General features: G+C 42.4%; 4 protein-coding genes across 21 annotated transcripts; 1 reads left to right on the forward strand and 3 right to left on the reverse strand.

Annotated features, from left to right (window-relative positions):
- The first annotated feature begins 3518 nt into the window (after window positions 1-3518).
- tardbpa (TAR DNA binding protein a) lies at window positions 3519-8018 on the forward strand. 3 transcript variants are annotated; one of them, XR_008755491.1, is made up of 7 exons: window positions 3520-4282; window positions 4596-4759; window positions 4853-4993; window positions 5110-5280; window positions 5398-5482; window positions 6291-6437; window positions 7156-8018. XR_008755491.1 is itself a non-coding variant. In XM_055892371.1 (6 exons), exons 1-6 carry the CDS (start codon window positions 4042-4044, stop codon window positions 6383-6385), a joined length of 897 nt encoding a protein of 298 aa, XP_055748346.1. In that variant the 5' UTR covers window positions 3520-4041; the 3' UTR covers window positions 6386-8018. The 3 variants fall into 3 exon arrangements, 2 of the variants coding, with proteins under 2 accessions (XP_055748345.1, XP_055748346.1); XM_055892371.1 differs by having other exon boundaries at window positions 6291-8018; XM_055892370.1 differs by lacking the exon at window positions 7156-8018 and having other exon boundaries at window positions 3519-4282; window positions 5398-6384.
- Window positions 8019-16995: 8977 nt separating this feature from the next.
- On the reverse strand, window positions 16996-28880 carry pgd (phosphogluconate dehydrogenase). The gene is made up of 13 exons (XM_055892372.1): window positions 28738-28880; window positions 27977-28052; window positions 27548-27727; window positions 27101-27166; window positions 26890-27008; window positions 26567-26636; window positions 26342-26476; window positions 25871-26060; window positions 23368-23498; window positions 19799-19932; window positions 18798-18897; window positions 18049-18171; window positions 16996-17571 (listed from the first exon to the last, which is right to left on the reverse strand). The coding sequence occupies exons 1-13, from the start codon at window positions 28743-28745 to the stop codon at window positions 17452-17454; spliced, it is 1452 nt and encodes a 483-aa protein (XP_055748347.1). The 5' UTR covers window positions 28746-28880; the 3' UTR covers window positions 16996-17451.
- A 6917-nt stretch (window positions 28881-35797) lies between these two features.
- On the reverse strand, window positions 35798-156774 carry kif1b (kinesin family member 1B). 14 transcript variants are annotated; one of them, XM_055892380.1, is made up of 51 exons: window positions 156444-156765; window positions 155062-155225; window positions 118720-118796; window positions 118218-118397; window positions 115393-115458; window positions 114615-114793; window positions 112153-112264; window positions 111655-111732; window positions 111326-111391; window positions 111150-111167; window positions 109712-109787; window positions 109204-109282; window positions 108655-108797; window positions 107517-107558; window positions 104604-104737; window positions 102382-102461; window positions 96233-96308; window positions 93427-93506; window positions 92767-92873; window positions 92257-92340; window positions 91833-92025; window positions 91442-91514; window positions 76826-76928; window positions 76508-76540; window positions 76115-76263; window positions 71975-72153; window positions 69323-69460; window positions 68035-68289; window positions 64262-64380; window positions 63175-63260; window positions 62746-62875; window positions 61110-61269; window positions 54956-55046; window positions 54695-54813; window positions 54177-54232; window positions 51924-52032; window positions 51727-51793; window positions 51432-51516; window positions 50988-51093; window positions 49981-50007; window positions 47751-47865; window positions 45620-45753; window positions 45088-45149; window positions 44582-44727; window positions 44066-44332; window positions 41747-41818; window positions 41473-41594; window positions 40878-41030; window positions 40352-40544; window positions 40003-40121; window positions 35798-39558 (listed from the first exon to the last, which is right to left on the reverse strand). In XM_055892380.1, exons 2-51 carry the CDS (start codon window positions 155165-155167, stop codon window positions 39516-39518), a joined length of 5487 nt encoding a protein of 1828 aa, XP_055748355.1. In that variant the 5' UTR covers window positions 155168-155225; window positions 156444-156765; the 3' UTR covers window positions 35798-39515. The 14 variants fall into 14 exon arrangements, with proteins under 14 accessions (XP_055748355.1, XP_055748348.1, XP_055748350.1 ...); XM_055892373.1 differs by having other exon boundaries at window positions 104604-104815; XM_055892375.1 differs by lacking the exon at window positions 111150-111167 and having other exon boundaries at window positions 104604-104815; window positions 156444-156766.
- Window positions 156775-157829: 1055 nt separating this feature from the next.
- On the reverse strand, window positions 157830-204983 carry ube4b (ubiquitination factor E4B, UFD2 homolog (S. cerevisiae)). 3 transcript variants are annotated; one of them, XM_055892390.1, is made up of 30 exons: window positions 204681-204983; window positions 201665-201884; window positions 199525-199660; window positions 197839-197926; window positions 193851-193998; window positions 192834-193059; window positions 190732-191172; window positions 188764-188783; window positions 188490-188718; window positions 186875-187016; window positions 185080-185180; window positions 182806-182920; window positions 182473-182556; window positions 181742-181798; window positions 180837-180953; window positions 176173-176271; window positions 175962-176075; window positions 175495-175693; window positions 173905-174043; window positions 172421-172520; window positions 171954-172081; window positions 171370-171468; window positions 167915-168150; window positions 167522-167648; window positions 167181-167325; window positions 166942-167076; window positions 166091-166282; window positions 163990-164164; window positions 160349-160495; window positions 157830-159435 (listed from the first exon to the last, which is right to left on the reverse strand). In XM_055892390.1, the coding sequence occupies exons 1-30, from the start codon at window positions 204702-204704 to the stop codon at window positions 159368-159370; spliced, it is 4251 nt and encodes a 1416-aa protein (XP_055748365.1). In that variant the 5' UTR covers window positions 204705-204983; the 3' UTR covers window positions 157830-159367. The 3 variants fall into 3 exon arrangements, with proteins under 3 accessions (XP_055748365.1, XP_055748366.1, XP_055748363.1); XM_055892391.1 differs by lacking the exon at window positions 188764-188783 and having other exon boundaries at window positions 188490-188600; window positions 190726-191172; XM_055892388.1 differs by lacking the exons at window positions 188490-188718; window positions 188764-188783; window positions 190732-191172.
- Between the last annotated feature and the right edge of the window lie 3859 nt (window positions 204984-208842).

Below are 208842 nucleotides of genomic sequence, written 5' to 3' on the forward strand. Positions count from 1 at the left end.
ATTCTACAGACCAATATTGTGAATATACCAGTCTGTACATTTTAGTTTTCAAGTGGTCTTAATTTTTATTTTTTTTGTATTTTAAACATATATGTTTATTACCTGGGTGGTTCAATCCCTGAATGCTGATTGGTTGACAACCGTGGTATTTTTTATTTTACCTTTATTTAACTAGGCAAGTCAGTTAAGAACAAATTCTTATTTTCAATGATGGCCTAGGAACAGTGGGTTAACTGCCTTGTTCAGGGGCAAACAGACAAAACACACATCCAGGCTGTGTAAGGGCTATTTGACCAAGAAGTAGAGTGATGGAGAGCTGCATCAGATGACCTGGCCACAATCACCCAACCTCAACCCAATTGAGATGGTTTGGGATGAGTTGGACCGCAGAGTGAAGGAAAAGCAGCCAACAAGTGCTCAGCATATGTGGGAACTCCTTCAATACTGTTGGAAAAGCCTTCCTCATGAAGCTGGTTGAGAGAATGCCAAGAGTGTTCAAAGCTGTCATCAAGGCAAAGTGCGGCTACTTTGAAGAATCTCAAATATAAAATATAGTTAGATTTGTTTAACAGTTTTTTGTTACTACATGATTCCATATGTGTTATTACATAGTTTTGATGTCTTCACTATTATTCTACAGTGTAGAAAATAGTAAAATTAAATAAAAACCCTTGAATGAGTAGGTGTGCCCAAACTTTTGACTGGTACTGTATGTATTTTTTTTAAATCACAAATTCCTTCATGCATTTGCTTATAAGCACCATAAAAATGGCCATTGATTACAATCAGATACGAATTGTGGGGGAGCCAGAGGGAGCAGCATTTTCCCATTCAAGTCTATTGCCATTGTAATGCATTAAGATTTATGCAAATATAGTTGTAGTATGAAAAGTATTTGTAGTAGTAGTTGTAGTACAAAAATGCTCTAAGTACACTGACCAGTGCCAGCCTGCTCCTGGTTTTAGTGTTGGTAGCTTTTACAGTTTTGGAACTAGAGGTTCCAGCGGAATAAGAAGTATGAACAGTTTCTAAAGTTTGGCTTTGCTTTCAGAAAGCACACCTAACAATGACATTGTTGATTAGATGCTTAGGCTATTTTCTCTTGAACCATATGATCTAGCCACTCGAAACTCTTGGACACAGATATAAACTAGATGGTAATTTTCCATCACAAATATTTTTGCGACTTCACAAAGTATTTTTGTGGTAGTGTAAGAAGTTTCTAGAAGAAAAAGAAATGCACACCTATTTAGGCGAGGTGCTGGCTAGCGGAGTAGAAAATTTGAAAATAAAGGAGAGCCGCACACTCTAGGAGCTCAGATGCAAAAATGTAATTACCAACATTCTGACAGCCAAGCTGTCTTCATCAGGGTATGAACACAAACACTGCGGGATGACTCGTTTATATAGTGTCAAAAGACACACAGGTGTCTGTAATCATGGCCAAGAGTGGCCTAATATCATTGATTAATTTTCAAATATAAAAATGGCATACAAAGTTTAAAATGTTTTGCTTAAGTAAGCAGTGAAATATTGTCAAAGTTAAATATGTTAAAATAGCTGGTCTGATTACTTTGATAGACTACTATATCAACCTTATTACTTTGGAGTGTGGGGCAGTTGGATCACAAATAAGACTACTGCACTTGTATACACTCTCCTACTAGACAACTACAGTATATACAAACTGTAAAAACTACTCATAAGGAATTAGAACAATTGTGGGCTATTATTTAGGGACAGAAATATGATGGCGCCTCTAGTGGAAGATGTTTAGACGTTTGTTTTAGCTATAGTAACCTCCCTTTAACCATACATGTATTTCTTAATTAAATTATAAAGTTGTTAAAATAAAGTTATGGCTGGATGGATAGATCAATAAATAGGATATATAAATAAATGGATAGATACATAAGTTAAGGACACAGGATGAAATACCTAATGGATGGAAGGATGCAAAGATGCAAAGTTATGGAATATGGATGAATGGACATTTTGGGTCGACTAAGATTTGTGAATGTGTTGTGTAAGTCCTGATATCTTTCTTTACTCCACACAGTGTTTGAAATCAAAACAAAGTATTCTTCAACCCTACTTCAGTGTTCTAATCAAAATTTTTTTTTAAATGGCTTGGTACTAGTGGGGTGGCGAGCAAAGAATTGCACATCAGCGCCGCCAGCTGGATGCGGGTTTACTACTGTGCAAGGCAGATTACAGACCAGTACTAAAGGTAAAAGATAACTAACTATATGTAAACAAACAGTACTGTGTAGCATAATAAGTTTTATGTGACCCCCCATTGTTATAATTTGTAAGTTCTGAAAAGTTCCATGGCAGTTAATTCATGGCAGTGGTAAATTAGGTGATGTGGTTACTAAAACAGCTGTATCTCTTGATTTGTAGTAGATGGTTCTGTTCTGATTCCAGATTTAAATAGCAGAGAAGTAGACCAAGATGTCATACCATTTAAGTTTTTGTCTAAAGTGCTGGGTAAGTGGTCAACATTATCGTTGTTTTGTAAAAGTGTAGACGAAAAGTAGTTGATGCAGAACTAAAACAGCTGTTGTTTTTGATTGGTAGAAGATAAATCTGTTCTGATTCCAGATTTGAATAGAAGAGAATATGTCATTCTCTCTTGGTTTTTGGCTAAAGTGCTGGGTAAGTAAAATTTCAGTTGTTTGTAAAACTTGAGATGAAAAGTAGTTGATGGGTTTATTAAAACAGTTGTCATTTTTTGTTGGTAGAAGATCATTCTGTTCTGTTTCAGAATTGAATAGCAGAGAAGTAGAGGCAGATTTCATATGCTCTAACTTTTTGTCTAAATTGTTGGGAAAATATTCAAAGTAGCTGATTTTTGATTTTGTGTCAAAGGTTTTTTTTTTTTTTTTTACAGTGAATAGAATATAATGTGGGTGTTATGATGTCACAATGGGACCTTTAGAATGCTGAGGAAATCCCATGAGACAAAAAATGTAATAGTTTAAAGTATACACAGTTTTATGCAAGCATACTATTCCAGACCAGTCTACACTTTTTAAAGTTTGAACGGCGTTTCTAGTTTAAACGGTGTAAGAGGAATAATAATTATAAATAATAATAACTATAAATCAGAAATAATTCTTACAACATCTAAAGTGTGGCTGCTGTCACAAGCCATACAAAAACTGTATAGTATATTAATACGCTTTTTAAAAAGTTATTCAAGTATAAATTACCTAAATTACCAAAGATTCTGGTAATTTTGGTAAATTACAGGTAGCCTGCAACACTAGAACCAACATACTGAAATTAAATGTATTTTCAGAGGGAGATGTGGAATGCTTCTCAGAGTACATGGAGGTGTGAGTCCACAGAATGAGAATAGAGGGTTTGAGACTCTGGCTCTCCTTCCGGGCCCTAAGAATTGAGGGTGACTATCCCAGTTTAACTAACTAATTACCTAATAATCTACCCAGTAGGCAAAACTGGTTGAAATGTGGGCTTTTATTTTGAAGGTTCCTTTGTTACCGTACGAAACTGACGTCATAATTTGTGTACTAGCAAAGCGGACATTTTAGAAGTTTGAAGGTAAAGGAGTTTAGCTGACGACTTTCATATAATATTTTCGTCTCAGAAATTTGAGGTGTAGTTATGATGGTTTTATAATTTAATTCAAGAACCGGGTCGACCTCGTTTTTGAACTAGTAAAGAAGTTGAGTCCAATATTTTTGTATCGTATGCGGGCGAGATCCTGCTGCTAGCCCGTCATTTTGCAAGTGTGCGTTGTTTTTTAGGCCGTTTAAAGAGGGCCCTTTCAGCTCTGACGCAAAATCTCGTTTTTTTTTACTTCAAAATAGACGTATGGCCCGTGAACGTATAAATTATAACTTGTGTCTTTGTGATTTTATTAAGATAGCTAGATTAGAAGCCCTTTGGAATATTGCTAGGCCAACTGGCTTGCTAGCTAACAATTGACAACCCCGCGTGCGCCATCAGCTTTGTGAACGTGAATTAGCCATTAGCTAGCTAGTTTACGTTACTTGCTAATCTAATTTAGAGACCATGGCAGAGTTGTACATTCGCGTGGGAGAGGATGAAAACGAAGAGCCAATGGAGATTCCATCTGAGGATGATGGCACTGTTTTGCTGTCAACAGTAGCAGCCCAGTTTCCCGGAGCGTGCGGCCTACGTTACAGGAGCCCTGCGTCTCAGTGCATGCGAGGCGTCCGTCTAGTTGAGGGCATCTTGCATGCACCTGAGAATGACTGGGGTAGTCTGGTGTACGTCGTCAACTACCCAAAAGGTAAGGTGTACTAGCTAGCGATCAGTACTAGCTAGCTACGTTTGACTGACTGTACAGTGCACAGTCATGCGTAACTAGCTAGTACTTTTAACAGTAGCTATGCAGACTCATTTAGTGAGTTACCAATTAACTAAAGTTAGTGCACGAAAAGTTTATTGGCCTTAGTTAACAACACTATCAGAACTACTTAACATGTATATTGCCAAGTTAGCTATTTTGCTCGTGTTTAGGCTAATGACGAATTATTTTTCTTGACTGCCTTTTGATTTTGTCTTATCGCTGTATCTTACAACATTTTGTATTCCTGTGTCAGATAACAAAAGGAAGATGGATGAAATGGATGCTGCCTCTGCTGTAAAAATGAAGAGAGGTATTGATAGAACATCAGACCTCATTATCCTTGGGTTGCCATGGAAAACATCTGAGCAAGATTTGAAAGACTACTTCGCCACTTTTGGAGAAGTCATCATGGTGCAGGTAACACAACCTTATCAAGATTTGGTTTAATGGTTGATGTATGTCATGGAGGTAACCATGCATGTCAATAATCATACTTTTCATTCTCTGCAGGTCAAAAGAGATGTCAAGACTGGGAACTCAAAAGGGTTTGGCTTTGTTCGGTTCACTGAGTATGAGACTCAATCCAAAGTGATTTCTCAGCGACACATGATCGATGGAAGATGGTGTGACTGCAAACTACCAAACTCTAAGGTATTTAATCAATATGTAAGGAGTACTCTCATTTGAATACTTTCCTTAAGTCTCCATTTTGTTCTATTCCCAGTGCATGTAAAATACTCAAGTGCTTTCTCTTATTTTCATGATAGGCAGGGGCTGATGAGCCCATGCGCAACTGTAAAATCTTTGTTGGCCGCTGCACAGAGGACATTACCACTGATGAGCTCCGACAGTTCTTCATGCAGTATGGCGAGGTCACCGACGTCTTTATTCCCAAACCCTTCCGGGCGTTTGCATTTGTCACTTTCTCAGACGACCAGGTATGTTTTCCTATGGCCATCCCTCAACCTGTTGGGTCAAGACTTGACGTGGTACGCAGATTACACTGGTTGGTTTGCGTGTTGAATCATCTCATCCACCCGTCCCCGTCTCTCTAGGTTGCCTCAGCATTGTGCGGAGAGGACCTGATCATCAAGGGTGTCAGCGTGCACATCTCCAACGCCGAGCCTAAGCACAATAATAGTAGGCAAATGATGGATCGTGGGGCTGGTGGGTTCGGGGGTCAGGGCTATGGCGGTGGTCGTGGAGGGCTACCGAGCAGTGGCAGTAGCGGGGTGAATTTTGGGGGTTTTAGCCTTAACCCAGCCATGATGGCTGCCGCTCTGCAAAGTATGCTGGCTAACCAGCAGGGTCAGACCAATGTGGCAGGCACCGCCGTCGCCGGGCAGACAAGTGCCACCGGAGATCAGAGCCAAGCCTATAGTTCTAGCAGCACCAGTTACAGCAGCCCCAGCTCAGCTAGTCTTGGGTGGGCTGCAGGCACTAACTCTGCCGCCGGCAGTGGGTTCAGCTCTGGCTTTGGCACCTCAATGGAGTCAAAGTCATCAGGTTGGGGAATGTAGAGCGCTTTGATTGAAAGTCTTATTTCTAGATTCATCTGGTAAGTATTTTGAGGGGCAAGAAAGAGTTAGTCATATCATATGTCCCTGCTATTTAAAACTTGCCTTTTTTGTCGTTTTGTTAAAGAATACATTAATTGTGTGTGTGTGACTAATTCTGTAGGAAATGAGTGCGAGTGGTTGAAGTGTATAGTTAATGGTAAACTACTACATGTAGTTTTTTTTGTTTTTTTTGAGAAAAAGTTATTTTGTATAAGACATCCGATGACTGCATGCTAAGTAGATATTTGAGTATCACGACAGCCCCCCCCCCCCCCCCAACCACGTGTATATGGTATTGAATTGGGTTTGATGTATAATCTCTGTATGCAGTTGATTGTATCTTTGTTTACCGTTTTATGGAAACGCCTTCATGAAAATCTCTTCTACAGTTAACCAACTGTTTTCGAATTTCCCGGGAAGAAGCCCCTCGTTGGCAGCAATGTTCGACCGAACTCAGTATCGGTACCCCTCTTCCCATGTGTAAATGCTTTGCCATCAAAAGACACAGCTTCACTCTGCATATACTGTGTTAGACGGTGGGTGTTGCCTTTTTTTCTCCCCTCTTCATGGATATACAAATCTTGTCTGCTTTTTGTATCGCTTTTGAGAACAATGCGATTGGTGGTGGCCAAAGAGTGAGACTGAGTGAGCGAACGGGAAAGAAAGCAAGTGTGAAGAGGACTGGTTGTGCGATGCTAAAGGGCCAGATGTCTGCGAGAGTTAAGAATAACCTGTGGCTTTGTGCGAGTGTGAAAGGAAGAAGCAAGTACGAGTGTGTTCCATATGACCATCAAAAGGACATTTATCGCATATTGAGATCCCCAAAGTCTCCTTTCTCTAATATTTCTATCAAACTTAATCTTAAATACAGTGGAATGTTTAGCGCTATGGATATTTGTATCCTTTCTTGCTGTCTGATTTGATGTGAATGCTGTGTGCTTTATTTTCTTCTTGTTCCTACCTACCCCTTTGTGTGAAAATGTGACCTGTCGGTGATTCTGTGTTGAGAGCACTGGGGGAGCTTGGAGGAGTGATGTGCAAGTGAACTCGTGTGTCTTAAGAGGGTGCAGTGGCGAGCGTTTGTCAAGTCCCTATTGAAAGTTTGTTGGCGTGTTTTTGAATGCATTTTATGTTTTGTGAATCAAAGGGAATTCTCAAATAAAATTTGACTAGGTATTTTGCCTACCTTACAGTGACTTTTTATTTTTTACTTAACATTAATTGTACTGCCAACACTTTAATTCGCATGTATAGGGGGGACCTTGGACACGGCTGGCCCAGGTTTACATCTGAACCCCAGAGTGAAGTCAATTTTCGGGAAGCTGAAGACTGGAGTTTGCACTGTTGGTTGGGGCCTGCAGAATGCCTTATGCCTGGAAAGGGACTTCTTCACCTCACTAACAAGACCCCTTGGATCACCCCACTGAAATTTATAACAGACCATTCTCAAATTGGGCAGAGGTATTTAGTTGTATACCTTCAAACAAGTACATTTTAAAAGCAACGCCAACATTTAATTTATGTAACGAATTACCTGCTATTTAGTGACCATGTTTTTGTTGAGTCCTTTTTATATATATATTTTTTTTTTTAGAAATGACCCGACTAAATCTTACATTTGAAAGATTCCTTTTGTGTCATTCATTTATGCTTTGTCCCAATACAGCCATCGGTTATTGTAAATGGAAAGATTTAAGTTAAAGGCTTTTATTAAAAGTATTCCGTTGATCTCTTTTTCATGTGGTTCGAAATGTACGAGTTTTGTTGGATTTACGGGACCTTAAATTATTTTGTGGCTGTAAAGGGGAGTGACTCGAGTCAGTTTTACAGGGTTTTAGATATTTGGAAAATTCTTGAACTCGCCAGTGGCAGGTTCAATGAGTTAGCCAGCTAACTTGCCTATATATTTTGAAAACTTTTGGGCATGGTCTAATTGACTCGAACAACCAACAACACATATGTAAGTTTAGCTTCTGGTTCTTTATCAAAGTTAGCTGGCTAACTAATTGAACCTACTTTGTAGTATACCCCTCACAAATTGTGTTAATTATGTACAGACATGGAACTCTTATTTTTAGTTCACTGAAGTGTAAAATAAAGTTTTAAATTTGTAATAATTTGTTGTATTTCTCTGTTTAGACAAGGCTATGTCTTTCAGCAGCCAGCACCATATTTGGTGCAGAGTACACAATCTCTTAAATTTGAGTCAGTGTGGCAGCCCTGAGGCAACATTGGAGCAATATTTTTATAGATCAACTCTGTAATTTGTTGAATTTAGACAATTGGAGCGTGACAGCCAGGCAATCTCATTGAGAATAGGTGCAATTTGCTTATTAACTGGCTCATACCCAATTGACTGTCTTTGATATGGCAAATAACATTTCAACCTCCAGGTGGTAGCAAATCGTAACAGTCTGGCCCACAACTTTTCATGTGGCATGTAAGTCTTATTCATTTAATAGATTTAAGAACTTTTGAATTTGCATAAATCATTCAAATATGTAAAAACGAATTGACAGCCAAATGTCAGCTAAAGGCAGTGTTGATTTAAAGGGGCAATCTGCACTTGCTACATACATTTTTTGACTATTAAATTCATGATCTATACCCATTGATTTGTGAAGTATACAATTTATAAATGCCTCATGATCTTAGTTCAATTGTCCAACCCTGTTCCTGGAGAGCTACTGTACTGTAGGTCAGGGTTTCCCAAACTTGGTCCTGGGGCCCTCCCTGGGTGCAAGTTTTGGTTGTTGCCCTAGCACTACACAGCTGTTCCAAATAATTAAAGCTTGATGATTGGTGGGTTTTCACTCTAACCCTAATCTAGCGCACCTGATTCTAATAATTAGCTGATTTATAAACTGAATCAAATTATTTACACCTGGGTTCGGGGCAAAAACCTACAGGTGGGTAGCATTCCAGGAACAGGGTTGGAGAGCCCTGGTCTAAACCCATCAGGCTCCAAAATAAGATTGCTTACAATTACATTGTTTATCAACAAAGGAGTAAAACAAACACGATAGTCTCAAAACAGGGCATCAGGTAGCCTAGCGGTTAGAGAGTTGGGCCAGTAACCTAAAGTTTGAATCCCTGAGCTGACTAGGTGAAACATTTGTTGATCTGCTCGAGCAAGGCACTTACCCCTAATTGCTCCAGGGTCGCCATCAATAATGGCTGATCCCTGGCCGTGACCCCACTCTGAGGTCGTCTCGGGGGAGTGGGATATGCAAAAAACACATTTCCATTTCACACCACACACTTCTACATGTGTGAAACAGTACAAAAATAAGTACCCCCTATTTGACCTTTGACATGGGGCTGGATTCAATCCATATTGCAGAAGATCCGTGCCAAAATGTAAAGGTAATTTCCAATCAAGCTGTGAATGCGGTCTCCACAACTGCGGAAACAATACCTTTAATTGTCAGTAGTGCCATAAATCGGATCTTTAGTGTCAAGGATTGAGTAGAGCCCATGGTTAAGACTGTAATTTTGATCTCATGGATGGTCGATCTTGCAGTTGTATAACTTTTTGAGTATCTGAGGACCCATGACAAATCTTTTCAGTCTCCTGAGGGGGAATAGGTTTTGTCGTGCCAACTATACGACTGTCTTGGTGTGCTTGAACCATGTCCGTTTGTTGATGATGTGGACGCCAAGGAACTTGAGGTTCTCAACCTGCTCCACTGCAGGGGCGTGCTCGGTCCTCTTTTTCCTGTAGTCCACAATCATCTCCTTTGTCTTGACTGGTGCACTTCACAAAATAGATGAGGATGGACAATTATGTGGATATATTGAAGCAACATCTCAAGACATCAGTCAGGAAGTTAAAGCTTGGTTATAAATGGGTCTTCCAAATGGACAATGACCCCAAGCATACTTCCAAAGTTGTGGCAAAATGGATTAAGGACAACGAAGTCAAGGCATTGGAGTGGCCATCACAAAGCCCTGGCCTCAAAGAAAATGTGTGGGCAGAACTGAAAAAGTGCGTGCGAGCAAGGAGGCCTACAAACCTGACTCAGTTACACCAGCTCTGTTAGGAGGAATGGGCCAAAATTCACCCAACTTATCTAAAACGTTTGACCCAAGTTCAACAATTTAAAGGCAATGCTACCAAATACGAATTGAGTGTATGTTAACTTCTGACCCACTGGGAATGTGATGAAAGAAATAAAAGTTGAAATAAATCTTCTCTCTACTATTATTTATTTCTCTACTATTATTTCACATTCTTAAAATAAAGTGGTGAGGCTAACTGGACAAAATTATTGATTAAATGTCAGGAATTGTGAAAAACTGAGTTTAAATGTATTTGGCTAAGGTGTATGTAAACATCCGACTTCAACTGTATTTATCAATAATTTAAAAAAAAATGGTTTAGCGAACCTTGTTGTTTGATTTATCCTGAAAGTTGCCATATTAAATTGTTCAATTCATACAATATTGGAAGGTGAGAAAAGTGTACAATAGGGGTTGAACAATAGTCCTATGAATCTACTCTAATAAACCTCACTAATCATGGAACTGTGATGACAACGATCCAGTCATCATGAACCTTGCGCCAGGTGGCTAAAGTGTATGTGTGTATAATTGACGGTGACAACCAATAGTAGCTAATATTTAACACGATAGAGTGAAAAGTCCGGGCATACAATAAAAGATTCTAGAAATCATAAATCAACTTCGTAGGTTTGGTGCTGCACTGTCATTTGCTCATGGCTACAGAAGCCTATATCTTAAGTTATAAGGCACACATTTCATAAACTTCACTGTGGAAAAGGTGACATCGTATATGCTTCATTTTAGGGCCTCCCGGGTGGCGCAGTGGTCTAGGGCACTGTATCGCAGTGCTAGCTGCGCCACCAGAGTCTCTGCGTTCGCGCCCAGGCTCTGTCACAGCCGGCCGTGACCGGGAGGTCCGTGGGGCGACGCACAATTGGCATAGTGTCATCCGGTTTAGGGTTTGGCCGGTAGGGATATCCTTGTCTCATCATGCTCCAGCGACTCCTGTGGCGGGCCGGGCGCAGTGCGCGCTAACCAAGGGGGCCAGGTACACGGCGTTTCCTCCGACACATTGGTGCGGCTGGCTTCCGAGTTGGAGGCGCGCTGTGTTAAGAAGCAGTGCGGCTTAGTTGGGTGGTGCTTCGGAGGACGCATGGCTTTCGACCTTCGTCTCTCCCGAGCCCGTACGGGAGTTGTAGCGATGAGACAAGATAGTAATTACTAGCGATTGGATACCACGAAAATTGGGGAGAAAATGGGATTAAAAAAAATTTGCTTCAATTTGCTGGCTTAAGACTGGTTTCACGTCTCCAGCGATCGTACGGTAAAATCTAAAACAATTGTCATTTATATTTAGAATCCCCTTATCCAAACGGCTTACTCATTATCAATAGCTCTGATACATTTGTAAATTACAGTCCATGGAGAATGGTGTTATTTATATATATATAAAGACGTTCCTTATCCATATATATACACTGCTCAAAAAAAATAAAGGGAACACTTAAACAACACAATGTAACTCCAAGTCAATCACACTTCTGTGAAATCAAACTGTCCACTGATTGACAATACATTTCACATGCTGTTGTGCAAATGGAATAGACAAAAGGTGGAAATTATAGGCAATTGGCAAGACACCCCCAATAAAGGAGTGGTTCTGCAGGTGGTGACCACAGACCACTTCTCAGTTCCTTGCTTCCTGGCTGATGTTTTGGTCACTTTTGAATGCTGGCGGTGCTTTCACTCTAGTCGTAGCATGAGACGGAGTCTACAACCCACACAAGTGGCTCAGGTAGTGCAGCTCATCCAGGATGGCACATCAATGCGAGCTGTGGCAAGAAGGTTTGCTGTGTCTGTCTGCGTAGTGTCCAGAGCATGGAGGCGCTACCAGGAGACAGGCCAGTACATCAGGAGACGTGGAGGAAGCCGTAGGAGGGCAACAACCCAGCAGCAGGACCGCTACCTCCGCCTTTGTGAAAGGAGGGGCACTGCCAGAGCCCTGCAAAATGACCTCCAGCAGGCCACAAATGTGCATTGACACTTGAGATCTGGAGGTCATTTTGCAGGGCTCTGGCAGTGTTCCTCCTTGCAGAAAGGCGGAGGTAGCGGTCCTGCTGCTGGGTTGTTGCCCTCCTCAAGCCTCATTTTTATGTGTCCTCACTCTCTGTGCTCACTAAAGATTCCATGGCACTTATAGTCATTCTTTATTTAACTAGGCAAGTCAGTTAAGAAAAAGTAAGAGTAAGAGTAGGAAGAGTAGGAGTGTTAACCCCGGTGCCCTGGCTAAATTCCCAATCTGGCACTCATGCCATCACATTCACCTAATCATCCCGTTTACAATTGGCTCACTCACCCTCCTCTTCCATGTAACTATTCCCCAGGTCGTTGCTGTAAATGAGAATGTGTTCAGTCAACTTACCTGGTAAAATAAGGGTTAAATAAAATAAAAGTATGTGGAAACAGTGCCAAGGAGACTAAACCAAAGCATGGATTTCTGGCATAGCTTGTCTATAGACAGAGGGTAAAAAAAACAATGTTTCATTTTGTAAAGGTCATTTCCAATTGAACCGACATATACAGTGTTTACGGTTAATGTGGTCTCCGCTAATGCAGGAACGGGAACATTCGCTTTAGAAAATGTAATCACGCGGTAACGTTAAACTTCCGCAATGTGGAACAGCTGGTCAACGATATGACAGCTCCAGTTGCACCTCCGACATCACCGTAACGAAAAACAATGATATGCTATAGAACCTATCACGGACATTGCCATTGGATGCACCAGTAAAATCCCATGCAGCCGCGTTACAAGTTCGAACACTGGCATGTCGATTAGGCTGATATGAATCCCTATTTGTTTTGTTTAATGGTTTTAAATTAGTGTCATTATTTATATATAGCCTACTCTTTTTAATTCTGAACTTCTAACGTGGGTGGGATAGGACGGTTGTGGTTTCGTGACAATGACCACAAAAGCAGCTGCTCACCAATTTGACCAACCTGGACTCAAATTAATATGATATGTTATGTTTGAATGTATTAATCTGTAGATGTCCATCATCCATTTCGTATGATATGTTACGAATTACAAATTGTTGTTGCTAACATTAGCTAGGTGGCTACCGCTAGCTAGGTTAGGGGTTAAGATTAGGAGTTTGGTTAAAGGGTTAAGGTTAGGGGGAGGGTTAGCTAGCATTCTACGTAGTTGCAAAGTAGCTAAAAAGTAGTTTCAAAGTTGCTAATTAGCTAAAATGTCCAAGTTGACTGTAATGAGATTTGAACACGCAACCTTTGGGTTGTTAGATGTACGAATTATACACCCACCCCGTACAACCACCCTACTTTAGTTTTTGCCTTAAGGAACCTTCTTTCTAATATAACCATACCAAATGTAACATGAATGTCATGGATTTACGTTGACTATGTTACGTCTAGTCTGAGACCAGCCTGATTTGACAGCTCTAAACGCACCTCTGACACCACCTCAACAAAAGCAATGAAAAGCTATGTATGTGGCTAACAAGGGTTAACGCTGATCTGAATTAATCCTGGCCTAAGCTCTATATAGCTTTCACCCATTCCTCTTCCTCAGATTGGAAGGAATTGCAGGCCTATACATTCCAACAATATGTGTAATATAAAAACCACAAGAAGGTAGTATGCTGCAGGACCCAATTCGATTCACGTTTTTGGGAATATGGGTTCTTCTCGTGTCATCCTCAACACAACTGTATAATGCATTATTGAACAGGTTACATCCCAAATGGCACCCTATTCCTTACAGTGCACTACTTTGATCTGGGCCCTGGTCAAACGTAATGTACTCAATAGGGTGCCACCTGGGGCTCACTGTCTGAAGGATGACTCATCACCATCACCCACCTGCGCTGCCATCAAAGAGCTATAATAGCCTCATACGTTTTAATACAACCTGCGCAGTTCATTAAGTCATTTAGAACACTATTCTCTCCTCAGTAAGCCCCTAATTGTCGAGATGTTCCTTTTTCCGATGGATTAATTAGGCCGTGGGCATAAACAAAGGATCAACCCAGACAAATATCTATCTAAAAAAGTAGAAGAGTATCATTAACAAAGTCTGAATGCTGAATCCAAATAGCAAAGCTATGCTAAATGGGTTGAGTGGTGATGACGATCCTAACTTTGATAATGGAAGAGCCAGGATGTTGTCTTTTTATGATAACTGTCATCTGTAGGTCTACATAGCAAAAACACTGTCGCTTTGTTTGTCATGTAAGAAGTTAGAGATTCAAGTCAACTAAACAGGAACACCAAAATGTATTTACAGCAAGCCTACAGAGATAAAGACTCCTTTAACCATCAAAAGGATTGTCAATGGCAGTACATCTTCCATACTGAATGTCAAAACTCGACAGTGGACTCCTTTCTTATAGCCTCGTTCGACCATCCTGATCTTACATTTTGGTGGACCAGGCTACATTTCTTATGCACTTTTCCAACCCCTCTATCTTGATCTGAAAGGATTAGATAGCTGAAAGAAACAGGGCAGATATGACCAGTGCCAGTGTTAAGCAGGAACCAATTGCTAAAATAGGTTCTTCCAAGAATACCTTCATTGGCACCTAACTGCCCAAAATAAGTGACGGTGGATGGCTAGAGAGAAGCTGAATGAGGGGTACTTAAAGCCTAAAACAAAGGCCTCAAAGACCAAAGCTACAGGTGCATCTGGTGCACTGGCAAATGAGCTTTGAATTGTCATACGGATTTCAACAGATGAGTGCTACAGCTGACATTAAAGGAAGAACAAACTGTGTGCCTGCTTGAGATGTAGCGTTTCTCACTTATAAGCCAAAGACAGTGAGCAGAGTGAATTGAGATCTGAACAACAGGAACTACACTGCTCAAAAAAAAAAGGGAACACTTAAACAACACAATGTAACTCCAAGTCAATCACACTTCTGTGAAATCAAACTGTCCACTTAGGAAGCAACACTGATTGACAATACATTTCACATGCTGTTGTGCAAATGGAATAGACAAAAGGTGGAAATTATAGGCAATTAGCAAGACACCCCCAATAAAGGAGTGATTCTGCAGGTGGTGACCACAGACCACTTCTCAGTTCCTATGCTTCCTGGCTGATGTTTTGGTCACTTTTGAATGCTGGCGGTGCTCTCACTCTAGTGGTAGCATGAGACGGAGTCTACAACCCACACAAGTGGCTCAGGTAGTGCAGCTCATCCAGGATGGCACATCAATGCGAGCTGTGGCAAGAAGGTTTGCTGTGTCTGTCAGCGTAGTGTCCAGAGCATGGAGGCGCTACCAGGAGACAGGCCAGTACATCAGGAGACGTGGAGGAAGCCGTAGGAGGGCAACAACCCAGCAGCAGGACCGCTACCTCCGCCTTTGTGCAAGGAGGGGCACTGCCAGAGCCCTGCAAAATGACCTCCAGCAGGCCACAAATGTGCATGTGTCTGCTCAAACGGTCAGAAACAGACTCCATGAGGGTGGTATGAGGGCCCGACTTACAGCACAACCCCCACCTGTGGACGTCGGGCCCTCATACCACCCTCATGGAGTCTGCTTACAGCACAACACCATGCAGGACGTTTGGCATTTGCCAGAGAACACCAAGATTGGCAAATTCGCCACTGGCGCCCTGTGCTCTTCACAGATGAAAGCAGGTTCACACTGAGCACATGAGCACATGTGACAGACGTGACAGAGTCTGGATAAGCCGTGGAGAACGTTCTGCTGCCTGCAACATCCTCCAGCATGACCGGTTTGGCGGTGGGTCAGTCATGGTGTGGGGTGGCATTTCTTTGTGGGGCCGCACAGCCCTCCATGTGCTCGCCAGAGGTAGCCTGACTGCCATTAGGTACCGAGATGAGATCCTCAGAGCCCTTGTGAGACCATATGCTGACACATGCACATTTGTGGCCTGCTGGAGGTCATTTTGCAGGGCTCTGGCAGTGCTCCTCCTGCTCAAAGGCGGAGGTAGCGTTCCTGCTGCTGGGTTGTTGCCCTCCTACAGCCTCCTCCACGTCTCCTGATGTACTGGCAGGTCTCCTGGTAGCGCCTCCATGCTCTGGACACTACGCTGACAGACATAGCAAACCTTCTTGCCACAGCTCGCATTGATGTGCCATCCTGGATGAGCTGCACTACCTGAGCCACTTGTGTGGGTTGTAGACTCCGTCTCATGCTACCACTAGAGTGAGAGCACCGCCAGCATTAAAAAGTGACCAAAACATCAGCCAGGAAGCATAGGAACTGAGAAGTGGTCTGTGGTCACCACCTGCAGAATCACTCCTTTATTGGGGGTGTCTTGCTAATTGCCTATAATTTCCACCTTTTGTCTATTCCATTTGCACAACAGCATGTGAAATGTATTGTCAATCAGTGTTGCTTCCTAAGTGGACAGTTTGATTTCACAGAAGTGTGATTGACTTGGAGTTACATTGTGTTGTTTAAGTGTTCCCTTTATTTTTTTGAGCAGTGTATATTGCCTTCGCCAATAGGTGAGACACCAACTCCGCTCTCTCCACAAATGTGATTTAGCTTTTTCCGCTCAAGTGTTCCATACTGTAAAGTTGTACACAAATTAGATGATGCATTATCAATAATTTGAAAAAGTTCAGTAACCTTAGAATCCAACACCTTCTCAAAGTAAGAACAAACCTGCACTGACAAGATGGACTTAAAACCACTAAATAATTTCCAAGCCACATTTCAGACTATATGAGTCTATGGTCAATCGGTGTTTTCATGATTGATATCCAGGAGCCACAGGGACAAGTGTCTTATGGCCACCTACTGGAAATTGCTTGAAATTACACAGCCTACAACTAAACAAAAGATCACTAAATGTTCAATTGGTTTGAATTGTGATAATTTGGTAAGCAATGGCTTCAATGGATTTCATGAAAGAGAGATGCTCTCACTGACTTAACAGGGTCATTTTATCAAAGTTTATTACTGTACTATGGGCCATCGCCGCAGTTGACATCTCGTTCTGCCCAATGTAACCCTGGGCAGTTATAAACAGAGCAAAACCTGAATCCTGCTTCCCGCTCGAGGCTGGAGTGTAAGGACCACAAAAGCTAATTAAAAAGTGATTTAAATCTTTATTTAGCCTAATACAGTACAGTGCAATGGTTAACCTTAATCCAGTGTCAACTGTGTGAACATGATTGGAGAAACTAGCCGTAAGCTTTGGGGGCGAAACCCTTGTGACTTCCCTCTTTGTTGTGTCTGTCTGTGGCAATGGGCCCTACAGTACTAAGCATTGCACTACCAACCTCTTAGGGGAAGTGTTTACATACACATTCAATGATTACTTTTCCCACTTCATCATAAATAAAACTGTAATAGTACATCAGAACCCCTTTTGAGAATCTTAAGATACAATATGTCTGATTGAAGGAAGGGGTCTTTAAATATTGATGCTTGGTTTTAGAGAAGTAACATCTAACATAAATCTTCTTGAGCTAAAAAATGCTCCTCATCTCTTCTGGCCTTACGTCTCTGCCTGCCTGCGTCTGTCTGAGACGGCGTTGTTCCTTAAGCGTTGTAAGAGGAAGAGGAAACGTTGCCACCGTGGCCTGTCCAGTTGGTGTGGATGTACTTGCCAGGGTTTGACAGAAGTTCATACGTGTGTGCTCCAAAGTAGTCCCTCTGGGCCTAAAGTGACAAACACACAGAGTTAAGAGTTGCCTCAGTAAAATGTTGTTTTATTCCGTCTATATCTTTGCCAATAAAGCGACGCAAGATGCTCTCACAGAAGAGCGGGCGCCAGAACAGCCCGGCTGGCACATAACGTTTTTGTAATGTTCTGCAACGTTTTCACAACTTTGTAAAACATTTCCTTGCTAGCTGGGCATATGGGTGGGCCTAAATGCTGCAGTATACATTTAAATATGGTAGTTACATCATCGTCTTACGGTCTTAAAGTCCACCCGCCTCCCCCTGCATCCAAACACACACTACCCTTAGCTAACATCCACACGTGACAAGACCGTTTTAATCTCCTTCACTTTGACATATGTTCTTGTAGGGGGAGCTTTGTGCCCTGAAGAGAGTGGTGTGTTGCGTCACTGAGTTGCTCCTTAACCATGGTAAGAGGAGACGCTTCCACCGTGGCATCCAATGTGTTGTTACCTGGAGGAGGTTAGCCGGGAGCATGTCGTGTCTGTAGCCGTCGTAGAAGGACAAGGCGGTGGTGAAACAAGGCATAGGGATCCCCTGCTGCACTCCAATGCTGACCGCCCGGCGCCACGAGTCCTACAGCCATGACAAAAACAAGCACACGCATGAACAAAAGCACACAGAATAATCTCTAACCCTCTGGGATTTGGGAACATCAGGGTGAATACAGTTATTTCAAGTTTATTAGACAAGATCATTGCAAAGCAATTTGACATGAACACTTATAATCACATAATTAGATAGCGACAAGGGGTTTATTTATTTAAACGCAGAGACCAAATACAGTAGAACTTTGTAAATGTTGCCCTGTCTTGGGCCATACCATGTACAACACTGCGATTAGACAGCAGTATAAGTAAGAAGCCCATGACATGCGTGTCATCTATATTACAAAAACACATTTCCATCAATAACTAACAGCCCCATCATATTCTCCTTTTGTGGGCTGGGAAATGGAATGTATCAATATAGTGGTGGATTGGTAACTTCATTTTCAAAGAGGAAACAGCTGTGAGTGTGTGTTGCTAACGTGGCCACAAAGGGGTGGGCTCCCTTTCATCACTTCCTACTCCCCTAGGTACAGATTGAGGATCAGCTTCCCCTCCCCCAATCCTAAACTTAACCATTATGGGGGGAAAATGCTAAAAATGACCCAAGATCAGCATTTTAGGGCAGATTAACCCTACTCTCCTTTACTGTACCTGGCAGTCCTGTACGGCATTACTGAAGAAGGTATCCAACAGCAGATTCTGCAGCTCAGCATCCCTGTCAAAGGCCTCTTTGATCTTCCCCAGGAAAACACTGGAGAAAAGACACGGTGAGAGAGATACTGGCATCATTACTCACCAAACAAAACAAACAGACTGAAACAGGGAGGGACTACAAGACCGTTTATTTTCATTTTCTGGTGCCAAACATTTTGCTACAATGTGCCCTAATGAATATGATCCAGGGTCACTGTTTTATTATCCCTGAAAAAGGATAAAACCATTTCAGACAGGAGTGTTACTGGCTCTGTAGAACACTTAGGTAAGGACCGATCTACTTTAGATGGCTCTGTCCTATTGACCAAGACCATATTCTTAGTTAAAACACATTGTACTTTGAAAAGTAATGTCGGGTATAGTTTGGCACAGGGCTGAGAGAAGTTATGATGAATGGTTTCTGTTTGCTCAAGGTTTATGCAACATCTTTCCCACATTGCGCATTAAGACCAACATTTCCTCATTCTTGTATGGCTGATTCTCCAGGAAGCCTTCTCTTCTTCCTTGTGGTTGACTCACCAGCTGGCTGCATTACAATACTCTGTGGCAGCAAGAATATAACAAATATGACTTGACACCAGAGTTAGGGTGATATCAAATTGAGTCAATTCAGGATGTAAACTGACATTCCAATTCAATAATTTACAAAAGGGCATCCATTATTAAATGACCTCTCAATACGCTGAAATTGAGAAGCTATTTATTTTAAACGTTTATTTTTTTACTGACTGCAACCCTGATTAGGAGAGACATTTCCTCATTCTTGTCCCACTCCGATTTTCCAGGAAATCTTATCTCACATTCCTTGTGGCTTCGTCAACCCTGCCTTACAACACTCTGTGGCAGCAAGAATAAAACAAATGGCTTCACACTGTGGCCACACGTTCGTAAATGGAGCTCTGACAGCCTTTTAATGAGGATGGTATGTTAGGTCTTACCTTCGGATGATGCAGCCTCCTCTCCACATCAGGGCAATGGCGCCATAGTTTAGGGACCAGCCAAACTCTTTGGCCGCCTGTCTGAGCAGCATGAAGCCCTGGGCATACGAGATGATCTTGGAGGCATAGAGGGCCTGAACAGGACACAAGACAAAACCATTTGCTTGAAGTAACTGATAATTAGCAGAGATAAATTCTGTTCCCATATCCATGATTCATTTACAGAAGACTAAAAAAATATATATATATTTTTTTTAACTTGAGTGGTGGTACTCAGATCATATTTTTGCGTATATATATATATATATAAACAAAAAACGTGTGTGTGTATGTATGTGTATATATATATATATATATACACACACATACATACACACACGTTTTTTGTTGTTGCACAATAGCACTTAACAAAGTGGCAATATTTAGAGAATAAAGTCACTTATATTCCAAGATTAAAGTAGAGGAATCGCATGTCTCCCTGGCGCTGTTGAAATGCCTGCAGTTAGATGACCTGGTGAAACTAGACTTTTGAATTGGCTTTAGTAACAAGGAAATCTTCTCTCTTAACATATAATAACCATAGGCCTATTAGGACCTGGAAGAGGTTAATTCATTTCAGAATGAGGAACCACACAGACTCGGATGTGTGTGTGTGTATGTGGGGGGGGGGGGGGTCTAGTACAATCATTCAAACAGGCATCTCACTCACGGTATCCCCAAAGCAATACCATTCTAATGGCCATGGTGTGTTGTCAGACTGCGAAGAGACATGGAGTTGTGTGCATCAGTCCCTGTAATGGTGCCCTTCAAATTCACCACAATGTTATCATCAATCCCCTGTGTATGCCAACACCTTGTATAGTATCTTAGAGAGAGCAATAGCTAGGCCAGTAGCCTAGTGCCTTCAGGAAGGATTCAGACCCCTTGACTTTTTCCACATTTTGTTACAGCCTATTCGAAAATGTATTAAATACTTTTCCCCCCTCAGCAAACGACACACAATACCCCATAATGACAAAGTGAAAACAGGTTCAGATTTTTTTAGCAAATTTATGAAAAATTAAAACAGAAAAAACGTATTTACATTAGTATTCAGACCTTTTGCTATGAGACTCAAAATTGAGCTCAGGTGCATCCTGTTTCCATTGATCATCCTTGAGATGCTTCCACAACTTGATTGGAGTCCACCTGTGGTAAATTCAACTGATTTGACATGATTTGGAAAGGCACACCTGTCTATATAAAGATCCCACAGTTGACAGTGCATGTCAGAGCAAAAACCAAGCCATGAGGTAGAAGTAATTGTCTGTAGAGCTCCGAGACAGGATTGTGTCGAGGCACAGATCTGGGGAAGGCTACCAAAAAATGCCTGTAGCACTGAAGGTTCCCAAGAACACAGTGTATGGAAGAAGTTTGGAGCCACCAAGACTGTTCCTAGACCGGCCAAACGGGGGAGAAGGGCCTTGGTCAGGGAGGTGTCCAAGAATCCAATGGTCACTGACAGAGCTCCAGAGTACCTCTGTGGAGAAGGGAGAACCTTCAAGAAGGACAACCATCTCTGCAGCACTCCACCAATCAGGCCTTTATGGTAGAGTGGCCAGATGGAAGCCACTCCTCAGTAAAAGGCACATGACAGCCCCTTGGAGTTTGGCAAAAGGCCCCTAAAGGACTCTCAAACCATGAAACTGGTCTGATGAAACCAAGATTGAACTCTTTGGCCTGAATGCCAAGCGTCACGTCTGGAGGAAACCTGGCACCATCCCTACGGTGAAGCATGTTGGTAGCAATAAGGCACCTTGGGGGTTTGTGGTATATGGCCCATATACCACGACTAAGGGCTGTATCCAGGCACTCCGCGTTGCGTCGTTCAAAAGAACAGCCCTTAGCCATGGTATATTGGCTATATACCACACCCCCCTCTGGCCATATTGCTTAAAATAGCCTACCATTTATCTAATAGGCCTATATTTAGATCAATGATTAATTCACGAAAGGGATAATCTAGCCATGAATATATTCAAACAGCGCCTTAGATTAGGTGTTTTGCGCATGCAGGAGTGGTCCTTGAGTTGCCTCTCCTCCCACAAACACTTGGTTTCTTGTTCATTCGACCCCCTCATTCGACCCCCCCCCCCCTCCCCTCTAGTGGGCAGTTATGGGTTAATAATGGGCTGCAAAATAGCAGCGTTGTAGCAAATCTGGAGAGAAGCTTAACATGGGACACATACACACGCATAGCCCCTGGTCTCCAGGATCCCAAAGTAATTAGTTTCATTGGGTGTACTCAAGTAGCCTACGAGCCTATAATCCTTAGATTGATAGTTGCCATAAGGGGGAAATACTACTATAAGTAAAGCTCCATCGATAAGGTCATTAATAGTTGCCATTATGCACAGATTTACTGCAAGTTGTTGGCCTAGGCTACGCAGCAGAATGTTGTAGAGAATTTGGATAGCAGACAGACAGGGACTCAACCCCAGATCTCTTCTCATTCAGTAACAATAGTTGTTTTGTGTGTGCTCATAACGCATCATGGACATTAGAAGAATGTATGTCTATAGTCTGAAATGGTCTGGGGAAAAATGTGTGTGTGCGAGTTATTAGATCATTAAATTGATAAGCGTGAGTGTTCAGTGACGTCTGTTTGAACGAGTGTATTAGATCATTAGATTGATGGCCATTTGTTTGTTTTGCCGCTACTTTTTAACCGCCCACACACAACATGCCTGTCTCTACCTGTTTGTAACCATGGTTCCTCCTTCTGAAAATCATCTTTGGCAAAACCTTTTCCAGGTTCTAATACGGTTGTGTGCTAAGAGAGCAAGGATTTCCTTCTAATTTAAGCCAATTCTAAAGTATAGTTTCACCAGGTCATCTAATTCAGGCATTTCAACAGTGGAGTGGACAGCAACAGGAAGCCAGGGAGACATGCACTTAACCAAATCCCTACGTTAATCTTGAAATATAACTGCAACTTCATTCTCAAAATAAAAAAAAGATTCTCAAAATATTGCCACTTTATGGGATTTGTTTCCCTCCACTATTTTTTATTGCTGCTTGATGAAAAAGATAGCCACTTTTTGAAAAAAATATTGCCGCTTTTTTGAAGTACTATCATTCAACCGCCACCCGTCACGGTTGTTCTTTTTTCAAGAGATTTGACTGAAGTTTTCAGAAAACAATATGAAATAAATGATTTGGGAACAGTCTATAACTGAGGAAACCAGAGTCCACCAATTATCTATAGCATTTTTTGTTTTGCCTACCCCGGCCAAACCCGGACGATGCTGGGCCAATTGTGCGCCGCCCAATCACGGCCGGATGGAAAAAAGCCTGGATTCAAACCAGGGACTGCAGTGATGCCTCTTGCACTGAGCTCTTAGACCACTGCACCACTCGGGAGCACGAGTCAACATGTTCAAAATACTCTGTTTGGCTGATTACAAATAAAATGTGATTTCCTCAGCTATTGGTGAGAAAACATGACAAGCGCTTTAATAGTGATATGTGAATGAACACTTGTTTTTACAGCATTGCCCCAGAAACCCAGACATCTGTAGCCTGGCTACCTTTCTGATGTCCTCAAGGAACGAGGCCTTGTCCCCGTTGAACTTGGCTCCCTGGGGCCCGGCCAGGCTCCTGCTGGCCTCCACTCTCTCGTCCTTCAGGGCCGACAGACATCTGGCAAAGACAGCCTCGCCTGTGAGAGGGAGGAGGATGAGAGAGAGAGAAAGAGGCATGAGAGAAAGAGCGAGCGAGAGGCAGAGAGAGCGAGCGAGAGGCAGAGAGAGCGAGCGAGAGGCAGAGAGAGCGAGCGAGAGGCAGAGAGAGCGAGCGAGAGGCAGAGAGAGCGAGCGAGAGGCAGAGAGAGTCAGCTTCTTTACAGAGCAACACATTTGGTCACAAACCGGGTCGCGGTCATTGGGCACAAAATGGGGAAAATGCTTTCAATTGGAAATTGGACAAGATCAAGTAGAAGGTCAAGGTCTACATCAAAACATGTTCTCCCTTTTCATTTCTATTAAATGCAATCACCCTACGAGTCCTCGTATGGTGATTCCTCACAAAACTAGAACAAAGAAAATAACAAGATTTGGGGGATTTTCATGAAATGTAAAGGACCCTACTATGGATTACATTTCATGAAAATCTCCCAAATCGTGGTATTTTCTTTGTTCTAGTTTCGTGAGGAATAACCCAGTAAACGGCTGTGATCTGTCAAAGATAATTGATAGCCTAGCTGAAATTGGCATGCTCAGCTCAAATGTTTGTAGTGACAAAAGGTCTTCGGGTAGCGGGTTCAAAATATACTTGAAGGAAAAGGTGTGTGCGGGTTTCTCCTTCATGAATTAGACATTAAGGGATTGTATTGTACACTCTATAAGCTAGACACTGACAGACAACTCCAATATTTCCCCCCAAAATTCTGCCCTTCTATATCTTTGATCGAATAGGCATCCCGTTTATACCTTAATCATCATCAAGTTTAATACCAAACACAATGACAAGCCTACAGCTGGCACAGTTCCTAGCCGACAAAGTTAACACAATGCCGCCCACAACACAAAGGTACCCTATGACTCAGCGTTAGTAACCATCATTCTATTGTAAAAGCAGGGCTTGCCACATTAAAAAAAAGGAACAACTTCCCACCACACGATGAAAAAATATGTTGGGTAAGCATGACTTGCTAAATATTGCCACAGTGATGCAATGCAATGGCAAGCGGGGGAAGAGAAGAGAAAAAAGATGTCACAATGAGTAAGGCTAAACGAAGCGCCCGACTCCGCATTGAACGCAACCCTATTGAGAGCTGAAATCCACCCCCCAAGCCTGCCTGTACGGCGTGTCCACTCTCTCCCTGGCCCATGGCCACCCACACCAGTTCTCCGCTTTCACAATGAGCCCTTTTGTTCTCTCCGCTATCATTCACACAGGACCTCGCAGTACTGACGATACAGGGACAACATTAAATACCAATAACCCACCGCAAAAAAATATATAAAGTCTTCCTTTTCTGTTGCAGAAAAAAGTAGCCCTTTCTATAGCAATCTTGTGGTTCCATTAACACATCGTGAGTAAGACTGAATAACAGGCCTATGACATGGTTGTCAACTCAAGTGTAAACCAGTTTGATAATAGCACTTAGGAGATGTATCTCTCCACTACTTTAGTATTTAGCTGGAGGCAGCTTTGTCCTGGAATAACCACACCACCTGATGCTACCTTTAGGAGACGCTGCCCATCGCAGCAGCAGCAGACTCAGAGAGTATAGAAAATCCCCCTTATGTCACTTGAAATGAGATGAGGTGGTGTGACTAGAAAAGCCTCCAATCTTCTTAGGGAGGCTGCAGACACTTCATTGATCAGGTTCAGCTGAATAAAGACTCGGCCACTACTGTGGGGGTCAGTTAATGTGGCTAAACATTAGCAGCTCTTAAACAAACCACTACAAGATTACTAAATAGTTTGTGGGCTGGGTATCACTGCAAGGAGCGTCACTACAGTCTGTGGTTAGAATCCAGGCAGTATCACATCCGGCTGTGATTGGGAGTCCCATAGGGCGGAGAACAATTGGGCCAGCGTCGTCCAGGTTTGGCCGGGGTAGACCGTCATTGTAAATAAGAATTTGTTCTTAACTGACTTGCCTAGTTAAATAAAGGTTCAATAAATACAAATTCTTCAGTATGCACAAAATGGAAGCCAATGTCCTGAAACGGGGAGGTACTATCTGAACTTATTGAATAAGAGATGCTTGTTTCGTTTTCCGTTGCCCTAATACCCTGTATCATGACTACGCCAACATGGCTGGGATACAAGTCTCTTGGCCAGGCTGTTAATAAAGAGTGGTACAACTGAAAATAAACCATGTCCAAAAAAGAAAATAACCACTTTGCTGACAAGGTGTAGACTTCACAAAAGGAGAGCATACACACAAAACAAGTTTGATTAGACTCAAAATGTCAGTCAAAATTGGTGGCAATCTAAACTTTTAGCCTCAGAGAGAAACGTCACTGCGGACGATTAATTTCCAAATGGAGACGTCATGACTATTGTCCGTTCCTCTCTTACCGATCAGGGTGACTGGTGTGCCGTACTCGAGAGCCGAAATAGCCGTCCACTTCCCTGTGCCTTTCTGCCCGGCGGCGTCCCGGATCTTTGGCAGCAGGTGAGTGCCGTCGGTGTCTCTGAACTTGAGGATGCCAGCTGTGATCTCAATAAGGAAGGAGTCCAACTCCGTCTTGTTCCAGTCTTCGAAAACCTAAGGGAGACCCAAGAGCAGAAGTGAACCTGACAAATAGAATAATCAACTAAGATACGTCATGACATCATACAGTATCAACAGCTGTTATAGTTAGCTACTATAGAGACTATTTCATGGCGAGGTTTATGCTATTAAAGTTACGGTCCTAAGACATTCAGTCTCTTTTCTAAACGACATATCTATTACATGACTGGCGGTGGAGTCAAAAGCGGAAAGTCATCAGGGGTGTCTGGAATGGTTCATAATTTAAATAAACTGATTCATTTTGAATGGCTCACCTGTGCCATCTCGTCGTGGTCCATACCCAGGACATCCTTCATGAGGTGGTACGCCTCACAGATCAGTTGCATGTCCCCATACTCAATACCATTATGGACCATCTTCACAAAGTGGCCTGCACCCTCGTCACCAACCTGTCAAAACAGCACAATTAAAACGTCACGTAGAGCCAGGGAAGAGGGAAAGTTGTGCAATTTTGTGCCAAATAAATAAATTCCGCTCACCCAGTCACAGCACGGCTCTCCTGTTCCCACCTTGGCAGCGATGCTTTGGAAAATCTCTTTAATGTGGGGCCTGTAGGAGGTTAAAAAAAAACAATCAACATTTTAACAGTTCATAATGATAATTAAATCATTGATTGTGGACACACGGAACAATATGGGAAAGCTTAAAAATACAGTATGATTAAGACAATTTTCTCACAGACGATCTCTACTCCTCCTCATTAGAGTCTGTGTACTCCGGTGCCATTTGGGACACAGTCATAATCAACCATCAATCCCAACCCCTCCATAGCAGAGGGAAGGGTAGAGTCCCAAAAACTCACCAGGCCTCTTTGTGTCCCCCTGGCATCAGTGAGGGTCCGTAGCGAGCCCCCTCTTCTCCTCCGCTGACTCCACTGCCGACAAACAACAGGTTCTTCTCCTTCAGACTCTTACAGCGCCGCTAGACACACACACAGTCGACAGTACCATGAGACCACACTCTTGACACTGACATTACCATAGCTTTGAAATAGATGTTTCTGATAAACTTACTGTTGTGTCTCTGTATTCTGAATTGCCACCATCAATGATAATGTCCCCAGCCTCAAGAAGAGGGACCTGTGAAGGAAAATGGACTGTTAGAAGGGGGCAATCTACTATAATGCAAGTGTCATGCACAACCAAATGAGCCACATTAGGGACTGTATGGTTGCAAGTTTGTACATTTCCAAAATTTTCCAAAAATCTTGTTTGAAGGATTACGGATTTCCTGCTTTTTCCCCTCCTAATTTTGGGAAAGTTTTGGGAAAGCTACCGGAGATTATAAACCGTGGGACTAAATTTCACTAGTTCTAAATGTTTTCTTTGTGGCATTTCAATACCCCAAATGCATCCAAGCCAGCCATTACCTGATTTGGTGAACTGAAAAAGCCTTGATACATTTGACAGCAACAGCATGACTCATCATTTCTATCATGTTTTTCTGTTTGTGCCACTGACCAGCTTGTCGATGAAGTCGTCCACCGCCTGGCCGGCTTTGACCAACATCACAATCCTCCTGGGCTTCTTCAGCTTGGCCACCATGTCCTCCAAGGACTCAGCTCCTATTATCTTGGTGCCTTTAGCCTCATTGGCCAGAAAATCGTGCACTTTGGAGACAGTGCGATTGTATGCACAGACCTATGGAAAGAATAGGTTAGATTAGGGTTGCAAAATTCTGGTAACTTTAATAAAATTCCCAGGTTTTTCAGAAATCCTGGGGAAATCTGGGAAGTTTGGGAAAGTTACAAGAATTTTGCAACCCTACGATAGATGTAAGACAGTTTAGGCAAGGGAAAGACAGTGTACTGTAAAAAGTTTAGGCCTACCACTTATGTTTCAGACTATTTAGGGGGTATGTAACTGTATAAACTGCAATATGAGACTTACCACAAAGCCATGATCATTCATATTCAGGATGATGTTTTGGCCCATGACAGCCAAACCAATCAACGCAATATCTGCTCTGTGGAAAGAAAATCATATTAGTCAAGAGTCCTGGTATCTGTTAGTTAGGGCATCTGGATTGAGACTGAACAAACATGAGGGTGCCTCTCAAGCAAGAAAAACGAGCCTGTCCAATATTGTAACGTTAGTGCCTACTAGGGAATCAATTCTACAACGTTAGGTAGCATATTTTAAAGCCATGTCTATATAAATTGACTACACAATTTCAAAGTTGATTGAAATGATCATGTAGGAAAAAGTTAACTAAATAGCCAGGATTCACTTAACTATACAAGATTACCATGTAATTTACTATTCAAGGTTGAGGATACATTTTAATGTTATTTTACTAGACCTTTGTCGATGTGTCGCGTGCATTGTCAAATCACTTAGCTAACAACGCTTTCTAACGTTAAATCCAAGAGTAAAACAGAGGGGTTTCTGTGGCTAGGTGGCTAACTAGGCTAGTTAGTAGACTAAATCAGACTGCCCTTTTAATGCCAGGCATGCAACGTTAGCTAGCCATATTACACTGCTGGGTGGTATTGGATAGATAACGTAAGCTAACTAGCTTGCTAGCTAAATTGAATGAAATAACAAGTGGAGTGAGCTAGCAAAAATATATGGTTTATCCATCACCAGCTGTTTGAAATAATATGAATTCAGTTCTCAGAAACGATAATGCATTGATGTGGAATACTCACTCTGCCATGTTTCTGGAAAGGAAAATAATCCGTCTTCAAGTAATACACACACACACACAGCCAATGGACTTTCTTGAGACTTCCACAGTACTTCCTCGTTCTCAATTTGAAGAGGAAACCTCAAATTCACCCAAACCAAAGGATCGCCTATGTGAGATGACGTCAAAGAGCTCAAACCATATTGTTCTCGAGTTCTCATTCGTGGAGAAAAACTGAGCTGAGATATCAGATATTTCATTGGTTTAAACCCCCTGCCACTCTTATAACTTTGTTACACTCCCACAAATTTCAACACGACTAGATTGAAATCTAATCATTTGGCCCCACAGTGTTTGATCCCCAATAAAAATATAAAAACATTCTAACAACCTTTTTCCAAACGCACTTTGAGTTTAATTCCAAATAATGTTATACATTACTATTAAAGTTATATTTGTTGCCTGACCCAATCTTCACTTCTCTCCTTTGAGGATGATATTTTCAGCATGACATGTCAAAATGATACTATCAGACCTGTACACAACTATTATTGTAGTTTATCATGCAGGACTACCACCACATGATGCAGCCTATGTTGTGTCAGAAATTGAATATGAAACTCATTCTTCCTAACAAAGAGCAGGAGAGCTGGGAAACTTGAGGAATATGAGGAAACGTTAACAGGAAATAGGTGACAAAAAAGTCTTTATTTTGATCCTGAGAGACAATGACCTACAATATGGCTTAGAGTTCTTTATTGACCCCCATAGCCAGAATTAGAATAACAGCAAAACAATGGGAGTTGGTAGGGGCTGGTGCATTCCATGTAAATATACTGAACAAAAATATAAACGCAACATGGAACAATTTAAAATATTTGACTGAGTTACAGTTCATAAGAGGAAATCAGTCATTATAAATACATTCATTAGGCCCTAATCTATGGATTTCACATGACTGAGAATGCAGATACAGTTGAAGTCGGAAGTTTACATGCACTTAGGTTGGAGTCATAAAAACTTGTTTTTCAACCACTCCACAAATGTCTTGTTAACAAACTATAGTTTTGGCAAGTCGGTAAGGACATCTACTGTGTGTATGACACAAGTAAGTTTCCAAAAATTGTTTACAGACAGATTATTTCACTTATAATTGACTGTATCACAATTCCAGTGGGTCAGAAGTTTACATACACTAAGTTAACAGTGACTAAGTTGTCTTTAAATAGCTTGTAAAATTACAGAAAATGTCATGGCTTTAGGAGCTTCTGATAGGCTAATTGACATCATTTGAGTCAATTGGAGGTGTACCTGTGGATGTATTTCAAGGCCTACCTTCGAACTCAGTGCCTCTTTGCTTGACATCATGGGAAAGTCAAAAGAAATCAGCCAAGACCTCAGAAAGAAAATTGTAGACCTCCAAAAGTCTGGTTCATCCTTAGGAACAATTTCCAAACGCCTGAAGGTACCACGTTCATCTGTACAAACAATAGTACTCAAGTATGAACACCATTGGACCACGCAGCCGTCATACCGCTCAGGAAGGAGACGTGTTCTGTCTCCTAGAAATGAACGTACTTTGGTGCAAAAAGTACAAATCAATCCCAGAACAACAGCAAAGGACTTTGTGAAGATGCTGGAGGAAACAGGTACAAAAGTATCTATATCCACAGTAAAACGAGTCTAATATCGACATAATCTGAAAGGCCGCTCAGCAAGGAAGAAGCCACTGCTCCAAAACCGCCATAAAAAAGCCAGACTATGGTTTGCAACTGCACATGGGGACAAAGATCATACTTTTTGGAGAAATGTCCTCTGGTCTGATGAAACAAAAATAGAACTGTTTGGCCATAATGACCATCGTTATGTTTGGGGGAAAAAGGGGTAAGCTTGCAAGCCGAAGAACACCATCCCAACCGTGAAGCAACTAACATCAAGGCGGTGACCCGTTCCTGTAGGTTCATGCTCTACAACATTCGCAGAGTACGACCCTGCCTCACGCAGGAAGCGGCGCAGGTCCTAATCCAGGCACTTGTCATCTCCCGTCTGGATTACTGCAACTCGCTGTTGGCTGGGCTCCCTGCCTGTGCCATTAAACCCCTACAACTCATCCAGAACGCCGCAGCCCGTCTGGTGTTCAACTTTCCCAAGTTCTCTCACGTCACCCCGCTCCTCCGCTCTCTCCACTGGCTTCCAGTTGAAGCTCGCATCCGCTACAAGACCATGGTGCTTGCCTACGGAGCTGTGAGGAGAACGGCACCTCCGTACCTTCAGGCTCTGATCAGGCCCTACACCCAAACAAGGGCACTGCGTTCATCCACCTCTGGCCTGCTCGCCTCCCTACCTCTGAGGAAGTACAGTTCCCGCTCAGCCCAGTCAAAACTGTTCGCTGCTCTGGCACCCCAATGGTGGAACAAACTCCCTCACGACGCCAGGTCAGCGGAGTCAATCACCACCTTCCGGAGACACCTGAAACCCCACCTCTTTAAGGAATACCTAGGATAGGATAAAGTAATCCTTCTAACCCCCCCCCCCCCCCCTTAAAAGAGTTAGATGCACTATTGTAAAGTGGTTGTTCCACTGGATATCATAAGGTGAATGCACCAATTTGTAAGTCGCTCTGGATAAGAGCGTCTGCTAAATGACTTAAATGTAAATGTAAAAATGTAAGCACAGGGGTGGCAGCATCATGTTGTGTGGGTGCTTTGCTGCAGGAGGGCCTGGTGCACTTCACAAAATAGAGGGCATCATGAGGTAGGACAATTATGTGGATATATTGAAGCAACATCTCAAGACATCACTCAGGAAGTTAAAGTTTGATCGCAAATGGGTCTTCCAAATGAACAATGAATCCAAGCATACTTCCAAAGTTGTGGCAAAATGGCTTAAGGACAACAAAGTCAAGGTATTGGAGTGGCCATCAAAGTCCTGACCTCAATCCTATAGAAAATTTGTGGGCAAAACTGAAAAAGCGTGTGTGAGCAGGGAGGCCTACAAACCTGACTCAGTTACACCAGCTCTGTCAGGAGGAATGGGCCAAAATTCACCCAATTTAATGTGGGAAGCTTGTGGAAGGTTACCCAAAATGTTTGACCCAAGTTAAGCAATTTAAAGGCACTGCTACCAAATACTAATTGAGTGTATGTAAACTTCTAACCCACTGGGAATGTGATGAAAGAAATAAAAGCTGAAATAAATCATTCTCTCTACTATTATTCTGACATTTCACATTCTTAAAATAAAACAGGGCATTTTTACTAGGATTAAACCGAGTTTAAATGTAAACTCAGCAAAAAAATAAACTTCCCTTTTTCAGGACCCGGTCTTTCAAAGATAATTCGTAAAAATCCAAATAACTCGACAGATCTTCATTGTAAAGGGTTTAACAACTGTTTCCCATGCTTGTTCAATGAACCATAAACAATTAATGAACATGCACCTGTGGAACGATCGTTAAGACACTAACAGTTTACAGACGGGAGGCAATTAAGTTCACAGTTATGAAACCTTAGGACACTAAAGAGGCCTTTCTACTGACTCTGAAAAACACCAAAAGAAAGATGCCCAGGGTCCCTGCTCATCTGCGTGAACGTGCCTTAGGCATGCTGCAAGGAGGCATGAGGACTGCAGATGTGGCCAGGGCAATAAATTGCAATGTCCGTACTGTGAGACACCTAAGACAGCGCTACAGGCAGTCAGGACGTACAGCTGATCATCCTCGCAGTGGCAGACCACGTGTAACAACACCTGCACAGGATCGGTACATCCGAACATCACACATGCGGGACAGGTACAGGATGGCAACAACAACTGCCCGAGTAACACCAGGAACGCACAATCCCTCCATCAGTGCTCAGACTGTCCGCAATAGGCTGGACTGAGGGCTTGTAGGCCTGTTGTAAGGCAGGTCCTCACCGGACATCACCGGCAACAACGTCGCCTATGGGCACAAACCCACCGTCGCTGGACCAGACAGGACTGGCAAAAGTGCTCTTCACTGACAAATCACGTTTTTTTCTCACTAGGGGTGATGGTCGGATTCATGTCTATCGTCGAAGGAATGAGGGTTACACCAAGGCCTATACTCTGGAGCGGGATCGATTTGGAGGTGGAGGGTCCATCACGGTCTGGGGCGGTGTGTCACAGGATCATCGAACTGAGCTTGTTGTCATTGCAGGCAATCTCAACGCTGTGCGTTACAGGGAAGACATCCTCCTTCCTCATGTGGTACCCTTCCTGCAGGCTCATCCTGACATGATCATCCAGCATGACAATGCCACCAGCCATACTGCTCATTCTGTGCGTGATTTCCTGCAAGACAGGAATGTCAGTGTTCTGCCATGGCCAGCGAAGAGCCCGGATCTCAATCTCATTGAGCACATCTGGGAACTGTTGGATCGGAGGGTGAGGGCTAGGGCCATTCCCCCCAGAAATGTCCGGGAACTTGCAGGTGCCTTGGTGGAAGAGTGGGGTAACATCTCACAGCAAGAACTGGCAAATCTGGTGCAGTCCATGAGGAGGAGATGCACTGGAGTGCATAATGCAGCTGGTGACCACACCAGATACTGACTTGCTTTTGACCCCTCCCTTTGTTCAGGGACACATTATTAAATTTCTGTTAGTCACGTCTGTGGAACTTGTTCAGTTTATGTCTCAGTTGTTGAATCTTGTTTTGGTCATACAAATATTTACACGTAAAGTTTGCTAAAAATAAACGCAGTTGACAGTGAGAGGACGTTTATTTTTTTGCTGAGTTTATTTGGCTAAGGTGTATGTAAAGTTCTGACTTCAACTGTATGCATCTGTTGGTCACAGATACCTTAAAAAAATGGGCCTCACAATGGGCCTCAGACTCTTGTTACGGTATTTCTGTACATTCAAATTGCCATCAATAAAATGGAATTGTGTTTGTTGTCTGTAGCTTATGCCTGCCCATACCAGAACCCCACAGCCACCATGGGGCACTCTGTTCACAACACAACATCAGCAAACCGCTCGCCCACACAACACCATACACATGGTCTGCGGTTGTGAGGCCGGTTCTCTAAAACAATGTTGGAGCCGTGTGGTAGAGCAATTAACATTAAATTCTCTGGCAACAGCTCTGGTGGACATTCCTGCAGTCAAAAAGCCAATTCCATGCTCCCTCAAAACTTGAGACATTTGTGGCATTATGTTGTGTGACAAAACTGCACATTTTAAAGTGGCCTTTTATTCTCCCCAGCACAAGGTACACCTGTATAATGATCATGATGGATTATCTTGGCAAAGGAGAAATGCTCACTAACAGGGATGTAAAGAAATTTGTGCAATGTTTAAAAAATAAATAAGCTTTTTGTCTCTGGGATCTTTTATTTCAGATCATGAAACATGGGACCAACACGTTACACATTGCGTTTATTTTTGTGTTTATTATAGTTCTTTTTAATATTTTAAGTAGAAATTGTGTACCAATACTGACTTTTAAAAGCCTGTTATATTAAATGAATTGCCCTTTAATATAGACCACATGGACAATTCAATAAGTATACATTTTTTTGTGAATAAAGGCCTGCTAAAGTGCCAATATTCAGTATTTTGACATGTACCTCCAACCCTGTGTCACTTCTTGGAAGAATTCAAACCATTTAATTCAACAATTTCTCCAAGTTTCACCATAATTATTTTGTTGCTCTGACGAAGTAATTTCTTTAGATTTGTAGTCATTTCATGTGATTAGTGATTCATTTAAGTCTGTCCCTCATTTTAAGGTCAACCCTGTTAAGTGCACTGAACTATTGTTTAAATATAGCGAATCGATTCCTTTAAAATATATATATTTCATAAGAAACACTGAACATCTAAGTCAAATCATAGTGTAAAAGCAGGTGAGGTGGTTCTACTCTTCTTGGCCTTTTTCTGGTGGGAAACTGAGTGGGTCAAGCATAACACTTCAACCCTGTTACCCATAGACAGACAGGCTAGAACTGTTTGAGCAATGTCATTTTCTTTTGTGAAGCTCCATTCAACTGCTACTTCCTGTTGCACACAAGAGGCTTCCATTCCCATGTTAAGAGGGGATTTATGGCTGATTTAAGATGAAAACTTCAACCCTGTTATGGTCAACCGTGTTACTTTTTTTGGCACTTAATAGGCACTTATAGTTATAATTTTTTTTAAATAGAGAAAAATGTTTATGAAATTGAACATGTGCTCTTCATGACTGAAGGTGACAAACTGTTTTTGATTTACACAGGCAGCTCAAGTCTGATCTTTTTTTTCAGTAATTGGTCTTTTAACCAATCAGATCAGCTCTGAAAAAGCTCATCTGATGTGAAAAGTTGAGATGTTAGTGGGAAAAATATCAGAATTGGGCTGACTGTGTAAATACAACCTGTGTATCAGGTTTATGTATTGCAGTTGTACCAAGTTATCATACCACAGAGATGTTTTGATAGCAAGTGCTGGGACTGGAACCGTAACCATAATTATTCCATAATAATTTCAGTCCAAATAACTAACTATTAATCTGAGGTAATTTAGATTTTGTTCAGTCATACCTGGTATAGGACAGTTATAATCATTGGCTGGTACTGTAAATAAGGGGCTGTATCTCTGCAGATGATCCGTGTATCTGGTCAAAAATCGCTGATAGGCCTATAGATACGTGCTTCTTCACCTGCATTCTAGCTGTTTGGGGTTTTAGGCTGGGTCTCTGTATAGCACTTCGAGATATTAGCTGATGTACGAAGGGCTATATAAAATAAACTTGATTGATTGATAGATCCCCTTCCCCCTCTGATGGTATGGATAACTTGGTATTAGGTCACCAGAGAAACCCAGATTCAAATAAAAGGTCATATTTATAAAATTAATATAGACAGGATACTGCTTTGGCTGAGGTTAAAATTACCCCAAAGGATTTGTATTTGATTAAGTCCATATTGATACAGAAACACTAAATAATGAGTGAGATTATTCAAGTTGATTGACAAAAGTCATGAAAAACATTGAATAAACAACCTTTTGAATATGATTAAAAATAGACCTCTGGGGTCAAAATTACCCCAGTCAGTAGCATGATAAAGGATGAGACAAACAGGTTTAATTTATTCTGCTTATGCACGGGTTGTACTTTTATTGTTACCTCATTCACTAAACAGCTCAATGGTGCAAGATTACCATACACAGAATTAGGACATCTGCATGACACATCTAGGCTATACAGCGAATGGATTATGATTATTACAAATACAGGAAACATATTTACATTTTAATTCAAGCCCCATACAACACAGATATTTACAAAATAAGTATGAAAATGAAGCCAATCTGACAAATAATGTACAGTGATAATGTCGTGGTTTGTCATTTTTGTGAACAAATCAGAAGGAATGTCAGTTAAAAACAAATAAGTCTTCTGACTGGGGTCAGTGGGGAAGATGCAAAATATCATGGCTAGTTTTGTTTTAAAGGCAGCATGGGAAAGCATTGAGGTGAAGACATCTTGAGAAACAATGGTAAAGTGGTATACTGTAATTTTGGATGCCTAACAACAATAGCTACTTCTTAATATACTCCCTGATATTAGAAAAACAAACAAGAAATAACAAAAAGCGCAACTGCAACATTCTAGATGGCTAGCTATCACTAATATGGTTTAAGTTCAAAAGCAAACTTATTTCAGACTACTTTCTAAAAGGAAGCACTAAAGTGACCCATCTCCCTACAATTGGGCTTAAATGGGTTACATTTTAGTTCCTTTTTGATAAATGGAAATAATACACAGCAACATCCTGATAGTACATTCAACTTATTCTTCAAACTGCCTCAGCTTGCAAATGCTGCACGCCATCATTTGGTTCATTTGTAGTGAAACAACTGAAATTGAGCAGACTTTATTTGATCAGTTAGTTATACCTTTTATTATTCTGTGCAAAGAGCTGCAAACTAATATATACATTGCAAAACGATAAATACAGATGAAACAATCCATAATAATATCTATCATATAGATTAGTTGCCAAGTGGAAATCTTTGCTTTGACAGGTAATCATATCAATATGTTAATATTAGCTCATACATGTCATTATTCAATACAGTGAAGTTAATGGGAGGTAAACTTTGCTGTTGATCAGTGCATAGAGGCTGCTCTGTAATCTTGGAGGTTGAGGAAAGCTTGTCCTCCTACAACTGATCATTTTTCAGTACGGATACCCTGACATGGAGAACCATTTCTGCAGCTCTTAAAGTAACAATCCAACAACGAGCCAAAGGTTTTTCTATCTGCCCTGCTATAGGTTGGTTGGCCTGAGGGTAGAATGTCTTTCAGCGATTTTCATTTGTTCTGAGAAAATGTTGTCGATGAATTTCCAAACTGAAAAATGATGTCTTAATTTTAGCGAATAACTTCATGAAGCCCCAAACACAGAGGGTTGTCCACAATTGTCACTGTCTCTACACACTCAAACTTCAACTCATCTTAGCAGTGTGCCGAGGGCAAAAGGAACTACTGGTTGGTTGGCCAGAGCCATCTCATAGCCCTCTGAATATTCCATTCTTTACATACGTGCAGTACAAAGCAACCAAATGTAGAGACAGAGCCCCCATTTTAATGTCACTTCATAATTTGACGGACCTAAAACGTGTGGCTGCTGTTGACCTATAGTGACGAGCAGAGCAAATATTTTCATAAATAATAACATCAGAAAAAGCATCAGAGCATATTCTATCCCTTTGATCCCAGACAGTGGTCTATAGTTAGTAAACATTAGCAGTCTCAGAGATACTCATCAACACATCCTCATGCACACTGCCCAGCTAACACATTCTGGTTCCCAGAATATTACGGGAACTTTTTTTTAGGTTGTGAAACATTTTGTGTTAGCTGGGTGGTAACCCATCAACCTTGTCACTTTCTTATCAATACTTACGTTAGAAGACCCCGTATTTACTGCCGGCGCTAAGATTCAATCAATCTTGGCTTGAATATGTCTGGTCTGCTCTATAGTCTTGCTATAGTTATATGTAAATGTGCAAAATAATGTTAAAACATAGCTGGATAAAACTTCCCTCCTTTCGCATTTTTTCCATTATTTCATATCAAACTCCATTATGGAATGACCGCATAGTATAAAATAATCAACAGTGCTAATAAAAAAAATAACTTATGAATAGTTAGCTGAGTTAATGAGGTTTAGATTCAAGGAAAAATAAAAGCAAAATGTATGGGATTCTGTGGGAAATCCGCTCACCCTGTTCATTCACCATTTCACCCGAAGAAACACAGTACCTGATGGTTTTCATGAGAGTGAATGGACCAGATACAGGCTATCATCTGGTCTATTTCTGCAAGGCAACACACTACAACCTTCACCAAATAACTCTACCAAGGGGTCAAGGCTATTCAACCCTACTTAGTTCCTTTTGTTTGCACTGTGTTATGTCTTTAGTTGTTACACAAGGATGCGATGATAAAACACTGAATAAATGCTGAGGTCCAGTGTGGCTATGTGAGCCGACTAGCCATGAACCTAAATAGAGCAGTGTAGGAAAAGCACTAAGAGTAATACTAACAAATTCTAAGAGGAATGTCTTTTAAATCCTTAATGAGAGGCGACTAGCACAAGGATCCTGGAACATTATGTACAAATTACATTCTCCTCACAGTACTGTCCCCCCTCCTCCTCCCTCTATCGGTGACTTGGTATATTCCTGCTCTAATTATCTATCTATTCAGTGACTGAGATATCAAGGACAGCTGAACTGGCAAAAGAGTAGAGGGGTGTTCAGTAATGTATTTTCATGGGAATAGTCCAATTTAATATTTTCATTACTGAATCGTGTTTATTTCGCTAGTTGTATTTCTAATGTCATACTCCTATACGCCAAATCGCTTTGAAAGTCCTTGCAGGTAGACAGACAGCAATGCTTAAATTTGGGGTGGATTTGTGTATACAGAGGTCAAAACAGTGGGACATGGATACCTTGTGGATAACAATAGTGTTTCTCCAATGCTGCAGTAATGTCTAACTGAAAATGGCAATCTTTACCAACAGTTGTTGTTTTCCCGTTCGGTATTTCTCACAAAAATTCAGTGGAGTGGGGGGTGGTGTATGAGGGCTAGATTATACTTTAAGAGGGGCAGAGGCCCAATGCAAAGTCTCGTAGACCGGAAAACCTGTTTTCACTAGCAGCAATAGTTCTTGAACCAGCGGTGCTTTCTGTTGGAGAGCGTAAACTGATATTTCTCATGTAGTTCCTCATCTTTTTTGTTTCCCAGTAGTTTTTTAAACTGTCATATTTGTGATTTTTTTGGTGTGTAAAATAAGCAAACCTGGTCTTCTCCTGAGGAATGCTGCTGTTGTCATGCGGGCGCGTAAAATAAAATAAAATATTCTTGATACACAGCTAACACTGATAAAGACAATCTTTACAGACGATTAGTAAACTTAAAAAGAGTGGTCAGAACCTGTTTCTGAAGAACCGTGCACATACAAGTAGACTATTACGACATGCTACTAGTTAGAGGGGTCAGGGAGGGGTAATGACGACAAAGCGAAACAAAACACGAAAACGAATCCCAAACGAAAACACGAGAGGCTGGGAGAGGGAAATAGAGAGGGGGGAGGTTTGGATAGGGGGGTAAGCAGATTTTCAGGAACTGAAACTTTTAGTTGCTTGAGGAGACTTAAGCCACAAGTCTACGTACAAGAGAAAACCGTCAAGAATCACAATGGTTAATAAGTGTTAACACTTGGTATGTGTTCCAAGGCTAGTCTGAAGAATAGGAGCCATGTTTTCCTGCACACAGACGAACTATCAGTTCTTCAGCAGACCAGAGCGCCTTCTCGCCAACTTGGACCTGTGAGTTGAAGGAAAAACAACAACCGTAAGCAAAAAACAGCATACGTATATATCCCAAGTTGGGTGCTGGGCTAAAAAAATTGTAGATTAGAGCACTGGAAATATGTTGTAAACGTACACTAATGCAAGAAGCTTTACTTTATTTTACAGGCAAAGGTATATCAAAATAAACAATTATAGAAGATTAAATAATTTCTCTATGGGTAGCGTCAGCCTTATCAACATCAGTACTCTCAGTAGTCTTCTATTCAATGGTAATGCTTAAATCACTAAGGGCTGGTTTCTTGGACCCAAATCAAGCCTGGACTTAAATGCACTTTCTATGGACATTCTCCATTGAGAATGTTTTTTACTCCAGGACTAAGCATGAACTGGGTACAAGGAAACTGGTCCTAAATAGCTGACAATGTTGTATTTCTAGTTAGGGGAATGTGTACAGTACCTTATTGTTCCCGCTAGAAGCGGGTTGAAGGCGTATAGCCAGTCGTTCATGTCTTTGTCATTGTTGGCCTGGAGCAGTATCCCTCTGTGCTTTGTGCACACAGCGAATGTGTTGGGTGTCTAGAGAGGATTCAAACACACGAGGAAGCTAGTTACCCTTGTGGCAAGCCATTTACACATGTAAGGGCATTATGTACCATTGTCGTTCAACCTGAAGAGCTCGTATCAATCCTGTTCTACTCTTAAAACTCCACATCGTGCGTGTGTAGTGTTGACCCATTAAAATGCCTGTACATGCCAAACAGGTGAAAGTCGCTTGTGTTTGTGTGCGCACATGCATGTGGGCCCACCTTGAGCATGGCCTGCTGGTCCTCGCTGTACTCCACCTGGGCAGTGGACAAGTTGAGCACTCCCCTCTCCACCGGGTCCTTGTCGTTGTTGTAGATAAACACGTAGGGTCGGCGCACCACCACAAAGTGCTTCACCCACGAGTTGGACCGCGGCTCCATGAAGCTCAGGAACCCCTTCTTGGACACCACAGACCTGTAGTGGGAGGGAACAGGGGCTCAGTTCGGTTCATTGGGTTTTAGCTATGAAACTATGACAACCACTCGAACATGCAGTGTTAACAATAGGAGTTAGTCTAGCCACTCACCAAGCCTATACTCTATGTAAATGTATTGCATTGTGCTATATGGTTGTCTGCGTGAATACTGTATGTCAGTATGTCTAATGCATTATGTATGGCACGTTTGTGACGTGCTTTCTATCTATGTGTATATGCATACTGGCATGCCGTATGATTAAAAAACAATGAAGTCATCGTCCTCATCATGCCCACTGCTAACACGAGGGGGACGAGGAGATAGCAGTTACCCTGGTCTCATCTCCTCGATGTCGGGCACCAGGTTGAGGAACTCATTTTTGCCGGCTCGAGCCAGATAAGACGTCTCCAGGGTGGGCACCATGGGGAAGTTCTCATAGTCTGAGCAGGAGGGGCTGGAGGCGCGAGAATTGGCCTCTGGGGTCCTGGGAAACAATGAAGAGTGTCAGTCTGATGCTACTAAGAATTAAATATTCAAAACTATCACATATTCAGAAGCACTTCATAAACATTTTAACTGTAGGATGTGTCCCAGAATATAGTATACAAACCTGTGGCTCAGACATGAATATTTAGCCTATTTCTTATGACTGTTTTAAATGGTTGCAACAGTATATATGAGGCTGAAAGTGCCACTCCCTCAATTATGCACAAAAGTGTATACCAGGTTGATGAAGCTCAAGTGTTATTGGTTTATATGTAGTGGTCAATACTGGATGTCATTTAGAATGGGAGATGTGTGTTCATTTCAAATGGAGTCCACTATATGTATTCTACTATAGTCTACTGTATTGTACTATAATGGAGCCCACTATATGTATTCTACTGGATTCTACTATAATGGAGTCTACTATAATAGATTCTTACTTCTGATCCACGGAGCTACAGCGGGAGTCAGCCAGAGAGGGGCAGGTGGAGGAGGGGGTGAGGGTGGCACTGCTGAAGCTGGTCACCGACGGGTCACGGCCCATGGGGGAGATGTCTGACAGCTTGAGAAAGAGAGTGAGAGAGAGTGAGAGAGTGAGAGAGAGGAAACAAGGAAGGGAGATTAAGACAGTAGTAACCACACTGATTTGGTGAAATTGAGTTGGCATGTTGTTCTGTTAAGGCATTGCATCTATCCACCTCCACTGTATCTCACCTTGCAGTCACTGATGCTGTTGCACACCTGGTTGTATTCACTGTTGAAAGTGTGGGTCAGAAGGCGGAGGCACTACAGGACAACAGATAATATGTTGAATGTTATGTTGTGTACATTGTGTCCTATTCGTTGTGAAATGTTTGTTGTTGACTTTATGGATATGATTCTGCTGCAAAACCAATTTTCCCTTGAGGGACAATACCGTTTTATACAATGAGTTATTCCAGCGCTGGGCTGAAATTCACAACAAACCAGTGGGCTGCTCAAGAAAGCAGGCTATAACTCTGGTTTATTATTGGTTGTTAAGACAATTATATTGTGGCAATTTAAAGCTTATATTTCCAAATATTGTGCATTCGGAAAGTATTCAGACCCCTTGACTTTTTCCACATTTTCTTACGTTACAGCCTTATTCTAAAATTGATCAAATATATATTTTTCTAATCAATCTACACACAATACCCCTTTAATGACAAAGCGAAAACAGGTTAAGAAAGTTTTGCAAATAAAAACCCCAGAAAAACCTTATTTACATATGTATTTAGACCCTTTGCTATGACACTCGAAATTGAGCTCAGGTGCATCCGGTTTCCATTGATCATCCTTGAGATGTTTCGACAACTTGATTGGAGTCCACCTGTGGTAAATTCAATTGTTTGGAAATGATTTGTAAAGACACACACCTGTCTATATAAGGTCCCACAGTTGACAGTGCATGTCAGAGCGAAAACCAAGCCATGAGGTCGAAGGAATTGTTTATAGAGCTCCGATACAGGATTGTGTCAAGGCACAGATCTGGTGAAGGGTACCAAAGAATGTCTGCAGCACTGAAGATCCAAGAACACAGTGGCCTCCAGCATTTTTAAATGGAATAAGTTTGGAAGCACCGAGACGCTTCCTAGAGCTGGCCGCCCGGCCAAAATGAGCAATCGGGCGAGAAGGGCCTTGGTCAGGGAGGTGACGAAGAACCCCGTGGTCACTGACAGAGCTCCAGAGTTCCTCTGTGAAGATGGGAGAACCTTCCAGAAGGACAACCATCACTGCAGCACTCCACCAATCAGCAGGCCTTCATGGTAGAGTGGCCAGATGGAAGCCACTCCTCAGTAAAAGGCACATTACAGCCTGCTTGGAGTTTGCCAAAAGGCACCTAAAGATAAACAAGATTATCTGGTCTGATGAAACCAAGATTCAACTCTATGGCCTGAATGCCAAGCATCAGATCTGGAGGAAACCTGGCACCATCCCTACGGTGAAACATGGTGGTGGCAGCATCATGTTGTGGGGATGTTTTTCAGAGGCATGGATTGGGAGACTAGTCAGGATTAACGGAAAGATGAACGGACCAAAGTACAGAGATAACCTTGATGAAAACCTGCTCCAGAGCGCTCAGGACCTCAGACTGGGGTGAAAGTTCACTTTCCAACAGGACAACGACCCTAAGCACACAGCCAAGACAATGCAGGATTGGCTTCGGGACAAGTCTCTGAATGTCCTTGAGTGGCCCAGCCAGAGGCCAGACTTGAACCCGATCGAGCATCTCTGGAAAGACCTGAACATAACTGTGCAGTGACGCTCCCCATCCAACCTGACAGAGCTTGAGGAGATCTGCAGAGAAGAATGGGAGAAACTCCCCAAATACAGGTGTGCCAAGCTTGTAGCATCATACCCAAGAAGAGCCGAGGCTGTAATCGCTGCCAAAGATGCCTCAAAGTACTGAGTAAAGGGTCTGAATACTTATGTAAATGTAATATTTCCGTTTTTTATTTTTAATACATTTTCAAAAAATCTGTTTTTGCTGTGGCATTGTGGGGTATTCTGTACAGATTGATAAGGGAAAAAAACAAATTAATAAATTTTAGAATAAGGCTGCAACGTAACAAAATGTTGAAAAAGTCAAGGTTTCTGAATAGTTTCCGAATGCACTGTATTTAGGTCAGTTAGTTGGCCAACTCATTGACACTGCTTTCTGGAACACCCCATCCCATTTCTTTGTTGGGGACCATGCGCAGTACAACTTTAGCATGTACAGATTGTAAACCATTAAAACAGGGTCATATTCATTAGGCATAAAACAAAAGAAAATGGACTGAAACAGAGAGACTACTTGGACTTAAGAAACTGTAATTTCCGTTTTCCTTTTAAACATTTTCCGTTGCATGCCCTAATGAATATAACCCTGGGGTGTATTTATTAGTGCAAAACGTAGCTACTGAAAACAAGTGTTTCTTATTGGACAAGTTCAGGTTAATCCTTCCCAGTTTCAGCCCATTTATAAAATTATCTTTGTTTCCCCATCTCCTGTCCTCCCTCCCTCCTCACCTTGGTGGCCAGCTCCTTCTCGCGGTCCACCAGGCTCTCGATGTCGGCCGAGTCGTAGCCACTGCTCTCGCTGGGTGTGATTGCACTCTCGAAGGTGGTGCTGGAGATCTGGGAGGAGATGGAGGTGGAGGTGCTCAGGGTTCCGCTGCTCATGCTAGGGGACAGTGACTCGCTCAGGGACTTGCTGGTGGGCCCCCCAGGGCCTGTAGCTGGAGCAGTCTCCACCAGCTTCTCTCTCAGCAGCAGCAGGTGACGCGTCTTCTCCACCTGGAGGGGGAAGGAAAAGGAACGAAGCGTGAGAGAGTTTGAAATTAATTTTATCCAAATTGTGCACTATACAGGGAAGAGGGCTTTGGTCAAAAGTAATGCATTATACAGGACATAGGGCTCTAGCAAAAATAAGCCATTATATAGGGAATATGGCTCTGGTCTAAAGTAGTGCACTACATAGGATTTTTTAGTTGTTGCCATTTCAGGCTTCCCTTTGCCCTCAACGCTCTCATAGTGCCCAGTCACCTCATGCAGCTGCTCCATTTTCTCCAGCTCCCATTGGTGCTCCAAGATGAGGCTGTCTCCTCTGGGCCTCCAGCCAGCCAGGTTCTCCTCTCCCCGGACGTAGGCCACAGAAGTGTCCAGAATCTTCCTCCTCCTCCGCTGCATACCTGAGTAGCAAACAAACACTCACTTGTCAGTATAGAGTGGAAGGGGGGAGAGAGACAGAGAGCTAGAGAGAGAGAGCATGCAGACAGCTTGGATCCCGCCATGAATTTAAATCAGCTCTGATTTAGACATACGAAGGTTGAAACGTCACTACCTCTGAGGGTGGCTGTTATATCAATACACAACTGTTTGTCTGGACTTATACCAAGCACACACAAGCGCTATAGAAAACAGGGGAGTGGAGAGGAGTATGTTAGGGGGGTATATTTTAGCTATCTTCTGTGCTATTAAGTTGGGTTCATAGATAAGGCTAACTGTGTTGTTATCCCAATACCAACAGTGTTGAGAGAGATTGCACTAACCTGGGCTTCCTGTGTCAGACATCTTGCACAAGCTCAGCTCATAGATGCCAGTCACTCTGTTGCTGTAATACGGAACACAAGAGGTTATATTAGGGTGTTGTTCATCAAGGTCGTATCTTAAGGCTGAATACAAAATGGCTGATAGCTGATTATTTGTCAACATAGATAACCGACAGCTGTATATTAGTCATATACAGGAGGTTGGTGGCACCTTAATTGGGGAGGACAGGCTCGTGGTAATGGCTGGAGCAGAATTGTTGGAATGGTATTTGATGCCATTCCATTTGCTCCGTTCCAGCCATTATTATGAGCTGTCCTCCCCTCAGCAGCCTCTACTGGAGTCATAAAGGGGGGACATGAAATGGCTGACAGCTGCTTATTTTTCAACAGAGATATCTGACAGCTGTCTACGAGTCATATAAAAGGATGGACACAAAATGGCTGACAGCTGCTTATTTGTCAACAGAGATATCTGACAGCTGTCTACGAGTCATATAGAAGGTGGACACAAAATGACTGTCAGATGCCTTACCAGTCAGGGGTCTTGGAGTAGCCGCTTCCAAAGAGGTTCCTCAGGGAGCGGGGAGGGGAGATCTTGGCGTCTCGGGAGTAGAAGACCATGCAGATGTCTTTGGTAATAATGGCAGGCTGAATGCAGTGGTCGAGCTGTGGAGTGGAGAAACGGTTAGCATGGTAGCGCTCAAGCTCCTCAGTGCAGAGCACTGTAAATGAGTGGATACTGTAACACTACTGTATATAGTGCTTATGGGGCTGTTATACATCCTTATTCACAATACATCCTTATTTACATGTATGGTCGAATAAGAATATCTGTATTGTAGAGGTACATGTTTATAAGTTTGATTTACCTACAAGTGTCCTTGACATTTATCAATTATATATACACTGCTCAAAAAAATAAAGGGAACACTTAAACAACACAATGTAACTCCAAGTCAATCACACTTCTGTGAAATCAAACTGTCCACTTAGGAAGCAACACTGATTGACAATACATTTCACATGCTGTTGTGCAAATGGATTAGACAAAAGGTGGAAATTATAGGCAATTAGCAAGACACCCCCCAAAACAGGAGTGATTCTGCAGATGGTGACCACAGACCACTTCTCAGTTCCTATGCTTCCTGGCTGATGTTTTGGTCACTTTTGAATGCTGGCAGTGCTCTCACTCTAGTGGTAGCATGAGACGGAGTCTACAACCCACACAAGTGGCTCAGGTAGTGCAGTTCATTCAGGATGGCACATCAATGCGAACTGTGGCAAAAAGGTTTGCTGTGTCTGTCAGCGTAGTGTCCAGAGCATGCAGGCGCTACCAGGAGACAGGCCAGTACTTCAGGAGACGTGGAGGAGGCTGTAGGATGGCAACAACCCAGCAGCAGGACCGCTACCTCCGCCTTTGTGCAAGGAGGTGCACTGCCAGAGCCCTGCAAAATGACCTCCAGCAGGCCACAAATGTGCATGTGTCTGCTCAAACGGTCAGAAACAGACTCCATGAGGGTGGTATGAGGGCCCGACGTCCACAGGTGGGGGTTGTGCTTACAGCCCAACACCGTGCAGGACGTTTCGCATTTGCCAGAGAACACCAAGATTGGCAAATTCGCCACTGGCGCCCTGTGCTCTTCACAGATGAAAGCAGGTTCACACTGAGCACATGAGCACATGTGACAGACGTGACAGAGTCTGGAGACGTCGTGGAGAACGTTCTGCTGCCTGCAACATCCTCCAGCATGACCGGTTTGGCGATGGGTCAGTCATGGTGTGGGGTGGCATTTCTTTGTGGGGCCGCACAGCCCTCCATGTGCTCGCCAGAGGTAGCCTGACTGCCATTAGGTACCGAGATGAGATCCTCAGACCCCTTGTGAGACCATATGCTGACACATGCACATTTGTGGCCTGCTGGAGGTCATTTTGCAGGGCTCTGGCAGTGCACCTCCTTGCACTAAGGCGGAGGTACCGGTCCTGCTGCTGGGTTGTTGCCCTCCTACAGCCTCCTCCACGTCTCCTGATGTACTGGCCTGTCTCCTGGTAGCGCCTGCATGCTCTGGACACTACGCTGACAGACACAGCAAACCTTTTTGCCACAGTTCGCATTGATGTGCCACCCTGAATGAACTGCACTACCTGAGCCACTTGTGTGGGTTGTAGACTCCGTCTCATGCTACCACTAGAGTGAGAGCACCGCCAGCATTCAAAAGTGACCAAAACATCAGCCAGGAAGCATAGGAACTGAGAAGTGGTCTGTGGTCACCACCTGCAGAATCACTCCTGTTTTGGGGGGTGTCTTGCTAATTGCCTATAATTTCCACCTTTTGTCTATTCCATTTGCACAACAGCATGTGAAATGTATTGTCAATCAGTGTTGCTTCCTAAGTGGACAGTTTGATTTCACAGAAGTGTGATTGACTTGGAGTTACATTGTGTTATTTAAGTGTTCCCTTTATTTTTTTGAGCAGTGTATATCATTTAACGTGTTTCATTGATAATTGTCATCTGCAAATAAAATCACTAAATCCTAAGCAGTAGGCCTAGAGACGGTAGATTATGTTTTATTAATACACAATTACACAATATCAATTCATTATTGAGACAGGATTCCCTAGGTTGGTGGCTACAGTAAAATCGAGATGGCAGACAGGGCTGACCTCCAGGTATGCAGACAGGGTCATGAAGATCTTCTCTCCGTAGGGAGTGACTCGGTTGAGCAGAAGGGAGTTGTGCAGAGAGCTGTCCCACACAGCCTCGAATCTGTAGAAGGTCCTGAGAGGAAAAGATGAGGTCAGTATCTCCACGTTTACAGACTGAGGCTATGTCTGAAATGACAACCTATTTCCTGTAAAGCACACTACTTTTGTGCACTAGAAGTAGTGTATTATAGGCAATAGGGTGTCTGTGGCTCTGGCTAAAAGTAGTGCACTGAATAGGTAATAGCTGCCATTTTGGACGCACCCTGGTGGATAATTTCAACTGTGTGGGACATTTCTAAAATGGCTGTTCAGTGTCACAATGAGGCTGGTTGTGGTTCCTCCAAGGTTCTCTCCTTTATATCACAATAGAGGTGTGAGAGTAAGCAACCAACAGTTCATAATATAGCCTGATGTAGCCACGTAATCTACTCACTGAAGGTTAGAGAAAAATCACTGGGGTTGGGGTCAATTTAGGTAACCATATTGCACATCAACTATTGCTATGATATTGCTAGTAGTATTTTGAAAGACTTTGCAAACGCTACCAGAACATAATTTCGTAATAGACAAAGGTCTGTATGGCATGTCTACACAACCAGACACATATTATAGGAAGTAGCCTAGCTGTAACCAAGTTAATAAGTAGCCATGGGGAGTAACTGAAGTAAATGTCAGGGTTATCTACTGCTCTCTCTCTCCCCAACTGTTACAAAAACATATACTAGAGTAGAAAATAGAGCACAGAGATACAGTACAAATGTTAATATTTGTAACCTAACTTGCTTTTTCTAACTGTTTGAGGGGAAAATAAAGCTGTACTCAAATGGGCGAATTGAAGAGGGGATAATACTGGATTCTAAGCATTATATGACACACCAATTAATCCCTGAACTATGGTTGTGGAAGGGAAAGCACTGCTACACACGTGGTCCTGGTGACGACTAGGTGTGAGGAAACACACAGAGGTGAGACCTGAACAGCACGCCGGCTTTGAGCAGGTGTCACACTACAACACAAGTGTGAAAAGCTTGTCAAGAGCTTTGAGTGCTTAAGCTTTTTATAGATAAGGTCCATTTGAATTCTTATAAGTGGAAATTAAGTATGGTCAAAAGTAGTGCACTAAACAGGGAGCCATTTGCGTTGCATACACCCTTGGGAGTGAGGACACCTCATATACGGAAGGGTTCATTCCATTGTGTTCTACTCTTGAAATGTCACAATCTTCACAGTCCGATTGTGCAGTTGATAAAAAAACGAATGGCTCTGATTGCAAGACGCCCTGAATAAGATAACTGCTAAATTACTAAAATGTCAATGTAAATCTGTGCTGCGCCTACTCGTTTGTGACGACTGTGTTATGTTATTTACTTGTTTTCCCCATGGGGAAAATACATTTTGATCCATTGACTATGTTGGGGTCCATCAATGAGCAACAGACCAATGGTTTCCAATGAAAGTAGCGGAAGGTGTATTTTTCACTACTCTTGTACAAATTGTCTCAACTAACCACCAGGGGGCACTACCTAACCTTTAGCTCGCCTGACCCTGCCCTCATCCCTCTAGGACTCACGATGGCTGACAGACGCTACGCAGGTGTAATAGATTAGTAGAGCACGCTACAAGGACGTTTAATAGCTAGTAGCTAAACTTGCATATGGCGTGATACCGAAAAGTCACCACTAAGCCATAGAATAGCATGTTTTAGAGTAATTCGTCTTTAGATTCCTAATGCTTTTGTGCAAGACAAAAGGGAATTAGCAGTGTGACCTTTTCCAAAGTCAGAAAAGCCTCAGTTAACAGAAGCGTGAACAATAGGCTATGATAGCCGTGATAATAGGATGATAAAAGTATGAAACCGTCCTCGTTTCACAATGTGATGAAATGACAAATGACCGCAATCAAAGAGCTCTAGAAAAGAACAATTCCAAGCTAATAGGTTTGTACTGGCTAGAAGGATATTAACCAATGGGAGTGATATCAAAAGGTGTAAGACAAGAGAACACAAATTAAGAGTTATTACTACAGGCTAAGGGGCAAATCCTAACTTCCCATTGAAATCAATGCATGACGAAGTGACAATTATGATTTAAATGCAAGGGTAGGATATGCCCCAATGTCTATAAAAAGCCAGAGAGAGCCATAAAGCTTATTTCAGAGAAGACGCTTTATGTTCCTTGGTTGCTGGTACCTAGCAATATCCTTATCAAGACAAAGCCTGAGCAAAATCAAGAGTCCAGCCGCAGCAGGAGAAAAAAAAACAAAAGAAGAGAGAAAGCAGAGAGAGTCAAGCAACAGAAACAATGGAGTAAATCAAAAAAGAGAGCAAAATGTTAGCACTGGAAATGAATGTGATTGCCCACATGCAATGATGTCTGTGTACATACATCCAATGTCAGCGCGCATACACGCACAACACTGAAATGGGCCATTTTTGCTGTCTCTTCTAGCCAGGAAAGGCAACCTTGAAAGACAGTGACGATTCCATTCAATTTGGACACAGTTATTCTGTTATGAATAACAAAACTGGAATTTTGTTTCTACTTTTCACAGACAACATGCATGCCAATTCAATATCATTACCATATTTCACTATACAGTACAACAAAGATAATCATATAGAATTAGAATTCTTAGACTACTAAATAAAATACATTATAGTCCGGTTCCCCGTACACAGAGTCTAGTTTTGGATTACAAAGGCACTTTTACTTGAGAATCTCTATTGAACATACTTCTTAGTCCAGGAGTAGGCTTCATCTCTATCTGGGAAACCAACCCTTTAATAAAATTCATAAAATCCATCCAAAGACATAATATTCTTATACTGTATGATTATCTTCTATGCCTGTATGCCTGCACCCTCCTGCATACCATGAGCTAAAACCTAGACATTCGATTGGGGAGCTAACGCAATTTAATGGTGTTACACTGCCCTACCAAGCAAAAAGGCTTGGTAGGGCAGTGTAGCACCATAGCGTGGAACTGAGAAAAATGGCTTTTATTTACCTTGGTTTCACAGTAACTTTATGCAGTTACTGCTAACATGACCCCCATTTTCTCCAAAACACAATACAGGCAGCATACTTGTCCACATGATTAAGCATGTATTTAATGTAGCAATTATTACATTAACAAATTTTAGACCAAATGAGCAGTTACTGCCTTTTTTCTTGGTAGGGCAGTACTGGCTAGTACCTGTTAGCGTTGTGGGATGATTTGATATTTTTGGCCGAGATGATGTTGAGGGACAGGACGGCATCTGCTGCTGAGTCATCCACCTCTGGCTTGTTCCTGATCCGACCTGAGGAAGCAAGCAACACAGGATGTTCTCATGATGATGAAGCCCTGTCTCTCCGGTAACGTCGTCAGACACTGGGGTTTGAGTCAAATTGAATTAAAATCAGTCAGTTCATGAAGTGACTTTAATTGTTTTTTATTAATAGCTTTTCTTTGTTTATTTAGACATCATTTAAAATAGTTGCCGCTTTTCGATTATCTTGTCTGGGACCAATGACCTTGGGTAAGCCAGTTGTGTATTTTTGTGCTAACATTGCTGAGGCAAATCCATATGTATTTTACATTTCTCAAATAAAATTAATTCAGTTGGATAGTGTATTGCCTTTATTTTGAAGCACTCACCAACAACCAGCTCACGCAGGTCCTTCCAGTGGAGCTCGCTGCCCTTCTCGTGGATGAGGGTGACGGTGATCCGACGCTGAATCCCCTGCAGCACAAGCAAACAGTATCAGTCAGTATCCCAGTAGCCCAGACACAATGACTGTGAACGTGTCAATATCAACAGCGATACCATCATAAACAGTCAAATCATGTAATATTATGAATAATGATCAAAAAGGCTAAACTGATTCCAGATCAGCACTTCTACTCTGAGACGCTTTATGAATATGGGCCCTGAGGGGTCACTGTACTGTACCTGATGCAGTAGGTAGGTTCCATGGCAGGGCAGTCCTCCACTGTGATCCACCACAGCTGGTATGTACCTACGGAAAAAAGCCAGGGACAAACATAAGTCTGGAACAGCCAAACCCCTGTGTTTGTATGTGCATGCGTCCGCATGTGTGTATGCTCGTGTGCATGCGACCGTGAGTGCGCGCAGACTTGGACACTCACTCTCCGGTGGGCTCCAGCTCGCTGATCTCGAACCACACCAGCAGGTCGTACTTGCTCACACACTGGCCCAGGTTGGACTTGCTGATGGTGTTGAGCTTGGTGGCTGGTACTGGAGGGAAACACACACAGAGACCAAGACAGCGACAGAGAGAGAGACAGACAGAGAGCGAGTGAGACACGCGCACACAAACCCATTAGACAATCTCAATAGCATGTGATAACAGAGGGAGCTGCTGAAATAAACTTGAGAGAAACATGAATTCTGCATTTCTTGGAAAAATGAACATGAACAGGGGATGATAATCATGCATGTACAGTACGTGTCCTACTATTACACACTCAGATTTTTCTTGGAGCTCTGGCGTACGTAAACAACGGTTAAACGGATAGTGATGATGACATGCGGTAACTCCTGTAACACCCTAATGTGTTATTATAAGCCTGTAAACATTCACTAATCAATACTCCTTACTGTACTCGAAGGGCTTATTTCACAAGGTACAAAACAACTGTCCAATTCTAAATCCACTACAATTGAATTAAGCCGGGAACACTGCAATCTCCATTTAAATACTATCAAGGAGTGACACTACAACACAGCCTGTCCAAAGGCAAATCACAAATACTCTCAATTCTATAGCGCTACACTAGGGGACGTGGGGAGGCTATATCACAGATTACACATTAGAAGCTTTATATCCTGCTGAGTTATCAAACTGCCACATCATGATTACAACTCCACCTACATGTAAATATTACCTCAACTAACCGGTGACTTTTATTTCTTATCCGTATTTTTAAAAACTGCATTGTTGGTTATGGGCTCGTAAGTAAGCATTTCACTGTAAGGTCTACACCTGCTGTATTTCGGCACATGTGACTAATAACATTTGATTTACCTCCTCCCCTTTTAACATAATTTTTCTACAGCAGATAGAGATTTGCTATTCAACTATTCACTAAACAATGCCAGAGATTGTTAAAAGGAAACATCAATTTTTCTGTTTGTGTGTGTTTAGGTAATGGGACTGGAGCCCAATTAGCTTTAGACCTGTATTCTCATGCCGTCTCATCTCTCTGCAGCAGACACATAGTGAGCAATATATTGAGAGAGAATGCTAAGAGTGTGTAAAGCTGTAATCAAGGAAAAAAGTGTGGCTATATTGGAAAATCTCAAATATAGTATGATTGGTTGATCACTTTTTTGGTTACTACAGGATTCTGTGTTATTTCATAGTGTTGATGTCTTCACTATTATGCTACTATGTAGAAAATACTACAAATAAATAAAAACCCTGGAATGAGGTGTGTCCAAACTTTGGTTCTTTAAGTATGGTGATGATATCATATTGTGAGGTCCATGGTAATCCCCAGCCCTAAAAGGTATGTGGCTAGTTGGTATGTGAGAGACAATGCAGGGGACTAGGACTAGAATTGGGCCAGACAAAACTAGGATGCACCACACCGGCCTATGCCAACTACAGCCAGAAGACAAAGCAAAACAAAAGCACAGCACGGGGCTACAGTAGAGTAGCCTGATTCCACATCTGTTTGTGTGTATATAGTCAACTCGCCCATGGTTGTTGTCGATGCAGCACAAACAGATCTGGGACCAGGCTAATAGTACAGCGCATACTGCTGCTACTCCCAGCTACTACTCTCGCGGTTCTAATGTCCGCTGTACCAACCATGGTGCCTGGGTACTGTCAGCACGGGGCTGGTGGGCATGGGAAGGAAGGGGAAGTGAGAGAGTTGGTCAGCCCCGTCCTCCAGGCTGGCCACTGCCGTGGATGCTAGGGCATTGGCATGCTCGGACAGCGTGTCCAGCACCTGGCCGGGCACGGAGCCAGTCATCAGGTAACGAATCAACTCTATCTTACGGGCGTGGTCTGAGACGGGGAGGGGGTTTGGTCATATGGCGTAGGGGTGGGAGTGAATGGAAGAGAGAGGTAGTAAGAAAAATGTGGGTGAGTGGAAGAGAGATTTGAGAAAGAGAATGAGAGAGATGGATATGGATTTAGTAGAACGGGAAGGACATATTGAGGGTGTGGGTGAGTAGTGACAAGGAAATGGGTCAGAAAACAAAATGCCAAAAAAAGGAAAGAAAGAAACAGAGGAAGATATGAGACATGCAGTTGTGACTGGATATACAGTGTGGTGGCGATTTAAAAAAAAATATTGGATAAAGGGATGGCAAGATTTTCTGCACTGCTTTTCACGATACTGTCGATGTGGTATCTGTAGAATCCTTACCTGGCTTAGACAGGGGCATTGGAATAGGGTAGTACTTCCTGGCAGCCTGAGGAGGACTACAAACAAACAAAAAGACTACACATTTAGTATTTTAAATTGAATTGCTTTTTGTATGTTTTTATTTGATGTCATTACTTGAGCTTTTAATGTGATGTTTTGAATGTGTTGGATGTGAGCCTTAAGACATTCTGGCTAATGTTAATTAGACAGACAACAAATCATGGCGTGCTGATCTGGGAAAAAATTATGTAGTACTACAGTAGCAAAAGACCTTGTTAACAAATTGACAGTTGAGAGTGTAGGCTTTACTTTAGTACTAGACAACCCATCATTACCAATTAATCATTAAAAAAGGTATGTGGGGGTGTGGCATGATGTAGCTCCTAGATCCTGATCTTGGATCAGTTTAGCATTTTCTCCTATAGGATTGGGGAAGGGGAAGCTGATCTTGGATCTGTATCTAGGGAAAACTTCACCCTGGAGCATACAGTATGTGTGCAGGTGACCATTCAACCTACCTTATGAGGTCCTGACCGTGCAGGTGCAGAGGGTGCTGCTGGTAGTGACCAAACACCTCAAACACGATGGGCTTGGTCTTGATGTACTCAATGAACGACTCAGTCACCTCCACTGAAATCTACACAACAGGAGTGAATGGGAAAATGAATCAGCTTTGGGTCATATTTCTATACCTTTGTGTATGTGAGACGTTTGTGTGGTGTGTGTGTGTGAGACGTTTGTGTGGTGTGAGCGTGCGTTGTGTATGCGTGTGCACTCACATTCTGGACGTGATAGAAGCCCAGAGGAGTTCCTTTCCCAGTGTTCTTCAGAGGCTCTGTGGAGAAGGCTTCGTCGTGACGATGGAGAAAACTGAGGAGCCAACAGATGATGCTTGAATGTTACAAATAATAATACTGTACATTTAAGTAAAGTGTTACTAAAAGGTCTATAAAAATGAAAGCCGACAGGTATGATGCATGATGCTGTTGTTATGACTTGTGTTTAACACCCTACCTTTATAAGGTCTTATTATCATCCTCTCATAACGATCCTGACTAAATAACAGCCATTTGGAATTTGTTACATATCCCATATAAGCCTTATAACATATTATAATAAGACATCATAAAGGCTCATACATACTTATAACAAGTATTAAACCATTATACCTGTCATCAGTACTTCTGTTCCCACACACACACACACACTTCAAACGTTTTGAGTCACTTAGAAATGTCCTTGTTTTTGAAAGAAAAGCTAATTTTTTGTCCATTAAAATAACATAAAATTGATCAGGAATACAGTGGAGACATTGTTAATGTTGTAAATTACTATTGTAGGTGAAATCAGCTGATTTTATAGAATATCTACAGTTGAAGTCGGAAGTTTACATACACCTTAGCCAAATACATTCAAACTCAGTTTCACAATTCCTGACATTTAATCCTAGTAAAAATTCCATGTCTTAGGTCAGTTAGGATCACCACTTTATTTTAAGAATGTGAAATGTCGGAATAATAGTAGAAAGCATGATTTATTTCAGCTTTTATTTCTTTCATCAGATTCCCAGTGGGTCAGAAGTCAGGTTTGTAGGCCTCCTTGTTCGCACGTGCTTTTTCAGTTCTGCCCACAAATTTTCTATAGGATTGAGGTCAGGGCTTTGTGATGGCCAATCCAATACCTTGACTTTGTTGTCCTTAAGCCATTTTGCCACAACTTTGGAAGTATGCTTGGGGTCATTATCCATTTGGAAGACCCATTTGCGATCAAGCTTTAACTTCCTGAGTGAAGTCTTGAGATGTTGCTTCAATATATCCACATAATTTTCCTCTCATGATGCCATCTATTTTGTGAAGTGCACCATTCCCTCCTGCAGGAAAGCACCCCGCAACATGATGTTGCCGCCCCCGTGCTTCACGGTTGGGATGGTGTTCTTCGGCTTGCAAGTCTCCCCCTTTTTCTTCCAAACATAACGATGATCATTATTGCCAAACAGTTCTATTTTTGTTTCATCAGACCAGAGGACATATCTCCAAAAGGTATGATCTTTGTCCCCATGTGCAGTTAAAAACTGTAGTCTGGCTTTTTTTTACTGGCGGTTTTGGAGCAGTGGCTTCTTCCTTGCTGAGCAGCCTTTCAGGTTATGTCGATATAGGACTCGTTTTACTGTGGATATAGATACTTTTGTACCGGTTTCCTCCAGCATCTTCACAAGGTCCTTTGTGTTGTTCTGGGATTCATTTGCACTTTTCACACCAAAGTACGTTCATCTCTAGGACACAGAACGCGTCTCCTTCCTGAGCGGTATGACGGCTTCGTGGTCCCATGGTGTTTGTACTTGCATACCATTGTTTGTACAGATGAATGTGGTACCTTCAGGCGTTTGGAAATTGCTCCCAAGGATGAACCAGACTTGTGGAGGTCTACAATTTGACGTCTTGGCTGATTACTTTTGATTTTCCCATGATGTCAAGCAAAGAAGCACTGAGTTTGTAGGTAGGCCTTGAAATACATCCACAGGTACACTTCCAATTGACCCAGACTTGACAGTTTACTGTTGTCCTGAGAAATGAAGGCTATTCCATTCGAGAAATTGCCAAGAAACTTAAGATCTCGTACAATGCTGTGTACTACTCCCTTCACAGAACAGCGCTCTTCAACAGTGAAGAGGCAACTCTTTGGATGCTGACCTTCTAGGCAAGAGTTCCTCTGTCCAGTGTCGGTGTTCTTTTGCCCATCTTAATCTTTTCTTTTTATTGGCAAGTCTGAGATGTTTTTTTCATTGCAACTCTTGCCTAGAAGGCCAGCATCCCGGAGTTGCCTCTTCACTGTTGACGTTGAGACTGGTGTTTTGTGGGTACTATTTAATGAAGCTGCCAGTTGAGGACTTGTGAGGCGTCTGTTTCTCAAACTAGACACTAATGTACTTGTCCTCTTGCTCAGTTGTGCACCGGGGTCTCTCACTCCTCTTTTTATTCTGGTTAGAGCCAGTTTGCGCTGTTCTGTGGAGGGAATCTCAGAACAAGAATAGACTGACGAGTTTCAGAAGAAAGTTATTTATATGTTTCTGGACATTTTGAGCCTGTAATCAAACCCACAATTGCTGATGCTTCTTTAATCAGAACAGTTTTCAGCTGTGCTAACATAATTGCAAAAGGGTTTACTAATGATCAATTAGCCTTTTAAAATAATAAACTTGGATTAGCTAACACAACGTGCCATTGTAACACAGGAGTGATGGTTGCTGATAAATGGGCCTCTGTAGATATTCCATAAAAAAAATCAGCCGTTTCTGCTACAATAGTCATTTACAACATTAACAATGTCTATACTGTATTCCTGATCAATTTGATGTTATTTTAAATGGACAAAAAAAGGACATTTCTAAGTGGCCCCAAACTTTTGAACGGTAATATATATATATATATATACATACACACACATATATATATATATATATATATATACACAGTGGGGAGAACAAGTATTTGATACACTGCCGATTTTGCAGGTTTTCCTACTTACAAAGCATGTAGAGGTTTGTAATTTTTAACATAGGTACACTTCAACTGTGAGAGACGGAATCTAAATCTCAAAAATCCAGAAAATCACATTGTATGATTTTTAAGTAATTAATTTGCAATTTATTGCATGACATAAGTATTTGATACATCAGAAAAGCAGAACTTAATATTTGGTACAGAAACCTTTGTTTGCAATTACAGAGATCATACGTTTCCTGTAGTTCTTGACCAGGTTTGCACACACTGCAGCAGGGATTTTGGCACTCCTCCATACAGACCTTCTCCAGATCCTTCAGGTTTCGGGGCTGTTGCTGGGCAATACGGACTTTCAGCTCCCTCCAAAGATTTTCTCTTTGGTTCAGGTCTGGAGACTGGCTAGGCCACTCCAGGACCTTGAGATGCTTCTTACGGAGCCACTCCTTAGTTGCCCTGGCTGTGTGTTTCGGGTCGTTGTCATGCTGGAAGACCCAGCCACGACCCATCTTCAATGCTCTTACTGAGGGAAGGAGGTTGTTGGCCAAGATCTCGCGATACATGGCCCCATCCATCCTCCCCTCAATACGGTGCAGTCGTCCTGTTCCCTTTGCAGAAAAGCATCCCCAAAGAATGATGTTTCTACCTCCATGCTTCACGGTTGGGATGGTGTTCTTGGGGTTGTACTCATCCTTCTTCTTCCTCCAAACACGGCGAGTGGAGTTTAGACCAAAAAGCTCTATTTTTGTCTCATCAGAACACATGACCTTCTCCCATTCCTCCTCTGGATCATCCAGATGGTCATTGGCAAACATCAGACGGGCCTGGACATGCACTGGCTTGAGCAGGGGGACCTTGCGTGCGCTGCAGGATTTTAATCCATGACGGCGTAGTGTGTTACTAATGGTTTTCTTTGAGACAGTGGTCCCAGCTCTCTTCAGGTCATTGACCAGGTCCTGCCGTGTAGTTCTGGGCTGATCCCTCACCTTCCTCATGATCATTGATGCCCCACGAGGTGAGATCTTGCATGGAGCCCCAGACCGAGGGTGATTGACCGTCATCTTGAACTTCTTCCATTTTCTAATAATTGCGCCAACAGTTGTTGCCTTCTCACCAAGCTGCTTGCCTATTGTCCTGCAGCCCATCCCAGCCTTGTGCAGGTCTACAATTTTATCCCTGATGTCCTTACACAGCTCTCTGGTCTTGGCCATTGTGGAGAGGTCGGAGTCTGTTTGATTGAGTGTGTGGACAGGTGTCTTTTATACAGGTAACGAGTTCAAACAGGTGCAGTTAATACAGGTAATGAGTGGAGAACAGGAGGGCTTCTTAAAGAAAAACTAACAGGTCTGTGAGAGCCAGAATTCTTACTGGTTGGTAGGTGACCAAATACTTATGTCATGCAATAAAATGCAAATTAATTACTTAAAAATCATACAATGTGATTTTCTGGATTTTTGTTTTAGATTCCTTCTCTCACAGTTGAAGTGTACCTATGATAAAAAATGACAGACCGCTACATGCTTTGTAAGTAGGAAAACCTGAAAAATCGGCAGTGTATCAAATACTTGTTCTCCCCACTGTATATACACATATACACACACAGTGGGGCAAACAAGTATTTAGTCAGCCACCAATAGTGCAAGTTCTCCCACTTAAAAAGATGAGGCCTGTAATTTTCATCATAGGTACACTTCAACTATGACAAACAAAATGAGAAGAAAAAAAATCCAGAAAATCACATTGTAGGATTTTTAATGAATTTATTTGCCAATTAAGGTGGAAAATAAGTATTTGGTCACCTAGAAACAAGCAAGATTTCTGGCTCTCACAGACCTGTAACTTCTTCTTTAAGAGGCTCCTCTGTCCTCCACTCGTTACCTGTATTAATGGCACCTGTTTGAACTTGTTATCAGTATAAAAGACACCTGTCCACAACCTCAAACAGTCACACTCCAAACTCCACTATGGCCAAGACCAAAGAGCTGTCAAAGGACACCAGAAACACAATTGTAGACCTGCACCAGGCTGGGAAGACTGAATCTGCAATAGGTAAGCAGCTTGGTTTGAAGAAATCAACTGTGGGAGCAATTATTAGGAAATGGAAGACATACAAGACCACTGATAACCTCCCTCGATCTGGGGCTCCACGCAAGATCTCACCCCGTGGGGTCAAAATGATCACAAGAACGGTGAGCAAAAATCCCAGAACCACACGGGGGGACCTAAGGAATGACCTGCAGAGAGCTGGGACCAAAGTAACAAAGCCTACCATCAGTAACACACTACGCCGCCAGGGACTCAAATCCTGCAGTGCCAGACGTGTCCCCCTGTTTAAGCCAGTACATGTCCAGGCCCGTCTGAAGTTTGCTAGAGAGCATTTGGATGATCCAGAAGAAGATTGGGAGAATGTCATATGGTCAGATGAAACCAAAATAGAACTCTTTGGTAAAAACTCAACTCGTCGTGTTTGAAGGACAAAGAATGCTGAGTTGCATCCAAAGAACACCATACCTACTGTGAAGCATGGGGGTGGAAACATCATGCTTTGGGGCTGTTTTTCTGCAAAGGGACCAGGACGACTGATCCGTGTAAAGGAAAGAATGAATGGGGCCATGTATTGTGAGATTTTGAGTAAACCTCCTTCCATCAGCAAGGGCATTGAAGATGAAACGTGGCTGGGTCTTTCAGCATGACAATGATCCCAAACACACAGCCCGGGCAACGAAGGAGTGGCTTCGTAAGAAGCATTTCAAGGTCCTGGAGTGGCCTAGCCAGTCTCCAGATCTCAACCCCATAGAAAATCTTTGGAGGGAGTTGAAAGTCCGTGTTGCCCAGCAACAGCCCCAAAACATCACTGCTCTAGAGGAGATCTGCATGGAGGAATGGGCCAAAATACCAGCAACAGTGTGTGAAAACCTTGTGAAGACTTATAGAAAACGTTTGACCTCTGTCATTGTCAACAAAGGGTATATAACAAAGTATTGAGAAACTTTTGTTATTGACCAAATACTTATTTTCCACCATAATTTGCAAATAAATTCATAAAAAATCCTACAATGTGATTTTCTGGATTTTTTTTTCTCATTTTGTCTGTCATAGTTGAAGTGTACCTATGATGAAAATTACAGGCCTCATCTTTTTAAGTGGGAGAACTTGCACAATTGGTGGCTGACTAAATACTTTCTTGCCCCACTGTGTGTGTGTGTGTGTGTGTGTGTGTGTGTGTGTGTGTGTGTGTGTGTGTGTGTGTGTGTGTGTGTGTGTATATATATATATATATATATATATATATATATATATCTCATACATACATATACATATACACACATACATACATATACACACACACACACTTTGACAACAGCCCTGATCCTAGATCATTATGGCAGCGGTGTGCGTGTGCTAGGACAGATCCGATGACAGCCGACCAACTCACTTGAACTGGCAGAAGATGTCGGCATACTCTGGTAGAATGCCGCTGGCTTGGAGCACGGTCACACGGAAGGTAAAGATACTGCCCACCTCCAGTTGGCCAGTCAGACCTTCTTCACAACTAAGCTTAGGGTCAACCAAGTTCCCCTGAACCAGCTTCAGGTCTGTCACAAAACACCCACAGCAAAGGGTTAGAACATGCAGCGGATAGATACATACCAGGATGAACACAATGTAAAATGTTGTGTGTTATCCTCAATTTTCTTACATTGACTTTTCCCCCAATTTCATGATATCCAATTGGTAGTTAGTCTTGTTCAATCGCTGCAAATCCCCTATGGACTCAGGAGAGGTGAAGCTCGAGAGCCATGCTTCTTGACACACTGCTCGCTTAACCTGTAAGCCATCCGCACCAATGTGTCAGAGGAAACGCCGTCCAACTGGCGACCGAGGTCAGCTTGCATGCGTCCGCCTTGCCACAAGGAGTCGCTAGAACGCGATGGGACAAGGACATCCTGGCCGGCCAAACACTCCCCTCACCCGTACGACGCTGGGCCAATTGTGTGCCGCCTCATGGGGTCTCCCAATCACGGCCTACTGTGACACAGCCTGGGATCGAACCAGGGGCTGTAGTGACGCCTCAAGCACTGCGATGCAGTGCCTTAAACCGCTGCACCACTCGGGAGGCCAGGATTTAAGTGTGTTATTGATAGAGACAGGTATAAGGGGAAGGGGGATGTGAGTAGATGCAGAGGTGAGAAGGCTGGTAGGGCCGGGATTCTATTCAACGCAGGCAGGGGGACCATACATGTGCCAGAGACAGCGGCTTTAACTGCTAGACCAACTCTCTCTACTTCCCTCCATATTTTTCGCTCTCCCTCTACTCCTTCCCTCTTTATTTACAGTTCAACAGCTCAATAAAGTGCACAATGAAAGGAAGGTTTATGGTCAAAGTTTATGTTTTTCTATCAAATGGCTTATGTGGACTATTGTAAATTCCTTCACAGGGAAACTAAATATGACTGCACCAACCAGATGTCACGTTACACTCAGAGTTTCACATTAGCCCCCAAAAAATGTATTTTTTTTTATTTAACTAGGCAAGTCAGTTAAGAACACATTTTTATTTACAATGACATCCTAGGAACAGTGGGTTAACTGCCATGTTCAGGGGCAGAACGACAGATATTTAGCTTGTCAGCTCGGGGATTCGATCTAGCAACCTTTCGGTTACTGGCCCAATGCTCCACTAGGCTACCTGCTGCCCCGTGACCTTTAGTAATTTAAATCTATTTGATTTTTATGACTGAAGGCCATCTCCAACTCTTGTATCAACCTATTTCAATTCATCCTCCACCTTCAATAAGAATATCTGCCACCAGCGTTTCCCCCATCATTGTAGAGGTGGGACGCCATCCACCCTCCCCCGCCTACAAACATTTGGTTGAAAATGTTGGTTTAAGAGGCCCTGGATGTTACTTTGGGTGCCTTTGCATAGCCCTACCTGGAAAATGATTTAGGGACAACACTGTCTGCCACTATTAATTCACACTCAATTCAAGCCATTGGCCGGTGAGATGTAGGCCTAATAATAATGAGAGGAGAGGGTCTTGGAGCTGCCCCGGTCTCTCCTTCCTTACCCATGTCATTGATTCTGTTCTGCTCCTCGGAGGGGGTGATGATCTCTGAACTCTGACCCTGGCCCTCCACAAAGCGCAGCTCCTCCAGAGAAAGGCCAGAGCAGGTCATGACTGTGGAAGGAAAGTCATTCTGATGGAAGGGAGGGAGGGAGAGAAAGACAGAGGGAGTGAGATATTAGCATATAGCTGCTTTGATAGTGAACATTTGAAGAAAAAAAAAACACTGGGAACATGTTGCTGATTAAAAGACACGTTTATTGGGAGGTGTATGGAATGTGGACATGATTAAGCCTAGTCCAAGACTAAAAAGCACTTTCAATGGAGAATCACCATTGAACATGCTTTTGAGTCCAGGACTAGGCTCCATCTGTGTTCGGGGAAATCGGCCATAATGTTTTTTTTAAATGAGTTTGTCTGATGTGGCCTTACCTTTTTGAAGTACTCGTCGTCAAAGGATATCTTGGCAGTTCCCGACTGTCTCACTCCTGACCCGTAATCTGGGGCCTCCTCGTCAGCTACAAAGACACATTTTACAAGTCATTGTCATCGCGTTCGTCAGCCCCAGTTATTAACGTGGTGTGTTGACAAGAGCAGACTCGTCTCTTCAAAGAGCACAAAGCAGTCGACTCTGGGAATTCTCCCTCAGGTCGCTAGAAAAGCGAGGGCTTTTCAACATTTCTTCCAGTCATTCTGATTCATTGTGGAGTTAGATCTGGTATTTTCTTGTATAAAATTGTTTCTTTGTGGTTTTAGTGAATGTGGTCTGTGATTAGGGTGCCTTGTCGCATTCTGTACACACATTGTTACATTCTTTTTTTTTTACCCCTTTTTCCCCAATTTTTGTGGTATCCAATCGCTAGTAATTACTATCTTGTCTCATCGCTACAACTCCCGTACGGGCTCGGGAGAGACGAAGGTCGAAAGCCATGCGTCCTCCGAAGCACAACCCAACCAAGCCGCACTGCTTCTTAACACAGCGCGCCTCCAACCCGGAAGCCAGCCGCACCAATGTGTCGGAGGAAACACCGTGCACCCGCCCCCCTCGGTTAGCGCGCACTGCGCCCGGCCCGCCACAGGAGTCGCTGCAGCGCGATGAGACAAGGATATCCCTACCGGCCAAATCCTCCCTAACCCGGACGACGCTAAGCCAATTGTGCGTCGCCCCACGGACCTCCCGGTCGCGGCCGGCTGCGACAGAGCCTGGGCGCGAACCCAGAGACTCTGGTGGCGCAGCTAGCACTGCGATGCAGACATTGTTACATTCTACCTGGATACATATTCAAAGAGCAGGATTGGACAATTATGTGAGAGTATATAACATACTAATTGAATTCACAATGAGTCTCAGAGTAGGAGTGCTGATCTAGGATAAGTTTGCCATTTAGATAATGGACAGGGGGACCTAATCCTAGATCAGCACTCCTCCTCTGAGACGCTTTGTGAATACAGGCCCAGGTCTGAGTCTTGTCAAAGAGGGTGTGTGTAGAGAGAAAGAGAGAGATCGAGCAGTATGTACCAGCGATGGCTTGGACACCAACACGCAGGAAACCACGCACATCGCCCTTCTCCGTCACTATGGCAACACGATGGACCAGGGGCACAGGGTAGAGCAGGTTGCTCAGGTACACAAAGGCTCTATGGGGGAAGGAGGGGGGAGAGAGGTGAGGATCTGACCCTACAAGCCCCTATTGGGGTCTACTTTTGCCTCACAAGGTTTGGTCAAATTAATTTATATTTAAGTCAATAAAAAAGGCCAAGCGGATATTTTATTACTTTCTTAATTTGAATGCGGTACATTTAGTTAAAGGGTTCATAACACGTTCATAGCACATAACATACTGCATCAGTAAACCGTATCCTGCTTATGAGTGCTGTATCTATGGGTTATAAATATACATTGTTATGGAGACCTTATGTAGGCAGCTCGTCAAGTGTCTTTTAGAGGTATTCCTAACATCCACTAAAGTCAAGAAACGAAACAAAGTGAAAATTTTACTGAAGCGGAAGTTAGGATTTACCCTTAGTGAATTAATAGGTATTTAAATGAATTTGACCATGACTCAATGAAAGTTCAACAGGCCCTAAAGAAGTTAAGCTTGAGCCATCTGCGTCGTGACAATACATCCTAGTCACATGGAAAGGGTGTAATATGAGATCTAATGACCCAATAACCAATCACTATGACTCACAGCATTGACTCAATTGACATTCGTGCAAGGGCGAGAGGCACACTTTTAGTTACAATCATCAGATGATCACTGAAGTGATTGAGTCCATGTTCCAAATGGCACCCTATTTCCTACATAGGGCTCTGGTCATAAGTAGTGCACTATGGTACCTTGTCAAAAGTAGGGCATTATATAGGGAATAGGGGTGCCATTTGGGATGCGACCTTATGGTAAACTGAGAAATACATTCTATCACAAATTAAGAGATATTTCAGAATAGACAAATACAAAAATAGACAAACTGCTAAAATGATATTGACAACTGATATTGCAGCAAAAATAAAATCAATCTCTTTCAGCCATGTTGTTGAATGGTAAAACAGCAATACTAGCTAAATTGAAATGCAGCAGCCAGAGCCGACTCGCTTGTTATGTCGACGGGCTTTAGTCACACATTGACGTGTTGTTGCTTTGTGGGGGTTGATTTGCAGCGCCCCCGTTGCCCTAACTCTCCCCCTCCCTGTGCAGGAGAACTCAAAGCTAAGGCGAAGGAGAAGGAGAGAGGAGAAATACAGCTCAAATATCTTTAGTCATGATGACGCAGGTAGGGCTGTTAACAGAACAGACTGGCTGGGCCTGCATCGATCTGCCGTCTGACTCCGAGTCTGGATCCCAAATGGCACCCTGTTGCCTACATAGTGCACTAATTTTGATCCCTATGGGCCCTGGTCAAAAGTAGTGCACTACATAGAGAACAGGGTGCCATTTGGGATGCAGACAGACTAGATGCAGTGGCTATGACATCTGAAATACAAACTGAGTTTATTCAGATGTACTATAAATACATGTTGTAAAAAAAAATACTACACTAAGGTTATTTACTTGATATCATTAATGTGAATTTCAAATCAGTATCACCTCCACTCCTACAATTATTAACGTCATCATTGTTATTATATGGGTAATTGATATCATTGCCATTGTATCACACATACAGTGTAGTCAAAAGTTTGGACACACCGACTAATTGAAGGGTTTTCCTTCATTTTTACTATTTTCTACATTGTAGAATAATAGTGAAGACATCAAAACAACATCTTCACTAATATTCTACAATGTAGAAAATAGTAAAAAATAAAGAAAAACCCTTCAATAAGTCGGTGTGTCCAAACTTTTGACTTGTACTGTATACTGTTAACAAATATGACTACGGACATTGAAAAGAAAGCAAAGCAAAATACAATACAAATAAAAATAAAATATAATAAAATAAGGTAATGAAAATGAAGAATAATAACCACCAAAACAAATAGACAATGAATTAGCCACTACAGATACCACAAAAACAGATGAGTTGTAGGGTGAAGTTGCCCCTACTGTATACTGGGTCAGTTATGCATTTTCTCCACTAATGGGGATTGGGGGAGGGGAAGCTAATCCTAGATCTGTACATAGTGGAAACTTCACCCGGGAGCAGAAAATGGTGGCATCTGGAGCAGAGCGGTATTAAGCCATAGAAATAGAATGTCATAGAATGACATTCTATATCTACAGATGAAACAACACGCCTGGAGGATGATGGTGCTGGCTCTATTCTAATTCTAGAATATTCTACTCTGCCTGCCTTGATTCTAAATGAGGCCTTACAAATAAGACACTGCTCCATAGCAGTGTGACACATTATGCTTCTTTTCAGTCTACCATCTTGCAGAATGCAATACATAGAAAAGGGTTAGGTCCCAAATGGCACCCTATTCCCTACTAAAATCAGCAATAATGACAGTAGTGCACTTTATAGGGAATAGGATGCCATTTGGGATGCAACCAAGGAGACATGTCTCAGATATCCTTGCATCATTGACACTGAGGGGATGTTTGAGACTCACAGTATGCATAAGTGTTTCTATGTTTTATAGGTTGTGTCAGACTAAAACCTCCATGGCCTGAAAAAAAATTCAACCTCACAAACACTCAGTTCAGAGCACTCAATTCAATGAATGAGACACTTACATTTACATTTTGAAAAAACCCAACAGTTTGAGGTGTAAGTGGACTACTCAGCACACAAGATAATTTTGATGGGTGGGAATACGTTTCAATTATATCATCAGCCCTAGAATCGTATATGGTAGCCAAATAAAAAAAGATGCCTTTTGTACCTCCAAAGCTACGCTTTACAGCAGTAACTATCACACACCCCCCTTATGGGGAATCAATGCATGACTAAGTGAAAACTCTACTTATAGCGCGCTCCAAAAGTATTGGGACAGTGATACATTTGTTGTTGTTTTGGCTCTGTACTCGGATTGGAAATGATACAATGACGTTAAAGTGCAGACTGTCAGATTTAATTTGAGGGTGAGCCGTTTAGAAAGTACAGCACTTTTTGTACATAGTTACCCCATTTTAGGGGACCAAAATTATTGGGACTTATTCACTTATATTTGTATTAAAGTAGTAAAAAGTTAAGTATTTGGTCCCATATTCATAGCACGCAATGACTACATCAAGCTTGTGTTCCAGACTCCAAATGTGTTGGATGCATTTGCTTTTTGTTTTGGTTGTGTTCCAGATTATTTACCATTAATTTCTATTGGGCACAAAATAATGTACTGTGCCATTTTGGAGTCACTTTTATGGTAAATAAGAATAGAATATGTGCCATGAACCCTTCAACATTAATGTGGATGTTACCATGACTACAGATAATACTGAATGAATAGTGAATAATGATGAGTGACAAATGTACAGATGCACAAATATTATACCCCCAAGACATGCTAACCTCTCAATAACGGGAGGTTAGAATATTGGGGGGAATATGATATTTGTGCGTCTAAGTCATTGTATCATTTCAAATCCAACGTGCTGGAGTACAGAGCCAAAACAAACTAAATATGCACTGTTCCAATACTTGGAGCTTACTGTATGTGGAGTAAGTGAACATTGAATTTAAATTTAAGTTAGTATTTGCCCCTGAGTGAAATGAGCCAGCACTCTTCTCCCCCACCCCCTCTTCCAGAGCCTGTGTAATGTCACATGTGACACGGTCACAAAATGAGTGATATGGTGGTTCAGATCATCATCATCATCATCATCATCATCATGGGTGGTCACCAACCTTCCCACCAGTATGAACCAGGGGGAGCGGTCGTAGAAGGGATCCTGGCCGTCGCTGAAGATATCCGAGCCCTCCTCGGTGCCAGCGTCTGAGCTGGTGTCGTCCACGAACGCCTCGTCGTCCAAGTAGTCCGACATCTCGCTCTGTCGCTCGTCCGCCAGCTCTGTGATGTCTGAGTCGGCCGTGGAGAAGGTGGGTGAGGGCGTGCGGTCGGCCAGCCGCTGCTCGTTGACACAGCCATGGAAGATGGGGGAGCTAAGGGGGAGGGAAGGGTACAAGGGGAGGGCCGGGAGGAGGGTGATGGGATGCAGGGAGGCAAGCAGCCAAGTGAAGTTAACAATAGAGAGAGTTATAGTTTGGCTTGAGTAGATTGTACTGTAATGTGAAAGACTGACTTGAAGGTTAAAGTCTGTCATGGTGCACAGTTGGAGAGGGATACACTGGTCTCATTTGGTAGAGCACGTCGCTAGCAACGCCAGGGTTGTGGGTTTGAGACCAGTACGAAAAAGTTACATGTATTCAGTCACTACTGTAAGTTGCTCTGGATCAGAGCGTCTGCTAAATTGCTAATATGTATATTGTTGACACTGTCCATATTGATAAAGTTATGTTAACACGAGAAACAGTATTTGAATTATAAGAACAAAAGCTTACTTACATTTGTTAGTAGTCTAGTGTTAACTTTACGACTAGTACTAGTCTTATTTAACTGAAACACTACATCACAAGAAACAAACATAATTGTTACAACATTTGTTTTTGTACAAAAACATAACGCGTAGACATAGTGGTTAGTAACAAAACAAGAACATACTGTATACATGAAATGACATTGATAAAAATAAAAATAAATTAAATAATCACCAAATGAAAATAACAAATGAAAAAGTGAAATGTTTTAAGGGCCCAAAAAATAAAAACCATCATAAGGGCACAGAATGTACGCTATCAACATAAATGAAACGTGCTTATTGAAAGATGTGAAATAATTAAAACATGAGGCTATAAGGACAGAAAATGAATCAATCCAACAGCACAGACATAAAAATGAATAATGGAATCGCAGAAGTGTAAATGGATTCCATTTCATGAATGATTCATGAAAGCTCCTCAAAACAGCTGAGGGTATCCGTCCACATAACAAAACCAACCGCTTTGCTTTCAACTCCATAAAGCAACTCCCTTAAATCTAAAATACCCAACCAAAGACAGCAGAAGTGACAAATAGAAGTCTGACAAGAAAAATTTAACAAAGGAATCGTTTTAGCCAGTGTTATGTCGTACGTACCTCCCCACCAATTTGAACCAATGAAAGCGGTCATAGAAGGGGTCATTTCCAGTCAGAGCCCCCTCGTTGTCATCCTGATTGGAGGAAGCCATTTCCCCGGCGCGGTCGTACATCTCTCTCATCTGGTCCAGCCTCTGCCTGCAAATCACATCAGAGTTCCTCTTAGACCACAGTTTCGCTTCATTCCACTGATACTGTTTTCCCATCACCCTATAGTGCCGACCTGAACAGTACTGAACTGCCGTGGATATTTTCTCTCCACCTTTTCCTTTCCAGCACTGTCCACACAAGCAACTATGGTAGACGAATGTGTAACCAGGCCAACGAGGTAAAGCTTGGCTCAGTTCAGCTTAGCCAAGTAGTGTGAAAAGTTTATTGTTATTATTATAACTTTTTAACCGTTATTTCGTCAGCGAGTCATGTTAAGACCATGGTCTCTTTTACCCAATACATCTAATAAATATTGACTTAGGTTACATCAGAGGGCCAGACAACTTTCTGGTAGAGAATGCAGTCGTGTACTAAACTAGTCGCCCGTAATAAAACGAAGAGCGCCATAGTAAAATGCATCTAATGGCTTTAATGAAGTGGCAGCTGCATTCATATATAGAAAATGTCGCCCTAGTCTCGGACCGGTAGGAGCGTCAACTGAATGATCAGTTTTCTTCTATAGAAGGCCATTTTAAATTCTCAGCTTCTTTATTTGAGATTTTACCCCCTTTCCTCCCCAATTTCTTGATATCCAATTAGTAGTTAGTCTTGTCCCATCGCTGCAACTCCCATACGGACTCGGAAGAGGCAAAGGTCGAGAGCCATGCATCCTCCGAAACACGACCCTGCCAAGCGACACAGCTTCTTGACACTGCTCGCTTAACCCAGAAGCCAGCTGCACCAATGTGTCGGAGGAAAAAACCATACAACTGGCGACCGTGTCAGAGTGCATGCGCCCGGCACGCCACAGGAGTTGCTAGAGCGTGAAGGGACAAGGACATCCCGGCCTGTCAAACCCTCCCCGAACGACACTGGGCGCCGCCTCATGGGTCTCCCGGTTGTGGCCGGCTGCGACACAGCCCGGGATCAAACCCAGGTCTGTTGTGACGCCTCAAGCACTGCGATACAGTGCCTTAGACCACTGTACCACTCGGGAGGCAATTCTCAGCTTCTTAACTAACTCATCAATATGCTTTTTAAAAGACAGTTTTTCATCTATCCAGATGATCAGATATTTGTAGGTCGGGACACGATCAATGTGGGCACCATCCAAAGTACATATGCTTAAAGTAATTTTTATGCCCTATATTGTGTGCTGTTTATCAGACAGATTTTTTACAAATGGACTACCTTTGAATTAGTAGTGATCCACAGTATCGAAGGCCTTTGGCAGGTTAATGAAAAGGGCAGCACAATGTTGCCTTACAATTTACTACATCATTTATAACAAGTGAAGCAGCAGAGACGCTGTGACCTGGTCTAAAATTCCACTGATACATTTCAAAGATAAGACCTTAGCTGAGAATTAATCAAGGATTCTAACATTTTAGCTAGGCAAGAACGTTTTGTAATAGGGCGATAGTTATTTAGGTCACAAAGGGTCACCACCTTTGTGAAGGGGTAGTACATGGGCCACCAGCTAAACCTTGGGGATAGTACCAGATATAATCGTAAGGTAAAAATATGGGTTAATGATTCTGCAATCAAAAATGGAGGACAAACGTTTTAGAACCAACTCAGGGCCTGGAATACAGGAAACCCTAAATAAGTGCGTAACAAGTTGTGTACAAACCTCTGAGGAGAAAACTTTAAAAAATGTATATTCTTATTTAAACAGGGATTCATTTTTTGCAGTTTGGTATCTCTAATACATACTATGGGACAATGATCGCTGACAAATGCAAAGACTCATTTCACATGCAAAAACATTTTTATGGGGTTATTAGTAAGAATTAAATCAATCAATGAGGAGTATGCAATGTTTTTCACATTTATAAATCGTGGGTTTTGAGATCAATCGAGTCAGGTTAAAATCAATGCACATACACTTTATTTTATCAGATACAGCACCAATATAACTGGAGTGCTGATCTAGGATCAGTTTTGCGTTTTAGATACCAATGAATAGTATATGGACAGGTGTGACTTGATCCTAGATCAGCGAGCGTTGTGCATATAGGCCCGGTACCCTTTATCATACACCTCCCTTAAGGATGCAAAGAGGGATGGCATCACGGATATCATAAGTGGGCATGAAAATCAAGGTAAGCTGTGGCAATATCATATGAATCCAAATCAACTCAATTCAGGAAGTGAATTGAAACCTGTGTAATTGATCATCGTAACATCCAAAGTAATGCGCCAGCCTCCCGGGTGGAGCAGTGGTCTAGGGCACTGCATCGCAGTGCTAGCTGCGCCACCAGAGTCTCTGGGTTCGTGCCCAGGCTGGGCTGGGTTTGCGCCCAGGCTCTGTCGCGGGCTCTGTCCCAGGCTCTGTCCCGGCCGCAACCGGGAGGTCCGTGGGGCGACGCACAATTGGCATAGCGTCGTCCGGGTTAGGGAGGGTTTGGCCGGTAGGGATATCCTTGTCTCAGTATGTAAAATGTATTGCAAAACGATTTTGCTACAGTGTGCCCTAATGAACATGACCCAGGGTCTTACTTGAGCTTCTCCAGGGACCAGTAGTGCGTGGCGCCATTTTTCAGGTCCTGTATCTCAACAGCCACCACGGTGCGGGGGAACGGGCGTGAGCCACGCTCCTTCTCCAGCTCGGGGGGCGACAGCTCCGGGGGAAGCGGTGAGTACAAGGTGTCCGTCAGCAATACGAACTGGAACTGCACCTGAAAGATGGGGGAGGTGGAGAAGGAGAGGTTAAAAAGGAAGGCGGGGGTGGAGTCCAGCCTGAGGTAATATGTTCAAGAAAAGAACACCAAAGGGCATAAATAATAGGAGAGTAGAAGCTTGTGATAAATAAAGAGCAGTAGGAAACCTGAAAGTCCTTTCCCCTCCACCATCCATCAGCCTGCTCCTACAACCTGACATGTGATTTCTATTCTGAGTATAGACAAGCTCCTCTAGATCAGGCAAACCACCCCCCCCCCCCCCAAATGGTACCCAATTCCCTATATAGTTCTCTACTAGGGGTCAAAAGTAGTGCACTATATAGGGAGCCATTTGGGACACGTCCATACAGACCGTCAACAGTACGGTGACCGCAGGCTTCTCCAATTTATCTCACATTCCATATCTGCGTCCCAAATGGCACCCAGGGAGCTCTGGTCAACAGTAGTGCACTATAAAAGGAATAGGGTCCATTTGGGACGCATACCATGTGTTCATCTTCATCTCAAAGATCAACATCCATAATTTGAAGGGTTGTGTTCAGCTTTTTCTCCCACGATCCTCTTCATGGAATGTATTGTTGCGATTGATACTCATAAAACGTGAGTGTCCATCGCTGCTGATTTGAAACATTGTGGTGTCCTTCCCTGTGACATCTCATGTACAGTACCAGTCAAAAGTTTTAGAACACCTACTCATTCAAGGGTTTTTCAATCTTTATAAAATGTTGTACATTGTAGAATAATAGTGAAGACATCAACACTATGAAATAACACATATGGAATGAAAAGTGTTAAAGTGTTAAATCAAAATCTATTTTATATTTGAGATTCTTCAAAGTAGCCACCTTTTGCCTTGACAGCTTTGCACACGCTTGGCATTCTCTCAGCCAGCTTCATCAGGTAGTCACCTGGAATGCATTTCAATTAACAGGTGTGCCTAGTTAAAAGTTCATTTGTGGAATTTCTTTCCTTCTTAATGTGTTTGAGCCAAATCGGTTGTGTTGTGACAAGGTAGGGGTGGTATACAGAAGATAGCCCTATTTGGTAAAAGACCAAGTCCATATTATGGCAAGAACAGCTCAAATAAGCAAAGAGAAACGACAGTCCATCATTACCTTAAGACATGAAGGTCAATCAATGAGGAAAATTTCAAGAACGTTAAAAGTATATTCAAATGCAATTGCAAAAACTATCAAGTGCTATGATGAAACTGGCTCTCATGAGGACGGCCACAGGAAAGGAAGACCCAGAGTTACCTCTGCTGCAGAGAATAAGTTCATTAGAGTTAACTGCACCTCAGATTGTAGCCCAAATAAATGCATCAGAGTTAAAACAACAGACACAACATCAACTGTTCAGAGGAGACTGCGTTAATCATGCCTTCATGGTCGAATTGCTGCAAAGTAACCACTACTAAAGGACACCAATAAGACGACGAGACTTGCTTGGACCAAGAAACACGAGCAATGGACATTAGACCAGTGGAAATCTGGCTTTGGGTCTGATGAGTCCAAATGTGAGATTTTTGGTTCCAACCGCCGTGTCTTTGTGAGACGGAGGGTAGGTGAACGGATGATCTCCGCATGTGTGGTTCCCACCGTGAAGCATGGAGGAGGTGGTTTGATGGTGTGCTTTGATGGTGACACTGTCTGTGCTTTATTTAGAATTCAAGGCACACTTAACCAGCATGGCTACCACAGCATTCTGCAGCGATACACCATCCATCTGGTTTGCGCTTAGTGGGACTATCATTTGTTTTTCCAACAGGACAATGACCCAACACACACATCCAGGCTGTGTAAGGGCTATTTGACCAAGAAGTGCTGCATCGGATGACCTGGCCTCCACAATCGTCCGACCTAAACCTAATTGAGACGGTTTGAGATGTGTTGGACGCAGAGTGAAGGAAAATCAGCCAACAAGTGCTCAGCATAAGTGGGAACTCCTTCAAGACTGTTGGAAAAGCATTTCAGGTGAAGCTGGTTGAGAGAATGCCAAGAGTGTGCAAAGCTGTAAGCTGTCAAAGAAAAGGGTGGCTACTTCGAAGAATCTAAAATGTATTTTGATTTGTTTAAAACTTTTTGGGTTTTGTCTTCACTATTATTCTACAATGAAAAACCCTTGAATGAGTAGGTGTGTCCAAACTTGACTGGTACTGTAAATATAATGACATTGACTTGAATTGGGATTCCCATTCTAGTAATTATATTTCTATGGTGTACATTGACATTGTGCTCAGCGGATCAGCACGCATCTACCACTTTCACCTATCCTGCGTTTTCACATAAATGCAGAGGAGATAGAGAGGAGACAGGGAGAGGAAGCTACTTAAAACTATTGCTATGCAGCCAATGCCTCAGCTATTTTGACACTAGGTGTGTATGCGAACCCCTCCCAACACCAATGGACATGCGTTTCAGGAACCGGACCAAATTTGATAGAATTTTGTTCAGAATATAATAATATTTCTCAATATTCAATATTATTATTAAGAGTTTTATAGGGATAGGGGGCAGAATTTTCACTTTGGATGAATAGCGTGCCCAGAGTGAACTGCCTCCTACTCTGTACCAGATGCATATTATTATTACTATTGGATAGAAAACACTCTTACGTTTCTAAAACTGTTTGAATGATGTCTGTGAGTATAACAGAACTCATATGGCAGGTGAAAACCTGAGAAAAATCCAACCAGGAAGTGGGATATCTGAGGTTGGTTGATTTTCAACTCATCGCCTATTGAATTCCCAGTGGGATATGGATCTGTTTGCACTTCCTACGTCTTCCACTAGATGTCAACAGTCTGTAGAACCTTGAATGAAGCCTCTACTGTGATGTGGAGCTGAATAAGAGGGGAATGAGTCAGTGGTCTGGCAGAGAGCCAGGTCCTGGTCACGCACATTCCACATGATATCGACTTGCGTTCCATTACTTCTATAGACACAAAGGATTTCTCCGGTTGGAACGTTATTGAATATTTATGATAACAACATCCTAAAGATTGATTCTATACTTAGTTTGACAAGTTTATTCGACCTGTAATATAACTTCTTGAAGTTTTTGTCCGACGTTCGCCTGGACATGTGTACTAAACGTGCTAACAAAAGTAGCTACTTGGACATAAATAATGGACATTATCGAACAAAACAACAATTTATTGTGGAACTAGGATTCCTGGGAGTGCATTCTGATGAAGATCAAAGGTAAGGGAATATTTATAATGTAATTTCGTATTTCTGTTGACTCCAACATGGCGGAGAAATGTTGTTTCTATCTGAGCGCCGTCTCAGATTATTGCATGGTTTGCGTTTTCCGTAAAGTTTTTTTTAAATCTGACACAGCGGTTGCATTAAGAACAAGTGTATCTTTAATTATATGTAAAACATGTATCTTTCATCAAGGTTTATGATGAGTATTTCTGTTATTTGATGTGGCTCTGCAATTTCTCCGGATATTTTGGAGGCATTTCTGAACATGGCGCCAATGTAAACTGAGATTTTTGGATATAAATATGCACATTATCAAACAAAACATACATGTATTGTGTAACCTGATGTCCTATGAGTGTCATCTGATGAAGATCATCAAAGGTTAGTGATTCATTTTATCTCTATTTCTGCTTTTTGTGACTCCTATCTTTGGCTGGGAAAATGGCTGTGTTTTTTGGACTTGGCGGTGATCTAACATAATCATATGTTGTGTTTTCGCTGTAAAGCATTTTTTAATATATTTTTTTAATCGGACACGATGGGTAGATTAACAAGAGGTTTATCTTTCATTTGTTGTATTGGACTTGTTAATGTGTGAAAGTGACATATTTCCCAAAAATATTTTTGAATTCCCCGCGCTGCCTTTTCAGCAGAATGTTGTCGAGGGGTTCCGCTAGTGGAACGTGTGTACTAGACAGGTTAAATTGGGTTTTAAACTGAATTGGAGTGTATACTGTGATAATAGTTACCTTCTTCTTTAATTCGACACTGATGGCGTTGGCCTCCTTCAGGTAGACCGCATTGCCCCACAGCTGGTCGCGGAGCGAGGTGAACTGATGGTACCGCCATTTTCTGAAGGCCCACTGCGCTAGCTCAAACTCATGCTGTGTCCAGGGCACTGCAGGGGATAGGGGACATTGTTAAAGAGTGGCAAATATATTCAAATCCACACAAGACGCACACGCAGAGCCACGCACACACACACGCAACTTTACATAAACACGTTAAGTATTGTTCATGGGTTCAATGTTGGGATGTTGGCGGGTTGTTTTGGACACTAGTAAATGTATGTGGTTGTGCTGGTTAGAAAGACTGGAATGTTTCATCATTAGTCATAAGACTTTTACTTGGAGTTCAGTTACCTTGATCAATCTTTTCTGATGAGTGGGTGATTTCTATGGGCAGTCAACATGACAACACACATTTTGCTCATGAAAAGAACACACACAGGTGCAGTACAGGACCACATTAAAAAAGTTCAATTTAACTAATTGAAATGGCTTTTTGGGCCTGTATTCATAAAGCATATCAGAGTTCTAATGAACAAGATCACATGGACAGGAGAGACCTCTTCATAGATTAGCACTCCTACTCTGAGATGCTTTATGAATATGGTCCCTGATTCATGAACAGCAGTGAAATTCTATTCCTTGTTGCTCATGATTGAAAGAAGAACGCACCCTCCTCTTCCTCATCTTCATCTTCCTCTTCGTCGGGCGTCTCCACAGCCAGTGAACAGGTCTCCACCTGTTTCTGAAGTTCCTGCAACTTGCTCTCATAGACCTGCACAGCACGGCAGAGGGCAGAGAGGAGAGAACGGACACCGCCCGTCAGCCAATGGACAGACAGGACGGGAGGACAGGAGGGCCAAACCACCACCACCATCATTAACAACACCACCACAATCATGACAGAGCTAGCATGTCCTGCGGGGATCAAGATAGATGGTTGCCTGATTCACACTACAGGACCAAACAAACTATGCTGGCTCAGATGTTTCCTTTTCACATTATATCTTCCAGCAACTATGGTTGATATGTAACCAGGCCAGCTCGGTCCTACTCTGCTTGGTTTAGCCCTTCATGTGAACCAGACTAATGGGGAAAAGGGATGAGAGGGGTAAGCTTGGGAGTCACACACCACCGTCGTTTTTCATGAGATACATTTCAGCGTCATAACCATTTCACTGTCTAACCTAGCAACTGTAATACTAACACAAAGTGACAATGAAAAGAACATTAATTTTGCACTTATCAAACTGATTCATTAAATTATCTAAAAGGTTGGTAGATTGGAGAGGTTGGTTGAAGCGGAGTCTAATGTCATCCAATGAGGGGTGTCGTTCATGCAGGAGACAGAGTTGTCCCGATGACATCATGCTTTTTGTTCAGTGTCTTCTGGGGAACAATGTCGCCTTTCATATCACACACACAACCTCTGCACTACCCACCAATAGGCAGACACAGACTCAATGTTGGATGTTATACTGTAATGAAAGTAATGAAAACATGAAGAACAAACTCTTTGGTCCTTTAAAAACCTGCTCTACGTACAATATTGTGTGCTACGGCTTGGAAAATAAATGCAAATGTAAAGAAAATGTAAATGTAAATGTTTTCAACATTAAGGCAGAGTTAAATGTTTTGTTTCCTTGATACTAGGAAGATATATATATATATATATATATATATATATATATATATATATATATATATATATACATATATATATGTAACATGGTTGGTTATGTTTCCACTTGCCTCTAAAGAAATGTGTATTTGATGTTCAAGCATTCTTATTGGTTAGTTCAACTCTGATGACAATAAGGGGTGTTGTGATTGGCCCCGCTTGCAGATAGGGGGAGATCGCGAACATCAGGTCTTCCCAGTATGAAAATGTGATGCAAGGGGTAGGTCACGTTCTGAATACTGTTTTCTATTTTCTGTTTTACAATGTGTACAAGTTTGCTGTACGTTACTGATTCTATACATGTGTGGGTATATGGTACCGGTTAGGGATTGAGGGGCTTTCTGGGATGTGCTTTGGCATATGATTGCTGTAAATAATTGTGTTAGCTAGCATACACCGATGTCATGGTCACATAAGTCACGGCTAACACAGTTGTCTTCATGCTACAGATTTTGCCATCGACAGCCATCAACACTGTTAAGCCCTGCACAACTAACGTGCTGTTTCCCATTTAACAACAGCAACAGAAATAAATGATGCTCAACTGGGACTACTGGCCGAAGTTAATTATTTTGAGAAAACACAACGCATGGAGAGTACATTATACATCTGTTACATATATACACTGCTCAAAAAAATAAAGGGAACACTTAAACACCACAATGTAACTCCAAGTCAATCACACTTCTGTGAAATCAAACTGTCCACTTGCCTGTCTCCTGGTAGCACCTCCATGCTCTGGACACTACGCTGACAGACACAGCAAACCTTCTTGCCACAGCTCGCATTGATGTGCCATCCTGCATGAGCTGCACTACCTGAGCCACTTGTGTGGGTTGTAGAATCCGTCTCATGCTACCACTAGAGTGAGAGCACCGCCAGCATTCAAAAGTGACCAAAACATCAGCCAGGAAGCATAGGAACTGAGAAGTGGTCTGTGGTCACCACCTGCAGAATCACTCCTTTATTGGGGGTGTCTTGCTAATTGCCTATAATTTCCACCTTTTGTCTATACCATTTGCACAACAGCATGTGAAATTTATTGTCAATCAGTGTTGCTTCCTAAGTGGACAGTTTGATTTCACAGAAGCGTGATTGACTTGGAGTTACATTGTGTTGTTTAAGTGTTCCCTTTATTTTTTTGAGCAGTGTATATATAACCATTCAAAAGTTTGGGGTCACTTAGAAGTTTTTGAAAGAAAGCACATTTTTTGTCCATCGAAAAAACATGAAATTGATCAGAAATACAGTATAGACATTGTTCATGTTGTAAATGACTGGAAACGGCTGATTTTTAATGGATTATCTACATAGGCGTACAGAGGCCCATTATCAGCAACCATCACTCCTGTGTTCCAATGGCACATTGCGTTAGCTAATCCAAGTTTATCATTTTAAAAGGCTAATTGATCATTAACTTGTTTGGGATAGGGGGCAGCATTTTCACTTTCGGATGAATAGCGTGCCGAGAGTGAACTGCCTCCTACTCAGTCCCAAATGCTAATATATGCATATTAGTAGTAGTATTGGATAGAAACCACTCTTACGTTTCTAAAACTGTTTGAATGATGTCTGTGAGTATAACAGAACTCAAATGGCAGGCAAAAACCTGAGAAAAAATCCAAACAGGAAGTGGGAAATCTGAGGTTTGTAGTTTTTGAACTCACCCCTATCAAATACACAGTGGGATATGAGTTATTTTTCACTTCCTAAGGCTTCCACTAGATGTCAACCGTCTCTAGAACGTGGTTTCATGCTTCTCATGTGAAGGGGGGCCGGATGGGAGCTGTTTTACTAAGGGGTCTGCCAACAACCTCGTTCTCAGTCATGCGCTTTCACTTGAGGTTGCTCTCGTTCCAGTGCATTTCTACAGACAATGGAATTCTCCGGTTGGAACATTATTGAACTTTTATGATAAAAACATCCTAAAGATTGATTCTATACTTAGTTTGACAAGTTTCTTCGACCTGTAATATAACTTTTTGAACGTTTCGTCCGAATGGACCAGATTGCGCTTTTGGATTGTTTACCAAACGCCCTAAGAAAAGAAGCTATTGGACATAAATGATGGACATTATCGAACAAAACAAGCATTTATTGTGGAACTGCAATTCCTGGGAGTGCATTCTGATGAAGATCATCAAAGGTAAGTGAATATTTCTAATGCTATTTATGAATAACGTTACTACCCAACATGGCGGAGATTTCTCTGGCTGGTTTGGAATCTGAGCGCTGTTCTCAGATTATGCTTTTCCCGTAAAGTTTTTTAGAAATCTGACACAGCGGTTGCATTAAGGAGAAGTGTATCTAAAGTTTCATGTATAATAGCTGTATTTTCATCAACATTTATGAGTATTTCTGTGAATTCATATGGCTCTCTGCAATATCACTGCATGTTTTGGAATTACTGAATCTAACACGCAAATGTAAAATAAGATTATGGGATATAAATATGAACTTTACCGAACAAAACATACATGTATTGTGTAACATGAAGTCCTATGAGTGTCATCTGATGAAGATCAAAGGTTAGTGATTAATTTTCTCTATTTGTGCTTTTTGTGACTCCTCTCTTTGGCGGGAAAAATGGCTTAAAATATAAAATATCCAGAAAAAAAATAAGTTTTCTGAAACTCGTCAGTCCATTCTTGTTCTGAGAAATGAAGGCTATTCCATGCGGGAAATTGACAAGAAATTGAAGATCTGGTATAACGCTGTGTACTACTCCCTTCACAGAACAGCGCAAAGTGGCTCTAACCAGAATAGAAAGAGTAGTGGGAGGCCCCGGTGCACAACTGAGCAAGAGTACAAGTACATTAGAGTGTCTAGTTTGAGAAACAGACGCCTCACAAGTCCTTAACTGGCAGATTCATTAAATAGTACCCGCAAAATACCAGTCTCAACGTCAACAGTGAAGAGGCGACTCCGGGAAGTTTCTGGCCATTTTGAGCCTGTAATCGAACCCACAATTGCTGATGCTCCCGATACTCAACTAGTCTAAAGAAGGACAGTTTTATTGCTTCTTTAATCAAGACAACAGTTTCCAGCTGTGTTAACATAATTGCAAAAAGGGTTTTCTAATGATCAATTAGCCTTTTAAAATTATAAAAACTTGGATTAGCTAACACAACGTGCCATTGGAACACAGGAGTGATGGTTGCTGATAATGGGCCTCTGTACACCTATGTAGATAATCCACAAAAAATCTGCCATTTCCAGCTACAAAAGTCATTTACAAGATTAACAATGTCTACACTGTATTTCTGTTCAATTTGATGTTATTTTTATGGACAAAAAAAAAAAAAGTGTTTCCCTACAAAAACAGACATTTCTAAGTGACCCCAAACTTTTGAACGGTAGTATGTGTGTACACACACACACTACCAGTCAAATGTTTGGACACACCTACTCATTCAAGGGTTCAATTTAATTTTTACATTGTAGAATAATAGAAGACATCAAAACTATGAAATAACACATGGAATCATGTAGTAACCAAAAAAAGTGTTAAACAAATCCAAATATATTTTATGCATTTGAGATTCTTCAAAGTAGCCATCCTTTGCCTTGATGACAGCTTTGCACACTCTTTGCATTCTCTCAACCAGCTTCATGAGGTAGACACCTGGAATTAATTTCAATTAACAGGTGTGCCTAGTTAAAAGTTCATTTGTGGAATTTCTTTCCGTCTTTATGCATGTGAGCCAATTAGTTGTGTTGTGAAGGTAGGGAGGGTATACAGAAGATAGCCCTATTTGGTAAAAGAACAAGTCCATATTATGGCAGGAACAGCTCAAATAAGCAAAGAGAAATGACAGTCCATCATTACTTTAAGACATGAAGGTCAGTCAATCCCTACCATTTCAAGAACTTTGAAAGTTTCTTCAAGTGCAGTTGCAAAAACCATCAAGCACTATGATGAAACTGGCTCTCATGAGGACCACCACAGGAAAGGAAGACCCAGAGTTACCTCTGCTGCAGAGGATAAGTTCATTTGAGTTACGAGCCTCTGAAATGTCAGCCCAAATAAATGCTTCACAGAGTTCAAGTAGCCGATAAAAATACTTCCTTTGGTCTGATGAGTCCAAACTTGAGATTTTTGGTTCCAACCTTCATGTCTTTGTGAGACACAGAGTAGGTGAACGGATGCTCTCCGCATGTGTGGTTCCCACCGTGAAGCATGGAGGAGGAGGTGTGATGGTGCTTTGCTGGTGAGACTGATTTATTTAGAATTCAAGGCACACTAAACCAGCATGGCTACCACAGCATTCTGCAGCGATATGCCATTCCATCTGGTTTGCACGTAGTGGGACTATCATCTGTTTTTCAAGAGGACAATGACCCAAAACACCTCCGGCCATTGTAAGGGCTATTTTACCAAGAAGGGGAGTGATGGAGTGCTGGATCAGATGACCTGGCCTCCACAAACACCCAACCTCAACCCAATAGAGGTGGTTATGGATGAGTTGGACCGCAGAGTGAAGGAAAAGCAGCCAACAATTGCTCAGCATATTCGGGAACTCCTTCAAGACTTTTGGAGAAGCATTCCAGGTGAGCCTGGTTGAGAGAATACCTAGAGTGTGCAAAGCTATCACTAAGGCAAAGGTTGGCTACTTTGAAGAATCTCAAATATATTTTCATTTGTTTAACACTTTTTTGGTTACTACATGATTCCATATGGTCATTTCATAGATTTGATGTCTTCTCTATTATTCTACTATGTAGAAAATGGTGAAAATAAAGAAAAACCCTTGAATGAGTAGGTGTGTCCAAACTTTTGACTGGTACTGTATATATTTACCAAAAATTATATATGGGGGATTGGAAATGATGCAGACAATTACATTGATGGAAGCCACATTCTATCTGCAATATTAAAGCTGAACTACCTCCCCCAAAAATGTATCATCCTAGCCCTACTATACAGGGAATAGGGTGCCATTTGGGTCTCAAAGACTCTCTTTATCTATGTTGAGTCCACCTATACAAAGACCAAAAAAATGTCTCTCCAATTAAGATAATATTTTAAAATATAATTGGTAATAAGTATTTCTACAACTTTTAACAGGAAACTACTCTTATTTGCATGTACTATATCCCCTTCAATCTTATATTGCAGGTATGATATGCTTGGATTTCATATGAAAAATCGGACTTTAAATCTAATTCATAATAGCTTCTTATATACACTCTGTCAAGGTGTACAGTATGTTAAGATGGAAATGTGGTGATGGTATGTTCAAAGTATATCATCACATAGAAATGATTAAAGTGAAAAACCTAAATTTCTCACTTCCATTAACATCTGGAAAACCACAAGTTAAAGGTGTTTAAAGGTACATTTCTTAAAGTTTGAAGCAACAATTACTATCCTCAGGTCTAACAGAAAGAATGAACTTTCTTTGGGAAAAACTTTTTTGAATATCATTATTTCAAACTGCACGTACTTGGTGTATTTTGTAAAAACAAACCAAAAAGCACTATTTTGTGGTAATAGCAGAGCATGGCTAACAAATAATATTCTAATAATGAAGACAATGTGTAGTCCTTTGTGTGATGTATCATGCTATGTAATTCGAATTCTAAACATAAACCATTAAAAAAAAAAAATGCAATCAGCCTTCATCAAATCAAGTACTGGAGCCTGAACTGTGTCTGCATAAATCATGACTACTCTACTCTTACAGTGCGTCAAATTAGTGAGTTAAGATACCGGTTGTTGATTTATTTGGCGTAAACTACGTCTAAACAGTTGCCTGTGTGAGTTCTGGGTCAATTAACCATTTAATTCAAGAAATGGATAACTGTTGTGGACATTCATTTATGAACTATCGAGGTTATTAGATTAATTAAGCTATATGTTTTTCTGATACTCGATAACACAAAAAAGACGGAACATACAGTAGTATATGGTCATATAGAATGTGCTTTATATAACAGTAACCACGTTTCAATCAACAGTTTTTATGCGAGTAAAGTCATACCGAACAAAATAAAATCACAACAGCTGTTATGGAAACTGGAAGTTTCGGGAACAATTTTATAAATGCCGCCAGATCATGTGTTCGTTCGACATGGTGGGATCTGATTATGGATGCTTGTCTATCGTTGACAAATAAATATTCTCGCTCGTATCCATAATAATCTCGTCATGTCGACTAGCATACCTGGCCGCACAGCCTACCCACACTGCGAACTGTAGCGCACTTCCCAAAATCAGAGTAGGCACATTTGCTATTTAACTCAATAGTTTGCAACAAAACGATCAGTTGAAAATGCGATGGAAACACATTGAATTTTAGATTTTTAATCGGCACATGTACATTTAAGCGAAAAAGTACATTTTGTGGGCACTACTTAAATCACACACTGATTTGTTTCTGCAACAATTCCGTTTGGTGGAAAAACATTGCATATTTTCTTTATACTGATTTTAGAATATTCACATGAGAATCTGTCGCTAATTGGATGGAAACCTAGCTAGTGTGTAGATGACAACCTCAGGTTGTTTGTTTCCAACAGTAGAACTGTTTTCCTCAGCAATTTCAAGCTTTGTTTTCATGCCATGATACTTAATAGTATGCTGATACGAGTATCATGAGATCCCTCCCTCAGATCTTATTTAATTTACAGCCAAATGTTCAATATCAATTCACACGAGGCTGCTTGGCCTTTGAGAAATTTTAGATTTTTTGGGGGGAAAACCAGTAAGATTAATTTAAGTAAACAAGTTGAACACCAAGCAACGGCCTGCATCTTTAACTGCATTTGTAACATTTTATTTCAGTCATACTTCGAAAATAGATCTCCAGCAACACAAACGTATGCATTATATCCTTGATAAAACCTGTGAACAATGAAGTTCCAATATTTTTTGCACAAAGTACTAGCCTTTTACGAGGCAACAACTTGATACACAGCCATAACGAGGCACTTCATTTCATATTCAGATAGACTAACAACACTGACCAGACACTAACATGACATACATTTCAAACGAACAATATAGCTGTACATTGTCCATTTCATTGACTACTCTTCCAGCTCTCCAGGCAATATTTTGAGAAGCTGTCAGCACCGGATGCATGCGTTAAATAACATTATTTATTGGAGCATTGACTTGAAGGCATGCAAAAATAGTCATGAAGCAAGAGCACTTTTTAAATGGAAAGAAAGCAAACGGTTAAAGAAAATGTCCTATAGATTTTTGCCATTTGGTTTGCGTTACACACAAAAGGTAGAGTAAATAGTTTGAGAACTTTATATTATTCTGTTATCTTCAGTTATCAATAACATACTGTAGCTCAGATAGGCCAATGCACATCACAAATCTCTAAGCATCCTGAATTAAACGTTTTCTTTAAAGAAAGTCATTTAGAGATCGGCGTTGGCCATTGCATTTGGAAATCACAAGGTTCTCTTCAGGCATAGGCAGCGAAGTAAGCTATTAAGGTATAGGAGATAAGAATACTTAACTCACTCAGAAGAGAAGAGAGTCGACTAACAGCATCAGTGGCAAACTCATGAAGAAATAATTATCTCATTTGAAGTCTGTCAACAGAGTTACACAGTGTAATTGATAGAGATAAATGCATGGTATCAGATAAATTGTTGTTGCAGGGCGGTGTTCATATCGCTAAACTAATCCTTAAGAATGAATGTGTGGGAAACCGAAGAAGATGTGTACATATTCCATTCTTTACAGATGGAAATGGCATTCAATGTGTCATGTATTTACAACAGCAAAATGTACTGCACATTAAGTAGAAAGTGAGATTTACAAACTTACTAGCCCACAATTTATTAAATCACATGTTCGAGTCAAATCCAATTGGACATGGATGCTTCTCCTGAAATATGCAATGACTTTCATTCGTTGTGTTACTCCCAAGTTTTTGAGGGTGATTCTTTTGAAACCATGGTAACCCTTGGTTGGACATCCTCTCCCTAAGAAGCTGCATTTTGTGGGTCTGAGTCACTGAACCAGAGATAAATAAATGGTAATCTAAAACATTACCCAGAATCCACAGGCTCTTTCCCGAATGGCACCCTATTCCCTACATAGTGCACTTCTTTTGACCAGACTCCTATGATCAAAAGTAGTGCACTAAGGAGGAAAAAGACTGCCATTTGGGACACAACCAGTTATAGTACTATACATAGAACACATCCCCGTGGGAAAAGCAAGACCCTTTTAAATTCAATGTGCGGCAGTTGGTCTTAACAGAATGATGTTCCGCTAGATATCATTAAATCAACATCTACATCTCAAACAATATAGTACAAAAAAACCCCGGTGCTTAAGACAGATCTGTCCATATTATCTCACTTTTTTGTAATATGATTTAGAGTACAACTTCTTCATGACTTAAGGAAGTGCAATTGAGTTTTGTAAATACAATGTACGGTGGCAGTCGCATATCTTAAATAAAAATACCTGTTTCCTTTCATTTACACTAACTATGAAGACAAGAGGCTTACATTGTTTTACTCATGGTGGCCAAAAGGAATAATAAGGCATTGTCCCCCCAATCTCATTAATTTGGTAAATTTTCAGCACTAGTGGTTACAAGTATAGGGCAATTTAAGGTATTCCTTTAGTATGCTTTCTGTAGGCAAGTGTGAAAACTGAATCAAAAAGTTATAGGGAGACAGAGCCAATGAATGTCTTTGATACCAGATTGTAAATGCAGAAGCAATGTTAATGACGTGTTAGTGAATCATTAAGGCACTTCTTTGATTCCATTCTATCAGTCTTCATTTTCAAAAGGCAGTCAAGTGTTGGTGGTGCACAGTAAATTAATTCACAATGAATGCATAATCTAATTTACATACAGATTATATTGTATTACACAGTCACTTTGATGTGTAGCTTAATTAGCTGCTAACTTCCATATCGATACAACAGGTCAATGTAAAAACCATTCAAATGTGACATGGTAAATTATGATAGAACACTTACTGTCCCGAAATGTATAACAAACATTGTAAATGTACACTTGCCAGATCCGGTTAGTGTATCAAATTAAATAAAAGGGTGAGAATATTTAATGTTATTTTTCCTGGAGTTGGGTTTCGTAAGGAAGAGAGTAAATACTGTTTGACTGTACATGTTGGGCACTTTGTAGATGTCAAGGTAAAGGGCTTGAACTAAGGATTTAGAAACAACCCTGTTTGCCCTAGCCAAGGCTTAATCTTTATAATAGCTAAAATAACATTCATTATAAACCAAAACTAAAACTGCAAACAGTGTAAAATGCAGATGATCAACCATGAAAATCATTTGTCTGAACAAATAAAAAAATGTATGATGATGTATCATTATTTAAAAAGGATGACACAAAAAGTCCCATTATCTTGTGTTGGCTTTGATTCCTTACAACAGCTCTCCTCATTTGCATATGTTGAAATAGCAACCAGTGCAGCACAACAGATACAGGAGGAAGGGCATAGATAGATTATGCAATTGAAATGGTCAATTGTGCTTTCATTATACACATACCATTGAAATTTGGATCAACCAACACACTGTTCAAGTGCAAAAAGAGTCACAGTTCTAGCTGTTTGTCTCACTGTGGACAATTATTCTGAGGTGTTGTGATCTGTAATGCGTTTGTCTACTAAAGTACAGAATTTCTCATTCCCACTAGCCCCATCTCACACTGCCGTCTCTCGGCTAGCCTTCAGATCCTTCAGATTAGGGGCAGACATTTGCCTGCGCATTCGAGGTGGTGCCTGAAAATTGCTTTGATGGTTGGCTTGGTCAGTTTGGGGATATTTCTGGTAACTAGTGAAGTTGGTGTTGGCGCCATAGGACATGCTGTTGTAGTGGCAGGGCTGTTGGTGGTGTGGTTGGGCCTGTTGGTTTTGGTAGTGGTGCCGGGGTTGATAGAAGGCCTGCTGCTGCTTCCTGCCCTTATCAGAGTACTGCAAGGACTCCATGGAGCCGGAGGATCGGCGGTCCATGGAACCAGAATTTCGGCGGTGGTTGAAGGAGTTGCTGCGGCTTCGTTCATGGGACTGCTGATGCTGTTGCTGCTGGTGGTTTCTATGGCTTTGTCTCTGGCCCTGGCTTTGGCCTTGGCCCTGCTCCAGGTCTTTACATCTGCGTGGCTGCGGGGAGGGGCTCGGCTGTTGGGGGTAGGTGGCTTGAATAACAGGAGTCACTATTCTCTCTCCGGGCTCTCCCCCCTCCTCAGCCTGCACCTGACACCCCCCCTCCTCTTCAAAGGCCTCTTTTGGCACCTTCAGCTCAATGACCCGCTCGTCGGTGATGATAATGTGGGTGCCGGGACTCCAGGAGTTGCGGTGCGTGGGATTGCTTCGGAACGGGAAGCGGAGCTTGCGGTCCTCCGGCGGGATGAAGCGGTGGGGGCCGCTCTGCCGGCGAAGCTGCTTGGTGATCTCCTGCTGCTGGAGACTCTTCAGGCGCACCTGCTCCTGCCGCATCCAGCGCATATGGCCCCGGCGGAGGGTGGAGTCGTCACCCGCAGTTTGCAGTTCGCCCTCCTCCCCGTCGGCCTGCACCAGGGGTCGGCCCTCACGAGGACTAGGGGTTCTGGGGGCGCTAGCAGGGGGGCTGGTGGTAGGCGGGCTGGAAGTCTGACCCTCTGGGGTGATGAGTGGCAGAACTTTCTCCATCTTGACCATCTTGTTCCTGAGGGCACGGATTTCCACATCCTTCATGTTGTTCTGCTTCTTCACCTCATGCAGAATGTCCTCCAGCTTGTCAATGTGCACCTTGAGGTCATCCATGGGGTCAGCCACCCCACCTGCTCCCCCTCCGCCTCTTCCCCCATTACCGTTGGTGAGAACATCCTCGATGCGTTCATCGCCTACCCCGACCGTGTCCCACACGTCCCTGGCCACTGCCCGCCACGAGTCCCGCTCGTTGGGGTCCTTCTTGCCGTAGGCGGCGCACAGCTCCTTCATCTTGACGATGGCCAGGGCCTCTATCTCCTGGCGTGTGTGGCGGAAGTCGTTGAGGGCCACCTCGTAGCAGATCTCCTTCACTGCCTGGATCTTCAGGTCCGAGATGGTGACCCACTTGGCGTCCTTGGTGATGCGTCGGTGCTGGGGAACCTGGTACATTTTCACAGGCTCCCGACGCTTCCCACTGCTGGGCAAGCCACACTTTCTGACTATGGACTGCAGCTTGCTAGGAGGCAGCTTTTCCCTCAGGGAGGTGATCAGTCTCCAGCTTTCCTCACAAGACCTCTTATCTGAGTCATCGCCACTATCAGAGTCGCCATCCTTGAAAAAACAAAACAGGAAACAAACCAAAGAGGTTCCCAACAAAATGAAGAAATTAAAATGGGAAATCAAAAAGAAGAAGGTTGGCTTTTAAAAAAAGGAAAGGATACAAGTATGAATATGCAACATGGGAACTTCTATTGCCACCGGGTGTTCTTGGGTAGGATTAAAATGTATATAATTACTCATTTTCTACATCTGCATACGTTTTTCTAACCATTTTCAGTGTAAAACAATATACTTTTTGGTCAGATTAAAAACACCCTCAAACTTTCGCATACATCATAATTAAACAAGATGTATGACAAATTGAGGAGGACATGCACTTTCCATGCCCAGAAAAATAAGTCTAGGAAGAAGTCATTCATCAAATTCAGGGACAAACCAGTTTAAACAAAAACCTAACACTGACAGTGGCTTCCATTGACTTTCTTTTTATAGATCTAAGACCTTGGTTTGCGCTTTGGTTCTGGCCTCAGGCTAATGAGTGAACTCAAAATTGTGCTCTTTAGTGTAAAAATATATGGATTTATATAGAATGCGTTGCTTATTTCTTGGATGTAACTTTCCTATGCATGTTCTAGTGCTGGAAGAACACTCTTTTGCAGATGTTACGATCAGGAGTAACCACTGCAGAGCGCTCTCATATTTTGAAATGGGGAAATATTTTAAAATGTATCTACAAAATTGTACTTAGAAAATGTACGATCAGGTAGGCCAATATCATTCCCAATGTTGCATATTGATATTAAAAGTAAACGTAAAGCATGACTATCATGATTAGATACAGAATATGAACAGAAAAAGGGGGACAGGTGTTGATCTGATTTGTTGTGTACTATTTCCTCTTCATAATTGACGATATGTGCACTTGAAAGCGGGATCCCAAACATGCTACAAAGGCATGCAAAAAAGGCAGACACATTTTGGTAGCCTTTCCCCATTCGAAGTCCACGTGAAAGAAGATTTAGAGTTGGTTTTAGAGTTGCTCTAGTGTTAGCAGTGGTTGAGAGGACAAAAGTAGTCTTGCAGTTTTATTGGAAAGCCAGTAGAGAGGACAGACAGAAAAGTGAGGTTAAGTGTTAATGCATCCACTTCACGGAAGACGTTAGTTGGAAGAAAATGCAGTTTCTCATTTTGGTAGACAAAGTACATTACAGATCACAACCAGAGAGAACAGGAAGTTGATGACTATCTGCGACTAGAGACATTGGTTGGAAATAGGTGCACAAATACGTGTATGCAGTAAGAGTCTGAATATCATACGTTTGTAGTTATGCTCATCAAACCACCAGAGAATTAAAGTATTTTTAGTGATTTGTTGATTAAAACCCGAGCACTGATAATTCAGTTGAGTTATGTCCTCAGTGTGCTTTATAAAGGGCACAGGTGAGGCTAGCATAAGGAAATGACAAAAGAAGTCAATGAGAAACCACATTGTCGCTAGCCTTCAAAAAGTACTACAGCAGGATTCTTGGTTATCACAATGCATTGTACATATCAGCAACTGCATTGAAGAGCATAGAAACTCAACACAAAACAGCAAAGTCTAAACCAAGACATTCCACAGTAGCCACATCGTTGACCAGTTTAACTGTATATCTCTGCAACTTAGCCTGGAAAAGGAAGTGAAGAAACCATGCTACAAAACATGAACCATGCAAAAGCAGTAAAGCGTTATCAAAGCTAGATCACTGGCAATTGTACTGTAATTTTGTTGAGCCAATGAGTTGGTACTTGATTAATTAAATTCAATTGAATTGAGGTCATAATTTAAAAAAAAATACAAAGGCCAATAATTAATTTACAAAAATTCTGTTTTGTAAGGTTCAGTTCAAACCTAGAAGACACAAGAGTGAAAATAAGGATTTGGAAGAGGGAAAAATGCTTTGCAATATAATTCTCTCTGAATCAAATTGTTTCAGCAAGTTGGTCGAAATCAGGAGTCAAGGGGCAAAGGCTTTGCTCTTCCCTATCTCAGACCAGATAGTGGATTCACACTCCCATGCAAGAGGAACAGACATGCTAAGTAAAAGTAAGTGCTTCTCTCCTTCACTCACACACACACACAATAGAAGTGTCTCAAAAGGTGTCAGCACAGTGAGAAATTAGTGCTAGTCAGACTTCAACAGAGCAAGCGGGGAAAATAATGTCTAAATGACAAAACTAGCTATCAAAAAGAACTATCCGCAAAGTTATTATAGAAAAACCATGCTTTAACTTTGTATCCTGCAGCACATTTCATCTCAACACAAAAACAAAACTATCAGGTATTTTGTGCCCCCCCCACAAAAAAAACAGAATTAAGCTACAGGTTATAGAGAAGTTAATTTGCTAAAAGTTTCAAGGCTTACCAGTCTCTGCTGTTCCAGAAGTTGGTCCGCCTCCTCTTTCTCTTTTTTGTACAAGATCTCCATCTCAGTCAATCTAGAATGAATGAAAAACACAAATTAAATCCTATTGTATACACAATTATTCAAAAACATGCTTCGCCATTGAACAAAGTATTGGCCTCAAACTCTCAGTGAGTGGAAGCTATCCACCTCTCAAAGTACCCCCTCTAATAAAGACACAATTCTGTGTCTGCGTTTCAGCTCAACGGCAGTTCTGCCACGTGGTTTGGTACAAATATAAGGGATGGGGCTAGTTAGGGAAACGTAATCACTCAAAGTCGTAGACTAAGCTAAGTATGCCAGGACTGACAGTCCATCAGATCAACGTGACTGTATTCGGTCCTGTACATACCTTTTCTCCATCTCTTGCTTCATGTCGATGCCCTGCTTCTCCAGCAGCTCTCTCTGGGCAAAGGTCCAGTCCACTGGCTCTACTGGGGTCTCTGCTGTTGGGGTCTCCTTCTCCTTCTCCTCTTTCTCTGCCCTCGCCTGCTCCGGATGGTTGAACCGAAACACGTGGTTCTTCCCCATGATGATACGGTTTCCTGTGACAAGAGGGAGTGCGCAAGGTCGAAACAAAACAGGCATTGAGCTCAAAAGCCAATTAGTAAGAGATTCAGGAATTCCTGTCATTGAATAGCAATTCACGTCAACACCTTCCCTAGTCTACTTCCATCAGTGGAGAAGATGTCAAGATCCTTCACTTTACTTGCAAATGAAGAGAGAACATTCCTGAAAACGCTTCATGAAATAAAACAGCTGTGGGGAATACACACCTGAACGAAGCTGCACTGACGCTCCAACTCGCTTGCCGTTGACATAGGTCTCCGATCCCTCACAAGGCACCATCAGGACAACCACTGGAGACAAAAAAACACATCAATACAGCGAACAGTATTAATCTCTATACCAACAAATCTGAATAATGCTTCTAATATGAATGCCTGACTCTGCCCAAATACAACACAAGACAAATGAGGTACAAATCATAGGTACAGTATATTGACAGTGGCATTGGTTGGGCCTGGTGAGGAAATGGCGGCCTCTTCTTTACAAGGTGCTTCAGTGATCCAGGGTGTTTATTTATTTTAGCAGACAACCATTTGTAAACATGCAGAAGTATCATTTGCCAGAAGAATTTACTGAAACTGAGGTGTAATGTCCGTCTTCTGGCCACAAACGTTTTCTAAACCTCCCCATGCAGCCACATTCGAGCCCATGCAGACACTTGGCAGCACGACACTTCACTGATTTACAGTGACAAAGCCCCACATGGTTTCTCTCACCGTCTCCATTGGCGTTCCTTTCGCTGCGGAAGATGCAGTGCTCCTCTTTGATGTGGGCTCCGCTCAGAACAATGTCCTGCCGTCTCTCAGTGTCCGCCTGGCCCACCCTGCCGGCACAAGTGAGGGAGGACATTTTGTGAATGAGTGTCAGAGCAGGCGACCATTTTAACTAGCAAGTGACAACCCAAAGCTATGGCTTAAAATGTTTGCTTATAACAGGGTTTTACCTCCTCTGAGGTGCTTCATGTCGTTTCATCTAGGCTCCTCTTACTCATTATTGTCACCTCAGGTACTGAGGTAACTTAATACTTTATAGGAAGACTACTGTGTGGGAAAGGAGAGCCAGAGGTAAGCGATTTGACTCGAGACAATCAAATACGCCGGTGATCAAAGGCAGATGACATGCCACCTTTCAGGCCAAATACAGGAGAAAAAAAAACTGGAAAAGTTAGATGTGAGAGAACTAAATGCTTTGCAGTGGCTTCTACACAGTATTCCACTGTGAAGCTTCAGTGCTCTTCTGGCTCCGGGGTGAAGTTTATCCTGGGATCAGCTTCCCCTCCCAAATCCTTACCTTAACCATTGATGGGGAAAATGCAAAAGTGACCCAAGATCAGTGTCTACGGGGCAACTTCTCCCTACTGTGTTCCGCTGAGTTACCTTGTGATTCCGTCTTTGATGTAATACAGCAGACATTCTGACATCAATGGGTCCTCGTTCAGGTTGACCAGGTGAGGGGTCTAGTGAGACGGAGAGTTGAGTGGAGTTCATGAGTAAGACACTGTTCACATACAGTACTTGCACCAGTAATACATGTGAAATACAGAAGAAAAAAAAATCAGGAAATCACATTTCATAGGTATATTAAGTTCACATCCGCATGATTGACACAAATTAATTCATTAATAGCCTTTTATGAAAGTGTAATGAAAAAGGTAATGTCAATAACATACTCACGAGTTCTAAAGTCTAGTTTCACGATATACACCAGACCTGGGCTCAAAAGTTTTTTTCTTTCTCTTCTTTCAAATAATTTTGATGCGTTTGATTGTGGCTGCCTGGAGTGCTGGATGTGAGGAATTTTCACTTTTAGGCCTTAGACATTGCGCCAGGCAAGCTCAATCAAGCGTAGTTATTGAGCTTGCTTTTGAAAGAAAATGACTACTATTTGAACCTTTGTCTGATAGACACCACTAGAAACACATCAATGCTACAGTAAGCATCACTGAGCCACCAACCTTCTTGGGGGAAAATACCCCATTAGCAAGCAAGTCAGCATACAAGGCCTCACAAGGCCTCTCTACGAAAAGCTAACCAATGGAGAGGCAGCAGGTGAAAATGAGAGAAAGTGGACGGAGGAAAGAAATTAGTGAAATGAAGGAAAACAAAACTCCTAGCAGTGAAGGAGGGTTTAAAGTCCTAGGAGAAGAGCGAGCTTCAAAGTCATAAGAGGGGATTTTCTGATATCAAATAAATTTGCTTTAATGGACAGTTGCGTTCGTTACAGCCGATGTGGCAGATGACTAATCTAATCTCCCTCTCAATCGTGACTCACTGATGAGAGCACTTGTTGTTCTTTTCATTCCTGACTTGTGAAAGCTGCCTGCCTGTGCGGGGGAGATGGGTGGTAGGAGGGAGAAAGGGAGGGGGAGTGCAGAGGTGTACAGACAGATTCTTCAACCACTACTCTATAAACCCAGTCTGTCTCTATAGCGTCAATCGGTCTGCGGAGCTGACGGATTGAGTGAGGCCTGGACGACTGACAATTTAGTCCTCTTCACAGAGATGACGTGGATAGGGCTGTGACTTCAACATGTCTGTCAGGCACAGAAGGCTTCCCCATGCAAAGAGCTAACAGACTGAATGGACCTTCTCATGTTAAGGCTGTGGCTGTATGAGCATCGATCATGGGTGTATTCTTTCAGTGAAATGGAACGAACAGAGCCGACCATTCCCTATTCTACAGGACTCATGACAGACAATCATAACTGTTCTATACAATACATTTCTACAACCTCGTAAACAGACCGTTGATACGGTATGACAGCTGCTAGTAAACTCTACTAGCAATACTATGACCACAGAGAGAACTATTCTAGAAAGCGGTTTAAGGTTATTATACAAATACATCACCGTGGTGTCGCTCAAATAATACTTCTCTTCAAATCAAATAATGCTACAATACAATAGCAGTACATGTGTGATCTTGCAGAGGAGGATACAAGGCCACAGCCATTTTGATTAACTACTAAGCTCTACAAATGCTAAACCTGGGTCACTCTCTATGGGGTGTGTCAGGGGCTATCATTTGGATTATCTAGCAGGGGAGCGGTAGAAATCAATATGTAGATTTGATTGCACAAACCTGTTTAGTTGAAAAACAATCAAAGTCCTCGTCAAACAAGGACTTGGGCCTTTCAGGGCCCATCTAAACATTACCATATGGAGGAAGTAGATAAGAAGGGATTGGGGGGAAAAATAATGTAAATAATGGAATGTATGGAATAGCAAGTGAGAGCTGAGGGATGGCTCCGGAAAGAAATGACACACAAATGGAAAGGAGCAACAATGGGAAAACGGTAGTGTAGTACTAGAGACAGTGGCAGAACACCCATACTTGTGTTCTAAATATTAGGCATTTTATGTATGCCGACAATTTAAAGTTTTATAGTATGTTAAACTTCGAAACTCAGGTATGCTTTAAATGCCAGGATGTTATACTCATTTCGGCCTTTCATCTAGTAGAATTGGCTGCATACTTTTGAGGAAGAGAACAGTCTTTCTACACTCACATGTGTTTGACAACAGCTGATAATCAGCTGATAATGAGACAAGGGGATGCACTGTACCCAAATTAACAAATAGCGGGAATCAACGCAATTGCACTTGAAATGATGCATTCTCAGGATGGGTGAGCCTAGTATGTTGATATTTGTTGCTTACTGCATTAATTTTTATTAAACAGTACGCTCTAAATAGTATGGAGTAGTACACAGTAAGTAGTACACAGTAAGTACACAGTAAGTAGTTTTAGTAAGTAGTAGGCAAGACAGATTTCGGACACGCCAGTATCGCTGTGTGTTAAATAGAATCTCTATCCTGAAATGTCTAACAGGTCTGCTGCTGGGTTGGGGTCAAATCCATAAAAATTCCAGTCAATTCAGAAAGTAAACGAAATTCAACATTTTCGTAATTGAAAAGATTTGGAATTTCAGTACACTTCCTGAAATAACTGGTATTGACCCTGCCTGCTACACTAGACGTAACTTTTGCAGAGCGCGAGACGCTCCCATCGATTTCAATGAAAAATGGGGGTAAGCAGCGCTCTGGTTCTATTTTTAAGAATTCGACTCGCGGCTCAAACCAAGAACACTAGATGGAGTGGCTTGTGCTTTGCTCACGCTAGTGTAACAAGTAAAAAATCTACTGCTTTTGTAATGCCCCGGTATGGCACATATCCTTTTACCTTTTTAGGAGAGAAGACCCCGAGAGTGCCGCCATCCTCACGGATAGCCACGCCCATCTCAGCCAGCAGGGCTTCCCTAGAGGAGAGGAGAGAGTGGAGGGTGATGTTATAAACACATCTTCCCTAGAGGAGAGAGTGGAGGGTGATGTTATAAACACACCTTCCCTAGAGGAGAGGAGAGAGCGGAGGGTGATGTTATAAACACATCTTCCCTAGAGGAGAGAGTGGAGGGTGATGTTATAAACACATCTTCCCTAGAGGAGAGGAGAGAGCGGAGGGTGATGTTATAAACAAACCTTCCCTAGAGGAGAGAGTGGAGGGTGATGTTATAAACACATCTTCCCTAGAGGAGAGAGCGGAGGGTGATGTTATAAAGACATCTTCCCTAGAGGAGAGAGCGGAGGGTGATGTTATAAACACATCTTCCCTAGAGGAGAGAGCGGAGGGTGATGTTATAAACACATCTTCCCTAGAGGAGAGAGTGGAGGGTGATGTTATAAACACATCTTCCCTAGAGGAGAGAGCGGAGGGTGATGTTATAAACACACCTTCCCTAGAGGAGAGAGCGGAGGGTGATGTTATAAACACACCTTCCCTAGAGGAGAGCGCGGAGGGTGATGTTATAAACACATCTTCCCTAGAGGAGAGAGCGGAGGGTGATGTTATAAACACATCTTCCCTAGAGGAGAGAGTGGAGGGTGATGTTATAAACACATCTTCCCTAGAGGAGAGAGTGGAGGGTGATGTTATAAACACATCTTCCCTAGAGGAGAGGAGAGCGCGGAGGGTGATGTTATAAACACACCTTCCCTAGAGGAGAGGAAAGAGTGGAGGGTGATGTTATAAACACATCTTCCCTAGAGGAGAGGAGAGAGTGGAGGGTGATGTTATAAACACATCTTCCCTAGGAGAGGAGAGAGCGGAGGGTGATGTTATAAACACATCTTCCCTAGAGGAGAGAGCGGAGGGTGATGTTATAAACACATCTTCCCTAGAGGAGAGAGTGGAGGGTGATGTTATAAACACATCTTCCCTAGAGGAGAGAGCGGAGGGTGATGTTATAAACACATCTTCCCTAGAGGAGAGGAGAGAGCGGAGGGTGATGTTATAAACACATCTTCCCTAGAGGAGAGAGCGGAGGGTGATGTTATAAACACATCTTCCCTAGAGGAGAGAGCGGAGGGTGATGTTATAAACACATCTTCCCTAGAGGAGAGAGCGGAGGGTGATGTTATAAACACATCTTCCCTAGAGGAGAGAGCGGAGGGTGATGTTATAAACACATCTTCCCTAGAGGAGAGGAGAGAGCGGAGGGTGATGTTATAAACACATCTTCCCTAGAGGAGAGGAGAGAGTGGAGGGTGATGTTATAAACACATCTTCCCTAGAGGAGAGAGTGGAGGGTGATGTTATAAACACATCTTCCCTAGAGGAGAGAGCGGAGGGTGATGTTATAAACACATCTTCCCTAGAGGAGAGGAGAGAGCGGAGGGTGATGTTATAAACACATCTTCCCTAGAGGAGAGAGCGGAGGGTGATGTTATAAACACATCTTCCCTAGAGGAGAGAGCGGAGGGTGATGTTATAAACACATCTTCCCTAGAGGAGAGAGCGGAGGGTGATGTTATAAACACATCTTCCCTAGAGGAGAGAGCGGAGGGTGATGTTATAAACACATCTTCCCTAGAGGAGAGGAGAGAGCGGAGGGTGATGTTATAAACACATCTTCCCTAGAGGAGAGAGTGGAGGGTGATGTTATAAACACATCTTCCCTAGAGGAGAGGAGAGAGTGGAGGGTGATGTTATAAACACATCTTCCCTAGAGGAGAGGAGAGAGTGGAGGGTGATGTTATAAACACATCTTCCCTAGAGGAGAGGAGAGAGCGGAGGGTGATGTTATAAACACATCTTCCCTAAAGGAGAGAGTGGAGGGTGATGTTATAAACACATCTTCCCTAGAGGAGAGGAGAGAGCGGAGGGTGATGTTATAAACACACCTTCCCTAGAGGAGAGGAGAGAGCGGAGGGTGATGTTATAAACACATCTTCCCTAGAGGAGAGAGCGGAGGGTGATGTTATAAACACACCTTCCCTAGAGGAGAGAGCGGAGGGTGATGTTATAAACACACCTTCCCTAGAGGAAAGAGCGGAGGGTGATGTTATAAACACATCTTCCCTAGAGGAGAGGAAAGAGTGGAGGGTGATGTTATAAACACATCTTCCCTAGAGGAGAGAGCGGAGGGTGATGTTATAAACACATCTTCCCTAGAGGAGAGAGTGGAGGGTGATGTTATAAACACATCTTCCCTAGAGGAGAGAGCGGAGGGTGATGTTATAAACACATCTTCCCTAGAGGAGAGAGCGGAGGGTGATGTTATAAACACATCTTCCCTAGAGGAGAGGAGAGAGCGGAGGGTGATGTTATAAACACATCTTCCCTAGAGGAGAGGAGAGAGCGGAGGGTGATGTTATAAACACACCTTCCCTAGAGGAGAGGAGAGAGTGGAGGGTGATGTTATAAACACATCTTCCCTAGAGGAGAGGAGAGCGCGGAGGGTGATGTTATAAACACATCTTCCCTAGAGGAGAGAGTGGAGGGTGATGTTATAAACACATCTTCCCTAGAGGAGAGGAGAGAGCGGAGGGTGATGTTATAAACACATCTTCCCTAGAGGAGAGGAGAGCGCGGAAGGTGATGTTATAAACACATCTTCCCTAGAGGAGAGAGCGGAGGGTGATGTTATAAACACATCTTCCCTAGAGGAGAGAGCGGAGGGTGATGTTATAAACACATCTTCCCTAGAGGAGAGAGTGGAGGGTGATGTTATAAACACATCTTCCCTAGAGGAGAGAGTGGAGGGTGATGTTATAAACACATCTTCCCTAAAGGAGAGAGTGGAGGGTGATGTTATAAACACATCTTCCCTAGAGGAGAGGAGAGAGCGGAGGGTGATGTTATAAACACACCTTCCCTAGAGGAGAGGAGAGAGCGGAGGGTGATGTTATAAACACATCTTCCCTAGAGGAGAGAGCGGAGGGTGATGTTATAAACACACCTTCCCTAGAGGAGAGAGCGGAGGGTGATGTTATAAACACACCTTCCCTAGAGGAAAGAGCGGAGGGTGATGTTATAAACACATCTTCCCTAGAGGAGAGGAAAGAGTGGAGGGTGATGTTATAAACACATCTTCCCTAGAGGAGAGAGCGGAGGGTGATGTTATAAACACATCTTCCCTAGAGGAGAGGAAAGAGTGGAGGGTGATGTTATAAACACATCTTCCCTAGAGGAGAGAGCGGAGGGTGATGTTATAAACACACCTTCCCTAGAGGAGAGGAAAGAGTGGAGGGTGATGTTATAAACACATCTTCCCTAGAGGAGAGAGCGGAGGGTGATGTTATAAACACATCTTCCCTAGAGGAGAGGAAAGAGTGGAGGGTGATGTTATAAACACATCTTCCCTAGAGGAGAGAGCGGAGGGTGATGTTATAAACACATCTTCCCTAGAGGAGAGAGTGGAGGGTGATGTTATAAACACATCTTCCCTAGAGGAGAGGAAAGAGTGGAGGGTGATGTTATAAACACATCTTCCCTAGAGGAGAGAGCGGAGGGTGATGTTATAAACACACCTTCCCTAGAGGAGAGGAAAGAGTGGAGGGTGATGTTATAAACACATCTTCCCTAGAGGAGAGAGCGGAGGGTGATGTTATAAACACATCTTCCCTAGAGGAGAGAGCGGAGGGTGATGTTATAAACACATCTTCCCTAGAGGAGAGGAGAGAGCGGAGGGTGATGTTATAAACACACCTTCCCTAGAGGAGAGGAGAGAGCGGAGGGTGATGTTATAAACACACCTTCCCTAGAGGAGAGAGCGGAGGGTGATGTTATAAACACACCTTCCCTAGAGGAAAGAGCGGAGGGTGATGTTATAAACACATCTTCCCTAGAGGAGAGGAAAGAGTGGAGGGTGATGTTATAAACACATCTTCCCTAGAGGAGAGAGCGGAGGGTGATGTTATAAACACATCTTCCCTAGAGGAGAGGAAAGAGTGGAGGGTGATGTTATAAACACATCTTCCCTAGAGGAGAGAGCGGAGGGTGATGTTATAAACACACCTTCCCTAGAGGAGAGGAAAGAGTGGAGGGTGATGTTATAAACACATCTTCCCTAGAGGAGAGAGCGGAGGGTGATGTTATAAACACATCTTCCCTAGAGGAGAGGAGAGAGTGGAGGGTGATGTTATAAACACATCTTCCCTAGAGGAGAGAGTGGAGGGTGATGTTATAAACACACCTTCCCTAGAGGAGAGAGTGGAGGGTGATGTTATAAACACATCTTCCCTAGAGGAGAGAGCGGAGGGTGATGTTATAAACACATCTTCCCTAGAGGAGAGAGCGGAGGGTGATGTTATAAACACATCTTCCCTAGAGGAGAGAGTGGAGGGTGATGTTATAAACACATCTTCCCTAGAGGAGAGGAGAGAGCGGAGGGTGATGTTATAAACAAACCTTCCCTAGAGGAGAGAGTGGAGGGTGATGTTATAAACACATCTTCCCTAGAGGAGAGGAGAGAGCGGAGGGTGATGTTATAAACACATCTTCCCTAGAGGAGAGGAGAGCGCGGAGGGTGATGTTATAAACACATCTTCCCTAGAGGAGAGAGCGGAGGGTGATGTTATAAACACATCTTCCCTAGAGGAGAGAGCGGAGGGTGATGTTATAAACACATCTTCCCTAGAGGAGAGAGTGGAGGGTGATGTTATAAACACATCTTCCCTAGAGGAGAGAGTGGAGGGTGATGTTATAAACACATCTTCCCTAAAGGAGAGAGTGGAGGGTGATGTTATAAACACATCTTCCCTAGAGGAGAGGAGAGAGCGGAGGGTGATGTTATAAACACACCTTCCCTAGAGGAGAGGAGAGAGCGGAGGGTGATGTTATAAACACATCTTCCCTAGAGGAGAGAGCGGAGGGTGATGTTATAAACACACCTTCCCTAGAGGAGAGAGCGGAGGGTGATGTTATAAACACATCTTCCCTAGAGGAGAGGAGAGAGCGGAGGGTGATGTTATAAACACATCTTCCCTAGAGGAGAGGAGAGAGCGGAGGGTGATGTTATAAACACATCTTCCCTAGAGGAGAGAGCGGAGGGTGATGTTATAAACACACCTTCCCTAGAGGAGAGGAGAGAGCGGAGGGTGATGTTATAAACACATCTTCCCTAGAGGAGAGAGTGGAGGGTGATGTTATAAACACATCTTCCCTAGAGGAGAGGAGAGAGTGGAGGGTGATGTTATAAACACATCTTCCCTAGAGGAGAGGAGAGAGCGGAGGGTGATGTTATAAACACATCTTCCCTAGAGGAGAGGAGAGAGTGGAGGGTGATGTTATAAACACATCTTCCCTAGAGGAGAGGAGAGAGTGGAGGGTGATGTTATAAACACATCTTCCCTAGAGGAGAGGAGAGAGTGGAGGGTGATGTTATAAACACATCTTCCCTAGAGGAGAGGAGAGAGTGGAGGGTGATGTTATAAACACACCTTCCCTAGAGGAGAGAATGATGTTAGAAACATGTCCATGTACCCCATATTACATTGGTGGTGGGGCTGGTTACATTCTTTACAGTAGAATCTGAACTGAAAACGTTATCACCACCATGCAATAAATTGTCGCTAGGAATTTAAATTGGTGTTACTTTAAGAGATAGAATGCGGCACTTGCAGGAAGATGCATAATGATCACACAATACATAGAGAAATATAGGAATGTGTATAGGGTATGTCCTCAGTATAGGTCATTAAGTGTTTGGGTGCTAGTGTTGATCTTTACCATGATACGCTTTGTGACAGCGTTCTATCAACTAAAGTTGTCACGCAATGAAATACAAACCAAACAATTGTCTCCTCCTGACATACATCAGTGGATGAGCAAATTTGTATATATTCTGTCTTCCTTCCTGTCCCTTAAACATGCTTCTATTTTCAGAGTAAAGAAAGGAAGAAAGAAGCACACTGAAAGGAGAGTGTGACAGATGGATAAGGCACATTTCAGAAGAAGGGTGGAGAATCAGGATACAGCCTTTCACTGAAAGTTTCCCATTTGAAAGGACAGACAAACAAAAAGGCATCATGGGGCTTTGACCCTCCACTGACCTCTCCATTCGTATCGCCTCGGTCTTCCGAAGCTTCTCCTCCCAGGTCTCATTGAGCTCAGCAATGATTTTCTCAGATTCCTGAGGACAGATTGGGGAGTGGCAAGAAAAATAATACATTTAGCATACTGTTATTATCCGGTTCACCTAATATGATAAAATCACCTCCTTAATTAGGTTCTATATCCTGAAGACCTTGACTCACACAAAATCTTATGGTGAGAATATCAAGACTTAACTTGGGGTCAAGCCAAAACACCCAAAACCTGGGAATGTCATGTGCTCCCTAGTCCTGCCATTGTGTTATTCTCTCCTTGTTCATCCCTACTAGCACCACTGGCTTGCTCACGACCATCTGGCTCTAAAAGCAGGAAGTATGGCCATTAGCCAATAAATTCAACTCCATCCTTTGTAAAGGGTTAACACCCCTACCATCTGTTGTTCTGGATACAGACACTGTCTTCTGGCTCAAAATAAAAAGTCCATGGTTGCGTCCCAAATGGCACCCTATTCTCTGAGAGTGCACTAGTTTTGACCAAGGCCCAAAAGGCTCTGATGAAAGGTTGTGCATTAAAAGGAATAGGGTGCCATTTGCGACGCATGTACGGCTCATGGATGGGCCACCGGAAAGAGAGTCAGCAGATTAACATCTTTTACAAAATGTTTTGTTTGAGGGAGGCACATGAAATCAGCAAAATATATTCAGTTACACAATGCTTATGATAGATGAATCTCCCAAAGACACAAGGCAACACTAAGTTCTATTATCAGTTGAATGACAAACTAGGTGAAGACATATGATCCTGATGACCAATTTATTTCACTGTGCTAATATATGAGCATGCAGTGTGCACTCAGGATATTTTCTGACGCTTTTTACGCTTAATGGCCACGAAGACCAGATCTATTTTGGTCCTATTTCCTCCCCATCTGCGTCGGCGCCCGACGTCATTGGATGACAGACTGGCACCACGGTAGCCATGGAAACTGCAGCTCGTAATGGCTGTATGTTGCCATCCTATGTGCTCCCTCAACAGCTAACGAGGGTGAGAGAGGGAAAGCCAAGGGAAGATATAAAATTACAGCTGAACACTGATAGCTTGAGAGGAAGATATTAGTAAGAGGGCCACTTTCCCAAAAGGGTCTTGACATCAAATGGACAGATCCATTGTTTAACAAAATTGCTGCACTTTTCCAAGCTGAGTTTTCACGCTAATATTATATCCCTCCATGCATGTTTCTTATATCTTCAGAGGGCTTCCATTTGAGAAAACAGACTAAGAACATGGGGAAATTCTGGACTTCCGATCTTTTCACTTAAAATCGGGATAGATAGGGACTATATTGGTTAAGTTCCACTGTTTATTTCCTTACATAGTTTAGGGGTCTCATCCATTTCAATACCATTTAATTATGGAATTTAAATGTAAAAAATATAAAAATGCAACATGTAAAGTGTTGGTCCCATGTTTCATGAGCTGAAATAAAAGATCCCATAAATTTTACAAAATCACAAAAAGCTTATTTCTCAAATTTTGTGCACAAATTTGTTTACAACACCTCTTTACGAGATAATCCATCCACCTGACAGGTTTGGCATATCAAGAAGCTGATTAAACCACATGATCATTATACAGGTGGACCTTGTGCTGGGGAAAACAAAAGGCCACTCTAAAATGTGAAATTGTGTCACACAACAATGCCACAAATGTCTCAAGTTTTAAGGGAGCGAGCAATTGGCATGTTGACTGCAGGAATGTCCACCAGAGTTGTTGCCAGAGAATTGAATTTTCTCTACCATATGCCGCCTCCAACATCGTTTTAGAGAATTTGGCAGTACGTCCAACCGGCCTCACAACCGCAGACCAGGGCCATTTAAGAGGTGGGACAACATTCCACAGGCCAAAATCAACAACCTGATCAACTCTATGCGAAGGAGATGTGTCATGCTGCATGAGGAAAATGGTGGTAACACCAGATACTGACTGGTTTTCTGATCCACGCCCCTAACTTCTTATTTAAAAGGTATCTATGACCAACAGATGCACATTTGTATTCCCACAGTTATGTGAAATACATAGATTAGGACCCAATTAATTAATTTAAATTGACTAATTTCATTACATGAACTGTAACTCAGTAAAATCTTTTAAAGTGTTGTATTTTGTGTTTATATTTTTGTTCAGTGTAGCTAGTACTGGGGTGGGGGGGGGGCTACTGTACCTTGAGTCTCTCGATGGCCTCTTCCCCTCCCGGGGTGGACATGATGCGCTCCTGGATACTGGTGACCGACTGTGGGCCAACTAGGCTGCAGAGCGAGCCAGAGGACGGCGAGGCTGTCAGGGAACCGATAGGGGCTGTGGAGAAATGGCCAGGGCGTTGGTTCTCTGAGGCTAGCAAGTATCTATGCTTATTGTTGTGTATGTCTTTCAGGTCTGAGTCAACAAGAGGAGAGAGAGGCAGGGTCCCGGGAAAGGGAGAAGGGTCACAAAAAATGACAGGAAAAGGAGAATATGGGGAAGAGAGAGAGCGGGACAGGGAGAGAGGGAGACAGAAGAACAAAGGAGGAAAGACCAGTGTAAGACATACATTGCACATCAAAGGATAAAAGACAGACAACCAGCACAATAGTCAGTTACAGAGCAGCAGTTTTCTCCCCAGGTGGTTAAAAAGTTCTAAGACGTTTTTGTTGAAAATCGGTAAACCATTCCATTCAACGTCTCTCAAAATGACAAATTGAATTGTTCATTATGTTCGATGGCCACAAAAAAAAAAAATTGTCAGAGAATTTGCAGGACTTAATCTTAAAAAGGACACACATTATTGTGGCCAATGAACAGATGCCTCCATCTATCATTACAATTGGGAATTAAATTTGAATGGCAAAAGGCATTTCAAATGCACATTTCAAATGCAGATAACTAAGTAGGATATGTCATAATGGTAATGTATTGCACCTAAACAGAAACTTTGTTTCTTCAACTCCAAAATATATACTGGTGTGAAAACTGCTAACATGTACCAACTGGAGGAGGAGGGGGGTTATAGGCAGCCAGAGGGCCAGGGAGGTTATAGGCAGCCAGAGGACCAGGGAGGAGGAGGGGGGCGGGATGACTGTTTGGAAGTGATATAGATGGAGACACATGCTGCCAAAGTTCAGACTGCAGTGAGAGTCACTTCAACTTACCCCACAAACAAGAACAAGTGAAAACACACCCGCGCACACACACACACACACTGACAGACAGAGCCGCCTGTCTAAATGTCAGCCGGCTCCTCTACAAAATGGCCTCAAGGGCGTTTCAGGTGACTGCCCTCTAAACCTCACAGGAAGACAGGGTCTCTTATGACAGACTGAAACCTCCACATATTGACTAAAAATTGAATGATAGGAAATGTGGTGAAAATACTTGGTAAAAATGGCCACAGAGCAGCAGCGCATTACCATCTATTTCGTTATGCTCCCATGCTGGCAGATTTTGCAACGTCATATAATGCAGATAGTACAGAGCACATACACTTACATTTTTTACCAGAGCGTATAATGACAACGTGGAGGAGAGGGGGAAAGGGTAAGGAGTTTGGGGAATACAGCTAAAATAAAGCATATGCTAGCTACAAGAGGACTGAACTCCGTCGAAACACAGCAAACGTCTAGATAACACACATCTAATCGGCTACATAGAAATGAGAGCATGCACCTTTCCTCCTGTAGCTCAAAGCTTCAATTTGAGAACTTAGTAGCATTCTAATGTCTTGAACATTGTCACCTGCAATGGATAATTAGTAAAACAACACAAGCTTCATCGGCAAGAAAAAAAGAAAAAAAAGTTTTCAAAGATGGTAAGTAATGATGTGGGTGGGGGGAAAAGACAAGTTATTAAGATGGCATTAGAAGTTAAAGGACGATATTGTCTATTGCCTTGGTTGAGATATACACCACATGACCAAAAGTATGTGGACACCGGCTCGTCGAACATATCATTCCAAAATCATGGACATTAATATGGAGTTGGTCCTCCTTTTGCTGCTATAACAGCCTTCTTCTGGGAAGGCTTTCAAACATAAAGGAATTGAACCTTTATTTAACTAGGCAAGTCAATTAAGAACACCGGAACAGTGGGTTAACTGCCTTGTTCAGGGGCAGAATTAAATATTTTTTACCTTGTCACCTGGGGGATTCGATCTTGCAACCTTTCAGTTAATAGTCCAACGCTCTAACCACTAGGCTACCTGCCACCCATTGAATGAAGTCAATGGAATGGTATCAAACTGTTCCATTGACTCCATTTCACCCATTATTATGAGCCATCTTCCCCTTAGCAGCCTCCACTGGTTCCAATTCATCCTGAAGGTGTTCGATGGGGTTGAGGTCAGGGCTCTGTGCAAGCCAGTCAAATTCTTCCACACCGATCTTGACAAACTGTTTCTGTATGGACCTCGCTTTGTGCATGGGGGCATTGTCATGCTGAAACTGGAAAGGGCATTCCCCAAACTGTTGCCACAAAGTTGGAAGCAGAGAATCGTCTAGAATATCATTGTATGCTGTAGCGTTAAGATTTCCCTACACTGGAACTAAAGGGCCGAGCCTGAACCATTAAAAACAGCCCCAGACTATTATTCCTCCTCCACCAAACTTCACAGTTGGCACTATGCATTGGAGCTTTACACCACTCCAGCCGATGCTTGGCATTGCGCATGGTGATCTTATGACAGTGCCATGTTGAAAGTCACTGAGCTCTTCAGTATGGGCCATTCTACTGCCAATGTCTGTCAGCAACGGGTGTGGCTGAAATATCCAAATCCACAAATTTTAAGGGGTGTCCACATACTTGTGTGTATTTGGATTTGAGTCTGCTAATAATTCTGCCTCACCCCCATCATTAAAAACAAATAGCAAGCGCAAAAGCATGCTAACCTAGTGGCATTCTAACCCTTCCCAAATAGCATGTAATCAAAACCCTTGCACGTCTGAGAATCCGTACAATTAGGCTTATCATCTTTTGCATTTACATGCAAAACCAGGAGGGTTGTTTTCAGGAAAAGGGTGGGTGCAACAGCAATGGTTAGCTATCAGTAGCAAAAGGGGCGAGAGCGAGTGAGAGCGAGAGTGAACCCCACCACAAATATACACACATTTGCTTCCACTTCCAGGGCAATCGTCACCCATATGCTCAACTGAGGGGCAGCAGGAAGAAGATAAGGATCAGAGGGGAGACTAGTAGACGAAGTTAACTGGGAGGCAAAGATTAAAGACATTTCTGACTGGGCAGAAGGAAAGGGGATTGCTTGATGAGGATGAGATGACATTAAACATGCAGTCGACATTAAACGGTGGATTATTCATTAAGTCACACATTAATGAGATTACGTGTTATGTCTCTAATTCATCTAATAACCACCCTCTATATATGTATGTGTAGCTATTGTAATATGAACATAAACCATTGCCATAAACTACCATCTAAGATGCATACATTGGGGATTTAGTGTGTACCAATCAACAGTCTTTATTTTTTGAAAGTTATTTTATTTAACCTATATTTAAAACAAATTCATATTTACAATGACGGCCTACACCGGCCAAACCCGGACGACGATGGGCCAATTGTGCGCCACCCTATGGTACTCCCAATCACGGCCGGTTGTGATACAGCCTGGATTCGAACCAGGGTGTCTGTAGTGACGCCTCAAGCACTGAGATGCAGTGCCTTAGACCGCTGCGCCACTCGGGAGCCCAAAATTAATGTTTTTGAATGTCTTTACTTCAAGAAATCATTATCTAACATATATCGTGTGCTTATTTATTGCAAAACAATAATCATGCCTCGTCATATTAGAGATAAAAAAATGACACGACAGGTACGATTTCAATGTCATGCTACATCTAGTTTGGCATGTAGAGAACAAGCAGTAGTGTACAGGTAACAACGGATACAAAGATGATGAATTAGAGAAAGGAGATCAGAGTGAAGAAGAGAGAGAGGGGATGTTGCCAGCTTGTGTTGGGCCACTGAGAACAAGACTACATCCCAATAGTCTCTCCTTCCTTCTGAAGTGTGCATTCGCTCACTACTCCCCACACATTTTAAAGCATTCGACTGGTCTAGAAAGACTTTCCATATATAATTTCCTTTCAAATCCATGAAGGGAAGTGAACAAGTGCACACTTCGGGAGAAAAGAGAGGTCGAAATGCTCGTCTGTAAGGACGAAATGCTCGTCTGAAATGTAAACTTTGTGACTGAAGGTGCAATTGTGATGTGGCACACTCACTGTCCAGGATGTCTCCCAGGCCCTGGGCGCGGAGCAGGTCCTTCAGCCGTGTCACCTCATCCTTCAGCTCGCGCACAAGCTTGTTGTTGGGGTCCTCGTTGATGACGGCATTGCACTTGATCTGCTTGGCCCGGTCAGCGTAGCTAGCAAAGGAAGTAAGTAAAACACATTTACTACAAATCATATTGACGTAGAATTGGGCTTGTTCGTCATTGCAGCTGATGTTGAAGGCAAATGCCAACTGACTGACCTACAAATCACTTGCCTCATAAATAACTACTCATTACTATGTAGATCAGTCAGTCAGACACTATTTACCCACAATGCATTACAGATAGTCAACTCAAATACACTCATTGTCTCCTGAAAAATCTGACTTAAGACAATGATTATAATAACTACTAATGTATTTAGCCCCACCAAATCTCACTCTGCATCACAGTAACAATATAACCATACAGTAAAATAGCTAAATATGAACAAAATTTTACAGTAATATTGTATTTTGTAATATTGCATTTTGTGTTGTTTCAAAGAGGTGAGCACTACCGAAGTGTGCTGAGGGTTTCATCATAGTTGATATCTGCAGGACTGAGGGCGGCTACCATGGCTGTTCTGGAGTTTCCACCTGAGTGAGAGAAAAAGAGAGAGAAAGAGATTGGAACAAATTAATTCCCTTGTCACAAATCGCGTACAAAATAATTTACATGACAAGGTGCATACAAGGTCATTCCCATGAAAGCATCAAAAAAAGCTTAACTCTGCTTTGGGATAGCTTAACTCTACAGTGTTATTGCATGGATACTCATTGCTATACAGTTTTTTTCTTAGATTGAGCTGATACATTGTAAATGTGCTCCCAACGACAGGTGAATGTGCATTTTGGATATACACACAAGTATGCCCAATGAGACTTCTAATTATGTTGAAATAGTTTGCGTAAAATTAAAAAAAAAAAGACGTAGAGTAATATTTTTTCATCATGTGACAGTATACACATGTTTTCATCTTGACTGACAGGCATATGCCATTCGCTTAATGATTTATCTATTCTTACCTAGGTTCTCCCTAAGCAGCCATGTCAGAACCGAGTCTCTGTACGGGATAAAGTCAGTCTTCTTCTTCTTTTTGCTCTGTGTCAAACAAAACCAATGTTAGAAGGTGGTGAACAAACAGAAATGGATGGATGGATGTTAGTTTCCCAATGTAAGATGGAAGGAGTGATGGAGGAGAGGCTGAAGGGAGAGTCTACTGTAAAATGCCAGTATCTTCACACTAAGTGCATTAGCGGTGGTGAAGACGGAATAGAGGCCTGATTTCTGATGATTTTGTTCCAGTGCAAAGAATGTGTTGGTTCCTCCAAAAAGTCAAATAAAATAGTATGCGTCAGACGCGATGAATACAATGGGCTTCGACTTTACTGTGAAATGCTTGCTTACGAGCTCTTCACAGCGACATAGAGCTAAAAATAGTAACAGAAGAGGAATAAAATACACAAGAATGGAGCTTATATACAGGGAGTACCAGGACCAGACCACTGTGCAGGGGTACGAGGTAGATATGTACATGAAGGCTGGGTAAAGCGACTAGGCATCAGGGTATACACCGAGTGTACAAAACATTAAGAACACCTGCTCTTTCCATGACAGGCTGACCAGGTGAATCAAGGTGAAAGCTATGATCCCTTATTGATGTCACTTCAATCAGTGTAGATGAAGGTGAGGAAACAGGATAAAGAAGGATTTTAAAGCCTCGAGACAATCGAGAAACGGATTGTGTATGTGTGCCATTCAGAGGGTGAATGGGCAAGACAAAATATTTAGGTGCCTTTGAACGGGGTATGGTAGTAGGTGCCAGGCACACCAGTTTGTGTCAAGAAATGCAACGCTGCTGGGTTTTTCACGCTCAGTTTTCCATGTGTCTCAATAATGGTCCATCACCCAAAAGACATCAAGTCAACTTGACAACTGTGGGAAGCATGTGTCAACATGGGCCAGCATCTCTGTGGAATTCTTTCGGCAGCTTGTAGAGTCCATTCCCCGATGAATTGGTTTAGAATTGAGGTGGTTCTGAGAGCATAAGGGGGGAGGGGGGTGCAACTCAATATTAGGAACGTGTTCCTAATGTTTTGTACACTCCGTGTATCATTAGAGTAAAATAAAGAAAAGAGAAGCAGCAGCATATGATGAGTGTGAAAGTACATGTGTGCGTATGTGTGTGTTTTGTCAGTATGCGTGTGTGTGGCGTGTGTATGTGAAAGTGTGTGGGTTTTGTGTGAGTGTCAGTGTAGTGTGTGTATACATAGTCTTGTGAGGGGCATAGAGTCAGTGCAAGATGGGTTCCATGCAGATAGTCCGGGTCCATTGCAGATAAAATAAAGGTGATGAGTCAATGGAGAAAAATGGTCGGGTGACAAAATGATAAAATATTGCCATAACCCGTCTCTTTTTGGAGGGATCAGTGGTTTGAAATGACTGAACACACAAAGGGTTTACCTTGCTGGTAGTGTAATCCTGGGTATGCAAGTAACACCAGGGGAAGAGGGAAAGAACAGAAGAGCAGACCAAGTTACAACATGCCTTCCTCATGAGGAAGAGGATGACAGAGGGAGAGCGAGGGAGGGGGAGATAGAGGAAGGAGAGAGAGAGAGATGGAGACAGACAGTACTCACCACCTCAGCCAGGGCAGAGATGACCTTCCCTAATGTGGTCAGAGATTTGTTGATGTTGGCTCCCTCCTAATAAAGACAAGCCACATAGCAAATATCAATTTAATTAGACCCTTAAAGAAATACATAGCTACTTGGTGTATTTGTGGTATGTTGCTGAAGAGTGGCCTATATCCAAAATAATGTCATTTAGCAGATGCTTTCATCCAATGCGACTTAGAGTCATGCATGCATAATTTTTTTTTTTATATGGGTGGTCCTAGCGGGGATCGAATTCACAATTCTGACTTTGCAAGCGCCATTCTCTACCAACTGAGCCACAAGGGTCCTACCTTTAGCCTGGTGCCTTTGGCTCCAGTAGAGTCAGCTCGCTCACTTCCTGCCAAGTCCACCAGACTGATTTTGCTGACCTGGAACGGGTTAGATGGGAACAATTAGTTTAGGACTAAAACACACACACCATCTGAAACAATATATCCATTGCCTCACTTTATTATTATCTTTAATTACATTCAAAATAAACAGTAAGAAAAATAATATCCTTATCATGGAAATTGCAGGTATAGCTAAATAGTTGACCCAATACAACTAGTTCATAACAAACTGCATACACTAATACAATATTAATAACCAAAACAGTTGCAATTCTAAACCAATTTATACCTAAACATATACTTTTGTCAAGTCAACTGAAGAGCGACTTCTACACAGAAATCTGATAGTATCACACTACAAAAGACATTGTGTGTATACTGACAGTGGCTCCTTTGTATCTCCATCATAATCACAGGAAATGTGGGGAGGTCAAATTGGGATCCCATTCCTCTCACCTTTTCTGTGGAGAGGTCTGTCTCACTGTCGTACTTCCTCTGTGTGAAGACGATGGTGAAGACAGCGTGGGACCTGCTGCTGGTCTCGTTCATGTTGGTGGCTGCCACCGTCCTGTAACAGAGTTGACACATTAGTTGAATCACACCAAATGGAAAGATGTGAAACCCATCGTACTGCTATCTAAAAAGTATATTGAAGTGGTTTGAATGTTGAAGTAAGACTTATATGGACACGTTTTTTGTCCTGTGTTGAGTGTTCAGAGTATTGTTCTTCAAGGAAAGACTTTCGTACAATACATTCAGTACTTCTGCATTTCCCATAATTACAATAAAACATCAAAAACATAATTAATACAGTATAAGTAAATCCCTGGTTAAGACATTTTCAATACCATACCAACCTTTAAAGCCGTTAACACACACGGCTTGGGCAGTATACCGTATATCTGGTATTTGGAAATGGCCACGGGATGGTTTTTGAATACCGTCGAAACAATTTGACGTTTTTCAATAAATGTTAATATTTGTAGCAACTTTAAGTAAAGAACTGCAGTCAACTTATTAGGAGGTAAAGCAGATTGAATTCTTCATGAAACTTACCATAGTTACCCAGAACAGTTGAGCCAGTCAAGCATTTGTAAATAGCACAACCGGAGAAAGCAGGAACATGTGAGTCCAGCTGTGTATTGACAAGGGACGCACGCGTTTTATATTGAAAGTCAGTTTTTTTTTTGTTGCTTCAATAGAGTGATCAGAGGCGTACTAAAGTTTGCATTCACAGAAAATACATTAGCGCAACACATTCGGCAGAAAATACCTTAATTTTCATCAGATGACAGAAGTTGAACGCTATTTGGTTGGCAGCTAAACAAATAAATGAGTTTACAATTAAAAAGCAAGGTATTTTTTGCAAAAACAATGCATGGCCATCATATTCCAAAAGAGTATCATAGGAAATGTAGATGGCTACATTCTTTCTAATGTTTGTCTTAAAGTTAATCTTGCAATTTACCCGTGAAAAGTAGGCTAAACCGAAAAGTACCAGAGAAAAGTAGCTACATCAGTCAGAGTGCTGTCTGCTAATAGAATGCCCGTTCATGAAGTCCAATCTGAGTGGAGAAGTGCAACTGAGGCATAAAATTAGTCTAATGCCGAGCAGAAATTACAATAAGAAGCATTTTAGATCTGCGTTTACAAAACGCAGCAAGATATTTCTTATCGGTTATATATATTTTTTCTGTGTGAAAAACGCAGATTTCTTCATTAACGCAACCCCTAAGTTTAACGTGCTAGTTATCTAAGTGGCTGAATTAATAAGGTGACGGGGCATCAGTGTTAGCTTCCTGCCATGTTTGAGAAATCTGTACAGCTGCCACTGCGATCTTGATTTCCTTGTGTTTTTTCTCTTCATTCTCCTCCTCTTCTCCAAGCAGAGTAGGCAGGTCCGTTGCACTAACGACTCCAGACTTCACACAGACACAGCTTGTACACATGCTGCTCCATAGCCAGTACTGTTCTTTCTTCAGACAACAATGGGTCAAAACTTTGTTCATTTGCACAATGTCTCTCGTTCACATTCCCTTGTAAATGTCCAAATGCAAAAGATATTCGGTAGATCCCACACACACGTTTAACTTTTTGAGCTGGATTGCCTGTCTTCGCAATTTGTTTTTCTTTTGCGCTTGTTAGCATATCTAGCTAGCAGCCTCCATTGAATTCACCATTACCTGTGCTAATATTGCTAGCATTCTGGTGATCGACGCCCAATGGCCTTTTTTGGCACCCCCTTGTGTACTAAGCCGGTAATACTGTAAATCACAGGATGAGAGAAGGATGGTAATGATGATATGAAAATCTTGATACCACCCAACCCTAACAAACATGTGGGATATACACTAAGGAGATATGGGCTTTAAAACACACATTCCAGACATAAGCTCTCCGAGTCAACAGTATAAAATTAAAGCAAGGTTCACTCTTCCACACGAGAATGCACACTCCCGTGACACACACGCTTGCGCAGCCAGGAAGGTAGGCATGTGTACACACACACACACAAACACACACTCTGTCCCAAAAGAAGAGATACCTGCCTGAGAGCTTGGGAACAGTGACCAAGCTACTGCTTTAACAACAATCCAATCAACCACATGGACTCAACTACTACTCAGCTTAAAATAGGATTTAAAAAAACTCACTGAAAAGCTTGACTTTTCAAGCAAATCCATTTTTAAGAACTTTCTTATTTGATTCTTAAATTATATGATAATTTGTGTGCATTTATGTCCAACAACCTCCCTCCCCACGCACTCCTCTGTGCATCCCTAATGACACCATATTCCCTATTTAGGGCCTACTTCTGATTAGAGCCCATAGGGCATTGGTCAAAAGTAGTGCACTACATAGGGAATAGGGTGCCATTTGGAACAAAGCCCCTGGGTAGGTCTCGTCCTGACGCTGACCTGGCCTTGTTGCCGGCGTCCATGAGGTCGTTGATGTCGTTGTAGGAGGTGACGGCCAGCTTGGACAAGTCCTCCACGTAGGGCCCCAGCAGGGGGTGCTCTCGCACACGCAGGTTCCCTTTGTTCTTCGGGTTGAGCAAGTCCCGCACCCGCTCGCAGTAGATCTCCATGTAGCTGACCTAGAAGTGATTTCATTACAGTATGAGTATCTATTGGCCATGGCCGACTAAAGCTACAGTGAAGTCTTGACATCAGAAACATCCAGCAACGCTACGGGATGAAGTTTCCACTACGTACAGATTCAGGATCAACTTCCCCTCCCCCAATCCTAATGCTAAACTCACCCCAGATCAACGTCTAGGGGCAACTTTACCATCAACATACATGACAGTCAAGGAGAGGGTTTTCAATCAGTGGTAATGCCATTTATAGTGTTGGAATGCTACTTTTTGTAATGCAGAAGTCACAGTATTCGCTCAATATGGATCACTTGGCGTTCCATTTCAAAGACTTGAATTTGCTTAAGCATTGATGAGTACACGGAAGACTGAGCTAATATGTGTTGCTAGTAAAGCATTGCTAGGGAAACCACTATACTTTGAGGTTGCTCTGGATATAAGAACAAGGTAGTCACTGCAGGGCTACAATTTGGGAGGGTAGGCCATCATCAGAAAGAGGAGTGAGGAGCGGCTGAGGTAAGGGGAGAAGGAAAAGAAAGAGAGTGTTCGGGGGGGGGGGGGGGGGGGGGGTTTAGCCCCTAATGCTGTCTGGGACTCACCTCCACTGAGAATGAGATCTCGTCTTTGTTGTTGTCATTGATTTTCTCAAAGAGTTCTTCACAGAGCTAAGAGACAGAGGAAGAAATGTGTTATTGCCATTTAGGAGCATTTAAAAAGAGAGGACGAGAGAGGAGATGCAGATCGATAGATAACACAAATAGCTTGACGGTTATATGCCAAAACCAGGGGAGAAATGTCTTAATGCAGTAAGTGCTGCCGGGAGAGAGGTGGAATGCATACAAGAGGTTGGCAATGAGAGAACCGGGTTGCTTGTTTGTGAGCCAAAGCACTTCCAATCTCTTTGGGATGGGCGGAATTGAATACTCAGGTATCCAATCAATGTGAATGGTCAGCATGAAACTTCCAAATATGGTTGAAATAAAATGGTACAATACTATTGGGCCTTGCTTGTTCTCGTATAACTAAGGATATGAGCATAACTAAGGACATGATCTAGGCCAGGTATTCCCAAACTGGGGTAAGTAATGTTGTCGGCAATGTTGTAAGCAATGTGATTCACATTTTTTAAAATATAGAATTCCTTCACATTTTCAAACAGTACATGTATATTTTCCAGCGGGGCTATACATTTGGGTGAGTTTTTTTCCCCTCGCCTGAGTAGCCTCGCTACACTGCCAAAAATAAAATTAAACCATCTAGTGTTCAGCAAAATAACAACACAATGTCAAATACAGTTAGCCTAGTCAAAGAATTAACATCCAATCACATTAACCGTTACTCTCTCGAAGGAAACCTTCACTCTTGCGCAGACAATTAGAAACGAAACATGACAATTTGAAAAATAAGCCAGAGTCTTTTGAGCGAGAATAAAGATGACATTCAAGACATGTATGAAAACAACAGATATCATTAATAAGAAGGGACTAAAACCTCTTATATGGTGAGCTACCGAGTGGCTAGGACAGGCAAGCCCCATACTATTGTGGAGGACTTCATTCTTCCTGCTTCCGCAGATATGGCTGGGACAATGCTGGGGGGAAGGCCCGCAAAATCTATACAGACAATGCCTTCATCAAACACCGTTTCACGACGCATCAGTGACATGGCAGGAGATGTCTTGAAACAATTACTGCTTCGCATACAAGCCAGTAAATTATATGCGTTACAGCTGGATGAGTCAGACGTGGTGGTCCTGGCACAGCTCCTGGTATATGTCCGTTACGTTTATGGGGGGTCAATTAAGGAAGACATCCTCTTCTGCAAACCACTGGAAACCAGGACAACAGGAGAGGATATTTTTAAAGTGTCTGGACAGCTTTGTGACATCACATCTTGACCACCAAAGTCCATTTAATGGTATCTGTACTGATGGTGCAAATGCTATGATAGGGAGACATAGTGGAGTGGTAACGCGCGTGCAAGCAGTTGCTCCCGACGCCACTTGGGTATACTGCAGCATCCACCGAGAGGCTCTTTGTGCCAAGGGAATGCCTGACAGCTTGAAAGACGTTTTGGACACTACAGTAAAGATGGTTAACTTTGTTAAAGCAAGGCCCCTGAACTCTTGTGTATTTTCTGCATTATGCAATGATATGGGCAGCGACCATGTAATGCTTTTACAACATACAGAAGTGCGCTGGCTATCAAGGGGCAAAGTATTGACACGTTTTTTTTTTTTTTTTAATTGAGAGACGAGCTTAAAGTTCTTTACTGACCATAATTTTCGCTTGTCTGACCGCTTGCATGATGACAAGTTTCTCACACGACTGGCGATCTGGGTGATGTTTTTTCTCGCCTGAATGATCTGAATCTATAGTTGCGGAGTGTCCCTGTAATCCTATTCAATGTGCGGGACAAAATTAAGGCTATGATTAAGAAGCTGGAGCTCTTTTCTGTCTGCGTTAACAAGGAAAACACACAGGTGTTACGGACAATGTCAAATGTGATATAGCGAAGCACCTGAGTGAGCTGGGTGCGCAATTACGCAGGTACTTTCCAGAAACAGACGAAACAAACAACTGTATTTGTTATCCCTTTCATGCCTGCCTCCAGTCCACTTAACGATATCTGAACAAGAGAGCCTCATCGAAATTGCAACAAGCGGGTCTGTGAAAATGTAATTTAAATCAGAAGCCACTGCCAGATTTTTGGATAGGGCTGCGCTCAGAGTATCCTGCCTTGGCAAAACGCGCTGTTAAGACACTGATGCCCTTTGTATCCACGTACCTATGTGAGAGTGGATTCTCGGCCCTCACTAGTATGAAAACTAAAATGGAAAATTATTTAAGACAGACTCTCGCCAATACAACCCAACATTGCAGAGTTATGTGCATCCTTTCAAGCACACCCTTCTCATTAACCTGTGGTGAGTTATTCACAATTTTTGATGAACAAATAAGGTTTTATATGTAAGATGGTTAAATAAAGAGAAAGATTATTGATTATTATTATTATAATATAAGAGCTCTTTGTCACTTTCCACGAGCCGGGTTGTGACAAACTCACTCATTCTTATGTTTAATAAATGTATTGTATAGTGTGTGTGTGTGTGGCAGGCAACATTCGAAAGTGCGCTAACCCTGGTCCTAGAGGGGGTACGCAGCTGGAGGTTGAATATTTGAAGGGGTACGGGACTATAAAAAGTTTGGGAACCACTGATCTAGGCTGAACACAAATGTAACAGAATAAATGGAATTTGTTTTAGACATTTCTTGATTCTGTTCTATGGCACCCACAATGGTAGTCTGTGATCAAGGAGGCAACTGTGCTCAAGTGAAAATGTTATTGGAACATTGAACTTCCACAGTTATTCAAGAGAGCTAAGGAGGATGGATATTGGATATTTGAGGTGAGAGGAGCATACCAGGGGAATGATTCCCTCCTGTCCTTCCTCCTGCCTGCCCATCATGGTGTAGGACTTGCCAGCTCCGGTCTGGCCGTAGGCAAAGATGCAGACGTTGTAGCCATCAAAGGCATGCTGCAGCATCTCCTTGCCAAGGTCATTGTACACAAGGCTCTGTGAGGCAAAGGTGGGGTCCTCTGGCTGTAAGAGAGAAAGAGAAACATAATATATGTTCTTGTACTTTAGACTTATAGTCATGCATACATCATTTTGTTTCATTTGGGTTGCCCCAGCAGGAATAGAACCCACAACCCTTGGTGTTGCAAGTGCCATGCTCTACCAACTGAGGACCACATTTAAAATGTATGTTTATGTCGAACTACAGTACGGTGTGTTTGTCCCACCAGTACATGGTGTGTTTCAATTCAACAGTGTGCCGTTCGGCTTAGGCAATGTGTCAATTTGGCAGCCATGAGGCCATTTAGGATAAAAGCAGCAAAAGGCAAGAGGAAAGCAAACTCACCGTAGTGTGGGACCAGTAGGAGTGATCAAAGCTGAAGGACTTTGCTGGGTCCTTTGGGTTCTTGGGGTTGGATATAACTGTTGGGGAGGAGAAAAAAACATTAAATCACAAGGCTGATAACATTTACTGTGCAAGAGTGTGATAAGTTTGACCACTTCCAGTTTATTGCATTTTAACTTCAAGTGCAAAGTATTGCAAAATATTGTATGCACGATGGAGGGTTTGGGCTATTTCAACTATTTGGAGTTTACTGTATTTGTAAAAACAATGCATTTTTGTCTTAGAATAAATACAGTCTACACTCAGAGATATACAAGAAGGAAATTTATATTTTTTATAAAGTATGTAATAGACACAAAATACTAGCATTTCTGTAATAAATCTTTACCCCTTTACAAAATAACACCTTCAAATAATCCAAATGAGATATCTGCAAATAACATCAAATCAAAACATGGTAGATATCTACTGCAAGACATGTGCAACTATATTTGCCTATTTCCTTGTGATTGAGAGATCATGCATCTGTAAAGTTCCTGTTAATGAATCAGCGCAGATACTAATACATGTTTACATACAGTGGGAATGGCAATACAGTAACATGCTCTGTCTCTACACATCACAGCAAAGCTAGCAATGTGTTTCGCTAATCTGTCACCTGACGTGTCAATGTAAACAGGATGACAATGATGACACATTTCTCCTCTGCCCAGCCTAGCTGGCATGTCAAACACGCCTGCTAGGCTGCCTCCCAAATGGCATCCTATTCCCTACATAGTCCACTGCTTTTGACCAGGCACCATAGGTGTCTGGTGAAAAGTAGTGCACTATGTAGGGAATAGGATGCCATTTGGGAAGTACTCCTAGTCCCACCAGTACAGATATCCAAGCTTTCCACACCAACAGAAAGCTAAGCCCCTCGCGGAGGGGAGGGAGGAGAGTAGAGTGGGGAGTCCCAGAGGAATATACTGTAGGGGATATTTGAAGATATTAGCGACCCAGTTGTTGCTTGAAGTCCCCTTGACAGATTGTGCGCAAGTTGGCCGGACTTCAGGCCAATCCAGGGGATTTAGCTGAGGCTAGCCAGACACACGCATACCTCCGTTGTCCAAGTGGTGGGTCAGGGAGAGGAGGGCAGGGAGTGGAGGGCAGGGCAGGGCAAACGGAAAAATGGATACTGACTAAATGTGAAGAGTGCGCTCGGGGCCTAGCAACGAACCAAACAGAGTGGCAACAGCAACCGACGCCAGCAGCCCAGATGACTGGGGGAAAACCCCAGCTAGCTATATTGAAGGATCACATCATACCAAAGACAGTTTGTGATCCAAATAGCAGCCTACTCCCTATATAGTGCACTACTTTTGACCAGAGCCCAGTCGTTGTTAGAATACAGTAATGAGGTCCAGTGTTAGCACTACGGCATTCATAGTCAATGGGCCAATTAAAGTTGGGTATAGCTACTTCAGACAAGGGTACTTAAGAGGCCTCTGCACACTGAGAAATCCCCTGCAGTATGTGCGTGTGTGTGTGTGAAGAAGATGGTGGTGCACTGATCAATAATGCAGTGATATGGAGGAGGGAGGAGATTGCATATCATGTCACATGGCAACAGAATGTCAGTGGGTCTCCTCAGAAGAGAGAGAGGCGAACTCCATCAACTTTGCATAGTCAACGAGCATACCTTGCTCGATTTAGGCCTCCGTAGCCTATATTAGACTCTTAAGGGCCGTACCAAAATCGCGCAGGTAAGAGTTTAATTATATCCTCGCTAATCATCTAGTCACAGGTCTCCTTCCTTTTTGGGCACCGAGGAGAGGGGGCTAAATTAAGCACGATCTCACCTTTGACCCAGGTCCAATGGGAAACCGGAGCCCAGGGGGAGGAAATTGAAATGTACAGGATTTACGTTACAGTCACCACTTATTACCCCTTTCCTGGAACAATCCACATGGGCTATTAATGAGGAGGACTGCCTCCGCTCTGTTCCAATGCCACGCCGTCCACTCAGCAGTAAAAACAGGCTGATGATGGCGAGATCCCAACTGGTACCCTATTCCCTTTATAGTGCACTACTTTTGACCAGGGCTCATAGGGAATATGGTGCCATTTTGGACACAAATGATGAGTCTGGGCCAGGAGAGGCTCCCAGCTCCAGGTTTGGGCATGAGGACAGTGACAAGCGCTAGCCAATGCTCACTCTCACATCTGTTCCTGGTCTAGCATACAGCATGTAGCCTTACTGGGGCACAGGGCACCACACCAACAGGTCAAAAGGCTGAGGGCATCGTCCCTTTTAGTTCTATTACACCAGTCTGGGTGCACGTCATTAAATTCTATTCCAGTTGGCAGTCAAGGAGAAGAGATGAGGAAAGTGGGTTATTATTGTGGGGAGCTATCATCATTGGGACTGGGACACACAAGACCAGTATCCCAGACACAGATTATATACCTCATCTTGGACTAAAAGGGACTTAATGGGACTCTCCATTTAGCAAGTGAGCATGCTTCTTAGTCCTGGACTAGGCTTAATCTGTGTCCTGGAAAGCAGCCCACAGAATCTGTGGCTAAGACAGGTCTGGCTGACCTTCCGCATCAGTGAGGAAGATGGCTCACTCACTACAACCTGCATTAAAGGAGGGAACGCATGTTCTTTTATTTAGTCTTGGAGGCGATTCATGCTCACGACGCACCCTGCCACAGCGCCTCTGCCCACTCCCTCCCTCTCCGCATCCCTGCCCCTCTCTCGCAGTAGAACATAGTTCCCTCGTATCCATCTGGCCTTAGCCATGCATCACTCTAATAGGGCCAGGATTTCAAAAAAGAAAAAGGAGGGAGACAAGTCTGTTGGAAGAGGAACAACTTCCCAAGCAGACTGAGATGGGAACCTGTTGACTATTTCACCTGTCAGAAAGTACTCATCAATATAGACAGCAGAGGTAGCTTATAAGGCTTCCCCAGTTCTGGCGAGCGACCACAATTACACACATGTAACTTAAAATCATAATTCTTCACTGTATGCTCTTTCCTTTGGGGGTGGGGCTAAGGTGACATCATCCATGTGAAGCTTGCAGCAGGATACAGGGACTCTTTATTTTGAGAAAAACATTTAAATAATGATCCACACTTCTCAACTACTCCTGATGAACTTTTATTTTATTTCACCAGGTAGGCTAGTTGAGAACAAGTTCTCATTTGCAACTGCGACCTGGCCAAGATAAAGCAAAGCAAAGCAGTTCGACACATCAACACAGAGTTACACATGGAATAAACAAAACAGTCAATAATACAGTCGGAAAAAAAGAAAAACAAAGTCTATATACAGTGAGTGCAAATGAGGTAAGATAAGGGAGTTAAGAAAATAAATAGGCCATGGTGGCGAACTAATTACAATATAGCAATTAAAACACTGGAATGGTAGATGTGCAGAAGATGAATGTGCAAGTAGAGATACTGTGGTGCAAAGGAGCAAGATAAATAAATAAATACAGTATGGGGATGAGGTAGATAGATGGGCTGTGTACAGGTGCAGTGATCTGTGAGCTGCTCTGACAGCTGGTGCTTAAAGCTAGTGGGGGAGATGTGAGTCTCCAGCTTCAGTGATTTTTGCAGTTCGTTCCAGTCATTGGCAGCAGAAAACTGAAAGGAAAGGCGACCAAAGGAGGAATTGGCTTTGGGGGTGACCAGTGAGATATACCTGCTTGAGTGCGTGCTATGATGGGGTGCTGCTATGGTGACCAGTGAGCTGAGATAAGGCGGGGCTTTACCTAGCAGAGACTTGTAGATAACCTGTAGCCAGTGGGTTTGGCGACGAGTATGAAGCGAGGGCCAACCAACGAGAGCGTACAGGTCGCAGTGGTGGGTAGTGTATGGGGCTTTGGTGACAAAACGGATGGCACTGTGATATACTGCATCCAATTTGTTGAGTAGAGTGTTGGAGGCTATTTTATAGATGACATCGCCGAAGTCGAGGATCGGTAAGATGGTCAGTTTTACGAGGGTATGTTTGGCAGCATGAGTGAAGGATGCTTTGTTGCTGTATAGGAAGACGATTCTAGATTTAATTTTGGATTGGAGATGCTTAATGTGAGTCTGGAAGGAGAGTTTACAGTCTAACCAGACACCTAGGTATTGTAGTTGTCCACGTATTCTAAGTCAAAACCGTCCAGAGTAGTGATGCTGGACGGGCCGGTAGGTGCGGGCAGTGATCGATTGAATAGCATGCATTTAGTTTTACTTGCATTTAAGAGCAGTTGGAGGCCACGGAAGGAGTGTTGTAAGGCACTGAAGCTTGTTTGGAGGTTTGTTAACTTCTTATGGCTGAAGGGGCAGTATTGAGTAGCTTGGATGAAAGGTGCACAGAGGTGCCCAGAGTAAACGGCCTGCTCCTATGTCATAGTTGCTAATATATGCATAGTATGGTATTGGATAGAAGACACTCTGAAGTTTCTAAAACTGTTTGAATTATGTCTGTGAGTATAACAGAACTCATATGGCAGGCCAAAACCTGAGAAGTTCCACTTCTTGTTTGGATATATTCTGGGGGTGCCAGATTTTCAACCAAGCTCTCATTGAAAATACAGAGAGATATAAATGGGTTTTCACTTCCTACGGCTTCCAATAGATGTCAACAGAACTTAGTCTGATGACTCTAATGTGGAGGCCGAAGGAGACAGGAATGAGTAATCACATCCATGAGGTGCCCACGCATTGAACTGGCACGTTCACGTGAGAGTGAGCACCGTTCCATCGGTTAATTGAAGTCGATGTAATTCTCCAGTTGGAACGTTATTCAAGATGTATGTTAACAACATTCTAAAGATTGATTCAATACATCGTTTGACATGGTTCTACTGACTGTTACGGAACTTTTGGACATTGTCACGTTATAGTGGATGCGCTTTGAGACTTTGGTTAGGGCGTTTGGTAAACAATTCGAAAGTAGCTAATTGGACATAAATAACGGACATTATCGAACAAATCAAGCATTTATTGTGGACCTGGGATTCCTAGGACTGCATTCTAATGACGTTCATCAAAGGTAAGGAAACATTTATCATGTATTTTCTGGTTTCTGTTGAGTACAACATGGCGGCTAATTTGGCTTTTGTTCTGAGGTCCATCTCAGATTATTGCATGATTTATTTTTCCGTAAAGTTTTTTTGAAATCTGACACAGCGGTTGCATTAAGGAGAGGTATATCTATAATTCCATGTGTATAACTTGTATTATCATCTACATTTATGATGAGTATTTCTGTTGAAACGATGTGGCTATGCAAAATCACTTGATGTTTTTGCAACTAGTGAATCTATCGCGCCAATGTAAACTCAGATTCTTTGATATAAATATGAACTTTATCAAACAAAACATGCATGTATTATGTAACATGAAGTCCTATGAGTGGCATCTGATGAAGATAATCAAAGGTTAGTGATTAATTTTCTCTCTATTTCTGTTTTTGTGAAAGCCATCTTTCGCTGAAAAAAAATGGCTGTGCTTATTGTGGTTTTGTGGTGACCTAACATAATCGTTTGTAGTGCTTTCGCTGAAAAGTCTATTTGAAATCAGACACTTTGGTGGGATTAACAACAAGATTACCTTTAAAATGATATAAGACACATGAATGTCTGAGGAATTTTAATTATGAAATTTCATTTTTTTTATTTTTTTTTTTATTTGGCGCCCTGCAATTGTTTTTTGTTTTTGTCATGTCGATCTTGTTACCGGGATTGCAGCCATAAGAAGTTAAGTGTCCAAAGAAGGGCCAGATGTATACAGAATGGTGTTGTCTGCGTAGAGGTGGATCAAGGAATCACCCGCAGCAAGAGCGACATCGTTGATATATACAGAGAAAAGAGTCGGCCAGAGAATTGAACCCTGTGGCACCCCCATAGAGACTGCCAGAGGGCCGGACATCAGGCCCTCCGATTTGACACACTGAACTCTATCTGAGAAGTAGTTGGTGAACCAGGTGAGGCAATCGTTTGAGAAACCAAGGCTGTCAAGTCTGCCAATAAGAATGTGGTGATTGACAGAGTCGAAAGCCTTGGCCATGAATACGGCTGCACAGTAATATCTCTTATCGATGGCAGTTATGATGTCGTTTAGGACCTTGAGCGTGGCTGAGGTGTACCCATGACCAGCTCTGAAACCAGATTGCATAGCGGAGAAGGTACGGTGGGATTCAAAATGGTCGGTAATCTGTTAACTTGGCTTTCGAAGACCTTAGAAAGACAGGGTAGGATAGATATAGGTCTGTAGCAGTTTGGGTCAAGAGTGTCACCCCCTTTGAAGAGGGGGATGACCGCGGCAGCTTTCCAATCTGTGGGAATCTCAGACGATACGAAAGAGAGGTTGAACAGGCTAGTAATAGGCGTTGCAACAATTTCGGCAGATAGTTTTAGAAAGAGAGGGTCCAGATTGTCTAGCCCGTCTGATTTGTAGGGATCCAGATTTTGCAGCTCTTTCAGAACATCAGCTATCTGGATTTGGGTGAAGGAGAAATGGTGGGGGCTTTGGCGGGTTGCAGTGGAGGGTGCCGGGCAGTTGACCGGGATAGTGGTTGCCAGGTGGAAAGCATGGCCAGCAGTAGAGAAATGCTTATTGAAATTCTCAATTATAGTGGATTTATCGGTGGTGACAGTGTTTCCTAGCCTCAGAGCAGTGGGCAGCTGGGGGGAGGTGCTCTTCTTCTCCATGGACTTTACAGTGTCCCAGAACTTTTTTGAGGTTGTAGTACAGGATGCAAATTTCTGTTTGAAAAGGCTAGCCTTAGCTTTCCTAACTGCCTGTGTATATTTGTTCCTAACTTCCCTGAAAAGTTGCATATCACGGGGGCTATTTGATGCTAACGCAGAACACCACAGGCGTTGAACCCCTCACTACTCTCATCAACAACACAAAGTGGTCATCATCACATGTCCAAAGGAGAGAGTGTTTGACCTGGATGTCCTGCAGCTCCTGAGCCATAGTTAATAAGACAGGGCCTTACTGTGTGTGACAGGGAGAATGCTCCATGTAATGCACGATGACTCATCTACCCTGCCCTTCGCTCTCATTGTTGGATTATCAATCACACCGTGCAGTGTGTGCGAGTTGTGTGTGTGTGTGTTATAGGAAATCTTTGGCTTTTAGAAGATAGAGTGGAGAAAAAGATAAGTAATATCCGGTATATTCATCAATACGCACATCCTATCAAGAGAATGGAAAATATAGGCTCCCACAGGTTTCTTTTTTTGTTGCAAAATACTGCACTGAATCAAATCCTGAATTTAAAATGGGAGACATGTCCTTCTGTCTAATGAACGACGTCATCACCGTCTCCATCCCACTCAACCATGGCAACAGGTACAGGACTGGATTCTGGTTGCCATGACCACCCTGCTGACACGGCACAGGAGGATGCTGCACATTGCTTTCCGTGTTTTTCCCCCTCATTCTCCCCCTCTCGACATTCCAATTTGCCTTCTGCGAAAAAGTTATCTTGAGAGTAAATCCAGGTTTATGGACAATAAAATGCAATTATTTTTCCACAGAGGTATATTCAGCATTCCAATCCATTATAGTTGGCTAAACACGTAAAAGGCACACCGTGAAAGTGTTAGGATTTGTAAGTACAACATTAAGCTACTTAATATCAGGGACCATATTCATAAAGCATCTTTCACACTCACCACATACACTGCTGCTACAGCTCAGTCTATCTATCCTGTTGCCTAGGCACTTTTCCCCTACCTACATGTACATAGCTACAAATTACCTGGTATTCCTGCACATCGACTCAGGACTGGTACTCCCTGTAGATAACCATGTTATTTTTAGTCGTTATTGTTATTTACTGTGCATTTATTCCTCGTGTCACTGTTCCTATTTTTACTTGATCTTTAACTCTGCAATGTTGGAAAAGGACCCGTAAGTAAGCATTTCAGTTAGTGATGCACCGATATTCAATTTTTGGCCAATACCGATATTTCCCTTGCTCCCCAAAAATTTAACCGATAAACAAAAAACATTTATGGCCTTTTAAGCATTCTAGTACAGTTAAATAGTTAGCACACACAGACACAGCGGTCTAATGCACTGCATGAGGTGTCACTACAGTCCCTGGTTCGAATCCAGGCTGTATCACATCCGGCAGTGATTGGGAGTCCCATAGGGCGGCGCACAATTGGCCCAGCATCGTCCGTGCCGTCATTGTAAATAAGAACTTGTTCTTAACTGACTAGCCTAGTTAAATATAGGTTACACACCACACTGACCAAAAAGTTATTTTGTTGGCATTTACGCATGTCCCCCATTACCAGTAAAACATAATCAAAACCTATAATTAATTTATTTATTTCCTGCGCTGTTTTGTTGTTCAGTATTTCATTCTCAACCAGGATTTCCATGGAATGCCGTTTGGGTCTTTGCGGGTCAAAAAAGACACACGACAAATAACACTATTTGACGTGTCAAATAACGACATAATCGTTATTTAACTATATAGCTAGGTGTCATCTAAAATAACCCTAATTTATAAGACAGTTCTTATTTGATTAATGGTGGTCGGATCCATCTATGTGAAGCTAGCCACAATAGTGGACTTTGTGGTTAGCCTTCAAAATAAAAGTATTGCATAATTCTTCTATTTGTACTCATTTGCATCATTGTCAATGACACTTATTCTGAAGGCAAACCGCAAATTCCACTATTGTGCCGAATCCTTATTGTGGCTAGCTTCATAACACATAACCCGGTCCGGTTGAGCCTCACTAGCCAGATGAAGCTAGCTGGCTGCTTATAACATTAGCTTTGGGCAACAGGGTTAAGTAGCTGGCTAGCTATTTATTTTCATGAACTGAAGTACAATTTCAATAGGCGAACAACAAGTGGCAACCTAGCTAATACTTACTCACAAGGATTACTAAATCATTGTTAAGAATAATGAAAATGACTGCAGTTTCTACAGGTCATTGTTTTCAGGCTGGTTGTATTGGTGCTAGCTAGGTACCAAGCTAAAGCTAGTCTCGCTGATATTTTCTTAACTCTTTCAAATGACTGCTTGATTTGTTGACTGCTCGATCCACACAGCAGACATTTTGTGGGCTAGATTAGGAATGCTGTGTTGCACGTGTAGTGCAACATTTTATGTGCCGTTATTACGTATGCACGGTAGCTTTGACATAGGTTTCTAAAAAAATCGTCATTAAACTAGACATCGGGCCGATGCTGATGTTGGCATAGTTGGCTGATTGCGATATGTTCACCGATTTATTGTGCATCCCTAACTACACTATTAATCTACACCTGTTGTTTACGAAGCATGTGACAAATAAAATGTAGGAGTCCTGATCTAGAACCAGTTTTGCCTTTCAGATCAGGGGGGGGGGGGGGGTGGGGTCTGATCAGCACTCCTAATCTGAAACGCTTTATGAATACTGGCTCTGAGCCATAAACTATGCATTTAAAAAACAATAACTAAACAGGGTCTTTCAGGATATCAAGATAAAATACAGTATAATTTCAATAAAAGTACTGCATGTTTCACTTGCTAAATTCTCATTCACACTGGGCCATGAAAACATGATTTATGTTAAACGGACTTATAGATCAGGCACATACCATGGCACCTTTGCATGAACTCGGGTCCTTCAGGCCCACTCACAGGAAATTAGCCATGACAATTTGGATGGGACACACACTGCCCTAACAGGAGTCGTTGTCGCAAAGGCAGAAAGGCAGGCGGGAGGAGATGAGATCAGGTGGGAACATTCTAGCCAATGTGAGGGCCGATACCCGTGCCACCAACAGACAACACCAATATAAAATATTTTCCTCAAAGTTGTCATGTGCGTCCACTTATGTCAGTACATTAGTCACAACTTAAACATTGCAAAACGTACATTTGATCAAATAAGCCTTAGCAAATTAGCAAGACAAATCTGTTGACTAAATCCAACACTTTCTCATAAACCTCCATACAAAAAATCCACACTTGTCTGCTTCTCGCTGTATTCTGGCATGGACAGATTTTGACGGGAGTGGAGCCTTTCGCGTCAGCTCTTCCACTCTGTACACACCAAAACATCCTCTTCATATCAAGATCATTAGTCCATACAAACCACAGCTGGAGTGACAATGAATGAGTGAGGCCAAGCATTTCACAGGGTACCTCCCAAAAGGCACCCTATTCTTTATATAGTTAACTACTTTTGACCAGGGACCGTAGGTCAACAGTACTGCACTATATAGGGAATAGGGTGCCATTTTGGACACAACCACAACTGTGCCAGACAATGGGGGGGGGGGTTCATTATTTCCTCTTTCAGAACCTATAGGTTGCCTGATGTGATGCAGGGGGGGCTACAATTTAGTGTGAGTGAGACACTAACAACCCGCTTGGTGATGCTGGCAGCCATTTTGTGACAGGATGCTCAACAAGTAATTGGGCTCTAAATGTCTTTGAGCCCCAGATGGTGACAGAGAGGCACCTGAGACTACCAGCCAGGCGAGGCAGGGCCTAAAATGGCTGAACACGTCTGCCTCTCCGATGACCCTCCAAGGACCTGCTAGCTTCTACTGGTCTCGATCAATACCCACTAGAGAATGTGCCGCTGACTGTGCTCGCAGTGTTATAGGGAGCGAAGGTCGCTAGATAAATTCATATTTAAGAACAAAATCCTAAAAAAGGACCCAGATATTCATTGAAATAATAACCCGTGGAGAACTGTAATTACCATATGTTCCTTTCTACGGGGCAGAGGAATTTTTATGGTTTCCTTGGGGCCTGTGTGCATATGGACAGAGTAAGGTAACGGTTCAATCCCTGAATACTTTTCAGTGAATATATCCACCAGCCAATACTATGTGTCAACTGCACACATGTGTTACTGTTTGGTTTCTGTTAATCCATGATTGGCCCAGTAAAAAGTCACAGCCCTGAGTCTATGTTTTAAAACGGAGGGTGAGCAACACTGATACTTATCCCTCCATCTTAAAAGAGGAAACAGAATAGGACAGGACACATTCTGACTCGCCCGCCGCCGACGTACTCAGCGTGCTGTTCTCGGTTTGGCAATAGTCTGCTTGTCGCACAGGGCCTTAGCACAGGTGGTAGAGTTCTCCCTTGACACAGCTCAACTCCACAGGCTCAAACTAGTGTCTGACCAACGGTCGTATGCTCTCCACAAACAGCTGAGCGTGTCGCACCCACAACACAGGACTCACAACTTCTCTAAAACAGAGACCAAGCTATGTGTGGGATTTGATTTAGCGCCTTGGATACAGCACATACTAGGACCAAGCCTTTTAAACCCTGTAGGCTATTGTCTTTCTTTTAAGAAAACAACCACCACTAAAGTCTGGTCCAAACAGATTAAGGACACAATAGCCTTTTGTTTTGTATCGTCTTCATTTTGCCAGTGGAGCCAAGACTTTACCTTAACTTGAGATCTGCAGTCCCACCAAAATCACCAAAAATTTCTTTGCTCATACACTTCAGCTCAAACCATAAGCCGCAAAGGGAGAACCGAAACATCCCCAATACAACAACATTGTATAATCCTATTAAATGTTAATAGCATGGCTTTTTATTGAAATACTTAAGAGTAATTATTGCAACTCTAGGGGGAGGCATTGAATCCCCCACTGAAGAATTCTCCATTTCCACTCTGCATGCCATTCACATCACTTTCCCTTTTTACTGGGTGAGGGGAGAGAGAAAAACACAGGAAGACACAAGAACAATGCAGTGAATACAGTACTTGCTGTCGACGACAGAGCCTGTACAACACATTAGGTAATCTGTTATGACAAGCCTTTATGCGGCCGGTTCCCCTCGACAATGACCCTTTTCACATAGCCTTACGGTACCCCCGTTATGATTCCTTTGCCACTTTAATGAAAAGGAAACTTTCTATGGAAAAGCATTGTTGGCGCTTGAGAGTGACTGCAGCCAACAGCACATTTCTCCCTCATGGTCTATGTAAACTGTGCATAAAAGGCTGCAAGAGTTGCAGGTTTATTGTAAACTCGGTTTATAGACTGGAAAAACAAATTATCTTTATCTTTACGACGGTTGTAAAAAGTTGGATTCGAAAATATTTGGACCACAACAAGTAGACAATTGACAGGGTGGCTGAGGAGTAATGTTACATGTAAGGGATTACCAAAAAACGGTAACTGTAATCCGTTACCAGCAAAAATAATGTAATCAGACTACAGATACTTTTGAAAAACTACATGATTAACTTGAGGTTTACTTTTAAATTCAGAAAGAATGTTTTGGGGGGGGGGGTCATTGACACTTCTGTTTTGTCAATGACATTCAAATCAACATTGAAAAAAGGTGCAAGTTTAAGTTTGTTCCATCTGAGCGAGTCTGACCACAAGTCAGTGACCATTATGATGACACACAAAATGTGTTTGATGGATCGCGGGAATAGACTTGTTGGCTACAGTCCAAGCTATGTCTTCCAATGGTGCAACGGCTGTCGGCATCCAAAGATTATCCAACGTGAATAAACGCTTGGAGGTAAGGATGACAGCAGTGTAGTCTACGGGGATACAGATATCACTTCTTATTGATATCTACATAGTGCATTGATGTGAGTCACATTTCTCTCTCATTTAGCTATTTGCCCCTTACCGATTGTGGTTGTTGTGGATGGCTGTTCACAAATCTAAATGTGTTGTTGAACCCAATAAATGGTTAAATTCAAGAAGTTAAAGCTGCCTATCAATCATTGTTTTTTTAAATCAGTGGACAGCCAATGAAAAATGTGCTCTCGCAACAGCTGCATAGTGCTTTTACTTCTCTATCTAATTCATGACGATAAAAATTTAATGGACACATGCTCAAACTAGCACACTTTTGATTGCCCCTTTAAGTCTATCTATAGATGCTACATCCATTTTTGGACTTATAATTATGCACTACCGTTCAAAAGTTTGGTTTGGTTCACTTAGAAATGTCCTCCTTTAAAAAAAATTTAAAAAAAATGTTTTTGGTCCATTAAAATAACATCAAATTGATCAGAAATACAGTGTAGACATTGTTAATGTTGTAAATGACTATTGTAGCTGGAAACAGCTGATTTGTAATGGAATATCTACGTAGGCGTACAGAGGCCCATTATCAGCAACCATCACTCCTGTGTTCCAATGGCACGTTGTGTTAGCTAATTCAAGTTTATCATTTTAAAAGGCTAATTGATCATTAGAAACCCTTCTGCAATTATGTTAGCACAGCTGAAAACTGTTGTGCTGATTTAAAGAAGCAATAAAACTTCCCTTTGGATTCGTTGAGTATCAGCATTTGTGGGTTCGATTACAGGCTCAAAAATAGGCAAAAACAAAGACATTTCTTCTGAAACTCGTCAGTCTATTCTTGTTCTGAGAATTGAACGCTATTCCATTCGAGAAATTACCAACAAACTGAAGATCTCATACAACGCTGTGTCCTAATCCCTTCACAGACAGCGCAAACTGTCTCTAACCAGAATAGAAAGAGTGGGAGGCCTCGGTGCACAACTGAGCAAGAGGACAAGTACATTAGAGTGAGAAACAGACGCCTCAAGTCCTCAACTGGCAGCTTCATTAAAACCTCTTAAGGATCGGCCACTTTTTTATTTTTTTTTGCCTAAAGTGACATATCCAAATCTAACTGCCTGTAGCAAGAATATGCCTTTACTTGGTACCATTTGAAAGGAAACACTGAAGTTTGTGGAAATGTGAAAGGAATGTAAGAGAATATAACACATTAAACCTGGTAAAAGATAAAAGAAAAAAAAGCATTTTTTTCTTTTGTACCATCATCTTTGAAATGCCATAGAAAGGCCATAATCTATTATTCTAGCTCAGGTGCTATTTAGATATTGGCCACTAGATGGCAGCAGTGTATATGCAAAGTTTTAGACTGATCCAATGAACCATTGCATTACTGTTCAAAATGTTGTACCTATTTTGTTTATTAATAACTTTTCATGTTCAAAACTGTGCACTCAAGCAATAGCATGGTATTCTTTCACTGTAATAGCTACTGTAAGTTGAACAGCGCCGTTAGATTAACAATAATTTAAGCTTTCTGTCAATATCAGATAGGTCTATGTCCTGGGAAATGTTCTTGTTACTTACAAACTCATGCTAATCGCATTAGCCTATGTTAGCTCAACCGTCCCACAGGGGACCCACCAATCCTGAAGAAGCTTTAAATGAGAGAGCCTATCAGTCTAAACCAGATGTTTAAAATGATGATAAAATCTCACTCATCATTTTTTTCTATGATTTGTGTGTGGTCAAAACGAGGGCTTTAACTGTTGGTAGACTTTCATTTTTAAGCCATTTTGAAGATAGTTTGAATGATGTTATTTTTAGGGTGGTAGATGCCAGACTCTCCTGACATTACTGTAAGGGCGTTACTGTAGACCTCGGGCAGCCTCACAGGACACAGGAAGTGTTTGGAATGAGCCTTGACCTGAGGGGGAAATAATATCCTCTTCTCCTTGAGGGGGTGCACCTGCAGGCGTGGGAAATAATATCCACTTTGGATGTCCTCCATGAGACTGTGTTCCTCTCTAAGCTGTGAAAACAGCTGAAATCTCCCACGTTTTCAGAGGATCCCCTAGCTATCATCTTCTATAATGTCATGCAAAGGTGCAAATGACATGTGCTTTGCAAATGTGTATTTGCTTACTATGGATGTTTTTCAATGATTAGAAATTGATGTGCAGTTTTCATGTATTTCACTTGACAATGTCTGGTTGAATTTAAGGTTAACTTTAAAGATCAAATCCACATTAGGTGAAATGGCGCCACTATTCTGCTATCCTATCAGGTGTGCAATGATGTCCGAGTGAGCAAAAACTGTTTGTTTGCACCAACTTTGTTGTTGTAATAGCCCGAAGGGACGTGTCAGTTTCACAAATTAAAGGAGCTATATGTAATGTTTTTGCATTGTAATTTCAGAAAATGTCCTTAATATGTACAGTAAGAGCCATGATAGTGTTTCACAATATTTTTCCCCCCAAAAAAATATTTGGCACACAAAAAATTGCATTCTTCTTGGTCAACAAAAGAATGACCATCTCTTGTTGTCAAATTGGCTGAGGCCAGCAAATCGCTTGTCAATTCAACAACAGACCACGCAACTTGACAATGAGATTTGCTGGCCCCAGTCAATTTGACAACGAGACGGTTCATTGTTGAATTGTTACATGTAGTACCTCTTAAGGATTCCAGCTTTAATATTTTAATTGTAAAGTTGTGCAATGTAGTCATTGTTCTAGAGTAGATACTTGAGCAGTTAGGGCCAACATTTCCCCTCTTGTCACAAAACTATGCAAAACCTTTGAATGAAACATTGCTGGCCTTGCATGTTCTCTCTCAGGCCTGAAGTTCTAGAATCCTCTCTATAGCCTTTGTGATCCTGGCCTCAGCGAGCCTGCGTAAGCTGCTAATATCACTAGGTCGCTCGGCGTGCTAGGCTAGCAATGCGTCTGTGGGCCGGGAGGCTGTTTGGTGCTTGGGCTATAGGAGTGTAGATGAGTGTGTCGGAAAGGTTGGGCGGCTGAAATCTCCCCATTCCTTCCTGTCACTGACAGTCTGTCGGCATGCGAAGCACCAGCTGCCATCTGGTGCTGTATAAATAGACAGCACTCTCGGGCTAGAGCAGCTGTCGAAGGTTAGGCTGGCCCTGCTCTCATTCCCAGTGGTTTCCAGCTAGACAGACAACCCCACCTGACCTTATATCAATTCACCCTCTCTCAGCACTCCCTGAAGATGTCACACAGAAAGGCATAATACTCTATTATTTTGTTGTCATGGAGGACTGATTGGGCTCATTGATTCGAGTTGATAAATAAATGCGGCGCTCATGGAATGGCATGCTTTGAGCACTACTGAAAAGTTCCATTTACATGTGAAAAACAAATGCCATATGCTGCATTTGCTATAGGCCTATTGTTTACCTTTTAGTTGGTGACACTTTGATATCTTGATAATACGCAGCTGTTTAAAAGGCAAATCCACAGATGAAACAAGAACAGAACGGGTGACCCACCTCTAGTTTTGGTAAAAAGCTGAAGGATGGGCCTGGAGATATGTAACCACTCAGGTTAATAGACATAGTTATGTAAGCAAGGACTGACCATCCATGACATCAAAATGATGATTAAAACAATGTTATGAGGCTATACAATGCTTACATTTACAATGTTTACAAACATTGGAGAAAAACAAGCTTATATTTTGGTTCTCTTGGAGTGTAGCAGTTGAACTAAACTCATGAGGCATTTAAGTTATATTCTTCAATAATTAATGGATATACACTACCGTTCAAAATTTGGGGTCACTTAGAAATGTCCTTGTTTATTTAAAGAAACGCAACAAAAAAAGTCCATTAAAATAACATCAATTGATCAGAAATAAAGTGTAGACATTGTTCATCTTGTAAATTAATTTTATAGCTGGAAACGACAGATAATATATTTTATTTTTTATATATTTTTTCTACATAGGTATACAGAAGGCCATTATCAGCAACCATCACGCCTGTGTTCCAATGGCACATTGTGTTAGCTAATCCAAGTTGATCATTTTAAAAGGCTAATTGATCATTAGAAAACCCTTTTGCAATTATGTTAGCACAGCTAAAAACTGATTAAAGCAGCAATAAAACTGGCCTTCTTTAGACTGGTTGAGTATCTGGAGCATCAGAGTTTGTGGGTTCGATTACAGGCTAAAAATGGCCAGAAACAAAGAACTTTCTTCTGAAACTCGTCAGTCTATTCTTGTTCTGAGAAATGAAGGCTATTCCATGCGAGAAATTGCCAAGAAACTGAAGAGCTGGTACAACGCTGTGTACTACTCCTTCACAGAACTGCGCAAACTGGCTCTAACCAGAATAGAAAAAGTGGGAGGCCCCGGTGCACAACTGAGCAAGAGGACAAGTACATTAGTGTTTCTAGTTTGAGAAACAGACGCCTCACAAGTCCTTAACTGGCAGCTTCATTAAATAGTACCCGCAAAACACCAGTGTCAACGTCAACAATGAAGAGGTGATTCCGGGATGCTGGCCTTCTAGGCAGAGTTCCTCTGTCCAGTGTCTGTGTTCTTTTGCCCATCTTAATCTTTTCTTTTTATTGGCCAGTCTGAGATATGGCTTAATCTTTGCAACTCTGCCTAGAAGGCCAGCATCCCGGAGTCGCCTCTTCACTGTTGACATTGAGACTGGTGTTTTGCGGGTACTATTTAAGCCATATTGTCAAAAACATTAACATTGAAAAATTCAGTAAAGAAAACAAAAAAGATGACAAATATTTGTTGAATTAAATGGATTCAAGGAGTTCTCACAAGCTGTACCTAAAAACTAAACTGGATATTCCAGGAGAGAGGTGTTGTTCACTCACCAAGACACACTGTACCTCGACTAAAGCTAATACCACTTTAAAATTAGCTCCTTGTCCTGGAAAGAATTCCAGCTGATACAGGTTAAACTGTCCTTCAATGCTGCCCAAGATAAAGGCATACACTCAATTCCTGAAATTAATTTGAATGCGGGCCAATGGGCATATAGGGTTTGCGGTAAATTGTACTCTTCACATTTATGGTGGTGGGAACATGACAGGGTGACTGTCTGCTTAGTTTGGCTGACTTTTTGGCAGATTTCTTTTTACCACATCAGGAAGTAATTTGACTTCTTCATATTCCTGTAGTCATCTCTAAAATGACCATACATATCTTGCCTTGGAGCTATGGGAATGTCTTAGACATTCCAGCACAGTAATCACAATGCCATTATGAACGATAAAAGGATGGAGATAAATAATTGTAATTCTGGTATTGGATAAATATAACTTGGGGTTCAGTTTTTCAATGTACACAACCAATCTCACTTGTTTATTGGTCTTTGTGAAAACATGTCTTCCCCAGATATACTAGTTTTCCCTATACTCTGCACAGCTTTCGGTTAGTTAGTCATCATACACTCCACCCACAATACATCACTGTGGGCAGCAGCGCCAGTGTGGTACATGGTTCCTGACATCATGCACCCATTTTACAGAGGAGTGACCTGAATTTCTTCAGCTCTTCTGAGAAAAGGCGGACTCTAAAATGACTTGCTTTATGTAAGCTTCATAATCACAACACTTTGCAAAGGCTTCGATAATGCATACAACGTTTTACAGGGAAGCTACAGTAGTTTCAGTTTCTATAATTGCAGGGAAAATAAACGGGTTGATGGTAAAGGTTAATGTCAGATGACTACATTCTTTCCCAGAATCCTCTCTGTGTTCAATGGAAATGACAAACTGCACGCGCGCATTGTGTGCATGTGTGATCTCAATTAGCCGGAGGGTATTAGCAGAGGTTTTTTTTAAAGGCAGAGGTTCCAGGGAGAGAAGAGAACCGGAGGGAGGTGGAAGATATTGCATTTATTAATTAAGAATTCAAAAACAACACTTCCTCATGACTCTCTCCCCAATCTCATGAATAATACAAAATTTGCATGGTCCCCACAACCGGGCAGCCCGTGCCTGGACTACAAAGCTCACCCACTAGTCTCTGCATTCTGTTCTTAGTCTGTGGGAGGGAAAGAAACAAGGGAAACAAGGTCTGCAAAGAGAACTGTAGTGCTGGTCTGAACTCAGACAAAAACACATTAACTGAGAATGTAGGAAAGTTGAGCAATTTTACCAACATCTCACAAGTCAGAGCGACTCAACCTCAAAACAAATGCACCGTTATCTGCTTTTAACTGCTGTTGATTTTTATTTATTATGGATCCCCATTAGCTGCTGCCAGAGCAGCAGCTACTCTTCCTGGGGTCCAGCAAAATGAAGGCAGTTGATTGCATCATCGGGGTGGGAAGATGGATGTGGGCTTGGGTGAAACTTTTAGTCGGAGACATTATTCAAAAAAAAAATTGTCTCATTAAATAAAGTGAACATTGGATTAGCATTAATCCAAAGAATTGAATATCATATTTCTGAATATGAATAATTTGAAGGATTCAATGGTAAAAAATATTTTTCTCCATAGAGCAGTTGACTTTATATACCTGCATGCTTGCTAGACACATAGTTGTCACTTCACCAATTTTTTACATTCTTCAAAGCAGACAAACTCTTAGAAACGTTTTAAAAATAAAAATCTCCCCAATTTCGTGATTACAATCGTCTCGTCGCTGCAACTCCAACAGGCTCGGGAATGGTGAGTCATGCGTCCTCCGAAACAAGTGGCACTTCTTTACACCTGCTCGCTAAACCCGTAAGCCAGCTGCACCAATGTGTAGGAGGAAACGCTGTTCAACTGACGAACGAAGTCAGCCTGTAATTGCCTAGCCCACCACAAGGAGTCTCTAGAGCGTGATGAGCCAAGTAAAGCCCCCCCCGGCCAAACCCGCCCCTAACCCGGACAACGCTGGGCCAATTGTGCGCTGCGTTATGGGACTCCTGGTCACAGCCGGTTGTGACACAGCCTGGGATCAAACCCTAGGCTGTAGTGACGACGCAACAGTGCGATGCAGTACCTTAGAATGCTGCGCCACTCGGGAGGCCAGTAGAAACCTTTTTTTAACCAAAAAGGGTTCTCCTGTAGAGACAGCTGAATTACCCTTTTAGGTTCAAGACAGCACCTTTTTATTGTATTTTTTTAAACCATTTTTTCTCCCCAATTTCATGGTATCCAATTGGTAGTTACAGTCTTGTCCATACAGGAGTTGCAGTGATGGGACTTGGGAGAGGCTAATGTCGAGAGCCGTGCGTCCTCCGAAACACAACTCAGCCAAGCCACACTGCTTCTTGACACAATGCCCGCTTAACCCGGAAGCCAGCCGCACCAATGTGTCGGAGGAAACACTGTGTACGTGGCGACCATGTCAGCGTGCATTGTGCCCGGCCCGCCACAAGAGTCGCAAGTGCGCGATGGGACAAGGACATCCCTGTCGGCCAAACCCACCCCTAACAACGCTGGGCCAATGGGTCTCCCGGTCGTGGCCGGCTGCGACAGAGCCTTGACTCGAACCAGGATCTCTAGTGGCACAGCTAGCACTGCGATGCTGTGCCTTAGACCACTGCGCCACTCGGGAGGCCCAGCACCGTTTTTCTAAGAGTGTACTGTATATCCATTCGTTACAAGGGATACTTCCTCTCAAGAGAGCTTCACTTTGAATATGTGTGTGTCCGGGTTCTCCTTCACTGCAGCCCCCTAAAACTATGATGCAAATTCATATCCAATTCTGTTTTGGACCAGCGCATCCCTAGCCATGCACTTCTTATTATAGTCACATTACACATGCCTACAAGGGTAAGGACATCAGTCCACTTTCCTAATTCTGTTCCTAACTCAAACTAAACTGCACCTACAATTCAAAAAATGGGAGGAATTTGGGCTGTGAGGTAATCTTCAGAGCTCACCCATCATCTGATTATGGACTTTGGCCTTTCTCTCCAGTCATATTAATAAAGCTAATGGATCGTGGCTTTGCTTTATCAGGTGGCTGACAGCCAATAAGAACGCTTCCATCTAGGAGCGGTGTCCAATCAACATCAGTCTTTCACCACCGAAGCGGCGAGGGGCGGGAGACGTGCCGGTCGCAGACAAAAACAATCAACAACCTCTAGGGGTCGAGTCGGCGGGGACAAAGTGAATATAATCTTTTTGCTCCGCTCTCGTTCTTCGACTCGTTCTTTTCCTCTTCAGCGCAACGGTGTGTGTGCCTCTCGCATTTCAAATCCTGCAGTGCTAACACAAATCCCATCATTTCTGTCTGGGTGCCTGTGTGATGCTGCCTCACGCTCTCCTGCACGTGATTGGTGCTCTGTGCTCATGCACGACTTTCACTGTCTCTGTTGCTCCTACTATGGCTGGATAACCCTTCCCCCACTACCACTCTAGCTCCTTTCCTCACATCCATCATCTTCTGCAAGAAGGAACACAGCCTTCTATCTCTCTCACACACACACACACACACACACACACACTTGACTCAATTACAGGAGGGAACTGATAGCAAGCAAACACAACTTAGATATTGGAAAATATAATTGTCTAAAAAAAGGTGAGAAATATGCAAGCCTAAGTAAAAAAAATTATAATTGGGGTGTAAGCTATGCCAATAAGATACAATATTCCGTGGCCTGGCTGGTCTGGCTGTAATGCCGCAGCCTCAGGCACACGTCTACAATATCGGCATCCATATTCGCATGCAGTCAGAGACGGCCCTAAGGGGCAATTCACTTAGGTTAGGGCTGGCTCTGGCTGCATGTGGGTATGGATGTGGGTACGCAGACACGCGAGCCACTGTGGCACCGCATGTTGAATTCAGACTTTTTTTGTGGCCCCCACCCCCATCAAAAGTTGCCTGTCCCTTGTCTAGGTGGTACTTGTATCATATTTTAGCTATCACTCTAGCATTCTAGTTATTTTTGACAGTCCTCCAACCGGGTTTCCTCATCACTACAAGTTAAAGATTTTGTAGTGTGGATACAGTAGCTGCTTACACCAAAACAATCCTCTAGGATCTCCACAAGTGCATAGTGCGTTGGGGATAGGGGTTCCTTTGGGATTAGGCAATAGCCTGCATATTCAAACTCATATCCGTCGAAACTAAACATGATACGTGGTTGGGGGAAAAACACCACAACTTATAAGTTGCAATATCACGACAAGTCAAGCCAGGTCAGCTAGAAAGCTAAAACAGCAATGTACTGAGAGCAGTTGTTAATCATCTCAACCTTTCTGACCTCTGCCTGGGGAGCAAGTGTACAAGCAGTTATTTATGGTAGGCATGCTGCCATGCTCTTCTCACTTGCACTTTTACTTTCCAAACAGTTGTTAATATAGCAGCATTCAGTGCTAACAGCAAAGTAGCAAAGATTCTATATCAAGGTTCATTTCTTGGCAACGCTTCTTAGATATATCCTAATGATATTTAATGCCTGAATGAGATCAAGGAAGAGTGTGTATGTGTGTGTTATGGTATCTCAGATCAACAAAGGGTTAACAGAGACTGTGTAATGGCTTCCTACAGCCATCACAAGATGTGTTATTGATCCAGACAGGCAGGTCTGGTTGCTAGGCAGACATGATGCATTCCTTCTGCTCACTCAACGTCTGCGAGGAAGGATTTCCCAGAAACTGGAGCAGCAATGGTTAAAAGACAGGGAGAAAAACATCATGGCTGACATCATGGACAAAAAAATAAAATAAAAGATTTACACCAAAACACAAACCACACTCTGGAACTCACTTCAGAACTCAAATAGCACAGAAATCATGTCATTATCATCAAAATAATATAGTGAATGTGTATACCTTAAAGAGATAGACTAGTTCACTATCACTGTTGATACAATCACTTTCTTTTTTTGCATGTCAGCAGTCAAGAGCAAAAACTGATGATGGAATGATGAAGTGTTTGAGTGACCTATCCCTGTGCATGATGCGCTGCTGGACCATGCTCAAGACTTGGCACAGTATGAACCAAGAACACACACCATCTGTGTGAAATAACGCTTCTCAAATATGTACTCCGTTAGTACATATTTTGAAGCATGCATCAATGCAAGCTTCAACCGGAAGTATGCAAAGGAATATGACGCAACCACGTAAAAAATGACGCAAAATGTCAATCAATGGCGGACATTGTTTGAGCTGAAGTCTGATAAAATACACTGACTTCAGAATTAAATGTTTCCTATTCACATCTCATGTGTTGCTTGACTAAAATATTTTAACTTAATACACAGTGTTAATTTTGGCATGTTAACCTGCCTACATACCGTAGATCCCAAGCACATAATAAGTCAAGAGGGCTAACTACTACTGTTCGCTAGCCAGAAAGCCACGAAGACATCTACCTTGCATAACATTCGTTTTAGCTGGCTAGCTAGATTATTACAATTCACATATCTAGCTGATAATTATGAAGTAAAAGGTTTGATGTGTGTATATCTTCGTCTATTATTGCCATTGTCCTGGCTGGAAGAAGTTTCCAGTGTGTGTGCGTGTGTCTATTTATCCACCTCTCTCAAATGTGTCAGGCTGTGTCCCATCCCAGGCCCATTCCTAACAATGATAGCGTGGTATATAACCTAACGTATCAGGGGTAAAAGAAACAGCTGAGGGGCCTTTTTCTTTCTTTCGGGTCTTGAAATGAAAAAAAGAAAAAAAAAAAAACTGGCGGGGGAGGTTGTCTTCTGTACTGTTCAACCAATCCAGTAAATGTAGAGGGGTTAAGATGGAGTATTCCTCTGTTACCATCCAAAAGCAGAAGTCGCATTAAATGCTCTCTTTCCATTTCCCCTGAAAACCGGATGCATCCGGTGGTCTCAGCCCCGCTGAGGGTGCATGGGAAGAGATGAGGCAAGGAATGTCACACCCTGAGTGGGTGTGTGTGCACCTGCGAGGAGGGAGATTACTTTGCCAAACCTGGCGACCTCAGGCGAGCTGGAGGATTACACGTCCTAATCAGGTCAATTGTCCTCGTCTGCAGAAGGCTCAATAGCATTATGACCTTCCCTTGGCCAATCTCGACCCCGGGCTTAATTTTGACACCTCCTCGTCTCTTTGTGTTGCATCAACCACCCTTAGTTTTCCCCATGCATACACGTGGAGTGGGTTTTGATTGACGTCGAGGTAAGCAAATAGCTATCACACTTTGAGTATCACTGATGGACGGTGTAGCCCAGTCAATGCCTGAAGGGTTTTCTGGAAGGTCAACTTGGACAAACACTTAGCTGACCATGGGAAGGGAAATGGTGGTAGAACCAATGCTGTGAACTTCCACCGTAGATGGTATCTATGATGTTTACACCATAAAAATAGAATGACTAGAAAGGACAAAGCCGCTCAGACCACAGCACTGACAGTACACTCAATATGGCCGCCGGTCCGGTACACGCATCAAAGAACCTTGACTAGAATGGGAATGCCCTTCGACATTCTACTTCTAAGGTTTAAACTGAGAATAATATCTGATTCAGCGTTACTCAAACTGAAAAATATTAAAATGGGGACATTTTAGAAATGACCTTCAATTAATTTCTCTTATCAAAGTTAAGACCCAATAAATACATTAACTCAAAAAACACTCTTTTTTTTTGTTTACTGTTGTATTCAAACCCAACTATGAATACCACTGCAGTAATTATCTCTCTCCTCTTCACCATGTAGAAGTATGAATGGATGTCTAATATCCAATAATGGTTTTCAATGAGAACCCATGATGGCTCAGGTGCTCGTGCCCATAAGTAACACGCCCTTATCAGGTCAATTGCCTCCATGCATCCGGAAAGCATTTCAGAACCCTAGACTTCTTCCACATTTTGTTACGATACAGCCTTATTGTAAAGATTTAAATAGTTATTTTTCCCCCTCATCAAATCTACACACACACCCCATAATGTATTTTACTCACAACACACCTGGAGTGTGTCACCTGGCTATTCTATTTTGAAAGCAAATTAGGAATGTACTTTGAAGAAAATATGCATTGTATCATTTTATTCTACCATTTAACAATGGCAGTTCAGGCATGCTTACTAATTTATACATTACGTACACTACCGGTCAAAAGTTTTAGAACACCTACTCATTCAAGGTTTTTTTTGTAGAATCAAAACATCAAACTTAAATATCACATGTAGTAGCCAAAAAAAAAATTGTCTTAAACAAATCTAAATATATTTTATATTTGAGATTCTTCAAAGTAGCCACCCTTTGCCTTGATGACAGCTTTGCACACTCTTCAAATCAAATGTTATTTGTCACATACACATGGTTAGCAGATGTTAATTTGAGTGTAGCGAAATGCTTGTGCTTCTAGTTCCAACAATGCAGTAATAACCAACAAGTAATCTAACCTAACAATTTCACAACAACTACCTTATACACACACAAGTGTAAAGGGATAAAGAATATGTACATAAAAATATATGAATGAATGATGGTACAGAACGGCATAGGCAAGATGCAGTAGATGGTATAGAGTATAGTATATACATATGAGATGAGTAATGTAGGGTACGTAAACATTATATTAAGTGGCATTGTTAGTGATACATTTTTTACATCAATTTTTCCATTATTAAAGTGGCTGGAGTTGAGTCAGTATGTTGGCAGCAGCTACTCAATGTTAGTGGTGGCTGTTTAACAGTCTGATGGCCTTGAGATAGAAGCTGTTTTTCAGTCTCTCGGTCCCTGCTTTGATGCACCTGTACTGACCTCGCCTTCTGGATGATAGCGGGGTGAACAGGCAGTGGCTCGGGCGGTTGTTGTCCTTGATGATCTTTTTGGCCTTCCTGTGACATCGGGTGCTGTAGGTGTCCTGGAGGGCAGGTAGTTTGCCCCCGGTGATGCGTTGTGCTGACCTCACCACCCTCTGGAGAACCCTGCGGTTGTAGGCAGTGCAGTTGGTGATACAGCCCGACAGGATGCTCTCAATTGTGCATCTGTAGAAGTTTGTGAGTGCTTTTGGTGACAAGCCGAATTTCTTCAGCCTCCTGAGGTTGAAGAAGCGCTGTCTGTGTGGGTGGACCAATTCAGTTTGTCCGTGATGTGTACGCCTAGGAACCTAAAACTTACTACCCTCTCCACTACTGTCCCGTCGATGTGGATAGGGGGGGTGCTCCCTCTGCTGTTTCCTGAAGTCCACGATCATCTCCTTTGATTTGTTGACGTTGAGTGTGAGGTCATTTTCCTGACACCACACTCCGAGGGCCCTCACCTCCTCCCTGTAGGCCGTCTCATCGTTGTTGGTAATCAAGCCTACCACTGTAGTGTCGTCTGCAAACTTGATGATTGAGTTGGAGGCGTGCATGGCCACGCAGTCGTGGGTGAACAGGGAGTACAGGAGAGGGCTCAGAACGCACCCTTGTGGGGCCCCAGTGTTGAGGATCAGCGGTGTGGAGATGTTGTTACCTACCCTCACCACCTGGGGGCGGCCCGTCAGGAAGTCCAGGACCGAGTTGCACAGGGCGGGGTCGAGACCCAGGGTCTTGAGCTTGATGACGAGTTTGGAGGGTACTATGGTGTTAAATGCTGAGCTGTAGTCGATGAACATCATTCTCACATAGGTATTTCTCTTGTCCAGCTGGGTTAGGGCAGTGTGCAGTGTGGTTGCGATTGTGTCGTCTGTGGACATATTGAGGCGGTAAGCAAATTGGAGTGGGTCTAAGGTGTCAGGTAGGGTGGAGGTGCTATGGTCCTTGACTAGTCTCAAAGCACTTCATGATGACGGAAGTGAGTGCTATGGGGCGGAAGTCGTTTAGCTCAGTTACCTTAGCTTTCTTGGGAACAGGAACAATGGTGGCCCTCTTGAAGCATGTGGGAACAGCAGACTGGGATAAGGATTGATTGAATATGTCCGTAAACACACCAGCCAGCTGGTCTGCGCATGCTCTGAGGACGCACGCGGCTGGGGATGCCGTCTGGGCCTGCAGCCCTGCGAGGGTTAACACGTTTAAATGTTTTACTCATGTCGGCTGCAGTGAAGGAGAGTCCATCGGTTTTGGTAGTGGGGCGTGTCAGTGGCACTGTATTGTCCTCAAAGAGAGCAAAGAAGTTGTTTAGTCTGTCTAGGAGCAAGACATCCTGGTCCACGATGGGGCTGGTTTTCTTTTTGTAATCCGTGATTGACTGTAGACCCTGCCACATACCTCGTGTCTGAGCCGTTGAATTGCGACTCTACTTTGTCTCTATACTGATGCTTAGCTTGTTTGATTGCCTTGCGGAGGGCATAGCTACACTGTTTGTATTCGGTCATGTTTCCGGTTACCTTGCCCTGGTTAAAAGTAGTTTCGCGAGAATGCTGCCATCAATCCACAGTTTCTGGTTTGGAAATGTTTTAATAGTTGCTGTGGGTACGACATCGCCGATGCATTTGCTAATAAACTCGCTCACCGAATGAGCGTATTCGTCAATGTTGTTGTTTGACGCAGTGCAGAACATATCCCAATCCACGTGATCGAAGCAATCTTGAAGCGTGGAATAAGATTGGTCAGACCAGCGTTGAACAGACCTGAGCGCAAGAGCTTCCCGTTTTAGTCTCTGTCTATGGGCTGGGAGCAACAAAATGGAGTCGTGGTCAGCTTTTCCAAAAGGAGGGCAGGGGAGGGCCTTTTGTGTCGCGGAAGTTAGAATAACAATGATCTATGGTTTTAGCAGCCCTGGTAGCACAATCGATATGCTGATAGAAGGGAGTCTTGTTTTCAGATTAGCCTTGTTAAAATCCCCAGCTACAATGAATGCAGCCTCAGGATATGTGGTTTCCAGTTTACATAGTCAAATAAAGTTTGTTCCGATCCATTGTCCTGGGTGGTGGGCAAAACAGAGGAACCGCTTCGGGAAAGTCGTATTCCTGGTCGTAATGATGGCGAGTTGACGTTACTCTTATATCCAGTAGTTCCTCCCGACTGTATGTAATAAAAACTTAAGATTACCTGGAGTATCAATGTAAGAAATAACACGTAAAAAAACGAAATACTGCAGTTTCCTAGGAACGCAAAGCGAGGCGGCCATCTCTGTCAGCGCCGGAAGTATAGCCTCTTGGCATTCTCTTGTGTACCTTGTACGCAAGATCATCATTTCGCATAGCCAACTGCCATTCTTGCGTTGCGTATTGTGTGGTGCAGTGGTTCCCAAACTTTTTATAGTTCCGTACACCTTCAAACATTCAACCTCCAGCTGCGTACCCCCTCCAGCACCAGGGTCGGCACACTCTCAAATGTTGTTTTTTGCCATCATTGTAAGCCTGCCACACACACACACACACACACTATAGGATACATTTATTAAACATAAGAATGAGGGAGAGTTTGTCACAACCCGGCTTGTGGGAAGTGACAAAGAGCTCTTATAGGACCAAGGCACAAATAATAATAATCAATAATTTTGCTCTTAACTTAGCAATCTTACATATAAAACCTTATTTGTTCATCAAAAATTGTGAATAACTCACCACAAGTTAATGAGAAGGGTGTGCTTGAAAGGATGCACATAACTCTGCAATGTTGGGTTGTATTGGAGAGAGTCTCAGTCTTAAATAATTTCCCACACACAGTCTGTGCCTGTATTTCGTTTTCATGCTAGTGAGGGCTGAGAATCCATAGGTACGTGGTTGCAAAGGGCATCAGTGTCTTAACAGCACGATTTGCAAAGGCAAGATACTCTGAGCGCAGCCCTATGCAGAAATCCGGCAGGGGCTTCTGATTACATTTTTTTTTTTAAAAATTGCAATTTCGATGAGGCTCTCTTGTTCAGATATCGGTAGGTGGACTGGAGGCAGGGCATGAAAGGGATAACAAATACAGTTTGTGTCGTCTGTTTCTGGAAAGTACCTGCATAATTGTGCACCCATCTCACTCAGGTGCTTCGCTATATCACATTTGACATTGTCTGTCTGCTTGAGTTCATTGCACACACAAAAAAAAAAAATCATACAATGATGGAAAGACCTGTGTGTTGTCCTTGTTAATGCAGACAAAAAAGAGCTCCAACTTCTTAATCATAGCCTCAAGTTTGTCCCACACATTGAATATAGTTGCGGAGAGTCCCTGTAATCCTAGATTCAGATCATTCAGGGGAGAAAAAAACATCACCCAGATCGCCAGTCGTGTGAGAAGCCCGTCATCTTGCAAGCGGTCAGACAAGTGAAAATTAAGGTCAGTAAAGAGAACTTTAAGCTCCTCTCAATTAAAAAAAAAAAAACGTGTCAATACTTTGCCCCTTGATAACCAGCGCACTTCTGTATGTTGTAAAAGCATTACATGGTCGCTGCCCATATCATTGCATAATGCAGAAAATACACAAGAGTTCAGGGGCCTTGCTTTAACAAAGTTAACCATCTTTACTGTAGTGTCCAAAACGTCTTTCAAGCTGTCAGGCATTCCCTTGGCAGGAAGAGCCTCTCGGTGGATACCCAAGTGGCGTCGGGAGCAACTGCTTGCACACGCGTTACCACTCCACTATGTCTCCCTGTCATAACATTTGCGCCATCAGTACAGATACCAACACATCTTGACCACCAAAGTCCATTTGATGTCACAAAGCTGTCCAGTCCTTGAAAAATATCCTCTCATGTTGTCCTGGTTTCCAGTGGTTTGCAGAAGAGGATGTCTTTCTTAATTGACCCCCCATAAACGTAACGGACATATACCAGGAGCTGTGCCAGGCCCGCCACGTCTGTTGACTCATCCAGCTGTAACGCATAGAATTCACTGGCTTGTATGCGAAGCAGTAATTGTTTCAAAACATCTCCTGCCATGTCACTGATGCATCATGAAACAGTGTTGTTTGATGAAGGCATTGTCTGTATCGTTTTTTGGTGGCCTTTTCCCCCCAGCATTGTCGTAGCCATATCCACGGCAGCAGGAAGAATTAAGTCCTCCACAATATTATGGGGCTTGCCTGTCCTAGCCACTCGGTAGCTCACCATATAAGACGCTTCTAGTCCCTTCTTATTAAATGGTATCTGTGGCTTTTATACATGTCTTACTACTTGAAAATAGTCGTTATTCTTGCTCAAAAAACATTTTTTTAATTGCCATGTTTTGTTTCTAAACGTCTGCTCAAGAGTGGTTTCATCGAGTTGTGGGATAGCAGTTTTGCACATATAACACACTGTGGCTGAGGAAAGGCACTACTCCCAATATAAGTGAACCTCAAATCAATGTAGTTCTCATATTTGCGCCTCTTCCCTGTCTGTTGTTCGGTGCTTTCCCGGGTAAGGGGGGGGGGGGGGGGGGGGGGGGTAGTAGCTCTTCGGCTGCATCAGATTCACAACTGTCAGTGGCCATGATAGCTGTGCTAACAAATGTAGAATTACTAATGCTAGCATTGGAGGCAGAACAACTTGTGTCAACAGGTTAGGAGCAGTAGAGCTGGTATGTCTCTATGGACACAGGCTTTACTTTTTCAACATTTTGTTACGTTACAGCCTTATTCTAAAAATGTATTAAATTATTTCCCCCCTCAATCTACACACACACACAACCCCATAATGACAAAGCAAAAACAGATTTAGATTTATTTTTGCAAATGTATTTGCATAAGTATTCAGACCCTTTACTCAGTACTTTGTTGAAGCACCTTTGGCAGGGATTACAGCATCGAGTCTTCTTGAGTATGAGGCTACAAGCTTGGCACACCTGTATTTGGGGAGTTTCTCCCAAACTTCTCTGCAGATCCTCTTAAACTTGGTCAGGATGGATGGGGAGCGTCGCTGTACAGCTATGTTCAGGTCTTTCCAGAGATTGGGTTCAAGCCCAGGCTCTGGCTGGGCCACTCAAGGACATTCAGAGACTTGTCCCGAAGCCACTCCTGCGTTGTCTTGGCTGTGTGCTTAGGGTCGTTCTCCTGTTGGAAGGTGAACCTTCACCCCAGTCTGAGGTCCTGAGTGCTATGGAGCAGGTTTTCATCAAGGATCTCTCTGTACTTTACTCAGTTCATCTTTTCCTCGATCCTGACGAGTCTCCCAGTCCCTGCCGCTGAAAAACATCCCCACAACATGATGCGGCCACCACCATAAAAAAAAAGTAAGCTAAGAACAAATTCGTATTTACAATGACAGCCTACCCCGACCAAACCCGAACGACACTGGGCCAATTGTGCACTGCTCTTCCAATCACGGCTGGTTGTGATACAGCCTAGAATCGAACCAGGGTCTGTAGTGATGCCTCTAGCACTGAGATGCAGTGCCTTAGACCGCTGTTTCACTCGGAAGCCTAAGTAACATGACGCTTGGCATTCAGGTCAAAGAGTTCAATCTTGTTTCTCATGGTCTGAGAGTCTTTAGGTGCCTTTTGGCAAACTCCAAGCGTGCTGTCATGTGCGTTTTACTGAGGAGTGGCCTCCGTCTGGCCACTCTACCATAAAGGCCAGATTGTTGGTGTGCTGCAAAGATGGGAGAACTTTCCAGAAGGACAACCGAGATGGTTGAACTCTAGAGCTCTGAGTGACCATCGGGTTCTTGCTCACCAAGGCCCTTCTCCCACGATTGCTCAGTTTGGCCAGCTCTAGGAAGTCTTGGTAGCTCATAACTTCTTCCATTTAAGAATGATGGAGGCCACTGTGTTCTTGGGGAGCTTCAATGCTGAAATGTTTAGGTATCCTTCCCCAAATCTGTGCCTAGACTCAATCCTGTCTCGGAGCGCTACGGACAATTCCTTCGACCTCATGGCTTTGTTTTTGATCTGACTTGCACCGTCAATTGTGGGACCTTATATAGACAGGTGTGTGCCTTTCCAAATCATGTTGAATCAATTGAATTTACCACAGGTGGACTCCAATCAAGTTGTAGAAACAGCTCAAGGATGATCACTGGAAACAGGATGCACCTGAGCTCAATTTTGAGTCTCATAGCAAAGGGTTTGAATACTAATGTAAATAAGGTATCGGTTTCAATTTAATTAATTTGTAAAACTTATGTAAAAAACAGTTTTTGCTCATTGAAAGCAAGTCTAAGAAGCGGTAGATCTGTTCCATGTGCACCATTTCTATGCTTCCCGTTCTTAAATTTTGTTTTTGGATATTTTACTTTGTTTTGTACACCAGCTTCAAAACAGCTGAAAATATATTTAACAGCGGTTTAGATGGAACAATGGTTCTATACTTGTTTGTTTTGTCACAAAAACTGAAATTAGGTGAACTTTTAGAATTTTTGCAACCAAGAAATGGTGGAGCGATTTCTGCATAGTGCATCTTGATAGGGATATTGCTAACATGCTCGTAGATAACGCAATGACTGGAAGTCTGTGGGTAACGCTAGTTATTATTGGCTCGCAAAACTACCCCTAACTTTCTTCATATATGACAGAGACATACAAACAATATTCACAGTTCATTTGACTCTGGGGAAGTAGATAAAGGGCATCATTGCCAAAATCCCAAAGTATCCCTTTAAGCACCGAAGACATGTGACTCTGGTCATGCACATGTAATAGGTTAGCATTAGCCTAGCCCGCACTGTTAGCCTAGCAATAGCATATCAGAGGACCTTCTTTGCTGCGGCAATCAACCATGTTATACAGTACATTTGTAATCTAACACTGTTAGCCTTGCGATAGTGTAGCAGTGAACCTTCTTTGATACAGCCGCAAACCACCACGCTACATATGAGTGATGGGGGAGGGGAAATAGAACACATGGCTTACATAACAAGACACATAGACCATTGTGAGCAGCACATCAGGCTCATCATTAAGGGTAGGCTTTAAACTCATGCGATCTGTCCACATAGTGTGCCAACGCTAGCTAGCACCGCAGCCCATTTTGTGAAATTTCCAGCTAATTACATTGGCAATGGTATGTCTGAGCACAGGTCTCCACTGAGAGACCTTGCTTAGTATCACCCCGCTCGCAGAGGCCTTGAATTCACCCCTGCACATTGTATAATCACAGAGGAAAGTAGAGAGGGAGAGTGATGGCACATGCCCTTGACACAGACACAAATGAACACACACCTTGAGGGAGGGTGGCAGCAGAAAGACAACAATAAGGGGAGCATCACAGCCCAGTAAAAAACACAGCTGCTTTCTCTCAGCAAGCTGACCAGGCTTATCCGTAGATAGACACCCTACTGTAAATCAGGCCTCTCGCCATCCCATTTAAATTACAACTATATCTAAAGGCTAGCAGAAATACAACACAATCGAAGGACATTTTGATATATATACACACACACACACACACACACACAAAAACAGAGCCAGGATTCATAAAGGTCTCAGAGTAGGAATGATAATCTAGGATCAGATTTTTCCTTTTAGATAATAGTGAATGGACAGGGGTGATCGGGGCACGTATTTAGTGTCTCGGAGTAGGTGTGCTGATCTAGGATCAGGTCCTCCATGTCCTTATTCATTATGATCTAAAAGGCAAAACTGATCCCAGATCAGCACTGTCTCCTACTCTGAAACACTTTGTGAATATGGCCCAGATGTTTTCAAGTGGGACTTCTGTGAAATAACATAATTTGATGGTGCATTGCAGGACAGAAGTTAATCGTAGCTAAACAATGACATGTCATCCATATACACATGTTGCCGTCTTCAAAACCTGTGCTTCACGTACAACCTCGTAAACAGAAGGAAGGCTTTGTTCAATTGTTCAGTTCTATTCCTTCAGCGCTACAGAGATGATCAAAGAATGCCGTCAATTATGAGAGAAATACCTTCCCAAAACATCAAAGTGTACAGTGGTAGAACATTCCTCTGTGTAAATGTCTTTCAAGATTTTCGGGAAGGGGCGCATTATATTAGGCAGTGATAGAAGCATCAGTATATAGCCCCAACTCAGTGTTTCCCCTACAACAATTGTATAAATAAAATTACAGCATCTTGGGTACATCTTTGTAAGTATTAAGAGGGTTGGGTAATCTCACACCAACAGTTGATGGATAGGGCATAAGCAGAAATGTTCAGTATATTAATGAAGACTGCAGAGAACCTATCTTCAATGCTTTTTGGCAGAGCTCTTCACACAGCAAAAAAAGGGGTTCTACTAATCTAACATATGGAATTGTTTTAAGATCATCATACCAAGGATCATTTAGCTATTTGATTTAATTTTAGGATCCCTTTAGGCATAAATATTTGATGAAAAATTGCATTTGGCCTCAATGCTAATAGCACAAAGAAACATATTGAATAACAGATTCATACATGGAAAAACAGTCAAAGAAATCTATCAAAAGGAAGTTTGTTCGGTGTCAGTCCTATATCTGAGAGATAAGAAAGATCAGGAAATTATATATTTTTTTTTAATTTACCCATATTTAACCAATTTGTTTTGGCACTAAACTACTTCCATATATACTTGCATTCATTTTTTATTAGAGCAAAACAACCGACATATATGCATTTGTGAGAGTCTCACCTTTCCATAGAGGGTTCATATTAGTGTGTAGCCCAAACTGTTCGGACGCTACAGACGTTTGTGAGAAGAACGATTTTCGGGATGTCTCACCGTCTGACAAACACTGCTGTAGTTCGGCCACCTTCCACCGCAAATGTGGAAGGCTGCCATTGGCGGATGTGGTGGATTGAGACGCAGCCCATGCCAGAAAATAGATATCTCTAGCTTAAACAGACAGATTTTGATGGGGATTTTTTTCCAACGCTAATTAGATTTCCATGGGGGGGCGGACATCGACTCTAGGTGGTTAACCCAACTTTTCAACTGAATCCATATCCAAATTTTTAGGCGGCGGTAAGGAGACTCACCTATACAATGTTAGGGAAACACTGAAGTGACCTACATAAAGGGCATGTTCTCTCATTGGCTGACAGTCTGGACTATTAATGCGTGTGGGCCTGCCTGCCGTGAGCCTGCCTGCCTGCCGTGAGCCTGCCTGCCGTGAGCCTGCCTGCCGTGAGCCTGCCTGCCGTGAGCCTGCCTGCCGTGAGCCTGCCTGCCGTGAGCCTGCCTGCCGTGGGCAAGACAGCATTCTCATTATACCATCTGCAATGGAGTACTGCTCTGCAATCTGTGCATGTGATAGGAAGAGAGGCACGACTGCTGCAGCCTCCCTCTCCCCCTCTGCTACTCACCCCCCACAAAAAAACATACCACAGCTCAGCTCTGCTACACACCACAAGTCACCCAGGGCACCTCAAAGTGTCATTGGCCTAATGAAAATACACCAGGATGCGAAGTAAGAGATTCAGGATTCTGCTAAAAGCTTTCCTTTGGAAAGGTTTGGTCCTTAGAAAGCGCAGGCAGGTGTGGCATTGATGGATGCAATCAACGACCAGCTGGTGTGATTGAAATAACACAAATGACTAAAGGCGACAACTGAACTTCAAGGCAAATCAAAACCGGTTCATGGAACAGGTTGATAAAAGGGTTGTGTTACAGGCTCTTATTACCAGGTCAATATTATAACAAAGCATATAACTACCTGACCTGAATGAGATGGCATTTGTCTCATGAGGGTTTTAATGTGCCATTCAACGACAGGTTTTGGAATAACTAATGTTCACTCAAAAAGTAAATTTTAGTATTTTGTTCATTAGTCCATTGTTAATACAATACCATTTTTATTTTCATTTCCACAGTCAAGATTAAGACCAAGCACTTTCAGTACATTGGAAAAAAATGTGGATGCGTTTGAGTGAACTATCCCCTTAAAAAAAAATAATAATAAACTGGTAACCCATAGTCACAAGTGGACATGGTGAATCACTGGCTAAAAACATCCAAAATTATTTGTTGGATAAATCCAAATGATTAAATTACTGAGGAGGAAAAAACATGACAGCGACGTCTCCTTTTCCAAATAGCGCATCTCTATATTAAACATTTTAGCGTTATCCTCATTTTCTCTGTGTTAACAGAAATGTGATATTGATATGTTGTCACTTAGGCCTTAGCTTTGGGCAGCACATTAAATATGTCTGTACAACATCAATCTGATTCATTGATTCCAATTATATGCTATTGGATGGGGACAAATTTCATCTGCTGACACAGCAACTGAATAGCAATTAAAGTCATTTTGTTTATTTCAATCTCAACATCTTGTAGAGAGCACTATTCTAAATGACAGGAATGCTTACGGTTGAGCTGGAAGCAGCACAGAGGTCCAACTACTCTTTGAAAACAGTTTTGCTTTATATCATAACTGTTGGTTTTTCCATATACTGGAACATCCATTTTGATGTTTCATAGTTTGTCTATTTTCTACATATGAACACAGTCCATCATGAGCAATAATTGTCCATCTAATAGAAAAGATCATGTTCTCAAAACAGTTCTACTGTCTGTCCTCGAAAGTGCACCAAAACGCTGCGTGGAGTAGAACTTGTGTTTTCTGGAGTATTCCACATCAACTCGGGGATGACATAACCACACACTCCAGACCAGTGATAAGCACTGCTACCAATATCAAATAGTCCCAACTATGGGACAATAGATTGATGAATAGAAAGAGGGAGAAAGCCCAAAGAGCAGGCATCCCAAATGGCACTCTATTCCCTACATAGTGCACTACTTTTGACCAGATTCCTATGGGTCCTGGTCAAAAGTAGTGCACTATATGGGGAATAAGGTTCCATTAGGGACACAAACTGTGTCAGAATGGACCAACTCAGCATTTCTCACACTGAGGCTCCTCAAGCATGCATCTCTTTACAAAGAGGAATTCACCCAAAACAGCTTTCCTTCCCTTTTCAGGCTGTTTCTTTTCAACACTGATGCATTCACTTTGTTCATTCTACTGTTTTCAACCAAGACCCCTAAGGTACAGAGCTGGCTTGGGCATGTGGAAACCAATGTGTCATGAAGCTAGATTTGTATCTGTCAGGTGGTCCAAAATATCATGAGGATATCATATATGTGTGTATGTTTGTGTGTGTTACTTACTGGTAGAATTGCCTTGCATCTGAATGATGCATTTTGACTCCTTGCTTGTCTCTCTCGAGTTAAAGGGACGAACTCGGACAGCGACTTTCACAGACGCCCCAGACATTGCAGCAGTTTAGGACTTTCACCCAGTACCCAGTAGTATGATTCCAAAAATTACTCTCCTGAAGAAAGAAAAACTATTACTTTACTTTTGAATTACATTCAAATTCAATGCATGTTGTCATAAGTAATAAAGGGATGATTGTTAGATTCGATACTAGGGGTAAAATATGTGATAAGGCCACAAAGTTGACAAAGCTGTTAAATAGCATCACTTGTAAATATAATACAAATCAACTGGAGAAATGGCAAAAGAATGTCTCAAGTGGATGTCACTCGTCATTAAAATCTGAAATGTTATGCATTTCTCTCAGATTACAAGTATAGGGCACTAAAGGGTCAAATAACAAAACCTAATTCCCGTTATCTCAGTTTGTAGGCCAAATGCTCAGACTAGTTTAGAGGAGCCTACAATATGGCCGACTCATCGCATAGAGGCTACACTATACCGCTATCTACATAAATACATGTCTGAATAAATACAGTAGGCTGTCTATTAAGTATAGCTATTCGTCTACATACTGACAATTTCATTATGATTGTTAGTTTGTACAATCTCTAGAAAAGGGCCTAGCATCGACAAGCTGAAATCTGATGTTTTCACCATGTCCTTGCAGTCAGCCATTTACTAGCCGAGGCATACGCCCATGCAATTCTATCTACCATATTTGGTATATGCAAACGTACAGAGCCATGGCTACACATTGAAGAATGTTTAGAAAAAAATATTTTCGAAATTTGGAAAGGGCTTTTGGAAAACATTAGCAATTGTTGCAAAGCATTTGGCAACATATACCAAATGTTTGTAAGATTAAGTGATACAATGTAGGCCCATTACTAAAACCAGCTGATATCGTACTGACGAAATCAAGCCTAGGTTTCTTCCTTAGGTTCCTGCCTTTCTAGGGAGTTTTTCCTATCCAGGGTGCTTCTACATCTGCATTGCTTTCTATTTGGGGTTTTAGGATGGGTTTCTGTATAAGCACTGTGACATCTGCGGATATAAAAATGGCGTTAAAGACATTTGATTTGAATGGCCTTATGTCGCCGTTCGAGAAAATGACTTCACGCGCACGATATTCGATTTGGGATCATTTGTAACAATACCATCGTGCATAGGTAGTCTATTTGATATCAAATCAGAACAAACCCTTGAAAACGTTTTCGATAAGAATACAACAGATTACTAAATTAATTTTAAGGAAAAGCAACAACAAAAAGTCGCTCGCTCTACAGTAAAAACGGAATGAAATTAAACAGGTAATGTTTAGGCAACTTACTTTTGAAGATCGAAACGAAGACTAGAACACCATAGAAAAGTAGCGAAAACAAATAAGCGTTAAAATTAAGTATAATATTGTTCATCAGAGTATGCTCGCAAAAAAATGGTCAAGCCCACTTTTATGAAAAACACCCATTATAGCAGTGTTTAAGTCTCCACCAGACAGGCTTCCACTGCATTCGTTGCTTCCTTGATGAGGTTATTTTCCAGTTCAGATGAAAAGCGGTCGTATATCTGCACACAAGCAAAAAAAAAAGAACAGATAGAGTACCTTGATTTACTGAAAAGATTACGTCAACTCCCTTTCGACTAGACTGATTGTCAGTTTGATAAGCCAATGAAATCAGACTAATGCATGTGCAATGCGTTGGGGAGCCAATAGAACTTCAGGAAATACGATGGGGCCGTTGCATTTGCCCGTGACGCCATACTGCAGGGTTTCTTACCGCTCCCCGTACCGCTGTCACCGCACTACGAAGGTCTAGACAGGGACCAAAGTGTATAGGCGCCCCCTAACAGGAAAAAGTGTAATTACACGGTATTACACAGTAATTCATAGAAATCTTCACATAGACATTGCCCTACAGACTTAAGCATCTCATGACTTTTCTAATGATTTCACTATAAATCAATTGCATGCGTCTTGGCCCTATTTGGTTCTAACAGTCCACAGACATAGGAACTGTCTCCAACCACAGATATGAATGATTATTGCCCCTGATCAAGAGTGTGATCCTTGAAAAAAATGTAATGTCACTGAAACAACACTAATAGCTTTAGTAGTATAGTAGTGAGACAGGCAAACCATTTTGTTGCAGCTTTTTAGCCTGGAAAGTAAGGCTCCCAACACCTTCAATACCTGAACGACTGACTATAACTTCAATAAATAACTGTTTATTGTACAATTGCATAGTATTTATGTATAATTGCTGGACAACTCCTGTACCCTTTAATGCTAGTTAGTTACCGGTAGTAATAATCAAGGTGTTTACATACCCTGCCTTCCTACTTATATTTGACAACCAGGCGTGTGGGAAGTGTGCGTGAACATTGTTTATCAATGGCTTGATTTCAAACTAAGGGTAACTTTCATTCAAAGGAATAAAGCAGTATTTAAGGATGATTGTGCTCGAACTTCTTTGAAAGTAGAGGAAGAGTTTAATACCTTTGCACCTATTTGCATTGACATGCTTCTTTTTTTAATTTGTTCCAATTGGAAAACAATTACATTAGTTACACATATGAATTCAATAGATCTATATTATCCAAATGTAATTTTATGAAGGTCCATTTTTATAGATTCATAAATAAACAACCCATTTTGCTTAATATAATTAAATAACCCATCCCAGTTGAAAAAGTAATTTCAACAATAGCTGTAAACCTGTGTGCATCATCATTTATTTCAATTCAAAGTCCTCGATTCCAAAACAGTTATGTGGGTAAAATAAACAAATTCCTGTACAGTTAAAGGAAAAATCCACTCAAACTATATTGGCATTTTGTTCCATTAGTCAATTGTTGATACAGTCCCAAAATGTTTAGCATACCAGCAGTCAAGTTAAGATATTGGACTATCAAGAAGCAAAGTGTCACTTGCCACGTCATGTTGATGCATTTTGCTGAGTAGAGTTTTCCTTTAAGGGCTCAGACGCACAAATAGCATTTGCTGGCCAAGAGCACTTGGCACCTCAACCTAATTTGTGAACTGTTTTTACATATAGAAAAACATTGAGATCAACATTTGGTGAGACATGTGCGAGCCTTAATTTACAGTTAGCCACTCCCAATTCACTTCCTACCCCTTCCCCCTGACCCTTCGATGTTTGCAGATCAATAAAGTAAAAGCAATATACACTACACAGTTTATACCTTTCCAGATCTGCAAACTTCTAAGGGTTAGGGATAAGGAGGAGAGGGACGGAGCGAATTGGGTCTGGGCATTTAAGTCAGCCACCTGGGTAAAGATTAAGAAACAGTGGGCTTTGAGAGACCTCTTGAGGTGGGAGATGTGTTCCTATAACCTGCTGTTTTTCCAATGGTGTTCATGCTACAAAGAGGCTTTACATTGTCTTGTGACCGTTCTGCTCCATCGTAAGAGGGTTTGCCATGAGGCGCTTGGGAGGTTTTGAACTACAGGCCATGCAAACAAAACTTTATTCACTCGTATGTCATCAACAGGGAGACAACCAAACTAACCAACCATACATAATTTAAACTAATGCTTCACTTACCACTTTCATCAAATTAAGCCCACAATTAGTTTTCGTTTGTCTACTAGACAATCTAGCACGTTCATTTCAAGCTACATTTTTTAAATATGTATTCTCATTTCCCAAGCCTCGTCAGCAAACGGCACAAGATGTGTGCATGTTGTACTGTAAACTGTATGGTTATGATAAACAATATAGTGAATTAGTTCAGCCACTTTCTTTTCAATGTCTTGTTTAAAGTTACCATTAAGACAACCAAAATGTATCCCAATCCTAAATGTATCATCTGCCCCTTCATAAAGCTGAAATATAATAATTCAGCTTACAAAGTATACATAAAGTCGCAAAACCGAGGGAAAATAAACAATACATGAAGAAATGCATTCTGCTGCTAAGACCTGTAGGCTGTGACAACTGCTTATCCTTGCAGTGTTACGTATATATGTAGATATATACACAAAGTCATGAGCAAAAACCTTTTAAAAAGTCTTAACTTTATTATGTTTCATTTTAGAGCTAAGGGCCTTCAGATGATGACCCGAGAAAATAAGGATAAAGGGAAGAAAAATAAAATCAGGTTTCATTTATTTCTTGCGTTTTCCCCCCGTTCTTGATGGTATTTACTTCAGGCATGGTGAATTAATGGTGGTAACATCCCTTACTGACGGCGGGGCGGGGGGGGGGGGGGGGAGTTGTAGTTGGGCTGTCATTAGAGGAAACGTCCCTGGCCTTGCTTCTCTCTCATCCATGCTTGGATCCTCTCCTTCAGTTCAGGGACTGTGAATAAAGACAATGACAGAGCAGAACGTGAGCACAAACCCATGGGGACCCATATAGTTAATAAAGTGTGCTAGTAGGACATGTTGCCTAAAAGAAAGACTTCAATTCCAACTGTCGAGTGCTGGTCCACTTTATTAATTCATTAATGTTTTTAAGCAAGAGAGTTGAGAAGGGGCGGCAGGTAGCCTAGTGGTCAGAGCGTTGGACTAGTAACCGAAAGGTTGCAAGATCAAATCTCCGAGCTGACAAAGTAAAAATCTGTTGTTTTGCCCCTGAACAAGGCAGTTAACCCACTGTTCCTAGGCAGTCATTGTTTATAAGAATTTGTTCCCACTTGACTTGCCTAGTTAAATAAACGTTTTTTTTTTTTTTTTATGCATCCAATCCAAAACACATGCACATTTTGTGATGTTTTTATTTGTTTTGGCCTTTCAGCAGTTTTTTTTCACTCAAGGCAAGCCAAAGTTCGGAATCGGAAGTCCCCCTTTCGTCTGTGATTGGTCAACAGTAGGGATTCTTCAATGAAGTGTCTGTTGTCATTCAACGATAGAAGACCAGTTTTCTTGCACATTTTTCACCAAACATTCTCCTCTGCAAAAAACATCAACTTATGACAATTTGAGATATCTTAAATTCATTATTTTGAGGAAGTGTTTTCTGGCTACGGTGTTACATGATGAACAAACAGTACTACTACTGTATTCTCGTTTTTCAATCTAAGGGATTTTGAGGGTGTATGCGAGCACACTCGTTCGGTTCGCCAAGCCTTTAGAAGTCTCAATTTTCAGTAAGTAACATTTGTTTCGGGTGGGTACTTCCTTATCCTCACATATCAAACTGCAGGCTATGAGTGCAGGGAGTTGTAATTTAAGTGGATATGACTTTGATACCGGTGTGTGTGTACACATACGTGACTCCAGCATGCTTTCGTTGAGCGGCTGTCTGTTGAAGGGGTCAGTGGGGGAGTTGAGAAGGTGGCGGAGGATGATGGCTCGGTCCATGATGTTCCCAGAGGGCAATATCACAGGGTCTGTCATTAGGGTGTCCATCAGAGGGTCTGTGGAAACAAACACACACACACAAATGTAATTTGTATCTTCAATTATGTATTTATTTGCCTTCGTTGCAGCCCTCCCATTTATGCAACATTCGTTTTTTTTTGTTGATTAAATGTGATGTGCAAAAACAAAAATACAGAAATTTGCCTTGAGCTGTGTAAAAGTATTCCTACCAGGATGTGAGAGAACAATGTTGTGTCGCGTTTGAATGAGGTGTTGAAAAATACAAAAATCAACACTTTGTGTTTTTACGCACTCTGCAAGTACACTGCTCAAAAAAAATAAAGGGAACACTTAAACAACACAATGTAACTCCAAGTCAATCACACTTCTGTGAAATCAAACTGTCCACTTAGGAAGCAACACTGATTGACAATAAATTTCACATGCTGTTGTGCAAATGGAATAGACAACAGGTGGAAATTATAGGCAATTAGCAAGACACCCCCAATAAAGGAGTGGTTCTGCAGGTGGTGACCACAGACCACTTCTCAGTTCCTATGCTTCCTGGCTGATGTTTTGGTCACTTTTGAATGCTGGCGGTGCTCTCACTCTAGTGGTAGCATGAGACGGAGTCTACAACCCACACAAGTGGCTCAGGTCGTGCAGCTCATCCAGGATGGCACATCAATGCGAGCTGTGGCAAGAAGGTTTGCTGTGTCTGTCAGCGTAGTGTCCAGAGCATGGAGGCGCTACCAGGAGACAGGCCAGTACATCAGGAGACGTGGAGGAGGCCGTAGGAGGGCAACAACCCAGCAGCGGGACCGCTACCGCCGCCTTTGTGCAAGGAGGAGCAGGAGGAGCACTGCCAGAGCCCTGCAAAATGACCTCCAGCAGGCCACAAATGTGCATGTGTCTGCTCAAATGGTCAGAAACAGACTCCATGAGGGTGGTATGAGGGCCCGACGTCCACAGGTGGGGGTTGTGCTTACAGCCCAACACCGTGCAGGACGTTTGGCATTTGCCAGAGAACACCAAGATTGTCAAATTCGCCACTGGCGCCCTGTGCTCTTCACAGATGAAAGCAGGTTCACACTGAGCACATGTGACAGACGTGACAGAGTCTGGAGACGCCGTGGAGAACGTTCTGCTGCCTGCAACATACTCCAGCATGACCGGTTTGGCGGTGGGTCAGTCATGGTGTGGGGTGGCATTTCTTTGGGGGGCCGCACAGCCCTCCATGTGCTCGCCAGAGGCAGCCTGACTGCCATTAGGTACCGAGATGAGATCCTCAGAACCCTTGTGAGACCATATGCTGGTGCGGTTGGCCCTGGGTTCCTCCTAATGCAAGACAATGCTAGACCTCATGTGGCTGGAGTGTGTCAGCAGTTCCTGCAAGAGGAAGGCATTGATGCTGTGGACTGGCCCGCCCGTTCCCCAGACCTGAATCCAATTGAGCACATCGGGGACATCATGTCTCGCTCCATCCACCAACGCCACGTTGCACCACAGACTGTCCAGGAGTTAGCGGATGCTTTAGTCCAGGTCTGGGAGGAGATCCCTCAGGAGACCATCCGCCACCTCATCAGGAGCATGCCCAGGCGTTGTAGGGAGGTCATACAGGCACGTGGAGGCCACACACAGTACTGAGCCTCATTTTGACTTGTTTTAAGGACTTTACATCAAAGTTGGATCAGCCTGTAGTGTGGTTTTCCACTTTAATTTTGAGTGTGACTCCAAATCCAGACCTCCATGGGTTGATACATTTTATTTCCATTGATAATTTGTGTGATTTTGTTGTCAGCACATTCAACTATGTAAAGAAAAAAGTATTTAATAAGAATATTTCATTCATTCAGATCTAGGATGTTATTTTAGTGTTCCCTTTATTTTTTTGAGCAGTGTATATTTCCATGCATGTATCTGTATTCTCAAATCAAAGCATAGACATCTCGGAAACACATGCAAGGAATTCATTAAGACAATTAAATTAGCTCAAAATTAAACACTAGGTCCTATCTGATTCAGAAGGGTTGGGTTAAATGCGTAAGACACATTTCAGTTGAATGCAATCAGTTGTACAACTGACTAGGCATCCCCCATTCCCTTATATTGAAATCTTGAGTTTGCTGTCTGAGGGTTTCATACATGTTACACACTTAAAAATAAAACTTGAGGGTTTTCTTTAACCCGGGATAGTTAGTTGACACCTCAGATCCACAGAAGACGCAATCTCAATTGCCCTGTCCCACCTGGACAAAATTAACACCTAAGTGAGAACGCTGTTCATTGATTACAGCTCAGCATTCAACACCATAGTGCCCTCAAAGCTCATCACTAAGCTAAGGACCATGGTCCTAAACACCTCCCTCTGCAACTAGATCTTGGACTTCCTGACGGGCCGCCCCCAGGTGGTAAGGGTCGGCAACAACACAACTGTCACGCTGATCCTCAACACGGGGGCCCCTCAGCGGTGTGTGCTTAGTCCCTCCTGTACTCCCTGTTCACCCACGAAAGTTTGCTGACGACAACTGTGGTAAGCCTGATCTTCAACAGATACTCAAAAGGTTCTACAGCTGCACCGTTGAGAGCATCCTGACTGGTATGGCAACTGTTCGGCATCCGACCGCTATGTGCTACAGAGGGTAGTGCGTACGGCCCAGTACATCACTGGGGCCAAGCTTTTGGCTCTCCAGGACCTCTATACCAGGCGGTGTCAGAGGAAGGCCCTAAAAATTGTCAGACTCGTCACCCTAGTCAGACTGTTCTCTCTGCTACCGCATTGCAAGATGTACTGGAGTGCTACCCAGAGTACTTGCCCCCCCCCCTCCCCCCTTTTTATGTTGTTGCTACTACTCGCTGTTAATTATCTATGCATAGTCACTTTACCCCAACCTACATGTACATATTACCTCAATTACCTTGACTAACCTGTACCCCCGCACATTGACTCAGTACCCCCTGTATATAGCCTCGTTATTGTGTATTTAGTTAATATTTTCTCAACTCTCATTGTTCTTAAAACTGCATTGTTGGTTAAGGGCTTGTAAGCAAGTATTTTGCATTAAGGTCTACAACTGTTGTATTTGGCTCATGTGACAAATAAAATTTGATTTGGGTTTGAGTCACACAAAAGGAAGTATGCAGCCTGCATTCCCCTCCCAGAGTATATTAAATCAGTGGTTATTTGATAGCCCAATCTAAGTGGTCTTTGCGTAAAATGTCGATAGAGGGTCTTCCCATTACTTTTATGTCCCAATCAAACTGACTTGGGGTCAGCTCTTTTGATCCAAGTCCTGAAAAAAGTGATGAAAATAATCTGTTTAGAACTTTGCAGATAGAAATGTATTGTACAGAACAGACACTGTGCTCTACTATGTGCAGGCAGGGCACATAGAGAACTGTGCCCTGCCTGCACAATTGAAGTCTTACTGGGACGTTGCATCCAAATGAACATACCGCTGCTGTCAGGGGTAATTAGTAACAACACAAGAAATACAGATTTCAAACACTAGAAAGTGAAGTTTGAACATTGCAAAGTTTGAATACTTGCCTTTAAACTCGTCAGGTGCATCACTGTAGTCCATTTCGGACTGAGAGTTCCTTGCGACTATCTCCTCCACCTTCTCCGATAGTAGCTTGAATTTTTCAATGGCGATGGTAGACTTGATGCCGGCTTTCGTCATCTTGGAAATAACTTCCTCAAAGAGTTCTTGACTGTACGACCGCTGGAAAGGGGAGAGAAAAAACACCATGTAAGCCTGGGTGTATATATTACCACACACCACAGCAAAACGTTTTGCAACGGAAAAACAAAAACAAATGTTTATTGGACAAATTCAGGAAGATCCAACCCAGTTTTGTACCGTATGCTTCTAATTGGTTCCTAGTGAATAGAATTACCTTTTGAAGGAATTATCCCTGAGAGGCTTTGGGATGCGAGTGTGTCATTCTACCAAATGCTTACAAAATAGCAGATGTGCATGGAGATGGCAGCCTCCATGTACTTAACACAACTTCCTTGTTTGCTTAGTCCGCCTTATTGTACATTGCTCTGTTACCTTTTTTTGTATCGTCATTAGCACACTATATATGAACCCAAATTGAAAAACCTCAAAAGTATATTGCTCTCTCCACCACCCTCCCTCCCCCCACCACCTCCCCATCACCCATATTGCCAGCAGCTCTGCTGTTTATGACTTCAAGCCTAACAACTCCCGAGATTAGGCTGGTGTAACCGATGTGAAATGGCTAGCTAGTTAGCGGGGTGCGCGCTAATAGCGTTTCAACCGTCACTCGCTCTGAGACTTGGAGTAGTTGTTCCCCTTGCTCTGCATGGGTAACGCTGCTTCGAGGGTAGCTGTTGTCGATATGTTCCTGGTTCGAGCCCAGGTAGCGGCGAGGAGAGGGATGGAAGCTATACTGTTACACTGGCAATACTAAAGTGCCTATAAGAACATCCAATAGTCAAAGGTATATGAAATACAAATCGTATAGAGAGAAATAGTCCTATAATTCCTATAATAACTACAACCTAAAACTTCTTAACTGGGAATATTGAATACTCATGTTAAAAGGAACCACCAGCTTTCATATGTTCTCATGTTCTGAGCAAGGAACTTAAACGTTAGCTTTCTTACATGGCACATATTGCACTTTTACGTTCTCCAACAATTTGCTTTTAGATTATTTAAACCAAATTGAACATGTTTCATTATTTATTTGAGGCTAAATTGATTTTATTGATGTATTATATTAAGTTAAAATAAGTGTTCATTCAGTATTGTTGTAATTATTACAAATAAATAAAATCGGACGATTAATCGGTATCGGCTTTTTTAGGTCCTCCAATAATCGGTATCAGCGTTGAAAAATCATAATCGGTCGACCTCTACTCTCCACCACCCAGCGGTGCGTTAAACCATATTGTGCACTGTTGTTTAAAAACTCAGTGGACAGTGCTAAAACAATGACATCATATCAGAATTCTTCCATCTCACCATTGAGATGGTCAGCATGGTCTGTACTGAGAGCACAGTCGCTGGCAGTACACATTCTCTCCCCAGGATTTGTATTGTAGCAAATTGTAACTACTACAATATGCCTTGAATTTTGTAAACAAATAAGTATTTTATCCAAACCTGGTATTATGACATACCTTATGTCATGTGTAACCATATAAATAGAATTACTAGAACTGCTTTTACTTCCTGCTTCACTGCTATGGGTACACTTAATATAGCTGGGCCACCTATCGCAAAACGTGATTGGATTGGGAATGATATGATGAGAAATGTATTTGTCATGAATGGTCAAAACATTTTAATATTTTAAAATAATCTTCCTGGTAATACCAAATGCTACCCGCTTCACATCAGTGAAATTATACAGTATAGAAAACACATACAGTAGAGCATGCATACAATTTTTTTTTGTGGCCTACTACTACACATACCTGGGTTCAATTACTTAATCTTTTCAAATACTTTGACTGTTTGCTTGAGCCTGCCTGGAGTGACAGATGGGTGAGGTTAGCAGTGTGGGGACTTTTCTATTGGTTTATTAAACAATGCAAGCGACAACAGGCACAGATAAAGTATTTGAATCAATTTCCCAAATGTTTGAAAGCCAGGTGTGCTACTACTACAGTTTACCTGGTCGTCAGCGATGGCCTTGGCAAAGCGGGCACAGTCAAGTTGCAGGTAAATGTCAGTAAGCTGGTCCAGGAGCTTTTTGGGCTCAAAACCATACTTCTCTGGGTTCTCCACCTTCAGGTCCCGGCACTTCGGCCCGCAAAGCTGCTGGAGGTTAAAGTTCAGCATGGCCGCCAGACGAGGCCCCAGCTCCTGGAATGCACAGAGCAGGGAGTTAGGTCACCAGAAAAAATATTGTCTGCATCCATGAATAGGAGTGGTTTATGGTTACTGTTGAAGTAGGCTTTATACAGTAATATGTATCACTTTGCCATCCCCCCCATGCTGCTGCACAGTAATGTTCTATTGTTGGCAGAAAAAGGGAATGATGTCACCTCTTAGTAAACAAAACACTTAGATTTTGTTTTTGTGAGGCTTACTTTTCCCAACATGGCACTCTTGAAGAAAATGGATGAAGGCAGATACCAAGCACATGCCAAGCAAATGCCAAGGCTTTTTAAAATGAAGAATCATTTTCAACAAGTGCTATGATTTAAAAATAAGCACTCAATACATTTTTCAGTTTACTCAGTGATTACCATCATTCCCGTTTTCTGCCAGTCAGACTACCTTTTTCAAAGAGCACCTCCACGGCTTTCGTTTTTTACCCATTTGAGCACACCAGCAAAAAAAATAATTGTCAATGTTCTATTTGGCTGCTGTGTGGGGGCTGTTGACAACCAGTAAAAGTCATTCTAACCGTATATTTGTCAAATACAACATTTGCAAACTATGTTTTTGCGCCCATGTATCCCTTTATAGACTGGAAAGTATGAGTAAAATGTTTGATCCCTGGTCAGAGTGGTACTTACGGGCCGGAGGAAGGGCTTCTGGACCTGCTTGGTAAGGATGTGGAACATGTCAACCGTCTCTGTGGCCAGTGCCAGGTAGGAGCGTGACACCCGCTCGTCCTGGGTCAGCTGGGACTGGCGGCTCTGTTGCTGCTCCTGAGGGAGAAAGAGTCATAAGGAATTATAAAGGCGCTTTGTAACACGTTAATAAGCGCTGCGTAATGCGTTCATGTTTCCCCCCCCGGTAATTCCGTACTGACCCTGGGAAGCTGATCCCACTGCTCCTTGTTCTTCATCTCCTCCTGGACCTCATGGATGCGCTTTAGGGACTCCAGGCTCTCGTCCAGCAGGAAGGTGGTGTCGTTGATCAACATGTTGATGTAGCGCACAAACTGCTTGCCAGAGCTACAGGGGAATAAACAGATGAATTCACTAACTAGGAGGCCTTCGGAAGCCAGTCGAAGTCACACAAACTGAGTCGGAGTACATTTTACATGTAGCATTCAGCATGACCGGACAGTGGGCACCTTTTAGACCAGGCTATCACCATAGTATTTATCTGATGACAATACCTATTAAGTTTTGATTCTAGCCCACTTACTTGAACTCCTCCAGGAATGTGCCGTGGTGGCCCATGTTCTGCCAGAGGCTCTTGAAGATGGTGCTGATGTGGTAGCGGATGGTGAACTTATCGTAGAACTCACTGGTGGCACCGGTGTGCTCCACATCTGTGGAAAGGAAGGCACACAAGAGTCAGTTGCATGTGAGAATCAGTGCACTTGACTCCACTCTAATAGCTTTTGCACACTACTGAGTGGAGCCAAGCCGAACTGTGATGGTGTGTTATACATCCACTATAATTAATGGAACCATGCTGGAAAGAAGAAAATATCCAAGCCAGCACAATAAAAAGTTTATGTTCATGCAAAAGTGTTAAAATTGTGCAATGTGTCTAGTTCTACCCCTCCCGAAATGCTGCACCAAGTAGTCACACCTGTGTAGAACTTCATGAGGGCCGGGACCAACTGTTTGACAGACAGGGGGTGGTTCTCCATCATCTCGGAAAAGCGCTGGGTGCGCAGCTGCACCGCCGGGTTGGTGACAAAAAGCACTTCCACCAGCTTGGCGATCAGGTAGGGGTTCCGGATGTAGTTCTGACTGCAGATGAACACCACCAGAAAAGTGACAATGTCCTGGACACAGGGCTCATACAGGACCTGAGGGGAATACCTGGCAGGGGATAGAAAGGGGACGCTAACCGTCAGTCAAAAGCCATTTTCACAGAAGACACCTTTTCAAAAAAATACATGTAATTTTATATGACCCCCATTCAAACAGCCCCATATTTTTAAAGTTTGGGGCCACTTAGAAATGTCTTTATTTTTTTATATTTTTTTTTTTGCATTTTCCAATTAACAACATTCAAGACAAACGTGAAAAGATATTAGACAACAATAGGACAAAGTGACAGTGACAGATGAGCTTAACAAAGAAAAAATAAAACAAATTATAATTATATATACAAACATACAATAAAAAATATATATAATGATCATATTGGATCATATGGTCACCTGCTGTAGGCTACATATTATACATTACGTGTGAAACATTATATAAGGATTATATAGAGATTCATTCAATGTGATGTGGGGGGAGATTCTCCATATAGTCAATAAAAGGTTGCCAAATTCTGTAAAATGTATTTAACTTATTCCTCAAGCGGTAAGTAATTTTCTCCAGTGGGATACAAATATTAACTTCTGAAAGCCACATTGCAACTGGCAGGAATGTCATTGTTTTTGAAAGAAAAGCACATTGTGTCCATTAAAATAACACCAAATTGATCATACAGCCATTGTAAATGACTATTGTAGCTGGAAACAGCAGATTTTCTATGGAATATCTACATAGGCGTACAGAGGCCCATTATCAGCAACAATCACTCCTGTGTTCCAATGGCTCGTTGTGTTAGCTTATCCAAGTTTATCATTTTAAAAGGCTAATTGATCATTAGAAACTCTTCTGCAATTATGTTGGCACAGCTGTAAACGGTTGTGCTGATTTAAAGAAGCAATAAAACTGCCCTTCTTTGGACTAGTTGAGTATCTGGAGCATCAGCATTTGTGGGTTCGATTACAGGCTTAAAATGTCCAGAAACAATTCTTGTTCTGAGAAATGAAGGCTATTCCATGCGAGAAATTGCCAAGAAACTGAAGATCTCATACAACGCTGTGTACTACTCCCTTCAGAGAACAGCACAAACTGGCTCTAACCAGAATAGAAGGAGGAGCGGGAGGCCCCGGTGCACAACTGAGCAAGAGGAGAAGTATATTAGTGTCTCTAGTTTGAGAAACAGACGCCTCACAAGTCCTCAACTGCTTCATTAAATAGTACCCGCAAAACACCAGTCTCAACGTCAACAGTGAAGAGGTGACTCCGGGATGCTGGCCTGCTAGGCAGAGTTGCAAAGAAAAAGCCATATCTCAGACTGGCCAATAAAAATAAAAGATTAAGATGAGCAAAAGAACACATACTGAACAATAACTAAACGCAACATGTAAAGTGTTGGTCCCATGTTTCATGAGCCGAAATAAAAGATCCCAGAAATTGTCCATACGCACAAAATGCTTATTTCTCTCAAATTTAGTGCACACATTTGTTTACGTCCCTGTTAGTGAGCATTTCTCTTTTGCCAAGATAATCCATCCACCTGACAGGTGTGGCATATCATTAAGCTGATTAAACAGCATGATCATTACACAGATGCACCTTCTGCTTTGGACAATAAAAGGCCACTTTAAAACGTGAAGTTGTCACAACACCATGCTACAGATGTCTCAAGTTGATGGAACGTGCAATTGTAATGCTAACTGCAGGAATATCCACCAGAGCTGTTGCCAGAGAATTTAATGTTGAACGTTAGAGAACTTGGCAGTGCGTCCAACCGGCCTCACAACCGCAGCCCATGTGTCACCACGCCAACCCAGGACTTCCACATCCGACTTCTTCACCTGCAGGTTGGTCTGAAATGAGCCACTCGGACAGCTGATGAAACTGGGTTTGCACAACCGAAGCATTTCTGCACAAACCATCTCAGAGAAGCTCATCTGCGTGCTTGTCATCCTCACCAGGGTCTTGACCTGACTGCAGTTCGGCATAGTAACTGACTTCAGTGGACAAATGCTCAACTTTGATGGCCACTGGCATGCTGGAGATGTGTGCTCTTCATAGATGAATCTCGGTTTCAAATGTACCAGGCAGATGGCAGACATTGTTTATTGCGTCGTGTGGGCGAGCTGTTTGCTGATGTCAACGTTGTGAGCATGGTGGCGGTGGGGTTATGGTATGGGCATGCATAAGCTACGGACAATGAACACAATTGCATTTTATCAATGTCAATTTGAATGCAGAGACACCGTGATGAAATTCATCCGCTGCCATCACCTCATGTTTCAGCATGATGATGCACGGCCCCATGTCGCAAGAATCTGGACACAATTTCTGGAAGCTGAAAATGTCAGTTCTTCGATGGCCTGCAGACTCACCAGACATGTCACCCATTGAGCCTGTTTGGGATGCTCTGGATCGATGTGTACAACAGCATGTTCCAGTTCCCGCCAATATCCAGCAACTTTGCACAGCCATTGAAGAGTGGGACAACATTCCACAGGCCACAATCAACAGCCTGATCAACTCTATACGAAGGAGATGTGTCGCGCTGCATGAGGCAAATGGTGGCCACGCCAGATACTAACTGGTTTTCTGATCCACACCCTTAATGTTTTTGAAAGGTATCTGTGACCAACAGAAGCATATCTGCATTCCCAGTCATGTTCAATTATATGAACTGTGAAATTCTTGAATATTACGTTTATATTTTTGTTCAGTGTACAATTTCTCAGCAGGTCTACCCCCTTTAATACATATTGTGTTACCAGACATTTGGGAGGGGGGTTGTTAAAACCAATTAATCTTTCCTTGATTCCTCGCTACCTCTCTGCTCGCCACCTCCTCAAAACGCATTGGTGGAGAAGGTTAGAGGGAAGGGGACCTTGGATCCTCTCCTGCAATGCGCTTAAGAAAAAGGCGAGGGGAGCGTACGCAAGAATCAAGGGGGAGAGTAATTGAGAAAAACTCAAAGAGGAAGCTTGTCCAGGGATGAAGAGGAGGATGGTCCTCCTCATGTATTTATTAATAAAGGAAAGAGAATGGAGAGAGCCACGAGTTTCTCCAGGTCGGGTCACATGGTCAGGAAATCCTCTTGGCCCTACTCATGCCACATCCCTTTGAAGTTAACATTTTAGGAAACAATTCTCCAAGAAATTTATAAAAGACGGAACTAATAATTTGATTTAAGTTAAACAGGGTAAATGGACACCAACAATGCCACTCTTGGGTATTTGTCTGGCCTTGTACTATGCAATTACATTCGATCTGTCGACTTACTGCACAACAAAAAGTAGGAACTCGGCCACATCTTCAATGTAAAACTCCGGCAGAGCAGCAAAGCTTTTGGGAATCTCCGGATTCAGCGGTAGACTCATGCTGCAACAAAGGGGAGGAAGGAATATGAGTTTTTGATCCACTTCATGCATGTCAAACAATACAAACAATAACAAAGATGAATCTAATAAACATTTAAATAATATTATCAGTTTAGTAAAAAAGTTGCATCCCTCAGTTTAAAGGGATTGTGTGAGATTTTGGAAACTAAGCCCTTTTTCTACTTACCCATGGATAACATTTTTATGCCTGTGTGGAGTATTAAGGCAGTTGCTAACTAGAGCTAGCGTAATTGGTAACTAGCTTTAGGACAATGACTGGTTTGCAAAACTACCTTCAACTTCCTTCAAACTGCATGCAGAGACAAACATGGTCTCGATGAATTCATCTGACTGGTTAGGTAGAAAAAGGGCTTAATTGCTAAAAGCTCACACCATCCCTTTAATTATGACAGATATGACATAAAGTAGGCTAAGAACTCATATTGCAGCATTAAAACATTTCCTGGTTGTGGCAGAGTGTCTTACTGTGGGTAGGCGGGATCCACCATGCGTAGGATGAGCTGAATGACCATACTGTAGAACTGCAGACATCTGCGTAAAAGGTTCTCATCCAGAAGCCCCGCGTCGGCACAGGCTTTGGAGCGCACCAGTTTCTGTCAGGGCCAAAGATCACAAAGATAGAAGGGTTTCTGGTGAATATAGTCCTTAACTCATGACACGAGTTGAAATTAATTATTTTCTTGTTCACAACACTAATTTCATTATTATTATTTTTTTTTTATCTAAGAAATTAACCAAAACGGATGATTCGGAAAACAAACTATGACACGGGATTGGAACAGGAAATCAAGTTTCTACACTTCAAATTTACCAAAACATTATTACGTATGACAAGCAGAACACAAGCAGATGAGTGGATTAAGTCCTATCAGCCTGAAAACGGTGGGTAGAGATTTAAAAAATAATAATTAAAGAAAAACGTCTTAGCGAACCTTGAGCTGGGTTTTGCATCTCTTTAGCATCTCTCGGTGACGGCTGGCCAGCGGAGAGTCCTTCCACTGGCTCTCACTGTTCTTCAGCTCCTCCACGGTCCTGCCATGCCAAACAAAACAGGGTCGCATTCATAAGTATTCAAAACATCTCACAACGGATAACAAAAACATGCAACTTCAGCTTGTCGCGCCCTGTTTAAGTCAATGTTCTTAACTTTGGGAACCAAGAGAATATAATCCAGCCTTCATATACTCACTAATACACTACATACACACCTTAACACAATGAAATCATCTCCGCTCATAGGCCAATAATGTATCAAATGATCACCAATGAAATTTAACAATGAGCTCCTCACTAATGTATGAACACATTTACATTTTGGTATTTCACTGGTTGGAGACCACCAAATTACATTTAGTACAAGTTTTAAAAAACCAAAGCCAATTTCTTTTTGGAACTTGGAAGCCAAATCTCTATGAAAACTCCTTTCTTGAGATGGACATCAAAATTCTATGGTCCCATGTAGAGTTGTCATTGGGTCAGAAAATTGGAGTCCGGTCTTACCCAAGCCTGGTGAGCTGAAGCCCCAAGCCTGGTCCAACATCACAGAAATGTAATGAGCCCGAACCCACCAAAAAATGCAGTATTTCTAGAAAACCGCATATTGATTTAAACTGGTGTTGAGAACAATGCGGTGGAGGTGGGCAGCAGTGAAGTGAGGAGACTAAGAAACAACCCTCGTCTTAGAAATGCGATGAGAGGGGAAAACTCACCTTAGCCCCTAGCTTTGATCAACTGAATAACTCAAATATTGGAATAGGTTATAGGCAAGGTGAAGAAGCCGGATGTGGAGGTCCTGGGCTGGCGTGGTTACACGTGGTCGGCAGTTGTGAGGTCGGTTTGACGTACTGACAAATTCTCTAAAACTATGTTGGAGGCGGCTTATGGTAGAAAAATTAACATTCAATTCTCTGGCAACAGCTCTGGAGGACATTCCTGCACTCAGCATCCCAATTGCACACTCCCTTAAAACATCTATGGCATTGTGTTTATCTTTTTGTTCAGTGTACATCAGCACCGATCAGATCATTTTGCTAGCATGTTATGTAGCTTAAGGGGATTTTGCTCTTCAATTCCATAGTAGCCTATACTCCTGACCAAAAGCCTGATAATCAATCAATGTGACTTTGTTTTACTGAATATATGGTTAATTGATCTCTGGCTGGGGTAAATAAGTGGAGGTGGTAGCTCATCTATTCTTCTACTCATCTGTCACTGATCATAAACATTTAGCATGTAATAACGTAGCTTAAATGAGGTGTATCATTTTGCTATAGGCAACACCAAAAGCCTGCAGAGGTTGTGAAATATGAACACGAGCCTCACATGCTTTTGAAAATATAGATTGCTATTATGTAACATCGGGCCCTGTCGGGCTGAAAATGGCAACTTGTCCTCGTGTGTGTGAGTGTACGTGTACCTGTTGAGCTCGCGGATGGCCCTCAGCCTGCGGATGTAGCGTCGGCAGCCCGGTAGGATGGACAGGTGGTGGGTGTGCAGCGTCAGAAAGAAACACTCTGTGGGGAACTTGGGCTCAGAGAACTTAGAGGGGTCGTTGTCTGTCAACAAAAACAATTAGGAAACTTTCAGGTAGGTGAATGGCACATCCAGTTTGTCAATTTGGCAGGTAATACTAATAACAATAAATAACTAGATGGTAATTTTGTAATTTTCCATGAAATAACAGTGACCTCCTTCAGATCTTTAAAAGTATTTTTGTGGTAGTTGAAGTGTGAAACATTTTACTTTAGTGAAATATAGTCAACGTTAAATATATACAAATATCTGGTTTTATTACTTTGATAGACTACTAGATCACATACAACCAGACTCAGACTACTACACTTACTCAAAGAATCAGAAAAGATTTGGCTATCATTTTGGGAGTGAAATATGATGGTGAATCTAGTGGAAGAAGTTTAAAAGTTGGTTAGTGTTGAAAAATGTAGGTTGGTGTAGTAAAGGGAGTGACTTTTATAAATAGTTGATCGTAGCCTTCAGTAGAAGTAGTAACTAATTAGTCGCAATGTAGTTTTTAGCAGCGGCATGGTTAAGCACGTTACCAGCTCCACAGTTCTCTGCGAGCGCATACGGAAGAGTGGGGCTAAATGTAACATGGGTCAATTGTAGGGTTACAGTTGTGGTAAAATGACACCCTACCTCAAAAACGCCATCCCCTCCGCGACCTTTTCCCCCACTGCTACACATTTTTCCAGAGGAAACACTGCTCTACATGCAGTTTGAAGGAAGTTTAAGGTAGCTTCACAGGCATACTAGCTGTTCGCATAGACTTCCATTGGTGGTAATGCTAGTTAGAAACTTACTTCAAACTGCACGCAGAGACATAAAAAGGGTATCCATGAGTTCATCTGACTCTAGGTAAGTAGAAAAAGGGCTTCATTGGCAAAATCTCGCACTATCCCTTTAAAAGTGTGTCTCAGCAAAAACATTTTTTTTGGGAGTGGCGGCAACGATTTAGCAGCGGCGGGGCAACACTGAATATGTAGCAATCACTCCGCCATTGCCTGGTTGCTAAAAGTAAACAAAAATTTAACTTGAGGAAGCATAGAAACAGTGCACATAGAACAGATCTACCGCTTATCAGACCTGCTTTCAATGTGAATAATAGATTGACAACTAACATTTCTGTGTGAATATGTTCAGGACGCACACAAAGCAACTTTAAAGATGCACTATGAAAGTTCAGTTGATAATTGCAACTAAACCACCCATACTTTAACTGCATTTGATTGAGCTTGTCTGGCACAAAAGAACCAATGGAATAGTCCCAAAAGTGCTAACCCCATCCTGGTGACACTCCAGCTTAAGCATTTGAAAGAAAACAAATACCACATTAACCTAGGTGTGCTCAACATAATACATTACTCATTATCGTCATTGTTGTTAATATTATGACGTCGATGGTGGTGTCCTCATAGATAAAGGGCAGACAAATTGTTCCAATCGAATGCATAGAGGCTCTGTTATATTATCTACGGTGTCCACTCACACATCTCGGCCAGCCAGGTCTTGAGCTCTTCCATGGTGGCCTTGAGCCGGGTCTCCTCGGGGCTGACATGCAGGCGGCAGTGCGGGTGGAAGATATAATAGGGGTCCACCGTCTCCAGCTTGATCTTCATGCTGAGCTGCTGCAGCACCGACAGGAAGTTGATCATGAAGCCGTCCGTGGACACCAGCTTGTCGTCCGTCTGCGAAAGGATGAGGGGAGAAAGGGAAGATATGACAAAAAGAAAAGCTCAATTCATTTTTTGTTATTTAAGGAGTGGGGCAGTCCCACTTTTCCAGATAGTCTTTCACTGTTCTAACAGGAAAGGTTGGGAGAGGGGAGACTGTGCTAGAATAGCATTGGGTCTATTCAGACTTTGAGGCCAGACATTCTAGCTTGAAATGGTCACATTAGAAACCCTCGATTCAGACATGTCCTAGATTAATGAATATAGGATAAGATCACTTTACCTGCATCTGGGCTTTCTTCACATTGCGGTTGACCAGAGCTGCCATATAGTTGAGAGCTACCTCTCTGGTCTCTCCATTCAGGAGGATGTTGTGGAGGATTTTAAACATTTCACCCTGACAAAGAATACAAAAAATAATTGTCATGCCAAATTGAGGGAAGCATACTTGGGCAAATGACAAGCCATGATAGACCCAGTAGGGCAGGACTTACCCGGGCTGACTCCAGGTAGTGCTGCAGGGATTGACTGACCACGCGAGTGTTCTCTGTGGTGATCGCAGGGCCCGAGAAGTACTTGTCACCAACTTTGGACTGAGGGGGAAAAGACCCCAAACAAATGAAGTAATTTCTTTGCTGGTTAAAGTAATCTAATGCCAACATAATTCTGGATGCAATTTGATATAGACTTGTCAATGCTAAGCACTGAAGTCATATTGTAGTTCTGTGAGCTTTTGGTGAATAATTTTGTAAGCTAAACTACAGCAATACACTAGGTAACACCAGAAAAACATTTAACATTAAGCAAAATCAAAAAAATCCCGGGGACAAGATATGCTGATGGGCTATATTCCTCTTGCTTTTCAGCCCATAAGGCCACATTGCATTGATTCACACAAGTTACATTACTCACCACCAAGGTGGTTTGTTCTAGGTAGAGATCTAGGATGAGCTTCCCCTCCCACAATCTAACTTTAAAGTCCATACATTTTGGGAGTTAACATTTATTGATATACAGCGCATTAGGAAAGTATTCAGACCCCTTGACTTATTCCACATTTTGATACATTAAATTAATTGTTCATCAATCTACACACAATACTCCATAATGACAAAGCAAAAACAGGTTTTTAGAAATCTTGGCAAATTCATTAAAACAAAAATACCCTATTTACGTAAGCATTCAGACCCTTTGCTATGAGACTCAAAATTCAGCTCAGGTGCATCTCGTTTCCATTGATCATCCTTGAGATGTTTCTACAACTTCATTGGGTTCCACCTGTGGTAAATTAAACTTATTGGATATGATTTGGAAAGGCACACTCCTGTCTATTTAAGGTCCCATAGTTGACAGTGCATGTCAGACCAAAAACCAAGCCATGAGGTTGAAGGAATTGTCCGTAGAGCTCCGAGACTGGATTGAGTCTAGGCACAGATTTGGGGAAGGATACCCAAACATTTCTGCATTGAAGGTCCCCAAGAACACAGTTGCCTACATCATTCTTAAATGGAAGAAGTTTGGAACCACCAAGACCCTTCCTAGAGCTGTCCGCCCGGCCATACTGAGCAATCAGGGGAGAAGGGCCTTGGACAGGGAGGTGACCAAGAACCTGATGGTCAATTGTGCGCCGTCCTACGCGACTCCCAGCCACGGCCGGTTGCGGAACAGCCCGGAATGAACCCGGGTCTGTAGTAACGCCTCTAGCACTGCGATGTAGTGCCTTAGACCGCTGCACAATCGGGGGGCCCAAACAAGCTTATTTAAATCCATTGTTTGATAACAATGTAATTGTAAACAAACACTGTATAGCTTCAAAAACTCATTTTGATCTCATGGTTTGTTGGTTCTTGCATCCATAGCTCTGTATGAATTTGAGAGTAGTACATTTCTCCAGAACCATCAAGTGAATGGCGCCGGTTGGAATGGAGGCCGTTTTACAGGCTCCTAATTGTGCCATGTTGTGTATTTTTTTGAACTGATCTAAAAAATTAAAAATAAATGACATTGTGTTTCCAACATTGTTTTCTATGCCTGAAAAGATCTTCTGGACATCAGAACAGCTATCACTAAGCTCGAGTTGGACGAGGACTTCTACTTCGTCAGAGGAGAAAGACACTGATTATCCTGGACTAGGCCCTAATCCCCAACACTCGAAGGCAGAGAAGATAGAGCTAGACAGAACGGCGCACGGGCACCCTGATGAGACGACGGCGACAAATTAATACAATTGTATCTACCTTCTGTTCTATTGGTGAATGTGAATTGCTGGAGAATAAACTGGACAAGCTCCGTTCGAGAATATCCTATCAACGGGATATTTACTCTAATATACTATGCTTCTTGGAGTCATGGCTGAACAAGGATAATATACATCTAGTTGGTTTTTACTATGCATCGGCAGGACAGAACAGCAATGTCCGGTAAGATTGGGTGCAGGTGCATCCATTAACAACAGCTGGTGCGCATCTCTAATATTAAGAAAGTCTCGAGGTGCTGCTCGCTTGAGTTAGAATACCTCATTATGAGCCGTAGACCCTACCATTCACCAAGAGTTTATCTGTATTTTTCAAGGCTGTCTATTTACTACCACAAACCAATACTGGCACAAAGACCGTATTCAACGAGCTATATAGGGCCATAAGCAAATAAGAAAATGCTCATACAGAGGTGGCACTCCTAGTGTCCCGTGATTTTAATGCAGGAAAACTGAAATCCGATTGACCTAATTTCTACCAGCATGTCACCTGTGTAACTACAGGGATAAAAACTCTAGATCACCTTGACTTCACACACAGCCGCATACAAAGCACTCCCCCGCCCTCCATTTGGCAATTGGGGCCATAACTCTATCCTCCTGATTCCTGTTTACAAGCAAAAACTCAAAACAGTAAAGTACCAGTGACGAGCTCAATACAGAAGTGGTCCGATGAATAGGATGCTAAGCTCCAGAACTGTTTTGCTAGCCTAGACTGGATGGAATATGTTCAGGGATTAATCCGATAGCATTGATGAATTTACCACAGTAGTCACCGGCTTCATTAATAAGTGCATCGACGACCATACGTACATATCCCAACCAAAAGCCATGGATTACAGGCAACATCCACACTGAGCTAAAGGTTATACGGCGGCAGGTAGCCTAGCAGTTAAGAGCATTGGGCTAGTTACCAGTCGCTGGTTCAAATCCATGAGCCGACTAGAGGAAGAAAAAAATAAACTGTTGATGTGCCCTAATTGATTAAGAGCGTCTGCTTTTTAGTGACTAAAATGTAGAGCTGCTGCTTTCAAGGAGCAGGACATCAATCTGGACACGTATAAGAAATCCTGCTACGTCCTCTGACAAACCATCAAACAGGCAAAAAGACAAAACACAAATAAGATTGAATCCTACTTCATCGGCTCCGACACTTGTCGGATGAGGCAAGGATTAAAAATTATCACAGATTACAAAGGGAAACCAAGCCGAGAGCTGCCCAGTGATGCAAGCCTACCAGACAAGCTAAATGCCTTCTATGCCCGCTTTGAGGCAAGCAACACTGAACCATGCGTGAGACCAGCTGTTCCAGACAACTGTGTGATCATGCTCTCCGTATCCGATGTGAGCAACACCTTTAAAAACAGATCAACATTCACAAGGCAGCAGGGCCAGACAGATTACCAGGAAGCATAATCAGAGCATGCACTGACCTGTTGGCAAGTGTCATCACTTACATGTTCAGCCTCTCCCTGACTGAGTCTGTAATACCTACATGCTTCAAGCAGACCACCATAGTCCCTGTGCCCAAGGAAGCGAAGGTAACCTGCCTAAATGATTACCGCCCCGTAGCACTCATGTCTGTACCCATGAAGTGCTTTGAAAGGCTGGTCATGGCTCACGTCAACAGCATCTTCCCAGATACCCTAGACCCACTCCAATTTGCATACCGCCCCATTAGATCCAGATAATGCAATCTCTATAGCACTCCACACTGCCCTTTCCCACCTGGGCAAAAGGAACACCTACGTGAGAATGCTGTTCATTGACTACAGCTCAGCGTTCATTGACTACAGCTCAGCGTTCAACACCATAGTTCCCACGAAGCTCATCAATAAGCTAAGGACCCTGGGAGTAAACACCTCCCTCTAAAACTGGATCCTGGACTTCCTGACGGGCCGCCCCCAGATGGTAAGGGTAGGCAACAACACGTCTGTCACGCTGATCCTCAACACAGGGGCCCCTCAGGGGTGCGTGCTTAGTCCCCTCCTGTACTCCCTGTTCACCCACGACTGTGTGGCCAACACCATCATTAAGTTTGCTCATGACAACAGTGGTAGGCCTGATCACCGACAACAATGAGACAGCCTATAGTGAGGAGGTCAGAGAACAGGAAGTGTGGTGCCAGGACAACAACCTCTCCCTTAATGTGATCAAGACAAATGAGATGATCGTGGATTACAGGAAAAGGCGGGCCAAACAGGCCCCTACTCTCATCAACGGGGCTGCAGTGGAGCAGGTTGAGATCTTCAAGTTCCTTGGTGTCCACATCACCAACGAACTATCATGGTCCAAACACACCAAGACAGTCGTGAAGAGGGCACGACAAAGCCTGTTCCCCCTCAGGAGACTGAAAAGATTTGGCATAGGTCCCCAGATCCTCAAAAAGTTCTACAGCTGCACCATCGAGAGCATCTTGACAGGCTGCATCACCGCTTGGTTTGTCAACTGCTCAGCATCCAACCGCAAGGTGCTACAGAGAGTAGTACGTACGGCCCAGACCTCTATACCAGGTAGTGTCAGCAGAAGGCCCTAAAATATTGTCAGACTCCAGCCATCCAAGTCATGGATGTTCTCTCTGCTACCGCATGGCAAGACGTACCAGAGCACAAAGTCTGGGAACAAAAGGCACCTGAACAGCTTCTGCACCCATAAATTCTTTACAGTTACTCTAATGGCAACCCGGACAATTTACATTTAACCCCTTTATTATTTATTTATTTATCTTAAACTGTTTTGCAGTGACTCCCTTGCAAACTCACTAGACTCTACCAACACACACTACACTGACACTCTCCCCTCCCACACACACTGTTTGAATTCCTGATTGCATTAGTATGGAAAATGTTAAACTGACCCAGCATCAGTGTCTAGGGGTAACTTCACCCTATTCCTATTACTTACGTCATCCTCTGCAAAGACCGACAGGCTGAAGAAGGCTCCCAGGAAGGAGAGTCTCTGGACCTCTCGGCCAGTCCCCGGGCTCAGAGACTTAGGACACCACAGGGGCAGAGACGTCATCTGGACACACAAACACTTTAGTTTAGACAGGCACATACATAAGGTGAGCATTAAATTACTAAGCCATACTTGCTTAAAGAAGTCACCAGTACCACTGGGACCTAGTGAAAAGTAGTGCACTTTAAAGGGTATAGTGTCCAATTGGGACGCATCCTTGTTGTCTTCCCATTCCTCGAAAATGTGAGCTAGACAAACCTGTCATAAATAAAATAACCAAGCCAAATTCTTCCCTGCTTCTGTAAAGTGGGCCGGCTGAGTCGAGCAGAACGCTTCACATAAGACAGTGGATGCGACCCACATGGCACCATGTTCAGTGCACTACTTTTAACTGAAGCAGTATGGGAACTAGTCAAAAATGGTACACTATATTGGGAATAGGGTGCCTTTTGAGACTTATCCAGTGCTAGAAAAATAACTACTTCTTTCTATGGTGCCAATGGAAAACAATGTTTTTCATCTACTGTCTGTAGTTGGTCTAATCGGGGGAAAGGCTTGTGAAAGTGTTTTGATGTATTTATTATGGGTCCCCATTAGCTGCTGCCAAGGCAACAGCTACTCTTCCTGGGGTCCAGCAAAATTAAGGCAGTTATAAGTGTTTGAACATTACAATACATTCACAACAGATTTCACAACATTAAGTGTGCTCGAGTTTACAGTGGTATCAGTTTAGGAGAAGAACGAATCAACACCATGGACTACAAGGTGCACTGGAGGAGATTGTTCGCAACCTCAGTAATAGAGCAAGAAAGACACAGGAAAGATGGCTCCATCTCTTCCAGCACACTCACCAAATTGCACATGGGGTGAGTCTTCCCAAACTTGATTTCACATAGCTCAGCTAATGCCTGTAGAAAACAAAACACGCCGTAAGTGAACGTTAAATGAACAGCCATCAGAATTAGCCTAATAACATTGACCATTGACTGTGAAATGACCATAGGCTTCAGTCCCCTGGTGTAAAAACAAACAAACACCCAAAGTCATCTTATGACAGGCATGACAACACGAGTTAAAAATGTCCAATCATGTTAGCCAGCCTTCAGTTGGAGTAGTTGTAGCCATAGAAAAATAGAATTCCTAGAACAGGTAAAGCCCCTCAGAGCACTGCAATTTGTCTGGAACACACGAGTACCCTCAATATGGCCACTGGTCCACCAAACCACAGAAACATTGATTTTAAATGGGAAATACCCATTCTAGTAAATCTATATCTATGGTTGGAGCCTAAAGGTTAGCTGAAGGTTGATAGGCTCATCACGCTAGCAGAGATTCAGCCTCAAGTCAATCCATTTTACATCTCGAACTGCCCCCCTATAAGTTAGACAGGCTCAGTCACCGGCTGCGAGCCAGCATCTAAAAGACCACATTAAGACAACGTCCCGAATGGCTCCCTACTCCCTAGACATTGCCCTAGGGACCCTGGTCAAAAGTAGTGCACTACATAGGGAATTAGGAGCCATTTGGGACACACACTAAGCCTGCACCACAAGCACACATTACTTCTCCGTTGCCACCTTACCATCAGGGGGAATTTGAAGTTGTCACTGTCAAAGGAACATTCTTTCACAGCCAGACCCAGCCCTTGAAGGATCGGAACAAAGATCTGAAATACAGACAACAGGTGAGCAATTTTGAGGATGGCGTTAGTCGATACAGCTGAAAATTTACATGGTGAAATGTACAGGACAACTTACTACAATAACTTTTATTCCCATTTCACATGGATGTTAATTTTAACTGAGCAAATTTTCAAATGTTTTAGAATTTACCATTTCATTGTCAGACTAATAAAACCATTGGTGTATTTCTATTTCTGTTTGTGAGTCAGTCTGCCTGTCTGGGTCTACCCCACCTGTCTGAAGACCTCCTCCTCCTGGTAGGTAATGCGGGCCAGCTCCTGGATAAAGCCATACGGCAGGTTACGGCACAGCATGTAGGGTACCAGCAGGGACTGCTGCAGAGGACTCCTGAGTGGAGGAGCGGGGAGGAGGATGGCTTTTACTCACAACACAGACAATATATCTGGACTGTCACCTGGCTATTCTATTTTGAAAGCAAACAGTGTACTGAAGGAACACACTTGTATTTTGACAATATTATTGCATTCTGCAGTGGCAGAGGATGCATACTAACAGATACAGAGAACGGTGAGAGGAAACGTCAAGAGTGCATACAGGAGTGCATTCGGAAAGTATTCAGGCCCCTCAACTTTTTCCATGACAGCTTTATTCTAAAATTGATTAAATTGTAGTTCCCCCCTCTCAATTTACACACAATACCACATAATGACAAAGCAAAAACAGTTTTTTTTCTAACAGAAATATCACATTTACATCCAAACCCTTCACTGAGTCCTTTGTTAAACCACCTTTGGCAGCGATTAGAGCCTCCAGTCGTCTTGGGTATAAGGCCACAGGTTTGGCACACATGTATATGTGGTGTTTCTCAACTTCTTCTCTGCAGATCCTCTCAAGCTCTGGCAGGTTGGTTCGTGAGCGTCGCTGCACAGCTATTTTCAGGTCTCTCCAGAGATGAATGATGGGGTTCAAGTCCGGGCTCTGGCTGGGCCACGGATATTGAGACTTGTCCCGAAGCCACTCCTGCATTGACTTGGCTGTGTGCTTTGGGTCATTGTCCTGTTGGAAGGTGAACTGTCACCCCAGTATGAGGTCCTGAGTGCTATGGAGCAGGTTTTCATCAAGGATCTCTGTACTTTGCTCAGTTCATCTTTTCCTCGATCCTGACTAGTCTCCCATTCCCTACCGCTGAAAAACAACCCCACAACATGATGCTGCCACCACCATGCTTCACCGTAGGGATGGTGCCAGGTTTCCTCCAAATGTGACGCTTTGCATTCAGGCCAAAGAGTTCCAACTTTAATCTTGTTTCTCATGGTCAGTCCTTTTGATGCCTTTTAGCAAACTCCAAGTGGGCTGTCATGTGCCTTTTACTGAGGAATGGCTTCCGTCTGGAAACTCTACCATAAAGGCCTGATTGATGGAGTGCTGCCGATATGTTTGCCCTTCTGCATGGTTTTCCCATCCACACAGAGGAACTCTGGAGCTCTGTCAGAGTGACCATCGAGTTTGGCCGGAAGGCCACCTCTAGGATGTGTCTTGGTGATTCCAAACTTATTCCATTTAAGAATGATGAGGGCCACTGTGTTCTTGGGGACCTTCAAATGCTGCAGAAATGTTTTGGTACCCTTCCCCAGAGCTGTGCCTCGACACAATCCTGTCTCAGAGCTCTACGGACAACTACGTTATTTTTGCAAATTCATACAAAAATAAATAATGTCTTAAAACCTGTTTTCATTACGTCATTATAAGGTCTTGTTTGTAGATTGATAAAAATAAGATATATTTAATAAATTTTAGAATAAGGCTGTAACATAACAAAATGTGGAAAAAGGCAAGGGTTCTGAATACTTTCCGAACACATTGTAATGGTGTACCAGATGCTAGAGTGTGGGTAGCAAAGGTGTGAATGATATGGCAAAATAATGTGGACATGAACTTCAGGAGAAATAGATGAGTCGCTATGGTGATAGGGTTGCTATGGTGATAGATTAGTAGCTCCTGCTAGGGGTACCGAGAATGCAGAAAAAAAGAACGAAAACACGTACACCAGTCTTTTCCCTAGTTTAAAGCAAGGTGAAAGCAAGGTGAAAGCAACATCCAGGCTTTCTGGCATCACAATTGTCAATTGACATGTTCATTACTGCTTTCTTTCATGTGTCCATGGGTGAATATTTGGCCTTAATTTTTTTTTTTTACTAATTGCATTTAATTGTTATGAATTTAAATAATAAATATGTAGGCAAGGGGCAACAGCGCTAAACATCTAGACCAGGGGAATTAAACTCTTACCCTACAAGGTCTGGTGCCTGCTGGTTCTGTTCTACCTGAATTAATTGCACACACCTGGTGTCCCAGGTCTAAAATCAGTCCCCGATTAGATGGGAACAATGAAAAAAAAAGTAGTGGAACTGGCTTCAAGGTCTAGAGTTGAGTTTAAGTGATCTAGACACTCCTATCCTACAGTAGGGGAAACACTGATGTACACAGAATAATACTGTATTAGGACCACAGTATTGTGAGAGGTGACAGGAAGGTGTCAGGCAGACCTGGGCTGCGTGAGGGCACCCTGAAGGACAAGAACGGCGTGGGAAATACACTGCGAGCGTATGTTGCTGAGGAGCTGGCTGACACTGGGGTGGCTGCAAATCTGAGAAGACAGAGAGAGAAGAACAAGTTAAGCGTGGTGACTAGGGCTGCAAAGGGAGGGTATATTACTGGAAACATTCAAAGTTTAACAGTAAACTACCAGAATTTTGGTATTGTTAAAGGATTTTTTGTAATCTATGAAGACATCTAGTGTCCCTTTTGGGACCTTCTGATTATCATTGGTGTCTAATTATCTCAGGCCCTCTGTGGCCTTATCACATATGAAATAATTAAATAAGACAATTTTAAAACAGAATAAAATGACAAACTTGTAAACCATGATCATAAATGTAAACCATCAACTTAGTGAATAACATTGGTGTTTAATATGAGAGTTTCAGCATTAAATATCTTATTTTTTTTTTTACACATTTATGTCAATATATATTTGTTGACAATGTTTTGGCATCAAGCTGTTTGGGCATACGTACTCATTCAAGGGTGTTTCTTTTTACTATTTTCTACATTGTAGAATAATAGTGAAGATATCAAAACTATCAAATAACATATATGGAATCATGTAGTAACCAAAAAAGTGTCAAAATATATATATATTTTTTGATTCTTCAAAGTAAACACCCTTTGCATTGATGACAGTTTTGCACACGCTTGGCATTCTCTCAACCAGCTTCATGAGGTAGTCACCTGGAATGCATTTCAATTAACAGGTGTGCCTTGTTTAAAGTTAAATGAATGTAAAGATATGCCACAAATTAACAGCCATGAAAAGATCCTGAAAGTGAGAAATATCGGTGGAAACACCTTTAAGCACAAATGGTGATATAATAACCATCATATTGAAATAAACTTGGAGTCACATAATGATATGGTGTGTGTAGTACTCCCACTATGACTCAGTAAAATATGCAGTTTATTAGGCTACAGATGAAATTATTAACTTCACAGTGTAATGAAAGTGCACTGTGATGAGCTTGATGCACCTTTTCAATAAATATTGAGTCTTATTCTGGTGACATGATGAACAATGCTTGACAGCCGTTTGACAAGTAAACTAGTTTTGCTCTTAACCATAATAATCTCATCAAGTAAACTAGCCTACCCGCACTGTATCTGTGAGCTGTTAGCTAGAGCACACGTGCCAAGACCAGAGTAGGCACATTTGGTATTTAAGGCAAATGTTTGTTACAAAACTATCGGAGTTGAAAATGTGATAGAACACATGGAACTACAGATTTGTATTTGGTATGTGAAAACTTAAGCGAAAATGTACATTTTGTGTGCACTGCGTCATCACAGATATTTATCCACAACAAATCAGTTTGTCGAAAAAAAACATCTTTACCCAGATTTTTGAATATTATAATGAAAATCTGTCGCCAATTGGATGAAAACGTAGCTATTGTGAGCGTTATTGTGGTCGGGCTTTTTGAATTCAATAAGGTGTTTTGTTCAAGTTTATGTCCATGTCTACTATAAATAACAAAAATGTGATCACAAAAAATAAAGTATTGCGAATGGCACATTTTACTTTGCCTCCTCCCAGGGCATTTGTTACAACCAGAGGCCACACTAAGCATAGCTGGAAGGTAAGTATTGTTTGGGGACACTGTTACAATGGTGTTTCTGAATTAGGTTTTTAGCTGCCATTTTAAAAAGGACAAAGATTCCAAATGAGTAGATACGGGTCAAACCTCTGGTGGGCAGCCATGTTTCGTAACAGCGTTTCCAGTTTACCTTGGGCGCCTTCCTTTCCTCCATGCCCACACTGTCAAAGCGCTCGATGAGGTAGTTGAGCATCTCTGTCTCCTTGCACGCTTCGATGGTGAACCGGTCACCGCAGGATTCCCAGGCCATTCCCCCTCCGGACACACCCAGACTACACAGAGAGATGGAGTGGAAAACAAATGGGAAAGAAAGTCAAAATGTAACAGGAGGACAGGAGAGCAGAACCAGGGCACCTTTAGAAAGAAGCCCTGTGGACAAATGCTGTAAATAAGCGACTCTTTCAGTTCCCCTGAAATAAAATGTAAAACGTTAGCGAGAGTATAGCAAGGCAGCGTTTCGGCATTGACAAAACATTTCTTGAGTCTGAAATATAACTAAACACCCTCAGATTTTACAAAACTCTTCCAATAATCTCACTCAATAGCAGTTTGAAGCGGGGTCGTGTTCATTAGGGCAGGCAAAACTTTGCCACATTTTGCCAAGGAAAACAAAATAGTTTGTTTCTTATTGGACAACTCCAGCTAGTGTCTCGCTCCCGCTCTCTTAGTTTGTCACATTTTTGCAATTGATGCCTGATGAACACAACCCAGGTAACGGATTCTCCAGAGATCACACCCAAGGGTTCACTGGAGTCTAAGTTAATGCATTGTTAGTGCTGTTTTCGAAGACAGACCAGTGGGTAACCTGTGAGCAGATTAACAGCATCTGTCCGCAGGAATATTGTGGAGAAGTCTTCTGCCCAAAGCTACTCAACAAAGATTTTTAGTGGAGACTGAAAATGCAAGTTTTCAACCAAATTGTTTATCCGGGCTGCAGCAAGCAGCATTTGTAGCAACAGAAACCATCGGAAGACACAATTAAACCAGTTGTCTTTGGATTTTACCTTAAGATTGTTTTCAGAAAAGTGAAACAGTGGCTTCAACACACACTTGCAAGGGTTATTTACCTGGTGTTGACAGTCTAAACTCCTTCACTTTGGGTCCTTTCCTCATATTACAAATTTAGTTAGAGAAATTGGACATCTTAGCTACAGTACATGACAGGCCTAACTCACTGGGAAACTACAATCCTGGCCCAAACTCATGATGCTGATGTAGAAGGATCATAGTGCTTGAGAACCAGATATTCTCCTACTGCAGTGGTAGCCTAGTCATAATGAATTCTCAATATTTTTGCAAGCAAATATTTATTTTCGATTTACAGAACTGCCATTCAGACTCTTCGCAGTACCAAAAGGATAAGCACCCTGCCTCGATCTGTACTGAAATTTACTTCTGCATCAACTACAACAGTTGAGGTAGTAAAGCTGCCAGAGTCTACAGCAGGGCGTCAAACATGCGGGTGGTTTGAGTCAAATTATTATTTGACACCCCTAGTCTACAGGCTCTACGTTTCTCAGCCTGTTCCTGCAGCAGCAGAGACGCAATGGTGAAACACTGTCTGCGTACCAAATGGCACTACATTACGTTTATAGCGCACTACTTTTGATGGCCAAAATTTGAGCACTACGTAAGGAATAGGGGGCAATTGTGAAATGCAGACTCTGCTGTTAGTGGCTAGACTTGACAAACTGCTGAAGCATGCCGGTGAGTCTACTGAACACACGCCGTGCAGCGGTGTATACCTGGACCCAAACTGGACCTGCGTAAAATCTTCCTCCTGCTCATCCTCAGGCTCTTCGTCGCTGTTGTCCTGAGACATATCAGAGAGGGCGAAGAACAGGAGGGATAGGGGGCTGGCGTAGAGAGGGAGGAAAAGAGGAACGAGGGATAAAGGAGGAGGATGGGGAGACAGATGGAAAAATAGAGACGCATGGGTCATAGATAGGAGAGGATGGGATAGGGAAAGAAGATCTAACACTGAGGAAAGGACTAGTTCGCCCTCCCTCTGACATCAGCTGAACCCTGGTTGTGATTCACTGTGGAATAAAACACCAGACTACTCTCCTAGTGCTGACCTTGTCACATGTCCATTAATACATTTTATCTGAAGATACACCGAGGACACACAGGCTCCTACAGACAACATTGTCAGAGTACCACAACTATGAGATTCACAAAAAAACATGCAGGACAAGCAATGCATTGGCAAGCAAAAGGTCTTTCTGAATTTTATATATATATATATATATACACACACTACCAATCAAAAGTTTGGACACCTACTCATTCCAGGGTTTTTCTTTATTTTTACTCTTTTCTACATTGTGGAATAATAGTAAAGACATCAAAACTATGAAAACACACATGGAATCATGTAGAAACCAAAAAAGTGTAAAACAAATCAAAATATATTTTATATGACATTTTTCAAAGTAGCCACCCTTTGCCTTGATGACAGCTTTGCACACGTTAAAAGTTACTCTCAACCAGCTTCAAGAGGAATGCTTTTCCAACAGTCTTCAAGAAGTTTCCATATATGCTGAGCACTTGTTAGCTGATTTTCCTTCACTCTGCAGTCCAACTCATCCCAAACCATCTCAATTGTGTTGAGGTCAGGTGATTGTGGAGGCCAGGTCATCTGATGCAGCACTCCATCACTCTCCTTCTTGGTCAAATACCCCTTACACAGCCTGGAGGTGTGTTGGGTCATTGTCCTGCTGAAAAACAAATTATCGTCCCACTAAGCCCAAACCAGATGGGATGGCGTATCACTGCAGAATGGTGAGGTAGCCATGCTGGTTAAGTGTGCCTTGAATTGTAAATAAATCACAGACAGTGTCACCAGCAAAGCACCCCCACACCTCCATGCTTCATGGTGCGAACCACACATGCAGAGATTATCCGCTCACCTACTCTGCGTCTCACAAAGACACAGCGGTTGGAACCAAAAATCTCAAATTTGGACTTATCAGGACAGGTTTACACCGGTCTAATTTCCATTGTTCGTGTTTCTTGGCTCAACCAAGTCTTTTCTTCTTATTGTTGTCCTTTAGTAGTGGTTTCTTTTCAACAATTCAACCATGAAGGCCTGATTCACGCAGTGTCCTCTGAACAGTGGATTTTGAGATGTGGCTGTTACTTCAACTCTGTGAAGCATTTAATTGAAATGCATTCCAGGTGACTACCTCATGAAGCTGTTTGAGAGAATGCCAAGAGTGTGCAAAGCTGTCATCAAGGCAAAGGGTGGCTCCTTTGAAGAATCTCAAATATATTTAGATTTGTTTAACACTTTTTTGGTTACTTCATGATTCCACATGTGTTATTTCATAGTTTTGACATCTTCTCTATTATTCCACAATATAGAAAATAGTAAAAATAAAGACCCTTGAACGAGTAGGTGTCCAAACCTGTATATTATTATTATTATAATAATACATTTATATATTTTAAAAAGAGGATGACTGTAAATTGTGAAAATCATCAGGGCATTGGAGTTGGTTTGTGGTTGGGAATTATGTGCAAAACACCACCCATATACAGCATGTCCATAATAAGTCAAGCAATAGGCCTACACAACTAGCCCATTATCATGTAGGCCAAATGTGCAGGGGTTTTTCTGGATCAAAAGGGGTTTAGATGGTGGGCGTGACACAGGGCATGTCAATGAGCGCGGTCAGCTCATCAGCACTGCAAAAAAAATTGGGACACCAACTTGGCAGTATAGGGATTTTTTTTTAATGCGAATTTCTTGCAATTTTACAAATTTCTCAATGGAGCGGAGCAAATATTTTTGTTTAAAAGCTAATTTCCTGCAATTATATAACTTTTGCCAAGCAATGGAGAGAAAATGTTGCAGTTTTAAAGCAAATTTCCTGTGATTCTACACATTTTGCCATGGAGCTGAGGCTGGAGGTAGGGTTAATGTTTTAGTAAGTAGCTTGTTGCACGTCACTCTGTTACACGTGGTTGAGGAGGTACCTAGACGGGATCCGGGTGGCGAGGGCAGCTCCTCGGGCGGCTGATCTGGGTGAGGGGGGTACCAGAGGGAGGGGCATGGAGGTGGGCCGATGAGGACTAGTGGAGGGGAGGGGAACCGACTGGGGGCTAGTTGGTAGTGGTGGGGCCGGGGCCAGAATGATGGGCGGTACCGGGGGACCTTCAGTGATAGGGCCAGGGAGGCTAGCCAGTCTGGGGCTAGGGGGGGTGGAGATCCCCAAGGGAGAGGTGACAGAGTAGGGCCGGTAGCGCTGGGAGATGGGCAGAGGGGCGGAAGGGAGGTTGAGAGAGAGCCTAGGGGGGTTGGCCATGGAAGGGGGACTTGGGGCTACCATTGGATGCAGGGATGGGCTGGTGGGGGTGGTGAGAGGTGGGGAGATCATCCTGGCTGCATTCAAAGCCAGCGAGTGCGGACTACACCCGTACAGGCTGTGAACATCGCAAAACAAATGGGTTGACAAATGGGCTACATCTTCCTTTTTTACAATCTTATCAACAGTCAAATAACTAGGTATATAAAACGGAATAAAAAAAGACAATGATACCATGAGTGCCAGTTAGAAATAGACAACATTGGCTAGGCCTAAATCACACAAAAAAGGGAACAATTCCATCTGTCAATTTCAATGTAGGAATTCCATTGGACGCTAGCTGTGATGGATGCCATTTTGGACACAACCCTACCGAACTCAGCAAATAAAGAAACGTCGTTTTTCAGGGCCCTGTCTTTCAAATATAATTAGTAAAAATCAAAATTAAAATGAAGATCTGTGAAGTTATGGGTTTAAACACTGTTTCCCATGCTTGTTCAATGAACCATAGAAAAATGTATAAACATGCACCCGTGGAACAGTTGTTAAGACACTAACAACTACAGACAGTAGGCAATTTAGGTCACAGTTATGAAAACTTAGGACACTAAAGAGGCCTTTCTACTGACGCTGAAAATCACCAAAAGAAAGATGCCCAGGGTCCCTGCTCATCTGCGTGAACTTGCCTTAGGCATGCTGCAAGGAGGCCTGAGGACTGCAGATGTGGCCAGGGCAATAAATTGCAATGTCCGTACTGTGAGACGCCTAAGACAGCGCTACATGGAGACAGGACGGACAGCAGATCGTCCTCGCAGTGGCAGACCACGTGTAACAACACCTGCACAGGATCAGTACATCCGAACAGGTACAGGATGGCAACAACGGCCCGAGTTACACCAGGAACGCACAATCACTCCATCAGTGCTCAGACTGTCCGCAATAGGCTGAGAGAGGCTGGACTGAGGGCTTGTAGGCCTGTTGACGAGTCGCGATTTTGTCTCACTAGGGGTGATGGTCGGATTCGCGTTTATCGTCGAAGGAATGAGCGTTACACCGAGGCCTATACTCCAGAGCGAGATCGATTTGAAGGTGGAGGGTCCATCATGGTCTGGGGCGGTGAGTCACAGCATCATCGGACTGAGCTTGCTTTCATTGCAGGCAATCTCAACGCTGTGCATTACAGGGAAGACATCCTCCTCCCTCATGCAGGCTCATCCTGACATGACCCTCAGCATGACAATGCCACCAGCCATACTGCTTGTTCTGTGCGTGATTTCCTTCAAGACAGTAATGTCAGTGTTCTGCCATGGCCAGCGAAGAGCCCGGATCTCAATCCCATTGAGCACGTCTGGGACCTGTTGGATCGGAGGGTGAGGGCTAGGGCCATTCCCCCCAGAAATGTCCAGAAACCTGCAGGTGCCTTGGTGGAAGAGTGGGGTAACATCTCACAACAAGAACTGGCAAATCTGGTGCAGTCCATGAGGAGATGCACTGCAGTACTTAATGCAGCTGGTGGCCACACCAGATGCTGACAGTTACTTTTGATTTTGACCCCCCCCTTTGTTCAGGGACACATTATTCAATTTCTGTTAGTCGCATGTCTGTGGAACTTGTTCAGTTTATGTCGCAGTTGTTGAATCTTGTTATGTTCATACAAATATTTACACGTTAAGTTTGCTGAAAATAAACGCAGTTGACAGTGAGAGGACGTTTCTTTTTTTGCTGAGTTTATGTGTACCCAGGACTGGGGGCTAGTCGTGGGGTCACAGGGGTACTTGCCTAGACAACGAGCTGGCCCCAAACGAGCCTGCACAGGGGGCCATGGGACTGCTGCCCTGGCTGGAGGGCTGGATCAGCGTCAGGTGGTGGTCAAGAGATTTGGCAGCAGCAATTGGCTCGGACGTGGCAGTCAGGCTGGCAAAGGGGTTGTGGACGTGCAACTGGGTGGACATCAGGAGCACCTCCATCAGGATCTGGCCAATCAGGTCTTTGAAGTCAGAGAAGACTGGGAGGAGAAAGAGAAATCCTATAAAACATACACTTCATTTGTGTGTATGTTTCGTAAACAAATTCTCAAATGGTATAAAAAAACTGACTACACAAACTGATTTGTATTTAATAAAAATATTTTGTTCAAATTTCAATAGAAACATTGGGTTAGAAGATTTAAAAAACAATTACAGGGCCTCCCGGGTGGCGCAGTGGTCTAGGGCACTGCATCGCAGTACTAGCTGCGCCACCAGAGTCTCTGGGTTCGCGCCCAGGCTCTGTCGCAGCCGGCCGCGACCGGGAGGTCCGTGGGGCGACGCACAATTGCCATAGCGTCGTCCGGGTTAGGGAGGGTTTGGCCGGTAGGGATATCCTTGTCTCATCGCGCTCCAGCGACTCCTGTGGCGGGCCGGGCGCAGTGCGCACTAACCAAGGGGGCCAGGTACACGGTGTTTCCTCCGACACATTGGTGCGGCTGGCTTCCGGGTTGGAGGCGCGCTGTGTTAAGAAGCAGTGCGGCTTGGTTGGGTTGTGGTTCGGAGGACGCATGGCTTTCGACCTTCGTCTCTCCCGAGCCCGTACGGGAGTTGTAGCGATGAGACAAGATAGTAATTACTAGCGATTGGATACCACGAAAATTGGGGAGAAAATAGGACAATTTTTTTTAAATAAAAAATAAAAAAACAATTACAACTATTGCATTCAGATGAGGAAATCCTAAACCATAATCTAGGACTCTTTTGCAAAAAGCTATACAATTCAATAAGAACATAGCTTCATATGACATATCATGCATCTTTGCCATACCGTCTTTGAGACTGCTCTGGTGGAACTCGGCGGCGAGCAAGGGGAGAAAGATGACGTCTCTGTCCTGTTCCTTCCAGGAAACGCGCAGGATCTTACAGATGAGCTGCAAAGCCTGCTCTTCAGAGACATCTGAGGTTTCAGTGGATTCCTGGGACAGATACACCAATAGTTAGAATTACAAACTAGAGCGGTCATTGCCGTTCAAGAGATTGGTTACCAGGTGGCCATGTTGTGTACCGATCGGTGGCAAAACATTTAAATAAAAATGTCTTAGGGTAAAAGCAGGGTGTTCAGGACTTAATGTCTGCTTTTATTGGTGGAGGGTCCACTCCCAAAAAGTAGCCTTTTGACTCAAATTTTGAGAGAAAATGAACACTAGAATTGCTGCTTTTATTATTATTTTTTGCCATCCAACATTTTTCGGAGGACATATATATATATATATATATATATTTTTTTTTTACAGCTTTTCTGCTACATAGACCACCCTCGTTTGGTTTCCACGTGCCATATATTTTTCAATTGTGCTATGATGTTTTACATACTTTAAAACTTTCTAATCAAATTATATCAACAGATTGTGAGCTAAAAATTCAAAACTTTCCTACGAGTATTATTATATTAATTATTGACTGACTACGGCTTTCCAAAATCACCCAACACTGCTATTTGTAAGGTTCATTTTAAGCCCGTGTTGTGATTTTTTTAACCATTCCTGAACCTGTGACCAAAAACAAGCTACATAGGGGCAATACCAGAATAAATGATCTATTGATTCTGTCTCTTCGTAGCAAAACCTACAGAGCTGAGATTGTCTTATGCCCCATATACAGTTGAAGTCAGAAATGTACATACTCTTAGGTTGGAGTCATTAAAACTCTGTGAATTATAAGTTAATTGATGTGTCTAAACAATTGTTGGACAAATTACTTAGGACAGCTACTTTGTGCATGGCACAACAGACTTTCCAAAACTATAGTTTGTTAACAAGAAATGTGTGGAGTGGTTTAAAAGTTTTAAACTAGAGTTTTAATGACTCCAACCTAAGTGTATGTAAACTTCCGACTTCAACTGATATATAATTCTGTTGGTGGAAAGAATTGTGTATAATAATTTAAATTGAAAAATCAAATGTTGAATCAAGTGTTTTTTTGTACCAGTTCATAAACCATGTGCCATGGAATCGATACATTGAAAATCTGTTCCCATTTATTTTGCACCCTGTATGGCACAGCTGTCAACATTTTTGTCCTCAAATGAAACTGGTATATTTTTCTATTTATGCCAATTCCTTTTAGCCAATTTGTATCTTTAATATATGGCAGGTAAACAAGTTCCCTACCTTCTCCACTTGCCTCCTCCATTTTTGTGGTAATGCTGCAATCAGTTATTGCAAATTTGGATTGAGCAGATATTCCCCATATATTTGATAGCTACATGTGACCTAACTCCGTTTCTATTCATAATATCATTAATAAATAACTTTTTTTCCATATTATTTTTTTTTAATTATTAAATCAGTACATTTGAGTAACCATAACATTTGTTATATTTGTTCAATCTTTTCTGGAGGATAAAACTGAAATTGTAACCAGCTTTTATGGCTTGTTTAATAAAGGGCAAAACTTTAAACAAATTTTCATTTTCAATTAGTCAGAAATTAGAAGTCGTAATCTGTATGAAGGCAAAAAAAGGCAATTTTTCAACAAAGGATGAGCATTTCGTAATAATCTACTGGAAAAACCCAAAATGGTTAAGAATAACTTATGTATGAGTGAAGCTTTTAGTAAGAGGTTTAAATCTTTAAAGATTAATAATTTTAGCCCCCCAAACTCATATTCATTATATAAATTGACACGTTTAATTTGGTCTGGCTTAGCATTCCAAATTAAAATGAAATATTTTTTGCAGTAGGCAGTGCCATTGTAAGTAAGTAAACTGTGATAGCACCATAGTTAATCAATGTTATTTTCCCATAAATAGACTAGTATTTACCTCCATGGTTGCAGAATCGTATCCATTTTTGTTAACTTCCTATTGAAATTGATTGTGGTAAGTTAATTTATATTTTTTGAGATGTGAATACCAAGTATGTCTACTTGTCACCATCTGATGTCACCATCCGCCCATTTTATTGGTAAACTACAAGGTACAATAAACACTTTTTTAATGATCAAATACTTAATATGGTACACTTGTCATAATTAGGTTTTAGTCCAGAGAGCCTAGAACAGTTATCAAGATTATCAATGAGACTGTGCAGGGATCCAGATTGTGGACTTAAAAAATTAAAATAAATAAAGTCATCAGCATACATTTAACAATTTTGTTTTTATCCCCTGGATTTCTAACACCTTGATGTTCTTGTTGAATCTAATTTTAATACCTAGCACTTCAAATGGCCTTAATAAATATGGGTACAATGGACAGCCTTGTTTAACTCCTCTTAAAAGCTCAATACTTTGACAAGTAACCATGGATTTGCCTCCTTACCATTGTCTGCAAATTACACCGCTGATTTTAGATCTGAATTAGTGAAAACAGCAGGATACCCATATTAGCGACTTTATTTTACTATTGGAAATGGATTGATTCTGTTGCAATGGCTATACAATAACTAAGAGCTAATAACTGCTGCTGCCAGCTGCTCTTTATTGGTGACAATTAGCCAAGCCACAACACCTCTTTCAAAGACACCTTTAGCTAGATGGTAGAATCCATAATACAAAAGTATTCAGGTGAGGGTTAGAGAGAAAACAGACTGTACCATGTAAGCAGACAGGGGTGTTTTCAGAGAGCTTTCAAAGACCATTGGCATAGACAAATGTATTGGTTCAGAGTATTTCAGTTCTACAGCCATGTGGATATGGGTGGTGAAGGATTCTATAATGCAATCACTGAGGCAAACAGATAAAGAATCTTCAATGCCAGAGTCATCATTTAGGTTATTTTGTTCAAAAAAACTGCAGACATTTTACTCGTTGCTATTGTGCAATAGTAAAGAGGTCTATTCTACATCATCTATGAAAGACCTTCCACTCATTACTAATTGCAAGGCAACATCTGAATTAGCATGCCCTTACTTATTTTGAATTTAGGGATCATTGGGAGACTTTAATAGAACTAAAAGTAATTAACTCAAAACCAAAGTTGTTTTATCAGCCAGGAGCAAGGTCTTTATATTAACGTCAAAAATGGCTCTCTGACCATCCAAAATGACCTACTTATGACCAAAATGAAGATGTATTTTTCTTTGAGAGTTAGCAATTTATTTCCTTTTCTACATTGACAGGAGTATCAAAGGGACATTTATTTTCACGTACACAATGAAACCGCTAAAGTGTATGAATCCACTGCTCATTTGGTGAAAAGTATTGTGGTACAAAGTCTCCAACAGAAAAAGTGTTCCATTGACTTCCATTCATTTGGCAGATCTTTTTCTTGACAGAGGTCGTGTCTGAAATAGCACCCCATTCCCTATGCTATATCGAGCACTAGTTTGAAGTTCTGGTCAAAAGTAGTGCACTACATAGGGAATAGATTGCCTGGCTACCCAGACTCTTTGTTCCGGCCAAATGCCACTCCAGGCCCACAAACGTTTCTTCTCTGCAATGAGTGTGGATTTGACTCCATCCCCGACCCCTCTAGAATGTGAACACATTAAGACCGTCTGATTTGTCCCAGAAACCAATGGGTTGGGCCAGAGCCATAAAACACGTGAATGAAGTGCCGTATTCAAAAGTACCTAATTGGCTTTGATACGGATTGGTTAGACACGATCCAATCATTACTTTTCCCCCCACCACAAATTACTTTCAATGATGGCAGATTATTCAGACTGAAGTATGTAGAGAATGATAAGAGGAGTGGAATAATTCAGTTTGAGCCTTCAGGCATGGGAATAGATGGTGCCTTTTTAGACACAGCCAAAGTGACTGATTAAAGTACAGCAAGTACAGTAAGGGGGTGAAATGGGAGCTCTGCCTACCTTTTCAGCCAGGTCCCTCTTCTCCCTGCGATCACTGTCCTCCACCTCCATGTTCTCTATCCCTGAGTCCACATCCACCTGGGACATGCTGCCGGGCCACACGCACAGAGAGAGAGAGAGGAGCAACATAGATAGGGACAACCAATTTATCCCTCCACCAAATCACACAAACAGGCCATCAACTGTACTACAACTCAAAAATGACAAAACACATCGTGGCGATGAACAGTTAAAATCAGCTTGTGGCGGTCCTATCGCCTATGACGAGCGCACCGTCTGTTATTTTCTGTTCATTTCCGGACGATTCTACATGTTGAATCGCCACCATTCGTTGACACCCAGCAGTCGATCTCTTACACTTACGTTGCTTATGTGGCCATCCACCGCTTTTAACCGTTTGTCGGCACAGTTTTGTTCTTAAGATGTGCAATTAGCATTCATGGTAAATTCAAAACAGCTAAAATCCTTAAGCCTCTGTTGTGCATTTAAGTGCTTTCATGTTTTGTGCTATTCCCCTTACCTTAAAGCTGCAATCTTTATCGGTGAACCTGACACGTTTATTTGTGATATTACAACGGCTCGCACGCCATTGCACATGCGATAGAACAGCGGAGTATTTTTTTATACAATGCTGGATGCTAATTTCCTCAAGACAAAAACAAAATGTGCCTGGGGTGGCCAGTGGCACTGTTTCACCTATCGCGGAGCTCTGCATTAACACATATCTTTGTATAACCCAGTGCACACATTGTATCAAGCTTTAAACTTTCTAACTTGAGTAGGAATGAAGGGATGCATGTGACATCTATTAAAGCTTTGGGTAAGGAGTTCATAAGGGGTGAATGGATACAGTAAGCATGAGATCAGACTGACCCCGGGCCATAACAATTGAACAGAGCTGAAATGTGACGACTGTCATCCTAGCCTCTTCTCTTATGTTGAATTACACTTTGTTTAGTTTATTTGACCATTTTAAACGCACTTCAAAAGACAACATAAATAAAATCATTGACGAACACACAAAAAAGTCAAGACTTAGTGGTGTGAGAGTTTGAACCCTTTAGGATTTTCTGCATTTCTACATAAGTTTGAGCTAAATTGTGATCAGATCATCATCTAGATCCTAATAATAGAAAGTGAACCTGCTTAAAATAACAAAAACAATTGTACTTATGAAATTCTTTATTGAGCAAATTGATTTTAAATTCAATTAATTCAATTCAATTAAATGGTATTGGTTGGAAAAAGTATGTGAACCGCTTGATTAATGAGCTCAATTAAATGTATTAAAACTAGTCAAACTTGTAGTATTTGGTCCCATATTCCTAGCACAAAATCAATTTGAATCAATTTGCCCAACAAAAGAAATGAAAAGGTTGTGCCATTTGTTTAATCAAGTTCACTTTATTATTAGGACTTTGATCACATTTTAGGTCAAATGTATGCAGAAATACAGCAAATCCTAAAGGGTTCACAAACTCACCACTATTTCCAGTGTGGTCTTCTAAATTGACCTCTTACCCCTAAACACTCCTGGCCTGTAGATCTGAGAGGATTGGGGTAGATAAACATCATGGCAATAGCTTCATCTTGCCTTCGAATCTCCATATTGCTTACACCTCCTAGCCAAACCTCTCAAAACTGGGCTAAGGGTCGGTTTTGAATCGACCAGTCCGAGTTGCTCACCTCTTTTCACAGGAGGCTGTGTCAATGTCCATGCTCTGGGATCGGGAAAGACTCTGGGACTGGGTCTCCAGGCTGTTGGAGGGAGAGCTGGAGAGGGAGCTCACTCCTTCGCTGCTCTGACTGCAGTATGCCACCCCTGGGACAGGTACGAAAGTAGTACACCTGGTCAAAAGTAGTACACTACATAGGGAGCCATTTGGGACACAACCAAAGAGCTCAGTGTGTGAGGAATACAGTATATTTGACTAGACCCCCATGGCTTTCTCTGCATATGTACAGTATGTCCATTGGCAAAAGCACTTTGTCAGCTAGCCAAGTTAGGCTACCAGAAATGAACTTGAACACACAGCTGTGTGAGTGTGTGAATTGGAAAGCCTGTCTACTCAACAGCTAAGGACAAAGCTGATTAAGGCCCATATCCAATGGCTAAAGAAAGACCAGGAATTACCACCTGACTACAGAACCCTCAACATAATGTGGAAAACATGGGCCTTGTTCAGCAGGGCATCATTTGGATGGATAGAAATACATTGTGTAGAACAGACATGCCCCTGTGACATGTAAAAAAAAGTATGGCAGTTGGACCGCAATGGTGCAGACTGCCTCCATTGAAAATGAATGCCTTCTGCCTGACTGGAAAAGATATCAAAGCAGTTCATGGACACAGGGTGTTATTGTTGAAGCCTGATGCCAGTGCCGTTCGTTGCACCCTCCGGAACACGACCGTGGTTGTGTTCAATTGGGATGAACAGCTGTAAACTAACAGCATTTTCCGCAATGGTAGGCTAAGCCATTTTGCATTTTTATTTGCTAGCTAAGTTCATGTTGAGATAAACAGATTTCCACAAATGCGGTATTCTTTGTAACAATTATTGGAAATTAGTTTATGTTTATTGAAAGCCTATATCAAATTATTTGACATTTTGGCAACTTAAGGATTTGGGTCTATCATGTAAAAGAACAACCAAAAAAAACACTTGAAACTGAGAATAACATCATTACACATTGTGAATCTCATTTTAAAGCAATCAGTCAGTCATTAAGGTAGCTTACTTTGGCAGAGTAGGCTAACCAGTACAAGCAATAGGGGAGAGACTGTATTCATCGATATCTATGACTCAATAGTATAGGTTCTAGAATACTGTATGCGTTTGTGAAAGCAGCATTTCTCACACCGATGCCAAATGAGGACACAGTTTTTATCTCCCATGGACTTCAGAACAGGATCCTAAAATAGGCCATTAACTGCAGAGGCAGTAGGAATGTAATGTTCAAGAATATAGGCTATTCCCAGATTGTGGGCTTAGAATGCCACACTGCTTTCCACTCCGACTTCCGCTGGCTGAGAATGTTAGCACTCATCTGTGCCCTTAGCTGAACTCAGGCCAAGGCTGGTGCACGAACGGCACAGTGACTGTGCACTTTCCTGGTAAAGGGCACGATGGCAGGTTCGGGAGACTTTGTTTTGCTTGAGACCAAGTTTGTTCATGGTGATTCCATAGCTGGTCGCTATTTGTTCGAGGCTACCAGGTTTTCCAAACCACTGAAGATCAACTTAACAAACAAGCCTACTCCAACCGGGCCTATTTTGCATCTGCTTAGAGTCCTGGAACTACTTAAACAAAGACTGCCTACCAAAGATTCTGAACTTTGGTTCTTTTAAGCCCGACTGAGTGGAAAGTACACATTTGTACATAAGCATGTTCACTCAATACAACACGGATAAGGGGCAGAGTATTTCAGCCTATTAATGCTTCTTACGGTTACATTTAAATAAATAAAAACGTATACTAGCCAGTAATGTCTGAACTTGACCTATAGCCTAATTATGGCCACCTGTGTTTTTGTTGTTGTCATTCTCAGCATGCTGAAATGCGTCTTTGCAGGGCAGATAAAGGAATTTTATTGACGTGAGCCTTTTGAGTGCTATTTCATTCACTATGTAGCTAATTATCCTACAGCAATGCCTTTACAGCAAGCAACAGCCTGCAAGCAATCTGACAAAACTTGTTTAGCTCCCAATGTAGGAGATTTTGTGAAAGCTAGCTACAGAACACACTATATAAATGCAAACAAAAGATTGAGGCTTTGCTGAATGTTTTGGTCATCTTTAAACATGCTGTCTAAGATGTGCTCATACCAGATGCGCCAATAGGAGAGGTGGCGGGGGTGACATTCTGGACATTGAGCCCTAGTGAATGTGAGGCGGCTGGAGGTAGGGGCTGGGGTGTGGCCCCTGAGGTCCCAGGAAGGGGCCAGGGGGGGGTCTCTCTCTGTGGGGACGTCAGGGGAGTGCTGAGGGGGGTGCTGGGCTGGGATGTTTGCCCTCCTGCAAGTCTGGCCAGTCTCCTTCTGCGGATCTGTAATGTACAGAAGCAAGTTAGCTAGTTACCCAATGATGATTCAGTCTACTTAACAGTAGAGACACAGACCAACATGAGAGGCACTGATTTGATCATTAATCATGGTCAAAGGGATACATCGGGATTTTGGCATTAAAGCCCTTTATCTACTTCCCCAGAGACAGATGAACTCATGTATACCATATTTATGTCTCTGTATCCAGTATGAAGGAAGTTGGAGGTAGTTTTGTAAGCCAATGTTAACTAGCGTTAGACTTCCAGTCATTGCACTATGGTATCTACTAGCATGCTAGCAGTTACCATATACTTCGTCATTGTGCAAACAGAAACATAAAAAAAAAACACTGATAGACGATAACATTTATTTAGGTGTTGTTTGCCTACATCTTTGGGAATAATAAAATGACAGCTAGAAGCTAGCTAGCTAACGGCATGTTAAACTGACTTGGGCCCGGTTTCTCAATAGCAATGGAACTTAGGTTAATGAATGTTTTAACAATGCATCTTTCTGACAGCTGTCAAAGATGTAACATGCATTTCCAAAAACACCACGCAGAGACAACGGTCGCTAAGTGCGCCATTGGAGCATCAGCTTTCTCTATTCAAATCTTTCGGTGGCATTAGAAATATTGCACAATACTGACAATGGATCAGCTCCTAGACAGACAGATATTACCACCTACGGCTGCAAATATTGAGGCAGCTTACTTTAATGCTCAGCGGTGTTGTGGTGCCTGGAGAAGGAATGGCGCGCTGTGTGAAAAAGTCTATGACAAACAGTAACACTCTGAATGCCCTAAAATTACAAATTCCATATTTCTTTTTCACAGTCAGGCCAATCCAAGCTGTACTGTGCAAGTAGGCTAATAATAGGCCTACTATTGAAATAGATGAGGCTTTGTCAGAAATTCTCAGGTTTCAGATATTTCAAATGTTCTCAGGTTTTCACTCTGTCAGTTTTTAAATAGAAAAACAAACAAATTGGATGTTAAGTCCACAAAGTGATTTTAGCACATCAGGAGACCACTTTTGAGGTTATGGAAAATTCTAAGAAATGTAGATTTTTTTGTGTATTTACCCTTTAATTCAGGCACCTAGCACTGTTTGGTTGTCTTGTTTCTGTAATGCACATGAGCTGGCGTTTACAAAACAAATGGATTGATGCAAATAATCATATTGTTCTGCCAGGTTGACATAGGCTACTTTGTAGCTAGTTAACATCAAATGGAGAAGGTTTTTTGAGAAAGCCTTTCAATCTAACAGAAGGCCCATCTTTTTCCTGTTACTTAATTGTTTGAAACCTGGACGTTTTACTTCATGAGGCACATCTTGCTTCAAATTAGCCTATTGCCAAAATCCTACCATAGAAACGTGGAGGCAAATATTTTATAAAACACTTCGTCATATGCATGGAGGCAATTATTTTATAAAGACTCCCTCTTATGTGCTCTCCTGTTTTATTGGTTTCCAAATCATATTTCTTTCATTGTATAGCAGCCAAAGGCATTATGCTTGTCATATTAGCAACCCATGATAGTTATTGCATCTTCAGATCTCCACTCTTTCTAAATGGATATTTCCATCTCTGTCCATCAGACCGCTTGCATCTGTGGTGCGCAAATAGCATTTTGAAACGTATGTGAGTAGGCCTCCCACCGTGTGCACATTGCTGCACTTAAAGAAATAATTGTTGATCAACATTTTAAGCTAAACATTATGATCTGTTCCATCAGCCTTATTAATTGATAGTGTATACATCCACTACACTACTTTGATACGCATCCTGGTGATTAAGTAGTGAGTATACACAATGCCCACAAGAAAAACTACAACACTGCTAATGCTTACCCAATAACAAAACGCACTAAATTACCTATTTGGTACATAACTGCGCACCTGTTACGCTACACATCATGAAATATATTGAAAAATTACAGACAGTAGCCAACAAGTAGCAAAATAGAACTCTATTGAAAATGTAATGCATATGATTGAAGTTGGCCTGTAGTCTACTAATGATATTTATATGCAGTCATCTCGGTTTTCATTGGAAGCATACCTGTCTGTATACGTCGCTTGTCTGTATCAATTGCAAAAACATTGGCAACTTTGTATTTGTAGTCAAGTTTGTTCTTTAGTTATCGGCGGTCACAGAGAGACGGATAAACCAAGTGATTATATGTTTAGCTGAGTTCTTCTGTGTATAAAGCGACGCGGGAGGGCAAAAAAAGCATTAACGACGCACTTCGCTGTTCTATGAGTGGTGTGAGACAGGTGTTAGATTACGAGGGTTTTAATAACGCTAGTTTTGGAAAACAACAGATTTAACGATGCTCCTACGAAGGTTATAGTGATGAATTTAGCGTTGAGGCTTTTTGGAAAACGGGCCCTGATTGGTTGCACAATGCCATGGTGGCCTGCTGTGTTATGCTGAGTCGCCTAGCTAGCTAGCTAACGTAGCTACCTGCCTTTAGTTAATAGGCTAGCTAGTTACATAGAGTGTGAACTAAATAGCCAGTAACGTTACTAACGTATCAAAACATACCCATTAATGGACGTCAAGGTATCCAAACACTTATTATCGACAAGGCCAGCGTTAAAATGGTGTGTTGGCTAGCTAACGTTACTGTTATATCTCCGGCTTTATGCTTAACGCGTTACTGTAGTGTCACTGACTAGCTAGTTACGTTAGCATTTGAAAGGGTAACGTTAACAACGACGACATGGACTTTTGTCGACACAAATTGAAAAAAACGAATAGTAGTTTTTAGCAACATTACGTTGTTATCTTACCTCGTCGGCACTCAACTCCTCCATCGTTTTCCCTTTATTTTCAGCTAGCTTTACTAATTTTGCCAGCCAGCTAGCTATCTGTTTAATAGAACCAAATGTGCATAGTCTAACTCGTGAAACAAATAGCAATTTGTCTTGATTGCCTCGAAGTTAAAAAAAGAGGATGCGTGCGTTTCCTCAAATGAGTGCTAACTATTCGAATTATACGAAGAATGAAACAAACACAAAAGTATTATTCATCAAAACCACTGAGGTATGATCAAAACACGAAGGTTGCCATTTTGGATCATGTGTCACGTGACTCTGGACTGACACTTTACAAAGGGAGGTCCCAATACCGGGAGGTCTTACACTATATACAAAAGTATGTGGACACCCCTTCAAATGAGTGGATTCGGCTACTTCAGCCACACCCGTTTCTGTCAGGTGTATAAAATCGAGCAAACAGCCATGCAATCTCCATGCCTCAGCCGTGAATTGGTAGGCCATGCAAGCTCACAGAACAGAATCGCTGAGTGCTGAATCATCTGTCCTCGGTTGCAACACTCACTAGCGAGTTCCCATCTGCCTCTGGAAGCAACACCAGCACAAGAACTGTTCATCGGGAGTTTCATGAAATGGGTTTCCATGACCGAGCAGCCACACACAAACCTAAGATCACCATGGGCAATGCAAAGCGTCGGCTGGAATGGTGTAAAGCTCACCGCCATTGGACTATGGAACAGTGGAAACGTGTTCTCTGGAGTGATGAATCACTCTTCACCATCTGGCAGTCCGACGGAAGAATCTGGGTTTGGCGGATGCCAGGAGAACACTACCTGCCCGACTGCATAGTGCCAACTGTAAAGTTTGGTGGAGGAGGAATAATGGTCTGGGGCTGTTTTTCATGGTTCGGGCTAGGCCCCTTAGCTTAGTTCCTGTTGAGGGAAATCTTAACGCTACAGCATACAACAATATTCTAGACGATTCTGTACTTCCAACTTTGTGGCAACAGTTTGGGGAAGGCCGTTTCCGGTTTCAACATGACGATGCCCTCGTGCACAAAGCAACGTCCATACAGAAATGGATTGTCACCTTTGGGATGAATTGGAACTCCAACTGCGAGCCAGGCCTAATTGACCAATGTTAGTGCCTGTCCTCACTAATGCTCTTGTGGCTGAATGGAAGCAATTCCCTGCAGAAATGTTCCGACATCTAATGAAAAGCCTTCCCAGAAGTGTGGTGGCAATTTTAGCAGCAAAGGAGGGACCAACTCCATATTAATGCCCATGATTTTGGAATGAGATGTTCGACGAGCAGAAAGTACACATACTTTTGGTCATGTAGTTTATGTGTAAAAAAATAATACTTGTTTACACAAACTTATAACTTCTTTATGTTATTATCGTGGTTAAATTACATTTAGCTAATTATATTTTTGGGGGCAGGTAGCTTAGGGTCAGAGGCGCAGGCCAGCAACCTCGGTCGTCAGTTCAAATCCCAAATCTGGTCTTGCAACCGGTGGGTATCCTATCCTCACATGATCTACAAACTAGATTATATAATTACTGGTAACACAGGCTCTTATTGCCAAATCTTTGACTGCTGCTAATACAACAACCAGTCTTGGCAGTCCTCTTTTACTATCATATTCTCGTCCTATCCTTGACATGTTCACTGGGACAGGGGTTTTGGAGAAAAAAGTCATAGCCTAGACCAGAGCTCTCCAACCCTGTTCCTAGAGAGCTACCCTACTGTAGGTTTACGCTCCAACGCCAACTTTATCTGACCTGATTTAACTCGTCAACCAGCTAATTATTAGAATTTGATAAGCTAGATTAGGGTTGAAGCAAAAACCTATAGGACGGTAGCTCTCCAGGAACACGGTTGGAGAGTCCTGACCTAGACATGTCTGCTTCAGGAAGCACTGAACATTTTTATAATTTTTTTTATTTCACCTTTATTTAACCAGGTAAGCTAGTTGAGAACAAGTTCTCATTTGCAACTGCGACCTGGCCAAGATAAAGCAAAGCAGTGCGATACAAACAACAACACAGAGTTACATATGGAATAAACAAGCGTACAGTCAATAACACAACAGAGAAAAAAGTAAGTCTATATACAGTGTGTGCAAATGGCATGAGGTAAGGCAATAAATAGGCCATAGTAGCAAAGTAATTACAATTTAGCAAATTAACACTGGAGTGATAGATGAGCAGATGGTGATGTGCAAAAGAGCAGAAAAGTAACTAAAAACAGTATGGGGATGAGGTAGGTAGATTGGGTGGGCTATTTACAGATGGGCTATGTACAGCTGCAGCAATCGGTTAGCTGCTCAGATAGCTGATGTTTAAAGTTAGTGAGGGAAATATAAGTCTCCAGCTTCAGCGATTTTTGCAATTCGTTCCAGTCATTGGCAGCAGAGAACCTGAAGGAAAGGCGGCCAAAGGGGGTGTTGGCTTTGGGGATGACCAGTGAGATATACCTGCTGGAGCGTGTGCTACAGGTGGGGGTTGTTATCGTGACCATTGAGCTGAGATAAGGCGGAGCTTTACCTAGCATAGACTTATAGATTACCCGAAGCCAGTGGGTTTGGCGACGAATATGTAGCGAGGGCCAGCCGACTAGAGCATACAGGTCGCAGTGGTGGGTGGTATAATATCCTGACTACACCGCGAGCGTTGCAAAATAAATTTAGAAATCTATGTTATTCAATTATTGCACCCACACTGCTCACGAGCGTCTGCGTTGCCAAGGGCTAAAATAAAAGTCCTTTCTATTTCTGACGCAGATCGCGCTGCAAGTCCTGCCTCTCCCATCTCCTCATTGGTTTATAGAAGCAGGTACCCACGTGCCATCTCCTCATTGTTATACCCACGTGGGTGATTGAAAGATTAACTGTGTTGCTGGTTGTTGTGGTAATACTATGAACGTTTAGATGCCAATCACCATATAAGTTCAAAGATGAAAAAGCCTGGAAGGAAGAGAGATGACTAGAAACGGTTCTGTTGACCGTTTTATGTGTGGATTAATTGTCAGAGTAGAGGACCTTGTGCATTTCAGGTAAAATAACAACCTAATGTTTATATCCCAGGACAAATTAGCTAGCAACAGCAAGCTAGCTAAATAGGACAAATTAGCTAGCAAGTGCAAGCTAACTAGCTAAATTGCCATAAATGTTTAATGCTTTTCGACCTGTCCCCAAATTGTCATTTTTGTAGGGGGACAAAATAAATGTATGCACGATGTCGCACGAGCGCAGCCGGTTTGGGTTCCGTGTAAGGGGCTTTGGTGACAAAACGGATGGCACTGTAATAGACTGCATCCAGTTTGCTGAGTAGAGTATTGGAAGCTATTTTGTAAATGACATCGCCGAAGTCGAGGATCGGTAGGATAGTCAGTTTTACAAGGGTATGTTTGGCGGCGTGAGTGAAGGAGGCTTTGTTGCGAAATAGGAAGCCGATTCTAGATTTCATTTTGGATTGGAGATGTTTAATATGAGTCTGGAAGGAGAGTTTACAGTCTAGCCAGACACCTTGGTATTTGTAGTTGTCCACATATTCTCAGTCAGAACCATCCAGAGTAGTGATGCTAGTTGGGAGTGCGGGTGCGGGCAGCGAACCATGCGTCTGGTTTTACTAGCATTTAAGAGCAGTTGGAGACCATGGAAGGAGTGTTGTATGGCATTGAAGCTCATTTGGAGGTTAGTTAACACAGTGTCCAAAGAAGGGCCAGATGTATACAGAATGGTGTCGTCTGCGTAGAGTTGGATCAGAGAATCACCCGCAGCAAGACCGACATCGTTGATATATACAGAGAAAAGAGTCGGCCCGAGAATTGAACCCTGTGGTACCCCCATAGAGACTGCCAAAGGTCCGGACAACAGGCCCTCCGATTTGACACACTGAACTGTCTGAGAAGTAGTTGGTGAACCAGGCGAGGCAGTCATTTGAGAAGCCAAGGCTGTTGAGTCTGTCGATAAGAATACAGTGATTGACAGAGTCGAAAGCCTTGGCCAGGTCGATGAAGACTGCTGCTTATTCTTCAGAAGAACATCTTCAGAGAATGTGTAAATCTACACTAAAACATAGACACTGAAACCTTAGGCTGCTGCTTTTCAACCCTTTTGATGATAGGCTACACATGAGATCATACTCAAAATGCAGTGAAAAGAGAGTATTAT

This window comes from Salvelinus fontinalis, chromosome 31 (assembly GCF_029448725.1).
Source record: "Salvelinus fontinalis isolate EN_2023a chromosome 31, ASM2944872v1, whole genome shotgun sequence".
Lineage (NCBI taxonomy): Eukaryota > Metazoa > Chordata > Actinopteri > Salmoniformes > Salmonidae > Salvelinus > Salvelinus fontinalis.

Bases quoted from the DNA above. Each gene is read 5' to 3' on its own strand.
- ube4b (XM_055892390.1), bottom strand. From the start codon at position 204,704: ATGGAGGAGTTGAGTGCCGACGAG. The intron at 176,076-176,172 runs GTAAGTCCTGCC...ATTCTTTGTCAG, and splicing joins ACTACCTGGAGTCAGCCCGG to GGTGAAATGTTTAAAATCCT. The intron at 164,165-166,090 runs GTAAACTGTAGT...TCCCCTTTCCAG, and splicing joins AGGCCATCGCTGACGACCAG to CGGTCGTACAGTCAAGAACT.
- kif1b (XM_055892373.1), bottom strand. From the start codon at position 155,167: ATGTCTGGGGCGTCTGTGAAAGTCGCTGTCCGAGTTCGTCCCTTTAAC. The intron at 107,559-108,654 runs GTGAGTGTGCCA...GCTGCCCCTCAG, and splicing joins CCTGGGAGACATCCTGGACA to TTGAGCATATGGGTGACGAT. The intron at 47,866-49,980 runs GTACCAGCAACC...TTTTCCTCTCAG, and splicing joins CTTGATAAGGATATTGCTAG to GACCTTCTACAGATTCGAGG.
- tardbpa (XM_055892370.1), top strand. From the start codon at position 4,042: ATGGCAGAGTTGTACATTCGCGTGGGAGAGGATGAAAACGAAGAGCCA. The intron at 4,283-4,595 runs GTAAGGTGTACT...TTCCTGTGTCAG, and splicing joins CGTCGTCAACTACCCAAAAG to ATAACAAAAGGAAGATGGAT. The intron at 4,994-5,109 runs GTATTTAATCAA...TTTTCATGATAG, and splicing joins GCAAACTACCAAACTCTAAG to GCAGGGGCTGATGAGCCCAT.
- pgd (XM_055892372.1), bottom strand. The intron at 23,499-25,870 runs GTAAGAGAGGAA...TCCCTCTCACAG, and splicing joins CACACCAGTCACCCTGATCG to GCGAGGCTGTCTTTGCCAGA. The intron at 17,572-18,048 runs GTAACAACACAT...TTGTCACTTTAG, and splicing joins TCCCGGCTAACCTCCTCCAG to GCCCAGAGGGACTACTTTGG.